We start from the raw sequence: 245,418 nt of genomic DNA, 5'->3' as shown, positions 1-245,418 counted from the left end.
CCTCTTTCCAGTCGAGCTGCAATCCTCCACCCCTTGAATTACAGTATAACTTAGTTTTTTGTCTGTTGTAGAACTTAATAAAACGGGATCGTTAAGTAAGTACTCTTTAAATTTGACTAACATTTTTTTTAAATGGCTATCATTGAGAAGGTGTTTCTTGGTGTTTCTGATGCTTTTAGTTGCTCCAGGCCTGCACTGCCTAGGGTGGTAGCCACTGGAAATGTGGCGAATCTGAATTGCGAGGTATTGTAAGTACACACACCTTATTTCAGAAGACTTTGAACAGAAAAGAAGAAAAGGATAAAATATCTCACTAATGAATACTTACATCGATTATGTGTCAAAATAGTATTTTAGATACATTGGGTTAAATAAGATTAAAATTAACTGCATCTGTTTATTTTTAATTTTTAATATGGCTACTTGAAAATTTAAAATTACACGTGGCTCATGTTATGTTTTTATTGGACAGCAGACAGTGCAGCCCTACACACTCCTAGTTTACAACTGGTTCTCCTTACTGCGTATAAAAGTAAATGAAAACTTAAGTGTTCACATGAGAAAAAACATCCCAATTCAAGGAAGTATCTTAAAGACTGCCTTTCCCTGCAGTTTTAAAACTGCTTCAAATCTACTCGTTTCCTTTAAAGAGGTAGTGAAAGGAAAGGAGCGACACAGCAGCAATTCACCGGAGAATTCCGCTTTATTAGGAAAAGGTGCTGGGTTATATAGGAAGGGGCATGGGGTGATTGTGGTGTCACTTCTACAGGGCTGGTGGCTATTGGCTAGGTGCTGGGATTAGGGGGCGAGGGGTGATTGGGGTTCAGGTGGCGCCGGCGGGAACCGAGGACCTGGAAGAGAAGCAGGAATTTCGCCATCTTATGGGTGGGGGCCCTTCAGGTAGGAAGGACTAGGTGTCTCCTTGGTATTAAGTTACATTTTCGAGAAGGACTTTGTAAAATATCTGATGTGCTTAAAAAAGGTATATTATGCTTTTGAAAATATTGGAAACTAGTAATTGCTACAGCCCAACCACCTAAGTATGTTAAAACATAGTATTTTGTTGTACTTTTTTGAACGGTCTTAATTTAAAAAACGTAGTCAAGATGATATTATATTCGATTTTATATCCTGCTTTGTTCATGTACCATGAGCTTGTCTTCTGTGAAAAATTCTCACTTTTTTTGGCAACCACATAATGTGACTTCACATGAATACACTTTTCTATGGTGTTTTTTGATTTTTCTAGCTTTTACAACTGGGAAGGTATTTTAATAGTGTGACAGTGCCAGAATAAGGTTCAGTTATATAGCAGCGCTCATTTGCCCCTTAATCCCACAGGAAAGGTGAAGTCCAAGAGGGCAGGGACCTTGACTTTTTTTTTTTTTGAGAGGGCATCTCTCATATTTATTGATCAAATGGTTGTTAACAACAATAAAATTCTGTATAGGGGACTCAATGCACAGTCATTAATCAACCCCAAGCCTATATCTCAACAGTCTCCAATCTTCTGAAGCATAACAAACAAGTTCTTACATGGTGAACAAGGTCTTACATAGTGAATAAGTTCTTACATGAACAGTGCAAGGGCAGTCATATCACAGAAACTTTCGGTGTTGATCATGCATCATGAACTATAAACAATCAAGTCAGATATGATTATTCGTTTGATTTTTATACTTGATTTATATGTGAATCCCACATTTCTCCCTTATTATTATTATTATTTTTTAAATAAAATGCTGAAGTGGTAGGTAGATGCAAGATAAAGGTAGAAAACATAGTTTAGTGCTGTAAGAGGGCAAATGTAGATGATCAGGTGTGTGCCTATAGACTAAGTATAAATCCAAGCTAGACAAGGGCAACAAAACATCCACGGATGCAGAAGATTTCTCTGAAAACAGGGGGGGGGTGAGGTTCTAAGCCTCCCCTCTGTTGGTCCCCAATTTCTCACCTGATGGCCCCCCTGAGACTGTGCCTGTCTTAGGTTGTTCAGACCTTGACTTTTTGATCACCCCCATATCCCCAGGATGGGGGAACAAGCATATAGTAGACATTCAGTAAACATTTGTGAATTGATTGCAGCGAATAGACGGCTCTGAAAAATGATAACAGCTAATTTTCATTTACCATTTGGGCCCTGTCTTTGTAAATGGCCACACACCTCAGTAAGGCAGGCGCTGTTACTAGCTCTGTGTACTGCACAGGTGGAGAAAAATCGAGGCTTAGAAAAATCAAAGAAGTTGCCCAGGGTCATAGCTTTAAGTGACAGAGTCAGCATTTGAACCCAGGCTGTCTGACACCAGATCCAGAGGAGGGGCACTTAACAAAATTGAAAAAATCAACATTGGGATGGGGACGTGAGGGCTGTGAAGAAATCGCCCTTATAACGACACCTGGGCCAGTAGGAGTGGGAAGAGATGAGGATTCGGATATGTTTTGGATCTACAGGAGGTGCATTCTGGGTTTGGATTGAGAATCCTGTAGGCTATATCGGGTGAGTGATAGCTAGCTAGTGAAGAGGACCGATGGCATTGAATGTGATCAACTGTAGCATGTAGAGAAAGGCAGGCCCGGGGACTTAGGGAAGCCGATTGGGATGGGACATGTATGTTTTCGATGGTTTCGGTTTACTCACCCTGACCATGGCTGGCTGGTTCAAACTGAACTCACAGCTCTGAGTGAGATAACTCTACGCCTTTAAGTTAAGGTCGTTTGTTTTGAATGTAAAGGGAACTACAAAATCAGGATGGGTATTCCTTTGAGGAGGACAGACAAATAAGATAAATGGGTAACTGAAATTGTTCCCACCTGATGGCATTTTTGCTTAATTTCCAAGCATTTAAAAAATTTGTGAATTATGATAGAAAGTGGGATTTATAGTTACTAGCTTTTGTTCGTTACTCTGTGTTTTTGCAGTTGTGATTTGTTGTCAGTGGTTTTACTCCACTGCCTACTTGCCTGCCTGCCATGACTACCCAAATAATACTGTAAGATCTACTTTCATTTGCATGGTGAAATGGCAAGGGTGAAATGGAAGGCCCCTGCACATGCTCAAGGGAAAAAATAGTAGTATTTAAAATAAAAGAAAACCAAGTAGCTATTGGGCTTCCTGTCTGCCTCTAAAAAGAAAAGGGGTTGATTGGACAGCAGCAGAAAAGTGAAATAAAATTTCCTTACGACATAATATTTTCTTTTCTTCCCACTTGGGCATTTCTGCATGGTAAAACTGATGGCTTAGGAAATAGATTCAGTGTTCAGGATGTTTGGTTAGGGAGCGCACATTTATTGTTATTAATAGTGATGTTAATAACTATTATTAAGTTCTTACTCTATGTTAATATAGGGGTTGATTTGGACTCCCTCCGTACTAGGCAGCAGCAAACATTTTTTGTCAAAGGCCAGATAACAGATATTTCAGCTTTGTGGGCCAGAGCTCCCTGCTTTCACAGCTTCTCAGCTTTGCCATCGTGGCAGGAAATGGCCACAATCTGCAATGGACACTGAAGTTGAGTTTCATACCACTTTAACGTATCATGAAAATTTTTTGATCTTTTCTCAGTTAGTAAAAAATGTAAAAACTACTCTTGGCTTTGGGGCCTTACAGAAGCAGACAGTGGGCCGGATGTGACTTGTGGGTCTAGTTTGCTGACCTCTGATTTATACCTTAGCTCATTTAATCGTTACAACCACCTCTGAGATTTTTTTTATGGTGGCATATTTGAATACTGATTTTTTAAAAAGTAGACTTTGTTTTTTAGAGCAGGTTCATAGCAAAACTGAGCAGAAAGCACTCTCAGTTCCCATATACTTGCGCCACATGCACAGCCTCTTCTGCTGTCAACATCCCCAACTAGAGTGGTGCACTTGTTAAGCAGTCAATGAACCTCCATTGACACATCATTATTATCCAAAGTCCATAGGTTACATTAGAGTTCACTCCTGCTGCTATCCTTCTGTGGATTTGGACAAATGATTCACCATTATAGCATCATACAGAATAGCTTTGCTGCTCTAAAAACCCTTTGTGCTCCACCTATGCATCCCTTCCCCCCAATTCCTGGCAACCACTGATCTTTCACTGTCTCCGTAGTTTTGCCATGTCAAATAGTTGGAATCATGTGGTATGTAACTTTCTGAGACTGACCTCTTTCACTTAGTAATATTCATATCAGGTTCCTCCATGTCTTTTCATGGCTTGATAGCTAATTTTGTTTTAGTACCTGATGATATTTTAAGGCACTGGTAGTTTCTGTCCCATTTTATGGATGAAGAAACAGGCACAGAAAGGATTAATACCTTGCCCTGGAACAGCTTGTACAGATCTGTCTGACTCCAGGGCCTGATCCTATAAACATTTCACCATGCCTCTGAATCCCGGAGAAATTTTGTTTCTCATGATGAAGAATGTCACATGGCAGAGTTGGGGTAAATGGAAAATCAGGGCAATGGAGCCAGCCACTTTGCTTGCAGAAACTATCCACAGCTTCCTGCATATGGGCAAAAGGGAAAAACCTGGAAAATAAGACTTTCTTTCAAAAGTTTCAAATATTTAGAAAATAGGTAGAAAAATGCTGTGTGCTTTTGAAATTCGGGTATAACACACTTTCTGCTTTATACTGGTTTGAGAAAATGTTTCTTTTCCCTTACCCTGAATTTTATTATCTTTCAGATTATATCTGGGTGCTGGTACCCAGTCACTCCTCTGCCAATGAAGTACATCCCGGTCACTGGGGGGGTTATCTCTGGCGTCGGTAAAGGGATCATCGCCAGCAGCATTGGGACGATTCTAAAGTCACGTGGACTCCAAGTTACTGCCATCAAAATCGACCCCTATATTAACATCGACGCGGGCACTTTTTCCCCTTATGAGCACGGTATGGAAGAGAACCACTTCTTCCCTTTATAAAGCACTGGGTTAAGCACATCTTTCTCGTATTTTGGTACTGAGGATAGAGTTCCAGAAGTAGAGTTGCTGGATCAGACGTTATGAATATGTGAATGTTCTCATGGTCATTGACACATTTTTCAGATTGCTGGGACATTCCAAATTATTCCACCCTTTTGGAAAACTGCTTGGGGATACCATTTTCATTGTACCTTTTGCAGTACAGATTCTCTTTTGTTTTCTTTTATCATAAAGGTAATATATTTCTTTTAACATTTCATTGTTAAGATAAAAATTCAGACAATATAGAATATAATGACAATATAGGATGGCATGAAGAAAATAAAAATCATCTGTTTCCCACCACTTGGGGTAACTATCGTTAATGTTGACATTTTGATGTATGCAGTAGTTTTTCAAGAGCCATTAGCCCTTATATACTTTTTAAAACCTTTTATACATAAGCAGGAAAGTGCATAAATCATATCACTTGATTAAATGAAAATATTGTGTAACCAGCCCCCAGATCAAGAAACAGAAACCCCCCCCATATGACTTTTCCTGTCTCCCTACCTGAAACCACCAAGCTAAACCACTATCTCATGTTCTAACGGCGTATCTTAGGTTTGCTTATTTGTGAATGTTCAGTGAATTGAATCTTAACAGTCACTATTTTTTAATCTAAGTTTTAGAACAATGTACTGTGGACATTTTTATATATTCTATACTCATAAAGGCTATACAGAATCTGTTCAATAATAGGAAATAATTTTCAGTTTGTTGATATTATAAACAACACTGTGATGGAAATCTTTAAAATGTATATATTTTTTAAAACATAAATGCCTAAGTGCAGAACTTCTGATTTGATGAGTGGTATGTTTTTCAGGTTTTTCACCCATAAAGCATAGTGCCAAAGTTGTTTAGGTTCACGATCCTTTATCTATAATTCTAAAATCCAGAAAGTTCTGAAAATTAAAAATTCTGCACTTGTGACTATTACAGCATTTTTACAAAAGTTTTGACAATTGAAAAGTCTTCATAAAGGTGTGGCTATTTCTAGTCTTTATTCCACTTGGAATGTGTTTGCTTTTGGCGTGTGCTCAAATATATGGAAAGTGTTCTATGTTACCTTTCCAAAGTGTGAAGAATTCCAAATTCCAATGTCCATCTTGTCTCCAATAATTTTCTGATAAGGCTTATGGATCTGCACCAGTTTATAGCCTCATCGACGGTGTATAAAGAAGGCCATTTTTTAATACCCTTGCTGAATATTACTCTTTTAAAATTTTGCTAACTTGAGAGTAAACCAAAAACAAAAAAAGTGTATCTCATTGTTCTAATTTAGATTTCTTTGATTTTCATTTTGTCTGTGGAATGACTTAAGTCTGTAGTAGATTGTATTTTTGTTTGAAATTGTCACCCAATTCCTTCTGGGGAGTAAATTTCCCTACCGTGTTGACTTTGGACTTGTGCCACGTAGGATGGCGAACTTGTCCTGGTTTGTTTGGAACTTCTCTGGTTTTGAAAGGGAAAGGCCCACATCCTGAGAACTGTATTAGTCCTGGGCATACCGGCGAGGTTGGTCGCCTAATTTGGCCATGTGATTTGTTTTGCCATATGGGATATTAGTGAAGATGACATATGTCTTGTTGAAGCAGAAATTCTCAGTGCAGTGGCACGATTTGGCTCGTCTCTCTTGTACTTCTGCCCGCTGCCTTGAGAACTGCCTGCTCCATGCAGGGAATTCTTCTTTAGCCTGGGTCCTGGAATGAGAAGACATCGAGCTGACGCACAGCTGACCCACGGACCCCATGTCACATGAGGGAGAAGTCAATCAATGTCTTGTAAGTTGTTGAGATTGTAGGTTTGTTTGGTATGTAGCAAAATTGACTATTGCCATGTGTTAGGCCAATTTTCCTCTGGCTTTTTAAAAATGATTTTCAAGAACACTTTACATAAAGTATATTAACATATATGATATCACATGCATATATTTTTACTTTATGTATGTGTGAAATTTGCTCTAATATTACTTATAAGTTGCTGATAAATTTCAGTTTACCATTGCATCAACTGTTGCCTTTATGGTTTCTGCCTTTGATGTTACCTTAGACTTCTATGCCCCAGGAATATTTAAATATTCATCTGTATTTTCTTCTGGCACTTTTATAATTTCATTTGCTTTTACTTTAACATTGTTACAACATCTGGGAATTAATTTGGCATGAGGCGAGGATGTAACACCTTTTTTCCAAACTTTTTTCTGACTAGCCAACTATTCCTAATGGTATTTATCAAAGATTTCATCCTTTTTCTGCTGACTTAAAAATACCACCTTTTACTATACACTGAATTTCTGTCCACGCTGAAGTCTGTCTTTTTGCTCTGTTTTGGATATCTTTGTTTCTTCCTGCCTGACATTTTAATAGCTGCAGCTTTTTCTTAACAAGGAGGTCAGAGCTTGTCATTCCTTCTTTTTTTTGACTTCAAAATATTTGTTTTCAAGATTAATTTAGGGATCATTTTATCAAACTTTATAAGAAATCACATTGGAGTTTTTTGACAAAGATTTCTTTGAATTTATAAGTTAATCTGGGGAATAATCAAACACCAAAAATGTTGACTGGGCCATTCGGGAATGTTATAAATGGCTTTCATTTTATTCATACCTTCTCTTATATCTCTGAAGTAAGGCTTTAAAGTTTTCTTCATAAGGATTCCACACATTTCTTTGAAGTTTATCTCTGAGTCTTTTATCTGCATTGATTTGTGATGATACCCTTGGTTTTTCTCATTTTTAAGTTATATATTAAATTTCTTTATATAATAAGGAGCTTCTTGGACATTTTGGTTTGTGTATTTATTGATGTTCTCTTGTTCCATATTTGTATATATTGAAATATATATATATATATATGATATTTCAATCTTCCTTTATTCATTATTATTCGTTATAAGGGCTTCGTTATTCTTTGCTTTTTCTGTGTTTTGTTTTGATAATCACACCTATTTTCTTCCCGATTAACTTTAGTGTCACTGTCAAGTTAAAAAAAAATCTGTTGGAATTTTTGTTACAAGTGCATTAGATCTAAAAAACTGCTTTGAAGGCTTGTCATCTACAGTTTTTTCTTTTCTAGGAACATAGTGTGTATATACTTTTAAAATCTTAGGAATTGAAAATGTCAAGATCTTTGCCCTCTTTGTCATATACCTGGAGTATTACTAAACTGGATTTAGTCCAAATTACCTAAAGAGATTTTAGAGATGTTCTATTATTTGTCAGAGGTTGGGATGATCAAAGCAAAAACGATTGGTGATTCCGTAGATTGGTGATTCCTGATTGACATGACAACGTGGAATTTGAACTGCAAATGGCGTATGGGAAATATGAAAATATTGCAGTTTCATCAATTTGCTCCCTTGTCCTTAAAAGTTAGAGATCTTTCTGATCACACTAGGTACCTTATAAAGGAGACATAAGTGAGGATATAAAAGATTTCTGATCAGGTTCATAAGCTAGGCAACTTTCATTTTTTGCTGTGAACGTCTCAAAGTAGGTGTAAATGGTAGAATTTCAGGGAGAGGTTCAGTTCTTACAATGTGGCTTTAAAACTTGGACTCCTAGTCGATACCCTTAAGTGACACCAGAGACCAAGGGACATGCCCAGTAGTCAGTGCAGGTGCTCCTGGGTGATCGTCTTCATCTCTGTCCCTTTTCACGGTGTGGTCGTGTGGGTGGCTTCTTGCTTACACAGGCTTCTCCCCTCACTTTCACCCAGTTGCCCCCTGAGCTGGTGGGGACCCTGCTTTCATCTGCTGTCTAATGTTGGCTTTAACCAAAATGGGAATCAATTAAAAGTTTCTTACACCAATTCCAGAGTCCAGGTTACTGATGCTTTGAAGTAAGTTGCTATTTGTGTTTTAAATTGCTGTTTTAAAAAGTCCCTTTTTCATGTGATACATGACAAGTTTGGAAAAGCTAAATCTTGAAGACAGAATTTCAGGAAGCACTTAAAAAAATACCATAATTGGATACCAGAATTTTTCTGGTGTATTTTCATGGGTAGGATTGAATTGTTTAATTTCCCCATCAAAATAAGGAAATGGTGATAGAATATAGCTTTTAAATTAGTCTTCTACCAGCTCTTTAATATAATGTGGACATCAAAGTGACTGGGATTTACCAATGGGGAGGGTTTGGGGTGGAGGGTGAAGGGGGATAATAGGGCACAGAAATTCTCTGTCATAAGTAAGTTGGTCACAGGGATGGTAGTATAGCGTAGAGAATATAGCCAGTGATTCTGTAATATCTTCCTATGGTGACAGATGGTAACCGCACTAGTGGGGTGAGGATTTAATAATATCAGGAACTGTTGAACCACTGTGTTGTATACTTGAAACCAATATAAGATTGTTTATCAATGATACTTCAATAAAAAAAATAGTATGTATAATGTGTTCATCTTTTAAAAATAATCTGGAAGCAAATTTTTGATTTTTACATTGCCTTTTTATCCTAGGTGAAGTGTTTGTCTTAAGTGATGGTGGAGAAGTTGATTTAGACCTTGGTAATTATGAAAGGTTCTTGGATATTAATCTTTATAAGAACAACAACATCACCACTGGGAAGATATATCAGCATGTGATCAATAAAGAGAGGCATGGTGATTACCTGGGGAAAACCGTACAAGGTATTACATTCCACAAACAGGGAGCCCCATGTGCTGAGCACCCACACTCTGTTGAAACTAGAGGTGAACATGGTCCCTGAGCTCCACAAGTCCTTGTCCTGTTCAAGTCTCTGCACTCTCTCCCTTTCCTTTTCTACAAGGGTGTCACGTTCATCCTCCATTTTGCTGATTTTATTTTCCTCAGTCTTTTTCTTTTTGACTGATATCATTGTTTCTCTTAGTCTATATGTCTGTCTGACTGCCTCTCTTCAGCTTTTATTTATAAAATCCTTTGAGAGCCATTTATTAATCATTTTTACCTGATTGGGGGTGTCGATTTTTTTTTGGTCTCTTTTTTGTCTCTTCTATTTAATATGTTCTTTCTCTCCTTTTTCTTGTATCTTTGCACGGATGACAGTTACTCCCCTTTGCAGAAAGGCAGCACTGGGGAGGGACAGGAGAATTGAACTGCAGTGGCAGGCGGCCTGGCCTGGTCTGGCTCTTTTCACCAACCCTTCCCTGAGTGGGGTTATTCTCTTTTGTTTTAGAAGAGACCCCTCCCCACTCCCAGGAAGTCTTGTATTCGTACATTCCTACATGATAGGTGATAATTGCTCATCCCTTTTAAGGCACTTTCATGTTGGAACTAGCTGAGAAGTAGATCAAGGAGTCAGACAGATGTAGATGAGAAGATAAACTATGTTATTGCTGAAACTGGACAGTGTGGCACAGATCTCAGCTACAATTGTGCTAACAGTTTGCCCCCAAGTGTAGGTCTTGGGAGTCCTATGGGAGGGTGAGCTGCTGGCTCACACCTGCCACGTCCCCAATGTAGGGGAGAGGGCAGTGCCCCATTTCTGGGGTCTGGGCTCTGACCCCTGATCCTTGCACTGCCTGGAAAGGGGGTAGTCTGGCATGCATGGCCATGGGTTGTCGCAAATGCATCAAACAGAGATCACTTTTTCCCGTCTCGAGGGAGCAGCAGGTGTGCAGCAGGGTAGGTGACAGATGCTGCTTTGCCTCAGCTTCCCAGAGGCCAATGTTCCTGCTTTGTGTATCACATTAGGTTAGTTAGCTGCACCAAGGCCTCATGCCCCCTCGAGGATGTCACTGCTTTGTCTCTTCAGCTGAGCCCAACAGCTGCTGGGCTGCTTACCATTCAGGGACCCCTGGGTCTCACAAATTTGTGGGATGTCGTCTTTTGGCCTCTTTGGCTGCCATTAGCAGCCTTAGGCCCCTGGTCAGCATGCAGGCCTCATCTACACCCTGAGTGGATCCTCCCCATTGGCCAGTGGGCTGCCCAGGACCTGCAGGACTGGGCCACTCTGTGTCCTTCTTCCTCTTGGAGTCCAGCATTCAGCAATTTTTAGTTGGCATTATAAGCATTTTCTAGTTGCATCGAAGATGGCATTTATGCTTTCTGTTGCTTGTTTTCTGTGGTTGGTTGGTTTTAAGAGAAATGGCATAATGTTTAAAGGACTTAACCTATATTGTTTCTATAGTATTAATTTCAGTGACATGGATAATAACATGAGGAATGTAGCTTGTCTAATTTGCCAGGTGTCTTTCAGGTTGTTTGGGAGGTCTAAAGACACTAATACCTTCCTTTCTCATGACCGTGACTGTGAAATGATCTTTTGTGCTAATTATTACTTCTCTCTACAGTTGTCCCTCATGTTACTGATGCTATCCAGGAGTGGGTTATGAATCAAGCCCTGGCGCCTGTGGACAATAATAACGAAGAGCCCCAAATATGTATTATTGAGGCAAGCATGGAACTTTTCTTTATAAACATACTTTTCTGGGTTTTTAAACACCTGATCTTCATGCATGTAACAAATATGAACAGATGGCCTTCTGTGTGCTGGACAACAGGCTAGGAGGTGGGATTACAACAGGAGACCACGTAGATGGTCCCTGTTCTTGTGGTCACAAGACAGAATGCATGATTGGCATTAAACAGTGTGACTACTCCTGGTGGGTGTGCAGCAGTCTGCATGTGGAGACAGATAAGTTACATTCTAGTGAATGCTATTTGAGAAATATTTGCAGAGTGCTTTGGAAGTAGAGAGAGACTGAGTACAGGAAGTCTGATGGTAGAGGTAATTTGGAGGGGAGAGTATTAGCTGTTTAAAGGAAGAACATAGTATTGAACTTGCCACTTGTTCACTGCTTGCTTTGCTCTCAGTGTGCAGACTGACAATAAATGCAGGTATTCCTTGTCTAAAAGTCAGTTGACCTACTTGCCAGGCAGGACAGCAGAATAATGAACAACTTGGTTCCTAGAGGCAGACTGTCTAAATTCAAATTTCTGCCATGACCCCTAAGTGGTGTATAGCTCAGTGGTTAAGAATCTGGAACCAGACTGCTTGGGTTCATAGCCCAGCTGGGTCACTTACCAGCTCGGTGACCTTAGGTGAGTTTGCTTAACTTCTCTGTGCCTCAAAAAAAAAAAGTTTGAGGATTAAATAAGTCAATATAATTAGCGCTTAGGATGGTGTCAGATCTATAGTAAGTGCTCAAAATCATTAGCCATTATTAAGATGCCTGTGTGACTTTTGGCAAATTACTTCACGCAGCTTCGATGTATTCATCTATGGCAATAGGATAATAATGTAATATTGTCATAATAGCAAAATGGTAATAGTGTTGTAATGAGGATTAAATGTGAAAAAGCACTTGGCAATGCCTGGCATTTAGGAAGAGCTCAGTAAACCTGTTAGCTGTTATTACTATCATCATTATCAGTGTCAGCAGACAGATACTATGCTACCCACAAGGGCAATTGTGTTAATAGTAGAACTGGAAACTTAACCTAAATGTGCTATGCTAGCATATATTTACTATATATTGTACTGCTATAATAGGAGAGCTGATAAACTTAATATAAATGTATAAGTGTGCTGCATAAAATTTTCTCTCCCTTCATATTTCTTCCTTCACAATTGACGAGGAAAGAGGGGATGCTTCCTTTGTAATTTTTTATTTATTATTTTTATTATTTTTATTTTGCTATCATTAATCTACAATTACATGAGCAACATTATGGTTACTAGACTCCCCCCATCACCAAGTTCCCCCGACATACCCCATTAGAGTCACTGTCCATCACCACAGTAAGATGCTATAGAATCACTACCTGTTTTCTCTGTGTTGTACAGCCCTCCCTGTGCCTGCCCCCTACATAATGTGTGCTAATAGTAATGCCCCTTTTTTCCCCCTTATCCCTCCCTTCCCACCCATCCTCCCCCGTCCCTTTCCCTTTGGTAACTGTTAGTCCATTCTTGGGTTCTGTGAGTCTGCTGCTGTTTTGTTCCTCCAATTTTTTTCTTTGTTCTTATGTCATCTTATGGCTGTGAAATGATTTGATGCTTGTCTTTCTCCGCCTCGCTTACTTCACTGAGCATAATATCCTCCAGCTCCATTCATGTTGTTGCAAATGGTAGGATTCGGTTCTTTCTTATGCCTGAAGAGTATTCCATTGTGTATATGTACCACCTCTTCTTTATCCATTTATATACTGATGGACACTTAGGTTGCTTCCATTTCTTGGCTATTGTAAATAGTGCTGCGATAAACATAGGGGTGCATCTGTCTTTTTCAAACTGGGCTGCTGCATTCTTAGGGTAAATTCCTAGAAGTGGGATTCCTGGGTCAAATGGTATTTCTATTTTGAGCTTTTTGAGGAACCTCCATACTGCTTTCCACAATGGTTGAACTAATTTACATTCCCAGCAGCAGTGTAGGAGGGTTCCCCTTTCTCCACAACCTTGACAACATTTGTTGTTGTTTGTCTTTTGGACGGTGGCCATCCTTACTGGTGTGAGGTGATATCTCATTGTGGTTTTAATTTGCATTTCTCTGATGACTAGCGATGTGGAGCATCTTTTTATGTGCCTGTTGGCCATCTGAATTTCTTCTTTGGAGAAGTGTCTGTTCAGATCCTCTGCCCATTTTTTAATTATTTGCTTTTTGTTTGTTGAGGTGTGTGAGCTCTTTATATATTTTGGATGTCAGCCCTTTCTCGGATCTGTCATTTATGAATATATTCTCCCATGCTGTAGGGTACCTTTTTGTTCTATTGATGGTGTCCTTTGCTGTACAGAAGTTTTTCAGCTTAATATAGTCCCACTTGTTCATTTTTGCTGTTGTTTCCCTTGCCCAAAGAGATACGTTTATGAAGAAGTTGCTCATGTTTATGTCCAAGAGATTTTTGCCTATATTTTTTTCTAAGAGTTTTATGGTTTCATGACTTACATTCAGGTCTTTGATCCATTTTGAATTTACTTTTCTGTATGGGGTTAGACAATGATCCAGTTTCATTCTCTTACATGTAGCTGTTGAGTTTTGCCAGGACCAGCTGTTAAAGAGGCTGTCATTTCCCCATTGTATGTCCATGGCTCCTTTATCATATATTTATTGACTGTATATGTTTGAGTTTTTATCTGGACTCTCTATTCTGTTCCACTGGTCTGTGGCTCTGTTCTTGTGCCAGTACGAAATTGTCTTGATTACTGTGGCTTTGTAGTAGAGCTTGAAGTTGGGAAGTGAGATCTTCCCTGCTTCATTCTTTCTTCTCAGGATTGCTTTGGCTATTTGGGGTCTTTGTGGTTCCATATGAATTTTAAAACTATTTGTTCCAGTTCATTGAAGAATGCTTTTAGTATTTTGATAGGGATTGCATAGAATCTGTAGATTGCTTTAGGCAGGATGGCCATTTTGACAATATTAATCCTTCCTAGCCAAGGGCATGGGATGAATTTCCATTTGTTAGTGTTGTCTTTAATTTCTCTTAGGAGTGTCTTGTAGTTTTCAGAGTATAGGACTTTCACTTCCTTGGTTAGGTTTATTCCTAGGTATTTTATTCTTTTTGATGCAATTGTGAATGGAATTGTTTTCCTGATTTCTCTTTCTGTTAGTTCATCATTGGTATATACGAAAGCAACAGATTTCTGTGTATTAATTTTGTATCCTGCAACTCTGCTGAATTCAGATATTAGTTCTAGTAGTTTTAGAGTGGAGTCTTTAGGGTTTTTTATGTACAATATCATGTCATCTGCAAAGAGTGACAGTTTGACTTCTTCTTTACCAATCTGGATCCCTTGTATTTCTTTGTTTTGTCCGATTGCTGTGGCTAGGACTTCCAGTACTATGTTGAATAACAGTGGGGAGAGTGGGCATCCCTGTGTTGTTCCCAATCTTAGGTGAAAAGCTTTCAGCTTCTTGTTGTGAAGTATGATGTTGGCTGTGGGTTTGTCATGTATGGCCTTTATTATGTTGAGGTACTTGCCCTCTATACCCATTTTGTTGAGAGTTTTTATCATGAATGGATGTTGAATTTTGTCGAATGCTTTTTCAGCATCTATGGAGATAATCATGTGGTTTTTTTCCTTCTTTTTGTTGATGTAATGGATGATATTGATGGATTTTCGAATGTTGTACCATCCTTGCATCCCTGAGATGAATCCCGCTTGGTCATGGTGTATAATCCTCTTGATGTATTTTTGAATTCAGTTTGCTAATATTTTGTTGAGTATTTTTGCATCTACGTTCGTCAGGGATATTGGTCTGTAATTTTCTTTTTTTGTGGTATCTTTGCATGGTTTTGGTATTAGAGTGATGCTGGCCTCATAGAATGAGTTTGGAAGTTTTCCTTCCTCTTCTGTGTTTTGGAAAACTTTAAGGAGAATGGGTATTATGTCTTCTCTATATGTCTGGTAAAATTCAGTGGTGAATCCATCTGGCTTGGACGTTTTGTTCTTGGGTAGTTTTTTGATTACCGCTTCAATTTTGTTGCTGGTAATTGATCTGTTTAGATTTTGTGTTTCTTCCTTGGTCAATCTTGGAAGGTTGTATTTTTCTAGGAAGTTGTCCATTTCTTCTAGGTTTTCCAGCTTGTTAGAACGTAATTTTTCATAGTATTCTCTAATAATTCTTTGTATTTATGTGGTGTCTGTTGTGATTTTCCTTTCTCATTTCTGATTCTATTTATGTGTGTAGATTCTCTTTTTCTCTTAACAGGTCTGGCTACAGGTTCATCTACTTTGCTTATTTTCTCAAAGAACCAGCTCTTAGTTTCATTGATTTTTTCTATTGTTTTATTCTTCCCAATTTTATTTATTTCTTCTCTAATCTTTATTATGTCCCTCCTTCTGCTGACTTTGGGCCTCATTTGTTCTTCTTTTTCCTGTTTCAATAATTGTGGATTTAGATTATTCATTTGGGATTGTGCTTCCTTCTTTAAATATGCCTGGATTGCAGTATACTTCCCTCTTAGGATTGCCTTTGCTGCATCCCACAGAAGTTGGGGCTCTGTGCTGTTGTTTAATTTGTCTCCATATATTGCTTGATCTCTGTTTTAATTTGGTCATTGATCCATTGATTATTTAGGAGCATGTTGTTAAGCCTCCATGTGTTTGTGAGCCTTTTTGTTTTCTTTGTACAATTTATTTCTCATTTTATGCCTTTGTGATCTGAGAAGTTGGTTGGTAGAATTTTATTCTTTTTGAATTTGCTGAGGTTCTTTTTGTGGCCTAGTATGTGGTGTATTCTGGAAAATGTTCCTTGTGCACTTGAGAAGAATGTGTATCCTGCTGCTTTTGGGTGGAATGTTCTATAGATGTCTGTTAAGTCCATCTGTTCTAATGTGTTGTTCTGTGCCTATGTGTCCTTACTTATTTTCTGTCTGGTGGATCTGTCCTTTGGAGTGAGTGGTGTGTTGAAATCTCCTAAAATGAATGCAGTGCATTCTATTTCCTCCTTTAATTCTGTTAGTATTTGTTTCACATATGTTGGTGCTCCTGTGTTGGGTGCATATATATTCATAATGGTAATATCCTCTTGTTGGACTGCCACCTTTATCATTATGTAATGTCCTTCTTTATCTCTTGTTACTTTCTTTGTTTTGAAGTCTATTTTGTCTGATACAAGTACTGCAACACCTGCTTTTTTCTCCCTATTGTTTGTGTGAAATATCTTTTACCATCCCTTTACTTTTAATCTGTGTATGTCTTTGGGTTTGAGATGAGTCTCTTGTATACAGCATATAGATGGGTCTTGCTTTTTTGTCCATTCTATTACTCTGTGTCTTTTGATTTGTGCATTCAGTCCATTTACATTGAGGGTGATTATTGATAGATATGTACTTGTTGGCATTGCAGGCTTTGGATTTATGGTTACCAAAGGTTTAAGGGTAGCTTCTTTACTATCTAACCGTTTAACTTAGCTCTCTTAGTAAGCTATTATAAACACAGTCTGATGATTCTTTATTTCCCTCCCTTCTTATTCCTCGTCCTCCATTCTTTATATCTTAGGTGTTTTATTCTGTACTCTATTGTGTTTCCTTTGACTGCTTTTGTGGATAGCTGATTTTATTTTTTGCCTTTAGTTAGTATTTTGTTGGTCTGCTTTCTTTGGGTGATTTTATTTTCTCTGTTGACATCTATTTAGCCTTAGGAGTGCTTCCATCTAGACCAGTCCCTTTAAAATATCCTGTAGAGGTGGTTTGCGGGAGGCAAATTCTGTCAACTTTTGTTTGTCAGGGAATTGTTTAATCCCTCCTTCATATTTAAATGATAATTGTGCTGGATACAGTATTCTTGGTTCTAGGTCCTTCTGTTTCATTGCATTAAATATATCATGCCTTTCTCTTCTGGCCTGTAAGGTTTCTGTTGAGAAGTCTGATGATAGCCTGATGAGTTTTCCTTTGTAGGTGACCTTTTTTCTCTCTCTGGCTGATTTTAATACTCTGTCCTTGTTCTTGATCTTTGCTATTTTAATTATTATATGTCTTGGTGTTGTCCTCCTTTGGTCCCTTGTATTGGGAGATCTGTGGGCTTCCATGGTCTGAGAGACTATTTCCTCACCCAGTTTGGGGAAGTTTTCACCAATTATTTCTTCAAAGACACTTTTTATCCCTTTTTCTCTCTCTTCTTTTTCTGCTACCCCTGTAATGTGGATATTGTTTTGTTTGGATTGGTCACACAGTTCTCTTAATGTTCTTTCATTCCTAGAGTTCCTTTTCTCTCTGCCTCAGCTTCTCTGTATTCCTGTTCTCTAATTTACATTCCGTTAACTGTGTCTTGCACGTCATCCTGTCTGCTCTTAAGCCCTTCTATTGATTGTTTCTTCCTTTGTAATTTTTAAAAATTGGAGTATAACATATAAATACAGAAATGTGCACGTTATAGATGTAAAGCTTGATGAAGTTTTTAGACCAAACATACCTGCATAACTGGCCTTGCTTCCTTTTGAAAATATTTAATTTCTAATAAAGTGAGTAGTTGGGAAACAAATTGAGACAATGAGAAAGACACATAGTGTAAGGGAAGAGAAAGGCAGATAAAAGCTCCAGAAAGCATAGCATTTGCTCTGAGAATGGAGATGTTAGCCAGGGGAGAGCTGGCCTCTACAAGCAAGGAGACTTTTGTGGTCACTCGGTTGACTGATGGTCAAGTCTTAGACTTGGCCTCCATAATGTATCAGAACAGGCTTAAGAGCAGGGCTGTAATGTGGTCAGCTTGGAAAAGAGGATTCATTTGGCGGGGAGGGTGGAGGAGGGCTAGAGGGGGAAGGACAAGGCAGGGGCCTCAAGAACCTGAGTCAGCTGAGCTGATGGTATTTAGAGATAAGGAGGTAGCTAGCAGAGAAATCCTGAATGGAGACATTACAGGGCTTGCCTTGGGTGATCCGGACTTGGAAGGGTAAAGGATGGTGCAGGGGATTCTTAGTTTTTATTGTAATATCTTTTGTACAATTTGGTTTTTAACCACATGCATACATTATTTTGATTTAAAAAAACCACTTATTAATGTCAACTTAAAGGTGCATTTAGCAATTTCAGTGTCTTAAAGGTCAGCCAAGGCAGATTTCACTCAAGCCCAGCAGAGGGTAGGACAAGTCCTCACGCCTTTGGTTTACACGAGTCATCTGCTGTAGTGGACCAGGTTGCCCAGGGTGGTAGCCACTCACCACATGGACCTGTTGAGCATATAAAATGTGGCCCATCCTAATTGAGATGTGCTGTGAGTTTAAAATACACACTGGACTTCAAGGTTTAGTATGAAAAAAAGGGAATGTAAAATACCTAATAATTTCTTTAAATATTGCTGATATGTTGAAATGACAATATTTTGGATATACTGAGCTACATACAATACAGTGTTAAAATTAATTTCTCCTGCTTGCTTTTGCCTTTTTTTTACTTTTTAAAAAATTTTGGTATCATTAATAAACAATTACATGAGGAAAGCTTTTGCCTTTTTAAATGTGGCAATAAAACTTTAAAATTATATATGTAGCTCATGTTCTATTTCTATTAGACAGCGCTGGTCTAGTACTTTTCACTGCTTTTTCCTGTTCTAGCAACAGGAAATGCAGAGGATATCCAAAATGTGCCCATTTTCGCAGGAGAAGAATTGGTCCCTGACCAGTTTTCTAAACCTGAACATTTTAATAACTTCTGCAGTGACTTTTTTTTCCTTTTAGTTTTCGTAGGTGGAAGCCTTCTCTTAAGGCTGTTATCCTTAATCATAGAAAAAATTCCAAATGGTCATGTGTATGAAGGTTTTTGCCTCTTATTCCTTGATGCTGCTGTTTTTTTTCTTAATTATGTTTTTTAATAATAATAATCACAAGAAAGAGAAGGGGGAAAGATAGGTTTTTTAAATGTGATTGAGCTGCCCCTGGACTTCATTAATACACAAGCCCAATGTCAGTTTGGGATGAGCCTTAACACTTTGTTCATCTTAGCTTTTCCAGCTATTGTTTTTTTGACAATCATCCTTGAACAAAGTTTGTATGATGTGTTCTGGCGCCAGTACACCTGCTTCTCTTTGTCATCATTTTACAGAGAAGAATGCTACAGATTCTGACTCTAATTGCTTCAAGGTTCCACTTGCACAGTGAAATCCAGAATTAACAATGACATCTCAAATTAAACTGAAATTTCTATCTCAACAAACAATAAGAAAACATTTTAGACCTGTACCTTCACATTGTTCTTTCCCCACCCCCATATCTATGTTCTTTTGTTTTTTTTTCTGCTCTTGAACTGACTTGTTTGGCTTAATCAACATTGATTTAGCCCTTAATGCGTACTAGTCCTGATAATGGCTGCTAGGCTTAAGAGGGCACTGCTCTGCAGGACTCATCTTAATTTTTAATTTCATGGAAACAGAAACTGTCACAAGTTCTCTCCAGCACAACCCTTTCTTCTCCATATAATCATGATGTTTATATTCACTTAATGGACACTAGGTCAGGCATCCTTTTGGGTTTAAGTTGTGCTCAACATTTGTGTTCATGCACAATTTAACCTTTCGCAGAAGGACCACCAAAGCTTATTTTCAGTTTTAAGCACGTAGAAGCTGTTGAAATGTTTTCAAAGCCTTTTTGCACAAGAGGCCTCTATTCCTCAGAGCAGTGAAGCTGACAAAATTTGTTCATATTAGTCCAGGTCATCGCAACATGAACCTGAAATAATTTATGCCTGGATTAATGGAATAAAAGGTATATTTCTTTCTTCCTTTTTGTTTTTTTCTCAAAAAAGAGTCCTTTCATTCATTAAAGGCAGAACAGACTTTGCACATCTTATAAACTTGCTGCTGATTCGATTTCAACTTTGGATAGATCTTAAAATTGTTATGGGTGATATTTTCCCTATTGTGCGGGGAAATAGTAAATTTAGAGTTATTCCAGTAATAGTACTGAAAGTTTCTGATCACAGTGCTGGTAAATGGGGCGCCAGACGAGTGGTAATGGGACGGTCCAAACTGATGGAGGGAGTGCAGTACCATGGTAGGCCACGTGAAGGCAGAAGCGGACAATGTTTAAAGCCTTTGCCTTTTCAAGCTTCCCTGTTTCCTAGCTCCTAGAGTACTCATATCAAAAAACGGATGTCCCTGTACAGTTTAGTTTAAATGCAGACCTTTTTTTTCCTAAAGAATTTATTTTCCTGTTAGATTCTGATGCATTGTAGTTAATGAGCACTTAAATCCCTCATCCCTTGCCAATTTCTTGATTGCATATGTTATTTCTTGGATTTTCATAAGTGCTTGTCATTCTTTTACAAAGCAGTTATATATTTTTATCTGTTCTATACCCAAGAAGCTTGAATTTTAATCATGTTTTGTTATATGAATTAAAGTTAGTAAAGAATGATTTCTTCTGTAGCAATGTAGTCCTGCAATTTCTTAGTTTGAGTCCTTTGTAGTCATGGTGGTGGGTTACCTGAATGCTGTTCTCTAGGGCTTACATCGAATTTTGAGACCCTTCTGTCCTGTGCTGACTGCTGACCTAAACCCCCAGAGCTGTGCAGGTAGTTGGGCTTGTGTCAGAGCCAGGGTGGGCAGCAGGGCAGTCAGGCACCTGGCCTCCTGGGGCAGACAGTCTAGAGGGGTGGAGAGACGTGAATCAAGGACTCAGGGCCATCATGGCGCCTGGTGCTGAGTTACTGGGAAGAGCCCAACCGGGTGCTATGATAGGGAGCAGCATGGGGGAGGCTGCTTTAGGTGGGTGGTCAGGGTTGGGCTTTCTGAGGGGGACATTGCTCCCCAGGCTGAAGGATCAAGATGAGATGGATGGAGACGAAGAAGGAGGGTAGGAGGGCTTAGGGCACACTGGAAGAGCATTCCATCTGAGATCCTGAATGGCTAGGGGGCTAGCACCCAGAGGTGGGTGTGTGGGGAGTGCAGAGCAGGGGCATGAGAGGAGATTAGAGACATATGGAGGGGCCAGAGCATATAGGGCCTTTGCTTAGCTGCAGGAAAGAGTGTAGATTTTATTTTCAGTGAAGCATTAAGCCACTGAGGAGGGTATAAGCACAGGAGATGCCTTCTGAGTGTTTATAAGGTCACTCTGCTGGTGTGTGACAAGTAGTTGATGGAGGACAGGAGAGAGTGGAAACTGGGAGGCCATTAAGAGTGGGGGATGGTCAACTTTTCCTATAAAGGGCAGATTGTAAGTATGTTCAGTTTTGAGGGTCAGAGAGTGTCTTTCACACCTACTCAACTCTACCATTGCGGTGTGAAAGCATAGGCAATATGTAAAATAGTGGGCATAGTTGTGTGTCAATAAAACTTTATATGTAAAAACAGGCTGCAGGCCATAGTTTGCCACCCCTGGTTTAGGTTATGGCAGTCAGTAGAAGATGGCGTCAGTAGTGTCTAGGGTGGTGGCAGTGGAGCAGAAAGCAATGAATTTTCAGGAGGTTTTGGAGATACAACCCTCTAGACTGGGCTGGGTGAGGGAAAGGGGGGATTGAGAATGATTTCCAGGCTGCTAGCTTGAAACAGTTAGGGGGAGGAGATGCTGTTCGCTGGGATAAGGAACAGGCCCAGGGGCTGAGGGGACCAGGAGTTCAGTTTGGGACATGGTAAGACTGAGTCATGATGGAGACATCTTGAAGGTGTGAAGGACGAGTTGGCTCCAAAGCCCGGTTGTGCTGAGAAGAGAGCTCAGGCCTCGAAGTAGATGTCAGGCTCAGTTAGGCAGCTGACACCAGAGAAGATGGTAAATTCTGGGACAGGCACACCGTGATCTCTTCCTTCTCAACATCCCCGTCATTGCCTAAGGTTTCCTGGTGATTATTGTGCCTTAGCTCTGCCTTATTTCATTGATAAATTCTGAGCATCTTACGACAACATTGTTTTAAATTCCTCCCACTGCCTGGTTTATAGTGTTGAACATGTAGTAGATGTGCAAATGCCACAGAATTAATTTTCAAATCCATGTCATAACCTTTAAGTATTTAACTACGGTGAGGATGAATGGGTTAAGGTGAATTTTACCCTAGTCTAAAGTAAATGCTTAAGTAACTTGGTTGGAAGCACATTGCAAATTAACATTTACTGAAGGATTACACTGTCGGAAGTATTCCTGGAGCTTTTCGTACTACTTGTTTCAGAAAGCCAGCATGTTTTAATAGTCGTGATTTAATTCTAATAGTATCACCATGGCAAGGAGACTGTTCAAATGCATGCGTGTGTGTGTGTGCATGCGTGCGCATGTGTGTACATGGAGAGAGCGAGAATGCTCACTACTTCACGCCAGGCAGCAGAGCCCACTGGCTCTTACCTTTCTCGTACTGTTACTGGATTTGAGTTCTATCTTGCAGGTGGACCACTGGTAGAAACTAGCTGGTCTCGCTCCTCTGTGGCCCATATTCCGGATCCTTTTGTCTGCTTATGAATTCCCTTGCCTTTTCTTAAAACCCTCCTTTTTTCTTAAAAAAATTTTTTTTCCAATCTTGATGAGGTGAAGGGTTGACAGCCTTATGATGAGCCCCTAAATTTTTAGGGGATGATATACTAGCCTGTAAAATCCAGCTGGATTACGAAAGCAGGATTTGTTTACTCAGTCTGAATCTCCACCCAACAGGCAGAGTGATCTTGTAAACGCAGGAAGCAGATAATCTTGCTTTCTTCTGCCCCCTTGAGGCTCCGCTCTCCCTTCTCTCTTACCTGCTTACCTGGTTGACTGTGCTGTACGCCATCACTTCTTATTTGACTTTCTAGTCTCCATTTTCTCTTGCCTTTACTTCATCTCCCCCCTTTTTAAAATTGAACTACAGTTGACATACAACATTAGACTGGTTTCAGGTGTACAACATAGTGATCTGACATTTATATACATCACCACTGTAAGCGTCATTACCATCTGCCACCATACAAAGATGTTGCAATGTTATTGACTATATTCCCAATGCTGTAATTTACACCCCTGCGACTTAGTTTATAATTGGAATTTGTCCCTCTTCACTCTCCCTCTTAAATGTAGAGTGCTTTCCTTTTTCATTTCTAACGGTTTTAGTGAGGTTTAATTTATATATCATAAATTTCGCCTGTTTTAAGTGTATAACGCAGTGATTTTTAGCATATTTACAAACTTCTATTCTTGGCATAGCTCGAGAATTTTTCTGCTCGTCTGTGTACTGTGGATGATCACTTGTATCTTTTTTTTCCATTCCCAGCTGGGTGGCACCATCGGAGACATTGAAGGAATGCCATTTGTGGAAGCATTCAGACAATTCCAGTTTAAGGCAAAAATAGAAAATTTCTGTAATATCCATGTCAGCCTTGTCCCTCAGGTGAGCTTTCCATATATGTAGTCAGCAACTTCTGTAAGTCTTCCTATGATATTCTGTTTATTCCTCATTTCAAACTAGGGAGCCATTGATTATCTGGAAGAGCTAAAAATCTAGCATACTGACAGTGACCCATTTCCTTTCAGCACAGTGCTACTGGAGAACAAAAAACTAAACCCACACAAAACAGTGTCCGTGTGCTGAGGGGGTTAGGCCTGTCTCCCGACTTGGTGAGTTAAGGAGAGTGGGGAACTTTCTTGGTATAAGACCTCCATGTCTTAATCTATAATATCACCTAAGTCCTTTCTAGCTCTCACATTGTTCCTATAACAATGAACATTTTGTATCTGAGAGCCAGGGAAGGCTTATTCCCTCACTCTCAAGTGTCGCCTCACATATCTCTAAATTGGCCATCCTTTCTTCTCTAGTTTCTCATTTGGTTGGTGTCACCGACAGCTGGGAAAGTGCAATATCCTGTCATTTGTATGGTCCCCGAGTCCTGTAGTGGGAGATGGGACCTTGCAGACTTTCCTCTGACGCTGCTGGGATGGGCTATCACTGCTCTTATTTGCAGCAGGTCATCCAGTTACTGCTATTGGTCTAGATCAGGGTTTGACAGATAAGGGTGGGCAGGCCTGCTGCCTGTAAATAAAGTTTTATTGAAACAGAGTACCATCTCCTGATTACATTATTCTGTAGCTGCCTTTGCACTGCAAGGGTACAATCAATAGTCATGACGACATGACCTGCAAGCCTAAAATATTTTCCATCTGGCCCTTTAGAGAAAAAGGTTGCCAACCTCTGGTATAGCTCTGTACTTGTATTTAAAGGAGCAACATTTCTGAGGCTTGACTCAATTTACTAGAGATGCCTTGACATCTCAAGTCCTTACTAGTAGACTTGTGTGGAGTTTAATTGTACTTATATTTGTGCTTAGATCAGTTTCTAACAGTCCAGTAGAATGCCCAGAATGAACAAGTACATGCTTGGTCAAGACTCTTGTATTAAAAAGAAATTAATAAAGCGTCATGCTGAAAATGAATGGTGGCATGAATAGCTCAATTCCTGCTCACTGACCTGTGCGTATCTGACTTTGACAGATTATCTGCCGAAGCTCTACACCCATTAAAATGGCCACGAAGGAAAAGATTTCTATGTTTTGTCACGTGAACCCTGAACAGGTTAGTGCAGCTCTTTAGATCTTACTGCCTTGCAGGCACTTCTACTGATGACAACGTTTTGCATCTCTTCGGTTTATCATATTACTTTTCATGGCATTTATGAAAGCTTTGAGGGCGTCATACTGAAGCATAGCTCCCTTGCACTTAAGTGACCATCTGAGATTCTTGGTTTCTTAAGTAGATTGCATGTTTCTTTGCATAATCACTGCTTAAGTTATAGGTACCAAACCAGGTGGGCTTTTTACGTTGCAGGCAAACCTCTAGAGAGAGAACCACATGGAGCCTGCTTATCGTCACTTTATGTTGTGTTTCCAGTACAATTGCCACATTCGCTGTGATTTCTCCTTTGTATGTGTTACTGCTTAACTCACCCCAGACCACACATTACGGTGACATTCACACTATCACTTCTGATTACATCAGTGGCTTCCGTTCCATTCACTGGGCTCAGATCCTCTGTCCTGCAGGACTTTCCACCTGGGTATCTGGGAGCTTGCTTTTCTTTTTTCTTTTTTTCATTCTTTTTTCTTGGTCTCTTGCTTGCAGTAAGGCTTAGGCGCAAGGGATTGCAGTGTAAAAAGTGATATGCAAAGGCACTCAGGAGAAGAGTGAGATTTGGCAGAAACCTTTTATTTTCTTCAGATTAGCTCTGGGTTCCCTGAAGCCTAAAAGCTGTGTAATCAGATTTCTGTGTCTCATGTGGGGCCTCCTGCCTGGTGCTTCAGGGTTAATGCATAAGTGAACCAGTGTGAAAAAATGTGATGGCAGGTGTAAAGGAGTCCCCTGTATTTGTATGTCATCAAGCCATTTTAGTTTTGTTCAGTTGTTTTTTTGTAGCCATCCTACTGGTAAATAGTACTTTGTGTATACTAAACAGATATAACCTGCTTCCCAAAATGGAAGGAGGCTACAGCTCTCAGAGTTGGGTTGCTGAGTGCTGTGAGAACAGAACAGTTCCCAACTGTTGACCATACAGAGTCTATTTTCTATAGAACTATTGATTCGGAAGAATGCTCTATCCCATCAGTCCACAGGCTAGTTTCCCAGCCATTTTTCAGCACATCATTTTTTTCTGGTCTGAGTTGATGCTCCCATTTCTTCGTTCCTGGAGAACTTGTATTTATAGTCCTTCTCTGGATCGCTGAGGATGGGATGGAGGGTTTGAGGCATCTCGTTGGATGTGATCGTTAGTATGATATTTGAAAAAAAAATCTCTTTAGCCTGGAGGATAAATGAATAAATAGCTGAATACTCCATGCCTTCCACTTGTGGGAGTTCGGGTGGTCCAGAGATTTAGTTTTAATTAGTAATTGAGATGGAGCCTCAACTTAGTGACATCTTAGCACTTTGAACTGCATTGATGAATGTGCAAGTGAAACACAATAGTCCTAAGTGTCAGGCTAGCAATATCCAAACAGCTTAGTAAACCTTGGTTGGATAGCTATGGATTTGGGAAGACTATGTGTTTACACGTAGAGTCAGCTGCATTCCTTGACCTTGATTTAGAATGTGGGAGATCCTTAAATGCGTGCCAGTGGCCCCGTGGATGTACTCCCCAGGGTGGTGAAAGGTCGTTAGGGTAAGTGTGAAAAACAACCACACCACCTGGCAGTTAAGGAGCTTTTCTCCTTTAACAGGTGTAATTGAATTGAGTGTGTTCAATATATGCTTGGAAATGTATACAAATGAAGGGAGCAGTCAAAAGCATAAACAGAAGCAGCAACAAATGAATGAACAAATACTTCAATTCACACCCACATTTAGAAGACAGGGTGTATGCACTCAATGCTACTGCTATAACCTAGACTCAAAGATGGTGCATTGGGCATGTGTCTTGGATATTGACTGCTAAGAATCTTTGTTCCAACACCAATTCTGTGACATCTTCTGGGGGGTCCTGCAATTCAACTCTGACGCTAACTGCCTGATGTGAGCATCAGACTCCATGGGCTGAAGGGTTTTGTCCTTTTTAAGATTGTTCTCCACTTTGGACACCAGCCACAAGTGTCCCCAGGCCACTTACACTTCTGCCTGGTTGACTACAAATTTGGGGCTTCCCGTACCCCCTCAGGTTTCATAATTCTCTAGAATGACTCACAGAACTCAGGGAAGCTCTATACTTACTATTACTATTTTATTATAAAGGGTGCAGACAAAGAGCCAGATGAAGAGCTACAGAGGGCAAGGCCTAGGAGGGTCCCAAGTGCAGAAGCTTTTGTCCCCATGGAGTCAGGGTTTGCCACCCTCCTGGTACATCTGTAGATTTACCAACCAGGGTGCTCCCTGAGTCTTGATGTCCAGAGTTTTTATTGCAGTTTCATTACATAGGCGTGATTGAGTAAACCATTGGTTATGTGACTGAACTCATTCTCTAGCCTCCTTACTGCCCCTTGAGGTTAGGTGGCTGAAACTTCCAGCCTGACTTGGTTTTTCCTATCCTGAAGCATCTAGGAGCCACCATGAGTTATGTCCGCAGCACAAAAAAGATAGCCTGGTTACTCAGGAAATCCCAGAGGTTTTTGAAGCTCTGTGTCAGGAAGTAGGAACAAAGACTATATATATATATAATTCTATCACAGCATCCATGGTTCCAGAGTTAGAATAGTGAGTTCAAAGAGTTTTGTAATTAGAGCACACTAAGTATGTTAGTTTTGCCTCTTCTGTAGGTCACTGGATTCTTGCTTTTCTTCAGTCAGTATAAATGAACTGCTATCTCTCAAGCATTAGCTCATTCTCATAGCTTATTTGAGTCCTTCCATTGAAATATGGTCTTGTATCATCATTAATCAGGTCATATGTATCCATGATGTTTCTTCCACATATCGAGTACCTTTGCTTTTGGAGGAACAAGGCGTTGTTAAATATTTTAAAGAGAGATTGAATCTGCCCATTGTTGATTCTGCAAGTAATCTGCTTTTCAAGTGGAAAAATATGACTGACAGGTACGTGAAGGGAATTACTAATGTAATCTTCAATAATTCTTGGGTTGGGGGTAGGCCTGAGATGTACCTTAGAGGGTACCTATGTCACGTTTGAGTTTTTGTATATGTATGTGTTGGTCTGGATGTATCTAAAGCTCTAGCTGGACTTATGTCTAAATCTAGCTTTTGACTTTGCTCTACTTAAACCAAAGTGAATTAAAGGAATTTGGATTCCAGAGTGATTTTTAAAAAATCTTTTGATTTATTTATTAGTTTATTTCTTCATTCACGAATATTTTCAATAGTTTTAAATGTCACAGGTTTGTTTTGTTCTGCTTGTTTTTAAGATTTGGCTAACATTTCCCAAAGAAAATATGTCAAATGAGAAGCTTTGGCTATATCATTATTGTTTCATCCTGTAGTCATTAACTCTCAATGTCATTATTAGAACCCCAGATTAATTTTAGCTTTAAGACAACCATATTAATTTCAGCCAGGATTGTCTCATTTAAAGTCATATGGAAATTAAATCCCTATAACCTACATTCTTTTCCTAAATGTAGCCAAGGCGTGACTCTATAAAGTCCTGGCTGCCCAGCTTCTTGTGCAGCTTAGGAAGAAGCAGTAGGAGTAGATCTTAAGTCCTCATCACAAGAAAAAAAATGGAACTATATGTGGTGGTAGATGTTAACCAGACTTATTGTGGTGATCAATTCATAATATATACATATGTAATCATTATGTTGTACGCTCAAAACTAATATGTTAAATGTCAATTATATCTCAATACACAAAAAAGGTAAGCTGTGGTGTCAGGCCCTGTGGATTTAGACCCAGCTCCCCCTCCCATTAGCTGTGTGTGTGGTTGGATTAGTTGACCTCTCTGGGCTTGTTCTCCTGTCCAGATATAACAGGGGGGTGCTAGTACCCACACTGTGGCAGTTATGACAGAAATCATGTAAGGCCTTCACATCTTATGAGGCACTGAGTATTGGTTACTGATGTTGATAAGAATAGTTAAAATGATTGGATGGTGACAAAACCACTGGCCTTGGTACATGACTAGCAAATTGAAGATCTCTTGCCCTTTCCACTTAAAGATTTTAAAAGTGTTTTAGAATTTCTGAGGCAAATAGAATCAGGAATAAAGTGCACTTTCTGAACTTAGGTGCTCTACTGAATGGTGATAAATTAAGCCTCTGCCCTCCAGAAGGCTTAAGGAATCAGTCACTTTGTAGGAAGTTTCTGAGTAGCTTGGGGCCAATCCTCTTTAAACCTAGAAATTTTAATATTTTTTATTGGAATGAGCTTTAAATTATACTCTATGCTGCTGTGTTTTTTAAAGCTCGTATTTGGTCTTTGTATTAGTTTCCTGTGGCTGCTGTAACAAATTATCACAAACTGGGTGGGTTAAAAGAGCAGAAACTTACTCTCTCAGAGTTGTGGAGGCCAGAAGTCCAAAGGCATCACCATGGCTGCTTCCTCTTGGAGGCTGTGCGGGCAGTGCCGCTGCATGTGTCTCCCCAGCCCTGAGGGCTGCCGGCCGGCCTCAGGCCTGTGACCGCATCAGTGCACTCTGCCTCTACTACTGCCTGCACTTGGCCTCTGTGTCTTCTCCCTTTCTCTTCTTTTGTAAGGATGCTTGTCTTTAGATTTAGGGCCCATCCTAATCCAGGCAGTTTGGAGGGTCCATCCTTTAGCGCCCGTCCCCACAGTACAACCTGTAGAGACATACACGGATGCAAACAGGCCAGAGGGCAGCATTGATTATGTAAGTCCGGTGCTGCTCAGAGGCCAGGGGTCCCTGGTTGAACTGCATGGGAGAGCTTGCCTGGGACCTGCAGCCAAAATGCGGACACCCCTGCCTCCCTGGGCACCTGCCTGTGGGGGGATGGGCCTGCAGAGCAGACTCAGTGGCTGCCACTCACCAGCAGCTCCCAGCAGTGTCAGCTGCCTGCCTCTCGTGCCCAGTCCGAATGGTGAGGATGAGGGAGATGCTTGAATAATGGGGGCAGTGCTCCGGGGGCCTGACCTGCAGGTCTGATGGGGAAAGAGCACAAGGAGTGGGCTCCAATGTCCTTCCTGGACGGCAGCCCTCCTCCCTGGTACGCTCCCCGTGGACTCCTCTGTCACACCCGGCTGCCGAGGGGGTCCTCCCTGCCAGGGAGACCAGCCACCGGTGAGCGGAAGGAGGGACTGGCGGTGTTGACTCCAGTCCTGCTTCCTCCCCAGAGTAGAGCTGATGGCCTTCCCTTGCTGGGGGAGTGGGGAGGCTGTGAGGTCTCAGCCACGCTGCCGTGGTCTGATGTGGCTGCCATCGCCACTTCCCTTGGGCCAAATGCTGAGACTTTTGACATTGTCTCAAGTTGGCTTGACACCAATTTACTTTGTTACTAGCATCCTTTGTGTAGAGATGGGGTGAAGCAGGACGGCCATGTGATCTCCAGAGCAGCATAAAATTAAGTTAAAGGTTTAGCAGCCTTTTTGCAGGTACTTTAGTAGCCTGCCTAGGAAGTCACCTTTACTGTTTGGTTTTGACTTCTTAGCTTCTTGTGTATTTTTCCCCTCACCACCTTGGCAACCACTTCTCTTGCTCTCTGGGTTAATGGTGGTATGAAAGAGGTATATTCCTGATCATAGTCGCATTTTTGTCCCAAGATTTGGGGAAGGATTTGCTTCAAAGCCCTAAAACATCTTTGGCCCCAAGACAATCATTTCCATACACTTAATGCCAGCCCAGGCATTTGTCAGGTTCGTGGAACGGAGTTCCTGACAAAAGCAACAGTAAAGATTGTGTCTCTAATGGTGAAATGTGATTGAGCACCTTATGTAGAATGGAACTTTCTCATAAAAATGATCTAAATGGCATGTAGTATTTTAAATAGTTCTCTCAGCACCATGCTTCAGGCATGCCATGAATAACCTGGCTTTTGTGGGCCAGCTGGGAATGTAACCATTTTTAATATAGACACTTAGAGTGCCTTTTCTTATGTAATGTCACCTTATGAATGAATTTAAGGACAGCTCATATGTATGAGATGGGGGCAGCTTTATTATTTTTAATGCTTTTAGCTTTTTCTCTGATACACTCTCCTATTTGTGTCTGTGCCTGCTTCCATATGCCAATGTTGGGATTTCTTAGGACTTTGAAATCTGTTGGCATACAGATTTTAGTTCTGTAGAGGTGCTTGTGGGGATAGGAGTCATGTACATCAAGTTTGGAGCTTGTCTGCTTCTAAGATTCACCTCGGGGTAAGAACAGCGGCTGTCATTATGTTTGTGATGTTACGTTGTGTGTATAAGCTTTAAGCGTGTCCTCCTTTCCAGGTGTGAAAGGTTACAGAAAACGTGTTGCATAGCCCTGGTTGGCAAATACACCAAGTTCAGGGACTGCTACACCTCCGTGTTCAAAGCCCTGGAACACTCGGCCTTGGCTGTCAGCCACAAGTTGAACCTGATGGTGAGCTCCCAGCCGACTCTTCCACACATTTCACTCGTTCACTCTGATATCTTGTGTTTCTGAGAGGCAGGTTGTGTCGAAGGATCCCTGAGACCACCTCCAGGATTAATGGTGCACCAGAAGGACACACAGTACTCAACATCTAGTCAGACTTAGGGCTCAGATTTATTACAGCAAAAGAACACAGAGCAGAATCAGCGAAGGGAAAAGGTGCATGCGATGAATCTGAGGGAGACCCTGGGCAAGCTTCTAAGAGTTCTCCCTGAGTGAGCTAGGGTGAATCTTCTCCCAGCAATGAGCTATGGTAACACAGGTGAAGTGCTGTCACCAGGGCAGCTCATTAGAGCTTCAGTGCTCGGGTGTTTATTGGGGGCTGGTCACATTGGCACCCTCCACCTACCAAGTACCCAAATTCCAGACTCCCAGAAGGAAAGCAGGCATTCAGCATAAAGCATGTTTGTACTAACACTGCAGGCACATGGAGCCACTCTTCTCATTCCTGGGAATGGTGGGAACCCTCCTCAAATCCATGTTCCCAGATGCCAGCCAAGGAACCCTGTAAGCAGGTCTTTTCAAGGAGAACAGTCAGACCTCCCATATTAACTTTTTTCTGCATACAGGTTTAAGGCACAATTTTTTAAATTAGGCTTTGCACATCCAGGGAAATAAATGCATTATGTTTATTTAAGGACATTGTATTTACCTAATAAGAAAATAATAGAACATTTTACCCCTTAACATTGGAATTGAACCCAGATTTAAAAAATGCTGTATTCTACTTTTAAACGTGGATGAGTGCTGTCTGGCAAATAGTGATCATTTGTTTTTGTTTTAATTTTTTATTAAATTAAATTTAATAAAATTTATTTTATTACTCTTATGAAGGTTTCACATGATACTATTATGAAGGTTTCACATGAAAAAACAATGTGGTTACTACATTTACCCATATTATCAAGTCCCCACCCATACCCTATGCAGTCACTGTCCATCAGTGTAGTAAGATGCCACAGATTCACGATGTGCCTTCTCTGTGCTACACTGTTTTCCCCGTGATCCCCCACACCATGTGTACTAAACATAATATTCATCAATCCCCTTCTCCCTCCCTCCCCACACCCCTCCCACACCCCTCTCCTTTCGTAACCACTAGTTCCTTCTTGGGTTCTCTGAGTCTGCTGCTATTTTGTTCCTTCAGTTTTGCTTTGTTGTTATACTCCACAAATGAGGGAAATCATTTGGCACTTGTCTTTCTCCTCTTGGCTTATTGCACTGAGCATAATGTCCTCCAGCTCCATCCATGTTGTTGCAAATGGTACGATTTGTTTCTTTCTTATGGCTGAATAGTATTCCATTGTGTATATGTACCACATCTTCTTTATCCATTCATCCACTGATGGACACTTAGGTTGCTTCCATTTCTTGATTATTGTAAATAGTGCTGTGATAAACATAGGGGTGCATATGTCTTTTTGAATCTGAGAAGTTGTATTCTTTGGGTAAATTCCAAGGAGTGGAATGGTCAAATGGTATTTCTAGTTTCAGTTTTTTGAGGAACCTCCATATTGCTTTCCACAATGGTTAAACTAGCTGACATTCCCACCAGCAGTGTAGGAGGATTCCCCTTTCTCTGCATCCTCGCAAACATTTGTAGTTTTTAGTCTTTTTGATGCTGGACATCCTTACTGGTGTGAGGTGATATCTCATTGTGGTTTTAATTTGCATTTCTCTGATGATTAGCGATGTGGAGCATCTTTTCACGTGTCCTTTGGCCATCTGAATTTCTTCTTTGGAGAACTGTCTCTTCATATCCTCTTCCCATTTGTTAATCGGGTTATTTGCTTTTTGGGTGTTGAGGCTTGTAAGTTCTTTATATATTTTGGATGTTAACCCCTTGTCAGATATGTCATTTACAAATATATTCTCCTATATTGTAGGATGCCTTTTTGCTCTGTTGATGGTGTCCTTTACCATACAGAAACTTTTTAGTTTGATGTAGTCCCATGAGTTCATTTTTGCTTTTGTTTCCTGTGCTCGAGGAGATGCGTTAAGGAAAAAGTTGCTTATACTTATATTCAGGAGATTTTTGCTTATGTTGTCTTCTAAGAGTTTTATGGTTTCATGACTTACATTCAGGTCTTTGATCCATTTTGAGTATACTTTTGTGTATGGGGTTAAACAATAATCCAGTTTCATTCTCTTGCATGTAGCTGTCCAGTTTTGCCAACACCGGCTGTTGAAGAGGTTGTCATTTCCCCATTGTATGTCTATGGCTCCTTTATCATATATTAATTGACCATATATGCTTGGGTTTATATCAGGGTTCTCTAGTCTGTTCCATTGGTCTATGGGTCTGTTCTTGTGCCAGTACCAAATTGTCTTGATTACTGTGGCTTTGTAGTAGAGCTTGAAGTTGTGGAGCATAATCTCCCAGCCTTATTCTTCTTTCCAAGATTGCTTTGGCTATTTGGGGTCTTTTGTGTTTCCATATGAATTTTAGAATGATTTTCTCTAGTTCGTTGAAGAATGCTGTTGGTATTTTAATAGGAATGGCATTGACTCTGTAGATTGCTTTAGGCAGGATGGCCATTTTGACAGTATTAATTCTTCCTATCCATGAGCATGAGATGTGTTTCCATTTATTGGTATCTTCCTTAATTTCTCTCATGAGTGTCTTGTAGTTTTCAGAGTATAGGTCTTTCACTTCCTTGGTTAGGTTTATTCCTAGGTATTTTATTCTTTTGGATGCAATTGTGAATGGAATTTTTTTCTTGATTTCTCTTTCTGCTAGTTCATCATTAGTGTATAAGGAAAGCAACAGATTTCTGTGTATTTTGTATCCTGCAACTTTGCTGAATTCAGATATTAGATCTAGTAGTTTTGGAGTGGATTCTTTAGGGTTTTTTATGTATAATATCATGTCATCTGCAAACAGTGACAGTTTAACTTCTTCCTTGCCAATCTGGATGCCTTTTATTTCTTTGTGTTGTCTGATTGCCGTGGCTAGGTCCTCCAGAACTATGTTGAATAGAGTGGTGAAAGTGGGCATCCTTGTCTTGTTCCCGATCTTAAAGGAAAAGCTTTCAGCTTCTCACTGTGAAGTATGATGTTGACTGTGGGTTTTTCATATATGGCCTTTATTATGTTGAGGTACTTGCCCTCTATACCCATTTTGTTGAGAGTTTTTATCATGAATGGGTGTTGAATTTTGTCAAATGCTTTTTCAGCATCTATGGAAATGATCATGTGGTTTTTGTCCTTCTTTTTGTTGGTGTGGTGGATGATGTTGATGAATTTTCAATGTTGTACCATCCTTGCATCCCTGGAATAAATCTTACTTGATTATGGTGTGTGATCTTTTTGATGTTATTTTTGAACTTGGTTTGCTAATATTTTGTTGAGTATTTTTGCATCTATGTTCATCAGAGATATTGGTCTATAATTTTCTTTTTTTGTGGCATCTTTGCCTGGTTTTGGTATTAGAGTGATGCTGGCCTCATAGAATGACTTTTGAAGTATTCCCTCGTCTTCTACTCTTTGGAAAACTTTGAGGAGGATGGGTATTAGTTCTTCACTAAATGTTTGATAAAATTCAATGGTGAAGCCATCTGGTCCAGGAGTTTTGTTCTTAGGTAGTTTTTTTGATTACCAGTTTGATTTTGTTGCTGGTAATTGGTCTGTTCAAATTTTCAGTTTATTCCTTGGTCAGTCGTGGAAGGTTGTATTTTTCTAGAAAATTGTCCATTTCTTCTAGGTTATCCAATTTGCTAGCATCAAGTTTTCATAGTATTCTCTAATTTTCTTTGTATTTCTGTGGTGTCTGTAGTGATTTTTCGTTTCTCATTTCTGTTTCTGCTTATGTGTGTAGACTCTTTGTTTCTTGATAAGTCTGACTAGGGGTTTATTTATTTTGTTTATTTTCTCAAAGAACCAGCTCTTGCTTTATTGATTCTTTCTAGTGTTTTATTCTTCTCAATTTTATTTATTTCTTCTCTAATCTGTATTATGTCCTACCTTCTCCCGACTTTTGGCCTCATTTGTTCTTTATCTAGTTTTGTTAATTGTGGGTTTAGATTGCATATATGGGATTGTTCTTCTTTCCTGAGGTAGGCCTGTATTGCAGTATACATTCCTCTTAGCAACGCCTTGTCTGCGACCCACAGATTTTACGGTGTTGAATTATTATTGTCATTTGTCTCCATATATTGCTTGATCTGTGTTTTTATGTGGTTGTTGATCCATTGGTTATTTAGGAGGATGTTGTGAAGCCTCCCTGTGTTTGTGGGCTTTTTCATTTTCTTTCATAATTTTCTAGTTTCATACCTTTGTTGTCTGAGAAACTGGTTGGTACAATTTCAATGTTTTTGAATTTACTGAGGCTCTTTTTGTGGCCTAGTATATGATCTATTCTTGAAAATGTTCCATGTGCACTTGAGAAGAATGTGTATTCTGCTGCTTTTGGGTGTAGAGTTCTGCAGATGTCTGTTAGGTCCATCTGTTCTAATGTGTTGTTCAGTGCCTCTGTCTCCTTACTTATTTTCTGTCTGGTTGATCTGTCCTTCAGAGTGAGTGGAGTGTTGAAGTCTCCTAGAATGAATGCATTGTGTTCTATTTCCCCTTTTAGTTCTGTTAGTATTTGTTTCACATATGTAGGTGCTCCTGTGTTGGGAGTCTAGATATTTATAATGGTTATATCTTCTTGTTGGATTGACCCCTTTATCATTATGTAATGTCCTTCTTTGTCTCTTGTGACTTTCTTTGTTTTGAAGTCTATTTTGTCTGATGCAAGTACTGCAACTCCTGCTTTTTTCTCTCTATTAGTTGCATGAAATATCTTTTTCCATCCCTTCACTTTTAGTCTGTGTATGTCTTTGGGTTTAAAGTGAGTCTCTTGTAGCCAGCATATAGATGGGTCTTGTTTTTTAATCCATTCAGTGACTCTATTCCTTTTGATTGGTACATTCAGTCCATTTACATTTAGGGTGATTATCGATAGGTATGTACTTATTGCCATGCAGACTTTAGATTCGTGGTTACCAAAGGTTCAAGGTTAACTTCCTTACTATTTAAGAGTCTAACTTATCTTCCTTAATATGCTATTACAAACACAATGTAAGGGTTCTTTCCTTTTTCTCCTTTTTCTTCCTCCTCTATTCTTTATATATATTAGGTATCATATTCTGTACTCTTTGTCTATCCCTTGATTGACTTTGGGGATAGTCAGTTTAATTTTGCATTTGCCTCGCAATCAGCTGCTCCACCCTCCCTACCATGATTTTACTACCTCTGGTGACAGCTATCCAACCCTAGGAACACTTCCATCTATAGCAGTCCCTCCAAAATAGACTGCAGAGATGGTTTGTGGGAGGTAAACTCTCTCAGCTTTTGCTTATCTGGAAATTGTTTAATCCCTCCTTCAAATTTAAATGATAATCTTGCTGGATAAAGTAATCTTGGTTCCAGGCCCTTCTGCTTCATGGCATTAAATACATCATGCCACTCCCTTCTGGCCTGTAAGGTTTCTGCTGAGAAGTCTGTTGTTAGTCTGATGGGCTTTCCTTTGTATGTGATCTTATTTCTGTCTCTGGCTGCTTTTAACAGCCTGTCCTTATCCTTGATGTTTGTCATTTTAATTACTATGTGTCTTGGTGTTGTCTTCCTTGGGTCCCTTGTGTAGGGGGATCTGTGGATCTCCATGGCCTGAGAGACTATCTCCTTCCCCAGATTGGGGACATTTTCAGCAGTTACCTCCTCAAAGACACTTTCTATCCCTTTCTCTCTCTCTTCTTCTTCTGGTACCCCTGTAATGCAAATATTGTTCCGTTTGGATTGGTCACACAGTCCTCTCAATATTCTTTCATTCTTAGAGATTGTTTTTTTCTCTCTGTACCTCAGCTTCTTTGTATTCCTCTTCTCTAGTTTCTATTTCATTTATCTTCTCCTCCACCATTTTCAACCTGCTTTTAATACACTCCATTGTGCTCTTCAACGATTGGATCTCTGACCTGAATTCATTCCTGAGTTCTTGGATGTCTTTCTGTACCTCCATTAGCATGTTAATGATTTTTATTTTGAACTCCCTTTCAGGAAGAGTCATGAGGTCCACATCATCTTTCTCAGGGGTTATATTAATTTTACTCTGGACAAGGTTCCTTTGGCGTTTCACCTTTGTGTATGCCACACTCTAGTGTCCAGAAGCTCTACTCTGGAGCTGCTCAGCCCTTGAAGTAATGTTGGGGATCACAGGGGAGTGTGATTAGTGCCTGGGGGGAGGAAAGTGCTGTTTTCTCCTTCCTGGCTGCTATGCCTGTCTCCACTGCCTGAACCAGTGAGCTGATCACACAGGTATAAGCTTTTGTCCCAGAGCAGCCGGATATGGATCCCTGATGTCCACATGTGGCTGGAATCTCAGTCTCTCCAAGAATTGTGCCTGTCTTAGCTTTCCAATCCATAATCACGTGAGTATCAGGAAAGCACCATGAAATGTAGGTTTGTGGTCCCAGAGCAGATCTTCGGAGTTAGGTATTCAGTAGTCCCAGGCCTTCCACTCCCTCCCTGCTCCATTTTTCTTTCTCCCCCCGGTGAGCTGGGGTGGGTCGAGGGCTTGGATCCCTCCGGGCCACAGCTCTGGTACGTTACCCTGTTCTGTGAGGTCTGCTCTTTTCTCCAGGTGTGTGCAGTCTGGCTCAGTCCTCTTTCCTGTTGCTCTCTCAGGATTAATTGTATTAATATATTTTCTTATTATATGCGGTTTTAGGAGGAACCCTCTGTCTCACCTGTCAGCCTGCCATCTTTAATTCTCTGTTGATACATTGATTATTTAGGAGCATGTTGTTAATCCTCCATGTGTTTGTGAGCCTTTTTGTTTTCTTTGTACAATTTATTTCTAGTTTTATACTTCTGTGATCTGAGAAGTTGGTTGGTAGAATTTCAATCTTTTTGAATTTACTGAGGCTCTTTTTGTGGCCTAGTATGTGGTCTTTTCTGGAAAATGTTCCATGTGCACTTGAGAAGAATGTGTATCCTGCTGCTTTTGTGTGTAGAGTTCTGTAGATGTCTGTTAGGCCCATCTTTTCTAGTGCATTGTTCAGTGCCTCTGTGTCCTTACTTATTTTCTGTCTGGTGGATCTGTCCTTTGGAGTGAGTGGTGTGTTGAAGTCTCCTAAAACGAATGCATTGCATTCTATTTCCTCCTATAATTCTGTTAGTATTTGTTTCACTTATGTGGGTGCATATATATTTATAATGGTTATATCCTCTTGTTGGACTGACCCTTTTATAATCATGTAATGTCCGTCATTATCTCTTGTACTTTCTTTGATTTGAATTCTATTTTGCCTGATACAAGTACTGCAACACCTGCTTTTTTCTCCCTATTGTTTCCATGTAATATCTTTTTCCATTCCTTGACTTTTAGTCTGTGTATGTCTTTGGGTTTGAGGTGAGTCTCTTGTAAGCAGCATATAGATGGGTCTTGCTTTTTTATCCATGCTATTACTCTGTGTCTTTTGATTGGTGCATTCAGGCCATTTACATTGAGGTGATTATTGAATGATATGTACTTACTGCCATTGCAGGGTTTAGATTTGTGGTTACCAAAGGTTCAAGGGTAGCTTCTTTACTATCTAATCATCTAACTTAATTTGCTAATTAAGCTATTAAAAACACAGTCTGATGATTCTTTATTTCTCTCTCTTCTTATTCCTCCTCCTCCATTCTTTATATGTTAGGTGTTTTAATCTGTACTCTTTTGTGTTTCCTTTGGCTGCTTTTGTGTACAGTTGATTTTATTTTTTGCCTTTAGTTAGTATTTGATTTGTCTACTTTCTTTGGTGTGATTTTGTTTTCTCTGTTGACATCTATTTAGCCTTAAGGGTTCTTCCATCTAGAGCAGTCCCTTTAAAATATCCTGTAGAGGTGTTTTCTAGGAGGCAAATTCCCTCAACTTTTGTTTTTCTAGGAATTGTTTAATCTCTCCTTCATATTTAAATGATAATTGTGCTGGATACAGTATTCTTGGTTCAAGGCCCTTCTGTTTCATTACATTAAATATATCATGCCATTCTCTTCTAGCCTGTGGGGTTTCTGTTGAGAACTCTGATGAAAGCCTGATGGGTTTTCCTTTGTAGGTGACCTTTTTTCTCTCTCTGGCTGCCTTTGATACTCTGTCTTTGTCTTTTATCTTTGCCATTTTAATTATCATATGTCTTGGTGTTGTCCTCCTTGGGTCCCTTGCGTTGGGAGATCTTTGGGCTTCCTTGGTCTGAACGGCTATTTTCTCCCCCAGCTTAGGGAAGTTTTCAGCAATTATTTCTTCAGAGACACTTTTTATCCCTTTTTCTCTCTCTTCTTCTTCTGGTACCCCTAGAATGCAAATATTTTTGCGTTCGGATTGGTCACACAGTTGTCTTTATATTCTTTCATTCCTGGAGATCCTTTTCTCTCTCTCTGCCTCTGCTTCTTTGTATTCCTGTTCTCTGATTTCTATTCCATTAATGGCCTCTTGCACCTCATCCAGTCTGCTCTTAAGTCCTTCCAGAGATTGTTTTATTTATGTATTCTCCCTCCCAACTTGATCTTTTAGCTCTTGCATATTTCTCTGCAGGTCCATCAGCATGGTTATGACCTTTATTTTGAATTCTTTTTCAAGAAGATTTGTTAAATATATCTCCCCAGGCCCCCTATCTGAGGTTGTGTGGGTGATTCTGGACTGGACCAAATTCTTCTGCCTTTTCATGGTGATAGAGGTAGTCATAGGCGGGTAGCGCATGTGTCAGCTCGGAGAACAAAGTCCCTTCCTGCTTGCTGGTCATCCTGCCCCTCTCCGCCACTTGTGTAGGTTCCCCGCACACCAGGAGCAGCCCCCGGGGCAGCCCAGAGCCCTGCGGGGGGAGGCAGGTGTGCCCGGTGTGCTCTCCTACGAGAATGGCACCCCTTCCCACCCTGTCCCGGCTTTCTCTGCCTGCGCTGGCTGTCCTGGGCCTGACTCTGGAGGCTGTGTGCTGGGAGGAGGCTGTGGGCGGCTGCTGTGGGCACGGTCACTCCCAGGCTGCTCGGCCAGGGCCACTCTGGAAGGGGAATGAACATCAGGCTGTTTATTGCCATGAGGGGCTTCAGAGCTGCATTTCCATCCGGGGATTAGGGCGCCTGGAGTTCCCCAGGATTTCCATCTGCTGGGCTGAGTGTGCCGGGATGATTTTGTCCAGCTGTGAGGCCCCTGTCCCTTTAAGACTTTTAAAAAGCACTCACTTTTCTTTTGTCCCAGGAGAGCTGGCTGCAGGGAACTGCTTGCAGATTTTACTTTTCTGTTTCCCTGATATCCAGTGCATCATGCACTGTGTGTCTGTGCTCCCGGTGTGGATTACTGGGGCTAGGCATTTAACAGTCCTGCACTTCCACTCCCTCCCTGCTCCGACTCCTCTCCTCCCACCTCGGAGCTGGGGTAGGGGGTCACTCAGGTCCCACTGGGCTGCAGCTTGTATCTTACCTCCTTCGTGAGATGCCGAGTTCTTGCAGATGTAGATGTAGCCTGGCTGTTGTATTGTATCCTGTGGTCTCTCTGTTATGCGTAGTTTTATTGTATTTTCAAAAATATATATGGTTTTAGGAGGAGATTTCCGCTGCTCTACTCACGCTGCCATCTTCCCAGAATCCCCCGAACCTTAACCTATTTTTATTCAGCTAATTCTCTCAGTGGCTTTTTTAATTGAATCAATTTTCTCAGTCACAATGTGCACAGACTACAAAGACTTATCAGGAAATATATGTTGAGGTCACTTGTGATAGATTGTTGCAACTTCTTTATGAGATTGGGAGGAATTTAAGAAGAAAGCTCAGGATGTGCTATCATGTAATCAATTCTGAGAATAAATCTCAAGCATAGTCCCTAGTGATTGTTCCCAGCTTTGGATTTGGAATCAGTAAGCATGAATGACTGAAAAGAAGAGTTTTAGAGATAAAAATAATGTCAAATTCACCTGTTCTTGTGTTGATTGCAGTGGAGTTCTTGTGCCAGGAGGCTTCAGAATCAGAGGAATGCAGGGAAAAGTCCAGGCAATTTCTTGGGCAAGGACAAAGAAGATTCCTTTTCTGGGTAAAGCTTGTGTTCCTGGATCCTACCTATGAGTTTATTCAATTTTTGGTACCTTGTTGGGGTAACACTTAATAGGGCTTGTTAACATGAAAGCTATGAACTCACATTTGAACATTCAGGCACCAAGGAGTCTGCTACAGGGTCAGCAGGCTATGTCCTGCAGGCCATACGTGATTCACACTCAGTTTTTGTAAATAAAGTTTTATAGGAACAAGCTACATCAATTTGTTTACAGATTGTCTGTGTTTGCCTTTGTGGTACAATGGCTGAGTCTGAAGTCCTACAGCCAGAAAAGCCTAACATTTTTGCTATGTGCCCCTTTATAGAAAAAGGTTGTTGGTCTAGGAGAATGTAACTCCATTCTGGTTAGGTAGCAAGGGGCTGGGAGAAACTGCTGCCTACAGCTGCCCTTACTTTCTCCAATTTCCACCTGAATCTGTCTTTTCACCACATCACGCAGAGAATTATTTAAAGGAATTCCGCAACATTCTTTCTACTCAGAAAAACAAAAGTTGAAATTTATATGCTCCTTCTAGAAAAGATAATATAGAGAGACCATCCAATGCCACAGAAAGAGCTGAGTTAAAATTGTTACAGCTGGGTGTTTTGTTCAAATTGTAAAGCATGGCTTCTGGGCCAATGAAACAAGATGAAATGGACCCTTGATGGGATAAAGGCAGCCTAGCAGCTGGGGACTCAGGCGGGAGGCTCATGGGGAGAGGCTGTTTTTGACACTGTGCTTGGATGTGCTGCTGGGTTGATGAACCAAGCCCACAGGCTTCAGTGCCTTTCCTATCGGCAGACTGTTCATTTCCCCCGCTGCCTCCTGTTCTTTCATTAGCTTCCTAGGTCCTACCCATGTGGGAGCCATTTTGAAAAGACAGGCCAGGGTTAGTTACCTTGAAAGCTTGCTTTGTTTTACCAGTCTAAGCTCATCTTGGCCTCTGTTTTCTTTTGAAGTAATCTTGTTTGGTTTCTATCTAAATGTGGCAAGTGTTCAGATAGTTTTTACTGTATAGAACATTGAAACTCTTTAGTTTTCTCTTTAACATAGTGTCTTGCCAATGGGTTTCATCCCCGGGCAAGTTCGCTATGGATTCAGTGTGACGAAAGGAATCGACAGCAAAACGTTCTTGGGGTGAAAGGGTTTATTACCCGGCTTGTTCTCCAGCGGTAGGTTGAGCACTAGCATCTCTGCCTCCGCGCAGAGCACTGGGCCGAGCTCTCCATATAGCGCAATAATAGCTCATTGCCTCCAGGTGTGGAAGTGGCAGCGCAGCAACAGGCCAGTTACATCATCAGGTGGTTTAAGTTCAGTGGGGATCCTGGCCATAGGAACCCCACCTTCCCCACACATAGCATCTCCTTATGTCCTAGCCATGCAGAACTTTCTCAAATCCCCCTCAAAGTGCTCAGCTTGTTGCTTGCCTATCAACTTTTGTTCTGGTGTGTCTGGTTGTGGATAAAATGAGAGTTCCTGTGGCCAGGATTTTCACCTGGCCCTGGTTGACTGGCTCACTGCACACCTGTGGGCAATACATGGCTGTTGACTCTGTATAAAGAGCTCTACCCAGTGCTCTGGCTGCAACACAGTGGCAGGGCTGCAAGGCTGCAGGAGAGCAGAGGCTGAAGTGGTGACAGCGACAAGGACAGAGGCCCAGAGGATGGCTGTGTGGGATGACTGTGCAGAGAGGCCTGGAGGACGGCTGTGCGGGCAGAGAGGCCCAGAGGCAGAGACCGGCTTGCTACATACAGACTCGCTCTGAGTGATCAGGATTTTAGTAACTGACGTGCCATCTGGAATAAAGTTGGCTATAACCCTTTCACCCCAAGAATGTTTTGCTGTCATTTTCTTTGGTCACATTGAATCCATAGCAAACTTTCCCAGGGCTGAGACCGATTGGCAAGACACTGGTGTATTGATTGCTCTCTCCTTTGAGTCTCTTGTATACCTTGGATATGTCTATAAAAGCATCTGGAATGCTCGTTGGCATTTATTAGAATTGGTGGGCCACAGTGAATGTGGAGATGGGTGAAGCGGGCCTCTCTGTGGCAACAGGCCTGCGGTTTCACCAGAGTTTGTTGTGTTTATTGAGCTCTCTGTTCAGTTCCATTTTGCACCTCCCTTCCCTGTGGTCTTCCATGCCCAGGCCTCAAGGGAGATGCCAGCTTCCCAGCCGCTGCTGCTTTCCCACATGTGTTACAGGGCTGTTTTGAGCCTAGATGCCTGCCGCAGACTGCCTGCTCCACGGCCCACCTGGGGATGCTTCTTAGGTCCCAGCTGGCTGGCCAGCCTCAGGCTGCCTGCAGTTGGAGCCTGTATCCAGGGCTTCCCCTCGGAGAAGGGGAAGGGTGAAGTCCCAGAGCAGGGAGACGCCCCCTTGAGGTGGGTGTTGGTAGATACTCTCGGAAGGAATGGGGCTCTGGCATAGCCCTGCAGCCCACACATGTGCCTCGCTTTGGAGATGGGTTTGGAAGGAGGCACATTTGCTGTTTGGACCTTGCCCTGTCCTCTTCTGCCCTTTACTGACCTCGCATTCCTTTTTCTTGTCTTGGTCAGGGTGGGTCAGGGTGAATTGATTGTCCAAACCCCTTCCTGCCTCTGCAGGACCCTTCTGAGTGTGGGGGCACAGCAGCCAACCCACAGTCAGGCTTGCCTTCTCGGAGCTAGCATTGCAGATGGAGAGAGAGACAGCAAACAAAGGGACAGAAAATATGAAGCAATACAAAATGTGATAATTTGCTTTATATATGTGCTTTTTCAAATAGGAGTTTGCCTCGGGTTGCAGCTTGCAATGATTGAGTTTGCAAGAAACTGCCTTAACTTGAAAGGTAAGTCCAAGATTTGGTAATAACCTTTTATTTAACAAAATTCTCATTGCTTAAAATATTTTTTAGCAGTACTGGTGAATTGTTGAACTCGTTTCTTAATCTTCAGATGCTGATTCCACGGAATTCGAGCCGAATGCCGGTGTTCCTGTGGTAAATTGGCCTGTTTATCTTTCTGGGTTGGGTCATTGTCATTTTGTTTGCTGCTTTGGCCTAAACTTATAAGGGTTTCATTACCCCAGAAGAAACCCCACACCCCTTAGCTGACACCCCTAAGCCTCCTTTTCCCCCTGCCCTAGGCAACCGTTAGTCTGATTTCAGTCTCAATGGATTCCGCCTATTCTGGACATTTCATATAAATGGACTCAGACAATGTGTGGCCTTTTATGACTGGCTTCTTTCACTTAGCATGATGTCACAGTCTGTCCATGCTGTAGCATCTATGAGGACTTTGTTTCTTTTTATTGCTGAGTAATATTCTGATATATGGACATATTACCTTTTATTAATCCGTTTATCCACTGATGGACATTTGGGTGGTTTCTACTTTTTGGCTTTAATGAATAACGCTGCTGGGACCATTCATGTGCAAGTTGTTGTGTGGACATGTTTTCATTTCACTTGGAAGTGGAATTGTAGGTCATATGCTCACTGTATGTTTAACCTTTTGAGGAACTGTCAGACTGTTTTCAAAGTGGCCAAAACATTTTTCATTCCCACCGACAATATATGAGGGTTCCAGTTTCTCCACATCCTCAGCACTCATTATTGTTATTGGTAACAGCCATCTATGTGGTTCAGAAGTTGTCTCTTATTGTGGCTTTGGTTTGCATTTCCCTGATGGCCAAGGATGTTGAGCATCTTTTCAGGTGCTTATAGGCCACTTATATATCATTTTTGCAGAAATGTTTATTCAGATCCTTTCCCCATTTTTAAACTGGGTTATTTGTCTTTTTATTATTAAGTTGTAAGAGTTCTTAACATATTCTAGATACAAGTTCCTTATTAGATGTGTGATTTGCACTCCTGACATTTTGGACCAGATGATTCTCTGCGGTGGGGGGCCGGCCTGTGTCCTGTAGTGCGTTCAGCCGCATCTTTTTACTCTGCCCACTAGATGTCAGTGGCACCCTCCTCCTAACCCCTATTATGACATGAAAAATACCTGCGGGCATTGCCAAACATCCCCTGGGGCACAGGCTCTGGCACAGCCCACCTGGAGAATCCCATATTTAGAGAAAGTCACTTCTGTTCCTCTCCCCTCCAGCCTATTCCCTTCTTTCCTTTACGGCAGCCATTAATTCTTCTTTTTTTTTTAATGGGGTATCTTTCCATGTGAAAAATATAAGTAAACCTGCATGTCTGCTTGGAAGCCCTTCCCCTTCTTATGTAAATGGTAGCATACTCTGCACATTTTTTTCTGCCTTGCTTTTTTTCACTTAACACTCTATGCTGGCGATCATTCCATGGAAGGATATAGAGACAGTCTTCACTCTTTTTTATAGCTAGCGATTCAGACCATAATGAACCGTCACTTCCCAGCCAGATGGTACTTTCAAGTCTTATGCTCAAAAGACCTAACACTAGTGAAGAGTTCCTGACGAATGGCGGAAACGGCTGTGCAGGCAAATCATGGGTTTTCTTTTCTAAGATAATACTGTACGGGCCAGAGGCACGCTGCCCCCAAATGTGCTGCTTTGGCTCATGGACTGTTTTGAGCTGAAGGCAGCTGAGACCCTGTGGGCTCAAGAGCAGCTTTTGCCCCTCCCTTGCCTACATAGGAAAATCGAAGTTGGGGTCAGTTGGGAAGGAAGAAATTTCCTCTCCCCCTCAAGGTTCTTCTAGCTGGTTTAAGAATCAAATGGTCATGAGATAGATTAACAGAGGAAAAAACCAAAGTGTAACTGCGCACAGGGAATCCACAGACATGCGCCCCACAGACAGGGAGAAGGAGGAGTATGTGCCATCCTAAACCCTGGGGAAGGGGGTAGGGGCCTGAGACTTCAAAGCAAAAGGGAAGCAATTCAAAGGAATATGAAAAGAGTTCAGTGTTTGATGATCAAATATTTCCTGGGCCACACAGGAAAATGAGGGAGCAGAGAGGAACTTTAACAGACTTAGCCACAGCCCTCCCAGCCTACCACACCTAGTTTACATTACAGTACAACTATGTATTATATGATAGCTCTCCCCTCCGGGTCTATGGGCCTCTGTCTAAATTCTTTTTACATAAGTTTCTTTCAGAGGCTTTTGGGCCTTGATTGTTCTCAACTCTGAAATAATCTGCATGTCATAATGGTACAACTTGGTACAGGTCTTTCCCAAAATGAGGGTTATTACCAGAGATAAACTTTATCTATGTGACTGATCTGTATGGCAGGGCAAACATCTAATTATTAAACATCTGCTCTTCTTATTGTCCTGTGAATTGCCCTCCGCCCCTTTGAAGCCCCAGGGTCCCTATTTCATTTCTTAGCTCAGGATGGCGTCTAAGCCTCATTTTACCTTTCTGTCTGGGAATCTCTCATGTGTGTGGGCTCTGTACGTATGAAATTAAATTCTATTTTCTCCTGTTAATCCATCTCACATTAATTCGCTTCTTAGACTAGTGAGAAGAACCTTGAAGGGTAGAGGAAAATTCTTTCTCCGCAACAGTACTCCAGGAGTGGAAGTGATTTTGATCTGTAGGTGCTACTGTTAGATAGCTTTGGCCAGGTTAATTCTTTGATGACTGCCCTTTGCTGGGGCATGTGCACCTACTCACACACATATACGGGCATGTTTCCTTTTTAACAAATAGGTGTGCTAGCGTGCTGGAGACACTGCTCCCCTTGCTTTTTGTACAGCTCACTCCACAGCAGTGCACAGGAATTTTCCACATGCTTGCTCTGCTCTATGCATCATGCTTTATTTAACCAGGCTCATATTGATGAATATTGAGGTTCGGTCCATTATTTTGCTATTTTAAATCATGCTGCAAATTAGTATCCATGCACATATGTCCTATACCGTCTTCTATGGGACACATTCCTAGAAGGGGAATTACTAAATCTGAGGATATGTGCATTTTACATTTTGATAGCTTCTATACTGGTGAGATGAGAACAATAAAACCTAATTGCTGTTGAACATCTTTATGGCCTGCAATCAGATTGTTGGAGAAAAATAGCCTGAAGAGCCAGCATTTGTGATGATGGTGAAAAGTCTTATTAAAGAAAAAGACCAAGGTAAATAGAACTACCAGGCAGAAAACACCAGGAAGTCTGGGGAATCATGAAAACTTGAGCAAACAACTAAAACTTGTAAGCACATTTACACTGGGTAAGGGTCATTCCGGCCCTTGTAACTAAAAAAGTAAAAACGTTAGAAACCAGCAGCCTCTTCTGCTGCTAAAGTCTGTTTCATGGGGGTGTGGGAGGAAAAATAATTTTCTCTCCATGCTTCTATGTTTTTGGCTGACACCCCCTGTAATAAAACACAGATTAAGAGGAGAAAAATAGAAGTTTCCTAACATATGTACCTCCTGTATTCATGGGACAGACCCAGGCAAACTGAGAAACTCCCTGAAGTGGCCCAAGCCACCAGCTTAAGTACAGTCTTCAGCCAAAGATCAAAAAAAACTAAACAAAGCACCATGGGGGGGGGAGCAGTTATCAGAAAAAGCATAGTAAACAAGGTTATGGTTGTTATGCAGATTTAAGTCTGTCTTCTGCATTGATAAGAGTGTCTAGACTTGGTTGTCCTCTTCCTGGTACTGAGAGGGAGATGTCCTTACAAATGGAGATTTTCATTATACATGTAAATGTCTCTTACAAAAGGGTAACTTTTACTGAGTTTTAAGAGCTTTTCGCATGCCTGCTGTTGCTTAGAAAAAAAAAATCAGCCTAGAATAATCTTTATGTCAGAGGCGTATTTTGGGATGGCAAATTCTGCTCCCCTTCGTGGGCCATCATGACCCTCCTTTGGCATGCATGATGGTCTTATGTTTACTTATGAAATCAGTAGAGACACTGGCATCCAGGACAGATTTCTAAAAGGTGGTGTTTCCTATACACATAAAAGGAGAGAGATTTTTCCCTAAGACTGAAGGTAGTAGACTCTGAGTCTTAGAGTGTCAGGAGTAAAATTTGTTTTATTGTCATTTTTCTGCTTAAGCCACAAGGTGAAATAGAAAGCTCTGGGATTTTTCAGAATATTTAGGATTCTACAGCAAGTCTGATTTTTTGGGCCTACTTCAAAGTAGCTTTATCTGACTTGTAGATGATGCTTACCAAAACACAGCTGTGGCTGACTTGCATTCTGACTCTAGATCAATCACATGGCTGCTGCTGACAACCTTGACCTTGAATTTGACTTCAGATCTCTCCAGTTCATGTGAGGGGTGGTTTGTGGCATCATGGATGTTATATTTAGAATATCTTTTACTTTTGAGACATACATAGGAAGAATGATCTTAATCCGATGTTTAAGTACAAGGATATGCTTAGTTTTTAGCATTCCTTTTCTATTTATTGAAAATAGTTCTGAATAAGGTATAACATCCTGGAAACAGAATTCATATTCTACCTTTAACCACATCAACATACACATGCACACTTGGATGATGGTATTGTTGGGAAATGCATTCTGTAGAGGTCTCCCCACACACTGGGTGAGAACTCAACCTAGGAGAGGGCTCTTGACTCTGATGGAGAAAGAATTCATGAGGGGGTTGAGCAGTGTGGGAAAAATGGAAGTTCCTATGGCCAGGATTCTCACCTGACCCTAAACTACTTGATGATGGAATTGGCTTCCTGCTAGGCTAACACTTCCACACCCATAGGCAATAAGCTATTACTGACTGAGTCACTATATAAAGAGCTCTACCCAGTGCTCTGGGGGGAGGTGGAGATGGAGGTGGATTATGGACCTGAGGGCTGCTGGGTGCAGACATGATTCTAGTGCTTGACCAATTGCCGGGAGAGTAAAGCAGGGTATAAAAGCCCTTTTACCCCAAGAACATTTCTGTTGTCATTTCTCGGTTTCACTGAATCCATAGTGAACCTGCCCAGGGCTGAAACCCTCAGGCAAGACAAGCAGGTACAAGCAAACAGTAGTTTAACAACACAAAGGTGCACACTCCAGAAGTCAGCAGTACAGTTGGGGGTGGGTGGCCTTACAGCTGGAGTTTTAACAAGGGGTGCAGTATTCATCAGGATGGGTGGGTTTTTCTTGGAATAGGGAGGGGATATCTGGGAAATAGGGTGACTCCCTTTTGTCCTTAGATGGTCTGCCTCAGAACTGTTCTGGCACCAAGGGGTGATTTTTAGTATACTAATGAGTATATAATGAACTCTGAGGTAACTGTAGGTTATTTTTGTTCCCCATCCTGAATCTAGCTGATTTGAACCAGTTAGAAACTGCATTCTGTTTTGCCATCAGTTATTTTCTTAAAATTGAGCTGGTTTGTTTTCCCTTAACCTGTTCTGCCAGCTGGCCACAGGAACTGGCATCAAGCTTTTCTTCACTCACCCAGGGCCTCGCTCTTTTCCCGAACTGCACCTGCCTGTGTCAGTATTGGTAGGGACAAGTGAGAAATTCGAAGCATTTTAGGCACATGTGAATGCAAATTTGAGATTGTGGCACTGAATTATTTCAGTTTTAGTTGCTTTTCAAAGATAGGACTTCTTTTACCCCATGTTGATCCAGAGATTTTTGAAATTCAAAATTATTTTCCCATCTGATGTAGGGGATTTGTGATATAGTCCCATATAATTAAAAGTCGATTCAGGTAAAGGGTAATTTGTGTTCTACATTAAGCATGATTCATGCATACAATTTTCCTACCTTTAGTTGAAGCCCTGTTTGAAACATCATCTTCTTCCATTTATTTTTCAACAGCTTCATATGGAAAGTAAAGTAATAGGCATTAGAAACACCCAGAGTAACCTTTCAGACAACTTGTATTACTTTGAAAAGTGCTTTGCATTCAGAACATTCTAGTAAGCATCTCCTGACTAACAAAGCGACCTTACAGAAGTCATTTGGAGCTTAGTTTGGACTGAGGAACTTGTTCCCCATAAAAGCTGCCATCAAGAAGACAGCTGTACTATAGGTAAAACAGTCTTTTATAGACCGGTCTGGGAGCCTAACAGCTATTAAATCCTGTCTCTGGGGACGGTAGTAGACTCAGACTTCATATCAGGCTGTTGGTTATAGTAACCACTTTCTATCTAGAGAAAGAAAAATTTCTTCCAGGCATGGAACTGCTGCCTAATGTCTAGGGCATCTTCTCTACCTGACACCGTCCCTCTTACCCAGGTCTGCTTTTTGAAAGGAGCCAGCATGGTACTTGGAGTGCTGCCTCCATTAGTGAATCACAAGGGCAGTTCATAGTTTTAACAATAAATGAATGACTAAATGAGTACTTCTTCAGAGCTAATGTACTTTAAAGCTTTTATACCTTATGCTCAATGGGAAATGCCTTAGGAATAGGTATTTCAACCACTTGAAAGATTTTTTTTTTGCCATAGAAATACCTGGTTGCTAGTGGAAAGTGATTATTAAAAAGAAAAAAGTCACTGTGCATTTGGAGCTTGTCCACTTAAGTGCAGTCCTAAATACAGTGTATTACAAATGAGTGGCCACCACAAGCCTGCTGGCAGTTTAGTTGGGGATTCAGGACGTAGACTAGTGAAGCATACAGCCAAATATATGGGCAGTATGTGAGTTATGCCCTCATTAATGCTACCAGTGTTGTCAACTAGAACTTTCTGCTATCATAGAATGCTCTGTATCCGTGCTGTTCAGTATGATAGCCACTAGCTATGTGAGGTTATGGAGCCCTTGAAAATGCAGCTGGTGTGACCAAGGAACTGAATTTAAAATTTTATTTAGTTTTATTTAATTTAAATGTCACATTTAAATCTAGCCACAGTATTGCACAGCACAGGTGGACCTTAGATGCTTAAATTCAGAGTCAGGAAAAATTATTGTAGGTTACAGTGTGAAGGGAAGATTGTCAAAGGCTTAGAGACTTAGTAGAAAGGAGGGGAGGCAAATGCCAGGCCAGAATGTCCAAGATTTGGTCATAAAATAGTGAGTAGCTTGACTGGAGCACATGACTCCTTAGGGAACTGGAGGGAAATAAAGGAGATTGGTTTGGATTTTGTGGAGGTCCTTGAGTGTCACTGTCAAAATTAATCCTGAAGGCAACAGGGAGCCAGTAAGATAAGACCTGTCAACTGTGGCATATTATGCAAATACCATACTTGTTACTGAAGACTTTCCAATAGAGTGGGTGCTTTAGGAAGATTCAGCTGGCGCGAGAGCTAGAAGGATGAGAGGGGAGAAAAGGCTCCTGGCAGGGCATGTGGCTGAGTATTACGGCAGCCTCCGCCTGCCATCTGAAGAGCTGGGTTGGAGCAGGAGTTGTAGGAAGGCCTGGCTGGCAGAGTAGCCTTATGGAATGAATCGACACGATTTAGTGACTGGATAGTCAAGAATCATCCATTCAGCAAATAGCTGTTAAGCCTTTCCACGTGCCAGGCTCTTATCTAGACCCGGGGATACATCGGTAAAAGAACAGATAAAAATCTTTGTCCTGGCGGAGCCTGCAGTCTTGGAAAAATTGGAGTTTTGTGGCTGACAAAATGCTTGTTCTTTTGATTCGAGAGGAAATTCAGGTGGATCTTGTTGGATGTGGGAGACGAGATAAATGCTGGAAACCAGGCCAAGAAGACCAATGAAATAGACATGTACACATACATACAGATGCTGCACACCCACAACACTCCCTATGTTCTCACTCTTCTTGAGGGGTAACCCTCAGATGATAATTGATCCAAGTCAGTAGTCTGAGCCAGAGGGAAGATATCCCTCCCATGTGTGCATTGCTACCATTCTTTGAGGCTTTGCAAGCTTGCCCCGCTTGCCCTGGTGGCCTCCTGCCTTGCCCCAGCCTCTGCCCTGGGACCACCCCCAACTCCTGGCAGACTCTTGGTATCACCTCATCTTCCCGAAGCCCATTCACATCCCTCTGTGACCTGGGACGTCCATGCTCTGGAGCTAGTGTGCCTTCTGTTCCCCCCAGCTGGCTTTCCCCCCAGAATGTAGTGTGCCTGTCCCCTCAACTGCCTTGCCCTTGGACATGATGTGGTTACTTGGGGTGTTTTCTCTCCTTTTCAGTGCCCAATGCTGCCCCTTACCTGCAGGCTCCTCTCAAGGCTTTTGCCACAAATCCCAGCTGAAATACTATTTCTTTGATTAAGCCTTTCCCTGGCCTGATCACAGACTTACTGACTTCAGATTTCAGAGGTCTGGAAGTTTGTATCTCCTATGGCATCTTGTATAATGCCTTGCCCATAGGAGATGCTTTATGTATGTCGGAGTTGAAAGAGATAATGTATATTTATTCTGTGAGGAACTGATTGAAATTCAGAACATAGGCTAAAATGGAAAGCTGGCATGACCTAGATATTAGAACTCAGCAAAGCCCTTGAAACAAAAAATAAAACCCCAAGGTATAGACTGATGTTGGTTATTAATAAATATGTGAAAATCTTAAATAATATATGTGTGTAACAGCATTAAAGAATAATCGATCACGGCTGGATAATGTGTTTATTCCAGGATTAAATTGATTAATGTATTGATCAAACAGGAGAGAGAACTCCCATTTCTCCATAGATGATCAATACCCACAATCTCATAATGAACTAGGAAGAGAAGGGTACTTCTGAAGCAAGGGAAAGAATATCTTTTACAAACCAATATCCAACAGTAAATTCGATGGGGAAATAGTAGAGGATTCCTCTTAAAATTAGAATAAAAATGTGCACTCTTGTGAATAATGAAGTGAAAATGGGCCTGGCTGGGAAGTGAAGCTGGCGTTCTCCAGCCTGTTTGTAGAAATAGAATCAATACAGCCTTTTAGGAAATCAATTAGGTGGACTGTTTCACAAACCATAAAAATATTCATACCTTGTGACTCAGACATTTACTTCTCAGAAATCTCCTAAGGAAATCGGGTATGTTGACAGAGATATGAACAGGTACTCATTATAACATTAGAAGAAGCAGAAATGACAATAATATAAATGCCCCGCAATGGGGAAGTAGTTAAGACTATTATGGGATATCCCTACAGTGGATGTAATTAGTCATTAGAAATGTTGAAGGCTTTAGATGCCAGGAGAATGCTTTTGTGTTGAGCTAGAATGAGACAGATTGCATTTGAACCTTCCTTCACTGTGGATAAAAATCTCCTTAGGTTCTTGGTGGAAGGCCTAGAAGTCATTTTTCTTTTGTTTGGTTAAGTTCCTTTCCCACCCTTCTACCCTCCTCTCCTTTGCCCTCCTCCTTGAGCCACTGGACCCAACAAATGGAACTTGAGGGCTAGCTGTTTCTCAGATCCAAGGGTCCCAGCAGCATGGGATGGCAGAGCAGGGAGGCCCTAGTCTACCTGTCCCTTTTTAAAAATCTATTTATTTATTTTTTTGAAGTACCATTGATAAACAATCTTACATTGGTTTCAAATATACAACACAGTGGTTCCACAGTTACCCACATTATTAAACCCTCACCCCACTAGTGCAGTTACTGTGTCAACAGAGGAAGATGTTACGGAACCACTGGCTATGTTCTCCATGCTCTGCTACCATCCACATGACCAACTTATGACTGAGAACTTTTGTGCCCTTTTATCCCCCATCCCCCAGCCCTCCCCCATGGTGACCACCAGTCCCCTCTTAGTGTCTATGAGTTTACTGCTATTTTGTTCACTTTGTTTGTTTGTCTTTAGATTCCAGAAATAAGTGAAATCATATGGTATTTGTCTTTCTCTACCTGGCTTATTTCACTTCACATAATACCTTCTAGGTCCATCCATGTTGTTGCAAATGACAGGATTTCTTTTTTTATGGCTGAGTAGTACTCCACTGTGTATATGTGTATCTTCTTTATCCATCCATCTATTGATGGACATGTTAGGTGCTTCCATAACTTGGCTATTATAAGGGGTGCATATATCTTTTTGAATCAGGGATTTTGTTTTCTTTGGGTACATTCCTAGAAGTGGAATTGCTGGGTCTTATGGTATTTCTATTTTTAGGTTTGAGGAACCTTCATGCTGCTTTCCACTGTGGCTGCACCAATTGACATTCCCACCAACAGTGCAGGAGGGTTCCTTCCCTTTTATTTTTACACATCGTATACCAGAATCAAGGCCACATCCTTGGTGATGGAGCAAAATGACCTGGTCTCGTATGCCTTCTAGTCCCCAGAGAAGGTCATTGATCCAAAAATCGAATGCCAGGAGATGACTTAAAGACAAATGCCTGCTCTTTGAAATCTGCTTCTCACTGGCTACTACCTAGAATGAAATAGGAGGTGAATCCGGGCATGATGTGAACCAGAGTAGTTGGGGAGGGAGACAAGGAACACGGTTACTCTGGTGGGAGAGTGGATGGAGCTGGTTTGGCAAGTCAGAATTCTTTCTAAGTCACTGACTGACACCATCTTTGCAGTCTTGGTCAAGATCATGGAACTATTCTGGGCCTTTTTTTTTTAATCTATAAAATAAGATGCATCCGACTAAGGTTACTTTCATGTGGAGGTCAGTACTTGGCAAAACGAGACATGTAAAGAATTTCTTTATTAACAATAATTGGACCGCAGAATAATTGCAAAGAATTAAACAGAGACACTGGTGATTCCAAATAGAATGGGGTTATGTCCCAGGTGCTTAGAATATTGTTTTTTTTTTCCTTCACTGGGATATCTTTTTCACAAACACCTGGAATTCTTCGAAACTAACTTCTCCATCTCCGTTCTTGTCCAGTTCTTGAAAGAGGTCGTCTAGGGTGCTTGGACCCTGGTTTTAGACAAAAAGGATGGATAAGGGAGAGGAGAGAGAATGCATCAGTTTCTGCTACACCTTTTCAAAAGTCAGAGGCACTGAGTCGGTGTTCCAAGGAGGCAGCTGGGTTTTTGATCACATGCTACTGGTAGTTAGAGGTGGCAAAACCAACTTCAGCTGTAGTATTGCTTCAAGTCACATGACTGGCTACCCTTTTAAAAGTTTTCCTGCGTTACATTTATTATTTTAATATTGATAATGGGTATTTTAATATAACTGGCTTTCTGTGTAATCTTACGTATTTTTTCTTTATGCCTCTAAAAACATTGTTTCCAGGAGTCCAAGGGCTTCACTGGATTGCCAAGGGGTGTATGGACCCCAAATGGTTGAGGACCCTGCCCCAAGGTTTTCCTGGGAGCTGGTTTTGTGTCTGGCTCCAGGGCTGGGCTGATGTATCACCCGAGGCAGTAGGCATGGCTGCCACTGGTTGGCCTGTGCCCAGGGCTGAGCCTGTGCAGTGTCTCAACCACTGTGGGGAGAGCTGCTTTTCACAGGAGGAGACAGGCCCTGGGACAGCTGCTGACTTGCCCCAGGGCCTGCAGCTGGCAAGTAGAGAGCTTGGGGTTCAAACATTGACTCTAGAATTCAACCCCCACAATTGAAGTGACCACCTCAGTTTTTCTGAACCCTGGGCTGTGGCTTACCTGCGTGCTATTGAGGATGACTTTGCATTGGCGCCTCTCACACACTGGCACCCATCACAATCACCAGATGCACTTGCTGATTTTTGTAAGTGCAGATTGATGGGTCCCACTCCCAGCATTTCTGATTCAGTGGGCCTGGGGTGGGGCCTGAGAATCTGTATTTCCAGTAGGTTCCCAGGCGATGTTGATGCTTGGGGTCCAAGACCAACCACACTTGGAGAACCACTGCTTGCAATGTTACATGAAATCATGTTTGGCTTGACTCCCTTTTAACTGCTGATATTCCTTTGGGATCAGAAGCCAACTTAATTTTTGTCTCTTCCATAAAACTAAAAAGATAAAGCCATTATAGCTCTGACTTTCAGGTAGGAATTTATCTTTGGCAGAATAGAACCTAGGAAACCTATTGAAATAACAGTTTAGTTTGTAAGTCAGCTCCAGAAAATGGTTTGTAATTGTGGTAAATAATAGTTAAGATTTACTAATAATACTGATATTATTAGTATTATTACTAATATAATATACTATTGTGTAATATACTAATATAATAAACTAATAAATACTAATAATATATAACATACTATTAGTATAATATACTAATAATATTATAACTAATAATAGTTAATAAAAAATAGTTAAATATTTGCCATCTTAACTATTTTTAAGTGTACAGTTCAGTAGTGTTCAGCATGTTGACATTGCTGTACCACAGATCTCTACATCAAGATATGTTTTAACCCCTAAGATTAAAGACACTTGACACTTGGTATGAGAAGACCAAACTGTAAGTTAATTATTTGGCACCTGTTCTAGAAATATCCAACACTGTTTTCCTGACGCATTTACTAGATTCTAAACCATACAAGGAGATGACATAAACAGCATGTAGCTTGGAAAACCTTAGAAATCCATATGGAAATATAATTAGATACATGACTTGGTAATTTGTATTAACTTACCATTAGTTTTCCTGCCTATATCCAAATGATAAAAGTCTTATGTGTTTTTTATGGGACATACATAAAATACAGAAAAAAATATAGAAAAATTGTCTTACCTTTTAAAACAGCTTGAGTAGATCCCCTAGGCATTCCTGTAAGATTATTATTTTTCTGCCTCTTATTATTAGCCCTTCCTATTATTATTATTATTTTTCTCCCTTTTGGCAAAATTCAAGATTGTTTTTTAGAATTTTCTTTCACAGAAACCTTTGTTTTAAATTTTAATTAAAAAAATCTTTGTTTCTGCTGGGGCCTTTAACTGTGTTGAGAAGTTAGTTTATATTTTAACTACAAGAAAATGAGAAGATAACCAGATTATAAGGTCAGTGAATTCAGCTGCTTTTCTTTTTAGTACAAAAACCAGAAACCTTTTCAACAATCAAAACCTGAAACTTTCTCATATGTCATATGGGCAGAAGGGACATTTCTGGTTAAAATCTCGGAAGTGAATGCTTCTTTCTGAAATTACAGCTAAATAGTGACCAAGTCAAATGTAACAATTGCTTAGCTGCTTCCATTTTGAAAATCATTTTTAGTTGCAAAGGAAAGACGGTGGACTGGAGCAAGGAGAATCGGCCTCTCCCTCTTCCTTATTGCTTCTAAATGCACTTTGATTTTGACAACTCTGGGATGGTTTCGACAAGAAACTGTATAGCTAGAGAAATTTAATCCTTTCCTGCAAGGTGCCTCATTAACACAAATTTAGTTGTTTAACACAAATTTATACAAATGCAATGGTTTGAAATATAAATGGGTGATGCTGGAGGGCCATTTTTCAGCACAGGCAGGTTTTCTTAACAGACTGCTAAGGAAGTATTGGTCTTGTTGAGAGATCCTACCGACAGCAATGAAGCACATCCAGAGCCAACTAATACTATTTTATAGGCCTCTTTGGTTTCCCAAAGCCTGGCCCGGAGGTGCTGAATCTGGCTTGAAGACCTTAGTGCGCTTGCTTGGTGACCTGCGGGCCTACCAGGCCTAACTCCAGTGCCATCAGTGCTTCTGTTGATTGTGGCTGGTCCTGGAGAGTCCTGGGCCCCGGCTGTTGGGGATAGAAGGCTTGGCCCCTGCTGTCTAGTAGCTGGCCTGGGAGGAAACCTCCCATTCAAGTGCCCTCCCTCAAGAGATGCCGCCCTAGGCTGCTGGGCTCCGCCAGACGGAGCTCTGACCAGTACAAGCAGACCTCAGCCTCTCCTGGGCCCTTTCTCTCCCCTCCCATCCCCTCCCACTCTGCTTCAGCGACCCTGCCGTTGTGCACTTACTTTGAGTAAACTGGGGAATTCGCTCTGAATCAATAGCTTCAGCTCCTCCTTCGACAGCTGGTCTGGATCACCTTCTTTGGCTGCATATTTTTCAAAAATGCTCTTCAGTTCTTCAGGAGACTTTTTTACACTCATTTTGGTGTCCTGTAAATTGGGAAAGAAATGAACTTACCAAAAAGCTGAAGTGGAGTTTTATACTGGTGATTCCAGCAGGAGTTCAGTGCCACTGTACTGTTTCCTTGGCATAGGTGGGGGTGGGTGCGTAAAGGAAAGTGGGGAGAAGGGGAGAGGAGAAGAAGAAAGGGGGTGGAGAAACTCGGGAGCCACACTAGTGACTGCTAACGCAGCTCAAAATAATCAGCTCAGACAGTGTATTAACTGTCTGTTCTTACAGTACATTGGTTAGGAGATAGTCCCTGGAGCCAAACACTTCTATTAGTAATTATGACAGTCTTCACTTTTTATGTACCTAGTCTTCACTCCGTAGGCTGTGCTCTTGAAGAAATCTGACCACAGCCTTCTAGCCTGTAAGTCAGTATAATATCTTCAGGCGGCACAAACCCCTGTTCTCTGCGGCATTCTGAAGGGAAGCAGGAGCCCAGGTAATACTGAAAGCACACTTACCCGGTAGCCCGGCAGTGAGGCAGCCAGAAGAATCAGCTAGGAGTGTGAAGAGCTGAGCAGCATTGTGCGACTTTTATAGTCTTTACAGACACACCGCCCTGGTTATGAAATTTTCCTTTAGTTTGTCATTTAAGGGTAATTATTAATGGTTTTTGAAACCCAAGCTTAAGACTGCATGAACTTCATAATTAAGGGCAAGATCCAGTAAAGGGCCGCCTCAACAGTTGCTTAATGGTTCAGAGTCCCAAGAGTAAGCCTGGATGTTTTTCCCCTTAGATTTATTTTCCCTTCAATGTGGCATTATATGTGCTCGCTGTTCACATTTTGGAAAGCTTAAAGATAGAGGGTGGTTTTTCTATTTAGTGGCATATTTATTTAAGCTTGAAAACATAACTTTCTTCATCTCCAGAAAAAGTAACTAATAGATGGTCAACAAGTACCTAGTTAAAAAAATTACAGGATGGCCATTGAAGTCCCTCTGATGTTCTATACATATTAGGTACTTACATATTTGAATAACTGAGTGAATGAATGAGTAGAAGAGCAGGTTTAAGAAGTGGGGAGAAGAGACACAGTAATTGGTGATTTTATTTGGCAGAGCAAGATTACCAAGTAGCATAGTCATTTTTCAACTTTTTCATTATTTATTATTTCCATATCTGCTTTTGATTTCTCATTACCTATTTCCTTACCAAGCATATTTTGTTACTCATTCTAAAAACTTGTAGAAACACTTGACTTACTTTTGTTCAGTTGGAAATACTTCAAACTTTTGGAACTGACAGGATTTAAAATTGAAAACTAAATTTACTTCAATTGGAAACCATTCCATGAAAGAACTAGGGCATTTCTGGAGGACATTAATCGAGTACTGATTGTAACTCACAGGAAGGGGTTCCAGATTGACTTTAAAAGCATCTACCAGCTTTTAAACACTTGTACACTTGCACACTTGTGTAATTTTCTCTGACCTTTCATTATATCACATACAAATTGTGGATTGAGCTACTGGACTGTATTTCTCTCCGATGCTTTTCAGTCCCAAAATTCTAGAGCCTCACTTACCTTGGAGAACAAATGTGAAATCTTAGAGTTCCTTAAAAGCATCCCACCAGTGCTGAGTATTTAGCATTCTGTGTGCCTTGGCCATCTTGGTATGTCATTCTTGCTTGTGTCATAGATTATTTGACTTTAGTATGCACCAGTAGTGAATAGGTATTAGCTTGCTTCTTGGGTTCAAGATAGGCATTTTGTTTTTAGTTGTAAGATTTTACACAAAAATATTCCGTTTTTGGCAATACATTTTAATCAAGATTTTAGAGAATTTCTGGTGTTTTTATACTTACACTCTGTGTTACCTGGGAGGTGGTAGGCTTTTGTTGAACAATCATAGCAAGAAATTTTTTCCTCTAATACCTTTTTTAAAGACTTCGAATCTACAGAAAAGCTTGCAAGACCAGTCAGTGCACACCAACCCTCCTTTTGTCCAGATTCCCTGATTGCTAACATTTCCACATATGCTTTCTCTTCCTATGGACAGATACCTACCCTGTCAACCCAACCATTTGAGAATCAGTTGCAGACCGACTGTCCCCCTAAACACGTCAGCATCTTATCTCTGGTCACAATGCCATTATCACAGCCCAAATTCAAACCTCCACAGCTGTTGAAAGTGCATCCTAAACTGTCTGTTCTCTCAAATTAGCACCTGTGAGCTAAAAGCAACATGGCACTTGTTACATTTCTAGAGTCTATATTGAAGAAATAATTTTAATAACTGCAAAATATATATGTAACTACATGATTTTAATAACTATATATTATATCATGGATAGCTTGTTATAGGTTATAGGTTATAATGTGGCACATATTGTATATATGACGTGTGTGTATGTAAAATTAACTCTAAGAGAAACATTTGGAACAGTTTTAGTTAGTAGTCTTTTAAACTATAGATCTCTTGTTTCAAGGGAGGACCTCTGATTAAAACAGGCTCCACGCTGCTGATTGTCAGAATTTATGCTTGTGGTAAATGCTAACAGAACTTGAAAAAGAAGCCTTACATTTTTGGGTCTTAAATTTTCAGTTGCTCATCTCTGCTGTTAGATTTCTGGTCTCTTATTTTTCTCTTTACCTGTCCACTCAAGCGTGAGGGTAAAGCTGCAGTGGGAAACGCAAAATCCACCAATGGCTATTCTCATGAAACATTAACTAAAAATATATGGAGTCAGGCGATAAACACAGGGTGTGTTCCAAAGAGTGCATTTTGAAACCAGAGAAGGGGGGAAATGACAGGTTCACGAGATCGGTCATGGAAAAATGGAAAGGCAAAGGTTATTTATCAACTTGCTGTTCAATTGCTTGATCTTTGAACAGACGTAAGTTTTTCCTAGGAAAGCCAAGAGTAACTTATTTTAAAAGCTCTGGGTGCCATAGGCTAACGTGGCTGTTATTCTACTCCAAGTCCAGAGCAGCCACTGGACCTTTGGGAGAGGGTACATCATCTAGCCCTGCAAAACAGAATGCACCGGCAGGGCTCTCTCAGGGTTGTGCTGTCTCTGATCCTGGGGTGCAGAAGAGACCCTCGCCCCTAAAGCGCAGCTGTCCCTAACAGGCAGCCCCCTTGCCCTGCCTGCCTGTGCCCCAGGGGAGTTTGCTTCCATGTGCACTTCTGGCCTTTGCCTGGGCTGAGAGTCTCCTCACCTGTCTGGGGTCCTGCCTGCTCTCCGTTGGGAGAGGGCTCCACGTCATAGCTCATGCACACTGAGGGCTGACAATGGTAACGTGGGCTGAGTGCCGCCCCTGGCCCCCCACCCATTACCCTGAGAAACCCTCTGAGCAGCCCTGTGAAGTGGGTACCGCTGTCGCCTCAGGTCTACAGGCAGTCCAGGGCCTGCTCCAGGTCACAGCGTTGGGGAGCGCCAGAGCTTGGGTTCCAGTCCAGGCCCAGCTGCAGCCTCAGCCACCATGCCACCTGCCCCTCCCAGGAGGGCTTCTGTGAGGAGAGCTGGTCAGTGTTAGCATGAGGCCCAGAGGTAGCACTTAGACTTCAGTATTGTGTTCACACCTGAAGGTATAAGCATGTTCTTTTCCTGATGGAAGTGACATAGGCCTTCTTTTACTGGTAGAAGGATGAGTTTAAAAGACCAGAAAATATGTATGTATTTATAGGACTGCTCGGTGCTTTCACCATTGTAGATTCACGCTGCTCGAGAGACGGCGTGTTAGGAAGACAGAGAGGGAAGTAAATCCTTCATCAGGTGAGAGGCGGGCTTGGGCACAGTGGCGCTTCTGCCTCAGAGCTGATCACTGCTCCCCCGCCTTCCATCTCCTGAAGTGACCTGCCTGCAGCCTCTGTGACATGACTCCACTGCTCTTAGGCCCACTGAGCAGTCCCTTAGTCACCTCTGTTTTGGATGAAAATCCAGGGAGATTTAATTATGGGGCACTTGATTGGACCCTGACACTGTGCTGAACTCTGGTGGAGACAAAGAGGAAGATCTAGGGCTTGGGCTTGATGAGCCCACACCTCAGTTTATCAGAGGAGGCGCATATATGCAAAGATGGCAGGGGCTGAAGTTGTGTACAAGGACTGTGTTAGTTTCCTGGGGCCGCTGTAACACATTACCATAAAGTTAGTGACTTAAAACAACACAGATTTTATTTTCTTTCAGTCCTGGAGCTCTGTCCCAGTGGGCTGGCAGGGCCACATTCCTTCTGGAGTTTCTAGGGGAGAATCTGTTTCTTTGCCTTTTCCAGCTTCTGGAGACGGCCTGCTCATAGCCCCTTCCTCCATCTTCAAAGCCGGGAAAGTAGCATCTTCCATTATTCTCCTCTCTCTCTCTCTCACCTCTGCTTTGTCATCCATCACCTTCTCTGATTCTAACCCTAACCCAGGATAATCTCCCATATCAAGAGCTTTAATTTAATCACATCTGCGAAGTCCCTTTTGCCATGTCGCTAACATTCATTTAACATATGCAGGAGGACTAGGACTTGTATGTCTTCGGGGCCGTTATTCAGTCTATCACAGGATTAACTGAAAATGAACAAAGAGTGTGTAGGTTATTTACTTGATTTACTTGATATATAGTGTGGTATGAATTTGGGGGCAATAAGGGGAACTGGAGAGCACCTCTGAAGTCAGAGCCCACGTGGAATGGGAGCGAGAAGGCGTCTGAGGAAAAGGAGTGAAGAGGCAGTATGTGTGTAGTGGGACTGTGGGGAGGGGAGCCAAGGGGCCCTTGGCCATGGACTTGTCTGGCCCAGGTGGAAACCACAAGTTAGAATATGTGGGGAGAGCATAGGTAGATGGGGCTCCTGAATGAGGTGGAACCCAAGTACCACTCGGAAGCATTTAGGTTTGATCTGTGGTGACAGGCTGCTGTAGCTGGCAGTGTGACACAGCATTAGTTCATACTCTATGAGCAGCATGAATGGGTGCATACTTTATATACAACTTGAATATGACTCAAGAATCAAAATCAGAAGCAGGCTTGGAAAAAAAAAGAGCAGCAAAAGAAGCCAATGGACAGGAGGAAAGGATTGGTTTGGGGAATCCTTGTAAAGAATACTTGAGGAATATGCTAGAAAGTCGGAAGAGAATCACTGTGTGTTGCCTAAGAGGCTGGAAACATTTGCCTGGGGGTAGGCTCCCCAGTGTCCAAATGAAATGTCCAAAGGCAAGGGCCATGAGGGAAGCCGACCTTAGCAGGGCTCTGTTGGGTTGGTCAGAAGGCTTACACTCATTCACACAACTGGAATTGCATCTTTGATAAGAAAACCTAACTTCCCTAGACATCGTTGTTTAAGGCCCCCAGGACGCATGTGTGAAGTTGAACCCATTGCACTTTTATTGTGGGCTACAGAAACTTAGGTAAAGGTTAATTAGTGCCACACTTAGCCTTCTGTGGTACTTTTACATCTCCTAAAGCTTTATCACCACCAGTATTCATTACTTATTGATCCTTTTTTATTTTTCTTATGCTATTGGACCCAGTTCCAAGAAAGCAAAGCTCGGTCGTGGGGGTCACAACAGCCGGTATTTAGGCAAAAACAATTTGGGCCCAAGCAGTCCTTTTGCAGTGGAAGAGGCATTTTGCAACATCTAGGGTATTTGGGCAATGTTGGGGTAGAAGGTAAAGCATATTTGAGGTTCTGTTCTTTAACCCCCCCAAGAAATGATAAAAGGTATGCTTTGAAACTTTGATGTTCTCCTGTCCTCAGGTTTTCTGTAGAAGGAATGCCAGGAACAAAGATGTTTTCCTTGATTGTATTGCTGAATCAGGCTGCTGATAACCCGTGCGGCAGTCATATTGTCGTCTTTAGAGCTTGTAGGATTGATTGCCTGGTTAAAGCTGCCTCGTCTGCAAGGCACCTAGCTGTGCCGGGCTCGGCCAGAAGTGCACCATGTTCTCCACCTTCCCCAGCCTTCCCCTTCCAGAGTGTTTGGATTGTCTGGACGTCCTCTGACTGAAGGGCCAGTGGACAGCCCACTGAGGCCTCCTCAGCCTGACCAGAGAGGGCAGCAACTCTCCTGTCACTTCTCACTCTGCTTTTCCTCTTTCCACTGACTCAGGGCATTGTTTAGCCTCAGAAAGCTGCTCCTGTCTGCTCCCCATCTTTTCTCTCACGTTTTCTTTGCTTTCTCCACTGGTTTCTATGCCAGCACATTTTCCTCGGAGGATCACAGCGGCTGTTAGAGCTTGGGATTTCTGTCTGTGCTATCATTTCAGGAGAAGGTTGTATTTATTACTTCTGAAAACAGCAGGGATAATGGGAACTAATACCTTAGTGGGAGGGTATTAGTAAAATAATGCATTTTACTCTTTGCACCTGAAATTTGTATTTTCATTAAAATAATACTATATACAAAGTTTTTTAGCCAATAGTTCCAAAACACCTATAATGAAAAATTCAGTAATCTCCTCTAGCACTCCCAATTCCTCCAGCTGTTTCTCCTAATATTTACCTTCATGTTTCCAAACTCTCCTATGGCTCTGTCAGGAAGTTCCGGACTTCCCCCTCTGTGGGAGGAGTATTTAATGTCCTTAGGCAGCCCCCTGCAGCTTTTGCTTGGAAATACTTTCCGCCTTGTGCTTGTCAAGTTCATCCCAAGTAAGCAGCAAGGCAGATTTCCTATTGTCAGTTGAGTCATTTGACTCTTCTTAGTGGTTCACACCAGAACATTTCTTGAATACCAAACACGCCAATCACTGAACAAACTACATTAAAAAAGACTCTTCCTGGGTCGTAGAACCCAGTGCGGTAATAAGGGTGGACCGAAGACTCGCAGGACACTTACAAGAAGCCAGGAGTAGTTCGTTGCTGTGGCCTTCCTAGAAGGTTCAGGATATCTTAAACTTAAGTGGAAACTGGGGCTGTGAATAAACTTAGGACTTCTTAGGAGTCTGTGGTGGGCGGGGTAGTCTTATCTTCCCTTTCCTAGAAAATACATAAAGGGCTGGGAGTTATTTGCCAACTGGAAGCACATGTTCTCTCACACCTCACTCCAGTAATGCTAAATCTAGCCATCAGTAGCCAAGCAAAGAAGGCAGGAAAGAGATTCCAAGGCCAAGAGCACTTCTGAACTGAGCACTCCATCCAGCACGGGGCATACTCGGGTTTTCTCTCCACCCCTACCCCTCAGTGACTCCTGGAGCATACTTGGGGCACAGGGTTCAGGTGACTTGGAAAGTTCTTCTGCGTCACTGATAAGATCAGACTTGTTCTTGGAAAATTTTTACCTTGGGAAATTCCAGTTGTCAAGGCTTCCTATAGAGCAATATGTGACAGATAGGCTATGGGGGGAAGAAAGAGAAAGGTTTTTTGAGGGAGAAGCCTGAGCAATTCCTTTAGAACAGGTTAACTCACCCAATGTAGCCTGTCCTAACTTCAGAAAAACAGATGAAGTGAAACAAAATCACGAGATCATAATGAGCAAAACTGAGAAAACAGAGCACTGACTCATGAGAACAGGCTTTTCATAAAAATCAAGAGTTTCTGAATGTCTGTGGAGTAATCCTAAAAGTAAATCTGAAATTATTTTGTCTGAGTTCCTTCCTTCATCCATTCAGACATTCTCTCTGTGCGCGCTGGTGCCAGCTCCATGCAGGCCCGTGGCAGGTCTGGACTTGCTCTAGGATGCGAAGGGCCCCGAGGCTGACTGAGGGAAGGGTCTGTGGGCAGGGAGGAGGACGCTGACCAGGATGGGGTGTCCTGGAGAGTGTCAGCACCTTCCTTCCACCCCCTCTAATCTCACATAGGACAGGTGAGCTAAGATCTTGAGGTTGGGGATTAGGCAAAGAGGGTAGGGGAGTGGGAGATGTTCTGGGCAGAGAGACAGCCTGTGTGAAGTCCCCAGGGCTGGAGGAAAGGAGATGCACTTGAGGATGTGAAGGCACGTTGGGGTGACCAGAGCTCTGGGGGGTGAGGCTGGAGGGCTCGGCTGGGAGATAGCCGCAGGCGAGGATGTGATGCGGGAGAAATGCCACGAGTCCTCTGTGGTGGGGCAGCCCATCTGAGAGTGCTGGCTGTAGCCTGCAGGGGGAGCTGCGCAGGGGCTGCCCTTTGGGTGGTGGTCACAGCTGTGGATGGATGCGGGGAGGTGGGAGGGGGAAATCGATAGCATTTGACAGATTGGAGATGAGGATGAGGGAGAGGGAGAGATCCAGGGTGGCCCTTAGGTTTCTGACCTATAGAATGTGTAGAATGAATGACATTCCACTCCCCCCTTTTTTTTTCTAAAAGGAATCCTAATGGTTTCTACAACAAGTACTTTCAGTAAACTTTTACCCAAGGGCTGACATACTTGCTTATGGAAAATCTTTAAGGAATGAAGTGGGCAGTGGGAGATGGCTGTTATTACGGGAGGGACATGAACACCAAAGTGGGAGGCCCCAGAAGCCCAGAACTTCAAGCGTGAACATCGCCTGCAACTGACAGGTTGAATAATGATGGGAGGAAGGTCATAAAGATGCTCCTGATAAATTTTTTAAAAGTCATTTGAATGAAAGATGAGAAGCAGCAATGGAAAGAGGCATACTGTACGGAGGGTATAAAGCATGGCCACATTTCTGTAGGAAAATTGCAAAGTCTGACCAGAGTTTATTGTTTAAGGAATATCCTTACCCAATGATCATTCCTCTGAAACTAAAGCTGGAAATTTGGGAAATTATATTTTTATAAGATGGCAAAACCAGACTTGTTTTCTTTTCTAAGGTGATTGATATGCCTGAACATAACCCTGGTGATTTGGGAGGAACAATGAGGCTGGGAATAAGAAAAACTGTTTTCAAAACTGAAAATTCAATATTAAGTAAGTGTCTCAGATCATTTGTTTTTACAAGACATTGTGGTGGTTCACCTGGCTGGTGGCCCAGCCCTCTTTGAGTCCTGACCCCACCCTGCCCCTTCCCTCACCTCCACTTCCCTTCCAAGTGGCCTCCCGCCTGGCTCCTCCCCTCCCCTGTCTCCCCCTGCCCTCCTGTCCTCCTGCTTCCTGACCCCTTTCCCTGGGAGGGCTGCTAGAACACACGTGAATGCCCTTCTCCTTTGATTGCCACCACACCCTGTCCAGCAGGCTATTCTGTGATTTCTCCATGCCCCTGGGAGTGACCTTGCACTGGGCGAGCGTGAATCAACCTCAGTTCTTTCCAATCCAGAGTTCTCTCCACCACATTGAAACTGGCTCTCTGTTAAATTGTTTCGTGTCTGACTGGTGTTAGCCACTAATTTATGAACTGCCTGAGGCGGGCAGTTATGTCTCGGCAGTATATTTCTCTGCTCCCCCAGTAGCTCCAGCATGGGAGAGGGAAATATGATGTGGCTCACTCTCTGACATTTCCTGATCTTCCACTCCTGGTTAGGTTATTCTAATTTATGTGGAACTTTTCTTCCAGAGGTTAATGTATTATATGAGACTGATTGAATGTAAAAAATACCCAAAGCCCTTAATCCAATTTAGTAAGTATATCTTGAGAGCTCCCTCTGTGCCACATGCATTGTGCCAGAGTCTGCAGACAGAGTAGTGAGCGAGACAGATCCCAGGCCTGCCCCCCCAAGTCCCTCAAAACAAGTGGAAAATGTGATGCAAGGGGACATACATGAAAGGTGCTAAAAGGGCCATTTGCAGAGGAAGGAAACCTTAGAAATAATGCCGTACTCAGAGGAGACGAAGACCAGAAACAAATTGCTCCTTTAGGGATGATAAACAGCTTCAAAAGAGTATAAAGCTTCCTAGTATGAATGAAATTTAAGAAGGCAAAGTTTCAAAGTGCCCCACATTTCCCTACTTTCTCTAGATAAGAAGCCCTTCTTGCCTAAGGAACTTTTTTTTTTTTTTTTAGATAATTATTTTTTATTGAAGGGTAGTTGACGCACAGTATTACATTACATTAGTTTCAAGTGTACAACACAGTGATAAAACATTTATATACCTAATTCTAGGTTCCAGCTATCACCCTACCAAGCTGTTACAATATCTTGACTATATTCCTTATGCTATACATTTCATCCCGGTTACTTATTTATTTTACCATTGGAACTCTGTCCTTTTTTTTTTTTTTTTTTTTTTTGAGGGCATCTCTCATATTTATTGATCAAATGGTTGTTAACAACAATAAAATTCTGTATAGGGGAGTCCATGCTCAATACACAATCATTAATCGACCCCAAGCCTAATTTTCGTCAGTCTCCAATCTTCTGAGGCATAACAAACAAGTTCTTACATGGAGAACAAATTCTTACATAATGAATAAGTTACATAGTGAACAGTACAAGGGCAGTCATCACAGAAACTTTCGGTTTTGCTCATGCATTATGAACTTTAAACAGTCAGTTCAAATATGAATACTCATTTGGTTTTTATACTTGATTTATATTTGGATACCACATTTCTCTCTTTATTATTATTATTTTTAATAAAATGCTGAAGTGGTAGGTAGATACAAGATAAAGGTAGAAAACATAGTTTAGTGTTGTAAGAGAGCAAATGTAGATGATCAGGTGTGTGCCTGTAGACTATGTGTTAATCCCAGCTAGACAAGGGCAATAAAACATCCACGTATGCAGAAGATTTCTCTCAGAAAGGGGGGGTGAGGTTCTAAGCCTCACCTCTGTTGATCCCCAATTTCTCACCTGATGACCCCCCTGCGACTGTGCCTGTCTTAGGTTGTTCCTCCCTTGAGGAATCTTACCCGTCTCTGGCTAACCAGTCATCTTCCGGGGCCATACAGGGAAATGTAAAGTTGGTAAGTGAGAGAGAAGCCTTATTGTTTGAAATGGTTGGCTTTTTATTTCTTTGCAAATTTATGCCCTGTAGCTTCTATGCCCAGCATTTGTCTTGAGGTATCTTTACCACTTGGAAGAATTATGATACTCGGTAAATTTGATATGAGGCACGAATTCTATTTAAGGGTTGTAATTAGGAAGGAAGAAGAAAAGCTATAGAAGTAGCAGGCGGAAGAAAACATGGGAAGATTGATTTTTTCTTTGACATATCTTCTTGTAGAGTAACTTCAGCATGTATAGGTTTTAAGCTACTACTTAAATTGCGCACACACATTAACATAATAGGAGTATAGTTACATAACCAAAGCATATCTGTAATTACCAGCCATCTCCAGTGAAACCAAGAAAACCAGTTAGGCACCTTAGGCATTTGTGAAAACTTATCTATGATATGGTGGATATTGTCCAACTGAACTTGAACAGTCTGAGAGAAATCAGACACATTAAAACAACCCATTCCTGGGGAATGTTCACGTCCCTTATGTTCTTTTAACAGTAAATAGTCTGTAGTTGTAAGATTTTGGAGCGCTACAATTTGCACTTCTCCTAATTCTTGGTTGAGTTCCAACAGTATAGGTCCAGTAAAATTTGTTGTTTCACTGTATGCACAGGCCAGCTTAGATATCTCCTTCCTCATTCCCATGGCAAGTCCAGGAGCTGGTGGGATGAGTGCATCTACCGCTGTAGCAGTGCGTTGATCTTTGTTGGGGTTTCTTGATGACCATCTTCTGTCATGAGTCTTCCAGAGAGTGCTGATGTTGGAAGTTCTCTTTCATATCGTATCTTAGTTCATTTTCAGGGTAGCCCAATTAGGCTTTGATTTCTGTATAAACGCAAACAGACCCTTTGCCTACACTTGTATATGCCCTTTATACCCTTGTGTAGAACTCATTGGAGGTTACCACACAGGAACAGTCCTTTTTTTTGTTTGTTTGTTTGTTTTGTTTTGTTTTGTTTTTGGTATCACTAATCTACACTTACATGACGAATATTATGTTTACTAGGCTCCCCCCTATATCAGGTCTCCCCTATAAACCCCTTTACAGTCACTGTCCATCAGCATAGCAAAATGTTGTAGAATCACTACTTGCCTTCTCTGTGTTGTACAGCCCTCCCTTTTCTCCTACCCCCCCATGCATGCTAATCTTAATACCCCCCTACTTCTCCCCCACCTTCTCCCTCCCTACCCACCCATCCTCCCCAGTCCCTTTCCCTTTGGTACCTGTTAGTCCATTCTTGAGTTCTGTGATTGTGCTGCTGTTTTGTTCCTTCAGTTTTTTCTTTGTTCTTATACTCCACAGATGAGTGAAATCATTTGGTATTTCTCTTTCTCTGCTTGGCTTGTTTCACTGAGCATAATACCCTCCAGCTCCATCCACGTTGCTGCAAATGGTTGGATTTGCCCTTTTCTTATGGCTGAGTAGTATTTCATTGTGTATATGTACCACATCTTCTTTATCCATTCATCTATTGATGGACATTTAGGTTGCTTCCAATTCTTGGCTATTGTAAATAGTGCTGCGATAAACATAGGGGTGCACTGATCTTTCTCATACTTGATTGCTGCATTCTTAGGGTAAATTCCTAGGAGTGTAATTCCTGGGTCAAATGGTAAGTCTGTTTTGAGCATTTTGATGTACCTCCATACTGCTTTCCACAATGGTTGAACTAACTTACATTCCCACCAGCAGTGTAGGAGGGTTCCCCTTTCTCCACAGCCTCGCCAACATTTGTTGTTGTTTGTCTTTTGGATGGCAGCCATCCTTACTGGTGTGAGGTGATACCTCATTGTAGTTTTAATTTGCATTTCTCTGATAATTAGCGATGTGGAGCATCTTTTCATGTGTCTGTTGGCCATCTGTATTTCTTTTTTGGAGAACTGTCTGTTCAGTTCCTCTGCCCATTTTTTAATTGGGTTATTTGTTTTTTGTTTGTTGAGGCGTGTGAGCTCTTTATATATTCTGGACGTCAAGCCTTTATCAGATGTGTCATTTTCAAATATATTCTCCCATACTGTAGGGATCCTTTTTGTTCTATTGATGGTGTCTTTTGCTGTACAGAAGCTTTTCAGCTTAATATAGTCCCACTTACTCATTTTTGCTGTTGTTTTCCTTGCCTGGGGAGATATGTTCAAGAAGAGGTCACTCATGTTTATGTCTAAGAGGTTTTTGCCTATGTTTTCTTCCAAGAGTTTAATGGTTTCATGACTTACATTCAGGTCTTTGATCCATTTTGAGTTTACTTTTGTATATGGGGTTAGACAATGGTCCAGTTTCATTCTCCTATATGTAGCTGTCCAGTTTTGCCAGCACCATCTGTTGAAGAGACTGTCATTTCGCCATTGTATGTCCATGGCTCCTTTATCAAATATTAATTGACCATATATGTTCGGGTTAATGTCTGGATTCTCTCATCTGTTCCATTGGTCTGAGGCTCTCTTCTTATGCCAGTACCAAATTGTCTTGATTACTATGGCTTTATAGTAGAGCTTGAAGCTGGGGAGTGAGATTCCCCCCTACTTTATTCTTCTTTCTCAGGATTGCTTTGGCTATTTGGGGTCTTTGGTGTTTCCATATGAATTTTTGAATTATTTGTTCCAGTTCATTGAAGAATGTTGCTGGTAGTTTCATAGGGATTGCATCAAATCTGTATATTGCTTTGGGCAAGATGGCCATTTTGATGATATTAATTCTTCCTAGCCACGAGCATGGGATGAGTTTCCACCTGTTAGTGTCCCCTTTAATTTCTCTTAAGAGTGACTTGTAGTTTTCAGAATATAAGTCTTTCACTTCTTTGGTTAGGTTTATTCCCAGGTATTTTATTTTTTTTGATGCAATTGTGAATGGAGTTGTTTTCCTGATTTCTCTTTCTATTGGTTCATTGTTAGTATATAGGAAAGCCACAGATTTCTGTGTGTTGATTTTGTATCCTGCAACTTTGCTGTATTCCAATATCAGTTCTAGTAGTTTTGGGGTGGAGTCTTTAGGGTTTTTTATGTACAGTATCATGTCATCTGCAAATAGTGACAGTTTAACTTCTTCTTTACCAATCTGGATTCCTTGTATTTCTTTGTTTTGTCTGATTGCCGTGGCTAGGACCTCCAGTACTATGTTAAATAACAGTGGAGAGAGTGGGCATCCCTGTCTAGTTCCTGATCTCAGAGGAAATGCTTTCAGCTTCTCGCTGTTAAGTATGATGTTGGCTGTGGGTTTATCATAGATGGACTTTATTATGTTGAGGTACTTGCCCTCTATTCCCATTTTGCTGAGAGTTTTTATCATGAATGGATGTTGAACTTTGTCAAATGCTTTTTCAGCATCTATGGAGATGATCATGTGGTTTTTGTCTTTCTTTTTGTTGATGTGGTGGATGATGTTGATGGACTTTCGAATGTTGTACCATCCTTGCATCCCTGGGATGAATCCCACTTGGTCATGGTGTATGATCCTTCTGATGTATTTTTGAATTCGGTTTGCTAATATTTTGTTGAGTATTTTTGCATCTATGTTCATCAGGGATATTGGTCTGTAGTTTTCTTTTTTGGTGGGGTCTTTGCCTGGTTTTGGTATTAGGGTGATGTTAGCTTCATAGAATGAGTTTGGGAGTATCCCCTCCTCCTGTATTTTTTGGAAAACTTTAAGGAGAATGGGTATTATGTCTTCTCTGTATGTCTGATAAAATTCCGAGGTAAATCCATCTGGCCCGGGGGTTTTGTTCTTTGGTAGTTTTTTGATTACCACTTCAATTTCATTGCTGGTAATTGGTCTGTTTAGATTTTCTGTTAGGAACTTTTTTCTTTAAGGATGTTAGGATCTTTTCTCTGCATGGGTATTCTTGGGCTGTTAGACATTTTCAAATACTTTGAAACTTTGTCCAAATAATTGCCTAAGTGATAAAGCATGGTTATGGCGAAATCTAATCTTTTACAGTCAGATCTTCCATAAAAGAGTCAGTGATAATCATATGAAGCTTTTGAAAAGGAGCGTTGTGTTCAATATATTTAAAAATTTGATCTGTCTTTATGGAAATTTGTTTTTCTTTACACTAGACATAAAAGTAGTGTTGATGATTTTTATGAATCTTAACAGCAAAGGTTGTTGCTTAGTTAATATCCTTTGCCTGTCTTGAAAAAAAATTTTAAACAGCTTTATTGAGACACAATTTGCACACCATGCATTCCTTTGTTAAAAGTGTACAATTCAGATAGGGGATTAAAGATGGCAGCATGAGAGTTGAAACAGAGACCTCCATCTAAAACCACATATAATAAGAAAATATAATTAATACAACTAATCCTGAAAGAGCAACAGGAAAGAAGACTGCGCCAGACTGCATACACCGGGAGAAAAGAATAAACCTCACAGAACACGGTTGGAAACTTTCACAATATTCAGACGCTCCAGCCCCTTGGCTGGCTATGCAGCTCTGAGGTCCCCCTCTGTGATATGCATCCTGCTGTGCCTTCCTCTCGACAGCCCACACCTGGCTCGCAAACCGGCAGTCCCTGCCCTGGCATTAGGCCAGCCAGAGGGAAACTCCGCCTACAGCAGCTACAAATGCAAAGCATAGAGGCTTATGCCTGTGTGCTCAGCCCACTGGTTCTGACAGTGGAGACAGGCATAGCAGCCAGGAAGCAGGAAACACTCTTTCCTCCCCCCAGGCACCAGCACCACACCCCTGCGACCCCAGACATCACTCCAGGGGCTGAGCAGCTCCAGAGACTAGAGCTTCTGGGCACTAGAGGGCGCCACAAACAAATATGAAATGTCAAAGGAAACTGGTCCAAAGCAAAATCACAACAACACCAGAAAAACGGTCAAGTGAGACTGAACTAATCAATCTTCCTGAAAGAGATTTCAAAATAAAAATCACCAACATGCTAATGGAGGTATGGAAAGATATCCAAGAACTCAGGAATGAATTCAGGTCAGAGATCCAATTGTTGAAGAGCACGATGGAGAGTATTAAAAGCAGGCTGGATATGGTGGAGGAGATAATAAATGAAATAGAAACTAGAGAAGAGGAATACAAAGAAGCTGAGGCACAGAGAAAAAAAAGGATCTCTAGGAATGAAAGAATATTGAGAGAACTGTGTGACCAATCCAAATGGAACAATATCCGCATTATAGGGGTACCAGAAGAAGAAGAAGAGAGAAAAAGGGATAGAAAGTGTCTTTGGGGAAGGAATTGCTGAAAACTTCCCCAATCTGGGGAAGGAGATAGTCTCTCAGGCCATGGAGGTGCACAGATCTCCCAACACAAGTGAACCAAGGAGGACAACACCAAGACATATAGTAATTAAAATTGCAAAGATCAAGGATAAGAACAGACTACTAAAAGCAGCCAGAGAGAGAAATAAGGTCACCTACAAAGGAAAACCCATCAGGCTAACATCAGACTTCTCAGCAGAAACCTTACAGGCCAGAAGGGAGTGGCATGATCTATTTAATGCAATGAAGCAGATGGGCCTTGAACTAAAAATACTCTATCTGGCAAGATTATCATTTAAATTTGAAGGAGGGATTAAACAATTTCCAGATAAGCAAAACCTGAGAGAATTTACCACCCACAAACCATCTCTACAGTGTATTTTGGAGGGACTGCTATAGATGGAAGTGTTCCTAAAGTTAAATAGATGTCACCAGAGGTAATAAAAAGAGATAGACGAAGAGTACAGAATATGATACCTAATATACAAAGAATGGAGGAGGAAGAAAGGAGGGAAAAAAAGAAGAACCTTTAGATTGTGTTTGTAATAGCATACTAAGTGAGTTAACTTAGACTGTTAGATAGTAAGGAAGTTACCCTTGAACCTTTGGTAACCACGAATTAAAGCCTCAATGGCAATAAGTACATAGCTATCTACAATCACCCTAAATGTAAATGGTCTGAATACACCAATCAAAAGACATAGAGTCACTGAATGTAAAAAACAAGCCCCAGCTATATGCTGCGTACAAGAGACTCACTTCAAACCCAAAGACATACACAGACTAAAAGTGAAGGGATGGAAAAAGAAATTTCATGCAACTAATAGGGAGAAAAAAGCAGGTATTGCAATGCTTGTATCAGACAAAATAGACTTTTAAACAAAGTCATGAGAGACAAAAAAGGACATTACATAATGAAAAAGGGGTCAGTCCAACAAGAAGATATAACCATTATAAATATCTATGCTCCCAACACAGGAGCACCCATATATGTAAAACAAATACTAACAGAATTAAAAGGGGAAATAGAATGCAATGCATTCATTCTAGGAGACTTCAACACTCCACTCATTCTGAAGGACAGATCAACCAGACAGAAAATAAGTGAGGAGACAGAGGCACTGAACAATGCATTAGAACAGATGGACCTAACAGACATCTATAGAATTCTACACTCGAAAGCAGCAGAATACACATTCTTCTCAAGTGCACATGGAACATTTTCAAGAATAGATCATATACTAGGCCACAAAAAGAGCCTCAGTAAATTCAAAAAGATTGAAATTGTGCAAGCCAGCTTCTCAGACCACAAAGGTATGAAACTAGAAATAAATTATGCAAAGAAAATGAAAAAGCCCACAAACACATGGAGGCTCAACAACATGCTCCTAAATAATCAATGGATCAATGACCAAATAAAAACAGAGACCAAGCAATATATGGAAACAAATGACAACAATAATTCAACACCGCAAAACTTGTGGGACGCAGCAAAGGCCTTGCTAAGAGGGAAGTATATTTCAATACAGGCATACCTCAGGAAAGAACAATCCCATATGAACACTCTAAACTCACAATTAATGAAACTAGAAAAAGAAGAACAAATGATGCCCAAAGTCAGTAGAAGAAGGGACACAATAAAGATTAGAACATAAATAAATAAAATTGAGAAGAATAAAACAATAGAAAGAATCAATGAAAGCAGGAGCTGGTTCTTTGAGAAAATAAACAAAATACATAAGCCCCTAGCCAGACTTATCAAGAAGAATAGAGAGTCTACACACATAAACAGAATTAAAAATGAGAAAGGAAAAATCACTATGGACACCACAGAAATACAAATAATTGAGAATACTATGAAAAATTATATGCTAACAAACTGGATAGCCTGGAAAAAATGGACAACTTTCCAGAAAAACACAACCTTCCAAGGCTGACCCAGAGAGAAACAGAAAATATGATCAGACCAATTATAGCAACGAAATTGAATTGGTAATCAAAAAACTACCCAAAAACAAAACCCTCATACCAGATGGATTCACTGCTGAATTTTATCAGACATTTAGAGAAGACATAATACCCATTCTTCTTAAAGTTTTCCAAAAAAAGGAGGGAATACTTCCAGACTCATTCTATGAAGCCACCATCACTCATACCAAAACCAGGCAAAGATGCCACAAAAAAAGAAAATTACAGACCAATATCCCTGATGAACATAGATGCAAAAATACTCAACAAAATATTAGCAAACAAAATTCAAAAATACATCAAAAAGATCATCCACCATGATAAGTAGGATTTATTCCAGGGATTTAAGGATGGTACAATATTAGAAAATCCATCAACATCATCCACCACATCAACAAAAAGAAGGACAGAAACCACATGATCATTTCCATAGATGCTGAAAAAGCATTTGACAAAATTCAACATCCATTCATGACAAAAACTCTCAACAAAATGGATATAGACGGCAAGTACCTCAACATAATGAAGGCCATATACGACAAACCCACAGCCAGCATCATACTTCACAGCAAGAAGCTGAAAGCTTTTCCTCTAAGATTGGGAAGAAGACAAGGACACCCACTCTCCCCACTTTTATTGAACATAGTACTGGAGGTCCTAGTCATGGCAATCAGACAACGCAAATAAATAAAAAGCATCCAGATTGGCAAGGAAGAAGTTAAACTGTCCCTGTTTGCAGATAACATCATATTGTCATAAAAAACCCTGGAGAATCCACTCCAAAACTTCTAGACCTAATATCTGAATTCAGCAAAATTGCAGGATATAAAACTAATACACAGATATCTGTTGCATTCCTATACACTAATGATGAACTAGGAGAAAGAGAAATCAGGAAAACAATTCTATTCACAATTGCATCAAAAAGAATAAAATATCTAGGAATAAACCTAACCAAGGAAGTGAAAGACCTATACCCTGAAAACTACAAGGCACTCATGACAGAAATTAAAACGGACACTAGTAAATGGAAATTCATCCCATATTCTTGGGTAGGAAGAATTAATATTGTCAAAATGACTGTCCTGCCTAAAGCCATCTACAGATTCTGTGCAATCCCTATTAAAATACCAAGAGCATTCTTCAACAAACTGGAGAAAATCATCCTAAAGTTCATATGGAACTGCAAAAGACTCCGAATAGCCAAAGCAATCCTGAGAAGGAAGAATGAAGCTGGGGGGATTATGCTCCCTGTCTTCAAGCTCTACTACAAATCCACAGTAATCAAGACAATTTGGTACTGGCACAAGAACAGACCCATAGACCAATGGAACACACTAGAGAGCCCAGATATAAACCTAAGCATATATGGTCAATTAATATACAATAAAGGAGCCATGGACATACAAGGGGGACATGACGGCCTCTTCAACAAGTGGTGTTGGCAAAACTGGACAGCCACATGCAAGAGAATGAAACTGGATTATCGTTTAACCCCATACACAAAAGTAAACTCGAAATGGATCAAAAACCTGAATGTAAGTCATGAAACCATAAAACTCTTGGAAGACAACATAGGCAAAAATCTCCTGAATATAAACATGAGCAACTTTTTCCTGAACGCATCTCCTTGAGCAAGGGAAACAAAAGCAAAAATGAACACATGGGACTACATCAAACTAAAAAGCTTCTGTACAGCAAAGGACAGCAAGAACAGAACAAAAGGGCATCCTACAGTATGGAGAACATATTTGTAAACAACATATCGAACAAGGGGTTAGTGTCCAAAATATACTCACATGCCTCAACACCCAAAAAGCAAATAACCCGATTAAGAAATGGGCAGAGGATATGAACAGACAATTCTCCAAAGAAGAAATTCAGATGGCCAACAGGTACATGAAAAGATGCTCCACATCACTAATTATCAGGGAAATGCAAATAAAATCCACAATGAGATATCACCTCACACCCGTTAGCATGGCCAGCATTGAATAGACTAAGAACAAGTGGTGGCGAGGATGCAGAGAAAGGGGAACCCTCCTACACTGCTGGTGGGAATGTAAGCTAGTTCAACCATTGTGGAAAGCAATATGGAGGTTCCTCAAAAAACTAAAAATAGAAATGCCATTTGACCCAGAGCTCCACTCCTAGTAATTTACCCAAAGAAAACAACTTCTCAGATTCAGAAAGACATATGCACCCCTATGTTTATCGCAGCACTATTTATAATAGCCAAGAAATGGAAGCAACCTAAGTGTCCATCAGTAGATGAATGGATAAAGAAGATGTGGTACATATCCACAATGGAATAGTATTAGCCATAAGAAGAAAAATCCTACCATTTGCAACAACATGAATGGAGCTAGAGGGTATTATGCTCAGTGAAATAAGTCAGGCAGAGAAAGACAAATACAAAATGATTTCCCTCATTTGTGGAGTATAAAAATGAAGCAAAACTGAAGGAAGGAAACAGCAGCAGACTGACAGACTCCAAGAAGGGACTCGCTGTTACCAAAGGGGAGGGGTGGTGGAGGGCAGGTAGGGAGAGAGGAAGAAAGTGATTGAAGGGTGTTAGGATTGGCACACATGGTGTGGGGGTTTCATGGGGAAGACTGTGTAGTACAGAAAAGGCCAATAGTGACTCTGTGGCATCTTACTATACTGCTCGGCAGTGACTGTAATGGCGTATGAGGGGGACATGATAACATGGGTGAATGTAGTAACCACATTGTTTTTTCATGTGAAACCTTTGTAAGAGTGTATATTAATAATACCTTAAAAAAAGTGTAGAGTTCACTGATTTTTATTGAATTCCAGAGCTGTGCGACTCTCACTGCAGCCAATTTTTGATCAGTTTTATCACCTCAAAAAGAAACCCTGTTCCCTTCAGCTTTCACCAATCTCCCACCATCCCTAACCAACCGTTAATCTACTGTTTCTATAGATTTGACTATTCTGGACATTTCATATAAAAGGAACCACGTGGTATGTGGTATTTTACGCTTCTTTCATTTAGCATAATGTTTCAAGGTAATTGCACATTATAGCATGTATCAGCAGTTCATTCCTTTTTATGGCTGAATAATATTCCATTGTGTGGCTAGACCACATTTTGTTTATCCATTCATCAGTTGATTGACACTTGGGTTGTTTCCATGCCTGCCTTGAATTTAAATTGTGCTTCATGGTTTGCGAAATGGCCATGAGTATATGAACCCCTGGTCTCTGGGAGGCATAAGGCTGTCCCTCCCACCTGTGGGAAGTCTTCCATGGGTCTCCAAAAAACACTGTGTTGGAGAACAGAGACGAATACGACCACTGTGCATGGCTCTACTGAGTGTCATAAAAATATAAAAACAAATAGCACCATAGTGTTTTGTTGTTTTTTTGTCCCCCAAGCTGGCATATTTTTTTTGTAGGATTTTTTTTCTGTAGTCAACCCACTTATTTTGTAGGCTTTTCCCCCCTAGTCAGCATGTTTCTGCAGAATGGTGGTGACAAAATATATTTAAGGAGCCTTGTTATGAGAGGGTTTTAGACTCCTATGAAAATAATTAATAGTTTTGATGGAAAGCATTTGTCTTCTCTGAGCTACACTGTCTTCCCCCAGACCCCACACACACCACGCACACCAATAATGCACCCCATAATCCCCTTCTCCCTCCCTCCCCACCCTCCCTCCCCGACCCCTCCTCTTTGGTAATCACTTGATGGAAAGCATTTTCATGCTATTCATTCTTTGTTTAAATTTGATTTATAGGCCAGTGATTGCAAGGCTCTGGATTAAATGGAAACACAGAAAAACAGAATTTTTTAGTAAAAGAGGGTACTGTATTTTGATATAGGACCAAAGCATAAAGATATTGATAGGCACAATGGCTGGATTACTAAAGTGATTCTAATTTTTATATTTATCACAAAGAACTCTTCTCTTTTCCTTAGTCACCTGTTACTTCCCTGTGGGTTATGAGAAGTATGAATTTTCTTTTTCTTTTTCTTTTTTAACCACTTTATTGAGGTATGATTGACATACAAAGAGTTATACACATTTAATATATACAGCTTGATGAGTTGAAGTTGAGATTTCTGAAGTGGAGGTTATGGTTATCATTGATTTGGACACCAGTCATCATTTGCTCTGTAGGGAATGTGTTCCCAGAAGCTCGCTCCTGTCGTGTGTTTTGTATATGTGTGTTGCCTTTGTCTTATTAAAGGACTAATGACAGTGTGTGGGGAATTGTCAAAGCTGGTTCAAGGGTCTTTAGAAATAAGATATTTTTCTAAACTGCATCTCAGTAACATTTCACCTCAGTATTAATTGCACCTTGAAGGTGTTTTCCAAACTATCTATCATGCTTAGCTTTTGTAGTCACATAACTATCATGTATCTAGTCTTCATGTCTTATTATTTGGGCATATAATGTGAAATTGAGTTAAGGAACTGCAATCTAGTGATTTACTTTCTATTGTTAAACATTCAGGTTGTCTCTGGCATTTGGTTCAAAAAACACTGGTGCAAACATCTTGACACAGTGTTTATGTTCTTTCGATTGTTTCCTTAGGATAGATTTCTGGGAGTTGGACTTTTGGGTCAAAGGGTGTGGACACTTTTATGACTGATAATTCTGCTGGATTGTTTGAAAGAAGAGGTGAACCAGTTCACAATGACGTTAACTGTACTCTAATGTTCTTGCTTTCTCTTGTCTTTTTGTTAGTATTTTTATTTTTCTACTTGCTCTGTTAGCAAGAACCAAAAAGGGCCTCTTATTATATTTTATTTTGCATTTCTTTTCATTGCTACGAAGTGGAAAGCTTTTCCCCAGCAAATGTGATTTAGTTGTGTATATGGCACCGCTGTCTCAAGTCTCCACTAGCATTTAAACATGGGAAGGGAGATATCTACCTGCCGAGGTCTTTTACCTAAATGATATAAACCAGGGGTTGGTAAAGCTTTCCTATAAGAGGCTGGATAGTAAATATTTTTGGCTTTGGGGAACTTTCATAAGCTCTTTGAGGCAACTACTCAACTCTGCCATAGACAGGTAGGTAAATGAATGAGCACAGCTGTGTTCCAATAAACCTTTATTTATGGGTACTGAGATGTGAATTGTATGACATTTTCATGCATTATGAAATATTCTTCTTTGGACTTTTTCAGCCATTTGAAAATGTGAAAAGCATTCTTAGCTTGAGGGCTGAGCAAAAAGGGAATCCTGTTTTGTCTCAGGATTACCATGGCTGCCATGAACCCTGGTCTGAATGGAAAGAAACAGACTGAATGAAGTGTGTGGCCGAGGCAGCTAGGCTGCTTACTTTCCTGGGCAGGGGTCAAGGACATCTCCCCACGTGTCCACTTGCCTGCCTGAATATTCTGTTTACTGGCAGAATAAGGTCTAGATGACTTTCAGAAGCCAGTTGATCCAACCTCTGTATTTTTGAGCTGAGGAAGTAGATGGCTAAGAGGTGAAGAAATAGTAGTAGTAGTTGGTGGGTGGTCCGAACAGGGCCTGGCCACTCTTATCACATAGTTTCTAGTCTTCTCCTAGAACACATGGCTCTGGCTTTCCAGTCCACCATGACAGTCTTCATGTAACTCTTAAAACACACGTTTTATGATTGTTAAACTCGTGGAACACTCTCCCTTAAGATCTGTTTTGTTTCATTGCATGTAAAGTATACCTGAATTTTTTAAAACTGCATTTTATCTGGATACATAGATGGTAGGACTTGCCTCTATAGTGACACCATTGTTTGGTCGATCAATTCAGTAGATAGATAACTTTTGAAAAGCAGGGAGAAACGGCATGGAGCAGTTAAGTGTTAAATGGGCTGCTTTGAAGTGAGAAATCCAGAATGCAGTGTGGCTAGAGATGCAGGAGGTGAGGCTCAAGTGAGGGGGCTGGGGAGAGCACCGAGGAGCCTTGTTATGAGAGGGTTTTAGACTCCCCAAATCAACATTGTCGTTTGCTTGCGGCTCTCATATGAGTGAGAGAGATGTGAACTTAGTAAAGTACCAAGCGAACCAGACAAAGTTCAGGGCTCATTCAGAGCATGGCGGTTGTTTGATGGTGTCTCCAAAATGTTACAGGCCCCAGGCTTGCTTTTCTTGGTCAGGTCCCAGGCATGCTGCTAAGACATCCAGGAAAGGAAGCCTGTCTGTCTGTGCTGAGTGTGGTTTGGAAACCCAATTGCCACCTATGAGAAAGAACAAGTTTTTGGGCTGTTCAAGTAGCATGTTTGAATACTGCACCATCTGGTGTGTACGTGCCCTGGTAAAACTGTTGGAGAGGAAAAATTTTCCTCTGCTTTCCAGGTGCTTCTGGCTGGTCTGAGAATTAAACTGACATGAGACAGATTAACAGGAGACAAAACAAAGTTTAATTATATGTACACAGTGGTCCAATAATAAAATTGAGACTCAAAGAAATGGCCAGGGCAGTCAGCTTTTATACATTTTAGACAAAGAAACAAATCTGTGAGGATTTGACAGGACAAAGAAACTTAGGTTTGGGAGCTTCAATTAGTAAGGAATTTTAAACACAATTTAGGCTGGGCTCATAAATTTGTAAAAGTAACAAGGTTTGTTAATACAGGCTTCTTTAGCCCTGAATTCCTATCTCTGGCAGGCACCCTTCCTTTGGGAGATTTATTTCCTGCAGTCAGGGAGATAAAGTCAAGGTACCCTTCTTGCATCGGCTGCTTTAATACAAAATAATATGCCTCTGTGGCATATCTTGGGGTGGCCTACCCTGAGCCACAATGAATGCTGGAGTAAACCCAATTTAAAGCAGTCCCAGATTCTATGTGCACTTTGCGTAGCTCTGCCCTCCAAACCAGCACCCACGTGGTCAGGGAGCCTTTGCCTATATGAACAAAGGCGTGGAGAGGTGCAGAGGGGGCCCCCTGCACGGGAGGTGTAGGAGGCAAAGGGCCACTGCATGAGCACTGTGCTGGGCCGCGGGGTCCTTAAAAGCAGGTGGTGCCATTTTGCCCTCCCAAGGTGTCCAGTCCAGTGGCGAATGCAGCATGGATTGCTGAATGCAGTTAGGAGCCCCCTGCAGTGTGGTGTGTACACCTGGAGAGCAGGTCCTCCTGATTATCCGCCAGAGTTCTGAGAAGTTGACCCTTGTCCTCAGGCCAGACTACGCAGGGACAGTGAAACTTGATGCAGGTAGATGTCAGCCGGTAGGGAGTGTGGTAGCATCTAGGCTGCTGGAGGCCAGGGAAGCCGGCTGGCCACAGCAGGTGGAAATTGATTTAATTCCTTTCCGGGACCTTCTCTGCATTTCCTCAGAATCAGGAGGAGAACTTAACTAAAATGCTTGGTTTTGCTTTAATGTAAGAATAAAAGGGTTTTGTTCTGAGAGAACAGAGGCGGGAGGCCAATTAGGAAAGGACTGAGTGAGTCCCAGTGTGAAGGATCCTCTGGGTCACATTCATGTTGCTGGAAATGCAGGGTGGTTCAAGCTCAAATTTGTAAGAACTAAAAGAAATGGGGGTAAGGTGGAATAGATTTTCACCTGCTAGAAAAATTGCTTTTGCTTTCTTATCTGTTATCAAACATGGATAGAGAAAAACAGCTTCCAGTTCCTGGTGCAATTAGATTGTTCAGAGGTTTAAGAAAAAGGCCATGCCACACAAACCGCCTGGGCTGGGTTAATGAGGTGATTTACAAACCGTTTAAAAGAGGTCACCAGGGATTTCGGGATGCTGAAAGGCCACGCCATGGTAATTTGTCGTGCTGAGACAAATTTGAAAACAGCGTGGCGGCCCCCTCCCCGCCCTGAGAGGAGGGTGCCGCTGGCAAGCCTCCCTGCCTCCCCGTGGATGGTCCGCACTGTCGAGTGCTTCTCTCCCCGGCTGCTTCTTGCCTTTTGCTGGGGAAACCGTTCAGGAAAGTGTATTTGTTGAAATGTCTCACAGGTCTGGGTTTTAGCTGCTTCAATCAAAGCAACAGATGGTATTTATGTCCCTCTTACTGGACTGGCGCTGTCCTGAGCACTTCACCCATGGGAACCAGTGGAGTGGTTAACAGCCCAGGCCCTGGAGCCACGCTGCCCCACCACAGCCCCTCCAGCCCCAGCAGCAGGTCACCGGCTGTGTAGCTACTTACCCGCACTGCGCCTCAGCTTCTGCGTCTGTGAAATGGACGTGAGCCTAGCTCCTGCCTCATACGGTTCTTGTGAAGCTTAAGTCAGTTACATGAGTGGGTCTTTAGAACAGTGCCTGGTACAGAAAAAGCACTATTCAAGTGCGGTTGCTAGGATCATAAATGGGAAGGATTTGTTGTATCGACCCATGAGTCTCTCAAAGCTCTGGGTAAACATCAGTTAGTGACCTGGTATTAGGAATGGGGTCGTGGGAGGAGAGAAGGTGAGCCTGCAGAGAGGGGCAGGCATCCTCTTTGTCTTGCAGGTTCTGGTCTCCTTGCTTCCCACCTGCTAATATGGGCTGACAGGAGAACACAGAAAATCTGAGAAAAGAGATGTAAACAATGGGATAAGAACACTAAATAGGAAAAAAAGAGAGAGAGAGAAGCGATGAAAAAGAATGTAACATTGCAATGTAGAGTTAAAGGCAAGGATTGGCATTTTATACTAGAGATAGAAGCAGATCATGAAATACAAAATTAGGGAAAGGGGAAGAGTCTAGCTACCTAAATAAGATGCTTATAAAAATTTAAGGAATGACTTATAAAGGAGAAACATTGTGGCTGGCCCTGCCCGTGCATTTTCTAAACTCCAGGAATTAAGAGGTTATGTGTCTCATTTCAGTTTTCCTCTCAACACCCCTAGGACCCAGATGAATTTTGCAAGCTTAGCAAGGTTAACTCACTTGTTAGAAAGTCACTGAGCTGATTTCAGGCCTGAACTTCTGACCGCCTCACTATACTGAATGGCTAGATGTTAATCAAAGAGGGGACAGAAAAACTCAAATAGCTCCCAGAGCTGAAAGTCCCAAAGCAGGGTTCTGCAGATTTCGGGAGGAGTACCTTGTGGGAGGAGAGCAGGGGATGCAGAAATTGAAGACTCCACCCTTGGCTTCTAAGAGCCAGTCTGAAACTGCATGAACTACATGCGTGCATGGCTTGAGGAGGGACACAGTACTGAATCAACATTGGACTGAGCAGCTGGGCCAGTAGGACCTGGTAGGGAATGCAAACAGATCAAACAGCCATGTGTAAGAAATGCCACAGCTTATGCTCAACTATCAGTGACAGCTACACTGGGCCTCAGAGAGGCAATTGGGAGTGGTGGGGACTGGGGCAAGTTGGCAAGCACTTGATCCATAAAAGGAGTAACTGCTATAGCTGATAGTTGGATGGAGAACTGAGGATTAACTGTTGCCAGTCTTCTAAGTTGTCAAGAGAACCTGGACATACAGAATGTTACAAGAAATCTCCTGATTTTTAAATGCTGTCAACTTACTTAAAGTTTTTAAACATTGTGTGTCTGCCAACACGATGGCAAATACACCAAGTATCTGCACCCTGAGCAGCCTCTCAAGTTCTCTTAATTAGACAAACACCAGCAAATCTTTGCACATATATAGATCCTATAATGCCTAATTAGCACAGGGCACAGTTCCGGGCAGTTTTAAAAGTGAGTTAAATTAAGGCAGTGGTGCAGCAGTTAAAGGATGTCTGTGCAAAAGCGAAGCAGTTCTGTCAAGAGAAAACAGGTAGTGAAGCCTGTCTGGTAGTGATTTTACCTTTCGTACATGCTATGGGTGAGTTCTTCTAGCCCCTGGAAATAGAAAATGTGGAGTCCAGGTGAGAGCTAAGGCATAAGGTATAGAATGGGAGTCCCAGCTTCCAGGGGCGTGAACGTGGGAGAAGGGAGGGGACAGTCTTGGGCAGGTATGGGCAGGTGAGGATGGAGAGCTGGTGAAGGGGGCAGAGGAGCAGAGGCCCCGGGGGAAGGGGCGTACCTCAGGTCTTGGCTGAAGACAGATCTCTGGGTTTTAGAGAGCAGCTCTGTAAGGTAGCAGGCAGGAAAGCCAGGTTGCAAAGGGTGGGGACAGGGGTTTGGATAAGGGGTGAGTGAGAGGAAGGGGGAGTGGAGGGAGTGGTGGAGGCAAGAATGGGGCTGTAAACTTTTAATTAAAATTTTTAAAATTGTGGTATGATACACATAACATAAAGTTTATCATTATATTCCTTTTGAAGTGGACAGTTCAGTGGTGCTGAGTATGTTCACACTGCTGTGCAACTTATCTCCAGAACTTTCTCATCTTTCAAACCTGCAGCTCTGTCCCTGTGAAACAACTCCCCAGTCCCCTCCGCAGCCCCCGCCACCACCATTCTTTCTGTCTCTATGAGTCTGACTGCTCTCAGTATACAGTATTTGTCTCCTTATGACTGCCTTATTTCAGTCGGTGTAATGCCCGCAAGGTCTGTCCAAGTTGTGGCAGGTGTCAGGGTCACCTTCCTGTTTAAGGCTGAATAATGTTCCACTGTAGGGATGGACCACTTTTTCTTTATCCAGCTGTTCATCTGTCCATGGACATTTGGGTTGCTTCCAACTTCTAGCTTATATAGCTTTTGGTGGGGGAAAATTTTGGCTCTGAAAGGAGAGAAAAAGAAATCAGTTTCACTTGCTAGGATCACCAACATGAGAGTGGGTGTGGGCAGGACCACTGATGGGTTAAAAATAGATTATGTATGAGACAGAATCTACCTGGTAGCAAATTGGAGGAGGGGATGGTGTACTTGGCAAAGTGTTTTTGTTTCTGATAATACACATTATTGGTGTCTTGCTCCCCATACTGGGAGTATTTTAGGTCTTAAGACTTCTATTAGTTGTCTTTCTCTAAAGCTTTGCTGACACTTGCTTCTTAAGCGAACATTAAGCCTAAGTGCAGTTAGTTAATCTCTGTTGCATTTTATTTGTCTCCAAAAAGGCAGGATAGAAAGGAAGACTGTCATTTTGTTGAGGATTCCTCCTGTGTCTGGGATCATTGTGTGGCATTTGTGCTCAAAAAATCCATCCAGAGAACTGCTCCTAAGAACATGGTAAATCTACCCCTAGGTCTTCTTGCCCACCAACTATATATATTCTACATTCAGCAGAATCTAGCATCTCACCTTGTCCTTGATTATCCTCCTACAGTACTTTGGTGACAGTGTGGATCAGTGGTGCCTAGCCAGGAATGCACAAGGAGTTACTCATGGGGCTTTGGAAAAACCCACGTGCCTAGGCACTCCCCTGAGAGTAACCAAGTCAGAATACCTTGTGCCAGGGCCCCGGAATGAGCATTCTTAGTTTTAGTTTGTTCTTAAGGTATTTTCAAGTAGAATTGGACTGGTAACATTCTGAGCTGATGGTCAACATACAGTTTTAAAGGAAATTTTAGTTTTTTTCTTTTTCATGGATATGGCAATGGATTAATTTTGCAAATTCATTCCCTTTTTTAATTTTTAATTTTTTTATTAAGGTATGATTGATACACACTCTTATGAAGGTTTCACATGAAAAAGCAATGTGGTTACTGCATTCACCCATATTATCAAGTCCCCACCCATACCCCGTTGCAGTCACTGCCCATCAGTGCAGCAAGATGCTACAGATCCACTATTTGCCTTCTCTGGGCTACACTTACACTGTTTTCCCCGTGATCCCCCCACACCATGTGTACTAAATATAATATCCCTCATGTAAATTCATTCTTGATAGATCAGGAAAGATTTGAGTGCACAAAACAACATTTCCAAAGTTCTAAAAACATGTTTCATCATATACTGTATTACATATATGTGTGTGTGTGTGTGTGTGTGTGTGTGTGTGTGTGTGTGTATTTATATATATAGAGGGAGGGAGGGAGAGAATGCTTCATTCATTGAGTGTTTATTGAGTACCTGCTTATATGCTAGACCTTGGTCTCAAGAATTGAGGGAACAGGTCCCCATCTGGTCTGTTAACTTACAGAGCTTATGTTCTAGCTTCCACGCTTTCTATTTGGATTTCAGAGTCTGGAAATAACAAGAGCAATCACATAGTTCACTGATTTATTGTTCTAAGAGCTTCACCTATTTGATTTATTTAATCCTGACAACAGCCCTGTGGAGTAGACCTGGTCATTTTACAGAGGAGGAAGATGAGGCAGAGAGGTTAAGTAATTTCCCTGTGCCACATGTCCATGAAATGGTGTAGTGGAAGTTAAAGCCCTGCAGGCTGGCCCCAGAGTCACTATACCTGCTCACTCTTCCTGTCACCTCCGACATATCTTAGCAAACACAAAGTTTGCCTTAAGCCAGGCAGCAGGCGTAGGCCATGCAGTTTCAAAAGTTTGCAGGATATCCTGCTAGACCCCAGGACTTGAAGGTGCAATTCCTAATATCCAAATTTGGAGAGTTTTGCCATTTTCCTCACCACCTCTGTTAATATTGGCACGCTCTCTTACTAGATTTGTAAGTCATCTGTTGTAATGAAAGAAGCAGAAAAGAAATTTTGGATTTTCGGAGGAAAAGATTAATCACAAAGTCAGAAGTTATGGGGGTATCAGAATCCACCCAAAGCTAGGTCCAGATCTTTCAACTGCTTTTTCTTGTAACTTCGTGCTGATATATATGCTTCCATTTTTTTCCAGCTGGGCCATTATTGTGCTAATCTTTTCTGTCGTCCTTTCTTTTTTATGAACCAGTGGCTTGAGTACAAAGTCTCTGTCTTGAATGATCCCCCGTCCTCAGAGGAGCTCTTAGCCCTCACTCTTCATGTTTTTTTTCCTAAAACATGTACCATAAATATTCACAATCATTAATATCATCAGGCAGCTCAGGCTATATGGACAGAATTGCAAATCAGTCGTGATAACTGAACAGTCAAATGAGAATACAACTGATTTGTGTTTCTTTACCCAAGTCAAAAGCTTAAATGAGACATGAGGCATTTGGTCTCTCTCAGTTGAGATATCCTGTTTGGCAGCCTCATGACCTCTTGGGGAGTCTAATGACCCTGCCTGTTGAACTGAGCACCGTTCCTGATTCCGCTGGAGTTTGACGACGTATTCCAGCACTGTTGGTAGGCCTCCTTGTCCCTCGGCTGTGTGCCGGGGGTCTGCTTCCTGAGAGCCGGTGCTGAGGGAATGGCCTTGCTGCAGTGCTGTGACCCACTGGTGCTTGGGCCATCCTGCTGCCCCACCTGCTCCAGGGGTGCCTGTTCTTGAGATGCGTCTGGTGATTAAATCCCACTCCTGTCCACCTGACGCTGGGCATCCTACCAATTGCTGTGCCTGTCGCCAGACTGGTCCGCCCAAGGTACCACCCTGGCCTGCAGCCCGGGCAGCGATGTGGCCCTGTTTAAACAGTCCCTCCACTACCGCATGATTCTCAGCCCCACCCTCCCAGTTAAGAACTGGTGCTCGACCTGGGCTCTCATTTAACCCAACAGTCCTCTGTCTGATGCTTACCTGAAACCCAGGTGTTTGCTGTTAAATAGTACAGCAGTGCACATCTTCCTGGTTAGACCTCTGTCCTCGTTTCTGTTTTCTGGGATAAATTCTTAGAGGTTGAATTTTAGAGTCAAGGGATAGGCATATTTTTAAGGTGGGCTGTAAGCCAACGTGAACAGGGGGACACAGAGGTGGCTGGTGTAGTGAAGAAGGCACTGGGCAGGGTGTGGGCTCAAGACCGGCCTGTGCCGCCAGCGCGGCAGGGCTTGGGGCAAGTCCTTTGGTTTTGTTTTCTTCTTTTGTAAAATGAAGCGATGTGCAGACATTATCAGTTCTCTGTCCTGCAGGCAGATGAATAAAAGGAGAGCGCATGTGCTGGGGTCCACGGCGGACTTGTGTAACAGCGGGCTTCGCCATATGCAGCAGTGATGGCTTCATGGTGCTGGCTTACTTGAATTGCTGCAGGATTTCAAAGAAGCTGTCCGTGTCCTGTACTATGAGAAGAAAGTCTAGATGACTGTCTGGAGTCTAGACCATTTTAGCCCTGTGATAAATGGATAGATCAAAGAGGCTTCCCTCACACATATGCCATGGATGTGCTTCCAAAGCTGATTACTCTGATGTTAATTTCACTCTTGTGTCTTTACAGAGAAACTTTATGGTGACGTACCTTTTATTGAAGAAAGACACAGACATCGGTATGAGGTATGGGTTTCACACTGAATTACTGTGGAGTATAGATTCTTAGTGCGAAGCACCCAGCGATTACAGGTGGAGGCCTCTGGGAAAGGTGTCCAGCTGGTGGTATCCGTAGGGCCTGGGGAGGCATGCCAAATTTCCTGGAGGAGGTGGGTGGAGATGGAGAGACTGTACTCTTCTTGGCTTTTCAAAGGCAAAACCTGTAAGTATCTGCACACGGGACATATCAGGGTTCTATGTCACCCTAACTGCTGTCTCCTAAACCAAGATAAGGTCATCTTCCTTATCCTTAACCCCCTGTGCTTTATTTTGTCAGGTTTGGGAAAAGGGAACTTGCATCTTTGAACCAAATGCCTCTCTGGAAATCACGTAATAGATTCCTGGTTTGTGAACCTCTTTGGAAGTCTACACTGAGCATGAGGCTTAGTGTCACATGCTTTAGAGAAGTTATTGTTGAGATTGTCCCATGAGAAGCATAGGTTCCCCCAAATGCAGATTGTTTATAGCAGGATTAATTTGTGTATCAATTATAATGCTTTCAGCTGCAAAGAATTGAAGTCCCTGCTCGCTATTCATTCTCCAGTCTAAGCGATAAGGAAATTTATTATCTCACATGATAGGGAGTCCAGAGGCTGGGCAGGCTCCAGACATAGTGCAATCAGGGCTCTTGGTGATTCTGGGACTCTCTTGGTACTACCCTTTTCTGTGTGTTTGCCTTGCCCAGAGGCTGGTCTCCCTCCTAGTTGTAGGATGGCTGCCAGCAGGAACTGAGGCAACATGCATGTCTCCTAGACAAGGAAGTTTTTCTTCAGTCTGATTGGGTCAATTTAGATTACCTGCCTACTTGTGAACTAGTAACCCTTGCTAGGGCAATGCAGAACCAGGCGCACACATGGGTTCTTCTATTACCCATCTGCCATGAGGATGGACTTATCATGTTTGGCTTAGGCCAATTAGGACCAACTTCTAGAATGGGGGAGATAGAGTCCCATGGGTCATGCAGGGGTGGAGTAGATACCAGAACAAGCCCAGGGTTCTGTTTTGAGGGAGGACCAGTGAGAATCAATGCTGGGTAATCTATGAACAGTGTCACTACAATTAGGGAACATAATTTGCTGAGTATAGGCCATATTGGTCTTACCTGGTCTTTTGGCCCAACTAGTGGGACAAAAACTATTGAGTTGCTTTGCCTAGAAAGTGTAAGAACCACTATGCACATGACAGTGTGGCCATTCATTCCTACCTACCTATTTTGCACCTGATGTGTCTTGGAGGTGAAAGGGGGAAAGACACACATAGTCTCCCTCCTTGTTAGGGCACTTACATTCTGAATAGAGAGGACAAAAAATAAGAGAGATAAAATAGTTACAGATAAATCATATATCAGATAAGGTACTTGTATCTAGAGTATATAAAGAATTCTTGCAGCTCAATAATATATAATGGCAAAGGATCTGAACAGACATTTCTCCAAAAAAAGATATACAAATGGCAAGTAGCCAAATGAAAAAATGTTCCAACATCCTTTGTCATCAGGGAAATGGAAATCAAAATAAAGAGATACCACTTCTTAGCCACTAGAACAGCTATCATCAAAAGATGGATAGTAGCAAATGTTGGAGGGGATGTAAAATGGTGAAGCCACTTTGGAAAGTCATCTGGCAGTTCCTCAAAAGGCTAAACAGAGTTACCATATGACCCAATAATTCCATCCCTAGGTATAGAACCCAAGACAAGTGAAAACATATGTCCACACAACATGTACAAATGGTCACAGCAGCTTTATTCATAATAGCCAAAAAAGAGTAGAGGCAACCAAAATGTATGAATGGATAAATAAATTGTCATCTGTCCATACAATGGAATATTATTTGTCAATAAAAAGAAATGAAATAGTGATACATGACATAACATGAAGGAACCTAGAAAACATTATGCTAAGTGAAAGAAGCCAGTCACAAAAGACCACATGTTACATGATTCCATTAACATGAAATGACCAGAAGAGGCAAATCTAAAGAGACAAAATGTGTATTAGTGGTTGCCTAGGGCTGCAGGGGTTAGGGGTGGGAGTGATGAGGGGATCGGGGATGATGGTTAGAGGTGTAGGGTATATTTTTGGATTGATTGTAGGGATGGTTGAAATCCTCTGTGAATATACTAAAAATCATTGAGTTGTACACTTTTAGTGGGTACATTGTATGATATGTGAATTATATCTCAATAAAGCTTTAAAAGAAAAATAATGACAAATTATGAGAACTATCCTAGTGTTAAAAAATAAAATGAAAGTATATGGGGTTAAGATTGAGATACACAGGTGGAGCCCCTCTTTGATTTTTATGTGAGGAAGGGCTTTCTGTGAATGACAGGCCGAAATGTTTGGGAAAGGGCTGGCAATGAGATAAGTGAGAAAAGGGGCTGTGAACCAGATTGTCAAGTTGTCCTCTGTAAACAATATTTTTTTTATTGAAGTATCATTGATATACAATCTTATATTGGTTTCAGGTATACAGCATAGTGGTCACCCAGTTCCCCATGTTATTAAATCCTCACCCCACTAGTGCGGTTACTATCTGTCACCATAGGAAGATGTTACAGAATCACGGCTATATTCTCCATGCTGTACTACTGTTCCCATGACCAACTTATATTATGATTGAGAATGTTTGTGCCCCTTTATTCCTCTCGCCCTCCCCACCCACCCACCTGCCCCAGCCCCTCCCCCATGGTAACCACCAGTCACTTCTCAGTGTCTATGAGTCTACTGCTGTTTTCTGTAGCCAATATTTTAAGTTATAAAAAAGTTGTTCCAAAGTGTAACCCAGAGAAGGCACATAGTGGATCTGTGGCATCTTGCTGCACTAATGGACAGTGACTGCATTGGGGTATGGGGGGGACTCGATAATATGGGTAAATGTAGTAACCACATTGTTTTTTCATGTGAAACCTTCCTAAGAGTGTATATCAATCATACCTTAAAAATAAAAAAAAGGTTGTTCCAAGTTTCTCTTTAGAGCTTTTATGTGACTGTAGGTTAAGAAAGCACTGGGGTTAGTCACAAGGGAAATAAGATACTTTCAGTCCTCAAGTGGGTTTGTGATTTGGGAGAGATAGTTAATTACATAAAACTCAAGGGAAGAGGTAAACATGGGGATGGCTATAAACAGCTAGCGTAGAGGCTCCCAGTCGGAATATCTGTGTCACGGTTTGACTTTTTGAATCTCATCTTTGGGTGATAGAAGGTGGGCCTCCCAGATGTAGGGGCTATGATTAGACTATTTCTGAGGTTCATTGTGAGTTTAACAATAGGCTTTGTGGGGTTGAATAGAGAAATTAACTACTAGTTAGAGCATCACTGAAATGGAAAACCCACCCAGTCGATGGAGGATATTTTCAGAAGCTGACATGTCTGTATGACTTTGCTGTCCAAAGACATTTAATTTTTTTGTTTTTCTAGGTGAACCCTAGCCTGCTCAACCAATTTGAGTGGAGTGACTTACATTGTGTAGGCGAGGATGTCAGCGGGGAGAGGCTGGAAATCGTTGAACTGGCAAGTAAGTGGTTTCTTCATTTTTGAAAATTTTTACAGTGAGCTAATGTCTTTCTGTTGCCTGTGGACATATGGAGATATAACTTGACACCCATTGTGTTTGCTTGCTTGCTTTTCCTCTCTCCTTTGAAATAAATATGCAGCTAAGTATAAATAACATGACCAAATATAAAGTGCATGAAAACACAGACCACTTATAATGCATATCATTTTGGGGCTTATTGGTCTGAACCTAACATAAAATGATGTACAGTTCTCCTACATCTCTGCCCCCTTTCTGGGGCTTTTCTTATGGCTGGCCTGTAGGTAGGTGCTCTGGGAAAGGTGGGCGGCCCACTGTTGAGTAGGATTCTGGTTCCTCCCTCCTTGGAGGAAGAATGGCGCAGAGCCCTCCTCACTACTGGTGACTGGTGTCGACGTCTGTTATGTGTAGGACCTGCCTCTCCTTCCACCTGGATTCTGTTTTTTCCCCATTGCGCGTGCTCCATGGTCAAGGGTGAGCCAGTCATTTAACTTGTGAATGCTAATCCCTGTGCTCAGAGAGGTTCTTAGTAAGGCCAAACACAGCACAAAGGGATTGAGCATCTGTTGGGGAAGATCACCAAAAAAGTGGTTTGTGTCTGGGTTGGGACCCTGTGGGGAGCAAAGGCACAAACCATACATCTATTACTGATGAGACAGAGGACAGCACTCTCATTCGCAGCTGCAGAGGCATGGTAAGCCCGTGCTTACAGCTGATCCCAGCTCTTTCTATTGACATTCTTGCCCAGGGGTTGGCAAACTACCACCTGTAGACCCGATTCAGCCTGCTGACTGTTTTTGTGCAGCTCATGAGCTAAGAATGGCTTTTACATTTTTTAAATGGCTAAAAAAAAAAAATTACAAGTTTTATGGCACATGAAAGTCATATGAAATTTTAGTTCCTATAAATAAAGCTTTATTGGAGCACTGTCACAGTTGTTCATTTGTGTATTGTCTATGGCTGCTTTTATGCTACAATGGCAGTCATGGGTAGATGGGAAAGAGACATGGCTCCCAAAGTCTGACATTATTTACTACTTAGCCCTTTACAGAAATGCTTGCCAACCCCTGTTCTACACCCATGCACATGCACTTCATTTAACTAACTTGACCTAACATTTTCAGGTGCCTGCGTGACCTGTTTGTCGGGTAATTCTCTTAGTGCTTCCAACTTAACTTACTTCAAATGAAATGTCTGCGTGCTGCAAACTAGTTCTTCCTCCTGACTATTTCTGTGGAGGTGTCATCAGTTTGTTTGTCCAGGGCTTCTCACCCTCGCCACTGTTGGCACTTGGAGTGGCATAACCCTTTGTGGTGGGGGCTGTCCTGCACACTGTTGGGTGCTTGGTCTGGTCTCTGCCCACTGGATGCCAGTAGCACCATATCCCCCCCAAAGTTGTGACACCCAAAACATGTCCAGACATTGCCAAATGTCCCTGAGGGGCACATTTGCCCCTGGTTGGGAGCCACTGTCCTAGACCATCAGGCTTGAAATTGAACTTGTTTATTTAGCTCTTCTTTCTCTTCATACTCCCAACTTGTAGTCAGCTGTTGAGTCCGTCCCTAGAAAGAGTGCATGTGGGATTGCATTTCCATCCCCATGCCCCTGTTCTGAGCGTGTGGTGACTCCGGCCCAGATTAACTTCAAGGTCCTTCCTACCGCCAGGCGCTCCCCTCTCCAGCACCTCCTAATGAGGACAGGGCTCTGACTATGCAAGGGATGTGACACTAGTTTGTTAGATAAAGTACTCTCATTTATTGAATGCATAGTATGTACAGGAGACTCTAAAATGGGAAGCTCGATTTTCTAGAACCTACCTTTTCAACCTATATTTTTTAGGCTTCAGATACCCTGGACTACTTACTCTTCTTCTAACTTTCCTACTTCTTTTTCCACCTGAGCCCTCATCCCCATCCTCTACTTCAAATTCCTTTTCTCTGTCCCTTTCCTTTTCTGTCTTTAGTCTGCTCAGGTACTTCAGGAGTCCCGAGCAGGGAGGAGAATGGAAGTTGGAGAAGGCTTCTTTGAATGCAGTAGTGTGATACCAGGCCCCTGAATGAAGGAAAGCAATGGACATTGACCATGCTCTCACTAGCTGCGTCTCATGAGACCCCTTGCTTGGGCCTCCGAGTGCCTTAATGTAACTAGCAAGGCAGGCGATGTTATTTATTCCCACTTTACAGAGAAGAAGACTGGAGTGCAAAGAGGGTTAAGTAACCTACCCAGGGCTGTCCAGCTCGTCACTGGTGGGGCTGGAGCCAGAACAGGTCGTAGCCTCCTTCTGCCACCACATTTGTGGAATCTCTTGTTTTCATTGGACATTCCACCCAAGATGATCAATCCATGCCTAAAGTTTTGAATTAGAATATGGAGATGCATAGCCTGTCTTCCTTCTGAGGGAAATGCCCATCTTTGAGGATTTTTATAGTGTGGATCACTGGTGTTGAAGTCTATTAAGTCTTTCTGGCATATGAGAAGCAGAGAATTTCTTAAGCAGATTACTATTTGTTTACTTTGTTCAAGTACTTATTCTGTTTTTATTCTCCTGGCTCCCATTAGTGTCAGCAAATACTTAGCAGCCTCTTTCGTTGCAAGGATTTAGATTCCCATAGACACTTTGAAATTTCAAGTGGGTTGGAAAGGAAATGAGAGCTGCTGTAAAACCTTGCAGTCTTTAAAAGCTGACTGCAAGGGAATTCATTTTGTTAAGGAAAATTCCCCAGAAGACTTTGATCTTAGCTACCCCTTAGAAGCATATCCACGAATCTCCTAAAGGAGTTCTAAAAGGAACAACAAAACTTGAGATCAGTATAGTGTCAGAATTTGGTTCAAAGCAATTAAGAGCATTATTTAAAAGATACTTTATCTGACTGATAGAATATCATAAAAATAAAAACTTTTAGTCTCTTTCCTCATATTGGCATAGGGGATTTTTGGGGATAAAGTGATTCAGAGCGTGATCCATTCATTCATTCTGTCTTCAGCCATGACATGATCCATCACTCAGCTTCTGTCTGTAGTGGTACAAAAACACAGTGTCTGCTTCTTTCAAAGACATCCCTAGATGCTGTGCTGTAAGATGCATCATATCTTAAATTTAAAGCTAAATTGCTTACTTTCTTTTCCAAGTGGGGATAATTTCTCTTCTTCTTTTCTTGAGGGGACATATTCTTGGGCGAAGGTGGCATTCCCCCTTACCAAGGTTTCATACCCGAGTGTCCCTCTAATTCAAGGAGGCTTCTTCCTAGATGTGGTGTAGAGAATTTCTATACTTTGTTTTTCTGGACTCAGAGCTGTCCAGTAGAACTTGGTACAAAGACGGGATATTCTGTCCTGTTTAATATGGTAGCGCCTAGCCATGTGTGGTTATTGAACACTGGAAACATGCTCAACTAATTTGAATGAATTTAAATAGCCACATGTGGCTAGAGGCTACCATTTTGTGTAGCAAAGCTTTAAATGATAAATTTAGGATTGAACCTCCGCATTCAGTCATTCTGTCACTATTGCAGCAGTGTCTTTGGGTCTCAGGTGGTAAGTGATGGGATTTGTGGTTTTTGAATTCCAGACTAGATTTATAGATCATTTGATAACGCATCTCATCTAAAGCTTTAAAGTTGTACTTATTTACCCCTATAAAACTCACATTCTATCATCTTCAGTTTGATATATATAGCAATTAAAATTATTTTTAAAGTAGGGAATATAGCACACTATACTATAGTAATTATGCTCTGTGCTATAGTAATTAGGGGATTAGGGAATTGCCTCATCTCTAATTAGGAGTTGCTTCCTAATCTCAGAAAAAACATAGTTTTTGAGAGTTCTGTTTGGAGGAAGGAATTTATAATCCCAGAAAATTTCTACCCAGATTTGGAAATGTTGCCCATTTAATCTTACCATTCCAAGAGGGGATTCCTGTTGTTAAAAGTATCTGGGAAAAGTTACTTTTCTGTTCCTTTACATCTAGAAGAACTTGAATTGCTTATATAGAGGCTTCTTACAATGGTCAATATGAAAATAGCATAATTTCCGCCTGATCATGTAAGTAATATATGCTCATTGTGAAAGTTCACACATTCTGGGAAAGTATAAGGAAGAGAATAAACATATCTTAAACCCTCGCCACCTTGAGCCATAACCACCAGCAGCATGTTGCAAGGCCGTCCCTTTATCACGCAGAGACCTCATCACAGGGGAGTAGTGGGGATAGGCTGAACTAGGAGTGCCAGGTCAGGTTCTTGGTGCCGCCTATGATTAATGTCCAACCTAAAGCTGGGAATGCAGCAAGTCCAAGGGGATTCTTCCCTGGGGAAAAGAGAAGACCTTGTAGGAAATGGCCAGAATGACCTCCAGTTAGACCATAGTGTGAGGGAGGCCGTGGAAATGGAGCTAGCATTAGTCTATGAAGAGCCTTCAAAAAGCAGGTGGACTTTAGGAAAGCAGAATTCATCTTGCCATTCAAAAATTTTTGTTAACTTTGCTCACTCTAACACCTTCCACAAATAAAATTCTGGGTCGCTTATTAAATGAGATGTTTTGCAGTTTGAAGTTCTGCTGTGAAGATGGATCATGAAAATCACTGGCTATGATGATAACAAATTAAATAATCATCTCACCATTTAGTGAGTTTTCTTATTCAAAGTTAAGACCTATAAAGCAGTTCTCATGTTTGTCTGCTTCAGTCGCCTCCTGATTGTTCTCATTTCAGATCACCCCTATTTTGTTGGTGTCCTATTCCATCCTGAGTTTTCTTCTAGGCCGATGAAGCCTTCCCCTCCGTACCTGGGGCTATTACTTGCGGCTACTGGGAAACTGAATGCGTACCTGCAACGGGGACGCAAACTGTCTAAGAGGTAACCACCTTACTGCTCTTAGCAACAACCCAAGATGCGGTTGGCAACAGCTTTGGTTTCTCAGAAAGTTTAATATCATTACGGGGTTTGTTTTGAAGTGAGAATCATTTTTCCCTTCTGACAGTCATAATTTGCTCTCTTACAGAAAGTGATGTAATCACATCTACAACAGTAACGTGTCAGCTTTCCAAACCATGCCAGCACTGGGTGTTAGTTTGGAAACTTTTGTCGTCTTGATAACTTAAAAATAGGATTTTCTTTGTTGACTCTTTGATTAATAAATATATGTTAATGTTTTATATGTTTATTGGCTCTTTGTTTTATGAATAATCTGTTTATGTCCTTTGCCCTATTTTTCCTTTTGTTGTTATATCCTTTTTCTTACTGATTGCTCAGCTCTTTATATATAAAGGACATTAACCCTTTGCAAAGTTGCAAATATTTTTTCAGAGTGATTCTCTTTGTCTTCTATGTTTTTAATGGTAGTTTTCATTTTCCCTAGACAGTTTTAAATAAGGACCTTATGTAGCCTTTATTTATGTATTTTTTTAATTTATGTAGTCAAATCTTTAACTGTTATGGGTTCTGCCTTTTCTATCATGCCCAAAGTCTTCCCTTCCCTATCAAAAGATTACATAAAAGATAAGCCATGTGTTCTCCACTACCACTTGGATGGTTTCCATTTTACAGTTTAAATCTATAATTTTGGGTGTAGTATATGAGGTAGGATCTGCCCCCACCTTAGTAAGGGGGCTGATTTATTTAGGGATTTCTATCTTGTTCCATTGATGATTTCCCTTCTTACCTTTGTACCCTTACCACCCTTTTCATTATCATTGCGTTATTGTAAATCAAGCCCCTAATCAGTTCCACTTCCATTATGATAACACTTTTTAAAATGTATTTTGCTGTCCTTCTAGGTGAATTACACAATTATTTTAAAAATCAGGTTCAAATAAAAAAATCTCTCAGGGATTTTCATTAAAATTTTTTACATTTAAATATCAGTTTGGGGAGAATTTATATCTTCGTTTCTTCTCATCCAAGAATATTCTATGTAATAACTTTAAAAGTGGAAGGAACTAGCCAGAGTCATAGACTTCGGCAGGGGCTATTACCACAGTAAGCAGATAATAACCCTTGTGCCACTGCAGCTGAGGTCCGCCAGGATCAGGGCCTGGTGGGTATGTGTGCTTGGGTGACACAAGCCTGCTTATTTTCGACATTACTTGCTAGGAGAAGCTCACAGCTCTCTAGCGTTTCCTTAACTGCATTCAGATGGGAACAGCTTTACACGTTGGGTGTCCTGCTGAATTAATGATCACTCCTTGCACTGTTTGAATCGCTGCACTGGTTTTCAAACTGCCCTGTGGACCTGGAGTGAGCGCTGCCGTGAGGAGCAGGCGGGGGCTCTCCGGCTACAGCTGAGCAGCTCCCCTTTATCTGGCCCATGTGGCATGGATCCGCAGAGACTGTATGTGAAGAGCTTCCTGTGTTCTGAGGCTGCACGGCTTATGGAACATATTGGAAATTCCGTGTGTTTCCATGTCAGATGTGTGCTGTGACCTTGTCTCAGCCACTTCATTTTCTCCATTATTTCAGGTGCTCACACACAAAAGGAGGGTGACAAGGAATGGAGCAAGACAGATGGCTGGGAGAAATAATATACACACAACTATCTGCTTGTTTGCAAGCAGTGACTAATAATGAACATTACCTAATTTGTGTGGGCTGCCCACCTGTGTGCTGGATGGCACACCGATTCCCACATGGGGCTGGTAGTTTCTGAGAAAAGTGACTGCTTGCTAGAGACTACTGAGCAAGATACAGTATGTCTTGGAGTGAAGGAAAGACTTCTTAACATAACTCTAATGCTGGCATTGGAATTTACAGCTTGCTTAGCAGGCTTCCACAGTAGTTGGAGAATTCCTATGTGTCAGCCATAAACTGGTGTGTTCCTTAAGAGCAGCCAGCATCTTATTTATCTTTGTCTCCCTGGCTCCCTAGCACACAGATTGTTTATTATGCATTAACATGATAATCATAGGTAGCAGGGGAGGATATAATCTAGTCTAATCTTGACACCTTGCAGGGGGTTTTCCAACTGAGAATGGTGACCATGAATTAATCCAGTGACAGACACCAGGATTCCAGAGTAACCTTGTCCTTCAACTCCTCTCTGCCCAGCTCCATGGCCTTAGTGAACACTGAAAAGCAAATGGCTGCTTTGATGGCCAGGCTCTAATGTGAGCTGAGTTGGGACTGTATTTCTGTCAAACAAGATTACTGTCTGTAATCAACCCTAAACAAATGTGACAAGGAGTATGAACAGTAGGATAATGACTTCCTTTCCCAGAAATTGACTGATGATGTTTAACCGTGTGGTGCATGTGCAGCTGATATCTTTATAAAGTCCAGAATGTAAAAATCCTTGGCTTTGAGCAAGTACACCTGACCTAGAACCTCTGCATTCTGCCTCATGGAGAACATCTAGCTTTTGGTGCCTGGGAAATTGCACTAAGAATACTATTTTGGGATCTAAAGCTGCTGAGCTGAATTCTCAGCTACTGCATTATCTCTAGAATAGTAGCAGTTGTGAAGACCAATTCCATCTGGTTTGAGACTTGTAGTGATCTGTTCAAGAGGCCTAACAGTGTGAGGATCGTATTTTTTAGCTTATTATAAGCTACTCAAAAGTACATGCAAAATCAAGCTAACTGTCTTGTTTTGGGAGCCCCTCAAGACCACCCACACATTTGATGGCTCACTAGAAGGAAATCAGAATATAGTTGTACTCAAGGCTGAAATTTATTACAGTGCCAGCGTAGGCATACACAGCTGGAGCAGTAAGAGAAAAAGATGTAAGTGGAGTCTGAGAAATCTATGCTCTCTCACTCCTGCAAGAGGTCACGCAGAGCTCTCCCTCCAGCACTGAACATGCGGCAACACGCATATGATGTTGATGCCCAGAGGGGCCCATTTGAGACTCAGAGTTTAGGGTTTTTATTGGGGCTGGTCATGCAGGCTTTCTCTGCCTAGCAGCCACCCAAATTCCAGACTCCCGGAAGGCAAGCAAGTGTTCACCATAAATCACATTGTACAAACAGCCTAGACCCAGCAAACCAACCTTATCAGTTAAAATGGACAAATATTTTGAAAGCCAAGTTCCCAAATTCCCTGGCAAGTAGGCTATCTAAAGATAGCAGCCTCAGGTCTGCTGTGTTAACTCTTTTTGCATGAGTCTGATAAACCATTTTTAGAATAAATTGAGTCTAATTTATTTGGTCCATAATGGAATTTATGGCCCATTAAATAAATTATAATTTTTTGTTGACAATCTCTCCCCTGGCGTTTAAACCTAATTTGTTCTGTGTGTAAAAGGTAACCACAAATTTGCATGGTTTTGCTAGCGTATGATAAGATGGAATGAGACCACTTCATGTAATTGTAAGAAAATAATTTTAGGAGACTTAACACTAGATGGACTATACAAAGGTGCTTGTAATTGCAAGTTCTTTAGTATCTAGAAAACAAAGCATATAATCTCTGTCCAGAATTCCCTTTTTAAGCAACTGGAGAAAGAAGGGTCTAAAGTTCATGTGTGGTTTTTCAGCATGCATGTCTCGGGCTGTCCTGCAAGGTTCTTAGGCACAAGGCTCTACACATCAAGTTTAGGAACAACTTCCAGTTTTCATGATGCTGGCATTTATCATGCCCCTTTGACAGGTCAGAGTAAAACTTCCTTGCGTAGATAGTGCTTATTCTATGTTAGAAATCAAGAAGTTAGATGGGGTTCACTCAACAGTTCACAGAAATGCTGCTCTTTGGGCAAACCTATGTTTAAAATATAAAACTGGAATCTTAAGACATTTAAGTAGCATTTTATTCTAGGTTTTGAGATCTTGGATTCCATGTCTCCACCCAACAATCCTACCTCCTGTGTAGGGAAGTCATCATTTTGTGGCAAAACAGGAGGCGGGCTGGTACAGAAACAACAGGAGGGAAGTGACTCAGTGATTCGCTGTATTTGCTTGATTCTTTCAGACCCAACTCAGAAGTTGAAGCTATAATCAGAGGGTCCTTAAAGGAAGTACGTACCTGGCACCAGGTCCTGCCATTTCCTGATGCCCTGTGTGCTCCTGCTATCCAAGTCTGTTCTCTCCCTTGCACCTACCCTTCCCTCCCTACTTTTATCTTTGAATCCTGGCAGTGGTAGGGAACAAAGGTGCCCCTTTCATTCACCAATGTCTCTGGTCTCTCTCCAGTGTCTATTGGGGTTTTCCTTCTAAGTGACATGCTGGCTTCCAGTCTGGAGAAATTTTGTTCTCTGTTGACTTCTAGATGTAGGATTAAAGAAAAATTTGAAAGTAGAAAAAAAGGACCCATAAACCCACCAGCCTAACACAGACACTGTGCTCATGTTTGAGTACTTCCCTCCAGCTTTTATTCATCTCCATAGATGACTCATTTCATAGTTGAAATCATAATAGTAAGTGTGTGTATTTCTTTTTTACCAACTCTTTTATTTTGAAAACTTTCAAATCTGCAGAAAAGATGAGTGACTAGCCAGAGTGAGTACTTGCATACCTTTCACCTAGATGCATCAATTATTGCCATTTTGCTTCTCTCTCCTAAGTAACGTAGTGATGGTCTGGTCTGGCTGTCTCTTTTGTAAAGCAGTGTTTTTCTCCATTTGCTTTGTAAAATACCGTCCCCCACTGAAATGAACTAGAGGTCCTGGAAGAAATGGTTGGTTCCAGGTCCGGGCAGGGAAAGTACAGGATGAGCCTGGAACATGTTGGATTTCAAGGAGGGAAGACTTAAAAACTGATGGGGAGGTTTTATATAAGGTCAAATAAGTCAGCTTGAAAGGGCTCCTGCTGGCCTCATTTTGGACAATTTGAATATCAAAAAGAAAGATGACAGCATTGGATTGTAACACACTACATTTCTGGAAAAAAATTTTACATTACGCAATGTAAATTTACATTACAAAAATTTACATTTACAAAAAATTAATTTACATTACATGATGGAAAAAATTCCATAATGATACTCAGAAAAAAAGAAAAGGCCATGAGCGAGCTGGTAGTGGCGGCGGCGGCTGAGCGAGGAGCCCGGGAGTGGCCTGTGTGAGTTGGCGGCGGCGGCAGCAGGCAAATGAGGGGCCCAGGAGCGGCCTGCGCGAGTTGGCAGTGGCGGCGGTGGCCAAGCGAGGGGCCCCGGAGCGGCCCGCGCGAGCCTGCTGCGGCGGCGGCCGAACGAGCGGCCCAGGAGTGGCCCGCACAAGCCTGCTGTGGCGTCTGCGGCCGAGTGAGCTGCCCAGGAGCAACCACACCCCCAGCAGCCGCCCAGAATCTCCTCCCAGTGCACAGCTGCCTGGGCCAGATCCAAAGGCCGCCGGCAGCATGCAGCTCCCCAGTGGGGGCACTGCTCTCACTGGAGAGCACACACGGCACGCCTGCCACTCCCCGCAGGGCTCTGCCCTACCCTGATGGAGACCTCGCCCACAGCAGCACAGTGGATTAATCTGGAGGCTGCTCCAGGTGTGCGGGTAACTGACACAGACAGCAGAGAAGGGAAAGGCAACCAGCAAGCAGGAAAGGACTTTGTTCTCCAGCTGACAAACATGCCACCTGCCTACAGCTACCTCTATCTCCATGAAAAGACAGAAGAATTTGGTGTAGTCCAAAATTACCCAGACAAACCCCGAGAGAGGGCCTGGGGAGATAGATTTAACCAATCTCCCTGAAAAACAATTCAAAATAAACGTCATAACCATGCTGATGGGTCCTCAGAGAAATATGCAAGAGTTAAAGGATAAAGTTGGAAGGGAGAATACAGAAATAAAACAGTCTCTGGAAGGACTTAAGAGCAGACTGGATGTGGTGCAAGAGGCCATTAACGGAACAGAAATCAGAGAACAGGAACACAGAGAAGCTGATGCAGAGAGAGACAAAAGTATCTCCAGGAATGAAAGAATATTAAGAGCACTGTGTGACCAATCCAAATGCAACAATATTCACATTATAGGGGTACCAGAAGAAGAAGAGAGAGAAAAGGGGATAGAAAGTGTCTTTGAAGAAATAATTGCTGAAAACTTCCCTAGAATGGGGGGAGGAAATAGTCTCTTAGACCATGGAGGCTCACAGAACTCCCAACACAGGGGACCCAAAGAGAACAATACCAAGACACATAATAATTAAAATGGCAAAGATCAAAGACAAGCACAGAGTATTAAAGGCAGCCAAAGAGAGAAAAAAGGTCACCTACAAAGGAAAACCCATCAGGCTATCATCAGACTTCTAAACAGAAACCTTACAGGCCAGAAGAGAATGGCATGATATATTTGATGCAATGAAACAGAAGGGCCTTGAACCAAGGATACTGTATCCAGCACGATTATTATTTAAATATGAAGGAGGGATTAAACAATTCCCAGACAAGCAAAAGTTGAGGGAATTTGCCTCCCACAAACCACCTCTACAGAACATCTTACAGGGACTGCTTTAGATGGAAGCACTCCTAAGGCTAAATAGATGTCAGCAGAGAAAATAAAATCACAGCAAAGAAAGCAGACCAACCAGATACTAACTAAAGGCAAAAAATAAAATCAACTACTCACAAAAGCAGTCAAGGGAAACACAAAAGAGTACAGAATAAAACACCTAACATATAAAGAATGGAGGAGGAGGAATAAGAAGGGAGAGAAATAAAGAATCATCAGACTGTGCATATAATACCTTAGTAAGTGAGTTAAGTTAGACAGATACTAAAGAAGCTAACCTTGAACCTTCAATCATGAATCTAAAGCCTGCAATGAAAACAAGTACATATCTCTCAATAATCACCCTAAATGTAAATGGCCTGAATGCACCAATCAAAAGACACAGAGTAACAGAATGGATAAAAAAGCAAGACCCATCTATATGCTGCTTACAAGAGACTCACCTCAAACGCAAAGACATACAAAGACTAAAAGTCAAGGGATTGAAAAAGATATTCCATGCAATCAATAGGGAGAAAAAAGTAGGTGTAGCAGTACTGGTATCAGACAAAATAGACTTCAAAGAAAGTAACAAGAGATAAAGAAGGATATTACATAATGATAAAGGGGTCAGCCCAACAAGAGGATATAGCAATTATAAATATATATGCACCCAACACAGGAGCACCAACATATGTGAAACAAATACTAACAGAATTAAAGGAGGAAAGAGAATGCAATGCATTCATTTTAGGAGATTTCAACACACCACTCACTCCAAAGGACAGATCCACCAGACAGAAAATAAGTAAGGACACATAGGCACAGAATGACACATTAGAACAGATGGACTTAACAGACATCTATAGAACATTCCACCCAAAAGCAGCAGGATACACATTCTTCTCAAGTGCACATGGAACATTCTCCAGAATAGACTGCATACTAGGCCACAAAAAGAGCCTCAGTAAATTAAAAAAGATTGAAATTCTACCCACCAACTTCTCAGACCACAAGGTATAAAACTAGAAATAAATTGTACAAAGAAAGCAAAAAGGCTCACAAACACATGGAGGCTTAACAACATGCTCCTAAATAATAAATGGATCAATGACCAAATTAAAACAGAGATCAAGCAATATATGGAGACTAATGACACCATCAGCATAAAGCCCCAACTTCTGTGGGACACAGCGAAAGCAGTTCTAAGAGGAAAGTATATAGCAATCCAGGCCTATCTAAAGAAGGAAGAACATTCCCAAATGAATAGTCTAAAGACACAATTATTGAAACTGGAAAAAGAAGAACAAATGAGGCCCAAAGTTAGCAGAATGAGGGACATAATAAAGATCAGAGAAGAAATAAATAAAATTGAGAGCAATAAAACAATAGAAGAAATCAATGAAAACAAGAGTTGTTTCTTTGAAAATATAAACAAAATAGGTAAGTCCCTAGCCAGACTTATTAAGAGAAAAAGAGAATCTGCACACATCAACAGAATCAGAAATGAGAAAGGAAAAATCACGACGGACCTCACAGAAATACAAAAAATTATTAGAGAATACTATGAAAATCTATATGCTAACAAGCTGGAAAACCTAGAAGAAATGGACAACTTCCTAGAAAAATACAACCTTCCAAAACTGACCAAGGAAGAAACAGAAAATCTAAACAGACCAATTACCAGCAAATAAATTAAATCAGTAATCAAAAAACTACCCAAGAACAAAAACCCTGGGCCAGATGGATTCACCACTGAATATTACTAGACATTGAGAGAAGACATAATACCCATTCTCCTTAAAGTTTTCCAAAAAACAGCTGGGGAGGGGATACTCCCAAACTCATTCTATGAAGCCAGCATCACTCTAATACCAAAACCAGGCAAAGACCCCACAAAAAAAAGTTACAGACCAATATCCCTGATGAACATAGATGCAAAAATACTCAACAAAATATTAGCAAACAGAATTCAAAAATACATCAAGAGGGTCATACACCATGACCAAGTGGGATTCATCTCAGGGATGCAAGGATGGTACAACATTCGAAAATCCATCAACATCATCCACCACATCAACAAAAAGAAGGACAGAAACCATATGATCATTTCCATAGATGCTGAAAAAGCATTCGACAAAATTCAACATCCATTCATGATAAAAACTCTCAACAAAATGGGTATAGAGGGCAAGTACCTCAACATAATAAAAGGCCATATATGACAAACCCACAGCCAATATCATACTTAACAGCGAGAAGCTGAAAGCTTTTCCTCTAAGATTGGGAAGAAGACAGGGATGCCCACTCTCCCCACTGTTATTCAATATAGTACTGGAGGTCCTAGCCACGGCAACAAAACAAAACAAAGAAATAAAGGGCATGTAGATTGGTAAAGAGGAAGTCAAACTGTCACTATTTGCAGATGACATGATATTGTACATAAAAAACCCTAAAGACTCCACTCCAAAACTACTAGAACTAATATCAGAATTCAGCAAAGTTGCAGGATACAAAATTAATACACAGAAATCTGTAGCTTTCCTATACACTAACAATGAACTAACAGAAAGAGAAATGAGGAAAACAATTTCATTCACAATTGTATCACAAAGAATAAAATACCTAGGAATAAACCTAACCAAGGAAGTGAAAGACCTATACCCTGAAAACTAGAAGACACTCTTAAGAGAAATTAAAGAGGACACTAACAAATGGAAACTCATCCAATGCTCTTGGCTAGGAAGAATTAATATTGTCACAATGGCCATCCTGCCCAAAGCAATCTACAGATTCAATCCCTATCAAATTACCAACAGCATTCTTCAACGAACTGGAACAAATAGTTCAAAAATTCATATGGAACCACCAAAGACCCTGAATAGCGAAAGCAATGCTGAGAAGGAAGAATAAAATGGGGGGGATCTTGCTCCCCAACTTCAATCTCTACTACAAAGCCACAGTAATGAAGACAATTTGGTACTGGCACAAGAACAGACTCACAGACCAGTGGAACAGAATGGAGACTCCAGACATTAACCCAAACATATATGGTCAATTGATATACGATAAAGGAGCCATGGACATACAATGGGGAAATGACAGCCTCTTCAACAGTTGGTGTTGGCAAAACTGGACAGCTACATGTAAGAGAATGAAACTGGATCATTGTTTGACCCCATGCACAAAAGTAAATTCGAACTGGATTAAAGACCTGAATATAAGTCATGAAACCATAAAACTCTTAGAAAAAAACATAGGCAAAAATCTCTTGGATATCAACATGAGCGGCTTCTTCATGAACATATCTCCCTGGGCAAGGGAAACAAAAGCAAAAATGAACAAGTGGCACTATATCAAGCTTAAAAGCTTCTGTACAGCAGAGGACATCACCAATACAACAAAAAGGCATCCTACAGTATGGGAGAATATATTCATAAATGACGGATCCGATAAAGGGTTGACATCCAAAATACATAAAGAGCTCACGCACCTTAACAAACAAAAAGCAAATAATCCAATTAAAAAATGGGCAGAGGATCTGAACAGACAGTTCTCCAAAGAAGAAATTCAGATGGCCAACAGACACGTGAAAAGATGCTCCACATCACTAGTCATCAGAGAAATGCAAATTAAAACCACAATGAGATATCACCTTACCCCAGTAAGGATCACCACCATCCAAAAGACAAACAGCAACAAATGTTGGTGAGGTTGTGAAGAAAGGGGAACCCTCCTACACTGCTGGTGGGAATGTAAACTAGTTCAACCATTGTGGAAAGCAGTATGGAGGTTCCTCAAAAAGCTCAAAATAGAAATACCATTTGACCCAGGAATTCCACTCCTAGGAACTTACCCTAAGAATGCAGCAGCCCAGTTTGAAAAAGACAGATGCACCCCTATGTTTATCGCAGTACTACTTACAATAGCTAAGAAAGGGAAGCAACCTAAGTGTCCATCAGTAGATGAATGGATAAAGAAGAGGTGGTACATATAAACAATGGAATATTATTCAGCCATAAGAAGAAGAAAAATCCTACCATTTTCAACAACATGGATGGAACTAGAGGGTATTATGCTCAGTGAATTAAACCAGGTGGAGAAAGACAAATACCAAATGATTTCACTCATCTGTGGAGTATAAGAACAAAGCAAAAAGTGATGGAACAAAACAATAGCAGGCTCACAGAACCCAAGAATGGACTAACAGGTACCAGAGGGAAAGGGACTGGGGAGGATGGGTGGGAAGGGAGGGATGGGTGGGGGGGAAGAAAGGGGGCCTTACGATTAGCCTGTATAATGTGGAGGGGGGGCACGAGGAGGGCTGTGCAACACAGAGAAGATAAGTAGTCATTTTACAACATCTTACTGCGCTGATGGACGGTACTGTGGTGGGGTTTGTGAGGGGGAGCTTGGTGATGGGAGGAGTCTAGTAACCAATTTTACTCATGTAATTGTAGATTAATGATACAAAGGAAAAAAAAAGAAAAGGCGAATTTAAAATATAGAAGCTCTTAATTAGAGAGTCAAATTAAGGATCATCGGTGGATGGCAAAACCATTGGATGAAATGTTGTGAGAAACAGGATATTCATATGTTCTCAAAGCATCAACAGATTCTTTATTACAAAAGCTTAACCCCTCATACGCATTTTCCAAGTTGCCTGGCCTCCTAATGCTTAAGGGCGGCAGACTTCCACATCCGCACCACGTCGCGCCACACAGACCAGGCTTACTCTACCCTGGCCACTGTGTGGTGCCGGAGAAGCAAGGGCCATTCCGAGACGAGCGCATTCCCTCTCTGGGGGCGCTCATTGGGTAGAACAACAGTGCTCTACGTTTTGAGGGTGACTGATCACCTTCCAAGAATGATGAAAGCTGTGCGCCCACTTTCCAGAAAACTGCGCACACATACCAATTTGAGTGCTGTTTCCTGCTGTTTGTATTCTGAAAGCCCCCTATCCGACGACTTTCTTCCAGGGGTCCTCAGACATGGACCCCCAGCTAAGAAAGGGGGGGATAGGTGAGTGCAGAGCCCCAGCAGCATGGGGCTGCAGCACAGGGGTGCCTTCAGCAGTGAGGCTAACTTCCGAGAACGACTCCCTGCAAGTGGTACCGCCCCTCACCACACACACCATCCACGTGTCTGGCCAGACTCTCGCGAGGAAGCTCAGAGCCCTCCTCTCTCCCGCCGCAGGACAGAGCCAGCAGGTCCGAGGGGCTCCTGCGGGAACCGACTCGGCCCGTACATAGGGTCTGCCCGCTGCTGGGGAGTGTGGCCAGGCTTCACCACAGAGGCTCTGGAGGAGGGACTGGCTGAGTTCAAACCCAGCTGTTTAGTTGTCCAGCCGCCTGTGACCTTACTCTTCTGTGCCTCAGTTTCCTTATAAAAGGGGGTGGCACTAGTACCCACCTCACATGGTAATAATGAAGATTAAGTTTCATATTAAATATATAAAGCACTTAGCATAGTGGCTGGTGGGTGGAAGGAAATGAAATGGGAGTTATTATTATTGCTCTATTTTAATTTTCTCTTAGTCCCCATCTCCTTCATCTCTTACGTACTACACAGCCTCCTATCTGGTCTCTTTATACCTCCAGCTTCCCTCCTTTCAGTCCATCTTCTGCTGGCAGAATATTTTGGGGCTTACAACTCACAATGGCTTCCGCTGATTTCCAGGACAAAATGCACACAAATCTATAGGAAACAGTTTGCTGTCCCCTGATCTCCCCCAGAAGGTTTTTAACGCGTTTGCCCTGGGCTCACACCGCTTTCTTGGTTTTTGATATACATTCGTGAGCTGCTTGGCAAGAGGGGAAGGCCAGTCCAGGCCGTTCTGTTAGGATGCTAGCTAGCCCAGTCATCAGGTGGACTTCCGGGGCGGAGCGGCCCCTCCGTTGATGGTAGAGTGCGTTTTTCTCCCTGTAAAGCGTACTTTTCCCACCTTGGGTGGTTCTTTGACTAGGAGATTCTCTTTTCTCTTTGCATGAATCCGATATGCGTTTTCCAGCACTATTTTAAAGTTGGAATCACCTTGCCCTTTTTTTTACCTTTGGGCTGCACGTTTGATGTCACCAGGGGCCATTCTTGCGACCTGTGGTGCAAATATTTTCCTTCCGCGGGGCCATTGTGGAGGAGTAAAGTGGGGGCTATGCTATCGATCAAACTTCTGGGTTTTCACTTACTGGGGAGTTTCTTCCAAGTCCCTCCTCCTAAACCTTAGGAGCTTCATTCTTTAGGGTCGTGGTGAGGAACAGTCGAGATGGTGCTTTGTAAACTTCCAATTAGTAGAAAAATACTTTTCCCCTTTTGTTACATTTCAAGCAAAAGTGATCTGGAAAAAAAAAATCTTTTTTGCTTGCTTTCTTTTTTTAACAGTTCTTTTAAACATCTTTTAAAACAGACCCTCTCCCCCACATCCCCTATTGTTTGTCTCCAACTCCATACCTTGAGACTTGAGACTGCTAATAAGCCACATTTGAGCATATCTTCCTTCAGGGATTGAATGTTGCTTTAAAGGTGCTCTTTTCTTGATCCTGGTTCACTGCAGTGTTGACGATGTTGTGCCAGGCGGGAATGGAGTTAATAGTAATACAGACTATTGTGCTCTTAATGTCCCGCCAGGGTCATGTCAATGCAAAACTCATTCAAAGCATGCTAAGTTTTTATTCCATTGCACTTGTATTTTATGGCTTCCAGTGTCTTTTAAGAAGGAACTGAGTATAGCGGTAACAATACTTAATGAATTTTGATATTAAGTATTGTAGGAACTCATGCATGCTGGTAATCCTAAAGCCATAAAGCCTTTTTTTTTTATTGCAGTCACCTCTTTCTGCTAATGGAGAAGAAATGGTGGCTGCCCTGGGGTAACATAAAAGGTGGGAGTGTGAGGCATTACTGTATCTTTGGCCTGGTTCCTTAGAATATTTTTCTTCTTATATGGGAATTTATTAGAAACCAGGAGTATTTGACAAACAAACCTGACCATGACAAGCCTTTTTTGGGGGGGGGTATAACATGATTTTTTATTTCTTTCTCTTTCATATTTTTTAAAAATTTCGTTTTGGTATCGTTAATGTACAATTACTTGAACAACATTATGGTTACTAGACTCCCCTGATTATCAAGTCCCCACCACATACCCCATTACAGTCACTGTCCATCACCATAGTAAGATGCTATAGAGTCACTCCTTGTCTTCTCTGTATATACTGCCTTTCCCGTTGTCCTCCCCACTACATTATGTGTGCTAATTGTAATGCCCTTTTTCCCCCTTGTCCCTCCCTTCCCACCCATCCTCCCCAGTCCCTTACCCTTTGGTAACTGTTAGTCCATTCTTGGGTTCTGTGAGTCTGCTGCTGTTTTGTTCTTTCAGTTTTTTCTTTGTTCTTATACTCCACAGATGAGTGAAATCATTTGATACTTGTCTTTTTCTGCCTGGCTTATTTCATTGAGCATAATACCCTCTAGCTCCATCCATGTTGCAAATGGTAGGATTTGTTTTCTTCTTATGGCTGAATAATATTCCATTGTGTATATGTACCACCCCTTCTTTATCCATTCATCTACTGATGGACACTTAGGTTGCTTCCATTTCTTGGCTATTGTAAACAGTGCAGCAATAAACGTAGGGGTGCATCTGTCTTTTTCAAACTGGAGTGCTGCAGTCTTAGGGTAAATTCCTAGAAGTGGAATTCCTGGGTCAAATGGTATTTCTATTTTGAGCATTCTGAGGAACCTCCATACTGCTTTCCACAATGGTTGAACTAGTTTACATTCCCACCAGCAGTGTAGGAGGGTTCCCCTTTCTCCACAACCTCGCCAACATTTGTTGTTGTTAGTCTTTTCAATGATGGCAATCCTTACTGGTGTGAGGTGATATCTCATTGTGGTTTTAATTTGCATTTCTCTGATGGTTAGCAATGTGGAGCATCTTCTCATGTGCCTTTTGGCCATCTGAATTTCTTCTTTGGAGAAGTGTCTGTTCAGATCCTCTGCCCATTTTTGAATTAGAATATTTGCTTTTTCTGTGTTTAGGTGAGTGAGCTCTTTATATAATTTGGATGTCAACCCCTTATCAGATGTGTCATTTATGAATATATTCTCCCATACTGTAGGATGTCTTTTTGTTCTACTGATGGTGTCCTTTGCTGTACAGAAGCTTTTCAGCTTGATATAGTCCCACTTGTTCATTTTTGCTTTTGTTTCCCTTGCCTGGGGAGATTTGTTTATGAAGAAGCTGCTCGTGTTTATGTCCAAGAGATTTTTGCCTGTTTTTCTCTAAGAGTTTTATGGTTTCATGGCTTACATTCAGGCCTTTGATCCATTTTGAATTTACTTTTGTGTATGGGGTTAGACAGTGATCCAGTTTCATTCCCTTACATGTAGCTGTCCAGTTTTGCCAACACCAGCTGTTGAAGTCGCTGTCATGTCCCCATTGTATGTCCATGGCTCCTGTATTGTATATTAATTGACTGTATATGTTTCGGTTAATATCTGGACTCTATTCTGTTCCACTGGTCTGTGGGTCTATTCTTCTGCCAGTACCGAATTGTCTTGATTACTGTGGCTTTGTAGTAGAGCTTGAAGTGGGGAAATGAGATCCCTCCTGCTTTGTACTTCCTTCTGAGGATTGCTTTGGCTATTCGGGGTCTTTTGTGTTTCCATATAAATTTTAGAACTATTTGTTCAAGTTCATTGATGAATGCTGTTGGTATTTTGATAGGGATTGCATCGAATCTGTAGATTGCTTTAGGCAGGATGGCCATTTTCACAATATTAATTCTTCCTAGCCAAGAGCATGGGATGAATTTCCATTTCTTAGTGTTCTCTTTTATTTCTCTTAAGAGTGTCTTGTAGTTTTCAGAGTATAGGTCTTTCACTTCCTTGGTTAGGTTTATTCCTAGGTATTTTATTCTTTGTGATACAATTGTGAATGAAATTGTTTTCCTCATTTCTCTTTCTGTTAGTTCATTGTTGGTGTATAGGAAAGCTACAGATTTCTGTGTATTAATTTTGTATCCTGCCACTTTGCTGAATTCAGATATTAGATCTAGTAGTTTGGGAGTGGATTCTTTAGGGTTATGTACAATATCATGTCATCTGCAAACGGGGACAGTTTGACTTCTGCCTTGCCAATCTGGATGCCTTGTATTTCTTTGTGTTGTCTGATTGCCATGGCTAGGACCCCCAGAATTACACTGAATAAATATGGGGAGAGTGGGCATCCTTGTCTTGTTTCCAGTCTTAGAGGAAAAGCTTTCAGTTTCTCGCTGTTAAGTATGATGTTGGCTGTGGGTTTGTTATATATGGCCTTTATTATATTGAGGTACTTGCCCTCTATACCCATTTTGTTGAGAGTTTTTATCATGAATGGATGTTGAATTTTGTTGAAAGCTGTTTCAGCATCTATGGAGATGATCATGTAGTTTTTGTCATTCTTTTTGTTGATGTAGTGGATGATGTTGATGGATTTTCAAATGTTGTACCATCCTTGCATCCCTGGGACGAATCACACTTGATTATGATGGATGATTTTTTTGATGTATTTTTGAATTCGGTTTGCTAATATTTTGTTGAGTATTTTTGCATCTGTGTTCATCAGGGATATTGGTGTGTAATTTTCTTTTTTTGTGGTGTCTTTGCCTGGCTTTGGTATTAGAGTGATGTTGGCCTCGTAGAATGAGTTTGGGATTATTCTCTCCTCTTCTACTTTTTGGAATACTTTAAGGAGGATGGGTATTAGGTCTTCTCTAAATGTTTGATAAAATTCAGTGGTGAAACCATCTGGTGCAGGGGTTTTGTTCTTAGATAGTTTTTAATTACCAATGCAATTTCTTTGCTGGTAATTGGTGTATTCAGATTTTCTGTTTCATTCTGGGTCAGCCTTGGAAGTTTGTATTTTTCTAAAAAGTTGTCCATTTCTTCTAGGTTATCCAGTTTGTTACCATATAATTCTTCATAGTATTCTCTCATAATTCTTTGTATTTCTGTGGTGTCCATAGTGATTTTTCCTTTCTCATTTCTGATTCTGTTTATGTGTGTAGACTCTCTTTTTTTCTTGATAAGTCTGGCTAGAGGTTTATTATTTTGTTTATTTTCTTGAAAAAACCAGCTATTGCTTTCATTGATTTGTTCTATTGTTTTATTCTTCTCAATTTTATTTATTTCTGCTTTAATCTTTATTTGTACCTCCTTCTAGTGACTTTGGGCCTCATTTGTTCTTCCTTTTCTAGTTTCATTAATTGTGAGTTTAGACTGTTTGTATGGGATTGTTCTTCTTTCCTGAGGTAGGCCTGTATTGCAATATATTTCCCTCTTAGCAAGGCCTTCACTGCGTCCCACAGATTTTGTTTTTTTGAATCATTGCTGTCATTTGTCTCCATATATTGCTTGATCTCTGTTTTTATTTGGTCATCAATCCATTGATTATTTAGGAGCATGTTATTAAGCCTTCCTGTGTTTGTGGGCTCTTTCATTTGTGTAATTTATTTCTAGTTTCATACCTTTGTGATCTGAGAAGCTGGTTGGTACAATTTTAATCTTTTTAAATTTACTGAGGTTGTTTTTGTGGCCTACTATATGATCTATTCTTGAAAATGTTCCATGTGCACTTGAGAAGAATGTGTATCCTGTTGCTTTTGGATGGAGAATTCTGTAGATGTCCGTTAGGTCCATCTGTTCTAATATGTTGCTTAGTGCCTCTGTCTCTTCACTTATTTTCTGTGTGGTTGATCTGTCCTTTGGAGTGAGTGGTGTGTTGAAGTCTCCTAAAATGAATGCATTGCATTCTATTTCCCCCTTTAATTCTGTTAGTATTTTTTTCACATATGTAGGTCATCCTGTGTGTGGTGCATAGATATTTATAACAGTTATATCCTCTTGTTGGACTGACCCTTTTATCATTATGTAATGTCCTTCTTTGTCTCTTGTGACCTTCTTTGTTTTGAAGTCTATTTTGTTTGATAGAATACTACAACTCCTGCTTTTTTCTCACTATTAGTTTCATGAAATATCTTTTTCCATCCTTCTCTTTCAGTCTGCGTATGTCTTCGGGTTTGAAGTGAGTCTCTTGTAGGCAGCATATAGATGGTTCTTCCATTTTTATCCATTCAGTAACTCTGTGTCTTTTGATTGGTGCATTCAGACCATTTACATTCAGGGTGATTATCGATAGGTATGTACTTATTGCCATTGTGGGCTTTAGATTCATGGTTACCAAAGGTTCAAGGGTAATTCCCTTACAATCTAACAGTCTAATTTAACTCACTTCGTATGCTGTTACAAGTACAACCTAAAGGTTCTTTTTTTTTGTCCTCTTCCATTCTTTGTATGTTATGAATCATATTCTGTACTCTTTGTCTATCCCTTGGGTGACATCTATTTAACTTTAGGAATACTTCCTTCTATAGGAGTCCCTCCAAAATGCACTGTAGAGGTGGTTTGTGGGAGGTAAATTCTCCCAGCTTTTGCTTATCTGAAAATTGTCTAATCACTCCTTCAAATCTAAATGATAACCTTGCCGGGTAGCGTATTCTTGATTCAAGGCCCTTCTGCTTCATTGTATTAAATATATCATGCCATGCCTTTCTGGCCTGTAAAGTTTCTGCTGAGAAGTCTGACGATAGCCTGATGGGTTTTCCTTTGTATGTGATCTTTTTTCTCTCTCTAGCTGCTTTTAAAAGTCCGTCTTTATCCTTGGTGTTTGCCATTTTCGTCATTATAGGTCTTGATGTTGTCTTCCTTGGTCCCTTGCGTTGGGAGATCTGTGCACCTCCATGGCCTGAGAGACTATCTCCTTCACCAGATTGGGGAAATTTTCAGCAATTACCTCCTCAGTGACACTTTCTATCCCTTTTTATCACTCTTCTTCTTCTGGTACCCCTATAATGTGAATATTGTTCCATTTGCATTGGTCACACAGTTCTCTCAATATTCTTTCATTCTTAGAGATTCTTTTTTCTCTCTGTGCTTCAGCCTCTTTATATTCCTCTTCTCTAATTTCTATCCATTTACCGTCTCTTCTGCTACATCTAATCTGCTTTTTAATCCTTCCATTGTATGTTTCATTTCAGATATGGAATTTCTTAATGATTGAATCTCTGACTGAGTTCTTGAATATTTTTCTGTACCCCCATAAGCATGCTTATAATTTTTATTTTGAACTCTCTTTCAGGAAGATTGGTGAGTTCAGTTTCATTTGACCCTTTTTCTGGGGTTTGTGAGATTTGGTTCGGACCATGTTCTTTTGACATTTCATATTTCTGTGTGGTGCCCACTAGTGCCCAGAAGCTCCAGTCTCTGGAGCTGCTCAGCCCCTAGAGTGGGGGTGGGGGTCATAGGGGAGCAGAGCTGATGCCTAGGGGGAGGAAAGATCTGTTTCCTGATCCTGTCTGCAGTGCCTGTCTCCAGTATCAGAGCCAGTTGTCCAAGCACACAGGTGTAAGCCTCTGTGCTCGGCATCTCTAGCTGTTGTGGGCGGGGCCTCTCTCTGGCTGGCATGCTGCCAACACAGTGACTGCCAGTTTGTGAGCTGGTGCTGTCAGGCCAGGAGGAAGGCTCGGCAGGCTGCGTGTCACAGTGGGGGGCCTCAGAGCTGAGCACCCAGCCAGGGAGTTGGGGCACCTGAAGCTACTCAATGTTCCCAACCAGCTGGGCAGAGCACACCCTGACAACCTTGTGCAGCTCTCCCCTCCCCCGCTGAGCACACTCCATGCAAACCCTACCCCTTCAGCAGCCCTCTCGCTGCTAGGAAGCCTCTCAGACTCCCTGCATTTTCCTCTGACACAGAGCGGTTGGATGTGGATCCCCTCCTCCACAAACGGCCATCATCTCAGTCTCCCAAGCACTCTGCCTGTCCCAGCTCACCAACGTCCAGAGCACCACACAGTGTAGGTTTTTGCTCCCAGAGCAGACCTCCAGGGCTGGGTGTTCAGCAGTGTGCATTTCCACCCCCTCCCTGCTCCGTTTCTCTTCCTCTTGCCTGTGAGCTTGGGTGGGGGAAGGGCTTGGGTCCCACTGGATTAAGGCTTTCCTACATTACCCTGTTTCATGAGGTCTGCATTGTTCGTGAGGCTGTATGCAGTCTGCTTCAGCCTTCTTTCTTGTTGCTGTTTTAGGGTTAGTTGTATTAACTAACTATATTTCTGTACTATTTGTGGTTTTTGGGAGGAGTTCTCTGTTTCACCTCTCACACCGCCAACTTGAATCCCCCGGTGACAAGCCTTTTTATCTGTCAAAGAACCACGTGTAGACTGTTGAAGTCAAATCTTGTAAGTCAAGCCAGTATTGTAAGGATAGCAATTCCCATGAGGCAGTGCTGGTGGTATTGATTTTGTCTTGTAAGAAAAAGTACAGTAAAAACTTTTTAAAAAGAAGGCCTCATAATAAACTAATGATTACGACTGTGAAAAAAAAAAGAAGCCCTCGTTATTTGGGGGGCGCATGCATGCATGTGTGAGATTTGCCATGATTTTAATTAGCTGCCATATACTCAGACCTTAAAAAAAAAAAGCCTTCCTAGGGAGTGACAAGGAGGACCATTGCATGGCGATTATGGTTTGTTTTCTAAAAATCATTATTCAGTTGTTTTTAAACCAGTGCTATCCAATAGAACTTTCTGCAATGATGGAAATGTTCTGTAATCTGGCAGTCACCAGCCACATGTGGCTATTGAGTACTTGAAGGGGGGCTCTATGTGTGCAAATGAGGGCTGGAATTTCAATTTCATTTGATGTTTAATTGATTCAAATTTAGATAGCTACTGTGACTTGTGGCTACTGGATTGGATAGCGCAGGTTTAAAACTTGCCCTTCCTCAAATATTCCAAGACACGCATGAGTGGGTTTGTATCTTGAGGCATTTCATAAGATGTAATATGTAAGACCCTAATATCTAATAAGTCTTCCTTCCAAGAAATGTGTGTGTAGGGTTGTGTATACAGAGGAGATATTTGGATATTTAGAAAGACAGGTTGGTCTTAAATAAGGCTGAGCTGTCTCAAATTAAGTGAAAATATACCCAGATAAGCATATCTTATGACTTCTTTAAGTTTGTTCTGTGTAAAACAAAAATGACCCCTAAGTGATATGTAGCACAGAGGTGCACCCCCATAGGACTGAATGTGCAGGAGCCACTGTGCCTTTGTGTGTGGATGATGAGCCACTTTTTATTTCTAGCACTTGGTTTTTGCTGGCTCGTGGATGGCACAAAATCAGCAAGCTGGGCAGTGAAGCCTGTTTTGATAATTCTGTTCTTGAGCGTTGTGGTTTATTTGATTGTCTTACCTCCAGCCCCTGACACATACAGGAGAAAAGCAGTGAACCCACTCATTTGCTTTGGAGATGAGTAAATGCATGCTGAGCCGCCTTTGTTAGACTCAGCCTGTGCCATTTGGATGTGTTGGCAGAGTTTGGGGCAGCCCCTCATCAGACAGGAAATGAGAACCATTAGGTTAGAAAGAGAGCCACCCAAGTCCACTTGCTTATGTGGATAACGAATTACTCTTGGTACTGGGAACCATTCTGAAAATCATGCACCTGGCAGTTTTCATGATTTCTTTTTTAATTTCCATGGCTTTTTGAGAGATACCATGTTATGAATATGTAACCCCCATGAATAGGAACAAGTTATCTTTTTATATAGTTTTCAGAACACATTTATTCATTCTCTTTGGCCCTCATAACATTTTGGTGAGGCTGGAGGTATTGTTACTGTGTTTTGTTTAGAGTCTCAGAACTCAAGTGATCTGTCCAAAGGAATGTGGCTAATAAATAGTATAGTCAGAAGTGCAAAGGGGTAGATGTGGGCCCACCCTTCCTCAGGCTCAGAGGTGGGGAAGGAAGCAGGTATAAAATCTGATACATGAGAAAATGGAGCTCCCTCGGCCCTTTGGGTCTTCTCACTTGCAGTGTCAGGGGACACGCCCCAGGGGCCTGCTTCCCCTCTGCTCCACAGCCTAGACTTGCACTTGTGGCCTGGGTGAGCATGATAGGGATTCTGGCCCCACCTTGAATGAGCTGTGTGCCAGGTGAATCACGTAAACTTCCTTGACTTCATTTCTTCTCACATAGGAGTTGAGTGCAACTTGCAAATCCCCTTTTATTGCATAGAACAAGGAAGGACTCTCCATTTTTGAAGTGAGAGTACATGGATAAGGGTATATCAGCTTTTCTGGAGCAGTTTTTAAAACATTCTTCAGTTACTCCTGTGTTTTCTTTATTGGAGACTCTTTTGTAACAGTAGAAATGATTTTGCTGAATTAAACTCTTAACTAGGAGGATTCTTCTGCTTGATCGGCTTTAAGGAGATATCAGGTTATGTGTTTAGCTAACATATCTTGGCTTTTCTGCCAAGTCTTCATCTCTGTCTGTCTCCTTTACACATCTAGCTCTGTCCCTGCAGCCTTTCTGGTATTTTGTTCACAAGTCAGGGAGGAGAGTGAGGTTGACATTTATGACTTTGTTTGTGTACTTATTGATACTTGCTCAATACGTTTAGAATCAATCTTTGTTTTCTAACCTGCCAGCATAGGGTTTCTCTGATTGTTCCCTTGCATCTCTTAACAAAAAAAAAGTGGATTTTCACCTGTTATGGGATTCAGACTTCCGTTGGTATAAGTCAGCAAACATTTGGCCAAGTCTGGGAATGGGTCAGGCATAAAACACTACTTCCTGGCAGCGTTGTCTCCATAGATCAGTAGAACTCTTGTGGAGTTGATCAACCTGCTGACTTATTTGGAACTGAGCAAGAGGAACTCCAGCCTGAGCCCACAGCTCACAGCTAAAGTAGGATTGTGGGGCTAGCTCATGGAGAAGACATTTCTAAACTCGAGGTAGTCAGAGCATCCTTTATAGTTTCTAATGTGAAAATAGCATAATTGTACAAATTATGTCTCAAACCCTTGGACTTATGGGAATGTTTGTTTCATGCTGCTGACCTATAGTAGTGGCCTTCAGAAGATTATAAATTTCCGTCTAAATTGAAATGCTTTGATACATTTTCTGAATAAGTTACTTCCAATTGAAGAGAAAGCAAATAATCAGTTCCACTGACAAAGGAAGGAGACCATTGTCTGTGGTTGGACAACGTCTTCCTGTACCAACTAGAAAGTGATAGTAGAATATACCTTAGCATTTTCTGAGTGAGGGTTGATTATGGAAAATGTTCAGTATTGTTAAGTAGAATAACTGTCCAGGGTCCTTTTTACACCTTGCTAAATGAGTACTTCTTTTGTTCTAGTGACAGCTACAGTGATTCCAGTGATGACAGCATGTCAGAGCCAAGGACAGCTGAGGTGGAAATAAGCTGAAACTAATACATGACTCAGAATAACCAGGATGGCCTGAGCAAGTAAGATGGAATCCTCCACTTCTTGTTTGTCTTGCAGAGAAGCTGTCGTCCTGGTGGAGAAGGGAGCATTACAGGACTTGTCTCACAGGATTCTGCTCTCTTGGAATTTGCTCTTAGTTGACTGGCTTAGTTAGCAGGACAGACTTGACAGCTGATTGTATTTTTGGGAAACTGGAATGCAGCTGAGAAAGCTAGCAGTTAGCAGTGAGCCTGGGGAAATGGAGTGCACTGGAGGCCAGGGATGAATGTACAAGTGCATCTGTAAATGTGTAGCTGGAGGCAGTAGTGGTTAGAGTTGTAATAGGTCAGGAAACTTGTTCTATAGAAGGTCAGGCAGTAAATATTCTAGGCTTTGTGGGCCATGCAGCCTCTTTTGCAACTACTCCACTCTGCCCATGGAGAGGGAAAGCAGGCTTAGCCAATACATAAATGAACGGTTATGGCTGTGTCCCAATAAAACTTTTTTACTAAAACAGTTTGCTGACCCCTGGCCTAGGTCACTCATGGAAAAGCAGATTTCCTTGATCTGTATAAAATAAATACTGTTTCCTTTCTTTGTAAAGAGATGCCAGAGACTGGCGTGGCTTCTGAGGGCAGCTTATTTTCCCTGCAGTTCTTTTAGGCTTTACTAGAGAGGATAGCAGCCTGGATAGCTTTATTTAATTCAAGCTCAGAGGTGGATATTGCCTGGGGTAACCCTAGGTTGAGTGAGCCGCTTTCTTTAGCAGGACAGCAAATTTGGGAAACTTTGTGCGGAGTTAATTGTTCTTTTCACATTTCACTTAGGGGAAGAACGTTCATGTTCGCCAGGGAAAGCATGTCTCTATCTGCTTACATTCACCTCGAACGTGGAGCCCTTTAGGAGCACCAAAATGGTCCAAAAATCAGCTGGAGGTACTTTAAAGATTTACATTATTCAGTTTCTGATGTTGCTAATACTTATATCCTTTTTTTAAAGGCCATGAAATAACTAAAGCCAAGATGAAGGAACTTTCTGAAGAAATCACCACACTCTTATTTAACTCTGTTTGCTACCAAACATGGGATGAAAGTCTCCAAGGGAATCTAACAGTCTGGGCTTCCAGAACCAAAGGGGTAGTTTCCCCTTTCCCTCCAGAGGTGGCCTTTGGTTCTCACAAATTTTTGTAGCTGATTAAACTTTTTCCAACAACCTAACTGGGGAGAAAGTGTGTTCGTGTTTTACCGGTGTGTGGCTATATCCAGGTGGTGAGCAAGGATCCAGGTAACTGAGCATTCACTGTGCTCTCTGGGGAGGGTGGCAGGGCACAGGCACTAACTAATTTTGAGTCAAAGTTGAGTCATTCTGTTACCTGGAACTGAGCCACAGATCTGTGTGTTGTCCAAGCTTATTTCATTTTCTCACCCTGTTTATTTCTAGTTAAAAGTAAAGTAAGTCCAAGACTGGACATGGCAAGTAAGGCCCTCACCTCAGGCAGATAATTTAAGGGGGCATAAGAAACTAAGGAACAGTGGGGAAAATGGAACTTTCTGACCAGGTTTTCTACCTGGCCTTAAGAGCACACATTGTGTGCTATTATATAACAAGAGCATGTTTGCACATTTATGGTACATTTACCAGTGACAGAGCCCCCAGTCAGTCATGGGATTGCCGGCCCAGGGGAGGGGTGGAAAGGAACACTGATTCTCTCCTCTTCTCAGTTCTGGTACATAATTGGTCAGGCATCTGTCACTCACCAGGGACGCACCCACAGAGTTGCTCCTGGTGCTTAGGAGCACGGAGCTGGGTTGCCACTGCGGAGAAGGAGCCACGGAGCCTCAGTGCTCCTGGAGGATTAAGCCCAAGCATGGGAGTGGGGAGCGAGGAGAAACTGAGACCTACTGCCTAGAGGATTAAGCTCTTGCTGGGGAGCAGAATGTGCAGCCTGCCTGGGGAGGACATTCGAGCCAGCTGCATGTACCAAGCTGCCTGTGACTGCCATGGAAATAAACGTGGTAACTCAGTTTACCCTCGAGTTTTTGCCCTTGCCTTTCTTCGGTCTCCTTGAATTCATAGAGAACCTTCCCTGGGCAGGGAAACCTCTCCTCCTGGAACTATAGGAATCATGATTAGTAATACACACACACACACACACACACACACACACACACACACATTTGAGGTGAAGTCACATAACATAGAATGAAGCATTTTAAAGTGAACAGTTCATTGACATTAGGTACTTTCACAATGTTGTGCAACCACCACCTTAATCTAGGGTTCTTCCTGGTTTTCCTGTTGGATGTGCATGAGATGAATTAACTGCTTGGTTAATTTTTTTGCAGTTGTCTTTGGCCTTCTTAACTTTTTTTCCCTTAACGTTGTAAGGTGTTGCAGCATGACATATTTTGTAAGATGCTGCAGAAGGTTCATCTACTAAACACAGGAAGAAATGAAATGACTAATTCTGGTAAATTAAAACTTACAGAGCTTTAAGGTTCCACTTGTGAAAATTACAGCTTGAAGATCACAGAAGGCTCCAAATGAAAACCCACAAGGTAGGTTAACAGCTGGAGTAGGCCTCCTAGAGAGTGGGTGGGAAGCATGTAGGGGGACTTTGAACATCACAAAGGGGTTGTCTGTTTTAAATGGAAGTTTTCAACTGTAATGATTACAATTTCTAAAGTCACTTATAACAGAGTGCTTTCCCTCTGGGCTAATGATGCATGTAAATAGGACCAGAAAGAAGGGCACTTAAGAAACAATGAACTAGCCTCTTACGGCAGTAACACAAACATACAGAAAGTTATAAATCATTCATTCAGTGAATGTATCTTGAGACCCCAGCAGGAGCCAAGCCTGGCATCAGGTTCTGGGGAAAGTGAAGAGGAGCAGAATCTGCTTCCAAATTATGCCTCTTTGACATGAGGATTATTTTAGGCTGATTATTTTTAAGAAATAGCAGACACAGGCGAAGCTCTTGAAAACCTAATAGAAGTTACCCTTTAATAAGAGACATTCACATTTATAAGGGAAATCCCCATTTCTAAGGGTGTCTCCCTCTTAGTTATTAATGGAGAAGACACTGACTTAAATCTGCATAATAACTATACCCTTGCTTGTGTTTTGCCTGATAAACCATCTGTAACTCCCACCCCCCACCCCCCTACCCACCCCCCGTGAACATCTTTTGTCTTTAGCTGGAGATGGTATTTAAGGTGGTAGCTTGGGCCATTTTGGGGAGTTACTCAGTGTTCCTGGGTCTCTTCCATATATACAGGACACATACACATTATTGAACTTGTTTGTGTAAGATAAATTTTAGCCAAAATAAGCAGGTGAAGAGAGGCAACAAAGGGCCAGGTAGTTTATTTGAATGCCACTCCCGGGTGATGTTCCGCGGTCTGGGTATTACAGGCCGGGGAAGTCACACTTGGTCAGGGAGGTGGGGGCTTATAAGGGGTTAGGAGGGGGAGGAGTGGGCAAGCTATCCTAGGGGGCGTGGAGAGGTATGATTGGCTAAAGGTGACATAATAGACAACTAGAAGCTTTTTTGCCTTCCAAGAGGGAGGAGGCTGACATCCGGGTCTTAGTTGGCACATCAGGATGGAATTCAGGGAGAGCTGTCCCCTTTCCATATAAGGCATGGACCTTGGGGTCTGGTCTGTTCTCCCCCTATGGCATCTCTCTGTTCTGTTTGCATGTCCTTGTTTTTCCTTCCTCCAGCCTAACAGTTTGTTTTTCTCCTGTTGATCTGTTTTACATTACTGTGGGTTCTCAGCCAAGAACCTAGAAGGATGGAGGGAAAATTATTTTTCCTCCCCTACAGAAGCAACTTACCTTCTTGTGCCTGACTGTCTCTTGGGGGAAGCAGGCTTTAAACAAATCGGTAGGAAAATAAGTATTTAATTTTAACTGTGATATGTTCAGGAGGCTGTAATTGTGATATGTTCAGGAGAGTGTCAAAGAATAAGGACAGAGTGTGAGAGAGTGTAAAATGGGGTCCTATAACAAACTGGGGAGCCAGGGAAGGCCTCTTGAGCAAAGCTTGTAAATATTTTACCCAGGTTTGTGCCTGTGGTCACAATACAAATACACTGGGCCAAGGGCTACAAAATGCAGTGGGGTGTGGTTTCTCTAACTGGCAGGTCAGTTGAGTGAGTGAGGATGCTGTTTCAATGGTCTCATCAGCTGCTTGGTATCAACCTACACTTTTACTTTATTAAAATTTGGACTAGACTGACGTTGAAGGGATTCCTTGTTTTTTGTTTTCTCCATAAGCCATCTAGTTCCATCCCTATTTGTCATGTGTGTGGCTGTATTTCTTACTTGGACTTGCTATTTTGTTGAAATAAAAAAGACTAGTGACGAGCATCCTGTGCTCTCTGAAGGTCAGTGCCAGACATTGGCAGTCACCTAGAACTGAGTTTCTACAACCAAAATATGTTGTACAAGGTGAGGTGAGATATGCAGAAACATCACCTGAAGCCCAGAGTTGATGAGGTGCTACCTGTGTGGTTCCTTTCTGTGCTGGTGTCTCTGGAGTTTGATTAGATTTCTTGAATGGAACAAGAAAGAGTTCAAGGTGATGTAGCAGCCACATGTCTGAATGCTCTCTCCCTAGGCTGCCAAACTCTTCTGAGAGTCTCCCTTCTACTTCTTCCATTTTACTTGTGAATGAGGAGATGTGGGATTCTTTCAGTCTGGAAAATGGAATCACACTTGTGTACTTAGGGTCAACGGTATGGAAGTAGGCGGTAGAGTCACATTAATCTGAGTGGCACAGTCAGTGCTTGTCAGAAAGTTAGCTTCTGGGAAGGGGCTGGCCCCTAGTTCTTCCTAAGGTAGACTTTTGTTGTGTAATACCATTATTTGACTTGTATTTACTTTTGAATATGGGTTTATTAACAAGCCAAATGAAATAATGGCCTGCCATTTTGCCCATATCATTATTTCTTCTATTCTTAGAAAAAGTCAATAGGTGAAGTGTTAGGCAGAAATAAGATATGAGCAGGGTGGAGAGAGAATAAGGCCAGTAAAGCCCACTAAAAGGGGCTCAAAGAGTTAACCAGATAAAACTAGAGAGCCAGAAAAGACCCACAGAGTTAATGAGTTCATCAGTTGAAGCTCCAAAGGCCAGGAGTAACTTGGGATGTCCAGATATTCCCCAGATAAAGAAAAGTATCTGAGCGCAGCCCGTGTCTTCATTGTGTTATTTAGATCATGTCATTGTAAGATTTACTTTAGCCTGCTAAAAGGCCCTGCTTGTTCTTTAACTTAACCTATATGCTGTTTTTCCCTCCTCCTCTAGCCCCTAATCAGGTAATTTTATAACCAGGGCTGGAGACAAGCATCATGGTTAACTTTTCCTGCCTATGATGAACAAAGCCCAGAGATATAAACAGTATAGTAAGAACAGGAAAGAGTCCATCTTAAAGCTAAGATTCTATTTTTATTTTTATTTTGGTATCATTAATGTACAATTGCATGAGCAACATTATGGTTACTAGACTCCCCCCATTATCAAGTCCCCACCACATACCCCATTACAGTCACTGTCCATCAGCGTAGTAAGATGCTGTAGAGTCACTACTTGTCTTCTCTGTGTTGTACAGCCCTCCCCGTGCCCCCCGCCCACATTATGCATGGTAATTATAGTGCCCCCTTTTCCCCTTATCCCTCCCTTCCCACCCATCCTCCCTAGTCCCTTTCCCTTTGGTAACTGTTAGTCCATTCTTGTAAGATTCCATTTTAAAAGCCAGTAAGTTAGGAAGTAAGATTCCTAACTTATTCTTTAGCAAACCGAAAATAACTCAGCCCGCCTTGAGGGGCAGGGCAGATGGTCTTGATTGATATGTTCCCAGAGGGAAGCTGCTATCCTGGGGAAGAACGGGATCAGTAGATTTCTTCTGTTAAGTTAATTTTGCAGAATTACCTGGAGGACTGAGAATAGAGGAGAGGAGACATGGTGTCTCTCACCAGAGATAAGCATCTTGAGACCACTTGACAAGTTTACACCCCCTAGCCCTTTGTCACATTCCTGAAAAATCCTTAAAAGAGGGAACTTCCAATCTTAAGGGCACCTATTCTTTGAGGACACCTGTATTTTTTCTCTCTTTAAGTGTGTAACTTCAAATAAAACTTTTATTCTGCTTCACTACTTTGTCTCTGCCCTTCAATTCTTTGTTGCAGTGGGGACAAGAACCGAGGAAAATACACTCAACCGCCCCCCGCCCCCAACAGAAGCATTTTGAAGAACAGTTAATTCTAGTGTGACTCACACTGCCCTTGTACAAAAGTAATTGGATTTACCTTTTTCATTGGGTTTTACTAAACATCAAAATTTGGGGGGGTGTCTAGTGGACATCCTGCCGTATATTGACATAGGTTTTCCATGTAGAAAATACTAGACTTTGATGGAAGTATAAATTGAATCTGTGAGCTGTTTTTTGCCATGCAGCTTTTGCTCTTTAAGGTTTATACCCACAAATATCTTTGAAAGATGGTGGCAAATTCTGTAGACCCCATTCAATTTTATCTCTCCCAAATGGGACCCACTTTCCACCCCTGTATTCTTTGGTATTACCTAGTTCCTCTGAGAACAGTGAAAACCTGGGAATTCAGTTGGCACTCTGCTTATATAGTTTATTTTTTGAGCTTTACTGTCAAGTTTTAAACTTCCCATCTTTTTCTTGAACAATAAATTTTTTTGAAAATAGATATATTGCGGTGATTAGTTTTCTCAGGGAGAGACTATGCATATGCTGGGAATATTCAGTAGAGTTAAGATAAAAGCCTAGAACCTGGGGATTGGAACCAGTGGCCCAGGAAACTCAACTTTTCCATGCTGAGTCACCCTCTCAAGGGGATTCTCTTAACTTGTCACATGCCACAGGCCAGGAGGATGAGGCTACATGTTATAGTGATTACTTCTGTAGAGAATTTAATGGCAAGAGATCAATATTTTAAATTTAGATTATCTACATTTCTGGAGTAGTAATTTCTGAATTTATTTGCACAAGCATATATTGTTTTAATGTCAACTTGAGAAGTATGAAGACTGAGAAGTAATTTTCAGTCCAGAATGTGACTCCTTTTTGTCCCCATTGATTCATACCAGGAAGATTTCAGATAAGATGAGGGTTTTTCATGGTTTTTGCTTTGAAAACACCTTTCCTTTTCTGAATGAATATCACAACTCCATGGTTATTTTTCTTCTGTTTTCCATTATCTTGCCTTTGTTCCAACCTTCCTAAGCTTAAGTCTTAACTTGGATTGAAGAGAGATCTGTTTTAACCTTTTTAAGAATAAAAAAGTGAAGAGCAGGACTCACATTTTTACATTCTTTATTGTTCAAAGGAAACACTATCTCAAGCTGGGGTGGGGGAGTGGGGGTTGGCAAACTATAGCCGCAGGCTAAATCCCATCTATTTTGTAAATAAAGTTTTATTGGCACATAGCTGCATACAGTCTTTTACAGATTGTCTATGGCTGCTTTCCTGCTACAATGGCAGAGTTGAGTAGTTAGCAGAAACATTTACTATCTGATGCTTTACAGAGAAAATTTGTCAACTGCTGATCTAAATGGTTCAATGCAAGAAAAATTCTTTACATGTCTCCAATGGAAACTAAGTTCTAAAAATCTTTCTATAGAGTGAAGATATTCTTTTTAGAAGATTTTTTTTGTATTTTTTTTTACTAAGTTATCATCAATATACAATCTTATGTTCAGGTTTCACATGAGCAACATTGTGGTTACTACATTCACCCATATTATCAAGTCCCCTTCTATACACCCTATTGCAGTCACTGTCCATCAGCGTAGTAAGATGCTATGGAGTCACAACTTATCTTCTCTGTGCTATACTGCCTTCCCTGTGACCTGCCCCCCATATTATGTGTGCTAATCATAATACCCCTTAATCCCCTTCTTCCTCCTTTCCCACCCACCCTCCCCAGACCCCTTCCCTTTGGTAACCACTAGTCTGTTCTTGGGTTCTGTGAGTCTGCTGCTGTTTTGTACTTTCAGGTTTTGCTTTGTCGTTATACTCCACAGATGAGGGAAATCATTTGGTACTTGTCTTTCTCCACCTGGCTTATTTCAATGAACATAATACCCTCTAGCTCCACCCATGTTGTTGCAAATGGTAGGATTTGTTTTCTTCTCATGGCTGAATAATATTCCATTGTGAATATGTACCACATCTTCTTTACCCATTCATCTACTGATGGACACTAGGTTGCTTCCATATCTTGGCTATTGTAGATAATGCTGTGATAAACATAGATCTGCATATGTCTTTTTGAATCTGTGATACTGTTTTCTTCAGGTAAATTCCTAGGAGTGGAATTCCTGGGTCAAATGGTATTTCTACTTTTAGTTTTTTGAGGAACCTCCATATTGCTTTCCATAGTAGTTGAACTAATTTACATTCCCACCAACAGTGTAGGAGGGTTCCCCTCTCTCTGCATCCTCACCAGCATTTGTTATTGCTTGTCTTTTGGATGTTGGCCATTCTAACTGGTGTGAGGTGATATCTCATTGTGGGTTTAATTTGCATTTCCCTGATGATTGGTGATATGGAGCATCTTTTCATGTGTCTGTTGGCCATCTGAATTTCTTCTTTGGAGAAGTGTCTGTTCAGATCCTCTGTCCATTTTATAATAGGGTTATTTGCTTTTTGGGTGTTGAGGTGTGTGAGCTCTCTATATATTTTGGATGTTAACCCCTTATTGGATGTGTCATTTATGAATATATTCTCCCATACTGTAGGATGCCTTTTTGTTCTACTGATGGTGTCCTTTGCTGTACAGAAGCTCTTTAGTTTGATGTAGTCCCACTTGTTCATTTTTGCTTTTGCTTCCCTTGCCTGAGGAAATGCATTCAGGAAAAAGTTGCTCATGTTTATATTCAAGAGAGTTTTGCCTATGTTTTCTTCTAAGAGTTTTTTGGTTTCATGACTTACATTCAGGTCTTTGATCCATTTCAAGTTTATTTTTGTGTATGAAGTTAGACAATAATCCAGTTTCATTTTCTTACATATCGTTGTCCAGTTTTGGCCAATAGCAATTGTTGAAGAGGTTGTCCTTTCTCCATTGTATGTCCATGGCTCCTTTATCATATATTAATTGACCATATATGTGTGGGTTTATATCTAGGCTCTCTATTCTTTTCCATTGGTCTGTGGGTCTGGGTCTGTTCTTGTGCCAGTACCAAATTGTCTTGATTACTGTGGCTTTGTAGTAGAGCTTGAAGTTGGGGAGCATAATACCCCCCTGTTTTATTCTTCCTTCTAAGGATTTTTTGGCTATTCAGGGTCTTTTCTGGTTCCATATGAATTTTAGAACTTCTTTGGAAGATTTTAAAAGAACTCATATCATGAGGTCCCACATTGTAAAGATTACAGAGAAGTGTCTCTTCAACCTCTGTCCTTAGCTACCTCATTCCCTGGAGGTTGTGTTATCAGATTGTTCTGGGTCCTTCCAGAGACATATCATGCAAAGATGATTATTTTACTGAGATGTTTAAACAGCATTCTTATTTCAGATGAAATTGTATTTCTCTATTTAGTGAAAAAAGAATAATTATGAGATACTGAGGAAAAAAATGTATAGGGGAAAGATCAGAAGTTCAGCTTGTCAGAGATACTGGGCCCAACCCTGAACTGACACAGCAGAGGATATCGAAGACCTGTTGGATGTGGTCTAGCTGGGGAAGGGCCTAATACAGAGCCTGAACCAAACCCCGATGGATGAGTAGGAGTTGAGTAGATGCATGTTTGTATTATAAACACTGGCAAAATCAATTACTGGATAACCCAAACATTTACCAAGGATGCTCCCAAGATGTAGTGAGCCCACATCCTCAAATCATGGCATTCAGATTTGGTGCATCCTGAAAATTGTGAGTTACTGTGAGGACTCTCAGTAGCCTCATTATCAGGCAGAGATATTTTGGTGGGGAGAAACCCAGGTTCTTCCCAGTTTTAGAACTTCAGGATCCCCTTTATCTTCCCTTCTCTACCCCAGCTGCTCTCTGGACTAGCACTGCCCAAAAAATAAAATGTGAAGCATATGTAGTATTTGAAATTGCCTAGTAGTCATAATAAAAAGTAAAAAGAAACAAGTGAGGTAAATTTGAGTAATGTATTTTAACACAATATGTCAAAATATAATTGCAACATGTAATCAATATAAAAATTATTCATGAGATATTTTACATTTTTTCTTGTAATTCTTTGAAGTTTGGTATGGACTTCACAATTACAGCACATTTCAGTTCAGACCAGCCACATTTCAAGTACTCAAGAGCACATGTGGGAGTGGCTACAGTACTGGACAGCACAGCTCTAGACTCTGTATGAAGGGGACATGCAGATGTACCACTTACTTATGGCGGAATCTCTGGGTAGAATACGGACTACCAAGTATATATTAAAAATCTTAAAGCATCTCACGTTTGGTTAGTTATATTCCTGTGGCTGAGGCGGAACCAGTATAGTAGTCATGCGTGAGGCTGACCATTGGGTTGCTAATGCGTCGTCATACTGGTTGGTTCTGGTGGCTCCCTAGGTACCCCAGCTCTACCTCTGCCTTTGAATTCTGAGAACGCGCTTGCTTCTCTCTTCCTTAGAACTCTCCAGATGCTGAATAGAGTTCTTAGAGGAAAGACAATGGTTAGCTGGGTTTGCTGTTCTAGTGCTTACCGCTCTCTACCCAGGACCGCTGTAGGGGTAATGAATGTGGCAGGTTCTTTCAGGTTCCCCTTAAGAACATTTGCAAGTAATGAGTATTTTCTGCATTCGAAGGAGAATGAACATTGACAGCAAAATCTACTAACTGCCAGTGTTGTACTTCTACACTTTGTCCTTGATTTGGGTATGGTTTCGAAATAGCCAGACCCCTTGACAAACCAGATGGAAGCCACTGGTGAGCAGCAAATTTGGCCCTTCTGATCATTAAGATGAAAGAAAAATGGAACTTTTAAAGAAAGAAATGTAGAGACACATGGATAATTCAATTCATCAAATATTTTTTTGAGTCAGCTTTGCCAGTAGTGTGCTAGACAGTGTCAACTGAAGTCAACATGGCTATTATATTAAGAAAGACAGAGTTTATTCATAGTCTTACTGAGGACCATGACCTGAAAACAGTTAATCAACGAAGAGTTCTGATCAGCCTGTTCCACTGGCCTTTTGTCTAAGTACAGTTTATATACGTTTTTTTCCAACAGGGGATACATTAATCAATACATCAGAGCCATGTGTCAAGGATACATGTGTTAGTGTCTTAAAAGAACAGACTCTGCACATTTTGGTGTTATCTATGTGCGAGAGGAGGCAAGGTTTAGGATCCTTTCTCATTCTCTTAAAGAATTCTGTCAAGGATGTGAGAACCAGACTCCTGTTCGGTTTTGTCTGCTTTGAACCATCTAGGCTGTTTCTCTTCTCCACCGCGGGTGAAGGGCTGTGGCAGGCCTGCTGACACAGGCAAAATGGCCGCAGGGCACGTTCCCAGCGCAGCACGAGCCCTGGCTGACTTGGGACCTCTGCAGCTCGATAGCTCTCCCTGCCTGTGGGACACAGTGACTTAGAGTTAGTCACAGCAGTGACTTAGAGCCCTGTGTTCTGGGAACTCAGGCCGATGTTGAGAGCAGTTAGGGGGAGATGCACACGAGTGCCATCAGTCTTTCAAGAGTGGCTCAGTGGAGGGGTAGAATGATGTCATGGCGTCTTATTGGGGAGGTGACGACATTTATGTGGGGCTTGAATGCTTTGCTCCAACCTAGGATAGAGTTGGGTAGATTTGTGGAAGTGTGACATGTTTTGCAAAGGGATTCTAAAATGACAATAATGGGACCTTCAGCTGTTGAACGAACAGTGGGAAATGCACTCATGCTACGCAGATGGGAATTTATTAAATTCGTAAAGTGCACTACGATTGCTTTCCATGGCTCTCCTGATTCCTGGCTATTTCCAGGTGGATAATAAATAATTGTGTATTACTATAATTGTTTTCTAATCTGAAAGAGAATAATGGCAACCCAAGGAGCGTGTAGCAGGCAGGAGCCCCTAATGGACTCAGGCAAAGTTGTTTTAAAACGTCAGTTAACAAATGCAAATCTTAATTGTGGAGCAGAAAACCTTTCTAGTGGCTATGTAAACAATGCCTTTCTTAATTTAGAAGTGAGACTTAATGTTCACTGGGTATTTGTTTAAAATTTAGCGTATACTCTGGGTCTGTTGATCCCCACAGCACATCTGAGTTCAGACTAGCCACATTTCGAGTGCTCAGTAGTAGCCCTGCCTGGCGTGCTGGAGTTGGTGGCTTGTAGCAGAGAAAGTGGAGGCTTGGCGTGTAGAATACATTCTTAGTAAAAATTTATATATAATGTTACTTCTGTCTTTATTGACTCGTGGAATATGAGGGCAAGACTAAACTTAACTCACGGTTTGTGTCTTGCAAAGCTGTGACTCATCCAAGAGCCAAAGTCCCCTTCATGGAGAAGCAGTACATTTTTATTTAAGAGGAATGATGCTGAATTCTCAGGGCAAACTGCCTGGTCCAGGTGGCTGCCCTGGGAAACTGCCGAACTAAATCAGATGGAAGAGAGCATCCTCCTGGTCAGGGTGCTGTAGTCTTTTTCTGCGTCCATTTTCTCTGTGTTTAATCTGGATCCACACAATATGGATTGGCTAGTTTTGGAACGGCAGTTACTTGTTCTTGACATTGTCAACCTAAAAATAAAGAACTACAATGAAAGGAAGATGAGCGTTATTTGGGATCAAAGAACTGCAATTGGTGGAGCATAGATTCAGCTATAAACCCAAGTAATGCTGCTTGTAGGATGAAAGCAAGAGGAAAAGGAAAAGGGAGGGGGCAGTTACACAGGCTGTACATTGATTGACTACTGATTCTAACTTCAGAAAAGTCTAACAACTATCGGTCCTGGCAGTCAGGATGTCCATTCTTCCACTGACTTCTCAGACAGTTGCTTAAAACGACTGCTATTTTGTCCCCGCCAAAGGTTTTGGCCCAGTTCAAACAAAGGTAGGTAAGGTGGCTTCTTTGCAGTGGCTGCTCTGGTTTTCATTTTTAAAATGGCTCCAGTCATGTCAATTTTTCACAGTATCTTTCTGATCTTAGAGAAACAACCCAGTGTAAACTCAATTGAACTCAGGCAGAAAAGAAGAACTCAGAAAGGGCATCAAAGGAAAAATAACACATAACCTGAACTATCACTAGAAATACAGCACAGGTCAGGTAAACTCTTGAGGAATTTCTGTTTTGTCTTGTTCCCTCTTTGCCACTCATAGAAACTCAGGAGGGCAAGCATGACAGCACTTCTGGGGTCAAAACACTTAGGATTTAAATCCTAGAAATAAGGTTTATTATGAAGGCAAAACTGCCACTGCTGGGATTCCATAGCCATGGGAGAATGCAGAGTGCCTACGGGCTGGCCACCCAATTGAGATAATTTATCTATTGTCCACACCCAAGGTTTTCTTTAGCTATAAATCATTCAGTGTGCCAAGAAACAGTGAAGTAGGTAAATACAGTGACATATACTCATGACCTAACTGCAAGTGTTTTTTTTTTTGTAAGACATGTCTTTTTTACCCCGAAAGACACACCTAAAAGTGAACTTATTAAGCGAGGGGACAAATCTGGCTGCTGAAAACATTTTAAGCCTTGTTGCCATATCTTATTTAACCTTAAGAAATCCTATTTTATGATAGTAATCAAAGACAAAGTGGTAAAATAACAAATCACTTACATGTAATGCAGCTATATGAGAAGCAGTGAGAGTATACATCACTTGTATGTAAGATAGCTATATGAGATGACTTCAAAACTTTTCACTGAGCAAGCATTAGGAATATTCATAATGGCTGTTTTTGAGTGGTGAGGACTATAGGTGAGGTTTCTTTTTTGTCTTCTAATTTCTTTTATTTTTTGAGTCATCCAGAAGGACTCAGTAAAACATTTAACTTTTGCTATTTATTTAATTAAAAAACACTTCTGCCACAGAGAGCTGACTTCATCATGCACCTCTGTTCATGGCTCAGTACTGTCTGTGGTCAGTCCAGGGCGCCTGATTTTTGTTTTTCATTTCCCCTTCCACCTTGTTCTTAAAAAGGTGTGAATTCCTGAGCCATTGATGGTGGCGTTCCATGCACGTGTTCGTGACTAATTTATATAAAGGGCACTGTGCCACAATTCTTTTTTTTTTTTAAATAATTATTTTTTATTGAAGGGTAGTTGACGCACAGTATTACATTACATTAGTTTCAAGTGTACAACACAGTGGTAGAACATTTATATACATAATTCTAGGTTCCAGCTATCACCCTACCAAGCTGTTACAATATCTTGACTATATTCCTTATGCTATACATTACATCCCGGTTACTTATTTATTTTACCATTGGAAGTCTGTCCTTTTTTTTTTTTTTTGTGAGGGCATCTCTCATATTTATTGATCAAATGGTTGTTAACGACAATAAAATTCTGTATAGGGGAGTCAATGCTCAATGCACAATCATTAATCCACCCCAAACCTAATTTTCGTCAGTCTCCAATCTTCTGAGGCATAACAAACAAGTTCTTACATGTAGAACAAATTCTTACATAATGAATAAGTTACATAGTGAACAGTACAAGGGCAGTCATCACAGAAACTTTCGGTTTTGCTCATGCAACACAATTCTTATTCTAGCTTTCACTGCGATCATTATACACAGGTTTTTCAAGTCCATCCCCACTGCTGTGTGAGCATTTAGTCCATTGCTTTGGGCTGCTGCCCTATATTCCTGAATCTGCGTCCATCTCATTTACTTATATATTTCTCGAGTGCATCTACCTTGCTGCTGCTGCACCAAAGCTGCAGAGATATTCTTGACCACGTGCTGCAACGGAGCTGTATGTGCGTTTCTCTGAAGTACACATATCCAGGAGTGGAGGTGCTGGGCCATAGGAAATGAGCAAACTAACTGAGCCAAGACAGGCCGGGTTGCTTTCCTGGAAAGTGGCTGCAGCAGACTGTCCACTTTTCCATCAGCAGGGTGCCAGGTCCCCTTATATTGCAAAGTGTTATCTAACTTTTTAATTGGTTGCTGAAAACATTTAAAGCCCTTTTGAGTGGTGGGGATTTTTTTTTTCTCAAAAAAGGTCTATGAATTCTGCCACAGCCCATGCCCTCACTTTGTGCTTATTGCCACCCTAGGTTTCTGTTTGTTTGCAATCAAAATAACTTAACCTAAGTCAGAAATTTGTACCTGGAGGAGGGATTTTGCAAGCAACCAACCCTGGGTGTGGAATTGGTTGAGTTGTAGTGAATAGCAGAGCCCTCCATCTCTTCTGTTATAAGGGTCAGCAAAAGTGTTGATCAGAGAGTATGGTTTGTTTCCTCCTGAGATTGTGTACCTACCCGTAGAATGTCTGGATGTTTCCCAGGGTGGGCTACTTTTCTGCCTTTCTTGAGGTACTTCAAGGGAGAGAGCTAAGCTTTGGTTCAAGTTGATCCATCTGGAAGTGGAGAACGAAACTGGTGTACAGCTTCGTTAGGAAAGCATACACCCTGGCCAAAGATTTCCTATATCAAGGGTCTCCCTTGGGAAGTGGGCTGCTAAGACGGTACAGTGCTTAGCAGGGGAATCTTCCCACCACCTCTCTCAGGTTGGGGCTTTAGATATCATTGGGTGAAGGAAATCCAATGGGCACAACCTGAGTTGATCAAGGACTTCACTGCTGGGGAAGTGAATCAACAAGTGGACATTTACAGAAAATGGTCCAGGAGGATCATGCACATGCTTGAGATGCTGCTTTTTTTTTCCTTTCTATTGAACATTTTTTGGTCCTTCTTTCCTCGTGTTGCATATCAGATATAATGTAGGCCACAAATTACATGACCTTGTGATGCCACATCTCATCCTGCCTGAGTCATGGACGTCACCAAGAGATCCTTAACTTGGGAGCTAGATAGTGAGCTTAGCTGTGATGTCGAGTTGTCTCCTAATGGGGTGGGGGTCAGTTCATTTTTGGTTGTATGTGGAGTAGCTGTACTATGGTAATCGCTGTTAAGGTAGTAGCGGTTAGGTGGAACATTAAAAATATGTGCATAGGAAGAAAGGTGTGTTTGTATGTGTGTGTGTACATACACACACTAAACTACCAAGGATACACAGTGGTATACAGTTATTAATTTATCTTCCCAGAGCAGGAAAGAAACTTGTATTAGTCCGGTTTCTGCTGTGATAGTGCTGCATAACAACTAACCTTCCCAAACCTCAGTGGCTTACAAAATCAAGCACCTTTAGTTCTTACTCATGGGCCTGCAAGTGGCTGTGGCTTTGTAGCACTTGGCTCTAGCTGCAGGTTGGCTTCTGGTCTGTTCCAATATCACCAATGGCTACTCAAGGCATGTTCTTCTCATGGCCAATGGCAGAAGCACAAAAGAGGCCAAGCCAAACCCTGTGAGCACAATGAAGCCTCTGTGTTAGTTCCATTGGCTAAACCAGTGAGGGTTGGGATCTGCCCACAGTAAACCCCGGTAGACGAGGGGAAGGACAGAAGAAGTGAGAACAACGGATCCATTCTACCAGATGCCCTTTTCTTCTGAGAAATCAGCCATGTGGTTGGAATGTGTTTTCTCTCTCAGCAGATTGCACCATTATCCTTCAGTGGCTCATGTTAGAACCCTAGGATATAAGAGAAGGTCCAAATTGGGGAGGGAGGAGCATTTGTTCAGTTGTAGATATACTGAGTTTGAAGTGATTATGGGATGGTCATGAGGTGAGGAGACTACAGATCCAGAGCCAAACCATTCTGTTTGTTTATTTTCCTACTCAGGCTCCTTGAAGTTTTATGAGTGGGGCTGATGGCAGGTGTTGTAAGTGTCTTAGAGTCCTCTCCAGGAAGGTGTCCTTACGATGTGAAATTATTCTGGATTCTGAACCAAGACTGGTTCTGTTACCTTTCATATATAATTCTGTGAGTTCTTAAGTGTCAACATCAAGGTTCTCTGTGTAAAATTTCCATGCAGATTTTTATTGCTTTAGAGAAGTTATATGACTGAACGGCATTGGCAGATTGCATTCTTCAGTCTAGACCTACTTGAGGCCACCATCTGTAGAGATTCTCTTGAAAAAGGATTTTCTGTGTTTGTGTAAATGCACTTGAGTCATCATATCTTGTGCAAATTGTCGAGTATTGATTAATGGTCTCTTGTTTGCTTCCTTTTGTTTGTTGTATTTATAGCTCACATTACTTATAATTGTTGGACAACACAATATGGACCAGATGGCTTCATTATTCTGTGTTTCCCATTTTGAATTTTAAATGTTGTGTTGGACGGCCTGTCAGCGGCCAGCTGTGTCCTAGAGGAGAGGAAGCAGCCAGACCACAGTTCAAAGATCCCAGGCCAGGCACCATGGACAGTAAGTGCTGTTGAGATGTTAGCATTTGAGGTTGCCTCTGCCCTTAGTTACACTTGGAAATTCAGACTGGAAGGCCAGGGAGAGACAGAGAGAGAGAAGCTGCATCAAAGGCCTTCTGGGTCACTCAGCTGGCCTAGCATTGCATTGTTTGAAAAGTCTCTTTACCAATAAGCTCACAGAATTTATTATATATTAGGAATTTTAATTATAGCTACTGATATTTAAAAATAAGAGTATCCGTCAGGGGCCCAGCAGGAAATGGAAACAAATAGGATAACTGATGAACAGTTGCTTAAGGAACTGTTTACAATGGTATGGCCGAAGGAAAAAATGGTACAGTGAAGTAACATTCTACACCTGAATGGGCAAGTGGAGGGAGAACCAGGAGAGAGCAGCTATAGCTATAGGAGAGGGGGACCAGGCCACGGGTGACCAGACATTTGGCCAAACATTATTCTAGGTGTGCCTGTGAGCATGTTTCTAGGTGTGATTAACATTTGAATCAGGAGACTGAATAAAGCAGATTCCTCTCCCTAACGTAGTTGGGCTTCATCCAATTCTATCCAAGGCCTGAATAGAATAAAAGAGCTGAATAAGAGGAAACACGTCCTGCCTGACTGTGGAGCTGGGATGACAGTCTTCTGGCCATGAACTCAGACTAAACCATTGGCTCTTAAGTCTTATGCCTATTGGCTTTTGGACAGGAACGTACATCATCAGCTCTCCTGGTTCTCAGGCCTTCAGATTCTGATGGGAACTCTACATTAGCTCTCCCAGGTCTCGAGCTTAGCTGATGCACCCTGCAAATCTTGGGACTTCTTAGCTTCCATAATCGTGTGAGCCAATTCCTTATAATAAATCTCTCTCTCTGTCTCTGTCACACACACATGCACACACACATACACACCCTATTGGTTCTGTTTCTCTGGAGAACTCTGACTAATATAGAAGGCAAAGCAATAGGTGCTGTGGTTTTTCTTAGAGGGACACATAGACACCAGGGAGGGAACTGGGGAAATAAATACCTAAATCTCACCCTTCTCCTTTGTGCCTCCAATTGGTTGAACTCACCTGGAAGTTATAGAGCAAGGGAACCAGTTGATGCCATCTTTAAAGAGTCTGGGATTCAGAGCAGGATGGAGATGGATGAAAATGGGTCCAGAGGGAGAATGGAGCTTTTCTAGACAAGTTTCTGTAACAATTATTGTTGCTACTTCCTTGTATATCCTTCCAGAGATATGCTATGTATACAAAAGCATATATGGCAAGCTTGGTAATTTCCATGATATTTCAAACACTTCCAGAAATACTACTTTGATGGCTGCATAACATAAAATATGTTTTATTATGAAAAAAAAGTTTTATTATGAAATAGTTTTACACAGAATAAACCTAACAGTTATGTATAAAAAAAGGAATGAATGAAACTCCTGTGTATCCCCTCATCCTGCTTAAGAACTAGAATACTACCAACACTTCTCAGGACCACTGTAGGTACCTTCCCAATTGCATTCCTTCCTGGGAAGGGTAACTGTTACTTTGGATTTCATTCTCATTCCCTTGTGATAATAATTTCATTATCATATTTCTGAATATATATGACATTTCAAAACAATGTTGTCAAACTATCTATGATTTTGACATTCATGTAGTTTCACATTGCACATAGACTTCTGAGAATCAATTTTTATACTCAACATTATAATTTTGAGATTCATCCAAGTTGATGTATATTATTATAATTTTTGCTGCTATGCATTGTTCCATTGTGTGTATGCTATAATTTATCTATTTTACTGTCAATGGACATTTGTCTTTTCTACTTTTTTGTAGTATTGCTGTCCAATTATTGTGTGCATATGTGCATGAACTTCTCTAGGATAGATACCTGGGAGGAAAAAAACTGGGTGATGGGGATTATCTTCAACTTTACAAGGTAATACCGTATTATATTCCAAAGTTTTTAAATTTTCACCCCCCAATGGAACTGTATTAATTTTGTTGCTCCATATCCAAACACTTCTTAATTTTTGCTAATTTGACATATAAAATGGTAGGTCTGATTTGCATGGTCTGATTACTAATGAAGTTGAACATTTTTTCATTTGATTATTACCCATTCATTTTTTCTGTCTTGTGAAATACCTATTCATGTCTTTTGCCCATATTTAAATTGCTTTTTTCTTCCTTATCGATTTGTAAAAGTCCTTTATATATTCTAAACACTCATCTTTCATTAGTTATGTTGCAAACATCACAGTCACAATGAAAAAGACTGATAAATTGGACTTCATTAAAACTAAGCACTCTTGATCATGAAAATATAACATTAAGAGAATGAAAAGGCAAGGCACACAATGTGAGAAAAAAAATTTCAATATATATATTGAACACAGAACTGATATTTAATTTATTAAAAACTCCTTCAGATCAATGAAAGCAATCCAGACATCTCAATTTTTAAAAATCAGCAAAAGAATTAACAAGTACTTCATAGAAGAGGATCTCTGAGTTGCCAATAAACATATGAAAAGATGCTCAGCTCATTAGATCTTCAGGGAAATGCAAGTTTAAGACACAATGAGAAGCCACTCTGTACTCCCCCAATCCTAGCACTAGGAAAACTGACCATGCTAAGTGTTGGAAATGATGTGGAGTACCAAAACTCTTATTCTATACTGGTGGTCATGTAGCTTGGTACAACTACACTGGAAAATTGGTAATATCTACTAAAGCTGAACCTATACAAAGCTATAACACACAATTCCATTCCTAGGTATATACCCAACAGAAATGCCTACAAAAATGTTAATAATAGTTCACCAGAATCAAACATTGAAAACAGCCAGAATGTCTATCAAGAGTTGTACATCCATGCAACAAAATCGATGATTCTCATAACTATGAGAAAGAATGAAAGATACTAGATACAAAAGAGAGCATACTATACACAATTCTGTTTATATAAAATCTAAAAATGGACAAAACTAATTGATAGTGATAGAAGGAAGGATAATTAGTTACCTTTGATGACTTGGGGTAGACACACTGGGGGGCATCTGGGACTAATAACTTTTTATCATGTTCTGAGAGTGAAGACATGGGTAAATTCATTTCGTGGAAATTCATGAGTATGTACTTATGATTTCTGTACTTTTCATTATTTATGTAACACTTCAGTAAGAACTATCTTGAATATTTTATATGTTTGGAAATTAACAAAAATGTCTAAATAATCATGAATTAAAAAAGAAATCATAATGGAAATATATAACTTAATAATAATGACAATACCATGTATTAAAATAGGTTAAGCAGTACTGTAGGGAAAATGTATAGTTTTAAATGTTTACCTTGGGAAAGAAGAAAAGCTTATAAATATGAGCCAAGTGTCCAAATATAGCAGTAAAACCTTTAAAAAAGGCTAAACACAAGAAATGGAAGCAACCTAAGTGTCCATCAGTAGATGAATGGATAAAGAAGATGTGGTACCATATTCACAATAGAGCTTTATTCAGCCATAAGAAGAAAACAAATCCTACCATTTGCAACAACATGGATGGAGCTAGAGGGTATTATGCTCAGTGAAATAAGCCAGGTGGAGAAAGACAAGTACCAAATGATTTCACTCATCTGTGGAGTATAACAACAAAGCAAAAACTGAAGGAACAAAACAGCAGCAGACTCACAGACTCCAAGAATGGATTAACGGTTACCAAAGGGAAGGGGACTGGGGAGGGTGGGTGGGAAGGGAGGGAGAAGGGGATTAAGGGGTATTATGATTAGCACACATAATATAGGGGGGGCACGGGGAAGGAGGTATAGCACAGAGAAGACAAATAGTGACTCTATAGCATCTTACTACGCTGATGGACAGTGACTGTAATGGCATATGTGGTGGGGACTTGATAATGGGGGAATCTAGTAACCACAATGTTGCTCATGTGAAACCTGGGCATAAGACTGTAAATCAATGATACCTTAATAATAATATATAAAAAGTAGAATAGGAAAGAGGGAAGGGGAGCAGAGAAGAAAGGAATTCCAGGGACCCATGGAAGCTGAGAGGCAACCTGGTGGGAACAGTCAGGAACCTTTGGACCCTTCCTCTGGGCTCTCAGCATCTTGGTAATTAACTGCCACATGTATGTACATAAAATATTATTTTCTGGTCATGGAAAAAAAAGGCTAAAGATAGCAATAATAAAACTAAATGAAATGGAAAATACAATTAAAAAAAACTCAACAAAGACCAAAGATTGATTCAAGAAACAAAGAGAGAGAGAAAAGGCACAAATAAGTATCTTTAAGAGTAAAAAAGGAAGACGTACGTATACAAGATGCAACCATGTTCAGCTGTACAGTTTTATTTTCTAAAGATCACCCTATTGATATTTAGGGAATTAAATGGATGGGAGCTTAAGTGGATGCAAACAGACTAGTTGAGAGTGTATTACTATAATCCAGGTGAGATGTAATGGTAGCTTATATTGGCACTAAAGTCTTGCTTAGGAAGGACATTCACATTCTAAGGTTATCCATTTACTCTCAACTTTTCTTCTAATATTTGTATTGTTTCATTTTTACACTTAAAACTATAATTTTCATCTGGAATTAAAAAATATATATAGTATGAAGTAAAGCCATGACTTTTTTTCAGATGGAAAACCACTTAAACTAACACAACTCATTTAAAAATAAATTGAAATACCACCTTTATATCAAGTTTCCATATTTACTTGAATCTGTGTCTGAATTCTCCGTTCTTCTACTATCTGTCTCTTCCTATGCAGGTACTATGCAATAGGTTTTGCAGTAAGTTTTAATATATGGAAAGATAAATTACTTCCCTCATTATTTTTCTTTAATTTTTCCTTGGCTTTATTTCTTACATGTATTCTTCTCTATGAACTTTAAATTCATTTCACTCATTTAAAAACTCCCCATTTTCATGCTGATTTAAATGGCATTTATATATTATTTTTAGAAGAATTGACAAATTGTCTTCCCTTTCAGACCCAGTCTAAGTTTTCATTCATTCAGGTCAGTTTTCTTTCCCATGAGTATAGATAATCAAAAGTTGACTGCAATTATGTTCAGTGTTTTATGTCTTTTATCTGAATATCTGGAAGTAATGTTCATTTTACATTATGCAATTTAACAAGCAAATAATGCTCATTTAATTACTTAATAGTCTAAACATTTCTAACATTCCAAATGTGTCATTTTGAATATGAGAATTTCTTCTTGCTCTGAGAATTACTGAAAGCCTCTGATTCATGATTAGGTTGCAGAGAAGGAAAAGGATTAAAATTAGATTAATCAATTTCATATAACTTACCAGATACCCATGTGTAGCTTTTGAATTTGTTATGCACCATTGTCTCTTTTATAGGTGCTCCTTTCAGCTTTGATTTCATCATGTAGCAGAGACATGGGGGATCAGGTCTGGGTTTTGAATCAAACTATCTTCATGATTTTTGGGTGAATCAGGATTAGAAGTTCATCCAGAATTACTCGACAGTCAGTAATGAAGCTGCTTGGACATCTAACATCCTGCACTTCCCCCACAGCCGCCTTCTTTAGAGAGGAAAGAGACTACTTTCAGATAACAAGACTCTCAATGAATAGGAATGATCAAAAGATGTCATCAAGATGAGTTATTTTTCTTCCGCGTTTTAGTGAGATTTGGATCCGGCAGACTAAGCTCACACATGCAGCAGGGCCTTATGGATGACTTGGGTTTCCCTGCAGAACTGGTTGTGGAAACACCAGCAGGATCATACTTGAGGCAGGGGACGTTTGGAGATGGAAGTTGGGGGTGAGGGAAGGGGAAGGAGAGAGGGTTGATTAGTTCTCTCTGCCTCCAGTCTGGGTCAGGAGTCAGCTACTCCTTTAGTTTGTTTGAACCTCTCCTCCCTCCTGCCAGGGGCAAATCCAGTTTTTTAACAGACAACTGCAGCCAAACCAGAAACTGTGTAACTGCGAAAAGGAACTGTTTTGGGAAATTATTTTTCTTGATAGCGTTATGAGAATGTGAGGGGAAAATCCAAATGTTGGTATGCTTGGGGAAGGGATGACACGGTTAATTTTCAGTATATTTTAATTCCAGCAAGATGTGTCAGCCCTAGTCACACAGGTGGGTGGGGCTCCTTTGCGGCAGTGGCTGTCAATCCAGGCGCACGTTAGCATCACCTGGGGTGAATGGAAAATGCTAGTGCCTCAGCAGACCCTCAGCAAGTTCTCACCAAACTGGTCTGGCACTGGACCTGGGCCTGGATGTTTTTTTAAAGCTCCTTAGTGGTTCTAATGTACAGGCAATGTTGAGAATGCTGTTTTGGGGAAATAACTAAGGGTCTAGGAGGATCAGGTTTTTTTTTTTTTTTCCTAACAATGTATGAAATAAAATCATAGCAAGATTTAGCAGGGGACTGCAAAATGCTGGGTCAACAGAAAATAGTAGACATTATCTATCTGAACTCATCTTATTAGGGAACGACCAGTGTCTTGCTGGTTAAGTTTGTGGGGTGATTTTTTTCTAAATTGGCCTTTTCATACTGAAATAGTATTTCTATCAAATGAAGAAGAATGTCACTCCCTCACCTGTGTTATTGACCTTCCAAATTATATCTTGACCTTCCAAAATATATCTGGCTAAAAAGATCTGACATGGATGATCAGCCTTCAGATCGTAGAGCTATACATGCTGCCAGTGTTATAAGGTGGTTTCCATAAAATGCAATCTCAGAAACACTCATTTTGGGGTCTTCTTTCCTTCCTAAAACATATATGACCATGTTAGTTGCTTCATGAAAAAATCTTTGGGTCTTATTTAGTCTTAAATTTATAACTTATAGTAGAATGCAGAGGTCAAAGCTGGGATTCATTTATTTGCTCATTCACTTGTTCCTGTGTAAGGTTCAGGGGATTACAGATATCTCCAATGCCTCGCAGGTCTCTCATTTTCACCAGTTTCTGAAAGAGTTCTGCTTAATAATGTGCAGATAAAGCCAGGATTAAACTCATGTTTCTGATTACTTTTTTATTGTTTTTTAATTACCAAGTTATTACATTAGCTCTGTTCTTATCACTTCTCTCTGATGCTCCAATTATCTAGGCATCAAAGATCATAATGAAATAACAAGAGATAATGTTAAAAACCCACCTGGATAACACCAGGGAATTGACATACGTGATAAAACTAGCTTTCCAACCTGGGAATGGGCCTGCATCACGCGTGGGTCCTTTTTTCCTATGAGAAGTTGAGTGAAATTTTTTAAAAAAAGGATGATGTATCTGTTGGGACTCGTTTGACTGAAACAGAAGCTCCCCAAAGAAGGTTGTGTGCTTCTTACTTTGAAGTCTGAAGATGGGCCTTGTGGGCTTGTGCGCTGGTTCTGTTCCACCAAATCCTCAGAGGCCCAGGCTACTTCCAGCTGTCTCCTCTGTCATCCCCGGGCTATGCCCTCATCCTGGTGGTCTAAGATGAAGCTAGGAGACATTACAACAAGTTAAGCAGCAGGATGAAGAAAGGTGGCTGGGGGGCCCGGTTGTATGGAGAGAAGGAACAAAAGGTGAGCTCTTGCTCTTAAGATCCTCAGATAAGATCACATGGTAAGATCCCATTTATAGCTTGTTGGCTAGAACATATGGCCAACCTAGCAGAACAGGAGGCTGGGAAATGCAGTCTTTACCTGGGGATTGTGTGCCCCGCTGACAATCAGGAGGTTTAAGAAGGAGAGGATAGTCATTAGGAGACAATGGACAGTCTGTCCCTTACATGACATATGCTGGATTGGATAGTCTCTGGGGAATTACTTTTCTGAGGCTGAATTCTGTTCCACAAATTTCTTATTTTGTATTGGAGACTCATCTGCACAATTAGTATTCAATCACTTTTCAGGATTTCTTCTGTGGGACCACCATGGGATAAACAAATAGAACTCCATGGAATTCAAACTTAAAAGGGATCATCGTCCTGCCGAGTTATATTTTCATTCTAACTTATGCTTTATTCATACAGACAATTCATTCAGTTGTCCCATGATATTTTTTATTGAAATCTCTGTAGCACTGATATCACAAGATGGTAAAGGTGGTAGCCCAAATGGATTTGAGAGATGCCATTGAAGGCCTTCCTACAAAAAAATATTCCCACAGCCTTTCCAACACGTCACCTAAGATTACACCATGAATAACCCATTTCTTTTTAAAATGCAAAGTATTTGGGAAGAATTATAAAGTATTAAGTTCTTTTTAGCTATTTATGCCTTACTATGAATTAGCTCATTATATACCTGAACAGGAATTTTGAAAGGTGAGAGAAAAGGGAAATATGAACTAGGAACCTGACAGACACTGGTGGGCCCCCCCCACCCACCATACCTCCTAAGCACCCGCCACTCCAGTGTAAACCATTGCTTTCTACTGAAATATAAGGGCATTGGTTGGGAATGTTAAAGGGGACTGGAGATGGCAGAACGAAAAGACAAATCTCACCACTTCAGGCTCCAGTGGAAAAAACCATTTGTGCAGTTAGTTAATTTTACTTGGAAAAAATAACTATTTCATGATCTAATATTCATATATACTCAAATAAGAGTAAATTATGTTTTGAGACCAAGACTTTAAGACAAAAAAAAAAAGAAAAGAAAAAAAGAATCGTATTGCACTACTGAAAACTCTCACTCTGTCCAAAGCCAAGGTATCTGGATCCAGTATCACTTTAACAGACATTTCCTTTCCTGATGGTGGATTTTTTCCTTTACTTCTGCTGATCATTGGGAATTTGTCTGTAAGCCCAGATTGAAAGTGATAAAGTTCAATGAGATAAGTTGTCAAAATGGTGGGAAGAAGCATCGGAATTAAATGTCATCTACCATGTCAGTAAATCAGATAAATATCACTTGTACTTCACTGACATGTTTATTCTTTGCCTTCTCTGCTTATGTTCACTCGTTATAAGGATCTGTCTGAAACTGTTCCCAGAAACGGAAGAAGCCAAGTCAGCCATGCTGGGTGATTGGAGCGCGAGTTAGTTGTCTTATGCCAGTTGGATACTGTACAGGAATAGCGCCACCAGCGGCTAGTGTGAAACAGTGTAGGGGGAAGAGGTCTAGGTTATTCAACGGAGCAGAGGAAGTCAGTGGACAGCCCATGCCCCCAGGCGCTCACCATTCCGGTGCCCACCTATGCCGATGGCTGCTTATGGAATGCACTTGCAACTCTGCCCGAGGGCTTTCTCTGGCGGCGGGAGCCTGCTTGTGCTTCAGCCCAGTGCAGGGCAGGCCATAGTGGCAGGGTCTGAAGGCCCCTGGGAGCTACCCTCAACCGGAGAGGGCTGGGTTGGTGGATAAACGCCTCAGCTTCCTCAGCTCTCGAGAGGCCTATTCAACACCACTTCCCTGAGATGCTCGGCAGGATTAAGCCCTGTTTGCTCCTCCTAATAAGCTGCTTCTGAATGCACTCTATATTGGCTTCCTTCCCTTTTCTCTTTCAGGTTCCCATTCCCTTACCAGAGTTTCATAGGATAACCTCCTAAATCAGCAGGAACCCCACCTGAGGCAAAGGCAAGAAAAGTAACAGAAAGTTGAAGACCTAAAGCATGTCAGTGGTTGAAACTGGACTTCAGCATGTAGAAACCAGGTGGGGCTTTACAGAACTTACTCCCTCTCGACGCTGTGAGAACAGTCATAGGGGACATTTACTCTGAGTTCCGAAGTGATCCTACTTAGATTGATGGACTAAGACAGAGATAATTTTACGCATCAAAGTTCCTCTTCACAAGAGCACTCCAGTTGTTTGGAAGTCTTGCCTGCTTGTGGCAGTCACAGAGACATTCTTGATTATGTGTCTGAGAGGGAGAGAGAGGCTGTTACATGAGTAAATTAAAGTTTGGAGCTGGAGAGTGGGGAGGTCATCCATTTAGGATGCAGAGGAAACAATCACACAGGGGTGCACAGGGGAGAGAGGGAGAGGGTGGGGAGGTGGCAGAGGCCCCTGCTCTCTCACGGGTGACTTTCTGTGCAAGTTCCCCAACCTTGAAAACATTATGTTGAAACTCACCAAAGGCTTGAGGTGAGTGGGTTCCTTGTGGGAAGTGGTGAAGGAACCAGTGTTTGCATCTGTGGGTACTTGGGATGGATCAGCGATGGTACAGCTAAATATCACAGCCTGCCACAGAAGCACAAGTCTGGGAACAAACAAAAGCCAGGGGGAGAATTTAGGACTGCCCAGGCCATGACATTGGCCAGGTCTGTGCCCTTCTCTCTGGCCTCCTAGGTGCCAAGGGACCACAGCTGTCATCTCAGAGATGGGCTGAGCATCAGAAAGGGGAACTGTGTTTCTCCAAAATGCCCCAAACTTTTCTTTGAGTCGGTTAAGTATAGCTCCTACCTGGAAGAGATAATTGGTTTAAATGGTTTTTGGAATTTCTTTTGGCTTGCTTTATGACTCTTTGAAAGGAACCTGAAATTGTGTAGTTGGTTACTTGAGAAGTTTTCGGGGAAAATTCCAAGGAAATAGGCTGAAGCCTTTAGCTGACTTGGGGTTCTGCTTTCAGCACATCATCCAGCAACTGCCTGATTCGATTTTGTCATCTGTATCATCGTTAAACGTTCATTTTGTGTTTCTGAAATTAACCAGTTGTCTTCTTTTTTTCTGCATTTCCCATGATTGACCCTTGTTTTCAGCCTGAAAAGTCTTTCCCTTTCTTTCTAGTTTTTAATTTCCCGAGAGCCTTCTTGGAACTCATTTTTTATCCACCCCTGATAGCCCAGCAGTGTATGTCGGGCCTCCAAGACCACTGCAGGAAGACTCACTGGTGTTCTCTGTCTGTCGCCACAGTGATTCCTGTCCGCGCTTTCACATTCCTGTGCTTTCAGTCACTCCTCCTTCTTGCCTGTCGTCACCCGCTCAGTGATAACCTCCTGCCCCCTCTTGTGGGCTCAGTCGTTCCTGTCCCCTCACTGGTCCGGCAGACGCTTTATCATCTCACATCATCACAAGAAGGGTGAGTGCAGCACAATAGGATCTTTTGAGAGAGTGTGCAAGTGCATTCCCATGCCTTTTATCACAGCATACTGTTATAAGTGCTCTATTTTATTATCAGTTATTGTTGTTAATTTCCTACCCAGTCAAATTTACAAATTAGACTTTCTCATAGGTATGTGTGTGCGGAAAACACGGCGTATGTGTCAGGGTTGGGTCCCATCCTCCGTTTCAGGCCTTCTCTGGGTGGGGGTCTTGGAATGGATGCCGTGAGGACAAAGGGCCCCTCCTGTATTGTTTCTGAGTCTGGACTCCTAGAAAAAGCACTGCTGTTCAGCAGTGTGGGGATTTCCTGGTGCTACTGCACCGCTGGGTCGCAGGAAGTCAAGCGGGGGAAATGCCAAGTGCTGGGACCTGCAGGACCCTGAGTACCTCCACCCCTCACACCTACCTCACTCCTGCCACCACCCTGGGCTGGAGCCAGCACCCTCTGCCTGCTGTGCCCTCTCTTAGTCCTAGGGAACCGATTTCCCGGGGTTTGAACTGGGGTATACAGAAGGGAAGGAAAAGGAAACCTGGGAACCCACTTCCAGGTCATCCCTCAGGACTTGGGTCCCTTCCCCAGGCACCCTGCTCTGTATCCACTGCAGCAGGTGGAATAATGCCCGCCGCCCCACAGATGTCCGTGTTTATCCTGGGGAAGGGTGACTCTCATTCAGGAAAACCCTTCGAAGGGCTTTTTGGTTATGCAAATGAAAGACCCAGAGCTGGCTCTGCTGGAGAGGTTGAGAAAATGTGGAAGTAAATGACTCTTTAGCCATCTGACTTATTAAGGAAAGGCGTGTGTCCACCAAAAACAAACGTTTTTTTTGGTGTGGAAGAAGTTTTTGTGGGGCTGAAACTAGGAATGGGGGAGATAGGTAAAGAAAGATGCCATGTTCTGAGGGGGCAGAAACATGAAGGCAGCTCAGTGACAGCCAGGACATGTACACCCTACCTGAGAATATTCGGAAATATTCTGGAGGTAAGGAGCTCCACGGATGGCAAAGTGATGATCCCCCAGGCCCAGCATGCCCCCTCTATAAAGGGGGAGAAAGGAAACGACAGGGGAGTAATAGTAGCATCTAACCGGGTGCTGTTGAAGGACAAATATGATGTGAGTTACATAAGTATTTTGAAATTTTCTAGTAGACTCATTTAAAAAGTAAAAAGAAACAGGTGAAATCAATCTTAGTAACATAGTCTATGTAGCCTAATATAGTCTAACTATTATTATTTCAACATAAAATATTAATGAGACATTTTACATATTTTCGAAATCCAATGTGTACCGTACATTTAAAGCACATCTCAACTCAGACTAACCCCCATTTAAAGTGCTCCATAGCCAGATGTGGTTAATGGCTACCGTAGTGGGCAGTGCACATCTAACTCTTTATACTCTGTGATTAATAAAATAATTCCGAAGCCTTTTTAGAAAAACAACCAGAATTTGCTATAAGAGCCTGCTTATCTCAGTGACTACATTTACCTTTGCCATAAGAAGCGAAACCAAAATCCATTATAGCACATCCAGTCTCTTTATTTCAGAAGACTGTCCTTACAAAAGGCTCATGAGCTGCTTCTGGCTGTGGGTGACTTCTCAGTGGGTGGACAGAATTAAGCCCATAGAGAGATGAAAAATAGATTGATAGAATCACCAATGAATTGAAAAATAAAAATATCACAGCCACATCACTATAATGGGTCCTTAGGGGTAAGTCTCCACAGGAGCCAGCTTAAAAATGCAACTCCTCCTTAATTCATTTTCAGAGAAAATGCCGTGTTGCAAAAAAGGAGGCAGGAGCTTATTGGAATGAAAGGCAAGGCAGTTTTTTCATTGATTAAAATGGCCATATCTGACTCATGGATCTCTTTGTCCCTGCTGTTCATACAGTCCAAGCATCCCACTCGCACTGGCCTGAAGTTTGAATAGGTCAGAGCAACAGAGACAAAGCTCATGCACCCGGTATAATTCAAGACCCACGTAATTCAGGTGAATGTTCTAATGGGAACATTATTTCTGTTTAACAGCTAATGTGGCTGTGCCATGTGACAATAGGATTAACTCCATATAAAATTCACTTGGCAGGCAGCTTCGGAATTATGAGATTCTTGAATTAAAAAAAATTATGGCTGAATAATTTCACATTTCCCACATAAAGTAAGACTTCATTAATCTTCTTATACTGCAGCATTACAAATCTGCTTAATACGAATTGGCAGAAAAGGAGCACACACTTCAATTCCCAGGCCGTGCCTGCCTCTCCAGCATTGTTGGAACTCAGGTCTAACACTTTACAGATGGTCTTGGGAGTCTCCAGGAGGTATCTCACAGAGGCTCTAGGCACTAGCTCCCGTGTTGGTGTCCCGTGGCACCCACATTTATCTCCTCTCCTGCTCCAGACCTTTACGGGCAAGTCTCTTCACACTGCTAATGCCCAAGCTGGCAGCTGGCTCACTCTTGGTGTTTTATAGAGATGAGGCCAGAGCCGAGGCTTCTCCTGAGGCTGCAGATGTCCCACGCTGCGGGCACTGATGTCTGCCCAGAAGGCACAGTCTCCCTTTGGTGCAAGAGCCACGGGCAGTGGGTCCTGTTGCCCATGAATGGAACTGCCAGTTGACAGACACCTGGTGGTTCGGCTCTTAGGGGTTTTCTTGCTCTTCTGCTTCAGGCCCCTGATTATTGAACTGCGTCATCAATCCCGACTATCTGAAGACCTGTCTTCTTCTTTGACCTTGTCCACCCTCCTAGTGCCCAAATTGTTTTTTACGCCTCTCTTCCCTTTGAATGAATTTCTTTAAAAGGCACATTTACATAAATGCTGGAGGATCCCCTTTTCTACCTCCCGAGCCCCTGAATATATCTGATTTTTGTGATGAACAAAATTTAGATGCAAACTGAGTTCCCTGCTATACTTTAGGAGAATATTCTAGATTACACATTTTCCTCTTTTCATAGTATAGTATATGACTAGTTTAGTGGTAAGTTAGTGCACAGCATCCATTTCCATTTGAATTTATAATCAGCTTCCAGAAGAAAATCAGGCACAAAACAGGTATTCAATGACTATCTGTCAGTGAATGAGAGTTTTTATTTGCAAGGAAATCTCATTTTGTGAACAAGACTGAGTCTTTTTTCTGGTACCCTAATCAAAGTCAAATTTCAATCTATGTTCCTTTTGGATGGATGTCAGATGTCTGCATAGGGGCAGGGCACCAAACAGTGTAGCAGAATAGTTGAGAGTCAGACAAACCTGAAGCACTATGAGGGGTTGGATACGTTAGTTAACCCTTCCAATCTACTTTCCTCGCTGTGTAAAGTGAATAATATCTAAGCATAGGATCATGTGAGGATTAAATGGGGCAACAAGTCTGCAGCATTATACCTGTCACATAATATTTGCCCAACAGATGGTAGCTATTAACAAATGCTATTGATATTTTTAGAGGAGTGTAAGTCTGGGGAAAGGAAATTCCGGGGCAAAATACCTCTAAAAACTGAAATCAGTCAAAGGGAGAAATAAAGTTTAAAACCCATTTATTGCTTACAAACTGCAGTCCAGCGCTGTCTCTCTTCCCTGCTCTGGAACGAAGCAAGCAAGCAAGCCACCGCCTCCCTGTAAACTCACGTCCTCCGTTGCCCGTTTATACCCATTGACATGCAGATAAACTCTCCACCCTTGAGGATATGCAAATGCACTAAAGCCTGGTGAGATACTCTGGAAATGTTACAATTTTACCCACAAGGAGGAAAAAGAGCTCCAAGTATTTGAACAGTTGACTTTGTTACTGTTGTCTTTGAAACCATGACATTTTAAATGTCATGCAAAGGCAGGAAAATGTTGCTCAAAAGCTGCATGCTTTATGTGTATATATATATATAGAGAGAGAGATATAGATAGATGGGAATAATACTGCAGCAAAGTAGTTTGTAGCTGAATATATACGAGAGCTTTTCTTTTTTTCCCTGGGTGCAGAGGCTGTTTAGCTTTTTTGATCCCTCTACGATGTGTGTGAATACAATGACAGGAACTTAATAAATATCTGGGCAATGATTACAACAGGGTATCACATTTCTTGTCTGTTTCTTGAGTTGAGGATTCCCTTTTCATACAGGCAGTAAAAACTCAACGATCCAAATTACAAGAAGGGATGCCCCTGGTTACAAGGTGTCAAGAGAATTTGTTTCCGTACAAGAGACAAAAATTGGACAAATTTCCTATTGTCTCCCTGTGACCGTTGATAACGAGAGATTCTTTCCAGTAAACCTTTCATTGAGCTTGCATTGAGTTCCAGGTTTGTGATGATCTTAATTCCATCTCTCTAACCTGAATAGATCCAAGTCCTCCTTTCCTGTTCCTACATGACTTTCTAATTTTTGCTCTGAATGGATTTCTTCTAATTTTTTATTTTGAATTATGAGCTCACGTTCAGTGGGATTTATCTGTGAGAATTACACGTTGCTTGGTTTGAAAGTATGGTCCTCCGGAGAATTTTTATCAGAAGCCCCAAGATACTATCCACTTGGGCCACATTTAAATTGGTTTCTTTAGTTCTTTCCATGTCTTTTCTTTGTTGACAGTTTGACATACCTTCTCACTCCCAAGTCGCTTTGCTCCTGCAGAAGATTAAAATTCCCTCCCAGAGAGCAAAAATGCCCACTAACCAAGACAAATTATACTTGCAAGCATCCGTTATCTCATTCAGTGTTAGCCTTCAATTGGGGGAGGGGAGTGGATGTGGAAAGTTGTCTGCAAAATTAACTTATGTAAAGAGATAAATTTCTTTCAGCTGATTATGTTTCCAGAGCTAACACTCTGGAAAATGAGATCATGATTCCGTGAGAGCTGGGTAAAAGACAGTTTGCTGCAAACAAAACATACTGCTGCAAACGAGTTCCTAGTTTCAGACAGGCAATGAAATGTAGGGCTTCTCATACACTGTGAAATTGGCTAATTTGTATGGTAGAATGGATTTGGATTTGAGCTCTCGAAGTCTTTTTTTTTTTTTTGACGTGAATTGTCTGTCGCCTGAGCTTTCTACCAGCCACACAATTATTTATATTGGCAAGACATGACAGTTCAGCTCAGCTCCAAGATTCATGTCATAATGTGGGACGTACAAATGAGCCCTAGACCGAGAGCCGCAACCCTTGACTTCTAGGCCCTGCTCAGCCACCAGGTAATCCTGGGCATTGGTGGCCTTTGTGTTTCAGTAAGCATCAAAGCGACCTTGTACATCTAGGATACTTTCTCTCTTGACCTGCCTGGGCTTTTTTGTTTTACATAGCATGGAATTTCCAAGTTAAAAGTCTGCAAGATATTTAGTGTAGGAAATTACCACATACAAGTTCTTCAGTGTTGGGGGGGGATTAGCATGTCTCAAACAGGCCAGCCTCATCAAATTGCAGTTTCCTTTCAGTATCTGCGGAGATACCTGGGTGGTGGTAGGGAATCATACAATGCAATGGATATGCATTTAAATGTCCATTTATCGGAACAGTATGGGCCCCAAATACTAGAGCTGCAAAATATTTCAGTTAGCCAAACAACCCTGCCCAAATTAAATTGATGTTGATGAATCTAAATAGTATTTATAACTCAAAAGCAAGAACAATAGCAATAAAAAAATCTCACCAACCTCAAGACCCTCTGATAATGCACCAAAACAAAGTAACCTTCCTCAGAATTGGGGGAATGTCAGCATTGCAAATGCGCAGGAGGGATTTGCTGTGTGTCTGGGGGTGGGGACAAGGGCTGTAGAGGAGAGATTTCAAGTCCCCACAAAACTCAGGTAGAGGGTGAATTTTACAAGGGATGAACACCAGATTTAAGTAACCCTATTAAAGTCACCAGTAAACAAATAGCGTTTCATTTCAATAAGGAATGAAGTCTTTGGAGTTACACTTTCTTCTTGAAGACCGAAGAAACGATTGCATTTCTGCAGCAGCGCTTTCCTCATCTCTAATGGTAGCGGTTGGCTTTTTCTGAGTATTTCTTACATGCCAGGCTCAGGAAGAACATTTCACATGTGCTCTGCATAGCCACCTGTGAGGTAAACACCACTGATATCCCCAGGATAGGTGAGCGAGGAACCTGAGGCTAAGATGTTAAATGACTGGTCCAAGATAAACATATCAGGGAAGGATGTCATCTCAGGCAGTCTGACTCCCAAGCTCATATTCCTAACTTCTAGGCACCACCACCTTCAGAGGCTCCTGGACTACACTCTGCGAGTGCCTGGCTTAAAAAAATTTGCAGGGGTGACTGGGAGGGTTGGGAATGGTTGGCCTGAGCCTGGAAGACAGGATGGTAGGTGAGGAGGTCTGAAGCCTCACCTACTAGGATCAAATCCCAGCAGGCTTTGTCCACTTTCCACTTCAGAAAGGCATTCCCATGGTCTTGATACCCCTGGGAAACAATCTTCTTCTCAAGGCTTAAGCTTCATTATCCCTTCTCTGAGCACAATCTCTTGGCTTGCCTGTTCTTGAACTCCTTTATTTGTAGAACATCTGCCCTGCTATCTTGTTGGCTCAATCCCTTTACCCTTCCCCTTCCTGGACTCAATTACTTCCCTCTCCAGTGTAGACTTCACAGCATATCACTTCAATATCCTTCTGCCACTATCCTCAGTGCTCTCTCCCCCTTGGTTTTCTATCTTGCCCATCCTACAAACCCTAGACCAGGACAAATACAACCCTTGCCCTCTCCATCTTTCCACCTAGGTTGTTGAGGGCTCCTCAAGAAAACCATTGAACTCTGCAGATTTACGCCATGGAGGGACCACTAACGTACCAACCACAGGCCCCAACACCCACCTCACTTCACTACAGTGTTGGCTAAAAAGGTGTAGTTTCAGAGCTGAACTGGAAATAAGAAAGAGAAGTCACCAGGTGCCAGAAAGAAAGAAAGAGCTCACAGCATTCAAGCTAATGTTCTAGTGGCTGAAAGGACTGGATATAAACCTCAGTCATAGGGGCTAAAGTTTGACATTTGCAACCTAGAAAAAGATCCAGGTTCCTAAGCCCTTGTTGCCATCACAAAGAATGTAGAGAATCCTAGGCTACGACCATGGGAGGCTAGGACCATGTACCCAGGAGAGGTGTCCTTGGCGCTGTGTGAGGCAAAGAGCTGGAGTTGGGATCCCAGACTAAAGCTGCCCCCTCAGGAAAGGCTGCTCCTGTGTGTGTGGGGGTAACTAGAAGTCTCGGTCCATGGGCCTAAGAAAGGGGCAATCTTGTCCCAGGTGTGGTTTGGGGTGAAGAAAAGTCTTTTGGAGAAACTAAAATCCCCAAACCCATACCACAAAGCTGTGGAGCCCAAACTTACAGTGTCCACATGGGACGGGAATCCCATGTGACCAAAGAATTAATGTAAGCCCGGTGGTAGCCCATGCCATAGGCAAGTCAAAGAAATAAACTTTTATAAAGGAAAAATAAAACTCATTGCTCATAGGTTCCATGATTATGTATCTTCAAAATCCAAAAGAATCCTCAAACTATTATAATTAGTACCTGGATCTAGCAAGATCACTGTATATATATATATATATATATATATATATATATATATATATATATATATATATGTGCAAAAAATGTAAACAAACTAAAATCTTTGCCTCATGCCTCAAGCCCCCTGTCCAGCCCACCTACACTGTAAAAATGAGGTTCTGGGGTTTGAGCTCCCACAGCTTTCTGACCTCATGACCTCAAACTCACCTAAGCTGGCTTGGCTGCCCCCTCGCCTCCTTTCCTATATTCCTATGAGGCACTCCTTTCCTTTCTCTTGTTTACAAACAAACCCTTTTCTCTGTGCTTTTGAGTCCCTTCTCTCCTGTCTCCATTAGAATAAAGACACAGCTTCCTCTGATATTTCTTGGTCTTATAGAGTCAACTTGGCTCCCTCCCTGTAGCCTGGGAAGATACTCAAATTGTTATCTTAAAAAAAAAAACTATAACCCCCCAAAATCACCCCTAGCTATCCTATTACATTATCAAAAGAACAGATGCGGATAAAGTGAAGGTTCCTGTGGCCAGGATTCTCACCTGGCCCTGGTCAGTTTGCTCACTACACATGTGTGGGCAATACATTGTTATTGACTCTATATAAAGAGCTCTGCCCAGTGCTCTGTGTAGCATGGTGGTACGGCTGCATGGCTGCACAGCTGCAGGAGAGCAGAGACTGGAGTGGTGGCAGCACCAAGGACAGACACTGAGACGGCTGCCAGGGTAAGAGGCCCAGAGGCAGAGAGCGGCTTGCTGCCTGCAGACTCGCTCTGAGTGGAAGGGATTCTAGTGACTGACCTGCCATTGTCAGAATAAAGTTGGTTATAAACCCTTCCATCCCAAGAACGTTCCATTGTCATTTCTAGGTCTCATTGAATCCGCAGTGAACTTACCCTGGACTGAAACCCACTGGCAAGACAGCAGACTAAACTTGATACACCCGTTTCCCACTTCTTAAAGACTCTTAAGCCTGTTACCAGATTTCCTTTCTTCTTAGTACTTGGAAATGGCTTTTATCAAAGTGACCACACGACCTTCTTAACTGCTCAAACCAATGGACACTTTCCAGTCCTCTGGCAGCCACCGCTAGATGGCTCATTTACCTTGAGACCCCTACCCCTTGACTATGAACTTCTGGATATAGGTCTGGATGGATCCTTGATTCTGTCCTTTATACTCAGTTTTAGTAACAAGCCCAACTTAAACTTACATGTACTTTAAACTGTGCCAGTACAGAGATGAGCTTCCCTAGATGGATCAGACTCTCCACATCATGCAGTTTCAATAAAAAACCATTAGAAATGTTACAAAAAGATGTATGAAGTTTGTCATTAGGAAAGGCTTATAATAGCTGCTCAGTTTTAAGACAATAATTTGCAACATGAGGCAAAAGATTTCGGAACAAAGAAAATGTTAACAGTTCAGTTCTCAGATGCCAATTTTTCTTGTAGATAGAAATATTTACCACTTTCCACTATCTTCAGATGGGAACAAAAATTTACATTCTTCATGATGGCAACAAGGGCTTGGGAATCTGGATATTCTTCTAGGTGAAAGTGTGGAGTCGGGGCAGGCAAGGGTCTGAGATGTAACATATGGGTAAGAACAAGGCTGTGGCACTGTCATTGAGACAGCTTCTAGGGCCAAGGGATTTTTCTCTGGCCCTTAATTACTCACTGGGGAATATATGCACCTCAGGAGACAGGAACTAATTGCAACTCATGGGTCACCGGACTTTTCAGCTGTAACCACTGCAGACTAATGGTTTATGACTGATTTGGTGATGTGACATTTTGCAACCCAGGGGGAAGGGAGGGGAGGTGGACATAAATGATTAGGACTGGATTTCCTGCCAGCAAGGAGGAACTAGGGGTCAGAGTCCAATTTAGGTTGACTTAAAAACAAAAAAGGAATGTGGCCTTTCTTGCACAGTTGTTTGTTAGTTGTGTTTCACACCTGTTTCCTATTAAAAATGTCCAATAAACGGTAGCTTTTAGTGAGGGAGTATCCATAATTATCCAGCTCCCTGAATCTGGTCCAATGTGCTGAGGGACTCTCAGCTGTTGAAGCAGAAATGGTCCAATGCACCAGATTTCCAGGCTGGATGTGGCCACTTCTGACTGCAGAGCATGCAGAGAAATAAAGATCCTTATGCAGGGAAGATGAGCTTGTAGGGTTATTTGACCTAAAGAAGGACACCTGAGGGACTTGTGATTTGGTGATGCGCAGAGCTGAGAAAGGTATTTAGCTATTAGAAACACTGAAATAAGTGTAGCATAAGCAATATTTCTCCCCAAATGCATTAACTAATGCAAGAACAAAACTTGAAATTTGAGCTCATTATTGTTCCAATGTTGGCAGCATGATTTTCCCTAAGGCTTTTAATTCTTCCCTTGGAGTCCTCTGTATTAACTTTGAATCTTTGATGTGTTTTCAAATATTGGCTTAAAGCCTTACAGGTTGTTATTTTATTTAAGAGAATAAGTTGGCTGTCTAGATGTATCCTATTTAATATACAAATGTATACTTTCATGCAAGTAAAACAAACTCACAGAAAGCTGTTCATGATATCAGGTGCTGCTGGAAAGTCATGTATATTTACTTACTCTCAGAGTTCTGGTTTCTTGATTATGTTATTGTTACATCATTTATTTATACCATTACCCTGTTAGCAGTGGAACTACATGTCCTGAAGCATTCCTTTTCTTATTTTCCTCATTCCCTGTATCATATACAAACACATTTTAAAAAGAAAACCCTGTTGATGTACATACATACAGGAAGATTTTTCTAGCTCCAAGGATGCCAGTGAAAAAAGATCCTCTTCTATACTTTTATTCCACCTACTTGTCTTTTGCCTTCCAAATGCCCTTTCACTGGACCCCCTGAACCTTTATTATATTGTGAAGAATGTTCCCTTATTTTTAGGCAATGGCAGAATCAAAAATCCAGAAGGTACTTCAGAGCCTTGCTACTCAAAGTATGGATCATTTCACCCCATCTGTTAATAACATTGAATCTCCATCTCTAGTCTGAATCAACTGTGCCCTAAGTGTGCCAGCTAAGATTTTGCAATAGCTTTTTGCATATCTCTGTGTGGATGTCAGTTAGTATATGAGTCAACGTGCTTAGAAACAAAACACACATACACAGGGCAACATACAGTCAACTCACCAGTACCTGCTTCATGGGCTTCCTATTCCGTATTCCATTTTCCTTCAATGACATGTTGGTCATCTCAACTGGACATGGAAAGGGCCTGATAACATCTCTGTCTACTGCCCCCCAATTTAATCAGCCCATAAATCCTGTCAATTAAATTTCCATCAGGCTCCGGGGATAGATCCCTTCTCTTCTACTCATCATCACTGTTCTGATTGACATTTTCATAGTCTATTGCCTTGCCTAATGCCAACTCTAGCTTATCTCTGCCTTTTCCAGTCTCTGTTCCCTCTAAGCCACTTGTAATATCTATTTCTGCATAACAAATTACCCCCAAATTTAACAGCTTAAAATGACCAGCTCACAGTTTCTATAGGTCAGAAGCCTGGGAGCAGCTTAGTTAGGTAGTTCTGGATCAGGAGCAACTATGAGACTGCAGTCAAGGTGTCACTCGGGGCTGCAGGAATCTGAGGCTTGGCTGAGGAAGGATCTGCTTTCACGTTCACTCACAGGATTTTTAGCAGGCCTCAGTTGCTCACCACATGGGCCTCTACACCAGGCCGCCTTAGCACAGGTGGCTTCTCCCACAGAGATGGATCCAAGAGAGAGTGAGTGCCCTTCCCAGATGGAAGTAGCAATCTTATTTTTATTTTTATTTTTTTTATTAAGGTATCATTGATATACAATCTTACGCTCAGGTTTCACATGAACAACACTGTGGTTACTAGATTCCCCTATTATCAAGTCCCCACCACACACCCCATTACAGTCACTGTCCATCAGCGTAGTGAGATGCTATAGAGTCACTACTTGTTTTCTCTGTTTATAGGAAGCAGCAGTCTTTTTATAACCTCACCTTGAAAGTGTCATCCATCACTTCTGCCATATTGTATTCATTAGAAGAGAGACACTAAGTACAGTCCACACAGTCAAGGGGAGGGGAATTATGTTACATCTCTTGAGGACAGGTGTATTGAAGAATTTGTGGATGTATCTTTAAAGCCACCACAATTTCACCTCTGGCCACAAATTATTTATCTTCTTCCCACATACAAAGTCTATATTAAAGACTTTGTGGACATATTTACAACTAATATGCCATCTTACATTTCACAGAAACTGGGATCTTGCGACACATTTTGTTTTGAATATTTTTACCGATTCCAGTTTACACATACAGGAGGGCTCAACCTCCTCAGGTACTCCACCATCTGGCCCTAATTACATATTTCCCACCATTTGTTTATGAATCTTGCATGCAGTCAAACCAAATAAATGATTCACTATTTCCTAGTCACATCCTAAATCTATCATTCCCTGTGCCTTCCTGGATGCTGTTTCCCAGGCTGGAAGGTGCTCCCTTATTTTTTTCTCTTCAAATTCTCTGCAAAAGTCCTAGCTTTACTTTCACACATGACCTCCTTCATAAAGTATGGCAGCTCCCCTAAAATAGAATGTATCTGCTCTATTTGATTATAAATTCCTAGAGGACAGTAATTGTACCTTGGCTGTTTCTATATCCCTCAAAACAGGAAGCAGATTTTATTGTACTGAACAGATGTTCAACGAATGTCGAGTTAAATTATATGAAGGTAGCGCTTCTTCATTTCAGGCAAAACAAACACTTTGAGTTGTTTGTGTCCATGTAGTACATCAACATCGTGGTAGTATTTTATTTGTTGCATAAGATCTGTCTTTCAAAGTCACAATGACCAAATTGCTAAGTATGGGGCACTCTGACAGAATTGGTGGTAGAATTTCCAAATTATATCAATGTCTTCAAAATACCAGCCTTCTGTTGCTATTGAAGGGCCAAGAAAAGTTCATTAACAACATGCTGATATATGACACATATCCCACAAAGTGGGAATGATGGAGCTGTACAGCTAGGCTGTCTTTAGTTATGCTATAGTGGGACATCTCCTGTTTAATTTCTGAGCTCTTTCCTCCCCCTCTTTCCCTCCCTGCCTCTCTCCCTTCCTTCCTTTCTTTCTTATGTTCTTCCTGACTTTCTGCCTTTATTTCTTCTTTTCATTGCCCACATCATTTCCTCACGTGGCCACTCCTTGTTATTTTCTTCCCATACTTTGAGGTTCTTATATGTGCATTGTGATGGGATTATTTTCCTTCAAATTTAGTCAAATGGAAGCTCTCACTTTGTTAACAGCTTCATTGAAGTATAATTTACACCCATAAAATTCATCCATTTTAAGTGTATATTTCAAAAATTTTTAGTAAATTTACAGTTGCGTAACCATCACCACAATCCAGTTTTAGAACACTTTCATGACCCTAAGAAGATTTTGTGTGTCAACAAAAATTTTTTAAAAGTTTGTATCTTTTCTTATTTTACAAAAGCAATACAAAGTCACTTCAGACAATTTAGAAAATACGTAAAAGCAGAAAGAAGAAAATAAAAGTCACCTTTATTCCACCACCTGCAGATGCTCATTGCTATTTTGGCATATATTTAATCCCTCTCTTTATCTACCTATTTATTCATATCTTAGAAGGGAAGGTACTGTTGGGAAGGAAAACTTTTCCTTCTTCCCTTCTAAGTTCTTTGGTAGTATAATACTCAAACTGACATAAGACAGATTAACAGGAGAAAAACACATTTAATTACGAGCATACTGGGGCATCCTGTAAGAATATGAGATCCGAGAACAAGGTGGGCGACTAAGGCTTATATACCATCCTGAGCTAAGGAGTGGGGTAGTTCCTGGGGCTTCAGAAGGGTGAGAGTAATTCATAGTACAATGAGAAGAGATTTTTGCTAATCAGATGCTTGCCCTGCTGTACAGATCGGTCATTCAGATAAAATTTATCCTGGTAATAGATCTCTTTCTGGGTCAGTCCCCCCATGTAAACTCTTTTATGTAGTTCAGGGGGAGGTTAAAGTTTTTCTTGATTCTCCTGGATCTTGACTGCCTTCAGCTCAAAATAGTCCACATGCCAAAGTGGCACATTTTTGGGAGATTTGTTCTGAACCCCGTCAGTGTTATTTAGGGGATGCTGAGAAGTTGACTACATCTGTGGACACAGCAGCTACATATTAATAATTTAAAAACAGCAGGAAGATCTCTTTCTATCTCACTCATTTTAAAGAACTTGACTGGATTTTTGACTTTGGAAGGAGCACATTATATACCCATTTATATGTGAGGGTAAGAAGCCAATGAAGGCAGTGATGAGGCCAGTATATATAGAGATTGAAATGTGTTTTTCCTTCCCTGTGTTGGGGGTTGTGGAGGGGAAGGTGATGCAGTGATTGCAGCCTCAAGGCCTCGTGGAAGACCCTCACTGCAAAAGTTGTGAGGTGCAGTGGTGGGAGGGATGCGAGCGTGAGAACATTTGAAGAAATCTTGCAGAGAGAAAGTAAGTTGGGCTTCAGTGGCCTGCCCTCAAACTGAGGGCTTTGGGGGCTCGCCAAAGTTTCTTTGAAATAAAAAAATTGAGAGAAACCTGAGTTAAAAGAGAAACTGTGATGATACAAGAAGGGAATTAGCATATCAAGAGTGTAAGATAAATTCTAACCGAAATGAGCGGGCGACAAGAGGCAACAAAAGGCCAGGCAGTTTATTTGAACACAATCCCGGGTGAGGTTCACCAGTCTGCACAGACACAGGCTGGAGAAGTCACGCCCAACCAGACAGGCAGGGAGTTTTTATAAGCACAGGGAAGGGAGGGGGAAGTGGGCCGCCAGGGGTATGTGGGGAATTTTTATTGGTTCAGGGTCGGGTGATGGACAGCCAGAGGTCTCCTCCTTCTGGATGGAGGGGGTCTGCATCTGGGCTTTGTTGGCATGTCATGGGACTGGAATCCAGGGAGAGCCGTCCATTCCTTCCTTATATGGCACAGAGCTATTTGGTGCTGTCTTTGTTCTGCTTGCACTGTCCTTGCTTTCCTCCCTTCGGTACCTCCAACCTTACAGAGAGGTTTCTGATTAACTGTTTTGAGTTGTTGGTCCAGAGTAAGAGTCAACAATTATACCAATAAATGGGGACTAAGAGTGACAGAGCCACAATGTGGAATTGGATGATCAAGATGGGTGGAGGTGTGTGGGGACTTTCTACCTTGGCTGGCAAGTTGGCAGTTTTTGTTTTGTGTTAGCAAAGAAGTTAGTTAAATTGTTGCCCTTGACATCTTGGGACTCAGCCCTTTTATGTACTGAGGTTAAAACTTTGGGGGAATTGGTTGGAAAAGAAGTCAGGGTGTTGGAGTTGGCGACTGTAAGTCTGGGGAAAGGAAATCCCTGGACAAAATACCTCTAAAAATAGAAATCAGTCAAAGGGAGAAATAAAGTTTAAAATCTGTTTATTGCTCACAAATTGCAGTTCCATGCCATCTCTCTTTCCTGCTTCAGCAGCAGCAAAACTGGCCCTCCCCTCACCTCTCAGGTAAGATCAACCCTCCTGTTGCCCAGGTATTACCCATTGATATGGAGATGAACTTCTCTCTACCTGTGAGGAATGATGCAAATGCACTAAAGCCATACTTCTTTCTACCTCTGAACGCCTATTGATATGCACATGTACTAAAGCCAGGTAAGATATTCTGGAAATATTACAATTTTACTCACAGTGACTTTCTGTGGCCTCCAATAGTTCTTACAAGAAAGAGAAAAGAATCTCAACTTGGGGTATTTCAAAATTTGACCATTAGAGGTCTTTCTACCTGCAGCCAGCAATCCCAGCTGCCTGAGAGTCAGGATATTATGACCCATGCAGGATTGGAAAAAGTGAATTCTCTGTTAAAGGCTAAAGTGAAAACATATGCAGGAAAGAAAGTAGGTAATGAAACTGGGGCCTGGGAAATGCTCTATATCCCTGCCCCTCCTGGGCAGCTTCTGCAGTGTGTTTTCTGCCTGATAAAGGTCTAGAACAGACAGCCTGAGGTACAGAGTAACTGTTCCTCCCTAATCCTGCTACTGTTTTGCATTTCTCTGAATCAGATGTCAAGATGGAGGCTGATAGGCTGAAGGCCAGAGGCTTTCCAGAACACTAAGATTTGTTACAGAAAGACAGTAATTCTAAACTTAGGGTCTAAATTTTTGGGCTATGACTTGGCAAGATCTCTGACTTCAGTTCTTAGCTCAGAGAATTGACTGAATAAATGTAAGCAAAACTCACCAAGCTTTTAAGAAGGTTGTGCTGTTGAGACAGGGACCATGGGTGTAGTCAGAGCACAGTGAGGGCCTTTGGAGAAAAGCAGGGTGGAATATTTACAGTGAGAGCAATGTAACAATGGGCAAAGAAGTCCCCATTGAAACTCTATTAAGCATTATGCAAAGTCAAGGTCACACTAATTCTCTAGGGTAAAGATACAGACATCTTCAGTGAGATCAGTTAAAGGTCAATAGGCCAGGAGCAACTTGGCCTAGAATGTCTGAGTGTTCTGCAAGGTATCAGCATAACCAGTGACTCTGCTGTCAGCCCCAGCAATCAGACTATGACCCAGCCTACCTTGAGGACAGGGCGGGTGATGCAAGTCCACACCCCTAAGCCTTTTTTTGATGTTCCCGAAAAATCTTCAGCTGCCTATAAAACCCCCTAGACAACGCACCACTATAGGCTCTCTTGTCCCCTCCTGGTGTGAGCCGGGAGCTCTGTCCTTTCACTTTATCTCTGAATAAAAGCCTGTACCTTGCTCTCCTACCTTGACTGTTTGTGAAGCTCATTCTTCGGCTTCGTGAACAAGAACCCCGGCATCACTGTCAGGTAGCTGCGTCTCAGGAGGCCTCTCCCTGTGCACAAGGTGAAACCTCAACCTGGACTGGGGAAGGTTCTTGACTCTGATCAAGAAAGAATTCTCTAGCAGGTTGGACAAGAATAGGTAAGGAAGGAATTCATTAAAGCAAGAGTAGGAATGAATGTCAGCGGGCATGCAGGCAATAAAGAGCAAGGAAGAGCAGAGGGAGGAATGGGAAGCTCATTGAACTCCTCCTCAGCATAGGACAGATCCCTTGCCAACTTCTAAAGCCACAGACGCCTGATGCCCAGTGTCTGCTTGAATCTGCACAGTGTGGGAACTAAGACCCTATTACCCCAGGATTTGGGCGAGCCACAGAGCACTCGATGGAGTGAGATTATGTTCTGAGAACTTCCCAAAGGCAAAGAAAGGAGGTTTCTGGGAAGGCTACTAAAGGGCATGAATGTAAGCTGTAGCCCTGTCCAGGTCACCCAGGCAATGGGAACTTGCAAGCCCAAATTGGAGGTCTTAGTAGTCCTTCTCTACCAGTCTGAAGTAAAACAGAGAGAGAAGACTAGTGCTTAAGTCTAGAAAGCTGAATGAAATAGCAAAGTAAGAAAGACCACTGGAAGAGCTCAGAGACAAAAAGCAATAAATTGAGCAGTGAAAAGGCTTTATTTTAGGGCAAAGTACATGCTCAAAGAAAGGGGAGTATGGGCAGCCTCAGAGAGGAAGCCCGCTTAAAGGCTTGGGATTAGTGTCTTTGAAGGATTTCAAGAATGGGGCAAAGGGTCAGGGGGCACAGGCTTGACATGTGGTGTCATGGTGTCTATCTTTGGTGAGAGACATCAAGTCACCATCTATAGTCAGTTCTCTGGATGTTCTGTAAGATAAACTTAACACAGGAGTTTATTGATCCTGTTCTTCTCCAAGGTAGTGGTTATCATCAAGCAGTGGGAAAATACCTTTTAGGGCTGCTTGCCCTGCCTTCAAATAGGGTCAGTTGTTGGGTAAATACCATAAAGTATGTTAGGAATCTTCCCTCCTAACTCCCTAGCTCTTAACATAGAATTTTAGCCTTAAGATGGAGTCCCTCCTGTTCTTACTACATTGTGTATGTCTTGGCATTTTTCTTCATGGGCAGGAAAAATTAATCATGATGGTTGTCCCATGTCCCTGCTCTACCTCAGTTGTATTGCAGAAGAACTCTATGTCCAGTGAGCAAAGGTCTGTGATCTCTGTTCAACCTAAAAGGTTATTTTCAGGCACCTAAACCTGCAGCAATGGGGATCTACCTGCTGAAAGGTACAGCCCCCCTAGGAGCAGGCTTTTCCATCAACACCATCTCAGATGCAGTATAGAAGACCTTGAGTAAGGCAGCTTCTCCCAGAGAGCAAAACCAGAGGTAGCTGGTTGTCTACAGCAGGGAGTTGTTGAAATTCCTCTCAAGAGGACATAGTGCTCATGATCACTGTGGTGTTTCCCTCCGTTCCCTTTTTTTTTTTCAAATGGTATTTGTTTTTCCAACAGTGGTCCTGTGTTCCACTCTCCTCTTCCCCAGCCTTTGTATACTGGGTCTGTTGGGGCAGTTAAATAATCTATCCATCGACTTTGTTGCTACAGGAGGAGGGGGTTCCCTGCCTGAGATAAGTTCCCTATGAATTCATTGAGACCGAATAAGGCAAGGGCAAGAAGCTGGGGATTTAAAGGGGGGTTTTATTCTCATGGCAGTAGGTCTCAGTCTCTTGGCTGCTCTGACTTCCCTCCACCAGCCTCCATTCTCTCCCAGCTCTCCCACCAGGCTTCCCCTCTCTGCTCTCCAATCTCCCTGCTCCACCACTCGGGCTTAATCCTGCAGGAGCACCAGGGCTCCATGGCTTTCTGCCAGCTCTCACCCGCAGCTCTGTAATCCCCCCCGCCAGCACTGGGGAGAACCCCGTGGGCGGGTCTCTGGTGACTGGTGGATGCCCAGACAATTAGCTACCAGGAACACAGGGAGAGGAGAGAGTGGGTGTTTCCACCCCTTCCCAGGACGGTATTCCGGTGACTGACCAGTGGCACTGCGTAAACATCATGCTGCTCTCATAAGCGTGCAAAGCAAGCTATTATATGTATATATATATATATACACAATGGGTGCTGTTAAGTCCAGGTGGGAATTCTGGTCAGAAATTCCCATTTTCTCCACAGACTTCCAGACAATAAGGAGCTACATGTACACTTGTCTGGGAACTGTCACCCAGATTCTTTTGGGTGAGTGCAATCTTGGTGGTTGTGGGTAAAATTGTAACATTTCCAGAGTATTTCCCCTGGCTTTGGTGCAGATGCATGTCCTCAGGGGTGGAGAGAAGCTCATCTCCAATCAATGGGTAATTACCTGGGCAACCTAGGGCGTGTCAAACCTGAGAGGTTAAGGGGAGGGGCTTGCTTGCTGGCTGGCTTCTTCAGGAGCAGAGGAGAAAGATGGCCCTGGACTGCCGTTTGTAAGCACTAAACAGGTTTTATACTTTATTTCTCCCTTTGGCTGGTATTTTGCCCCAGATTTCCTCTTCCCGGGCTTACAGTGGTACATTGAATAGCTGCATAATGTTGGGAGGATACATTTTAGAAACTGTATGTATGTAAAGAAAGGTGTATAGATGTGAAGAAGTCAAGGCAAGACTGTAGTGAGTACTAATGCCATTGTTTGGTGTCTGTGACTGAAACTAGAATTGCTTCCCTCTGTTTTTCAATTAATCAAGCCAATAACTTCCCTTTTTAATATAAATCAGTTTGGTTGGTTTTATTTATTTTTTTGGATTTTTTTTCTTAATTTTGGTATCATTAATTTACAATTACATGATGGTTGGTTTTATTATCACTTGCAACCAGAATGTCCTGACTGGTATAACACATAAATATAATATATTTAATGAATTTTCCTTCAACCCTTCTAGCTTCTTGGCTGACACCCTTATAATAAAAGACCTAAGAAAAGCAAACAGGAGTTTAATAATATGTATACCTCCTGTATACATGGAGAGGCCTAGGAAAACTGAGTAACTCCCCAAAAGGGCCCAAGACACCCCCTTAAATATGAACTCCAGCTAAAGACAAAACAAGATGTTTGTGTGGTGGGGGCAGCTATGGGAGGTTATCAGGAAGAGCAGAGTAAACAAGGGTCAGGTGGTTATGCAGATTTAAGTCAGAAGCCTTCTCCATTGGTAATGAGAAGGAAACACTCTTACAAATGGAGTTTCTTTTATACATATAAATATCTCTTTAAAAAGGGTAACCTCTCAGATTTTCAGAGCTTCTCCTGTGTCTGTTGTTTCTTAAAAATCAGCTCAAGATAATCCTTATGCCAAAGAGGCATATTTTGAGGTGGAAAATTGTGCTAGCCTTCAATCGCACTCTTACATGTAGACAGTTGCAAGGGAAAATGGTGTTTGCAAATAATATTATACTTATATATTTATATATAATTTATATATAATATATACTTATATATATTATACTTATATACTTGTATATATACAACTACTTATATTTTATAAGTAGATCAACTTATTTTCTTGAATATAAACTTTTTACAAATTTATCCTCTGAAGAGAGGGAATATTTCCTGCCATGTTTGCATCCAAACATCTGGTTAAGCTAATTCATGGATAATGCATTTCTCAGATACTTGTTAATGGCCACAGCCCTATGTGGATTTTAAACATAAGGGAATCAGCTGATTTGTTGTGCTATTTTAAAAGTTGTATTTCATTATTAATAAGTACATTTAGGAGTTACAATCTAATCTTCACGATCATTTAAAGATAGCTGGCCAAGGAAATTTTGCAAATAGTTCTCTAAGCTGTAAACCTTGCATATGAAAGTCACAGACGTCTAAAGATATTTGAATGATGTATTAATGCTGACAGAAAGATGGTTACTTTCACTTACAATTAAATTAACATTTCCAGATAAGACATTAAATATTACTTCTCTGTTCAGGCATTGAAAACTTTGTTCCACACCACAGACCATCTAAAATGTGAAATGGAAAAGATTAGGTTATTTAGCCTATTCACTAAAATTCACTAATATTAGTATTGTTTTCAAAGAACCCCTCTAGTACCTTGCTTGGTATTTTCCCCAACTTCCAAAATCTTTATGTTCTTTTCTCCTCCCCTTTCCCCCAGCTAAAAAAAAAAAAACCAAAAAAACCCCACAAAAAACCACCTTTCTTGATAGTTTTAGCATAGTTTGGAGAAGGAACAAAATTAGATGTGTTTTTAATCTGTCATTTTAACTTGGAAGATACCACTATAAATTTAAAGTATCTGGGCCAGAATAGGTACATAACACATGGCAGCTGTTATTCTTGCTTGTGGTGGTAGAGCACTAGGAATCAATGGATGTGTTTCATTCATTCCTATGAATGAGATTGGACTTTTGGTAAATTTGGATGAGCCCCTTCTACCTGGTATGTGTAAAGGGCACATTTTCTTATGCTTTGACGGGTTTTTGGATTCTTTGTTTCCTGCACATGTAAGGCCGTGCAGGAGACGTAATCCCTGTTCTCTGGTGTCTAAAATTTAATAGAATGGATAAGACAAAATGCACAGGTGACTAAAAGAAGGCAGAAGGTAGTAAAATACATACCATTATACAAAGTGCTTACCTTGAGTCACTCTTTTAAGCTCTTAAAAATAGTTAATTCATTAGAACTTTAAACAATTATTATCTTCATTTTCCTATGGGAAACAGGCACATAGTGGTTGAGTAACTTGTTCAAGGTACAAAAGTAGTAAATGGCAGATATAGGATTTGATCCCAGAGAGTTCAGTTCCAGAATCAGCATGCTACCCTGCCTATTCACACAGTGAGTGATCATGTGTGTGTGTGTGTGTGTGTACATTTGTATATGATCACAGGACAGAATAAGATTTAAAAAGGATATGGCATCTGAGCTACATCTTTCTGGTTTCACATACTTCTATATTCAATTTTTTATACCTTTGATTTTTTCTTAACTTTACATTTATAGTCTGGTTGAAACCCTTCAAATCTCCTGGAACTCTGACTTTGCCCATTAGCTACCCACATCTAATCAGGTCAGAACTTTATAACTTTGAATCAAAACCTTCTGCAAAATTTCCAGGGCAAAGTAAAAGTATATTGTTCTTTGGAAGACATTATAAGGTTTAAGACAGAACAGAAGGAAGGCCACTGAGTCTATGACCACATGTTATAAAGTTGGTTTTTTTATGGGAATTATAAGATCAACTTATCACTGTATCCAATTGATTGCAGTGTCCAAAATCATTTAGTTCTGAGTTTTGAGGTTGACTGACTGAATACAGAGTGTGGATATATATATATCTGTGTTGGCTAATAAGTGAAGCAAGGGTCCCTGTTTAGGCCTGAGCTGTGACCTGTCCTGCAATTCAAATATAACTGGGAAAAGATGATTAATGAGGCATAGAGGGTCTGTAAGTAGGAGGGTTGGAAGAGGAACAAGAACAAGGGATTTCGGGGGTTGTTACAGGAAAAGACTTTGGGGAGGACAATGTGGTGTCTGTCTTGGAGATGCTGTCCAAAATGGCCCTGTGGGCTCATGGCCAAGGTCTGGGACTGGAGGGGTTTTTCCACAGAGGATTAATGTGACTCAGGAGAACAGACAATACCATGTGGGTGCCCGTGTGACAAAGTTTGACCAAGGTGGGAAAGGGGACATTCTTCTCCCTTCTTATGGAGCTTAGTGTGATTGTGACCTCACTGGGGCAGTGGGTGGGGAGCAAAGCCAGCTCAAGTGGTAGGGACCTGACTGATGAGTTTGAAGTTTATGTGAGACATGCTTAGAAATAAAACTATGACAAATAAAATAATTTAGAGGGGCTGGGAAAGTCGGGCTAGGAGAGAGTGAGATGTGCCTCTGGTTCTACAGAGTACTCACTAGCTAGTGCAGCCCAGGAAGTGGGTGATGTAGTGACTTATCTTTTAAAGAGTAGTTCTTGAATGAATTCTCTCTAATTTATTGGAGTTAGATGACTCCAATACTAGTTCGCCACTGTCCTAAATTCAAAAGATAGGCTGTTTTCTTAGTTTGGGTCCCCTCAAGTTGAACACCTTGAGACAAAGATTCTGTGCAAATAGTTCATTGGTGAGTTAGTCCCAAGAAACACTGGTAGGGAGTGGGGAAGTGGACAGGGAAAAGAAGGCAGCCAGTAAAGGGTGAGCAACTAAGCCCATTACTCCTGTGGGCAGTTGGGGCATAATCTCAGGGAAACCATGAGAAATGACATAGAGTGCACACCTCAGAGTCAGATTAAAGATGGTGGCATGAGAGGAGAGACAGAGGCTTCCTCCTAAAACTGGATACAATTAGAAAATATAGTTGGCACAACTAATCCTGAGAGAGCAACAGGAAAGAGGATGGCGCCAGAATGCATACACCTGGAGAAAAGAGCAGACCTCACAGAACAGGGTAATGTACCAAAGCTGTGGCCAGGTGGGAACCAAGCCCTTCCCCAAGCCCAGTTCACCGGTGGGAGGAAGAGAAACTGAGCAGGGAGAGAGTGGAGGCCTGGGACTGCTGAATACCTAGCTCCAGAGATCTGCTCTGGGAGCACAAACTATATTTCATGGTGCTTTCATGATACTCACATGACTACCGGGTTGGAAAGCTAATACAGGCAGAATTCCTGGAGAGACCGAGATTCCAGCTGCTTGTAGAAAGCAGGGATCCATATCCAGCTTCTCTGGGACAAAAGCTTATACCTGTGTGCTCGGCCCACTGGTTCAGGCAGTAGAGACAGACACAGCAGTGGGAAGCAGGGAATAGCTCTTTCCTCCCCCCAGACACCAATACTGCTCCCCTGTGACCCCTGACATTGCTTCAGGGGCTGAGCAGCTCCAGAGTAGAGCTTCTGGACACTAGAGGGCGCCATATACAAATATGAAACGGCAAAGGAACCTGGTCCAGAGTAAAATTAATATAACTCTAGAGAAAGATTTAAATGACATGGACCTTAGGACTCTTCCTGAAAGGGAGATCAAAATAAAAATCATCAACATGCTAATGGAGGTACAGAAAGATATCCAAGAACTCAGGAATGAATTCAGGTTGGAGATCCAATTGCTGAAGAGCATGATGGAGGGTATTAAAAGCAGCTTGGATACAGTGGAGGAGACGATAAGTGAAATAGAAGCTAGAGAAGAGGAATACAAAGAAGCTGAGGCACAGAGAGAAAAAAGGACCTCTAAGAATGAAAGAATATTGAGAGAACTGTGTGACCAATCCAAACAGAACAATATTTGCATTATAGGGATACCAGAAGAAGAAGAGAGAGAAAAAGGGATAGAAAGTGTCTTTGAGGAGGTAGTTGCTGAAAACTTCCCCAATCTGGGGAAAGAGATAGTCTCTTGGGCCATGGACAGCCACAGATCTCCCAATACAAGGGAACCAAGGAAGACAACACCAAGACATACAGTAATAAAACTGGCAAAGATCAAGGATAAGGACAGAATATTAAAAGCAGCCAGAGAAAGAAATAAGATCACATACAAAGGAAAGCGCATCAGGCTAACATCAGACTTCTCAGCAGAAACCTTACAGGCCAGAAGGGAGTGGCATGATGTATTTAATGCAATGAAGCAGAAGGGCCTGGAACCAAGATTACTTCATCCGGCAAGATTATCATTTAAATTTGAAGGAGGGATTAAACAATTTCCAGATAAGCAAAAGCTGAGAGAATTTACCTCCCACAAGCCATCTCTACAGTCTATTTTGGAGGGACTGCTATAGATGGAAGTTTTCCTAAGGTTCAATAGCTGTCACCAAAAGAAATAAAACCACAGTAAAGAAAGTAGAATGGCTAATTACTAAGCAAATGCAAAATTAAATTAAGTATCCCCAAAGTCAATCAAGGGATAGACAAAGAATGCAGAATATGATACCTAATATATAAAGAATGGAGGAGGAAGGAAAAGGAGGAGAAAAAGAAAAGAACCTTTAGATGGTGTTTGTAACAGCATATTAAGTGAGTTAAGTTAGACTCTTAGATAGTAAAGAAATTAACCTTGAATCTTTGGTAACCACGAATCTAAAACCTGCAATGGAAATAAGTACATACCTATCAATAATCACCCTAAATGTAAACGGACTGAATGTACCAATCAAAAGACATAGAGTCACTGAATGGATAAAAAAACAAGACCCATCTATATGCTGCCTGCAGGAGACTCACTTTAAACCCAAAGACATACACAGACTAGAAGGGATGGAAAAAGATATTTCATGCAACTAACAGAGAGAAAAAAGCAGGAGTTGCAATACTTTTATCAGACAAAATAGACTTCAAAACACAGAAAGTCACAAGAGACAAAGAAGGACATTACATAATGATTAAGGGGTCAGTCCAACAAGAAGATATAACCATTATAAATATCTATGCTCCCAACACAGGAGCAACCACATATGTGAAACAAATACTAACAGAATTAAAAGGGGAAATAGAATGCAATGCATTCATTCTAGGAGACTTCAACACTGCACTCACTCTGAAGGACAGATCAACCAGACAGAAAATAAGTAAGGAGACAGAGGCACTGAACAACACACTAGAACAGATGGACCTAACAGACATCTATAGAATTCTACCCTCGAAAGCAACAGAATACACATTCTTCTCAAGTGCACATGGAACATTTTCAAGAATAGATCACATACTAGGCCACAAAATGAGCTTCAATAAATTCAAAAACATTGAAATTGTACCAACCAGTTTCTCAGATCATAAAGCTATGAAACTAGAAATAAATTACACAAAGAAAATGAAAAATCCCACAAACACATGGAGGCTTCACAACATGCTCCTAAATAATCAATGGATCAATGACCAAATAAAACCAGAGATCAAACAATATATGTAGACAAATGACAACAATAATTCAACACCGCAAAATTTGTGGGATGCAGCAAAGGCTGTGCTAAGAGGAAAGTATATTGCAATACAGGCCTACCTCAAGAAAGAAGAACAATCCCATATAAGCAGTCTAAACTCACAATTAATGAAACTAGAAAAAGAACAACAAATGAGGCCCAAAGTCGTTGAAGGAGGGACATAATAAAGATTAGAGCAGAAATAAATAAAATTGAGAAAAATCAAATAATAGAAAGAATTAATGAAAGCAAGAGCTGATTCTTCGAGAAAATAAACAAACTAGATAAACCCCTAGACAGACTTATCAAGAAAACAGGAGAGTCTACTCACATAAACAGAGTGAGAAATGAGAAAGGAAAAATCACTATGGACACCACAGAAATACAAAGAATTATTAGAGAATACTATGAAAAATTATATGCTAACAAACTGGATAACCTAGAAGAAATGGACAACTTTCTAGAAATATACAACCTTCCAAGGCTGAGCAACGAAGAAACAGAAAATCTGAACAGACCAATTACTACCAACGAAATTTAACTAGTAATCAAAAACCTACCTAAGAACAAAATACCTGGACCAGATGGCTTCACTGCTGAATTTCATCAAACATTTAGTGAAGATCTCATACCCATTCTCCTTAAAGTTTTCCAAAAAATAGAAGAGGAGGGAATACTTCCAAACTCATTCTACGAGGCCAGCATCACTCTAATACCAAAGCCAGGCAAAGACACCACAAAAAAAAGAAAATTACAGACCAATATCCCTGATGAACATAGATGCAAAAATATTCAACAAAATATTAGCAAACCAATTTCAAAAATACAACAAAAAGATCATCCATCATGATCAAGTTGAATTTATGCTAGGGATGCAAGGATGGTACAACATTAAAAAATCCATCAACATCATCCACCACATCAACATAAAGGACAAAAACCACATAATCATCTACATAGATGATGAAAAAAAAGCATTCGACAAAATTCAACATCCATTCATGATAAAAACTCTCATCAAAATGGGTATACAGGGCAAGTACCTCAACATAATAAAGGCCATATATGACAAACCCACAGGCAACATTATATTTAACAGCGAGAAGCTGAAAGCTTTTCCTCTAAGATCGGGAACAAGACAAGGATGCCCATTCTCCCCACTGTTATTCAACATAGGTCTGGAGGTCCTAGCCATGGAAATCAGACAACACAAAGAAATACAAGGCATCCAGATTGGCAAGGAAGAAGTTAAACTGTCCCTGTTTGCAGATGACATGATATTGTACATAAAAAACCCTAAAGAATCCACTCCAAAACTACTAGATCTAGTATCTGAATTCAGCAAAGTTGCAGGATACAAAATTAATACATAGAAATCTGTGGCATTCCTATACACTAACAATGAACTAGCAAAGAGAGAAATCAGGAAAACAATTCCATTCACAATTGCATCAAAAATAATAAAATACCTAGGAATAAACCTAACCAAGAAAATGAAAGAGCTATACTCTGAAAACTACAAGACACTCATGAGAGAAATTAAAGAAGTTACCAATAAATGGAAGCACATCCCATGGTCATGGATAGGAAGAATTAATATTGTCAAAATGGACATCCTGCCTAAAGCAATCTATAGATTCAATGCAATTCCTATCAAAATACCAACAACATTCTTCAACAAACTAGAGAAAATCGTCCTAAAATTCATATGGAACCACAAAAGATCTCGAATAGCCAATGCAATCCTGAGAAGGAAAAATAAAGCAGGGGGAATTATGCTCCCCAAATTCAAGCTCTACTACAAAGCCACAGTAATCAAGACAATTTGGTACTGGCACAAGAATAGACCCATAGACCAATGGAACAGACTAGAGAGCCCTGATATAAGCCCAAGCATATATGGTCAATTAATATATGATAAAGAAGCCATGGACATTCAATGGGGAAATGACAGCCTCTTCAACAACTGGTGTTGGCAAAACTGGACAGCTACATGCAAGAGAATGAAACTGGATTATTGCTTAACCCCATACACAAAAGGAAACTCAAAATGGATTAAAGACTTGAATGTAAGTCATGAAACCATAAAACTCTTAGAAGACAACATAGGCAAACATCTCCTGAATATAAGCATGAGGAACTTCTTCCTGAACCCATCTTCTTAAGAAAGGGAAATAAAAGCAAAAATGAACTCATTGGACTACATCAAACTAAAAAGTTTTTATATGGCAAAGGACATCATCAACAATACAAAAAGGCATCCTACAGTATGGGAGAATATATTTGTAAATGACATATCCGACAAGGGGTTAACATCTGAAATATATAAAGAACTTACACATCTCAGCACCCAAAAAGCAAATAATCTGATTAACAAATGGGCAGAGGATATGAAGAGACGGTTCTCAAAAGAAGAAATTCAGATGGCCAACAGACACATGAAAAGATGCTCCACATCATTAATCATCAGGGAAATGCAAATTAAAACCACAATGAAATATCACCTCACACCAGTAAGGATGGCCAGCATCGAAAAGACTAAGAACAACAAATGTTGGCGAGGATGCGGAGAAAGGGGAACCCTCCTACACTGCTGGTGGGAATGTAAGCTAGTTCAACCATTGTGGAAAGCAATACGGAGTTTCCTCAAAAAACTAAAAATAGAAATACCATTTGACCCTGGAATCCCACTTCTTGGAATATACCCAAAGTATACAACTTCTCAGATCCAAGAAGACATGTGCACTGCTATGTTCATTGCAGCACTTTTTACAATAGCCATGGTATGGAAGCAACCTAAGTGTGCATCTGTAGATGAATGGATAAAGAAGAGGTGGTACATATATACAATGGAATACTATTCAGCCATAAGAAAGAAACAAATCCTACCATTTGCAACAACATGGATGGAGCTGGAGAACATTATGCTCAGTGAAATAAGCCAGGCGGAGAAAGACAAATGCCAAATGATTTCCCTCATTTGTGGAGTATAACAATGAAGCAAAACTGAAGGAACAAAATGGCAGCAGACTCAGAGACTCCAAGAATGAACTAGTGGTTACCAAAAGGGAGGGGCGTGGGAGGGCGGGTGGGGAGAGAGGGAGAAGGGTACTGAGGGGTATTACATTTAGTACACATGGTGTGGGGGATCACGGGGAGAACAGTGTAGCACAGAGAAGGGACATAGTGGATCTCTGGAAACTTGCTGCACTGATGGACAGTGACTGCACTGGGGTATCGGTGGGGACTTGATAAAAGGGGTAAATGTGGTAACCACATTGTTTTTTCATGTGAAACCCTTTATAAGAGTGTGTATCAATCATACCTTAATAAAAAATTAAAAAAAAAGACCCCCCCCCAAAAAGAATGCACAGCTCAGTCAGTTTTCCAAAGAGGCAAGATCATTGGGTGTTTATCCACTGACACTTGTCAGTCATTGGTGAGTTATTTCCAGAGAGTGTTAATCCCCCAGCACTTCCAGCAGACAGAGCTACCCCAGCAGCCAGAGAAGGCCTGCAGGCAGGGAACTGGCAGGTGCTGGGGGTTGGAAGCCAGAAATGGTAAGTGTGGAGAATATGGGTGGGGTGCAGACAGCATCTGCTGCCACTATGGCAGGGAAGGTTTTCTAGCCTGTTAGTTCTCCTACTTGCCATATTTGGATCATATGATGGATTTCCCTGCTGACCCACACCCCAGAAAGTTCTACTGCCTCCTCTGCTTCCACTTCTGCTCTGTGTAACCCTTCCACTGTGTCTTTCCAGTTCACTCTGTTCATCACCGTTTGGCCTTCGCTTTGGCATCAGCGACCTGTGGAAAGTCACTTCCTTTTCTGAGCCTCACTTTTTCTAGTGTCTAAGGTAAGAATAATAATATCTTTTCAGGGCTGTTGTGTGAATTGAGGAGTGAGCTAACACATGAAAAAGCACATGTAATCTGTGCTTTATTGAGAAGGGCTAGTTCCCTTTCTATGGCCATACTTGTTTTTCCTTTGGCAAAACTTGGGGACATTATCTTTCCGATACCTTCAAAAACTGAGATGTATAGATAAAGGCTGGGTTTGTCCTCTAAAAGAAACCTATGTATTTTATTATTTTTCTAATATTTTATTGGAGGTAATTGAATTACATAAAAACTTTTGATATTTAGTGGAACAATGCAAAACATACTTCACGATTTCTAAGCATATTGCATGTATTCTGCTGTCTTTCATCACTTAGCTTATCCCACAAATAGGGCAGGAAATGGGGACTCAGCTTCATGGAGGCACAGCCTCGGCTCTGCCTTGAACTTAGGCCCATCTCAGAGTCATTTATTGCCTCAGGAGACTGTGGTCTTTTCTGCGGTCCTGGTATTTTGTGTCCTGTGGTGTCTGTTAATGTTAGCTGTTGATTCAATGGATTACTGCTTTCTGCTCAGAATCACTTAGGATGGAGGGAGGAGAGAGAAGAGGGAGGAAGGAGAGCTGCTTTGTTGGCTTCTGAGTAACTGGCAATTATTATAATGACACTTTCCTATACATGCTTGTGCTGTACATGATTACAAAGTCCTTTTACATACATTACAAAGTTTAATCCTCGTAACTATCCCAGGAAATGAGCAGGAAGGAAAGGGTCTATCAAGAACAAGTTGTACTAATCCTTTGGAGGAGGCAACTGTGATGAAAAGGAGGCTCAGAGAAAAATAGGATGCATGTATCCAGGCACTAAATTCATACCTTTTGTTTGTGTGCCCTGGGGGGTTTATGTGAAGGTCTCCATTGCTTTCTATCCCTATGTGCTGAAGGGTGGTAGTACTGAGCTCTGAACTTGGCCCTGACAGTTCTGAGACAAGTCATTTTAGAAAGGCCCTTGATTACCGTGAGCCCTGGTCCCTTCGTCTATAAAGTGGAGATGAAATACTTCACGATATGCCACCGTGTAGGGTGTTTGTAAGAATTTAACAAATTGGTGTAAAAGCTCTTTGCAAGCTGTAAAGCACTCTCCGTGATACCTTCTGGTAACGAAGAGATGAGCCTGTAGAATCAGGAGCATATAAAACACCAAACTAAGAGTTGACTTCTGAATAACATTGTGGGGGATCCAGGGTTTACTTGTTTGGAGGTTTAAGATTTGTCTGGTAGAAAATTGTCTGATTATTTGTGTATTTTTAGAAGTAAGATGGCAGTACTGACTTATTTATCCAGTACCTGTGTTGACGGTGGAGAGGTAAAAATACAGAATATTTGAGAGGCACCTTTATCCAGATATTTTGGAAAAAATAATGCTTATGCAATATACAGTTGTTACGAATTTTCTAGATAATGGCAGGGAACTCCACTGTGTTGGCTTGTTGCATTTTGAAAGATCCAGGTTCAAGTCCACATTCAGCTGTGTAGTAGCTATGTGACCCAGGATGAGCTATTCTGTTTTTTCATCTGTAAGAAAGTCTAAAAGTTCTTCTAGGGATCATTGTGATGATTGAAGGAGACGCTGGGTGAGAAAATTCTCCAGAAACTATAAACAACTCCATAAATATAAGGTGATATAATTATTATCATTACTCATGTTTAAAGAAATGAAACCAAGAAGCAGCTATTTAATGATATAAGTTAGAGGGAATCAAGCCAGAAATTAATGAGGTGTAGTCAATATGGAGACACAGATTGCTTTTTGATAATGATTTCTTTCCATATGGTTTTGGTGTGGGATGCTTACAGGTGATAAATGGGGAACTATGCAAATGTGATGCATGTGTACAAATTTATTTCAGGATTCGCTACTTGCCTTGCTGGCAAACCATGAACTTCTAAGAATGTAATGTGAACCTGTTCAGTCTATTGCCTGTTTCAGACTTTGAAGGCTGTAAATAAGTCTGACTCGGTCTCTGATAACTCTGTAAGAAAGCCAAAGGGCTAACTGGACCCCGGGTGGAGCTACAACTGCAGAAGGGGTCGCCTGGGCAGGGCTGGTGACTATCCAGGCTGGGTCTCCATGGGATACCCTTAATGTGTGAATTTGCCACAACCCCTGTGCTGGGTGTCAGCGCTGTGCCATATAAAATCCAGGTTTACCAACTTATAGAAAGTCTTTTCTCTTTTCAGTGGGCTCACATTATTCTTACTCATCACCTGAAACTTAAGATCTAAATGCCAATTAATTAATTTTTAATGAGAAATACAGTTATCAAGAAGCCCAGAGTTTTCCAGTTAACAGATAAGAAGACAAATTGCAAGCAGAAAATAGCTTGGTGCGTTTGGTATCCAAACAGGTATCATCAGCTATTCAATTAGAACAATAAAGGGTTCAGAGGTCAAGTTTCCTGAGTGCAGGCAGGAAAATTCTCTGTTGATTCAGCTAAACAGAAAAGGAATTCATCAGAAGTTCTTGGGTAGCTCATAGAAGTAAAGGGGAGGCTGGAGAAGCAGGCTCATAAAGCAAGGGATCCAAGAGAGGGTATGGAGGGAGAACATGGCAGGGCACGCTAGAGTCTGTTCAGTGCACCCCTGCGGTCCCAACTCAGCAGTTACACTGCCGTTCCCTGGAGACTCTCAGTGCAGATATCACTGCTGGTCCGAAAATGCAGCTTCTCCACTGCTCCTCTATCTTTGTTTCTCTCCTTCAAGATTCAAAGACCGAGATAGGGGCATTGGTTGCCAGACTTGGGTCACGGGCATCTACCCACCCAGCAGGATGCTAGAAGAGGGGATATGTGGCCCTGGACCAGTGATTCTCCAAGTGTAGCCTGCAGACTGGTGCGGGCTGTGGACTAATTGTTTTTATTTTCTGAGGAGGCGAAGAACTTGTGCTAGAATGTAAATCAATTTAGTGCTTTCTCTACTGAGAAAACTCTGTTATGAAAAAAGTGTCAGCTTCATTAAACAGTGTGATACCCAACAGAGCAGCACTTCCCTCGACTTCGTGGTGGGGGACCAGGATCTGCCATCAGAGGGCTCCTCACCAAGGGAAAGGGGTTCATCAAAAACTGGTAAATGTTCACCACAAATGAGATCAGACTGGGTAAGCGGATCAAACATCTTAATGAATAAGGTACTTAGAGCAAAGGGGAGGTTGTTGGAGATGTTATAATAAAGACTCATGCTGAATTATTACAAAATATTCTATATGGTGAATGCTAAAGGCTGACTAGAAACAAGTGTTAAGAGCTCTGAGAGGTGAAGTAGAGTCACCACGGAGGACTTAAGACTTTGGTTAGATACCGAAGGAAGGGATGGTAGTTTCAAGGACTGTGACGGGTCTGAGAATTTACCCTTCTTGCAAGCTAACAAGTTAGCCTGCCACAGTTTCATGGATCCTGACAGAAGAATGAGATTCCCAGATCAGAGACAAAGGACTTTATTGCTCACAGCACAGCAAGCAGAATAAGCCAGGCATTTTTTTTAAAAGAGCAATTTATAGAAGGAATTACAAGGGAAAATGAAGAGATCAGAAAGTACAGCTTGTCCCTGACACAGCAGAAAGTAAGAATCCAAATTGTGTTTTGACACAGCAGATGTGGCCCAGACGGTAGGGCTGACTACACACACAATTATCTTTGCGAGGAGGGCTGCTTTCCGGCGCATTCCTTATTCCTCTTCCGTGGCACGCTCTGCTAGCCTCGGCGTCTGATTTTTACAGAGCCCTAGGTCAGCTGCTAAATGAAACATAGTGAATGGGGGTTATTATCCAAAGTCTGTTCTCTTTTCAGGTTCACCTCCCCTTAGGCCTGCACCGTCCAATACATGTGGCTATTGAGCACTTGAACTGTGGCTAGTCTGGATTGAAATGTGCTGTAAGTGCAAAATATGCACTAGATTTCAGAGACTTAGTGATAAAAAGGAAACCATCCCATTAGTAAGTTTTAAACTGATTCCATGTTGAAATAATAATACTTTGGACTTAAGTAAAATATATAATCAAAATTAATTTCACCTGGTTCTTTCTACGCTTTAAAAACTATGTGGTTACAAGAAAACTTTTTCTCTAGTTTTACTGAGGATATAAGACATTTTAAATTACATATGTAGCTGTCATTTGTGGCGCACACTATTTCTATTGGACAATGCTGCTGAGGCTCCCTTGATCCCTCCTTGTTATTCTCCAAGGGCTGCGTGACTTCCTGTGTCATCGCAGCTCATGGCTGGGCATGGCCTGGGCCACTGATCTGCATTCAGCTGACGTCCTCCTTGATGTGTCCCCAGCGCTGCAACTAACCAGGCCTCAGTGGGGAGGAGGGCTGACCTGGTCAGGACTCACCTCCCCCATGACCCTGTCCCTCTCTTCCCTTCAGAGTACCCCCTCACAAAAATTTGTAGGTGAACCAGGGTTTCCCAAAAAGTCAAATAACACACATGGGAGTTACAACTTATGAAGGAAGGACTTTTAAACCACGTATTCATTATGCCTTATTTCACATGCTCTATGGAAAATGTGCCCAGGGACTTGAGTCCTTCACAGGAGATCCCCTGGGGGATGCAACATAGTCCATTGCTCTTAACCTTGCTCTTCGGGCTCTCCTGACCTTGAGTCTTTTACTCATCAGGTAGACCACTTCTAATATCTAATATCTGTCATGACAACCTGCAGCTCAAGTTTTATGAAACTCTATCATCTACTCAGGGCATGGTCTTATCCAAGGATATCCCTTTCAACTCTGTTCTCTACCCCCTTTGAATGCTAGCTCTCTGAGAATCCCACCAGCACAACCTGCTGAGAAAGCTGAGTTTATTCTTAGTGTAGTAAGGAGGAGCATTCCTTGACAGGGTCTTGGTAGCTTCCTTCGGGGGAAGGGCTAAGTTAGGCTACTTAGGAGGATTTAGAAGCCACGCTAAAATAGGCCTTTCATGCAGAAGCTTGATTAATATTGGGTAAGGATCATGATACAAGAGTTTAGTATTGGTGAACTCAGCAAGGGTGGATTTTGAGGTGACTATTTAAAAAGTCTTGGGCAGTAAAGTTGTTCATACTATTATAGAGTAGAACAGTTTGATTTTCATTTAAATAATTTTCTTGAGGAAATTTTCTGGAACAAAAAACAAAATTATGTGTGACTTTTATCTTCTTCAACTAGGATTTTGGGGATGAATAAAAGTCATGTTGATGAAGACAGTGGAATAGTTGAGTGATGTCAGTGAAGCCATGTTAATGTAGGCAATAAGCGTGTGGGGATAGGAGGTGTGGCTTTTCACCCATAGCAGGACATGCCCCCAATCTGAGTTATTCAGTTTCCAGGTGTCCAGAAGGGAAATCTTGGGCCCTCTACCGCTACAAAATAGAAGAGGAGAACACACATTGGTTCACTGCACATACGCACGGACATTGCCTGTCTTAGTTTGGGTTGCCCCCAGAACAGACCCCAAGGTAAGGATTTGGGGGCAGGTGGTTTATTTGGGAGATGATTCCAGGAAGAGAGACAGGAAGGTGGAAAGTCAATGAAGAGGTGCATGAATGAGCAGGAGACCACTGTGGGCCACAGTCTCAAACCTTCTGGGGACCTTCTGTGAGACTGTGAAACAGCCCCCTGTAGAAGTAGGAAGTTGGGGTCTTTAACCACTCCTATCCTAGCACTTCCAGTATGTGCAGGTGATCATATTCCTTTAGTGGTCATCTAACACCCTTGGGGGAATCCATTGGCCTATAAGGGAATTCTCTGCAGATGATTTCTGGGACGGTCTGAGGGGTATGGGCACCTGCTGCTGTTGGGCAGGAAGAAATCTCTTCCCCTTGAGGTTCTTCTAGCTGGTTTAAGAATCAAATTGACATGAGCTAGATAAATAGGAGAAAAAAACAACATTTAATTATGTATGTATGGGGAAGCCATAGACATGGGTTCTAAAGACAGTCAGGGAGAATGAGGTATATATGCTATCCCGAACCAGGGAGAGGTGGGTAAGCGTCTGGGGCTTCAAAGAAAAAGGGAAGCCACTTACAGGAAGATGAAAGAGTAAATGTTTGCTAAACAAATGTTTGCTGGGCCCCAAAAGAGTGGAACCTAGAGGGGAATTTTAACAGACTTAGCCACATCCTTCCATGTCTACCACCCCTGGTTCCCATTATAGTGCTGTGATTGTGATGATAGCTCCCCTTCTGGAGTGGTTCCTCCATCTAAATTCTTTTCATGCAGTAGGCTTTGGTGTCAAAGTTTCTTTCTGAGTGTTTTTGGCTTGATTGTTTTCAGCTCTGAAACAATCTGAATATCACAATGGCATATCTTGGGGCAACCTGCTCTTGGCCCCTACACTACATTGCCTAGCAAAGTGCCAGACCCACAGCAGGGACTTCATAAATGTTTATTGAATGAATAAATAAACCCATATCACTTAAGGACAAGCCATAGTTTTCAGACTACAGTCAAACCTTGAGGATGAGGAAGACAGACTTTTCTTAACTGCCCCGTAATTATAAGGCTGCTTCTCTCATAATGGAGTTAGCACCTCACGTTATAATGAATCCATCTCCTCTTCCCTCTTTCCCCTCAGACCTGCCATGAATGAGAAAAGGGTGAATCACTGATCCTCTTAATGACAACTCTTTTAGCTTCACAAAGACTGAAATTAGTTTATAAAGGCATGTTGGGGAGGAAACATCTTCCCCTACCCTTCAAGGTTCTTCAGGCTGGTCAGAAGAGACAGACTAACAGTAGAAAATCCAGTTTAATTACATACGTACAGGGAATCCGCAGAAACAGGAAATTTCAGACAGGCAAAATGAGGTCTATATGTCATCCAGCACTAAGGAGAAGGGAGTATGGTCCTTTCCTTCAAAGGAAAGGAAAGCAATTCACAGGAAGATGAAAAAGAATAAATGTTTGGTAAAAAATGTTTGCTGGGCCACACAGACACAGTGGGGCACAGATTTTAACAAACGGTCATCGCTAAATCCCTCCTTGTCTACCACCCCTAGTTCATATTTATAATATGTTACCCAAGTTGATAGCCCTCTTTCTGGAGCAGGTCCTCTATCTAAATTCTTTTAGGCAGTTGGGGGAAGGTCAGAGTTTCTTCCTGAGTCTTTTTGGTTTTGAATGTTTTCAGCCCAAATAATCTGCCTGCCAAAGTGGCACATTTGGGGCAGCTTGCCCTGGGCCCCTATGTTAGGTAGAAAGATAGACATGAACAGCTGGAAAAGGGAAGATAAGGCTCAAAGAAGCTGCCCAGATAAGGTTCAAAGAAAAAGCAGCCCAATCTCTGCCCAGCTAGGGGGTCCCATGTGGCGACAACAAAGGCTTTGCAGGGAAATAAGTTCCTCCCCAGCCAGATCCCAGTGTGGGCACAATTGAACAGAACTAAGAACTGCCCAAATCCCACCTCAGTGTGGGTAAAGGACAGGCTCACCTACAGGGACAGCTACATAGAAAGACCTGAAAATCAAATAATCCCACCCTGTCAGTCAAAGAGTTGCTTCCTAAGGCAATATATAAGCGTTCCGCCTAACAGATCGAGGCCTTTGTCTACCTTGACTCTGGCCAGCTCCTCTTTTGGAGTGGATTCAAATAGACCTTTTTCTCTGTTTCGCTATTGTGTCTGTGCCTTTCAGTTCTTCGTTGTGGTGGGGACAAGGACTGAGAACAAACTCAACCCATAACACGTACAGTCCCAAAAGGAGTATCTCTCAGATTAGGGGCAGTTCTTAGATGGAAAATACTTCCCCCATCCCACCCCTGCGAGTGGGTGTTGGGGAGCTGGGGATGGGCTGACAGGTACGTTCTTCAATGAGAGTTGTTGGTTTTGGCATCTTTTCTCCCTGTTTTAGGTGCATTTTTACTGAGTCTCTTTGAAAACAGTGGGGTTGGGGGAGTAGGCTGCAAGTCCTCAAATCACAGGAATAGAGGCCAGGTCTGCTGTGTGTCAAGTCCTTGGCAAAAGGCAGTGCCAACATCATAAGAGAAAGTTGATTCAGGGAGATGTAGACAAAGTGTATATGAGGGGCCTCCTCTGACAATATCTGACTTTCAGATATGTAGCAAAAGAGAAAAATAATTATCTAATGAGAATTCATTGAGCATCAATTATATATTAGACATTGTGCTAATATTATATATTGAACTGTAACATAAAACTGCATTAGTACTGAACTACGGATTATTAGATTATTTATTATCTGCCATTTTCTTAAGGACTAATTTGAGGTAAACCAAATCTCACTATACTATGTGTAAAGTAGAAGTATTAGAGGATACTTTTCTAAGAAATATTAAAATCAGGACTTTTATAACAAATGTAAAATGAACACCTATGAAATATCCTATTTATCTTATTAATTTCTAAGGGAACCAGTAAGATGTTACAACCAGTTCAAGTAAAATTCAAAGAATGCACACATGAAGGAAATCAGGAATACTTCCAAGAATATAGAAATAAATGCAAAACTGGCCAATACCCATAGGCAATAGTCCATTCCATTCCACAGACACAATTCATTTTCATTTCAATGGATATGAATCATTTACATCATTATCATTTTAAAACAATTTACAGAGTTGTAAAATAGAACAAAGACATTGAAAGGCACAAGCCACTATAGAATCAAATAACCTGGAAGGGCACACATCAGATGGGACATGCAGAAAATAAATTTTTGGGGTCTATTTCAAAGTCTTTCACTAGTTTTCCTGATTAGAAATAAAGAAATGTTTCTGAGCAGTCTTATCAGGAAGCAGAATGTAGTTTGCAGATTGGCCAAGTCTTCTGAATCAAAAGAAAAATGGTTTCCTGTGGCAACACTGCTTGCTACCTAGGAGATAAGTGAAGAGTCCTTTGGGATTACATCTTTTAAGTAGCAAGAGTAAGAGTACTGATCTTTATTGGGGAATAAAGTTGGAAGGGAAATTTGATGAAATTTGCCCTGGGGAGAGGAATGGGATCATTTTAGCAGGCATTTCAGTTACAAAACGTTCAGCTACAGATCAAAACTATTGAGAGGATAAAAAGGAAGCTCATAAAACTTTCTTAATTTAGACTCCTTCATTCAGATATCATAGTGAATTTTGACTTGAATGGAATGAAGATTATTTTTATTTTTTTAACAGGTGTATTGAAATATAATTCACATACCACACAATTCACCTATTTAAAGTGTTGTTGCTCTGGGAGAAGGGAGGTTCCCCAACTGGGGCAAGTTCCTTATGAATTTGTGAGGCCGAATAAAGACAAGGGCAAGTTGGGGGGTTAACAGAGGTTTATAGCATGTTTATTCTTACGGCAGTCACCCAGCTGTGTATAAGAAGCTGGGTCCAGGACTGCTTCCCCCTGCTCCACAGCACAGGTTTAATCCTCTCCTAGTACCAGGGCTCCACAGCTTTCCTACACCAGTCTGCATTCTCCTGTCTCTCCCTCCGGGCTTCCCTTCTCCACTCTCCAAGCTCTCTGCTCCCATGCAAGCACCACTCTCTCCCTCCTTCCCCAGCCCTCTACTTCCTTACCCCTAGTACTGGGAGAAACTCAGTGGGTGGGTCTCTATGGTGACTGGTGGAAGCCTGACCAATTATGTACCAGGAACTGAGGAGAGCAGAGAATGGGTGTTTCCTCTCCACCCCTCCTCTGCACCAGTACTCCCTTGACTGACCAGCCACTCTATCCCTAGTAAACAGCCCATAGAATGCAAACAGGCTCTTAAAGGTCTGCAATGGGCGATATTCAGGCTAGGATCCCAGCTATAATTTCCATTTTCTCCACAAGTGTATAATTAATTGTTTTTTGTAGTCACCAGATCTGCAACCATAATCACAATCTGATTTTCATCTCCCTTAAAAGAAACATGGGACCTATTAGCAATCACTCCCCACCCTCCACCCCATGCCATTCCCACTGATCTAAGATATCACTTACCTTCTTTCGGTCTTTTATAGATTTGCCTGTTCTGGATGCTTCATATAATGGAGCCATATAGTTTGTGATGTTTGTGACTGGATTCTTTCACTTAGCACTTGCATAATGTTTTCGAAGTTCACCCATCAGTATTTCTTTCTTTTTTGTTGCAAAATAAGATTCCATTGCATGGATGTGATATTGTGACTTATAATAAGAAATACATATTTAATTTTTGTGCTCATTTCTGGCACAGAGCTCCTAAAACCCTTGGAATTTCCTAAGGGAGGAGAGTGACAAAGGTGTCTGTTATTATGTTAATGAGGTGGCATTTGGAAAGCACCTATTGTGTGGGGGCAGGTTGCCAGTGAAGCCAACCACATGGTTAGAAGGTTGGAACTTTCAGTCCTACCCACTGACTTACTAGGAGGGGAGAAGTCTCCAATGGCCAGTGATTTAATGCTGCCTATGTAATGAAGTTGTCATAAAAACCCATGAGGGTGGAGTTTGGAGAGCTTCTGGGCTGGTGAGCATTTGGAGGTGCTGGGAGAATGGTGCTCCTTGAGAGGGTGTGGAAGCCCTGCACCCTTTCCCCAGGCCTTGCCCTCTGCGTCTCTTCCATCTGGTTGTTCCTGAGTGATATCCTTTTATAATGAACTGGTGATCTGGTAAATAAAATGTTGTTCAGTTCTGTGAGCAGATCCAGCAAATTAATCAAACTCAAGCAAGTTATGGGAACCTTTATCTTATAGCCTGTCAGTCAGAAGCACAGGTAACAAACCATCTGGGCTGACAACTGGAGTTTGAATTAGGGGGATGGTCCTATAGGACTGAGACCTCAACCTGTGGGATCTGAGGCTATCTCTGATTAGATAGTGTCAGAACTGAGTTGAATTCTCAGATACTTTGCTGGTATTGTGTGGGAAGCTGTCTCCCACACTCCCAACACACAGGTTGGAATTGGGTCCAAGAAGAGTAAAAGAGTGGATATACCAAATCTTTAACCATTCATCAGTTGATGGACATTTAGGTTGTTTCTACCTTCTGATATTTTGATCTAATGCTGCTACAAACATTTGTGTACAAGTTTTTATGTGAACATAATGTTTTCATTTCTCGGGCATATGCCTAACAGTGAAATTGCTAGGTCATATTGTTACCAGTGGAACGTGTTGTGCTTCTCCAATTGTCTTCTCGAAGGAAAGAATTCAGTCTAGAGACCAAATGGCAAGAAAAAAGCAGTGAGGAATTTATTGGGGTAAAGTGAAAAGTACACTCTTGAGACAGGAGGGCAGGCTGTCTGGAAACCAGAAGCAACCCCACTATTAGGGTTAGGTTGGCTTTTATTTTTTCTTAGGATGGCAGGAAGTCCTGCCCTATTTCTTACATCCTTTGATTCTCAGGTTGATTGACCCCTCGAGATTATATAACCCTTTCCTCAGAGCATAGGCACCTTACCCTTAAGTACCTAAGAAAGCCTGCAATGGGGCCAAAACCACAATGGTAATTAGATTTAGGTGTTATATTGATGAAGTGGGATTACTTTTGGGCAAGGCCCTTGGACCTTGGGCATGGCTTATAAACAGGGAAGCTCTGTGGTCCCGGGCCTCTTGACAATCCAGGTGTCTGACTGTCTGGGCCTCCTGATAAACTAGGCATTCTTGATACGGAACTGGGAACTAAGGAGGGCTTAAGGGTTGGCCAGGGAGAAGTCTTCCTTGGTGATGGGCTGGCCCCTTTCTCCTGCTTATTAACTAACTGCCTACTCTAATAATATGGTAAGACAATGTTTAACTTTTTGAAGAATTGCCAACTATTTTCCAAAGCAGTTGTACCATTTTATATTCTCACCAGCAGTGAATGAGGGTTCCAGTTTTTCTACAGCCTAATACTTGTTATTGTTTATCTTTTTGATTAAAGCCATCCTAGTGGGTATGAAGTGATACCTCATTGTGGTTTTGATTTGCATTTCCCTGATGACTAATGATGAGCATCTTGTCATGTGCTCATGTTAGAATAGGTAAATAGCTACATAAGCAGGGAGAGGGAGGGGGAATTTGGTCAGATGCTTGCTTATATTCTACAAATTCTGTATAAGCTAGATGTGGAGTAAGAATATTGATAACAGACTGGCCCAAACCAGCTGGTTCTAACATGGAGAAGTTGACCCTGACTTTGCTTCCAAATACATGAGACAGTCACTAACATAGTGAAAATCAGGCCTCCCCACCCACCTGGCGTGAGGGTGGAGCAACCCTGCACTCCAGGAAGACTCCACCTGTTCCCTCTCTCACCTCACTCCGTGAATATTCATCTCCTGTCTTATAAAAAAAGGCTCCTTATTGCCTCCCTGGGAAAATTCCCTCTGGGTTCGCCTGTACCTCAACCGTCGGGTGTGTATTCTAGTCTTTTTCTGAACTTTATTTCCCAAATAAACTCTTAATGCTGAATGGCTTTTCTGTGTCAATTCTTGAATTCTTTCTTGCAATGAAATCAAGGACCCATCTCTGCTAACACTTAAGGTCATTTGTATATCTTCTTTGGAAAAATGTCTTTTCAAATCCTTTGCCCTGTTTTTTTAGTTGAGTTTTTTAAAATGATTAAGTAGTAAGAGTTTTTTACATATTCTGGGATACCAGTCAGATATATAATTTGTAAGTGTTTTCTCCTATTTTTTGGGTTGTCTTTTCACTTTCTTGATAGTGTCCTTGGGAGCACAAAATTTTTGATTTTGATGATGTCCAACTTATTTTTTCCTTTTGTCACTTATGTTTTTGGTGTCATATCTGAGAAGTCAATCCTAACAAAGGCCATGAAGAGATACTCCTATGATTTCTTCTAAGTGTTTTATAGTTTCAGCTATTATATTTAGGTCTATGATCCATTTCAAGTTAAATTTTCTATAAAGGGTGAGGTAGGGGTCCAAATTCATTCTTTTGTATGTGTTCCCAGAACCATTTGTTTGAAAGACTGTCTTTCTTCCATTGACTTGTCTTGGCATCCTTGTCAAAAAGCAATTGACCAAAAATGTAAGGGTTTACTTCTGGACTTTAAATTTTATTCCATTATATCTATCATTGTGCTTAGTACCACACTGTCTTGATTACTGTAATTTGCAATGAATTTTGAAATTGAGAAGTGTTAGTTCTCCATCATTGTTCTTCTTTTTCAGATTATTTTGGCTATCCTGGGTCCCTTGCATTATGAATTTTAGTATCAGTTTGCTAAATTCCATTAAAAGAAAAAAAAAGAAAGGCCGCTGGGATTTCAATAAGGATTTGACTGAATTTATAGATCCAAAGATTATTTTTAGACTTTAATGAAAAGACCTGCTAAACTGAATTGTTATTTTTTGATAGTTGGTTTATCCATTCTCATGTAAACTGTTAATATGTTTATTTTACTTTATTAAGTAAATCAGTTAAGACCTTTGCTGGTAACACACTGGTACTGATTTATTTATAAGACACTTTTCACAAATGTGTTAAATCTCCCCTCCCTAGTTAGTTCAACTTACTAGTTTTATAGACTTTGTAAGAAAGGCAAAGGATGGGGAGATGGTCATATTTGTTAGAGAAGTAGTGTAACAGTCTGGTAATGAAAGAACCTGTCTTTTAACTGTGTATTCATGTTCTAATGTGCTTCATCAAGTATAAGATGTTAAATAGAGTGGTAGTTTTCATTGAGCTTTCCCCATAATTACGTAAATGGATATAATTAATTTTAATGCCAAAAATTGTTTTCAAGGAGATTAAATTGCTTTTTTATTCAGATGTTATTGGGAAGTGTTGTTTTAATACAGAGTATTTTGAATGAACCCATTATAATCATCCCAAACTCCAGAAAGGCAAATGTATTCAAATGAAAAAAAGTAGAGTTGCTTTTAAAAGTCTAGAATTATAAATCCTTAGAATATCTCATGTATATCTGAGATAGTGCTTGATTTCATAAAGAAATTGCCAGATCAAATAATTTATTACTTAAGATGGTATAAATTAATCTGAATTAGAAAAGCAGTTTTACAGACACGAATCTTAAAAATTTTGTTCGTAAAGCTGTCAGTCATGGTCCTACCAAGAGAATGATAGACATTTAGGCTATAAAGACAAACTGAAAATGCCTACGACCCAGACTGGTTTGGCTTTGAAGCATTGGACCTCCAAAGCTACACAGAGAGGTTGGGGGGCACAATGAACCCGGCAGGACTCGGGTTTGTAAACATGACCCCAAAATAAAGAGGGGTTACCATCTGCAACATAGTGCCTTAAAGAAACCATAGGTTTGAACTGAGTTGACACTGAAGTACATGGCACTGGCTGGAATTCTGTAATCAGGAAAAAAACCCCAAAACGTTAAAAGCTTCTTTTCCAAAAGGTAACATTTGGTACTGTACAGCTGTGAGGAATAAGAATGTTTTGGGGGCATGGCAGCATGAGCGACTGGAAAGGGGTCTCATTCCTGTGATGCCTTATTGGGGTAACAGGACCAGAATGAACCATTGTTCATTCAATTACTTATTGAAAAACAACTAGTGGGTACTACAGTGTACTAGGTTCTGTGCTAGTATTTGAAGATGTGGAGATGAATGGGACATAGGGTTCCTGGTTTGGTGGGGAGACCCACATGCCAGATTTCTGGATGAATGCTGCTATCATTCATCGAGTAAAGGGTTAATGGAGGAAGAACAGGTTTTGGAGGATAATAAATTCCATTTGGGAGATGTTAACTTTGTGAAGCCTGTACAGCATCCAAGTAGAGATACTTGGTGGGCAGTTGGAACCACATCTGAATCTCAGGAGAGAAGTCCACATGGGAAGCATAGATTTGTGAGTTATCATTTCACAGATGCTAATTGAAGTCAGTGGCTTTGGTAAAGTCATACAGAGATTCTATAGAGCAAGAAGAGAGAAGTATTAGAGCCATATTCCCTGGAGAAGCCGTCCATTTCAGTTGTGACATCTGATGAATGCTAATGTCTGAATAAACATTGCTCTCATATCATTGAATTTACATTTGAAAAGCATGGATAAACGTGCAAAACACATTCAAAAGGAAATTATCACAGCAAATGCAGACACAGGACATTTTGAAAATAAAGTTTAAAATTCAGGCCAATAATAAAATCCAATATATCTTCAAGATCAAAGAGGAAGTTAAAGCATTAACTATATTAAGGAAGTAATATAAAGTGATTAGAATTCCTAAACTCTTAGTAAGCTCTAATAAGCTTGTTCTTATGGGAACTATTGGAAATAATATTTGCAGTCAGAACTGTCAGGAATGCCTTTCTCTGGGTGTGATGCAGGTATGTAGCTTCATCAGGAACTTGGAGCCTAGCAACAGGCCCCAAGCAGATAAGGGAGGGTTGAAAAAGAATAAGGTTGGATTTGTGAACACTGGCATTTTTCCTGGGTGCTGAAGAGCAGGCAGAGCTCGGTGGTCACAGAGCTCACGGTCGGACAAGGAACTGGGGAGAATGTCTCCCAGACGAAAGTATGGTATTTAGATACAGCCTTTGTTTTCTTTTCCCTGTGTGCAACAGAGTTTTCAGAAAAGGTCCAAGTTGAGGAGGGAAAGGAGAGAGAGGGACTAAGAAGGAGAGAGAGAAAGAAGAGTAGTAGTGTAGCGGTCTGTAGCAGACTCTGTGATGTTTTGGGAAGTGATGCGTGGGATGGTTTGTGGAAAAGAGAAATACGTGAGGGAGCAGCAGGTAGGACTAGACAGCATGGACGAGAGGATAAGCTCTCAGGCAGGATAGGGAAAAGCTCCTGGAAATTTGGGGCTGTCTGAAAATTGGAGAGGAAAGAGGGTTTTAGTGAGAGTTGGGTGCTCTCCGCAGTTGTATCCCCTTATGTAGGGATTGGGGTTCCAGTTTGGAAAGGGCCTCCTTAACAGCTGTACCTCTCAGGTTCACTGCTTTGATGATATTAGCTATCTCGGGGAATTTTGGACCCCACTTTGGAAAATTGACTCTCTTTGTGCTATTCTTCATGTTTTCTTTCTCTTACCGGTTTCCAATGTAATTTTGGAAAACATCAGTCCATCTCCACTTTGCCATGGAAATACAAAGAAAAAGATTTTCTCTGAGTTGTTCAGCTAGAGTATGAGCAACAAGTGTACCCTGGGGGCAAGTACAGAGGCCATCAAAATGAGAGAACAGAAAGGTGCATATAAAGCTCAGAGGTGAGAGGGCTCATTTCTTCAATCAGTTGTCACTTTGCTACTGTTAAATACCAGTCAAGAGCTTTTCTCTGCCTTTGAAGGTTTTACCTGACTGCGAAATTCTTATAGTAGCGGTTAGGGGAGACCGTGTGCAGTTTGGAAGCGTTCCACGTATGATGCTGGTATTCTGTTCTCCCCCCACCTTCACCTCAACTGAGGAGGCTTGCATCATGCGTTCTCCACCAACTCCAGAATGACATTTCAACCTGTGCATCAAACATTCAAGAACCTTCTTAATGGGGCTCTGCAGACCATACCTCATACTGCCTCCCAGCTGTACCCATTTCTGTGGCCAGGTCAGAGTTCCCAGGACATCAGGGCACCTCATACCCCTTTTTAGCGACACTGCTTGGCACTGGTGTGCTTGATTATTCTCCTTCATATACCCACCTACCAAAGGTTTTCCCATTGTTCAAGGCCCCAGTCAGGTCCCTCTGATTTCATGGAGTCTTCCATAAATTCTCCAGTCACACCAAATGGACCTTGTTTCTGAATGGGATTTAAGTGGGGCCAGCAGTGGGGAGAGAAGGCTCTGAATGCAGAGAAATAAACAGACTATTTACATGGAAACCTGCTGACAACTTCCTATAGTTCATTTAATCTAATGGCACCAATGATTTGGACACAGATTCCCAGGGGTTTGAATAATTTTTCCCCCTCAAATGGCTTCTGAAATCCCCTCTGCACCTCCACCACAACTTTCCAAGTTTCATAAAGGCAATGTTATGTAAACTGACCACATGGCTTCTACAACCAACAAATGATTTGCCACTGCAAATTTGAAAATGACTGTTGGCCCCAACAACCTTGAAAGAGTCCATTTCAAGAAATATTTTGAACTATACAGTATAGTAATTGTAGGTAGACTACAGATTTGGCCTTCCTCTTATTTCCAAAGACATTGATAAATACTGTTGAAAATGCTTCATGCCCTAAGGCATCTTCTTGTAGATCCTCTTAATTTGGGCAAGATGGTGCATCCCCTGGAATTCACTTCCAAGGGAGTCATTAACATCACTGCATGCTGCAAAAGTTCTTTGACCTAGCAACTAAATTTTGATTGGCTTACCCTCTCCTGACTCATTCATTCACTTAACAAATAACTGCACATACCACATGATCAGTACTCTGCACTACTTGTTGCAGGCACAAAGACAGACAAGGCACATGCTCTGCCTTTAAGGGTCCTATGCTATGATAGTAGAAATAAGATACATGCACAAATGGCCATAACGCACATGTGGAAAGGAATATAAAGTAAAAGTAAGAAATAAATGGTGCTATGAAAAAGGCTTAGCTCAAGTTTTTGGGCTGATAAATCACCATTGTTTGGAAGGATTATGGACTTTTGACACATCTCTTAGTTTTGAGGCACCGAGCTCTCGTGGTTTTGCTTCTCCCTCTCTGGTCACGTTTCCTCTGCGTTTGCAGTTGTAGTTTCCTTCCAGTGTTGGAACTCGGCAGGTTTCGGTTCAGACCCTCCTTCCTACCCATGCTACCCTTTCCTCTGAGGCAGTCTCATCTATGCCCATGGCCTGAATAACTATCTGTCAGCCCATGATGGGATGGTCAAACTTGACCAAACTCATGATCATCAGTCCTGACCCTCATATTCGAATGAATGATACCACTGTACATCCAGTGTTACAAAGCCAGAAAGCTAAGGAGTCATCCTAGACACTTCTCTCCTTCATTCTCCATTCTGGTCTGTCATCAAGCCCTACTAACTATATCCTCTAAATACCTCCCAGATCTGTCTCCTTTTCTCTATCTCCACAGCCAACTCCCTCGTTCAAGCTTGAACTATCACCCAGACTAATGTTGTAGACTCCTAACTGGTCTCCCAGTGTCCACCCTGCTCCCTTTCCAGTCTACCTCCACACTGAAGCCAGTATTATCTTTTCAAAATGAAAATTTGATTGCATCATCCCTCCACTTCTCAACCTTAAAGTCCTTCAGTGACTTTCCATTGCCCTCCGTTTAAAACCACGAAGTCTGACATACTCAGTCTCGCCTTCCTCTCCACCTCATGTCATGTACTTTGTCATCATTTTCTGGGTTTTAGCTACACTGGTCTTTTTCAATTCTTTAAAAACACCATGCATTTTCTGTGTCAGGATCATTGCACACGTTGCTGCCCACCCTCTCCCAATACTGCTTCATAAATCATACTTGTTTTTAGATCCCAGTTCAAGTGTCACTTGCACAGGGAAGCCTCCCCTAGACTACCATCTTTTACAACCATTTCTTTACTTCACAGCCGTCATTCCATTTGTAATCATATACTTAATTGTGTCATTATTTGACCATGAGCCCAACAAGAGCAGGTGCCAACTGGTAGGCTGCACAAGCAATGCTTGTTGAATAAATGTTTGTTGACAGATGTGTAACATCTGGATTTGGAGACATGAAGATTGGCTGGTGACAAAGGAGAGGAGAGAAAAGGTTTCTTCTCATCCAGGCACCAAAGTATCATTAAAATCCAGTGACAGGAATGTGAGTGGGATCACATATATAAGAGCAAGTAACGTTAAAAGGCTATTCTTAGAAACTCTTTGTTCAAATGATATTATAATCAATACTCAAATAATTACATGATATTTCATTGTTTAGACATATATAATTTCCTCCACCATTCCCCTATTGGATATTTAGGTTGTTTCCAGTGTTTCATTAGCATAAAGAGCACTGTAGTGAACTCACATATATATTTATGTGCTATTTTCTATAGTTCTTGCTTTTCTTTTCTCACTGTTTGACTCTATGAGGACAAGCAAGCTATTCAGGACTTCTTTAGGTCTACACTTACTCCATAAATCTATAAATACAGTGTTTGATCAGTTAAATCCATGATCCATAAATATAGTGTTTGATCAATAAAAATTGCTAATTTTATCGATTGATAGTTATCGCACTTAAACAGCCATCTCTATAAATCTACTGAATGTTCTAGCATTTTGAAAACGTGCCTGGCTTATTTCAAGAACTCAATTTGAAACTACCGGGCTAAAGCAGGAGAATGCGTGGGAAGGAGAAGAAATAGCTGAATAAGTGGTAGGAGTCAGAATGTGAGAATGAAGTAGACAAAGGGCAGTGGTTAATAGTAATGAGTAAATCTCAAAAGCAAATAAGGATAAGGCATGCATAACAATTGTGCTAGAGGTAGGGTGGGCAAAGCACTGGTAAAGGATCCAGTTATTCGTTAAGGGCTGCTTGCTCAAGTTAACTGGAAAACATCACAAGTTTGCTCTATGAACGGAATCATAAAGACAACGGTCAAAGATGAAAGCTGTGTTTAAAATTCTTATCAGTTGCATGGCCAGCAGAGGATGAGTGATCAAGTGAATCACCTTGGGAAGTTGAATAGTTTGATTTGTCAAAACCATTAGCCATGAACCTTACTTTGCAATGAGGCAGTCACCTTAGCAAGCTGCTTTTCCAAAAGTAAAATCAACCCTAGATGGCCACTTACTAACTTAAGTAATGCTTGCCTCTTCTCACAGTCGCGAGACCAAATTAATGGAAAATGGCTGACAGCTTAATACTCCACAGTTTATCTGTCCAATAGCCTGTGGCTCTAGATTATGTGATATGAAAGCCCTGGAGTCTTGTTCTAGTTTTTAAAACATCAAGAGATCACACTGGAGCAGTTAGACATACCTATTTACTGAATCTCATTTCAAAATTTCTGTAGCCATCAGATTAAGTGCAATTTCTTTACATATAATAAATAGCATATATTTTTTCGAATTAAAAAAATACATTATTACTTTAAAAAAATGAAAGGTATAACAAACTCCAAAGAAACAGCATCATACTCTACTCTACCATCATCAATCTTGTTATCTGGGAGCCATTTTTAGGTGTTTTCTTCCTGTCTTTTAAATTTGTAGGACAGAGTTGAGATCATGCAATATATAACATATAAGATCTGTTTTCATCCTAAAGTTGTTTTAATTTATCCACCAAAAAAATAACTATATATTATGAAAACCATGATCTGAAGCAAATAGTCTGATAAAATCAGGCTAGTAACTTCTGTTTTCTCTAAGCTCTGACCTACCTCTATCCTTTCTCACCCTTTGTTACATCTTGAATAAATAACCTTGGTTCTTTTCTTCCCTTCCAAATCTCCTCCTCCTTGATTATGCCTATCTGTATTGATTTGTGCTTTTCTATTGTCCATTAAATTCAAGAATTCATTTATATGATGTCTTGTTTTTTAGCTTTTTAATGATTATATGTCTTATCTCACCTTACTCCAAAGCAGGGTCATCCATTATACAGTTTTTACACCTGTTCTAGTTAGTAGTGAATCGCCAGGCACATATTAGGTGCTGAAGAAATAGCTAGGCTTAATGCCAGAAGGGTTTTAGGAAATAGTTCTACAAGAAGATGCAGTAGTTGAACTATCCAGACCTATACAGACAAAGAAAAACTATAGCTAGACCATCCAATAATGGTAGCCACTAACCATATGTGGTTACTGAACACCTGAGTTGGGGCTAGTATGAATTGAGATGTGTGTAAATGTAAAATACCCACTAGATTTTGAAGATTTAGTATACAAAAAACAAAAAAAACCCAAAGTATCTTAATATTTTAAAAGTTGATTACTTATTGAAATGACAACATTTTGGATACATTGACTTAAATAAAATATAATTAAAATGAATTTTGCCTTTTCACTGTTTAACCTTTTTTAATGTACCACTAGAAAATGTAACATTACATATGTGGCTTGATATATATATATATATATATATATATATATATAACAGTGCTGTCCTATATGGCAAGAAAATATAATGCTTGAGGTCATCCTTTCTACAGGGCAGACATTTTTTATGTTTCTATCATACAAAATTAATTTGCATTTCAATGGACAGCAATTATTTGCATTCTGACAGTTTTGTACAGCTTAACTTCTACACTTGCAGAGTTGTAAAATAGCCTAATCAGTGGAATGATGTGCAGCCAAAAGTACACACCCAGAAAGAGTGAAGTAATCCTGGGAAGGTGAGCTGGAAAATACCCAGAACTCCACTTAAGGGGCAGTCAGTTAATCTTTTGCCCATTTCCAAGTCTTTGACAATTTTTCCTAAGAGCATCTTTGTATTTTGTCATCTTCCTAAGTGACTGTAATAGGGTTACTTTTTCTTTTCTTGTTGCTATGGACAAACTATATTTGTGAAATGCACACTGAAGCCAGAAACCAATGCTTTAGGATTTATGAAGTTCCCAGTAATAAGGTAAAAATGTTGGGAGTAATGCAAGTACTTTAAGAAATGTATGGAATACAATCAAATACATTTTCAGTGCTTGAAAACATTAGATTTAAGTAATTCCATTTTGTCATGATACCTTAGCTTATCACACTGTTGAAAGGAACAATTATAATGGGATGGAAACCAGTTTCTTTTCTGCTTTTCAGTTAGCTGGAAACAAAGCCTGGTTATTGGTTGACCAGATCTAGTATAACTTTTCCATCCCCTACTTTTGATTAATCAAAGTGCAAAAATCATTGTAAAGGAAATAAGTAATTCTTCTGTTTAAATAAAGGGACTTAGGAAACAGACTTGGAAAGAACAATAGAGTGCTTTTTAAAAATAATTCTGTGTTTACTTTGCTGTGGAGATTCACAAAAATTAGTGAATGTCTGCTGTGAAATGGAGCCCACAACCATGAAATGGGTAAGAAAAGTTGCACACTTGACACTGTCATTTCTAACACTTAAAAAAATAATTGTATATAAGTAAAGATATTTGTTTTAATGATCAATTTAAGTGCCTTAGTCCAAAAATGATTACAAATGGCTGAAAAAGAATTACAGTGATAGCTTCTACTTCAAATTGTTTTTAAAACAAGAATTTTAAGTAGCTGACTGTTGTCCTGGGAGGAGGAGTTTTTCACTCTGGGCAAGTTCACTAGGAATTTGCTGAGACGGAATAAAGACCAAATTTGGTGGGGGGTTAAAAGGGGTTCATACCATGTTTACTCTCACAGCAGGTCTCAGTCTCTCCCTCTAGGTTTCGCCTCTCTGCTTGCACCACTCTTCTCCGCTTTCAGCTGTTCTCCCTTCCCCTCTCCTAACACTGGAAGGAACCCTGTGGGCGGGTCTCTATGGTGACTGGTGGATGCCCAGCCAATTAAGTACTAGGAACTGAGCAGAGGAGAAAGTGGGTGTTTCCTCTTCACTCCACCCCTGGGTCAGTAGTCCCATGACTGACCCAGCCACTGATAAACATCCTGCTGTTCTCATAAGTATGCAAACCAGGCTCTTACAGGTCTACAATGGGCAATATTAAGGCCCGGGGGGCATCCTGGTCAGAATTCCATTTTCTCAACACTGACTGTTCTCCAGAGTTGCCTCCAAACTTGATTTAACATTTGGGATGTGTTCCCTCTCTTGTTCTGGCTCAGATCAAGGCAGTTCCCAAAGGGTTGGTGGTAGTGGTGTTGGGGGAGGGAGGGATGGGGAGCAGGTCTGGGTCGCATTCATTTTTATGCCAAAGGTCCCTCTTTTCTGTGTGCCCTGAACATGTCTCCGTTCCTTTGGCCCAGGGTGGCCAAAATTGAGGACAAGTGTTTGTGTTATTGATGAGGGCCCAAGGGACTGAAGAAGATTTGAGGCTTGCTTGACTTTTCCACTTCCTTCTACAGAGCCAACAAACTTTCATGCAGAAATTGGCCTGAAAGTTTCCCATGATGTTTTCATATCTGCAATTGTTTGTGGGGTTGTTTAAAAAACAAAAAAAATACAATTCTTAAAACTTATTTTGTTTAGTATTATGACTGTCCACCAAATAATTCTGCAAAAATTAAAATTATGTATAGTCTAATTACCACTAAAACTGTCTGATATTGGTAGGGACAAAACTTACAAGGTTTTTTTCTAACCATGTAATGCACTCTTTCTTAATAGTTTTACTGTCAATCTCTTCTCCTACTTAACTGTTTGAGAATTTTAATAATTGCTTTTTTAACATAAAATTAATGCTATTAACAATCATCACCATTATTATTGCAGTATTTCACCCTTGCACTAAGAAATATGCATTTATACATCTTTGGAGAAATACCTGTTTATATTGCTTGCCAATCTAAACATTGGCATATTTGTCTTTCTATTATTAAGTTGTGAGAGTTCTTTACATATTCTAGACACCAATCCCTTATTAGGTATATGATTCATAAAAAATATTCTCCTGTTTCCTGGGTTGTCTTTTGACTTTCTTGATGGTAACATTTGCAGGAGAGAGGTTTTTAATTTTGATAAAGTTTAATATATCTGTTTTTGCTTTTGTCACCTGTGTTTTTGATGTCAGATCTAAGAAACTATTGCCTGATCAGGTAATTAGCTTTTACTGTCTCCTAATGGCTATAGAAGAGGCTGAGTAAGCACTTGCAATACTGATGTGATTGTGTGTGTGTGTATGTAAGTAGACTTTGTTTTTTACAGCACTTTTAAGTCAACAGCAAAATTGAGCAGAAAGTACAGAGGTTTCCCATATACCTCCTGCCCCTCCACATGCCCAGCCCCCTCCACTATCAACATCCCCCACCAGAGCGGTATACTGACAATCAATGAATCTGCATTGACTCATCATTATCACCCAAAGTCCATAGTTTACATTAGGGTTCATTCTTGATGTTGTGCATTCTGTGGATTTTGACAAATGTATAATGACATGTGTCCATCATTATAATATATATAGAGTATTTTCACTTCCTTAAAAATCTCTATTCATCCTTCCTCCTTGCTCCCAACCCTGACAGCTACTGATCTTTTTTTTTGCCTCCATAGTTTTGCCTTTTTCCAAATGTCATATAGTTGGAATCATATAGTATGTTGCCTTTTTGGATTTACTTCCTTAACTTAGTACTATACATATGTGGTTACTCCAAGTCTTTTTATGGCTTGATAACACTTTTTTTAAAATTTCAAAATAATATTTCATTATTCAGATATACCACAGTTTATCCATTCACCTACTGAAGGACATCTTGGTTGCTTCCAAGTTTTGGAAATTATGAATAGACCTGCTATAAGCATCTGTATGCAGGTTTCTGTGTAGACATAAGTTTTTCAAGTACTTTAGGTAAATACCACAGAGTGTGAATGCTGGATTATAGAGAAAGAGTATTTTAATTGTGTAAGAAACTGCCAAGGAAACCACCAAACTATCTTCCAAAGTGTCTATACTATTTTGCATTCTTACCAGCAATGAATGAGAGTTCCTGTTGCTCCAAATCTTTGTCAGCTTTTGGTGTTGTCAGTGTTTTGGTCGTTGGCATGCTAATAAGTGTGTAGTAGTATCTCATTGTTTTAATTTGCAATTCTCTAATGACATGTTAAGCATATTTTCATTTCATTAACATTAAATATGTTAAGCATATTTTCATATGCTTATTTGCTGTCTATATATCTTCTTCAGTGAGGTATCTATTCAGATCCTTTGCCCATTTTTTAATTGGGTCATTCATCTTTTTATTTTTGGGTTTTAAGAGTTCATTGTATATTTTAGATAAGAGTCCTTTCTCAGACATGTCTTTTGCAATTATTTTCTACCAGTCTGTGACTTGTCTTCTCATTCTCTTGATGTGACTGTGTTTGCTGAATCATTCACTTCACATTACTTTATTGGGCATCTGCATTGGTTTCTGTTTTCCACAAGGCTCTGGGGATATAAAGGTGATTAAGACATGATCCTGCTTATTAGGTGCTTTTAGCCTAGCAGAGGAGAAGGACAAGTACATTAGAACATCCTTTTAAGTAAGGACTCTCAGGTTTCTGCAAGAGGAGGCTGAGACATAAAGAGGGAAAAAGACTTGACAGCAGGTGAGGGAGGACAGGGTCTGCTGGTGCAGAGAATACTTCATCACTATGATTTAAGTAAGTTATAATGAATACAATCATTAGCTATTATTGCTATGGTAGCAATTTGGTCTAGGCCAGAGGTAGGTAAACAAATCTGGCCTGTTACCTGCTTTTTAAAGTAAAGATTTATTGGAACATATTCATGCCTATTCATTCACAGATGGTGTCTGGCCACTTTTGTGCTACAGTGGCAGAGTAGTTTTAACAGACAGTCTGGCTCACAAAGCCCCAGATTTTATTTACTATAAGGACCTTTACAGAAAACCTTTGCTGACCCCTGCTCTAGGCAATAATTTATTAGAAAATGCTTGTGTCCAGTCCCTGTTTTCTTTTTTAAAGCCTTGTTAATTTAGGTAGACCTGGTGACTATATGTCTGTAAGTAATTTTGTCTGTTTTTCAGAATTTTGCTGTGATTTCTGATTTTTAAATTTCAACTCATTAATTTTCATCCAATAATTCTGCATAATTGACTTAAAACAAACTACAAATGATAATAACTGCTCAAACCCTCAAAGTAAATTTAAATATTTTTCTGTTTCTTTTAAAGTTTTATTATTTCTTTCATGGTTTATGTTTCTCTCTTTAAAATTACAGATTCATGTTTATTTCAGGAAAATCAGATATCACAGACAAGCAAAAGAAGAACATTAACCTATAATCTTACCTAGCGTCCTAGTGAAAAACCTTTCCGGAGCTTTAGTGTATAACCTTTTAGGTTCTTTTGTATGCATAGGTACATATTTTATTATACTTTTTTACATAAATGAAATCCTGTTCTACTAACACCAAGTATCTTTAACAGGTGGGTATACTCCCCTCAGTTCTTCAGTATCTTCACTATTCATGTGGTTAGGGCCGGTCTGCCAGAGAAAGATGCTGAAGGAGGTTACTGCAGTTACTCCCATGTTTGTATTGCTTTGGGGACAACGGGGAAATGCAGCAAAGAGTGAATTGGCTGGCTGCTCCATGGAACTGTGGAGTAGTCAGGAATCTGAAGCTGTCTTTGACTTTCTGGATGCTCCTTGGGCAAGAGTGGAGTCCAGAAGCTAGGACTCTGTACCAGTTACCTATTGCCCAATAACGTTGCATGTCAAGCAATGACAAAACCTTGGTCTTAAACAACAGTCAGACCGGTCGGTCACACATCTGGGTCGTCAGCTAGGTGGCTCTGCAGCTTTGGCTCACCTCACTCTCAGGTCTGCGTCATGGCTGGCTATAGTTTTGTGGAGGCTGGGCTTGGCTCTCTCACATGTCTGAGTACCTTCTGGGAGCTGGCTCTCTTGTCTGGGGCTCAGCTGGCTCTTGGCTGATTTAGGTTGACTACGGCTCTATGTCTTTCCTCTGCCAGCAGGCTCTCCTGGGCATGTTCTCATGGTGATTTCAGAGGTATATGAGAGACTGATAGGGAAAGTTTACAAGGACAGCAGTCTAGTCTAGGTGGCTCCCTTCTGCGGCTTTTCTTAGCAAAGACAACAGAACACTCCCTTAATTCCTGCCCTGCCAGGCACTCACTCCCTAACCTCACTCCCTAAACCTACTCCCCCTTGCCTTGCTTGCTTGTTTGCTGTGCACATAGAAATGTTGCAGATAAGGAGGCAGAAAGATATATATTGCTCCCCTTGCCTTTGTTCGGGGCTCAGACCTTGGGAGATTACTCTGCTCTGAGTCCGCCGGTGTAAAATGAACCTCAACACTCCAAGACCTCCGAGTGCTGCTTGGTTCTTCCATCAGTGATCCAGTCCAGGTTTTTCCAGTATTTTCCATAACAAGACCAAGTGGGAACATGCTAGGCCTCCTGTAGTGTGGGCCTCATCTATTAGCCAAAGCCCATGTGTGAGATCAGATTCAAATGATAAGGACATGGACTTCGTGTATTTAGTGAGATGAACTGTAGCTCCAGGAGGAGGAGGTTCTCCACCTGGGGCAAGTTCTCTCATATCAAAGGAGGGCAAGGGCAAGAAGCTGGGGGGAAAGGAGGCTACCATGCTTATTCTCACAGTGGTCACAGGCAGCTTGGTCCATGTGGCTGGCTCGAATGCGCTCCCCGGACTGGCTGTAAGTTCTGCTCCCCAGCACAGGCTTACTCCTCCAGGCCGTCGGTCTCAGTGTCCCTTGCTCCCTGCCCTCCAAGCTCCCTGCTCCCATACTCGGGCTGCATTCTCCAGGAGCACTGGGGCTCCACAGAGCTCTCCCTACTCTCCTCGTGGCCCTCTACTTCCCCACCCGTTGCACTGAGAACAACTCTGTAGATGTGTCTCTGGTGACTGGTGGGTGCCTGACGAATTATGTACCAGGAACGGAAGGGTGGAGAGAATGGGTATTTCCCCTCCACCCTCCCTTGCACAGGTACTCCTGTGAGTGACCAGTGGCTCTGTCACCAGTAAATATCCCATAAATGTACAAATATGCTCTTATTATATACACAGTGGATGCTATTAAGGCCAGGCAGGAATCCTGGTCAGAAAGTTCTATTTTCTCTACATGAACCATACAATCACATGGCAAAAATCATGGAGAATGGGACAGGTGGAGAATTGGTACAATCAGTTTACCACAGATTCTAATGTGGCTCAGGGCACCACAGGTGATACATACCTTTCAGGAGTAGCAGGAGTTTTATTTGTGGCTGGTGTTGGGGAGGAAGAAATTTCCTCTCCCTTTTGAGGTTCTTCTAGCTGGTCTAAGAGTCAAATTGACATGAGACAGTTTAACAGGAGAAGAAAACATTTAATTGTGCATGTGGGGGAAGCCATGGACATGGGTTTCAAAAGCAGTTGGGGAGAATGAGGTATATATGTCATCTTAAATCAGGGAGAAGGGAGTACGGGTCGGAGATTTCAAAGGAAAGGGAAGCAATCCACAGGAATATGAACAGAGTAAATGTTTGGGGAACAACATACTTGGTGGGTCGCACAGAAACAGTGGGGCACAGAGAGAAATTTTAAGAGGCTTTGTCACATCCCTCTATCAGCCCCAGTGTACATTATAATGTAACTCTCTATGGTGGTAGCCCTCCTACTGGAGCGGGTCCTCCATCTAAATTCTTTTCATGCAGTTGTGGGGTGGGGAAGGTCGACTTACCTTCCCGAGTCTTTGGGGTCTTGGTGGTTTTCAGCTCACAATGATCTGCATGTTGTAATGGCACGTCTTGGGGCAGTCTGCCCTGGGTCCCTACATCGGGCTAAGCTAATGTCTGTCAAATGACAGTCATTTTCTTCCCATTTTCCATGTCTAAGAGAACTACTCTGTAAAGGACTCAGCAAACTACTCTCTGACATTTCTTTCTTTTTTTAAAAAATAATCAGATGCAGATTCGTTTTCTACTGATTGCCCTGGAAAAATGTGAGATGAGAGAGGAGGACAAGGCCTGTGCCTATATAAAGACAGATCTATTTTCACTAATGAAGCTGGAGAACTTTGTGAGCTCTTCTAGTTTGTGTGTTCATTATAACTGGGAAAACTTTTATTTCAGATAAGTTTCAAGAGGATGTCACAGTTTCTTTGTGGGATATTATTCACCCTCTGAAATTCCTGTCTACGGTGCTCACATCGTGATGCCTAATTTGTAGGAGCTGTCTGTTTGCATCATATTTTACTATTTCTCCCTGAATCTGAATATCTGTATGCCAAGAGATATGTGTATATTATATATTACATATATTATATATTATATCATATCATATTATATCATATTGTTACGGAAAAACCTGAAAAACCTGGACTGGATTGCTGACAGAAGAACCAAGCGGCACTCGGAGGTGTTGGAGTGTTGAGGTTTTAATTTTACACCGGCGGGCTCAGAGGGGAGTAATCTCCCAAGGTCTGAGCCCCGAACAAAGGCAAGGGGAGCAATATATATCTTTCTGCTTCCGTATCTGCAACATTTCTACATGCACAGAAAACGAGCAAGCAAGGGGGAGTAAGTTTAGGGAGTGAAGTTAGGGAGTGAGGCTAGGGAGTGAGTGCCTGGCAGAGCAGGGAGTGAAGGGGAGGGAGAAAACGGGAACTATTGCTGTCTTAGCTAACTAGAGAAGAGAAGGGAGCCACCTGGACTAGACAGCTATTCTTGTAAATATTTCCCTATCAATATCATACCATATCATATCATAACATATCGTATCATATCATATCATATCATATATTATATATCACATCATATCATATATCATATCATATCATATCATTATCATATCATATCGAGACTGGGCCAGGTTATGAGTTACATTACATATATGTAATATGAGTTATATTACAACCAAGTGTCAACTAAGCTGCCCTTATACCAGTACATGAGGTTGATAGAAATTGTCTTTGAGGGGACTTTCAGTTTTCTCTCGTTTATCTTTTAACCAGTCCCACCATCCTGTGCACTGCTCCCAAACTCATTCCTTTTCCAACTTCCCACGCCTTCCTGGGCCCAGAGGCCTTGCCACTTCCTATCAGGAAAGTGCACTGTCTGATAAACACATTTGTACTGAAATGTCAGAAAATTTGTACATTATTCTTTTCAATCTTATTGGGTTTAAAAGTAGAACATGGGAAGAGGGCCAATGCTAACCCAAAGAAAAACTCTGATAATTGAATTGTAAGCATCAGCATAGAAGAGGTATTATGTTTATACTGGGAATTATCCCAGAATTTCTCCCTTTACAACACATAAATCATTACCCACTCGACTGAAGGTAAAGCCTGCCCTTGTTTTATTATTATTATTTCAGTATTTACATAAATTATTAACTAATTAATTATATTGTTATTATGTTATTATTTATAAGCTTGAAATAGACTCAGAAGGTAAGCCATTTTAAAACTCTGACTCCTTAGGGGAAGTTACATCTTTAATGACAGCCACAGAATGTCATACCCAATAAACTGAGTGGATGGTGTAAGAGCAGAAGCAACAGTTCTTACCTAATAAACCTAGCACTTTTAGTTTACACTTGGACATCTGATCCTGAGAGCAACCCTGTATAAGTACATTGCATAGATTTTATGATTTATTACTCCCATTTTAAAGAAGAGGAACTTGGGGCTAAATGCTTTGCCCAAGTTCATATGGCTAAGTGAAGAGAGGAGGCGAAGAAGGGCTCAACCTGGTATTTCACTTTAATCCTGGGCCTCTTATACCGGGACCTTAGAAACTCTCACAGCTTCTTTGGGCCGGCTGTTTGAACTTGTCCTCCTCCACTAACTTGTTTCAAACTTGGCTTGCTCTGCCTAGGAAACAAGTGGGACAGGCGTTTTGCTTGTAGGGACTCTGAAGAGCTTGGTGGGTTGGCTCATGGCAGTTCGCTAAAGGGGGGAGCAGACTTGCCTCAGTAGCCACTTCCCCTCCTAGTGGTGAGATGAGTGTGGGCTGCCTCGCTTTCATCTGCTGAAGGTTTTGGGGGTGTTGTGGGGACTGTCCCTCCCTCCAGGGCTTGTAAAAGAGCAAGAGTTCTTCTTTTAACTAATTATATTAGAACCAAGTGTCAACTAAGCTGCCCTTATACCAGTACATGAGGGTCCCCCTGCTCTTGACCCCCACTGTGGAGGACACCCCCCACATCACAAGCAATGAAAGGCAGTGATTTTTGGAACTTTTTCGAACTCAAAGTTTTGGGAATTCTAAAAACATTAAAAAATGTTTTAAACTTTTAAAAACACTTTAAAAAGTATGATGACTGATCAAGTTACTGGGAATTGTAGGAAAGAGATGTTTTGGGGATTGAGTTTGTTCTCCTTGGTTCTTGTCCCTGTCGCAACAAAGAATTGAAGGGCAGAGACAAAGCCGTCAAGCAGAGCAAAAGTTTTATTTGAATGCACTCTAAGGCAGGAGCGGCCAGAGTCAAGGCAGCCAAAGGCAGGTTGACTTGAATAAAGCAGAGAGGAGGAGGACGCTCTCTGACAGGAACTTGCAAGCTCAAATCAGAGCTCTCAGTAGCTCCTCCCTACGTACCTGAAGTAGGACGGAGAGAATGAAGACCTGTGCTTAAACTCCGGAAAACAGAGTGAAATAGCAAGTGACAAAGACACCAGCGGAAGAGCACAGAGACACAATATAATAAGCTGAGCATCGAGAAGTCTTTTAAAAATACACACTCCAAGAAAGGGGAGTGCAGGCAGCCTCAGAGACGAGGCGCACTTAAGGGCTTAGGATTCTGTCTTTTAAGGCTTTTAAGAATGGGGTAACCTTAAAGGGTTAGGGGGTGTAGGCTTGTCATGTGTTCTCATGATGTCTATCTCCAGTGAGACAACATCTCGTTATCCATAGTCAGTCCTCTAGACAATTCTTTAGTATAAATTTCCTGTTCCTCTCCAAGATAGTGGCTACCCCCAAGCGCTGGGAACATAGCAGTTAAGACTACTTGCCTTGCTTTAAGATAGGGTGGGTTACTGTCTGATTACTGAATAATATGTTAGGAATCTTATCTTCTAACTCTCTGGTTTTTATAATGGAATCTTAGCCTTAAAATAAGTCCCTTCTGTTCTTATTATGCTAGTTATACTTCAGCATTTTTAGGAAAATTAATCATGATGCCTGTCCCATGTCTGTGCCTTATCTCACCTGCCTTAGCTAGAGTGAGTCTCAAGGTCAGCCAGGATTCAGAGCATGGGGAATGAACTCACTTTACAAAGGGTGTCCACTCTGAGTTCTTCCTGGCTCTCTGGCTTTCTCTGATTAACTCCCTGAGTGCTTGGTGGGCCCACCCTCTTTTTATCCCCCTCCTGTCTGTCTTTCTGCCTCACAGATGCACTGGCTGACCCAGGCCCTCCAGGCCAGAAGAGGCACCCCACCCCTGGCCCCAGAATGTTCTGCTGAGAACCTGTGAATGTCTGTGTGTGAGTAAGCAGTACTTCTGCCCCAGGAAGCCAGAGGAAGAGTGGCTGCTTTTGTTTAAATGTGGCCATCTTAAATCACTCCCAGATAACTCCGTTCCCTCCTTCCCGTCTTAGTTGGTGTAGTTGGGGATGTGCTTAGAACTGCCCGAACATCTTGAGTAGCTAAAGTACCCTTTCTGGCTTGGGGAGCTTGACCTGTCTGATTCGGGGCAGGTCCAGTTAGACCTAGCTCTGGCTTCCAGCCCGCCTGACTTTGTGAGAACCATTCTGTCATTTAGATGCACAAACCTTAGGGCTGGCTAAAGCCTTGGCAACGTCAGCCTATCTGAGAACAGTGGCCCCCAGGCTGTGGGGTGTTGGGTGGGAACATGGGTCAGGTGGTGGCCATAGCTAGGTCTGTAGTCCTCTACCATTAGACTGACGGAATGTGGCCCTCCATTTGAATTCTTGCTTCCAGGTGCCACCAATGTTACTTCGCAAAGTCCTTGTAGTAGTTTTGAGGGCTTTATTGATCTTTGCAACATTGCTTTGAATCCCTTCTCAGGGTTATTTTTTATTATGTGCTGAGTTATAAATCCCCCCTCTCCTGATCAAAGATCGATTGAGGTCCTAACCCCTGGTACCTGTGAATGTGAGGAAATAGGGCCTTGAATGTGTTGATAGTCTTTCCAGATGTAATCGAGTTAAGAGGAAGTCATTAGGACAGGCCCTAATCCAACAGGACTGGTGTTCTTACGAAAAGAGGAAAACACCAAGTGAAAACGGAAGACACATAGGGAGAAGATGGGCATGTGAAGATGGGGACAGAGCCTGGAGTGATGGTATCATGAGCCGAGCAATACCTGGGGCTGCTGGAACCTGGCAAACGCAAGGCAAGATACTCCCTTACAGACTTGGGTGGAGCACGGCTCTGTCAGAATCTTGATTTTGGACTTCTAGCTTCCAGAGGTGGAAAAAAAATAAATTTCTGCTGTTCAAAGCCACCACGTTTGTGGTACTTTGTTACAGTAGCCTTAGAAAACGAATATACTTTCAAAGATGGTTCTGGAGCCACCTAACGAAAATCAGCCTCATTCTTTAGAGGTAATGCCCTCTTGAAGCCTTTGTCAGTGGGAAATAGTCTTGCCAAGTTGCAAACCAGTGTGTGTGTGGGAAATGTCCCCTTCTTCTTTAGCTGGTCTAATAATTAAATTGATATAGAAAAGATTAATAGGAGAAAAACAAATTTAAATTTCATTCGCAGGGAGCCCCATAAACAGGAAACCCAAAGGCAGTCAGGCAATTGAGGCTTACAGAGCATCCTGAGCTGGGGTAGGGGCGGGGCCTGGGCATTCAAAGAGAAGGAAGGCCATTCACAGGAAGGAGAGAGGAGCCGTATGGAAAACAAAGGTTGCCCTGTTACGCGGATACATTTCTTAGGTAAAAAGCTGTGTCTGGTGATAGCTCTCTTTCTGGTACAGACCCCCTTTCCAATGTAAATTTAGGCAATGGAGGGGGAAAACGTGCTTTTCCTGAATCTGCTGGGTTTTGATTGCAGTTAGTTCAAAATAATTCTCATGCCAAAGTGACATATTCTGCAGTGGTAAATTCTGCCCCCCTTCGCTGGGATGACAGTAATGTCCTCACAGTGTCTGATTCTAATGCCATAGACAGAAACACCAAGACCAGCATGTGTGTCTCCTGGGTTAAAATGACCACAATAGCCTGTTTGTGTAGTGACATTTTACACATTCAGTTTCAAAGACAGACTGGAATAGATGTGGTTGCTAATAAAATCCAGGGAATTTAAAAAAATTTCTTGTGGGCTAACAAATTATTCACTTTTATAGAAATATGCTGATGATTCTAAGGGGAAGCTGGTAAATTGGGGCAAATAAATTTCTTGAGCATAGAAGGTTACAGGTTGATGTTAGACTTTGAAACTGTCAACCAAGGCAACGTGCCTCTAGTTGCAGCTCTGGCCTCCAGAACACGAATGTTTAAAGAATGTTTAAAAACTCCAATTCATTCCCTTTAAAGTCATTTTGAGTCCTAAGAAGTAGAAATGAAGCTTACACCTGTATTTCCCAAGGGAGTGATGTAATGCAATTTGTATAAAATAATCATAGGGAGAGGAAAGAGTTGGTCTGTGGGTTAAAATAAAATCAGTAGGTTCAGGGTTTGCCTTTCAGAACTCCATTTAGTTTTTAAATAGATGCCCTTTTCCTGACTTGCTTTGATGAACCACTTCCATCACAGCAATCACTTCTGATATTTAGCTGCTTGTGCTATTAACTGGGGCTGTGCTTTTCTCTTTGAGAAGGACTATGTGCAGCTAAAATGCACTTATAAAGTGGTCTCTTGACTTGGGAGAGTAGCTGTGAATAGGCAGTTAAGACGATGCCTGGAGTAATTTAGAGTTTGTGACGGAGAGCCCAGCCACTCACTCTTGGCAAAGCTGGGAGGAGTTTTCAGCACTTGTCCCCTTGGCCTCCCTTTAATTCCCTCATTAAGACTTACAGAATTACCAGCTGGTTTTCCTTATCTCAGGGAATGAAAAAGAAAATCTGATGAGCATCTCTCAGGATTGGCGGGAACTCCATATATTGCCTCTATTGGTGACTGCATTTTTGGCAAGGTGTTTAAAAAATACAGCAATGACTCATATAAAGGAAGGGATTTCTTCTGATGGGATTTTAGATATCGAGGTGGGAGACATTTTTTCCCCTTGCATGACTGTGCCTGGGCTTAAGTCTGGGCTCTGCATGTACAACAGGCAGAGCTGGAATAGATAAATGGGACTGCAGCAGAGAAAAATCGCTGCTTACCAAAAAAAAAAATCCTTCTCCCCTTTGCAACATAGAGCTAGGGCTACATTTACCAGATTGCTTTGCATCTTGCTGGGGCCATGTAACATTTTTTGGTTATGGTTTCTGAGTGGAAAGGATGCATGCCGCTCCTGGAGGTGATTGTCTAGAAGCAGGTGCACCTTCTCCTCCCTCACTTTCCTCATCTGCTGATCATCTTCAGAGGACCCTGAAACCCTGGGAAGGTGGAGCTAGAAGATGGAAGGAGCCTGTCTCTGAACCTCCACACAGAGGGAAATTGCCCTGGACTATATTGAGAGCCAGAAGTGAAGTTTGATTGATCTAAGTTAGTGCTTTGTTTTACCTCCTTAGTGCTAATTACTGCCTAATATTCTACATGTTGTTTGTTTCTCCTTCATTAATAGTAAGTCCCATGAGGGCAGAGATTTTTGTCTGTCTTGGTTGCTGCTGTCCACAGCATTGCCTGGCTCATAGTAAGTGCTTGATAATGTTTATTGAATGAATTAATTGGGAATACATGAAAAGAATGTATTTGTGATATAATAGAATTTGGAGATCTTAATCTGGATTTTACCAGGTATCATGACCAGAGAATTTTATGCAAGGCTTTGTGAGAGTGTGTGTGTGTTGTTGTTGCAAAATGAGAAGAAATCCCAGACTTCAGAATCACTCATTCAGAATTACATTTGGTGAATCTGTATTAGGTATCTATTGCTGTGTAACAAAGTATCCCAAAATTTAGTGACTTAAGACCACAAATTTTTTTATCATATAGTTTCTGAGGGTCAGGAATATGAGAGTAGTTTGGCTAGTGGTCTCTCATGAGGTTGTAGCCAAGCTTCAGCTGGGGCTGCAGTCATCTGAAGACTTGACTGAGGCCAGAGAATTTGCTTCCAAGATGGTACATTAACATGGCTGTTGTGAGGAGGTCTTAGATACTAATGGCTATCAGTCAGAGGCCTCCCTTAGTTCCTGGCCACATGGGCCTTTCCTTCGTCTAGCTTACAATATGGCCGCTGGCTTCCCCCACAACAAGTGTTCCAAGAGAGGAATAGAGTTCTGCACTTTCTTTATCAATAATCTGAATCTTTTTGGTAGCTTGGATTCCCATTTATGTGCCCTTATCAATGGAGAAGGCACTGGCTTAAATCTGCATAACAGACCTTATTCTTGTTCATTGTACTTTTCTTGGTCATTTCCCTGTAACTGGCCTCCTTACCACTCTTCTCTCTTTTGTCTTTTGCTGAAGATGGTAGTTAAGCCTGAATCCTATGTCGCCTTTGTGAGTTACTCATTTTTCCCTGGGTATCTTCCACGTATACATGAGGAACACATGTTAATTAACTTCTGTTTGTTTTTCTCCTGTTAATGTGTCTCAGTTATGGGGGCCACAGCTGAAAACTTGAAAGGGTAGAGAGAAAAATACTTTTTCCTCCTTTACACTGTTCCAGAAGTGGGATGCAATTGGTTTTTGAACCCAAGACTGAATGATGTAGGGGCTCTCACCGCACACAGCCCACCTTTGCTCACCCTTTTCTTAGCTGCATTCCTTTCCAGTGGGCAGATAAGAAAACACTGTTTTGACTCGTATCCATTATTTTTTGTGCTTCTAGTTCCTCAGGAAGCCCCAGAGGTAAAATGGGGTGAGTGGCCAGACAGGATTATGGCATTACAAGCCCCCTGACTCTAATACCATCAATCCCAGTTTTTAAATCCCATCCTTTTCCCATTGTACCATCAAGGGATGATTTAGAGCAAGGACTGGGCAAGCAGAAGGAGTTGGGAAATGAAGCAATGGCCAAATGCCATTTGGGAGATATTTTTAGTTTCCTAAATAAACTGTATTTCCACAGTGTCTGCAGAGCTTATGGTTTGTGTGCAGTAAATAAAATGATGGAAATGCCACAAAGGAGCCTACCCAGATGACTTCATTTGTGTGCATTCTGTTCCAGAGGAGTCCCTTAAACAGCAGACGGCTCTCTGTGACTCGGGGAAGGCACGCAAGCTGCTCTCCAACACCGGTGCTTCTCTCCCATTCTGGTTATCGGCATGCCAGTCTCACCATACTATGCTCGGAGCAGTTTCCCTGCGAGTGTTCTGTAGGGTGTTAATTATCAGGAGCAACATAGTTTTGTGCTGGAGTGGAGTTTTAGAAATGCTACATTGAGCAGAATTCAGTGGGGTTCTTTCCCATAGGATGCTCAGTGCTGCTAAAACACTGTGTGTTATGAGGGTGGTATGTTAAGTAGTGTTTTCCAAACTTACTGGAACACAGACTTTTTAATTGAAAGAGCAGCTTTTCGTATCTGTGCCCATTTCCAATCTCTTGCTTTTCAGCTTCAAATCCACTCTTTGTTGCCCTGATTGTGGGATGTTTTTCCATTGCCACCTGGTATGAGGTTCATGAAGCCTTGTTGGGAGAGGGTGCTGGGAAGACTCTGAAGGTGGCAGGGTCTTCTTTTCCTGGTGTCCACGTGCTTTGCCTCTCCTTGCTTCTGCTCTGTTGGGCTGGCATGTGAGACACCTGGGGGAGCTCACCCAGTCAGTGCCCCTGCAGGCACCTTCATGACAAGTCTTACAGGTACCCCAGCCTTATTTTAATTTAGCAAGCAGCCTTGGTACACTTAAAACACAATCTAAAGTGTTGTCATGAAGTGCAGATAACATGGGCTGTAGAGCCAGCCCAGCCAGTCTCAAGTCCCACCTTTACCATTTTTACCTGAGTTGTGAGACACTCCAAGAGGGAGAAAAAACAGAGCATGATCTTCCTGCTCAGAGGTGATGGGCTGGGGTCCTGTGCCCTCTGTACCATTGTTAGCTGAGTATGGGGCATTCTGAGAGGGGAAGAGCAAAGTATGATCTTTCCTGCTCCGGGGTAGAATCTGAACAATTATTTTTCTGTGACTTGATGAATTAAACTGTGTTATGCTACATGTGAAAATGGGGTCTTCTGGTTAGTTAAACATTTTGGCTGAGAGAAACATACAACAGATCCACTGTGGATAGATTGCTTTTGAAAAGAATTAGATCACAAAAGCACACGCTCAGCACTGAAAGTACAGTAGCACTTTGTGATCATTTGAAGTAGATTTCCAGAAATCAGCAGTGATGTAGACTGTTCCAACCTGAAGGGCCAGGAAGCAGGGCTAGCCACCCCTGAGTAATGAGACAACAGTTCAGCTGAAGTGGAGTGCAGAGATGTTTTCTGGGCCACTCCAAAACCAGGTGTTGATGCTGGTAAATATTTTGAATATTTGTGACATTAAGGTAATCAAAGTGGGTTCCTTTATCTTCTTGTCAAAATATACATTAATAAATTGCCTACATTTGTGTTGGGTTATGCTGTATAGCCATTCATTACTTGTGATTCAAATCAAACTGGTAGAAGGTTTGGGAGGAGCTCTGAGGATCATTTCACCTTTGTAAATTCCCAGCAGTTTTCTTTCCCTCCAAGGGCTTTCTAGTGGTAAAAGCATTTCATATAGTAAATGCTTTAAAATGCTTTCTCAGATTTTACTATTCCAGTTAATGATTCCATTTTCTTCACAGGCTTATTGACTGAAATGAGAGTGATTTTCATGCAGGAGGCATGATTACTCAATTTCTGAGGACTGCCAGCAGCTCAGCTTAGCACTGTGTCCTCAGAAACTGCATGCTGTCACCCCCAGAGCCAGTGCATGATGGAAGTAGGCCCATGCTCCGATGCAGTTTCTAGGACTTACCAGTATCCCATGGAAAATGAGTCTCTAAGAAGGCCTGTATTAACTGTGCTTGTGATAGAGAAAAAAATATCACTAATTCTCATTCTCCTGGGGTGGAAGTGCATGTGTAATAATGGCACACAATTATAAATGCTCAGGCTACAGTACCAGCAGATTGTGCTGAATGATACCAGAAATTCAGATTATTGTGCAACGTGGGAACAGCCCAGGGTGGGGTGGATATTCTTATAAGCATCTTCCCATATATTCTTCATGCCTAAATTTTCAGTGAAACATGTATTTTAGGTCTCATTTCCCATGGATCATTTATTATTAGCTTTAGAAACACTTGCAGGGTAGAATGCAAAAATGCCCAAGAGAGTGTTCCAGCATCGATATCTGTCTCACAGATATAGCTTGCCAATTACATGCCATAAAGTACACATTATATAGTAAACATTGTGTATCAAATATTTTCTGTTATATATATTATAACCTTAGGTTTTGAGAGCTTGCAGGTTCAGAGAATGGAGTAGGAAACTTGGCTGCACACAGTACGTGGAATGTTCATGTAGGAAGTATAAATAAATGATTACAAATGTGTGCTCATTCTGGTTAACAATCTTGTGTACATGAAAATTATTAAATGCAGTCTTGGGCAACCTTAAAAGGTTTTCTATTGCATACATTCATACATCAGAATAAAATCTATTACTTCTAATCTTTAGAGTTGTGATAGGTGATATTGCCAAAATACTGCGAGTCTTTCTTTCTTTTTTTTATTAATGTATCATTGATATACATTTTTATGAAGGTTTCACATGAAAAACAATGTGCTCACTATGTTCACCCATATTACTGAGTTCCCTACCATTCCCCACTGTAGTCACCATCCATCAGTGTAGAAGATGCCACCGAGTCACCACTTGTCCTCTCTGTGCTACACTGTCTTCCGCATGATCCCCCCCATACCATGTGTGTCAATTATGATACCCCTCAATCCTCTTCTCCCTCCCTCCCCACCTGCCCTCCCTCACCCCTCCCCAATGGTAAGTGCTAGTCCCTTCTTGAGTTCTGTGAGTCTGCTGCTGTTTTGTTCCTTCAGTTTTCCTTTGTTCTTATACTCCTCAGATGAGTGAAATCATTTGGTACTTGTCTTTCTCCGCCTGGCTTATTTCACTGAAAATAATCCCCTCTAGCTCCATCCATGCTGTTGCAAATGGTAGGATTTGTTTTCTTCTTATGACTGCCAGTCTTTCTTAAGTAATTGTGGGAGTTGGGACAGGGTCCAGGAGAGTAATAGGCTGGAAGGCCCAAATATTAAGACCAAACAGATAAACAACAGTGTCTTGAGTTTTCAAAAGAGAAAGGCCATGAATTCCCCAAACCATAGTGAATTTGATATTGATTTTAAGCCCGAGGTCGGCAAATGTTTTCTGTAAAGGGCCAGGTAGTAAATATTTTAGGCTCTGCAGACCACGTGGTCTCCATGGCAACTACTGCTGAAGTGAGAAAGCAGCCATAACAAATGTGTACATGAATGAGCATGGCTTTGTTCCCATAAAACTTTATTTTCAAAAATGGGTGCAGACCCAGGTGCAATATTCTAGAATGGGCCTTAAAAAAAAAAAGATGGTGAGCCCCCCAGAAGAGATGTGTTGATCTCTAAGGAGTTTGCATGAATGCAGTGGTCTTCAGTCCCAAGTATACGTTAGAATCATTTGGGGTAGCTTTGCTTTAAAGAATCCTGGTGCCCACTCTACATCCCAGACCAATTCGATCAGAATTTCTGAGGTGTGGTCCCAGGAGTCTATCTTCTATAGAGGCTCCTCAAGTAATTCCAACGTGGGGAACCTCTGCATAAAGTCATGAAAGTAGTGCCGGGTTAACCTCATTTTTTCCCCTCCCTCTTCTCTTCTTCCTCCTCTTGCCGGATGAGGTAGCCAGATAACTCTACTGGAGCAAAATAGTACAGTTCACCTGGATTTATGCTAGCCATTTGCCGAAGTCTTTCATAAGTGTCCTGATGGGTAAATTAGAACAATGTGGTGGTTGAAAGAGTCAGGTCTGATGAGTGGAGTAGATCGTACAGGGGATTCTTTGAGGGTCCCATCCCTTCCCTGTGGTGATTGCACAACAGGTATCCAATAAATCTTCAGGGGGACTGGTGATCCACCCTATAGGAAATGGTTGCATAGACAGGGATGTCAAACTTGGAAAAGAAAAAAATTGCAAGTGGGAGTTGTGGAGAGGGAAACATGATAGTTGTCTTAAAATATTTGCTGGGTTGTCTTAGTGAGAAAAACAGACTTTTGGACTTTCCAGAGTAGAAGTAGAATCACTGTAGGAAGCCACTGGGGGGCACCCATTCATTTAACAACTTTTTTGAGCGGCTTTTCTGAGCCAGGTATTATTTAGGCGCTTGAGACGTATCAGTGAAAAGCGTATGCTAAGATCCTTGCCCTCTGAGGCTTACCATCTAGAGACATTTTAATACATGCGATTGTTCAAACAGTCGGAAAGTAGTATGGGCTGCTTCTTCAGAAGGCGTTAATCATAGGTTGGATAACCACGTATTTGAGGTCTTCATGAGCCACAAAAGCCCAATCAGAACATTCGGCCCTGACTTTTCTCTGAGTCTAGGAAAGAACCTTCCTTCCTTCTCTTTGGACTCACCTTTCCTTTCTCTGCCACTCTCCTAATGCCACCACTCGTCTCCGAAGTAACAGTGTCAGAAGCTTCGTTTGACCAGTAACGCTGAGGTTCCAGGCAGGAGAGTCGCAGAGAGTGAACCAAGCCGTGGACGGATTGCCCATCGTTTACTTGATGAGGCCAGCAGAGGCAGGCAGGGGCTTGCCCTCTGATTTGGGTTTCTGGGGCTTTTCGTGCATATGGTACCCTATACAGTCCATACAGTGGGGAGGTGACAATGTAGTGTTTGGGGCTGTAACAATTTGAGTTAGTATCCCTGGAGTGCCGGAGTCCAGCTCCAGCGGGGGGGTGTGAAGCCCAAAAGGATGAGACGGAGTCGGTGCACGGAGAGACAGGACACAGAGTCAGATGGAGGTGGTCTCTCAACAAAGGGCGGATGACAGCTTTATTTATACCATTTTGCACAAGGATATGATTATTTTTTATTTGTTCTTTTGATTAACAAGTATAGGCAAGCTTTTTTCTTTCTTCTTCTTTCTACTCTATTCATGGTTAGCCAAGTGTTAGGTGATTTTTTTCTGTTCCTTGACCTAAACTTTTCTTAGCAACATGGACTCTATTGTGTTTCTTGTTTCTATGCAAAGCGGTTTCTAAGTAAGCCATGTGACCACAGAAACGTGCAGCATGTAGCAGTGACTATGGAGTCTATCAGCTCAGGGTGAAATACAGGTCACTCAGTGCTACAGTTAGCTAGGCAGGTATCATCATCTATATTTTTAATGTAATGGGTACATTTTATCCCCTCATAATATTTATTCTGTTGTAGGTAGATGCAAGATAAAGATAGAAAGCATGATTTAGAACTGTAAGAAGGCAAGTGTAGATGATCAGGTTTGTGCCTATAGACTAGGTATTAATCCAAGCCAGACAAGGGCAACAAAACATCCATGGGTGTAGACAATTTGTCTCAAAACTGGGGGGGTGAGGTTCTAAGCCTCACCTCTGTTGGCCCCCATTTTCTCACCTGATGGCCCCCCTACGACTGTGCCTGTCTTAGGTTGTTCCTCCCTTGAGGAATCTTACCCGTCTCTGGCTAACCAGTCATCTTCCGGGGCCATACAGGGAAATGTAAAGCTGGTAAGTGAGAGAGAAGTAATGTTCTTTGAAAAGGTTAGTTTTTTACTTCTTTGCAGATTTATGCTCCGTGGCTTCTATGCCCATCACTTGTCTTGAGGTATCTTTACCACTTGGAAGAATTATGGTACTTGGTAATTTCATGTATGAGGCACTAATTCTAGTAAAGGGCTGTAATTAGGAAGGAAGAAAAACTATAGAAGTAGCAGAGGGAAGAAAACATGAGAAGATTAAGTGTCAGACAGGGTTATTCCACTCAGTATTCCCCTATAACTCTATTTCTCTAATTTTCTTATAAAACTCTTCAGCACTAATTTCATTAGCATTGTAAAAAAGGGGGACATTCCCACTTAGTGGAGATGGGGCAGTCAACGTCTGACTAGCTACCTGCAGGTTTTGGTATTCTATGCCAAGATCGCCATCTGGCCCCTGCGTGTTCCATTCCTCAGGAGCACTGTCCTGAGAAGCTTTTGGGAAGTTTATGTTCTCCTCCTTTCCGTGCTGCTTAGCAAAGGTTAGCTTAGGCCTTGGCAAAAATGCAAGCAAAAGCAAAGCCAGTAGTATAATGGAGAATAACAAAATCAAGGCGGGTAATAGGGGGAGCCAGCTGCAAGAGCCCCTGCTTTGCAGGGGTCTTCCTCCAGCCTGAGCTTCGCTACCCAGCTTGAGTAGCATGGCTCCTGGCACTGGAGTGTTGAGGTCTCCTGGCTGGCTGGCTGACACCTGATACTGGAATGAGCCTGTTTTGTTTGTGCTCATTTTCATGTCCTTTTAACTCTTTGTCACAACCATATCACAACCATACTACTAGGCATGGGTCGAGGTGAGGGGGATGCTGGTGAAGGCGGGGAAAGTCGTCCTCTACTTTCTTTCACTGATCATGGTGATACACATCACACACGTATATATCATTTGCTCTGAGGCTGGTGTGCAAGTGAGAGAGTGGAGGTGACAGAGTGGCCCCAGCAGGTGTGGTTCACCCCTATTTCAAATGCCCAGTCTCCTAAGAAGAGCAGAGCAGAGGCATTTCACCATTCTGGGAGAATGGAGTTAACGTTTGAGTGCTGGGGACCCAGGGACAGCATGGAAGGCAAGCTGAGCTCCAGGCTCCACTCCAAGCTGAAGGGGGAGGACAGGCTAGCACAGGGGTATGTGGGGTGAAGTTTGGGTGCTTGGGGGAACATTACAGAAGTTTTAGGGACCAGGAAGACCACAAGGTTTGGCTTTTCTCTCTTAGGCATGGAACCCATTACCCAGGTATTTCTTATTATCTGTTATGGAGGAAATTACAAGTTGTCTAGGACAGCAGTGCTCCCTTACCCACGGGGGATCTATTCCAAGACCCCTAAGTGGGTGCCTGAAACCTAAGATGGCACCAAATCCTATATCTGTATATTATGTTTTTTTCCTATACAGTTGTTGCCAATTTGAGGATTCACATCCCTCAAGAATACAGAGGCTCTGTCATCCTTTGTCAAAATCTGGATTCAACTTTTGGAAGTACCTGGAAGCTGTTAAAACTATTTAAATGTTGCAAAAAGAGAAAGTTACCAGAGCAGGATTAAAATACAATGTTATCTGAGATTGCAGTGGTGGTTTTTAATGAACAGAGCTGAGTCATCCCTGCTCTCCTGCTTGCTTTGTCACCTACGGTGTCTAGTTAAAGCAAGCCTGACAAATAGTTTCAGTTTTACCACTTGAGGTTGCATTTTTCATTGAGCGTTACTCCGAATCTTCCTGAAAATTCAGTCTGAGAGCTTGGCCCCAGAGTCAGGCGCGGTTGGTGTAAAAGTCAGTGTTAAGACGTGGCCATTCAGTGACATCTTTTCTGTTTTCAACATCAGTTGAGAAGTAATTTAATAATGATTTAAATTAGGTCAGAAGACATAGGGCTCCCCTGCAAGATTGCACATCATATAGATTTTTCTCTAGAAGCAGAAGAGTGGTGTAGGGAAGTTTAACCAATGCTTACTGTGCTGCGTGAGTGTCCTGATGCCCTCGTCTCTCGATTCTGTATCTAGCTCACTGTAGAAATGTGGCTGGTTTCTCAAGGAGGCGGTGTGTGCGGCTGGGATGCTCTCCTTCTTGTGGGTGGGGATGTCTTCCTTCACTTGGCGGTGTCCCTGCCCCAGACCCCTGCGTGGTGCCCGGGTTCTCTGAAGCTGCTGGCCTTGCTTGCTCTTGCCAGCCCTCTCAGGGACTGGGGTGCTTCTCCCAGTTTAATGCAGTGGCGCCCAAGCCTGGCCACACCCTAGAATCTGAATCCTGATGCCCAGGCCCACTCCAGAGATCCTGAACTAAGTGGCCCAGAGGGAGCCCTGGGGATGTTGGTGCACACCAGGGTTGAAAACATTGCTTTGAATCAGCTGTAATTTTGGCTCCAACCACCTGAACGTTCACCCAAAGTTAGGATAATCTTTCAGGAGAATGGGGAGGTGGAGAGAGTGTGACTGGATTGGGAATATTTACAGGGCAGTTGTAATGATCCAACAATGAATGTTTCAGAATGATTCCTTCCAAAGGGGGTTTAGAATCCTTTTAATAACATAAAATTTTTGTGGATGATACAGTAACTCTGATTGTTATACTATTGTAGACATTGAAAAACATTACTGTATTGCTTTGAGCTTTGTCTCCTATGGCTCTGGATCTTTGGAAGCTGTAGTGAATTGGCATGTCGATGAGCAGGACAGGACTGTAAGCTGTGAAATAGTATATGAAACAGGAATGAAATATGACACATTGCCACGTTCACTTCAGCTCTGGGGAAAATGCTTATATATGAGAGGTACTGAGCCATTACCTGCAGAATACATTTTTCACGATCATAAATGACTGATTTTCAATTTAAAAAATCTTTATCGGCAAAGAGATGCCAATGAATTGTTTTGTAGAGGTATAACATGATGAAAACTGTGTTAAAGACTGCTTCGATAATAACATATTGGATGGATGGTAGGAGGGGGAGAGTGCAATGAAAGCAGCTCAACAATACAAATGGACAGCTACACGGTGAGAGAAGGGAAGAGCTGATGAGGCCCGAAGGGCTGGCTATTGATCTGAGCCTTGAAAGATGCAGAGGAGATCTGGGGGGGACAGAGACAGTCATTCTAGGGTGGGAGACATTTACCAGTGTTATCTGGTCATGTTAAAAAAGAACTTGAAAATCTTAGCACCTTATTTCGGAATACTCCCTGCTGCCACCCTTATCTAGGCGCTCACCATTCACTCTTGAGCAATTGCCATTTCTTGTCCTGCCCTGCACTGCATGTGCCATCTGCACTCTATGCCAGGGTCTTGTGTACATTGTACAACATGCTTGTGTCTCTAAAACCTCCATAACTACCTCTTGCCTAGCCTCTTCTCTCAGTCATTCAGTTCCTCAGCTCCAGTCCACATGCTACCACCCCGTTTATCCACTTCCATTCCTTTCCTTTCTTTGGCTGTCTTGCTTTTTTCTCCAGATTCAGGCACTCCCAGCCGGCAGGTAGTATTCCTCAGTCACTGACAAGCCATTTTACTGAGCATAAGATATATGGGGGGGTGGGCGTCCTCATATCAAATTTACCGAGTATCATAATTCTTCCAAGTGGTAAAGATACCTCAAGACAAATGCTGGGCATAGAAGCTACAGGGCATAAATCTGCAAAGAAATAAAAAGCTAACCATTTCAAACAATAAGGCTTCTCTCTCACTTACCAACTTTACATTTCCCTGTAAGGACCCGGAAGATGACTGGTTAGCCAGAGACGGGTAAGATTCCTCAAGGGAGGAACAACCTAAGACAGGCACAGTCGCAGGGGGGCCATCAGGTGAGAAATTGGGGATCAACAGAGGTGAGGCTTAGAACCTCACCCCCCCTGTTTTGAGAGAAATCTTCTGCATCCGTGGATGTTTTGTTGCCCTTGTCTAGCTTGGATTAATACTTAGTCTACAGGCACACACCTGATCATCTACATTTTTTCTCTTACAACAACACTAAACTATGTTTTCTACCTTTGTCTTGTATCTACCTACCACTTCAGCATTTTATTAAAAAAAATAATAATAATAATAAGGGAGAAATGTGGGATTCACATATAAATCAAGTATAAAAATCAAACGAATATTCATATTTGACCTGATTGTTTATAGTTCATAATGTGTGATCAAAACCGAAAGTTTCTGTGATGACTGCCCTTGCACTGTTCACCATTAAGAACTTATTCACTATGTAAGAACTTGTTCGTTATGCTTCAGAAGATTGGAGACTGACGAGAATTAGGCTTGGGGTGGATTAATGATTGTGCATTGAGCATTGAGTCCCCTATCCAGAATTTTATTGTTGTTAACGACCATTTGATCAATAAATATGAGAGATGCCCTCCGAAAAATAAGTAAGTAAGTAAGTAAGTAAGTAAATAAATAAATAAACAAATAGGGTAGGTGGAGGAAGAAGACCAGGGAATCGCCTGGCTCAGAGAAGAGACTTGAGAAGAAATAGTTATTGGAAATTTTTGGAGACATGTGTGTTGTGTACTGTAAATTCATTATCCATCTCCCCAGGAGATTGTCAGTGAAAGTTTTACTAATTCTTTGGTGCAAATGGATCTTTCATGATATGTGAAAAGATTTACTCAGTCTTGGTTGTGTTGAGAGGACGGAGGCTACTGTCTTCTCCTTTTCCTTCTTGTTGGCCCAGCACAGGCTAGATACTCCATAAATACTTCTGATTTGAATGTATTTTTGCCTTTACCACTTCCCTTTGCGGCCCACAATTTTATCCCAGTTTTTCAGTTAAGAAAAATAAATGCCTGAAGTATCATGCTATTCTCCTTCCCAGAATCTGTAGAAGATTGTAGGTGAGGTATTTATTATATATGCTGTAAGGTATTATATGCATACATATATACCATCTTCTGTACTTTTGTGGCCATTTTTACTTCTCAGCCCAAAGATTATATATAATGTAATACTTGCCTCAAAGAAAGCAAACTTCAGTTTACCTGTGTTGAAATTTGATCCCTTTTGCACTGTGGTTCATTAGCAGAAGACTGATGCCTAAGAATGCAGTGGTAAATAAGAAGAGCTTCTATCATATAAGCTTGGTTAAGGGCACAAACCAATGCGTGCTCAAGGAATTTTGAAATATCTGAACCCATCAAGAATTTTGTTGGTACTCCATTAGTGTTTGTTGAACTGAATGGTTAGTGATGGTTTTCTCTGCATTTTAAAATACAGTGGACATTTGGAAAGAGGACTCACTCTAGAAAAGAACAGCATGTTTCAATGTTGTAACTATTTTGGTGTCCAGGACCTTTTTCTTAAAATTTCTTAAAGCAGTATGGAATGTTAAGAATGGAAGGAACCTTAGAGATGAGGAATCTGAAACCCTCAGCAGAGACTGAGTTTGGTCCAGGGTCCAGATCTCTTGAAGTCCAGCTTGATGTTTTTTTCATCAGACATTGTGCTGGCATTTGGTAGGGTAAAAGGTGTAATTGACTGGGAGACAGGGAATTTAATATTTCATCTGGGAGCACAAATTAAATGGCCTCTAAGAACTTATGAGAGTCCATATTATATGAAGAACCACATTGCATATTCCATGAAAACAAATGAAGATGTTTATTCCCCTTTAACTGAATTTCTTGAAATTTTGTAGCATCTTATCTCTCCATCAGTAAATACCCTTTGGAAAGTCATGTAGAAAATGATTGAGTAATTAATTTTTTACTTATTTGCTTGAAGTTGAGGTTCACCAAGTTAAAAATAAATATACTTATCGCCCTTCTCAGGATGCAAAGGGAATTATTTCCTGGGAGATGTGAAGGCTATCTGAAGACAGCCTGTAACTGGGTTAGACTATCAAAGAATGGAAGAAGTGGCGACTTCTGCTTGGAAGTTTAAAAAGGGGGGGGGTCTTGATCCTGCGTGCTATGGATCCTTGGGACAGGACAAGGAAGAGCAACCAGGATTGCAAGTTTGCACAGCTAGAAGAGAGCAGAGCTCGCAAGAATGCAACACTTCAGATGTGGGAAGACCACAGAGAATGCCCTATAGACAATGGAAAGGATCACGGTGAGCAGGCACAGCTGCAGCCTGCCCAGATCAGTGATGCTCAGGCAGAGACAGGGGACCGTTGTTCGCTGGAGGCCTCGGGATTCAGCAAGGAGATACCGTGCAGTGCTACTCCAGCACTGGGAGCCTGAGGAAGGCACCAAGAAACTGATGCATTACTTTCCACCAATACCAAGTCAGGTCAGTGGGTACTTGAGCCAGATTTCCTTTGTTTTAGACAAAGCCATACCATTGTAGTTGTTTCCTGAGTGTCAATACCTGTTTTATTAATAATAATTATAATCATAATAAGAGCTACCATTTACTTAATGCATACTGGTATGGCTTGATTGTTTGTGTTTCCCCCAAATTCCTATGCTGAAGCCTTAACCCCCAGTGTGATGGTACTTGGAGAGCTCTCTGTCTCTCTCCCCCTGGCCACACAAGGACATAGTGAGGAGCTAACCACCTGCAATTCAAGGAGAGCAGTCTCACCAGGAACCGCATGAGCTGGCACCTTGATCTTGGACTTTTTAACGTCTGGAACCATGAGAAAATTAATTTCTGTTGGTTAAGCCACTCGGTCTGTGGTATTTTGTTATGGCAGCCAGAGCTGACTAAGATAGTTACCATGTGCCAGGAACTTTCTATATGTTATTTCAACCAATCCTCAAGATAACTCTGCAAGGTGGCTATTTCTATGTGGGAAAGGAAACAGAAACAGAGAGGTTAACCACTTTGCACAAGGTCACACAGCCTGTGAGAAAAGGTCTATAGTGTGCTTCGTGCAGTGTCTAATACAGAATACGGACTTAACAAAGAACATTATGACTCAACAGCTCATGTTTTTTTCAATGTACATTCAGTGCATACATGTCTCAGCATGTCAGGTGTCTCTATTCTTTACACTCCAGAGCTGCTGCTCAATACAGAGCGTGTGGCTCTATTGTGACCGGTTGGAAATTAATGCAGTTCAGCCAGTGTGGTTCCTGGCCTGGATGGAGAGCTCAGACTCACGGTTCCATCAGGATTCCCCTAAGCTGGCTGCTACCTGCGACTGTCTAGACTCGTCCGAATGAGCTGCAGAGTGGCAGTAAAGTGTGCCCAGGACCAGGACTAGGGGGAGGAGTTTCTCAGCTAAAGTCCCCCATTTGGTTCCAGATAAAACCAGAGAGCCAGAAAGGACTCACAGAGTTCATGAGTGAATTAGCTGAAGTTTCGAAGCCCAGGAGTGACTTGGAATGTCTGGATATTCCCCAGGTAAAGAAAAGTTATCAGAGAGCAGCCCACGTCTTCATTGTACCAATTAGATCAGGCCATTGGAAAATCTACTTAGCCTGTGAAAAGGCCCCGCTTATTCTTTAACTTGACCTTGATGCTGTTCTTCCTCTTCTACTAGCCCCTTAATTAAGTGACTTTATAACCAGGACAGGAAATAGACCTCCAACGTGTAATGAACCTATGTGGATAAAGAATGCTGGGATCCGGACCAACACAGTCACCTGAATAACCCTGTTCTTAAGACAAAACTTCAAAGGAATTATGAAACACCTGTATGCATCATGCCTTATGCTGACCCCTACCCAAAAGGCCCCAAACCCTAAACCCTTAAGCGTGCCTCTCTCTGAGGGTGCCCACACTCGCCTTTCTTCGAGTGTGTCACTCTCTCTGTTCTACTCCAGATAAATAGGGAGGGGCTGCTGAGAGCTCTGATTTGGGCCTGCAAGTTCCTGTCGCCTGGGTGACCCGGACAGGACTGCAGCTGTACGATCATGCTCTTTAGTAGCCTGCCTGAAAAACCTCTTTTCTTTGCTTTTGGGAAGTTCTCAGAACACAGTCTAACTCCATCTAGTGCTCTGTGGCTCCCCCAAATCCTGGGGTGGTAGGGACTCAGTTCCCATGGCCTGCAGATTCAAGCAGACCCTGGACACTAGGTAACCCTGGCTTCAGCAGTTGGCAAGGGATCTGCCCTGTGCTGAGCAGGAGTTCCATGAGCTTCCCTTTCCTGCCTTTTCCTCCCTTGACTCTGGCCTGCCCCTCCCTTGGAGTGCATTCAAATAAAAGTTTGACTCTGCTTCGCTACTATGCCTCTGCCTTTCAATTCTTTGTTGTCGCGGGGATGAGAACAAAGAGAATGAACTCAACCTGTACCAGGGAATGACGCACGTTTCCCCCCAACACTGGCCGTATCTCCTACCATGCCCAGGATTCCTGCCAGTACCCGTCTGCCCTCCCGGGGCCCCGGAGCTCAGAGGCAGGGGTGAGGAAAACAGGAGGAAGAAGAGAGGAGCTGGGAAAGGAGGGCCCAAAGAGGGAAGCATTCAGAAGCAGAGAGAGGGTTTCAAAGCAAGAGCAGCTGGAGCTGTGGGTGCTTCCCTTCCTTCTCCCATCTCCCTGCCTCGCTCGCCAATGAGAACCTCCAGTTAATGAGTGAGGAAGATGTCCCTAGCCGCTAGCATAATGGAGTATCAGAAACTGAACAGCCAAGGAATAAAGTCCAGGGTTAAAAGAAAGCACCCTTATTATTGAATTTTCTGAGAAAATTTCAGAAGTAAATTTCCTGGGTAAATTTTAGCTTATCTTTCACGCTTGGAAAATGTCAGCTACTCTCTTCTAATTAGCATTGCTGAAATGCCACAGTAAGATGAGTGACCAGAACCAAGGCTTTCATTTCCTGTCGCTTTTGTACATGGAGCTGCTGTGGCAATCAGTGTCTGTACAGCTTTCATTCTCTCTGTTCTTGGTGTTCGCTCTGACAGTAAGAAGTTCTCTTCCTCCACGGAACAAGTGTCATTTTGTTAAAACCGAATGTCTGTCATTTATTCTTGCAATTGATGTGCATTTTATCAAAGGGTTCGGCTGCTCCATGCAGAAGTCCCACAATGCAGTTGTCCATTGGAAGCCATTTTTATTTCTTACAGCTTTTAACTGGCTCACAATAAAAACCTGTGAGCACTCGTCTCTTCTGAGAAAATTGCTCTCAGAATGAGTACGATTGAGTATAGATAATAGAAAAAAACCCAGGAAGATCATCTTGCATGTAACCAAGCTCCCATTTAAAGCTGTTTGTCTAACCTGGGGAATTGTGGATACCCATGACTGTACCTGAGATTGAAGTGACACAGAGAATTTAGGGTTGCTGCCTAGGGATCAATTTTTCCCGAGGAATGATGGACACAGCCACGTAACAACCCTTGCTGGGGCAGTGCGTGCATCCTTTGGACGAACTTGGGCTCTCTCTGCCTAAGAGTTTTTCAGCTGTGGCATGATTGGCATTTTGAACGAGATGATGTCATGTGATGGAGTGTCCTGTGCACTGTGGGATGTTAACAGCGTGTCTGGCCTCTACGCACTAGATGCCAGCACTTTTCTCCCAGTTGTGACAACCCCAAATTTCTGCAATCTGAATGTCCCATGGGGGAAAATATCACCTCCTTTGAAAACTACTGACCTAAAGCACACACAGTTGCTTCTTCTGGTGCAGTTGTTAGAGGGCTACACAATGTAAAGGAGCCACTAGAGGGCAAACAGTGGATGCTAATTGGAGCAGCTGATAGAGGTCTCCTTGAGGGATGTCAAGGAAGCTGTGGGACAAGGAGAGGTCCTTTGGGCAGAAAAGTCCTGGGATTCTAAGAGCTTTAGGGAAGCAGCCACCAGGAAGAACATACCCCTCACCTCAAGAGCTGAGAATACCCTGTGTTAGGAGGTGACTGGCTCCAGGTGATAGGCTGCATTAGCCAGGGTGAGGTGTTCCTCTGCGAGCACGTGTCAGTCAGCCTCTTCCAACTGCTTGATGGGGTATGCGTAGTGGAGAGAGGGAAAAGATTGTTGGTTTTATCTTGATTTTTCATGAAGGGGAAACAGCATTCAGTTCAGTAAGCATTTATTTTGTGCCTGCTGTTTATTAGACTCTGCTTGGTTGTGGAGATACTGGCACATTGCAATAAATGGTCACCAATTATTTAGCCCTCTGCATTTATGCCATTGGATAGTCCCCTCCCACACTGACTCTGGGCTTGCCCATGTAATTTGCTTTGGCTGATGGGTCTGTAGCAAACGTGATGCAAGCTGAAACCCAAAAAACTCTTGTCACTGGGGCTTACCCACTTTTGAGGCTCTTGGGACCCTGCCAGTACTGCCAGGTGAAGAAGTCCAGGCTAGCCTGCTGGGTGATGAGAGACCGACAGCTCAGAGGCTTCTGTGGCCCCAGCTTCCAAAGCAGAGAGGCCTTGCAGACCAGCAGATAACTGATGTGGCTCAGCTGAGCACAGCAGAAGACCAGCACAAGAGAAGCCCAGTCCAAATTCCAACTCAGAATTGTGAATGAAAATGACGGTTGTAGTTTTCTGGTACCTAAGTTTTAGGGTAGTCTGTTATGCAGCAAAATCTAACTGGCACAGAAACAGATGGACAAGACATAGTTCTTGCCTTCAGGACCCCACCCTCCAATAGACCACTGATTTCCTCCAAGGGGGACTGCTTGTGCCACTGGGCCCTTAGAGCCACGGTAGATGGTAATACCGTCACTCACGTGCCTTTTCCCTGGAACACTAGTTAAACGCATGGACTCTGACACCAAAGTGCTTGGCTTCAAATTCTAGCTCCATCACGTACTAGTCGTGTGACCCAGGTAGGAAGAATCTTTGTGTGTCTATTTCCTCATCTTGAAAAAGGAGTCAAATAATAATAATACCTGCCTCATAGAGATGTTGAGAGAATTCATATATACAAAGTCCTTGTAACAATGCCTTCTATACTTAGTAGTGTTTTGAAAATATTAGCTATAGATGTTTGGTCTAAAATGGAATCAGCATTGTAACTTCTTTTTCTTTTAAACCACAGTTTCTCTTAAATATAATAGCAGTATATGTTCTTTGTGGAAAATTGAAAAAAAATGCAGGAAAAGTATAAAGAAGAGAACAAATGACATCCCTTAGATTTTATGCCAACAATAAAACATTTTAAAAAATATCAAGTTACTATGATCAGCTGTTGAGAAAGATCCTTCAAGACCCTTGGGGAGTAAAGGAATCAAGTGCTGAGCTGGGTGGTGCCCTCTATACAGATTTCACTCAGTGTACGTTTCTCCGGTTGGGTTGAAGGGGTCAAGTAGTTCTTTGTCCTACAGCATCCGGGGGATAATTTACAGATCCCAGTGGACTAACTGAAACATTCAGGTGAAGGGCAAAAGAAAACCAACAGAAAAGGCCACGGTTAGCATCTCCAGATCCATGGAGCTTATTTAACTGAACACATGTTCATGTGCTGCCTCTCTTGATGTGCGGGGCTGCTTGGTAAGTTCAAAAGGGTGGTTGTTATTAAACCTGCTTTTGCAGAAGCAGTAGCTGCATCTTGGAATGGTACAGACACTTGCTGAGGTCACATGGGTAGTGACTGGTGGAGCTGGGCTCAGGCCCAGGGCCACTTACCTAACATCCAGTGCTTCCTCCCCTCCCTATAATATCTCACGTGGTCTGGAAATGGGGCCTGCTGAGTGGGGAAGGCACGGGGCCAACAATCATTTCAGGGGCTTTCTAGCGAATTTAGTGTGACCCCATTAGGACAAGAGAGCTGAGACTGAGAACACAGCATGGCTCCTGAGACCTTCTGAAGCCTGCAGGGCTAATAGTAACCACCCTGTGGGCCAGCAGATGAGAGTTTTTGAGACTGGGTGCCATTCCTCCAAATTCTCCTGCTGTTGAAAGGCTTTTAAGTCCTTGTGAATGAACTGGGCATTTCAAGTGCAGGTAGAAGTCTGGGGAGTCGAGGTGGGACGAAGCAGAAGTGCAAGGGCAGGAGTCTGTAGATAGGTATTTGCTGTGTTTCCCCCGACGCTACTCATGTGCCCAAAGCCACACCTGTCCAGATAAGGAGACATCCATTTCTAACTGGGACCCAAGTCTACGGCTTAATGTAGGAGAGTAGCAGGAATAATGAAGTTAAAATGCAACATGTTCATCCAAGAGGCAGTCATTTGGTGGCCTTATGTGTCAGGTATGGTGTTCAGCGTGGGTGACAAAGCTTGCACAGGGGCACCCTTCACAGTCTGGGTAGAGAAGGGCACTTGGAGAAAAAAAATGCAGTGACGTGCACAGGTCATCAACAGAAGTAGGTACAGAGTATAGCGGGGCAGGACAGAAAATAGGTGCTTGGTTTGAGCATTTGGGAGGGGACAGATCTACATGGAGGGGTTGTTTGTGAGCTAAGCTTGTTTTTTGAAAACAACTTTATTAAGGTCTGATTTACACACCTTACTGTAAAATTCACTCATTTTGAAATGTACAATTCAATGCATTTAGTCAGTTTACAGAATTGCTCAGTTATCACCACAGTCCAATCTTACAATGGTTCTATCGCCCCAAAGAGATCCTTAGTACCCACTGGCGTCACAGCTCCGGGCAACCACGACTCAACTTTCTGAAGTTTTGTAAAATCGGCAGGTGCCCAGCTGTTGGCAGTGGGGAAAGAGGTTTCAGGAAGGGAGGGCAGCTTGAGTAAGGGTACAGGGGCGGGGATGTACATGGTGTATTGGGGGAATGCCAGCAGATAATTAAGGCTGGGACCCCAGTCGGGGTGGGGAGTTGTGGGGATTGGTGGGGACTTTTCAGGGAGGGCAATGGGGCAAGCAAGTTTGGAGTGGCACTTGGGGACCAGGCTGTAGGAGGCCTTGCATTTCATACTAAAGAATGATGCAGCTTTCTTTATTAAATAATTTTTTTTCTTTTATTTTGTACCAGAGGTATCCACGTTTTTAAACTGGGATATAGTTTATATATGACATACACTACTTTTCAGTGTATATTTTGAGGAATTTCGACAAGTGTACACCTTTGTAACCACCATTCTAATTAGTATATGGAACATTCCATCATCCTTAAGAGTTCCCTCACATCCTTCCCATTCAGGTCTTGTCCCCTGCTCCCCCAAGAAACTACTCTTCAGATTTCTAGTTTTCCCTGTTCTAGAACTTTTAAAATGGAATCATATAGTATGTATTCATTTGTTTCTGGCTTCTTTCACTCAACATAGTGTTCATCTAATTGCTGAGTAGGAATTTTTAAAACTTTTAAGTGTTTATGGATTTTTGAAATTGCCCAAGCAGTTCACTTACAATTCATTCAACAGCTGTTTGAGCCCCTGCCATGTGAAAGGCATAACGTAGATGTTTGGAGCACAGCATTAGTGGTTCCTACCCGTGTGGAAATTATAACCTGGTAAGAGGAGTCTGGGAATACCAGAGGTATGACACATTTACAGCAGAATGTAAATATTCAAGTTTTTAAAAAAATTCTTGTGAATTTTTTTTACTCTTCTTAAAAATAACTTTATTGAGCTATATATTTTATGCCATAAAATTCACTCATTTTATATGTACAGTTCAATCATTTTTAGTGGTTTTATAGAGTTGTGCCATCACCATGATCCAATTTTAGAACATTTTCATCACTTCTAAAAGGTCCCATTTGCAGTCAATGTTCCATTTCCATTCCCCAGCCTAGGTGACAACTCATCTATTTTCTGTCTCTATAGATTTTCCTTTTCTGGACATTTCATAAAAATGAAATCATGCAATATGTGTCCTTTTGTGTCTGGCTTCTTAGGGTACATTTTTGAAATTGTAGCATTTTTATTGCTGGGTGATAGTGCACTGTATGCTTATGCCACATTTTTGTTTATCCATTTACCAGTTGATGGACATTTGGGTTGCTTCTATAAGTCTTGTATGGACATATGTCTTATATAGATATATGTCTTCATTTCTCTTGGGCAGATATCTAAGATTGGAATTGCTGGGTCATATGGTGACTATGTTCAAAATTTTGAAAAGCTGCCACAGTGTTTTCCAAAAAGGGTGCACTGTTTTATAATCCTACCAGCAATGTATGTGAGTCCCAGTTTCTTCATTCTTGCCAACACTTGGTATTGTCTCTCTTTTTACTTATGACCATTCTAGTGGATCTCAGATGGTATCTCATTTTGGTTTTGATTTGCATTTCCCTAATGACTAATGCTGTGGAATACTTTTCAAAATGCTTATTGGCCATGGGCATTTGTATATTTCCTTTGGTGAAATGTCTTTAAAATCTTTTGCCCATTTAAAAATGTGGTTATTTGTCTCTTCTTTAAAATTATTTGTTGTATAAGAGCTCAACATGCTTAAAAGACTGAGAAAGAGAAAATAGCAACTTTGACTACCTGAAGGTTAAATATGTCTGTAGCCTGAGAAGGTTGAAGAGGTGGGCATAGTCCTGAGTGTGTAGAGGTGCACTAACGTGGTGGCCCCTAACCATGTGGGGCTATGAAGCATGCAAAATGGGGCTAGTCCAACTTGAGATGTGTTGCAAAGGTAAAATATACACTAGACTTCAAACACTTCATATGAAAAACTGCATGTTAAATATGTCAGTATTTTTGAATTTTTCCCCAGCTTTATTGAGATAGATTTGATATATAACCTTGTGTAAGGTGAAGATGGATAACATGATGATCTGATATGCATACATATTGCAAAATAATTACCACAATAGAGTTAGTTAACACATCCATCACCTTACATAACTACAATTTTTTTTTTGTTGTGAGAACATTGAAGATCTGTTTGAATTGTTAGTTGCATATCAAGATGATAATATTTCGGATAGATTGGCTAAGATAAAACATAGTATTAAAATTAATCTTACCACTTTGAAACTTTTTGGAAAAATGGGGCTACTATAAAATTTAAAATTACTTGTGTGGCTTCCAGTATATTTCCATTGTATAGCACTGTTTTAGACCCTTGACCATCAAGAATTTGGATCTTAATCTGTAGAGAAATGGGAAGGCATGATGGTTTTTAAGCATGAGGAAATTATTGCCATTTTTTTAAAAAAAGGAGATTACTTTGAATGTAGTATAGAGAATAAATTAGGAGGGGATGGGGTGGCTGTCAAGAAATATGGTAGGCAGCTTTGTGTTAGTCTGGGTGAGAGATGGTAGTTACTTGGTAGTGACTGGGAAAAGCAGCTTTCTGTTCAGAGTGCCTAATATAATCACAGTTCTAGAGAAAATGTTAAAAATTTATGTAGGAGGGTGCCTGTCAAGGTAAATATCAAATGGAATGTCCTTCCCAAGGGGGCTTCTTAAGATTCTAGGTTCTTCTGGGTCTAAGGTGAAAACCATTGTTACCTGGAGCACATACACTTGTTCAGGGAAGAGCCACTTAATGGCAACTCCATATTATGTATGGCTCTAGACCATAATAAAGATTTGGCTTTGACCCTCAGCAAGGGGAACCATTGGAGGGTTTTGAGTGCAGGAGTGATGGGACCATCAAGTCATTGCATTTTGATTAGATGATACTGGCTACTCTGTAGAGACTAGACTGAAGGGGGCAAAGATGGTTGAGGAAAGACCCATTTATTGGAACAGTTCTTTATTGGTAGACATTCTCATCATTTCTTATTTTCTCTCATTTTAAGCAACAGAGTAATCAATGCTGTGCAAAATTTCAGTACATCTTTCCTTTATTTTCTTAAGACAAATTCCAAGAAGTGGTCATTGAGGTCATCCATTATTATGGCTTTTGATACATATTGCCAAATTGCCTTCCAGAAAGTTGGACCTAATTTATAATGCTGCCAACTATGTAGAGGAGTGACTGGTTCTCTCTACTAGAGCTAGCCCTGAGCAATTTTATACTTTTCAAAATTTAATCAAGTATGCCTTTAAAATAATTCTTATATAAATTAGTGTATTCTCCCTGCAGTGACACAGCTCTCTCCAGTGTCCCTTACTCCAGGTACTCCTTTAAACTTTGGGTCAATTAGATATTCAGTCTTTTCTGATGAGTGCTGAGAATTTATTGTTTTTTCTGTTCGTAAAGGTGGGAAGACATTGTCGAACTACACATTATTTGATTTCCACTTTAATATTTTTAAAAGAAATTAAATGATAAACCTAAAATAAGTATAGAGAAGCAAGTCTGAGTAGTTTTTTTGAAATTATCATTGGAGATTATGAATTTTTAATCAAGAATCTCATAATTGTTAAAACCCTAAGGAAAACTCATTACAAGTTGGTTTAATTAAGAGGGCAGAGTGAATTTTACATTTGTTTGGTGAATTTTCTTCAGAAGTACTTCAAGATGGGGCACTAATCCTTGATTTTTTCAGAATGAGGCCTTTCTCCAAAGACTTTTTTTTCAGGCTGAGAAGCCTTAATATCTAGAATTATTTGTTGGGGGAAAAACCATAAAGGTAAATAAACTACAGTGTTTATAAATGTGCATGCATGTATTTAAGTATAAGTTCCATTTTTTTCTGTTCCCTGGAGAATAACTGGGTGAAATAATTTTAAGAGAACATTGACCAGGCCCCTCAAAGGTTAAATTAAATGGAGGAGTGCTATTGAAATTTGATTATGTTTTCATCTTTTCAGATTAGTCATCTCATATAGATTGAAGTCCTATTTTCAAATGTCTGTATTGGTCACCTTAATGGCTTGTTCAAAATTCTAATTTTTTTCCCTTATGAATAGTTTCCCTCAAAAGGTAACCTATGTCTTCTATGGGCATAATAGATGGGTTTATATAGAAATAGCAAAGGAAAATGGATTATATTTTGTGACATATTGAGTTGTAAAATAGAATTATGCTTCTGTACTCTGCAGCTGATCTTTCCTTTGTTCAGATGTGGAGGTTCTGAAGAGGGTTGACCTGCTATTGTTGTTGTGTGTAAGGAGGAGAATCAGGGCTCACGTTACAGCTGGGAGCAAGGGGGCTACCTCAGGCATGGCCAGTTTAGAGCTAAACAAGAATAAAAAAAAAAATTCTGTCACAAACCTGCTTCTGATGTCGCACATTTCTAATATTATCCTATTCCTTATTTTCGATTAGTTTTCATTGATTTTTCCAGAAGTTTCTTCCTCCTTCCTGAAATCCTCCACTACTCTTTCTCATTGCAGTTATCTCCAGATGCCTTGGTCACTCTTTGAAAAATGTACCTTTAGGCTTCCTGTCATCCTTCCCAGCACTATTCCTGCATAATTCTTGATGATTGAAATATGGCTGAGTCTCATTATTTGTGGTAGTTATGTTCTATAAAGTAACTACGAACACTGAATTTGTGAATATTCAAACATTGCTCCTCAGAGAAATACAGGATTAGGTTCCTGTGAGCTCTGGTCACGTTTTCATCAAATGATCAATATGTAACCTTGTTTTATGTGTGTTTCTGTTTAAAGACACCTTATTTAATCTGTGTTATTGCTTTGTGAACATTGAACTCACAGCTGACAGCACCATAACTCATGCCTGAAGGAAGCTTATCTAACAGTCATATGTTCTCTGCAGGCACATCACTACCTTCTTGTGCTTAGGGATGCAGATAGTACTTCAGCACAACAGCTGGGAACCATTTTAAACAGCAAAATCACCAACAAACAGCACAGAATGGCAGGAGCTGTAGCACTAAGTAGGCTATGAAAAGGACACTTGCTTACAATATGAGAGCTGGGAGAAGAAGGCAGCGTCACCTTGCTGCACCTCAGCTGGGAGGGCAGGCATTGGGCAGGTAGAGTTTTTTGCTCCTCTGCCCAAGTCCACAAATGACCGCTAATAGCCATCAGCATTGATTGTGAGGTTACACATAAATGTTAGTGAGTAGGTGAATTTGCAGATACAGGATCTGCAAATAAGGAGGGTGGACTCTCTCTGTGTTGATGATCCTTCTAACAGTATGACCTCTTCATTTCTTGACCTCATTTCTGCTAATGATCTTGTCTACCACCCTCTTTCAGGCATGTATGCCCAGGGTTGTGCCATATGTTGCGAAAGGATGGTGTTTGCATTCGTTTTTCCCTCCCTCCCTTTGAACATCTCTTCTTCATGCAGGGATCTGAAAAGTGTCAGAAACAATCCGGTTCCTGGTCTCTATATTCTCTCAGTATGATATAGTCTTCAGGATTGTTCTGTGGGATAGCGAGAAAGTCAAATTTCCTGCGTGCCAGAAAAGTCCTGTGACAAGTCTGTAAGGCATTCTGGTATCCCTGCTAGGTAACAGCAAAATGCTTGTGGTGTTTATCTGAAAAGAGACAAAAATATTTGCTAGATACAGAACTTCACAAGGATGGGCATTTCGCTTTGCTTGTTCACTGCAGTGTCCCTGGCACCTAGAGAACTGCCTGGAACACAGTAGGTGTTCAGTGCATATTTATTGAATAAATGAATATGTACTAGACAATAGAGGCCACGTTAGCTTTTCCCAGTAAGTAAGCCACATCTGGGAATGGGGCTGCAATTGGAATTGCCCCCTGTGGAAGCTCATGTCAATCCACCCTCATCATCCAAGAAACCCCCATCCTCTGCATTGGACAAATCAGAAAGTTAAATGGGGATGTACTAGGAATCACCATCCCTGCATTTCTTAGGAATTTCATGATGACGCTAATTGTGTAATTCCCTCAGATATGATATTGCTCTTTATTTTTCATTTTGAGTGGAAGGGGTAACCCTAAAGGCTTCCGTTTGGCCCATTTTACTTGTGGATCAGAGACAACGTGGACATTCTACCAGTGATAAGTAAATCCTTGGAAAACAGGTAAACCATCCTGGCCTGAGTTCAGAGTGTCATTATGTCCAGTTTGAAACAGACTTGGACTTGGCCTCAGACTGCATTTATCACCTGAATCCTCTGAGCCTCATTCTGATTAGTGAGTGGCTGAGGTGTTAACCCAGATGCAGTGTTCAATAATCTCTGAAAAGGCTAGGTATTTCCCTGTGCATAATGAGCAGCTTCTTTGACAAATATTCACAGGTCCCTTTGGGAAGGTCACCAATATATTTTCATGGTGTCATTTCAGGGCCCATCTTTAGGCCTCCCTGGCTTCCCTTCAGAAGGAGGCTTAGGGCCTCTGAACTGACATAGGCTCCCTGTGTGAGGCAACTCTAGCAAGGACAGAGAATTACACAGACTTTAGATAAGGCACGAATTGCCTCCTCAGACACAGGAGGAAAGGTGGCTTGAGCTGAAAACCGAGGTCCAGAGGAATTTGGGATTTGGGTGTTTGAGTTCCGGCCATCCTTCCGTTTAACACAATTGCAGCTCTCAAGGTGTGCTCTTTCTGTATCAATGCCCTAACTGTCCATAAGGGCCCTGATGAGGCTGTGATTCAGTTGACATTACAGATTAACTTCCCATTAGGGTGGGGTTTGATTTAGGGTAGTTTTATACTGCTGCCACAAAAAGAGAAGACATTCTTCTTAGCGCGGACATTAGAAAGTCCCTAGTTTCAGTTTTTGCTTTCAAGCAAGAATTAGAGATCTCAGTTTCCTTGTGTTTCTAATATTAGCCACATCACTGTTCAGTCCTAACTCTCATGCTGTTATATGCAGCCTTAGCAATGTGGCCCCTCAGGGCTGGCTTTCAAACACATACTATAAAAGTTGTAATTGGATTAGTTGCTTTTCCACCCTGGGCCACGGGTTGCCACATTTCCACTCCTGAATGCTCACTGCCTTTACCATAACTAGGTTATATAATCAAGCGTAGCTTGCCCTCAATTCCAGATCTGCTGCTGAAGCCCTCTCCTGGTAACAACTGCTGATCCACTTAGGGTTCATGACATGACCCATTTTGCTTACCTTAAGCAGAAAAGGAATTGATTGGAGGCATATCAGATAGTTCATGGGATTGATGTGAAAGCTGTCAAACCAGACTCAGGAAATGGGCCGGAACTAAGGAAATCTGGGCAGGAGGAACTACAGAAAATGTCAAGGGCAAGGCTCTTTGGGTTCCACTGTTCCCCTTACTGGGCGTGAAGCTGCTGTGACTGACAATGTGGGAAGGGACCCCAAACTGCCTTCTTGGAATCCTGACTGGCCGAGCTTAGGTCATGGGCCAGGTCCTTCCCAGCTGCCTGGGTCCAAGGAAAGTGAGTACTTGCCCCTTCAGTGTCTGTGGGAGGGCACCTGCCTGACTTGACCCAAGATTTGGACAACGACAGATTCCTCAGATTTAGAGTGTGATTATACATAATGACATTGAGATCACAGCTGTGAGTAAAGAGTAAGCCTCAGCACCGAGCTGACGCAGACCTGTCGTGAGAATGACCTCAGAGCCCTTCTTTTTTTAAAATTTATTTTATTTTGATATCATTAACGTACAATTACTTAAACAACATTATCATTACTAGACTCCCCCTATTATCAAGTCCCCCCCACATACCCCATTACAGTAACTGTCCATCAGCAGAGTAAGATGCTATAGAATCATTACTTGTCTTCTCTGTGCTATACTGCCTTCCCTGTGACCCCCCCCCACATTATGTGTGCTAATCGTAATGCCCCTTATTCCCCTTGTCCCTCCCTTCCCACCCATCCTCCCCAGTCCCTTTCCCTTTGGCAACTGTTAGTCCATTTTTGGGTTCGGTGAGTCTGCTGCTGTTTTGTTCCTTCAGTTTTTCTTTGTTCTTATACTCCCCAGATGAGGGAAATCCTTTGGTACTTGTCTTTCTCCGCCTGAGAGCCCTGCTTCTTTGGAAACTGCACTATGAATAGGTGTGGAAGGTTGTGCGTGCTCTGTTTGTTGTGAAGTCTTGATTTATGGGACTGCTTCTGGACTAGGGCTGCTGGGGGCTGGCATGTCATTGTTGGTAAGCTGAAGCTGTGGCTTCTCTGTGTCAAGCTGACCCATCTACACCTTGGATGCGGTTCTGTGGCAGCCTTGTATTCCCTGCATGTGCTTGGGGACACAAGAAGCTCTGCACTGGGGTAACTGTTGAGCAATGTATTAGTTTCCTATGGTGGCTATAACAAATTACCACCCACTTAGTGACTTAAAACAGCACAAATGTATTACTCTACAGTTTTGTAGGATAGATATCTGACACGGGTGGCACTCAGCTGGAATGAAGGTGTCAGCAGGCCTGCGTTCCCTTCTGGAGGCTCTAGGGGAGAACCTGTTTGTTTCCTGGCCTTTTCCAGTTCCTAGAGGCTGCCTGCATTGTTTGGCTTGTGGTCCCTTCATCCATCTTTAAAGTCAGGGCAGTGAATTGAGTGCTTCTTGCATTGCATCACTCCGATCTCTTCTGCCTTCCTCTTGCCCCTTTAAGGACTCCTGTGACTACTTTAGGCCCACCTGGACAATCCAGAATAATAGACCTATTTTAAGGTCAGCTGATTAGCAACCTTAATTCCTTCTGCAACTTTAATTTCCTTCCACCATTATAAGGTTAACATATTCACAGGCTCTGGGGTTATGATGTGGACACCACGGGGGTTCCATGATCCTGCTCATCGTAGGTGTTCTGATGAAATGGCAGTGCTCTTTCCTCTCTGTCCTTCTACAAAGCTGTGTAAATGTAGACTAGAGCCTATAATGTGTCTTGAATTTGATTGCTAATTTGAAAATATAACCACTGCTAAGTCGATGCCCATTAGAAAGCAGTTCTGAGAGGGCAGGTTTTTACTGGGAGCATTCTCGCCATGTTCAAGCACAATTTGTTAAGTCACTACAAGAGTCTACTGTTATTCTAATGGACTAATTTCTTAATTGTGTAGCTCCCAAGGTACCTTTTTGTTCTAAAACGTCTGAAAATAATTCTACGATAAGATGCTGGGCCATGGCTTTCTGGGACTGTGGTAGCTATTCAAATCTCCAAAGCTTTTGGACTTTTCTCAGCCAACAGGAAGAATTAAAAGCTACTGTTTTCTTTCAGTGGAAAAGTGTTTTAAAAAACCTGTCTGATATAAATTTTAAATGAAGCCAATATGCTAGGCTGGGCTGCTGTAAAATTATTTTTGTCGTTGCATTCATTATGTCAACCGGCTCTTTGGCTCCAAATATGCTGTTCTTGTAAGCATTTCATTTCAGCTGTCATGGTAATCAAAATGTGTCAAAGCTTTGCTTGAATACTGAATTGAAATAAAATAATAAAATACACTACGAAATGCCAGATACTGCAGAAGAAAGAAATCAGATAAAGGAAGGTTTTGCTTTTTTTAAAGTCAATTTTATTAAATTCTTTCACTCGGTATAATTCTGAAGTAACTATTCCTGACATATACAACCTTAGAATAGATGGAGTGGCTCAATCCAAAATCAGATTTGGGACTACATAATTAAACACATAAAATGCAGAACAATATTTCACTTGTTTATCTTCTGGTGCCAGAGTTTATATTGTGTAATGGTATTTTTATAATGCTGGATTGCATAGGCAGAGAAATAAAATGATGGCTACAAGTTTTACCTGTTAAAATTTGGATGCTACAGATCTGCGTTCTAAAAAACTACAAGCTGCAGGCGTCTGTAGGCTACATGATCTTTGTTATCTATTACAGAATAAAAATGTTGAGGTTGTAGATGACAAATGTGGAATGAGAAACAAATTTTGGAAAGAACTCACTAGTAGTCAAAGGGCAAAGTGAAATATTGTTCAAAAGAAGCTTCTGTTTTAAAACATTACCTAGCTTAGTCACAGTTAAAACTTAAAACAACCCAAGAACACCAGGCCAGATCTGTTTAGAGACTTGTGGGGATAAAAGTAGCAGGTTTGCTGCTCTGGTGGCTGGCTGCTCCAGAGCAGCAGGCGTGGACCATTCTCATTCTTCTCATGCCTCTTTTTCAGCAAAAACCTCTTGACAACCTTCCCATCTGCTCCCTGGCTTCCACTGCTGAATGCTCTTCACACCTCAGGATTCCTTCCTGCTCTTGCTGTTCATTTATCCATCCATCCATCCTTCTATCTGATAATCTTTTCTTGAGTGCTACTTTATAGGAAGTTAATTATAGGAGAAGCAGTAGAGTTAGGAATGATATTGATCTGCATTACCGAATCACTCAGACACAGGGAAAACTTCAGAGAAAATGTAAGTCGATCAACTCACCAATTTCAAGGGTGTGGTCTTGCCATCAATCATTCTTGCTAACGATCTCTATGAACTGTCACTGTGTTAGGCACTGGCAGGGTATTCATGTAAAGCAGATAACTATAGCAAATTTCAAATGAATGTCAATCAATTGGCATGAGAATGGAGGATATGGGAAGGGAGAGGGTAGGCTAGGAGCAAGGGGCTAGACAAAGTTGTGAGGTAACTGAAATTTTCCACCACCATTTCATATGCCTAATATCTGTTAGTAGCTGCCCCCTCAAATTTCAAGGGCATTCTATTGCTCTGTAACTAGTGAGGACCCCTTCCCTCCCACCCCCACTCTCCTCCACATGGCTGTCTCTGCTCCAGTCTCTGGATTCAACCTTGATATGTCTCATCCACGTGTCTTATATCCCACTCTGTTATGGCAAAGTCCTGTTCTAAGGGCCAGTCTTTCCACTTGCTTAACTAGCTAAAGAAGATACATAAAAGAGGACATTGTCCCTGGAGGCAATGCAGCAAGGATAGTGGCTCTAATGGAACTTAGCAGATAGGCACAGCTTTTGCTGCCGAACACACCAGGGAGGTGATTACCTATTAGTAGTTTTGATATGAGCTTTACCAAAATACTGCTTCCAACTTAGGAGCAGCCAGTTGATGTTTCTTGCCCAAGTTCCTCTATAGTAACTGGCAGGAAGAGTGTCTTTCTCTGGGGTAGGGGGTAGTGAGTTCAGCTATATCAATAGTAGAACAGATTGCAAAAAATGGCATCAATACTTTTTAGCTCCTTCCATCAAGAGATGGAGTCTAATTCCCTATGCTTGAAATTGAGGCTGGCCTCAGGTCTTATTTGCACCAATGGAAAGTGGCAGAAATGACATCAAATAATTTCCAAACCCAGGCATCAGGAGGCTATGTGGCTTCTGCTCTTGTGTGTCCTGGGACCCTATGACCACTGTTTGAAGGAACTCAGGCAATCCTGCTCATGAGGAAAGATGCGGCTGCCGCTCCAGCCTGCCAACCACCGAACACAGGAGCCAGATCCTATGGATCATCCTTAGATGACCCAGTAACCAGCTGTCTGCCAGCTCACTCCAGATGCAGAAGCCCAGCAGGGATCGAGTAAGCCAAGGTATCAGAAGAATAACCAGTCAACTCCCAGAATCATGAGCTAAATAAATGGTAGTTGGTTTAAACCACTAGGTTTGGGAGTGGTTGGTTACACAACAAAAGCTAAGTGATACTCCAGTCATGAGATGATTTTTATCCTATTTTAAGTGAGAAGGATGGGATGGATTCATCAACAGAGTAGAGTAAGATCTATAAAACTTGACTTTGTGACCTGAAGAGGAGAATAAGGGAAGAAAAAAAGGACATGAAGATGTACATATTTAAAAGGACCCAGAAAATGCAAATCTCCTACGAGCATTTGCTGTGAAAACTAT

General features: G+C 41.5%; 2 protein-coding genes across 2 annotated transcripts; one reads left to right on the top strand and one right to left on the bottom strand.

Annotated features, from left to right (window-relative positions):
* The first annotated feature begins 3,109 nt into the window (after positions 1–3,109).
* On the top strand, positions 3,110–122,559 carry CTPS2 (CTP synthase 2). Its single transcript, XM_057495287.1, has 20 exons — positions 3,110–4,877; positions 9,412–9,582; positions 11,227–11,327; positions 23,531–23,647; positions 23,791–23,874; positions 24,745–24,825; positions 27,616–27,767; positions 31,074–31,259; positions 31,499–31,510; positions 40,368–40,388; positions 41,205–41,299; positions 44,069–44,131; positions 44,238–44,281; positions 66,777–66,873; positions 90,066–90,121; positions 93,576–93,672; positions 98,402–98,546; positions 111,856–111,911; positions 121,273–121,383; positions 122,342–122,559. The coding sequence occupies exons 1-19, from the start codon at positions 4,712–4,714 to the stop codon at positions 121,335–121,337; spliced, it is 1,809 nt and encodes a 602-aa protein (XP_057351270.1). The 5' UTR covers positions 3,110–4,711; the 3' UTR covers positions 121,338–121,383; positions 122,342–122,559.
* On the bottom strand, positions 54,744–58,687 carry S100G (S100 calcium binding protein G). The gene is made up of 3 exons (XM_036912908.2): positions 58,557–58,687; positions 57,933–58,076; positions 54,744–54,980 (listed from the first exon to the last, which is right to left on the bottom strand). Exons 2-3 carry the CDS (start codon positions 58,065–58,067, stop codon positions 54,876–54,878), a joined length of 240 nt encoding a protein of 79 aa, XP_036768803.1. The 5' UTR covers positions 58,068–58,076; positions 58,557–58,687; the 3' UTR covers positions 54,744–54,875.
* Positions 122,560–245,418: the final 122,859 nt, after the last annotated feature.

Source organism: Manis pentadactyla, chromosome X (genome assembly GCF_030020395.1).
Source record: "Manis pentadactyla isolate mManPen7 chromosome X, mManPen7.hap1, whole genome shotgun sequence".
In the NCBI taxonomy this organism is placed as follows: domain Eukaryota; kingdom Metazoa; phylum Chordata; class Mammalia; order Pholidota; family Manidae; genus Manis; species Manis pentadactyla.
This window is presented reverse-complemented; position numbering and strand designations above follow the sequence as displayed.

Bases quoted from the DNA above. Each gene is read 5' to 3' on its own strand.
- S100G (XM_036912908.2), bottom strand. From the start codon at position 58,067: ATGAGTGTAAAAAAGTCTCCTGAAGAACTGAAGAGCATTTTTGAAAAA. The intron at 54,981-57,932 runs GTAAGTGCACAA...GTCTAAAACCAG, and splicing joins AATTCCCCAGTTTACTCAAA to GGTCCAAGCACCCTAGACGA.
- CTPS2 (XM_057495287.1), top strand. From the start codon at position 4,712: ATGAAGTACATCCCGGTCACTGGGGGGGTTATCTCTGGCGTCGGTAAA. The intron at 24,826-27,615 runs GTTAGTGCAGCT...ATCATTAATCAG, and splicing joins GTCACGTGAACCCTGAACAG to GTCATATGTATCCATGATGT. The intron at 41,300-44,068 runs GTAAAGCTTGTG...TTTTTCAAATAG, and splicing joins AAAGAAGATTCCTTTTCTGG to GAGTTTGCCTCGGGTTGCAG.